General features: G+C 41.7%; 5 protein-coding genes across 10 annotated transcripts; 3 read left to right on the top strand and 2 right to left on the bottom strand.

Moving 5' to 3' along the window:
* Positions 1-5,303: 5,303 nt before the first annotated feature.
* pskh1 (protein serine kinase H1) lies at positions 5,304-11,589 on the top strand. 5 transcript variants are annotated; one of them, XM_010883890.3, is made up of 3 exons: positions 5,304-5,628; positions 6,621-7,621; positions 8,857-11,589. In XM_010883890.3, exons 2-3 carry the CDS (start codon positions 6,686-6,688, stop codon positions 9,172-9,174), a joined length of 1,254 nt encoding a protein of 417 aa, XP_010882192.1. In that variant the 5' UTR covers positions 5,304-5,628; positions 6,621-6,685; the 3' UTR covers positions 9,175-11,589. The 5 variants fall into 5 exon arrangements, with proteins under 5 accessions (XP_010882192.1, XP_019912096.1, XP_010882190.1 ...); XM_020056537.2 differs by having other exon boundaries at positions 6,477-7,621; XM_010883888.3 differs by having other exon boundaries at positions 5,304-5,740.
* A 1,220-nt stretch (positions 11,590-12,809) lies between these two features.
* mbtps1 (membrane-bound transcription factor peptidase, site 1) lies at positions 12,810-32,747 on the top strand. Its single transcript, XM_010883892.5, has 22 exons — positions 12,810-13,124; positions 17,902-18,432; positions 19,624-19,884; positions 21,235-21,453; positions 21,537-21,647; positions 21,746-21,972; positions 22,071-22,138; positions 22,254-22,356; positions 23,284-23,435; positions 24,351-24,512; positions 24,595-24,739; positions 24,838-25,026; positions 25,258-25,430; positions 25,600-25,715; positions 25,873-26,029; positions 26,795-26,919; positions 27,061-27,138; positions 29,758-29,898; positions 29,999-30,130; positions 31,350-31,476; positions 31,642-31,772; positions 31,958-32,747. The coding sequence occupies exons 2-22, from the start codon at positions 18,231-18,233 to the stop codon at positions 32,170-32,172; spliced, it is 3,234 nt and encodes a 1,077-aa protein (XP_010882194.1). The 5' UTR covers positions 12,810-13,124; positions 17,902-18,230; the 3' UTR covers positions 32,173-32,747.
* Positions 32,748-33,611: 864 nt separating this feature from the next.
* Positions 33,612-40,231, top strand: slc38a8a (solute carrier family 38 member 8a). Its single transcript, XM_034288152.1, has 11 exons — positions 33,612-33,891; positions 34,291-34,524; positions 34,945-35,143; positions 35,500-35,656; positions 35,791-35,895; positions 36,964-37,021; positions 37,723-37,837; positions 37,940-38,087; positions 38,298-38,497; positions 38,596-38,647; positions 38,741-40,231. The coding sequence occupies exons 1-11, from the start codon at positions 33,781-33,783 to the stop codon at positions 38,847-38,849; spliced, it is 1,488 nt and encodes a 495-aa protein (XP_034144043.1). The 5' UTR covers positions 33,612-33,780; the 3' UTR covers positions 38,850-40,231.
* Positions 40,232-40,580: 349 nt separating this feature from the next.
* necab2 (N-terminal EF-hand calcium binding protein 2) lies at positions 40,581-135,078 on the bottom strand. 2 transcript variants are annotated; one of them, XM_013138979.3, is made up of 13 exons: positions 134,644-135,076; positions 121,773-121,797; positions 106,123-106,231; positions 87,806-87,831; positions 87,338-87,435; positions 65,676-65,815; positions 65,360-65,487; positions 57,014-57,093; positions 52,063-52,119; positions 46,443-46,555; positions 43,262-43,339; positions 42,822-42,913; positions 40,581-42,288 (listed from the first exon to the last, which is right to left on the bottom strand). In XM_013138979.3, the coding sequence occupies exons 1-13, from the start codon at positions 134,959-134,961 to the stop codon at positions 42,260-42,262; spliced, it is 1,293 nt and encodes a 430-aa protein (XP_012994433.1). In that variant the 5' UTR covers positions 134,962-135,076; the 3' UTR covers positions 40,581-42,259. The 2 variants fall into 2 exon arrangements, with proteins under 2 accessions (XP_012994433.1, XP_012994434.1); XM_013138980.3 differs by lacking the exon at positions 52,063-52,119 and having other exon boundaries at positions 134,644-135,078.
* Positions 135,079-140,660: 5,582 nt separating this feature from the next.
* On the bottom strand, positions 140,661-223,945 carry hydin (HYDIN axonemal central pair apparatus protein). Its single transcript, XM_034288481.1, has 85 exons — positions 223,876-223,945; positions 223,107-223,291; positions 222,131-222,256; positions 216,930-217,049; positions 212,820-212,954; positions 211,774-211,973; positions 211,554-211,678; positions 200,240-200,441; positions 199,803-199,986; positions 198,326-198,425; positions 197,763-197,881; positions 196,778-197,001; positions 195,974-196,041; positions 195,448-195,680; positions 194,282-194,382; positions 193,881-194,016; positions 193,538-193,702; positions 193,260-193,412; positions 187,276-187,514; positions 186,878-187,142; positions 185,995-186,138; positions 182,054-182,197; positions 181,631-181,944; positions 179,008-179,124; positions 174,175-174,421; positions 173,703-173,912; positions 172,715-172,852; positions 172,375-172,549; positions 172,155-172,282; positions 171,897-172,027; positions 171,668-171,804; positions 171,413-171,540; positions 171,063-171,257; positions 170,643-170,792; positions 169,100-169,339; positions 168,855-168,981; positions 168,274-168,402; positions 167,454-167,624; positions 166,498-166,671; positions 165,992-166,191; positions 165,796-165,915; positions 165,482-165,665; positions 165,251-165,392; positions 164,966-165,107; positions 163,055-163,270; positions 162,450-162,893; positions 162,149-162,355; positions 161,708-161,916; positions 161,435-161,617; positions 161,178-161,297; positions 160,878-161,037; positions 160,420-160,592; positions 160,090-160,288; positions 159,900-159,999; positions 159,654-159,753; positions 159,386-159,554; positions 159,039-159,280; positions 158,843-158,951; positions 158,500-158,704; positions 158,176-158,411; positions 157,924-158,075; positions 156,958-157,159; positions 156,263-156,368; positions 155,954-156,184; positions 155,503-155,864; positions 155,111-155,274; positions 154,917-155,011; positions 154,617-154,830; positions 154,303-154,524; positions 154,068-154,194; positions 153,737-153,902; positions 152,006-152,153; positions 151,662-151,872; positions 151,245-151,466; positions 149,391-149,560; positions 148,949-149,147; positions 148,696-148,854; positions 147,093-147,373; positions 143,884-144,103; positions 143,560-143,769; positions 143,206-143,369; positions 142,920-143,070; positions 142,481-142,711; positions 142,158-142,382; positions 140,661-141,900 (listed from the first exon to the last, which is right to left on the bottom strand). The coding sequence occupies exons 2-85, from the start codon at positions 223,239-223,241 to the stop codon at positions 141,391-141,393; spliced, it is 15,231 nt and encodes a 5,076-aa protein (XP_034144372.1). The 5' UTR covers positions 223,242-223,291; positions 223,876-223,945; the 3' UTR covers positions 140,661-141,390.
* Positions 223,946-231,795: the final 7,850 nt, after the last annotated feature.

Below are 231,795 nucleotides of genomic sequence, written 5' to 3'. Positions count from 1 at the left end.
AAAACAGGGCTGAAAAAAAAACACAACCCTGTGTTTCAGAACCATGTTTTGAAAACCATTCAAGTTCAGTTGTGGAAATAACAACTTCATTAGTTCCCATCGATTGACTATTATTTTTGTTTGGTTGTTGGGGATTGTAACAAAGAAAAATGACTGTCATAACAAGAGGAACATTGTTAATGGACTACCAACATTTAAAATTGCATATTGTGCATTCTATTAATACAACTTCAGAGAATTATTTAAAAAAATTAAATGTATAATTTTGTAAGAACCCCACTAGGTGAGTATGACAGCATATAGGATGCTGTGCGTGTGCGTGTGTGTGTAGCAAATATAAAGCTAAGATTAATTTCTCTCTGTAGCCATATTGTAATTCCCCACTGAGATGGGATGGGTCCCTGAAAGAGTCCCAATGGAAATCATACTAGGCAGCAGTGGGTTTGCTATTGCCCTGCTCTCAATGAAACAGTGATGAATAATCCATAGAGGGACTGTGTGGAGGGGTGTGTTGATGGGAATGCACAAAGTCATATACCCAGTGTCTTTGACATGGGAAATCTATTGCTTGTAGGCACTTCCCTGCATGGCAAGAATTTTTCTTGAAATCTGTAACTGGCAAATATTGTTAGTATTTTGTGAATGCAATTATAAATAATTGTGCTGCATAAACAAAATCTGAAAGCTTAAATATTGATGGTGCAAGAGCATCCTATTGATAATATGCTGTGCATGTGTATACACACCATTCAATAGTTTGGGCTTAGAAATGTCCTAATTTTTTTGTCCATTCAAATAGCATCAAATTGATTGTTAATCAATTGGCCAAAATGGCCAGAAACAAATAACTTTCTTCTGAACCTCGTCAGTCCATCCTTGTTCTGAGAAATTAAGGCTAATCCATGTGAGAAATTGCCAAGAAACTGAAGATCTCATACAACGATATGTACTTCACAAACTGACTCTAACCAGAATAGAAAGAGGTGTAGGAGGCCCTGGTGCACAACTGAGCAAGAGGACAAATACATTAGAGTTTCTAGTTTGAGAAACAGACGCCTCACAGTTCCTCAACTGGCAGCTTCATTAAATAGTACATGCAAAACACCAGTCTCAACATCAACTATGTAAAGGTTACTGCCTTCTAGGCAGAGCTGCAAAGGAAAAGCAATACCTCAGACTGGCCAGTAAAAAGATATGATTAAGATGGGCAAAATAACAAAGACATTGAAAAGAGAAAGACTGGAAAAAAGTGTAATGACAGATGCATCTAAGTTTGAGGTGTTCAGATCACAAAGAAAAACATTCATGAGACGCAGACCAAATTTAAAGATGCTGGAGGAGTGCTTGACGCCTTCTGCCAAGTATGGTGAAGGCAACGTGATGGTCTGGGGGTTCTTAGGTAGTGGTAAAGTGGGAGATCTCTACAGGCTAAAAGGGATCTTGAGGAAGGAAGGCTATCCCTCCATTTTGCAACGCTAGGCAATACCCAGTAGTCAGTGCTTTATTGGAGCCAGTTTCTTCCTACAACAGGACAATGACCCAAAGCACTGCTCCAAACTATGCAATACATTATTAGGGAAGAAGCAGTCATCTGGCATTCTGTCTATAATGGAGTGGCCTGCACAGTCAATGGATCTCAACCCTATTGAGCTGTTGTGGGAGCAGCTTGACTGTATAGTATGTAAGAATTGCCCACCAAGCCAATCCAAATTGTGGGAGGTGCTTCAGGAAGTATGGAGGTGATTCAGGAAGTAATCTCTTCAGATTACCGCAACATTTTGACAACTAGAATGCCAAAGGTCTGCAAAGCTGTAATTGATGCAAATGGAGGATTCTTTGATGAAAGCAAAATGAAAGCAAATTATTATTTCAATTAAGTGCTCCCAAACCTTTAAATGGTAGTGTGTGTATATGTATACAGTATATACACATGAATATATATATTTTTCCTGGAAATAATTAAGAGACCACTGCACCTTTTTCTTTCTTTTCCAAAAAAGTTGAAAAGGAAGGTTTTGAGTTAGGTACAGAAGCATTCAATTTGCAGTGGTCTCTTAATTTTAACCCTTCTGTTCCTCACTCAAAACCTTCCTTTTTTGGAAAGGAAAGAAAAAGGTGCAGTGGTCTCTTATTTTTTTCCGGAGCTGAGCTCTGGAAGAAATTAAGAAACCACTCCTAATTATTCTAAAATCAACATCTCTACATATATGGCAGCCATTTAATTCCAGTGTCTGTTAAATTCCAAACAGGCACACCTCATTTTACTTAATGAGGTACTGATTAGGTGATTACCTGAACCAAATCTAATTTAATGAGGAAAAGTATAAAAACCACTGCTGTGGTCATCATTATCCTCTTGCATTAGGACCAGCTGGATGGCAAAAACAGTGCAAGTAGTACCTCAAAGGTAATTTGAATTAAAAAAAGAACTATTCAGTATGCCAAAAGAGTTGAAAAGAAAAGCTCTGAGTGAGGAAAAGATGGGTTCAATTCTGGCTTTACTGGCAGAGGGATACAGTGAGCGTCAGGTTGCTTCCATCCGTAAAATGTGATGGTTCATAAGAACAAGGTCAAGCAACAGACATTGGGGACAACAAAGCTACAGACTGACAGAGGGCGAAAATTACTGCCACTGCCCAAGATGACCGTCAACTCATTCGAATGTCACTCAACAACCGTAGGATGACATCAAGTGACCTACAAAAAGAAATGTTCAGCTTTGCCCAACACCTGGTTGTCTGATGGTTAGACGGAGACCTGAAGAGGCCTACAAGCCACAGTGTCTCGCACCCACTGTGAAATTTGGTGGAAGATTGATGATGATCTAGGGATGCTTCAGCAAGGCTAAAATCGGGCAGATTTGAATCGAGCCAAGTACAAGGTTCTCCTGGAAGAACACCTGCTTCCTTCTGCTCTGACAATGTTCCCCAACTCTAAAAATTGGTTTTTCCAGCTGGACAATGCTTCATGCCTCACACCCAATCAACGTGGAGGACCACCACATCAAGACCCTGTCATGGCCAGGCCAATATCCAGACCTGAACCCCATTGAAAACCTCAATCCATCACAATCCATCAAACAAAGCCGAGCTACTTAAATTTTGTGCCAGGAGTGGCATAAAGTCACCCAACAACAATGTGACAGACTGGTGGAGTGCATGCCAAGACGCATGAAAGCTCTGATAAAAAATCTGGGTTATTCCACCAAACATTGATTCCTGAACTCTTCCTAAGTTAAAACATTTGTATGATGTTGTTGAAAAATGAATATGAATTTGTTTCTTTTGCATTATTTGAGGTCTGAAAACAATGCATATTTTTTGGGTTATTTTGACCAGTTGTTATTTTCTACAAATAAATACTCTAAATGATAATATTTTTATGTTCAAAGTTTGCAGTCTGATGACATATGACTCTTAGAATTTCCTCAGCATGTCATGGTTTTGAAAATGTAACACATTTAATTGGATATAGATGATTTCTTTTTTTATACTTTAGTAACCTGTCTTCCACCACAGAATTTGTGTATAATGAGAATTTCAAGTTACAGAGAAGGGCTTGGAAAAGGATTGTTCATATATTAAATGTTCAAGAAGCGCTTTGCAAGCTGAGAACATTATTTAAGGTTTCATGTTGAAACATATAATATTCAATGAGCAGTGGAAAATATGCTCCTGAAGGGGTAGTCAATAAAATAACAGGCAATTCTCAAAATAATTTCTTTAAGTAATGTTTTCATTTACTATTGGTTGTTTGGCTGATTCTGCCTTGGATCCTTGCTCTATCTGAGGGAATGCAATGTCAAAAATAACATTCACAGAAGATGGTTCCTATTAAATCTTAATTTTGTGTCCTTGCTTAAAATGACATTTTTAATTAAAGCCTCAGTTCTTCAGTTCAACTTTCCTTAGAAAGTCCCCATTGCCATTGGACTGGACAGGAAACAGAAGAGCAGACACCACAAAGAGTTTAGGGGATCTGACATAAAGCAGTACAACAGATCAACAAACTCTCAAAGTTTACCAAGTCTTGTCTCAAAGGATGCTCTTAGTGTGCTCCACTCTGAGAAGAATGAGTAACAATGACCATGATGACAATAATTGGGAGCGAGAGAATAAAGACAGAGAGAATCAGTTGAGCTTTTAATAGAGCTGCTTCCCTCTCCATGTTGATAAATAATGCATAGCAGTCAGCAAATTCGGATTTAACTGATGATATTGACCTTTTTTAAAGAGAGGAGTATAGGTTTGGACAGAGGAAGAGGGAGGGAAAGACAAGATGGGAGAGAATGTGCTGGAGGGGAGATAACATTGCTATGCAGGGGAGACAACATGATTGTCAATAATTTTGAAAGGATTGAGAAAGAATCTCTATCAAGGAGACAGAGGGGCACTCAATCAGAAACTTAAAACTGTAAACCTCCCATCTATTATTCAGGTCCCTGAACACATCTGCCTTGCAGGACCAGACGTTTGGGACAGCAGTAAACTTGTACAATTTAGAATTATCCACCACCAAGTTAAGCACCTAACCCACAGTGCGACGAGGAAAGGATTTAGAAGTCTGTCTCAGGCTTGAACTACATCTCCTTGTCGTGTAAATCCTCTCTCTTTCTCTCTGCAGGCACTGTGTTGGTTAACAGGACATTTGTCGCTGGGAATTGCAGTCTCATTTCGAATGTCACATCAAATCGTTCGTGCCCTTTACAAGTAGTTTGTAAATGGCACAGTTTGACACTAGTCCAACACAAATCATGACATTCACTAATACTAGATGTATACAAAAAACGTACGCCTTGCGCGAACTCAGCAAGACGCGTGAAGGTACATATTTCATTTCACCCCAAAGTTTATTTGGAGGCATATTTCACCATCATTTTTGAGAAGCGTTGTAATTCTAATGTATCACATCCACGTGGCGCCACCATGTGGATCTGTCTGGTTAAGCGGAATAATGATTATTATTATTAGTTTGTAAATGTAACAAACTTACTCTGCCTTTATTTCAAGTTTCTGCTCTAAGCTATAGCTCATACAATATCAGATTGTATAGATAGATCTTGCAACAAAAAGATAAAACATAATTCAACACTCAAGCCATTGATAAGGTAAAATATTACATTGTATTTTTAAATGAGTTATTAACAAGATAGCAACTTCAAGTGGATAGGCTTACACTAATTCAGGCCAGATACGTTGTATATCCTTCATTCTTCAAAGTTTTCTATGAACACTTGAGGTAATAAGACGTGAAAACAAAATATGAACAAAAATGGCAATATCAGTGCGTTGGTAACTTATTTGTCTCCAGGAAGTGAGCTCACTACGTACTCCTGAAGATTTTCTGGAGTCGAAACAAGCAGAAGAGGTGGTTCCTACAAAGAAGTTTGTAGAGGAAAAAGGTGGTCCCACACAAAAACACCGTTTAAGAAGCGAACGACCGAGCGCTGCAATATTGCGTTTTTGTTACCGAGTTGTTGCATTTACGCGCAAAATGAAGACATAAACTTGTTTCAATTTACGCAAAATGTTATCAGAGACAGCCGAGCAAGCGGTATGCTGTTATATCAACTGGATTACACTTTAAAAACCCGAACCCAAAAAAATGGAGAGAACAGCTGAGAGTGGGGTGAGCAGGAGGTTGGCGTTGGAAAGTTAGGAAGTCCAGCCTTGTTACTCCGGTTCTCATTAGTAGTTAGCTAGCTAAATATTTAATTAGCTAACTTGGATATAACGTTAAGGTGAGATTTTTTGTTTTTATAAACTCATGAATGGCATCAAATTTACTCATAAAAGCATATTGTTAACCAGTACTTAACGATAACTGCCCCTTTTATAACGTTCGATTCTTGAAGCTAAATAAGAAATGGACTGAAACGTTACAAGCGTTTTATGTTTGATATTTTTCTGTTCCCAAACACAACTGTGAAATAGCCAGTTAAGGCCTATAATGTACTTTATTAGGCCTATTCCAAGTTCATGCTACAGAGGAATGCTATGGTAATATCGGCATTTAGGTTTGCAACATCATGGCCGACCAAGTTATTTAGCAGGCTACATGCCCCAAATTGATAGTCAATGTTGTCGTATGCTGCAACAATGTATCATTTTCTAATGTAGGATATTTTGTACATTTTATGTCTATGGGTTATTGTCAATACCGCTTTTTTCTCTTTTGAAATGGCATTATAGTTGGGATGGCTAAACCGTTACATTTTTAGCCTTATGCCAAACATTTTTGCTAGGCCCGATTAGGGACCTTTTATCAGCCCAGTCTTCATACCACTAACACCATTGTGTATTTTATTTATCAATTTTCATTTATATTCAATAGTTGACACAGCATAACAAATAGGTATGACTGTTGCAGTCTGTTTAGTCATTCATTCATGTAGCGTGCACATTTTTTGGTGCTGATTTTATTTTAACAATCGGCTACATTCATGTGTAATTCTTACCCTGCATTCTTTCTTTTAGAATTGCCACATTTAATCAGTGTACCAACGTGTGGAGAAGCTGTTTTCTGAGTGCCTGTCGCAGTGATTACCATTGATTAAGTTGGTTCAGTAGACCACTGTATTTCCTCAAGAGTTTTGGCTGTTGTGGTTTGATGCTCCTCAGTGCCTAGATGTTGCGTGTGCGATGAAGATGTCCTGCTGGTCCCAGCGGGACAGGATTGTGATGTGATGGGGTGCAGGACGAGCAAGGTCCTCCCTGAGCCCCCTGGAGATGTCCAACTAGACTTGGTCAAAAAGGTGGAGCCCCTCCAGACTGACATCTACAAACATTTCATTCGAGGCGACGGCAGTGGGAGCAAAATGGGAGGGGATAAAACTGGGTCTCCCTCCCCCCAGGCCCAGTTACCACCTGACACGGGTCAACCAGAGGCCTCTGACCCACGCCGAAATAAGGTAGCCAGGTACAGGGCTAAGTTTGACCCCCGGGTCACAGCCAAATATGACATCAAGGCTCTGATAGGGCGAGGTAGCTTCAGCAGGGTTGTGCGTGTGGAGCACAAAAGCACACGGCAGCCCTACGCCATCAAGATGATCGAGACGCGCTACAGAGAGGGCCGGGAGGTGTGTGAGTCCGAGCTGTGTGTCCTGCGGCGTGTCCGCCACACCAACATCATCCAGCTGATGGAGGTGTTTGAGACAGTTGAGAGAGTGTACATGGTTATGGAGCTGGCTACGGGGGGAGAGCTGTTTGACCGTATTATTGCCCGTGGCTCCTTCACAGAGAGAGACGCTACCCGTGTCCTGCAGATGGTACTAGACGGGGTCAAGTATCTACACACACTTGGCATCACCCATCGTGACCTCAAGCCTGAGAACCTGCTCTACTATCATCCCGGTGCCGACTCTAAGATCATGATCACTGACTTTGGGCTGGCCAGTACTCGTAAAAAGGGGGACGAATGCTTGATGAAGACCACTTGTGGGACACCAGAGTACATTGCCCCAGAGATCCTGGTTCGGAAACCTTATACAAATGCTGTTGACATGTGGGCTCTAGGGGTCATCTCCTACATTCTGCTGAGCGGCACCATGCCTTTTGAGGATGACAACCGCATGCGTCTCTACCGCCAGATTCTCAAGGGGAAGTACAGCTTCTCTGGGGAGGTGAGCACTTGTTACCTCGCACCGTTCGTCATCCATTTACATCCTATTACCGCATACGTGTGCTGTCATCCATTTACTGTTACCTCACACGCGCTGTCATCCATATGCATCCTGTTATCTCACACACGCTGTCATCATTTAGATCCAGTTACCTCACACTCGTATTCATCCATTGAGATCTTACCATCATCCATTTTGATCCTATTCATATTGATCACCTCACCCAGGTTACTGGTAAAAATGTGCTTGCTCTGAATGGGATGTCAAACTCTCCTTCAGGCTGTTTTTATGATTGTGATAAATAATGTTTTCAATTTACCGTCAGTTCATGTTATGAGAATGTCAGTGTGGGAATGTGAGCTGAATGTGTTATCTGTGGGTCTAAAAAAAATACAGTGTTATTGAGGGCTTGCTGGGAGACTGGAGTTGCAGCTGTTCAAAGTTGGTGAGGTGTAAAATCAGACTTGGTGGTGTAAACTAGAGATTTGATTAAGTGGACAATGTCTTAGTGCTAGAAAAAAAATAGAATGAAAAGTATTTTCCCTCAGTTGCAGTAATTATGGGTTCTTCAGGTACTTGGCTGTCCAATCAAATAGAAAGACTTAAGCAATACCTGAATGCTCGCAGACTAATACGAAGTTTATTATATATAAAAATCTAAAAGATGTCTCTTACTTCAATTCATAATGGATGCATTGCAGACAGTTGCTAATGTGTTAGGTTTCATTTTAATGAAAAACGTGTGTCTGTGTTTCTGGACTGGGCACAATGCTCATGTCATCTCTATCGTTTCAACACCACCCCCCTTCGTGACTTTGTGATGTAAGTTCCAGGCAGTAACCACACTGTGTTTGTCTGTGTGTGTCAGGGCCTTTTTATATTCCAAATAAGACAAGCGTAGCTTCTCAGTGGGGGTAAAATACAAGGGTGTAGCTATTATTCTTTTGTAAAGGCCTCATGTTTCTGCTCTAGTCTAAGGAACCCCCCCCCCGCCTCCCTGGTGTTCACATTGCAAACTTATCATTGGCTATTAGCATGTAGCCTGTAAGGTTTGCAGAGCCTCAGTCCAGCCATTTCCAATTACTGTAGCTGTTCTTCACTCTGCTGCCCTCTGTCTGTCTTGTTTTTTATTTTCCAACATTGAGCTGTTATCCACACGTGTGTTGGACAGAGAGACTCTTCTATTACTAGACTTGCCTGAAAATGTAAATTCCTTCCTTTTCCTCCCTACTTAGCCGTGGCCCAGTGTGTCCAACCTGGCCAAGGACTTTGTAGACCGGGTGCTGACAGTGGATCCCAGCGAGAGGCTGACTGCCGGCCAGGCCCTGAAGCACCCCTGGATCGTCAGCATGGCCGCCTCGTCGTCCATGAAGAACCTGCAGCGGTCCATTTCCCAGAACCTCCTGAAGAGGGCCTCGTCACGCTGCCACAGCACCAAGTCTGCCCAATCCACACGGTCTAGCCGCTCTACCAAGTCCAACAAGGCTCGCCGTGCTCGGGAGAAAGAGCTGCGGGAGCTCAACCGCCGCTACCAGCAACAATACAATGGCTGAATAATGGTTATTGCAGTGGACTGCAGTGTTGTAAAACTCATGTTGCAGGTGTCATTTAGAGCACAAGCAGCGGCCTATTACAGCACTTCAGCTTAGCTATAATGGCAAAATCCATCCTTGGCCATAGTGCTGCTGAGACAAAACATCCTTACATTTCACCCCTTTCCTAGATTGCTATTCCATAATGTGTTTTTTTCCTTTCCTTTGTGTCTCATCTATTTATTTATTATTGTCATGATTATTGTTCCAGTTGAAAATGGTCACTTGAAGCTGTCCATTTAAACATATCTGTTGAACAGAATTCTAGGTAATGAGGTTTTAGGAAGGGATGTTAAAATGCTGTTCCTGCACTTGTTCCTGATTATTTGCTGTGAATTTATGTTGATTTAGGTTGCTTGCGATGGTGGAGATATGTTTCTGAATAGATCCTGAGACAAAAAGCACAATGATACTTTGTGCTGAAATATAATTGTCAGTCAATGCCAAAATAAACATTTAATTTTGGTTTTAGAATTTAATAATATCTAACTGTATTGTATCCTGACCTGTTGCTTTCATAGATTGAAAATTGTCTTTCTTGCCAGGATTCAGTTTTTATAACCTGTCCAATTTGTATGTTTTTCTATTTGTTCTGGGATAATTTTAACTGTGAGCTTGAAAGGCTGTGGGAGGTTGACTGGAAACTCCAAATAAGGAAGGATGATCCAGCGCTTTTGCATTGTTGTCATTGTGAGGACCAGGAGAATGATTTGGCTCAAACCAATTCCTGTCTCTGCACTCCAGTTCCTGCTACATCATCTGAGATGGACAGCCCTGTTGAAATGAAGGATATGCGTCAAGTGATGTGTTGTTTAACAAACTTATGGAGAAGTTTGTTGAAAGCTCAGTATTCATTTAAATTGTTGTATGAAATATTTGCAGACATGCCATGTTTTATTACTATATTTCTTTCCATAATTGTAACTTAACAAATTGTGTAGATTGACAACGATTGTGCCATGATGGATGTTTTGCCAGATGTAGATTCCACAGACAGCTGTTAGGACAGACCAAATCAAATCTAGCCTTTGTTCACTATTGCCATGTCTTAATAATCAAGAATAACTGCAGTCAAATTATAAGTCTAAAAACAAGTTTGTTTCACAATGATTTGTTTTATGTTGTTCTCTTGAAAGGATCTCTCTTTAATGCATTAGATGTTTAATTACGAGTGTACCTTGTTATTGCCTGTGAATGCACTTAACCTATTTAATTAATAAGTGATGGATTCAAGGACCTGATTTCATTTACCTGATAACTTCCTGTTTCTAGCAGCTCATTTTGAGGAGTCATCCAATTGTGTTATGAAGGGCTTAAAAAGTAATTTCGTCAAATAATTATACCTCTGGTTATTGCCTTCACAGGATTAGTAGTAGGTTTTCTCTTATTACACATGCTCTTTTTAGGTCATTTTGTATTTATCATTTTGATCCCTACAACCAGAACACTTATAAAAATAAATGTGTATCATTTGGTCATGTATGAACTTTTGAGAAATTTATGTTGAGAATCTGTGGTATTTTGAAGTGAATATGATAAAGATACTGGAAATTCAACAGAGCCGTATCAAGCTGACCTCAGTCTCTCTTTTGGTATTTCTATAATGTTACATAATTCTTTATGTCAATACTCAGTTGGTCCTACTGCTGTTGTTCGTTTTGTAAGTTGTTGCACTTCCAGTAAAGTGCAGTGGTGTCTCACCCCGCCACCCCCCACTTGGTCACCTGTTGATGTAATGGTAACTCAATACTTAGCATATTTTGTTGTTGATCACATGAAGTGTCTATTATGTTAATTACTTTTGTATTATTTTCATTGATTGCATGTTTCTGTATGTCAGGCAGCATAAATCTGTAACATGCATTCTCCACCCCACAGATCTAATAATTCCATGGTTTCAGTCAACTTGATTGTTTTTCAAACACCACTGTCTTGCATTTGTTTTTATCAGAGGTTTGGTTGTAATGCAAATTTGGCATTCCATTTACATCCCTGAAAAACCTGCTGGACATAAGGTAATGCAAAACTTGTTTTAATGGAGAACACTTCAAAATACAATAATTAAGTGTGCAATGCGTGCCAAGACAATGAATAACCAAAAAGTATTTTCATGCAATTTTGCAGAATGTAGACACATTTTCTCAAAGTACTTTCACCTTTTCTACACATTGTACAATGTATAAATGCCATTGTCCCTTTCTGAAGTTGCCAATTCAACACTGTTACCTGAATGCAATTGTTATATGTTCTTGTTCATTTGTGTTTTAAATGAGTGATAACACATTGATTCCTCTACATTAACTTTTTTTAAACGGTGAACTTGTTCAAAAACTAAAGTTTTATGCAAATGTGCCAAATAAACAAACTGAAAGCTGAGTTATTTCTGTATTCCCAAGGAAATCTAACACAAAATATTTTCCATGTTTATGTTGCTATGGTCCCTTATGTTACTGCCCTATTTATTTATTATTCAAAAATCTAATATGGCAAAAAGGTTTTGCTGCAATATAAGATCAACTTGGGCCCTGCTAGCACCATTTATGCTACAGTGGTATGAATTTTAGGCAGAGCAGCAGATGAAACGGCAGATGATCTGTCAGCTTTTAACACCTTGCTACACACCAGTCTATAAATTGCGCTTGAGCAAGAGCTTTTTCCTGAAGGGTTCCAGCGGGCTGTTCTTAGTAAAATACAGTCAACCACCTGAGGGAGATGTGTTAAAAAATAATGAAATAAGTATAATTAGCCAGTACATTTGTGCCTGCTTTTAGATACCTATGTTTTACATTTGTTTTCATTTCTCTGTTTTATTTCCCACTTTTGTGATATCCAATGTCTTTAAGGTCCTTTAAAGGCTTTATCACAGAAACTCCCAGTGAACGGGGGACAGTTAATGTTGAGATTCAGTATGTCTTCAGAAGCACATATGATACTGTTCTGGTTTTATCACATTGCTCCCTTAACCAGGAAGAATGGAATGGAATCCTTACACGCAGGAAGGAACACAACCTCTGGCCTTCTACCTTGATTGAGCTCACAGGCACCCAAGCTGCCATAAATACCTCTGAACTACCATAAGTAGGCACTAAAGAGTTGTAGGAGCAAGTCCCTCACCACTTTTGAGAGAAAAGCAACCCGAGGCATAAGCCCAGAACCCCTGTTAGTACCCCCAAAAATGATTTGGGAAATTGTCAATGCACATTGCTTGAGTCAAGAATGATTTCGGAACGTCATGGGCGGTTATTGAGACAGTTCTTTGATTAGACACACTTCATTCGATTCTGAACAGAGGAGAATGATAAGCACTCCCTGTGAGAAGCTCTGCCTGTCCTCCCCCTGTCCAAAATGATTGGTGCTTCTAATGCAGGCCATAGACCAGTGCACTGGTGGCCCAGCCTAATCGAATCTGCCCATTAAATACAATATCTCTAATTAGAGCATGGGCAGCACCATTGAGGCCACATGCCAAGTAGTCAATTATAATTTGGTCTTACTTATGACCCGGTTGAAGTGGTGTTGTCTTCCTTACACCTTGGAAGGCCCACCCAGTTGATTACTTCAAGCGGTCGATGTACTCAATGGCGTTGCTCATGCATACACGCTTTACATCGAAATCCAGACGTCTATCCATCTCTATGGAACTGATTTTACGAAGAACGTAGCCTTACGTAGCGTCTCCATCTCACTCTGTTGTTGCTGAGTGTAGATTATGGTTAAAACCATCTGAACTGAACGAACGTCAGTGTTTTGCGGCTGTGAAGTTAACGTAGTTGCTTTTGTTTGAGCCCAAGCTAGCTAGCTACCTTAGCTAGCTAAGTTACCTTACTACAGTAGCTAGCAGGTTCAACCCCATAACATATTATATTAAAGTATATTATTTAGGGTTGCTTCAAGCGATTGGCAAGTCAAAGGTGAGTACAGTAGCTATATCTGTCAGACAGCTAAAAATATAGCTACTGAAAGCTACCAATATACTTGGTAACAACGCATGTGTGTACATTTTTAGGTTAGCTAACTTGCGTACAGTAGCTGAATAGGCTAGGCTTGTGACGTTAGCCAGCTGGATTTTTTATACAAGTCCTGTCGGTCAAAAGGATATTGCTAACACCGAAATAGACACTGACTGTAATTACTTATAGTTAGCTAATTCTTGCGAACCAGACAGGAATACTGATAACTACAGTACTGTAACACATAGCCTTTGAGCTAACTCTAGTAAATCGTGTCTGTACAGTCAAGTATATCAACATCTGGGAGCTGCTGTTAGCTGTATCGCTCTGGGATTATCGTGTTTTGTTATTAAAACTCGAGTGTTTTAGCTAGCTACAGTGCAGTCAGTATAGTAGTTCCAGTAGTTCACGTTGCTGAGTACTGTACACTGTAGATGTTTTGATATGTATCAAGCTTACCAGCTAACTAACTTGAGCTGACTTTTACTAAGATAAAACACATGGCATATATTACATCAACTTTTGGATCAAAATAGTCAGCATGTGGAACTGTCCAGATACAGGCCGCATTGACATCTAAACTTTGACGCTGCTGGTGTTATAATAGTGTCAAATTTGGGATTTTCTTTGTAAACATACACACATGTACAGATGTTAATGTGTGTGTGTGTGTGTGTGTGTGTGTGTGTGTGTGTGTGTGTGTGTGTGAATGTGTATATATATATATAAAATATTTTATGATTACATTCCACAAACAATCTCAGTGACTTATACAGCCTAAAGAAATACACTGCAAGGCTATGGCGATTGAGACGTTCTACGACATTCTCCTTTTTGTCCTTTTCTCAGTTGAACACGAGTACATTCAAACATCAATGCACATGTATTTTTTGTATGGCAAAGACCGTTAAGTTTTTCACATGGTTAAGATAGGAAAATAGAATAAAAAAGGTTAAATGAATGTATTGAATTTGCTAATACTGTAAATGTTCTAGGGGTGTGTCTGGACTAGGGCTGGGTGATATCAACAGAGTATTGGGATAAGTGGATCTAATTACCTCGATAGCAGTATATATCACAATAAATGTGTTAAAGGCTGAGTATAATTCCAGTGAATTTAAGAATTCTGCTAACTAAATTAGTGTAATTAACATTAAGAAGGACCTCAATAACGATATATATTGTTATCAAAGTATCTGGGTCCACTTATCATTATAGTGATTTTTGTTAATATCACCCATCCGTACTGTGGAATATATTACACTATCATATATTTTTTCCGTTATGTACCCATATTATGTTTTATAAACCAGTTGTTACGAATCCTGAATGGCTATAGTTTTAAAGCTTTTGTATTGGCGATGTACATTTTAGAAATACCAGTAAGGCATCTTGGTTTGTGATATATTGCCAATATACCACAGCTATGTATTGTGTAATTCCTAAGAAAAGCTCTTAACTGTGGTGTATTTTCCATGTACCACACCCTCTTGTGCATTACAGCTTAATTGTAAACAGGATGGTTTTAATGCTGATTGGTTGATTGTCCTGGTATGGTATATAACATCATATTTCATGGGTATGACATAACATCACTTTTTACTGCTCAAACTGCATTGGCAGTTTAATAATAGCAATAAGGAATCTGGGGGTTTGTGGCATATAGTCAATATACCACAGCTAAGTGCTGTGTAAGGCACTCTGCAGACCATGCTTTGTTGCATAATTATTCTGGTCAAATCCTAAATGCGTATTGGCTGCAAGCCGTTGAATAAGAGAACGTAATAATGGGTTGCACATCTCTTCACAATGTATCCACATTTTTACAGTGGCCATGCCCTTCTACTGCGATACAGATTTCTAAAGTGCTGTCATTGGCACCCATTTAAATTAGCCATAAAATGGCCTTGTTCATTCTTGAAAATGAAATGCCTTGACTATTTTCTTATTAGCTGAGACTGTTGTTTGAAGTGTCTTTTACATCATCTGTTGGGTGTATTGTTATCAACCTACTGCATAAAACTTAAAAATGTATCTTTTTATGTGCATGGTGTGTCACATGCTAACTTGATTGAAGACTGATAGGCAGAATAGTTAGCTCAGCTAACCCTTGCAAACATTCACTGGTTAAAGTTGAAGTAACTTTTGAATGCAATGAGTTGACTGGTGACAGAGGTATTCAAATCCATGAATACCCCTTACTTCCAGAGCCTGCTGGTTTTCTGTTATACCTCATCATTAAATGCACCCACCTGGTGTCCCAGGTCTAAATAAGTCCCTGATTAGAGGGTTGCAATGAAAAAATTGAGTGGAACTGGCCCCAAGGTCTGCAGTTGAGTTTGAGGGGACAATAACCTGATTACAGTGCTGTAAAGAAGTATTTGCCTGTGTCTGATGTTTTTACATTTCTTTGCCGCTGAATGTTATCAGATCTCCAGAACAGACTTCATATATATTGAATTGAATTGGAGTGACAAAATGGCAATTTTGATACTTGTTTAATTTAGAGGACATTATGCAACACAATATTGGGGGGGCACAATCTTTTGCATCTGGTGATTGTGTTAAACACCATGACGTCTTTTAAATGATGGCACAACACAGTAACAGGAACATATAAGCTTGAATTTTATTTTCTTCAGGCCTTGACGTAATCTGTAGAACCAGCCCAAAGTCATGTTTTTAAAACATGATTATTGTCCCAGTTTATTGGTTCCTGGAGCTGCTGTGATTGCCAGAGTATTGGTGTCGTTTTCTCATGACACAAGTGGCTCTAGTCTGGGTCTAACACTATTTTACAACCAGTAGACAGATTTCCAGCTGGAGCCGACAATTTGTTTACATACAGGTGTCCCTTAGTGTTTTTTTGTATTCTTGCCCACTGGTTCTTTCTTTCATGAGATCTCTCAGGATTTACATTTAATATTTGCTGTTGGTCATTTGGCTGACATTCCTGTCATGGCAACTCAGACTATTTGAGCTGTCACAGTATAGTGACATGCTGAAGTGCACATCAACAGATTATATTTTGTGCCTTTGTGCCTGAATTTGCATGTTTTGGCATTCCTCCAGATTTTATTGAAGACGTTTCTCATCCCGCAGCTATATAAATGCGTTGATGTCTTTCACTGCCATGTTTAGGGTTTTGCCTTTTAAAGCAATTTTGACATTTCATTGTAGGCAAATGTTAATCGGAGGATATGATGAGCATACGATGATTTGGAAACCGTATAGTCGCCAAAGCCTGTATGTGGTTGGGAATTGGGTAGGACTCTCCCGGACAGTCCTTTATTGGTTCAAATCTTATCTAGATGGCCGGAGTTACTTTGTCACCATCGGTAATCATGAATCTGATAGGGTAGTTATGACATGCAGAGTTCCCCAGGGATCGGTTCTCGGTCTGCTTCTGTTCAATCTCTATATGCTACCTCTGGGCCAAATTCTACAGAACAAGAACATTAACTACCATAGCTATGCCGATGATGCAAAAAAATTAAGAGCCCACTGCACCTTTTCTTTTCTTTCCTTTCCAAAAAAGTTGAAAAGGAAGGTTTTGAGTGAGGATTAGAAGCGTTCAATATGCAGTGGTCTTTTAATTTTTACCCTTCTGTTCCTCACTTAAAAACCTTCCTTTTTGACTTTTTTGGAAAGGAAAGAAAAAGGTGCAGTGGTCTCTTAACCTTTTCCGGAGCTGTATATGGCTCTGGAACCGTATGACAGCAGCTCAATAGACTCTGGATGAACCAAAATAGTCTACAATTAAACCAAGATAAAACAGAGATTATTGTGTTTGGCAACCATTCCAATTCCAGGCGCTCTTTATGTAGTATTAGTAAAGAGCTGGATTCTCAGGCTCTAAAAACCAGGGACCAAGTGTGTAATCTTGGTGTTTTGATAGAATCCGATCTCACATTTAACAGTCATATCAAAGCAGTCACCCAAACAGCGTTCTATCAAGTTAAAATATAGCTAGAATCAAGGGCTTGGTGTCCCAAAAAGACCAAGAGAAGCTCATTCATGCTTTAATCTCTAGTAGGGTTGACTACTGTAATAGCATCTTAAATGGACTACCCAAAAAGGCTGTAAAAAAGCTGCAGCTCATTCTGAATGCTGCTGCTAGAATGTTAACCAGGACCAAGAGAACCGAACACCTCACTCCGGTTCTTAAATCTTTGCACTGGCTTCCAGTCAGTTTCAGTGATGATTTTTGTTTATAAATCACTGAATGGTTTAGGCCCTGAATACATTTCTGATATGTTTGAAGAATATAAACCGAGCAAGGGCTCTTAGATCCATGAACACAGGTCAGCTAGTAGAGCCCTGAGTCCAAACTAAACATGGCGAAGCTGCGTTTAGCACTTATGCTGCACACAACTGGAATAAACTACCAGAAGATCTTAGACATGCCACAAATGTATACATTTTGAAATCCAGGTTAAAAACACTTGTTTTCACGCGCCTATGACAGAGCACTTAAACTTAACCACACTGTTTAGCCTTGAAACTTTTATAACTTCCTATGTTTTTATTGTATTTCTATTTTCTTATGATGATGTTGTTTTGATGTTTTCATTTGAGTATTTGTTTTTGTTATTGTATTTTTATATATTTTCTTTCTTTGTAAAGCACATTGAATTGCTTCTATGAATGAATTGTGCTATATAAATAAACTTGCTTGCTTGCATGTGTGACTTGATTGTGTCTTGTTAAAATCAAAATGTGTTTTTTTGTGTTCCAGGTATTTCTGGAAGAGATCTGTGGAGGAATTCTTAGCCTAACAATCCCCATCTTCATTGGTCGCGTGGGCCTCTTCAGTGTGTGCAAATGGATCCATTCATTGTTGCCTGGCTGAAGGACTGATCAACACAACTGACTACAAAGATGGAGAGAAAACGCAGAAAGAAATGAAAAAAAGCTCCAGCCACATGAAATGAGGGCATCTTCGACCACCGGACATGAACTGCTCTGTTGATGATTAACATAACTGTTCTTTTTCTGTCTTATGTTCACCAATATCTCCTGGTTGTTAGGCCTGCTCTGGGCTTGGAAAGATAAATACTATTTTTGATGGGTGGGGGACTGAAAAGGACTTCTTGGACCATGCCTATATGGCTGCCAGCACTAGTGGCCCTGCTATGTGGCGGCTTGCCTCTGGTGGGGTCAGAGGGCGGATATGAGGCTGAGTCCTCCAACACTGATGAGACCATCAGTTCTAACTGCTCAAGTCTCACTGTGAAACTGGAATTCTCCACCAAAATAGTGGAACATGGTAAGCTATCTAACTTCAGCTCACCCTGGAACACCACGGCTGAGTGTTAATTCTAAGGGCTGCCTTGGTGCCACTATCAATATGAAGTGGCAGAGAAGGTCCTAAGTCCATACTACACACCCTAACAGCACCTGGTCTGGTCAATATATGATTATTTATGAGTTGATTTTTGGGAGCTATTCTGACCTTTTAATTTTGGTTTGATGGTGTTTGTTGAGTGGTCAGTCATTGGTGGCAAGGCTAACATAACTTTAGCCTGACATGGTGGTTGCTGTCAAGATGCTCTGTACTATTCTGCCTGACAGGAGGTTCCCACATTAATCCTGTAGAGAAGTGCTGAGCTTTGGATCAACTGTATGATGGAGAGTACACGTTGGTTGTTGCCCAGGCCCCCAGACAAAATGCCTTCCTTGTAGTGTCAGGGCACCATGGCAGAATATTACATGATATTTTTAGTCCTCTTATTATTGGCCCGTTTATGAAGATGCCCTTTGTACCATAGCCATGTTTCTCTGTATTCCTACTGACCTAGAGATCAGTGCATAGTGAAGCAGAACAAGTTAAAATGCTTTGATTTGGAGAGGCAGACTTTATTTTTTATCTAAACAAAATGCCTGGTCTGGCCATTGCTAAACTGTGCAGGCACTGAAAAAAAAGCACTTCCTCGTAGTTTTTGAAAAAGATTATAAAGCCAGTTACATATGACATGGCTCAAATCTAAGTTTTCTCTAGTATAGTGTGTAGGTTACTTATTGTGATGTAATTTCTACTAAATGTCTGCCACATGGTCCGTGTCTAATTGTTTTCTCATTCAAGCACTATGCTCTGCGGGTGTGTGCAATTGTGCACTCATTTGGCTAAGTGAAAGTTCTTGTTCCCTAGTCCCATGAAGTGGTAGCAGATTCACTGTTAGTACAATGCTTTACTGTTGTCTTGTAATCCCAGGGAAATGCAGAACTGAAGGGTATCACTACCAACCCACAGTATTCACTTGGTAGATTCGTCTTCTAGAGACAAAGACAGTATTGCGTTGACTGTAAAATCAAACCCTGGGCTTCATGGGCAACTAACATCAATTAAGCAATTACAGCTTTACCTTTTAATGTCACATTCAACCTTCCAAATGCTATGCCCCACAGCTAGAAAGCAGGGCTGCCGTGGAGCTAATAATCCTATCCCCTCCTTTTCCAGAGTACATTGTGGCGTTTAATGGCTACTTCACAGCCAAGGCACGCAGCCACTTTATCAGCAGCGCTCTGAAGAACTCCGAGGCCGTGGACTGGCGCATCGTGCCCCGGGAGAACCCAGCCAGCGACTTCCCCAGTGACTTTGAGGTGGTGCAGATCCGCCAGGCCCCTCGTCACAGCTTGCTGACCCTGGAGGACCATCCGTACATCAAGCGAGTCACTCCACAGCGCAAGGTGTTCCGCACACTCAAGTATACACCTGACCGTGAGTCTCCGTTTGTGCCCGTTATATTAAATGTTTGGCACTTGCCAAATCTTTTTTTTGGGTTTTGTTGGTGTATTAATACGTGTGTGAAATCCGAATATTGCTCATTACAGAACAAGGAGTGAAACTTCACAGAACCCCATTGTTGATTTGTAGCGGCTACGTTAAGGCCAGGTTAACTTGTAGTCAGATAAATATAGATGATGTAGCGATAACAGACTCTTTAGTTAGGTCAGTGGGCTTTTGTTCCAGTGCTCCAGGCAGTTTGTTCTGTTCTGTGTTGCGTTAAGACATGTTAGATGTCATGCCAGACCTACCAACCCGCTGTATTATTCCAGGTGGGGGCTAGCAGAAAGCAGAGCTGTTTGTGCCTGGTGGTTGTTTGGAACTCCTTTCAGGACCTAGGATGGGATGAAAGAGTTGTGTGTCTGGGCACATTGAAAACCTCCTCCACCCCCATTGCTCCTCCACCCCTCCTCCACCTGATAGATCCTCCACCCCTCCTCCACCCCATAGATCCTCCACCCCATAGATCCTCCACCCCATAGATCCTCCACCCCATAGATCCTCCACCCCTCCTCCACCCCATAGATCCTCCACCCCTCCTCCACTACATGGTCTGCATCTCCTGTTTAGCGGCTGTTCACCACCATGTGGCAGTGTAAACCAACAGCAGTACAGATCACTGCTACCAATTTCATCATGTTTTAATTTAAAGAGGACATTGAAAATGAACTTGAAGGAAGGGGAGTGCACTCCAAATCCCACTGCTGTCCTTGTGCGATGTGTGTTTAAGCTTTTATTCCAACAACATTAATCAGACCGCAATGAACTCCACAGATTGACCTGCCGGACCCATTTAGAGGTGGTAATGATTATGATTAGGCAGCAATGGAATCATCATTACTTTAATTAAGTATCCATGTGTAATATGCTGACATTTTATAGAAAAGCCATCAGCATCTCTCCTTGTCCCAGCATTAGTGAGAAAGGTCTGACTTACTTCAGTTGGACCATTTCACATAATCACATCAGTGATGCTTGTTGATGGCCCACACCCATCTCACACTCTTGTCTGTGATTGTTGATGTGTTCTGTTTTCTCTTGAGTGCTTAGTCAGTTTGAACATAATTAAGGTCAGCAAGCTTGTGTGTTCTGTATAGAAATCTCAGAAACCTAGACAACATCAGAATGTATGTTAGGCCTTTTGGTATTCTGTATGTTATTCCTTGAAAAGGACAAGATTGCTTCCCTGAATGCGGAATAGATATATCTCATCCCAGTGTGTTGTGGGGATGAGAATGTGTTGCCCTCATGGCCTTCTGTGTTCTGACTGTGTTTGCCTCTCAGCACCGGACCCCGGGGTGCCCTGGAGCAACCACACCCGATGGACCCAGAAGTGGCAGTCCTGGCAGTCCTCGCGGCCTCTGCGACGGACCAGTCTGTCCCTGGCCTCTGGCTTCTGGCACGCCACCGGGCGCCACTCCAGCCGGAGGCTACTGAGGGCCATCCCCCGACACGTGGCCCAGATACTGCAGGCTGATGTTCTCTGGCAAATGGGACACACCGGTGAGGACCTTCAGACAGCAGAGGGCGCTGTGTTTGGCTGTTTGTGGGGAAATTATATACAAATTTGTTTTCTTTGTGAGTAGGTTCTGGGGTGAAGGTGGCTGTGTTTGACACCGGACTCAGTGAGAAACATCCACATTTTAAAAACGTGAAGGAGAGAACCAACTGGACCAATGAAAAGACACTTGATGACGGTAATATCACTTGTTGCTAAGTAAACCCGTATCCCCTAATTGTGCTTCAGTGATGTGGTCAGATATGCATCAATATGTTTGGTCTCCTTTCCCTCCAGGGCTGGGTCATGGTACCTTTGTTGCTGGGGTCATTGCCAGCATGAGAGAGTGTCAGGGCTTTGCCCCAGACTCTGAGCTTCACATCTTCAGAGTGTTCACCAACAATCAGGTGTCCTACACCTCCTGGTTCCTGGATGCCTTTAACTATGCCATTCTGAAGAAGATTGATGTCTTAAACCTCAGCATTGGCGGCCCTGACTTCATGGACCACCCCTTTGTAGACAAGGTGACTAGTAATCCCGAAGGCATTCAGACTGGAAGGCTGTTTTAGAAGTGCATCCCACCCTGAGTTTGGGCTGATGATGGTGTATGTTGGTGTTCCAGGTTTGGGAGCTGACAGCCAATAGAGTGATCATGGTCTCTGCCATTGGGAACGACGGACCACTGTATGGGTATGTTCTGACACTGAGGGGGCCACTATTGATTCCTCCATTATGTTTGTTTAAAAGAAAACTGGGATCAAAATCTTTGTGAAATAATCACTGGATGAATCCATGTGTATCCTAGCACCCTAAACAACCCCGCTGACCAGATGGATGTGATTGGTGTCGGTGGCATCGACTTTGAGGACAACATTGCCAGGTTCTCCTCCCGGGGGATGACTACTTGGGTATGTCTCACACTCAACCCTCCCGCACAAACCCAGAGTTTACACCCTTATCACAGGTCTGGCTCCGTGGATCCATGTTCCCCAACCTATCTGTCCCAGACAACTTATCACAGGTCTGGCTCAGTGGATCCATGTTCCCCAACCTATCTGTCCCAGACTACTTATCACAGGTCTGGCTCAGTGGATCCATGTTCCCCAACCTATCTGTCCCAGACTACTTATCACAGGTCTGGCTCAGTGGATCCATGTTCCCCAACCTATCTGTCCCAGACTACTTATCACAGGTCTGGCTCAGTGGATCCATGTTCCCCAACCTATCTGTCCCAGACTACTTATCACAGGTCTGGCTCAGTGGATCCATGTTCCCCAACCTATCTGTCCCAGACTACTTATCACAGGTCTGGCTCAGTGGATCCATGTTCCCCAACCTATCTGTCCCAGACTACTTATCACAGGTCTGGCTCAGTGGATCCATGTTCCCCAACCTATCTGTCCCAGACTACTTATCACAGGTCTGGCTCCGTGGATCCATGTTCCCCAACCTATCTGTCCCAGACTACTTATCACAGGTCTGGCTCAGTGGATCCATGTTCCCCAACCTATCTGTCCCAGACTACTTATCACAGGTCTGGCTCAGTGGATCCATGTTCCCCAACCTATCTGTCCCAGACTACTTATCACAGGTCTGGCTCAGTGGATCCATGTTCCCCAACCTATCTGTCCCAGACTACTTATCACAGGTCTGGCTCAGTGGATCCATACTCCTCCGCTGTCTCTGCCATTCAGCCTTTCGAAAACACTGTCCTAGCGGAGTGTAATGTGCTCTGCGTTCAGAATGGGACGCAGCATTATGACGCTTCATAGCCTGTGTCTCTCAGTCTTTCTGTACCGACACTATTTCCCATGATTCTCTGCCTGCTGTTCCAGGAGCTGCCGGGTGGATATGGCCGAGTAAAGCCAGACATTGTGACCTATGGCTCTGGGGTGAGAGGCTCCGGTATGAAAGAGGGCTGTCGTTCTCTCTCAGGAACCAGCGTAGCGTCACCTGTAGTGGCTGGAGCTGTGACCCTACTGGTCAGGTGAGATCTGTCCCCCACCACCTTTACTGGCAGTTAGTCACATATTCAAAACACTAAAAACGTTATTCGGTCCAGCTTTGCTGCCTGAGACCGCTTATGAAGCCCAAGGTCCCAGTTCCCATGATGCATGAGGAGGCGTTGTGTTTACATAACTAATGACTATGTCTGTTGAGGCTTGTTTTGTCTCCACCCCCCTTCCTGTCTGTCTTAACTTCCCTCATCCTGTTGCACCTACCTTCCTCCCTCATGCCCTTATCTCTCTTCCAGGAGACAAACACTCTGTCTACAGATGTCAGCCATCTGTAAATATTAGGCTACTAGTTAGCCACAGCCTGGTAGATAGAACTAGCAGCATGAAAGCATTGGATTGATAAGTAGGTCTGCTGCATTTAGTGATGGAGATGCTCTTTTTACTGCATTTCTCTAAGAGACCAATCAATCTAATGTGCATTTTCAACTGTCAGTCTGTGTATGTGTGTTGTCTGTTCAGCAAGTGGTTTGATAAGATAAATATCAGCAGCAATTATTGACATCTGTAGATCAAGGTGGTGGTAATGCCTTTATGCACAGACATGGATAGCATAACCATCAACTGGAATTACATTTTAATCACGTTATGAGAATCATGCTGTGTCATCTCACTGTCACTTGGGAAAAGAGTAACAGAAGTTATGTAGGTGTTGGTATTAAATCTACGGTTTCCTGAGTTGAAAATGCGTTAGAAACACGGTGATATTCAGATTTGTATTCAATATATTACAATTTAAGAAGAAATTTGCTATATCACCACACTGTGGTTGAACTTATATGCTAAGCGTTGCTAATGCTAAGGTTTGTCTTTACACTGAGTGTTGCATCCTTCACGGGGGACATGTTTTCTGTTGCCTGGTTAATCTGGTTGGATTCCTCCCACAGCACGGTGCTGAACAGAGAGCTGGTGAATCCTGCCAGCATGAAGCAGGCTCTGATCGCTTCGGCGCGGAGGCTCCCTGGAGTCAACATGTTTGAACAGGGCCACGGAAAACTGGACCTCATAAGAGCCTACCAGATCCTCAACAGCTACAAGCCCCAGGCCAGGTAGAACAACCACTCATCACTCACATGGTTCTGACCATGCCCAGTGATCCCGTTTCATAACCGGTTGTGATTGGACCCTCAGTCTCAGTCCCAGCTACATCGACCTGACGGAGTGTCCCTACATGTGGCCCTACTGCTCCCAGCCCATCTACTACGGGGGCATGCCCACCATTGTCAACGTCACCATCCTCAACGGCATGGGTGTGACTGGCAGGATTGTCGACAAGGTATTTTAGACCTCACGTCCGCATGGGCGTTTTGATGTGCTGTGTTTTTCATGGCGGTGTCCTCTCAGTGGTGAACACGCTCCTTTTACGCCCTTCAGCCCATCTGGCAGCCCTACCTACCACAGAACGGAGACCATATCGACGTGGCGGTATCCTATTCACCGGTCCTCTGGCCCTGGGCCGGCTACCTGGCCGTCTCCATCTCTGTCGCCAAGAAAGCAGCGTCATGGGAGGGGGTTGCCCAGGGTCATGTCATGGTTACGGTGGCCTCGCCTTCTGGGAATGACGTGAGTAACAGCCATTTGTTTCTGGAGTCTGAACTAGAACCGGAGAGCATGAACACAGGGAGCTTTTCTAATGGACTTTACGCCGGGCAGGATGTGGTTGAGGGGTGACAATAACAAATCAGTTGTTTAGTGTCTGTATGCGTGGTGTATTTGAATAATTATAGTGTGACTGGTTGTTCTTCTGACCGGGTCAAAGGTCAGTGTTCTGATCCTCATGGTTTTTCTTCTCAGTCGGAGGTGGGTGGGGAGATGACCTCTACAGTTAAGTTGCCAGTGAAGGTGAAGATAGTGGCCACTCCTCCTCGTAGTAAGAGGGTTCTGTGGGACCAGTACCACAACCTGCGCTACCCGCCAGGCTACTTCCCTCGAGACAACCTGCGCATGAAGAATGACCCGCTGGACTGGTGAGTCGTTCTGGGGCCACTCTATGCCTTTCTGTCGTTGTATAGTTCAAAGCTGCTTCAGGTGAGCTGTCTGTTTCAGTCAAACTTTTTGAACAACGGCTGAAGGTCTAAGATATGTAAGAGCCAGGCAAGGTTTTCTGAGTGTTGGTTCTGTCCGGGTCTTTTTAAGGAACGGAGATCACATTCACACAAACTTCAGGGACATGTACCAGCACCTGAGGAGTATGGGTTATTTTGTGGAGGTCCTGGGGGCTCCTATCACCTGTTTTGATGCTAGTCAATATGGTGAGAATACTTTCTTTTTGATCTTTGTCTATTGAGTGTGAGTGAACATTTCAGAGCAGGGTCCTCCAGAGGATTACATGAATAGGAGTTTCTGAATGCATTGCAGTCCTTAATGTTTTTCTGTGGTTGGTCTCTGCTAACATGTCTGTGTGTGTAGGGACTTTAATGATGGTGGACAGTGAAGAAGAGTACTTTCCGGAGGAGATAACCAAGCTGCGGAGGGACATCGATAAGGGACTGTCTCTCATTGTCTTCAGTGACTGGTACAACACCTCTGTCATGAGGAAAGTCAAATTCTACGATGAAAACACCAGGTAACTATTGAAACCCCACTGTGGAGCTTATCTAAATCGCTCCTTATTCCAATGTATCAGTGGGCAGGTAGGACATTGCCTCCACGCAGCCTGGGTCTATAAGGCTTGGCAGTAGCCATTCTCCTTACTGAATGGGTGATGAACAGCCAATAGGAGGGTTTCTGGAATCATTACTGATGGGAGGTGAACAGCCAATAGAAGGGTTTCTGGAATCATTACTGATGGGAGGTGAACAGCCAATAGAAGGGTTTCTGGAATCATTACTGATGGGAGGTGAACAGCCAATAGAAGGGTTTCTGGAATCATTACTGATGGGAGGAGAACAGCCAATAGAAGGGTTTCTGGAATCATCACTGATGGGAGGTGAACAGGCAATGGGAGGGTTTCTGGGATCATTACTGATGGGGGTTGGACAGCCAATGGGAGGGTTTCTGGGATCGTTATTGATGGGGGGTGAACAGCCAATGAGGAGGTTTCTGTGATCATTACTTTAGGTGCCACCTACTGTTTTTGTACCCTTGAGCAAGAAATGTAACTCACTCCAGCTGCCCCGGCCTCCCCTCTAACGGGTGCATTTCTGTGGGCATTGATAGGGTTTGGGGACCATATAAATGGCCATATCATGTAGACTAATATAATATATTCTATTTAATTATTCTGTGTAACAGGGCTGAAGTTGACCTTATTTAAATGATTGAGGAGACACTGGAGAATGTTTTAGCGTTGGCCTTTCCTATCCTCACGTTGTATGAATGCTCTCCTCAGGCAGTGGTGGATGCCGGACACAGGGGGCGCCAACGTACCAGCTCTGAATGACCTGATCTCCGTATGGGGGATGGCATTTAGTGATGGGCTTTTTGAGGGAGACTTCACCATGGCGGACCACGACAGTAAGAACACACGCACACTCGTTTCACACCGTTTCCCTCATCTTCTGATATGTTAGGTGTTCATTTAGGAATGAATGAGATAGATGAGCTGATTAATGGTGTGTTCATTTGGGTCATGTTTAAACCCCTCTTTCTCTTCAGTGTACTACGCATCAGGCTGCAGTATTGCAAAGTTTCCAGAAGATGGTATTGTGATTGCCAAGACCCTGAAAGATCAAGGTACAGCAAATACCCAGAAACACAACACACATACACTCACCTAAAGGATTATTAGGAACACCTGTTCAATTTCTCATTAATGCAATTATCTAATCAACCAATCACATAGCAGTTGCTTCAATGCATTTATGGGTGTGGTCCTGGTAAAGACAATCTCCTGAACTCCAAACTGAATGTCAGAATGGAAAGAAAGGTGATTTAAGCTATTTTGAGCGTGGCATGGTTGTTGGTGCCAGACGGGCCGGTCTGAGTATTTCACAATCTGCTAAGTTACTGGGATTTTCACGCACAACCATTTCTAGGGTTTACAAAGAATGGTGTGAAAAGGGAAAAACATCCAGTAAGCGGCAGTCCTGTGGGCGAAAATGCCTTGTTGATGCTAGAGTTCAGAGGAGAATGGACAACACGCACAACCTTGAGGCAGATACAACAGCAGAAGACCCCACCGGGTACCACTCATCTCCACTACAAATAGGAAAAAGAGGCTACAATTTGCACGAGCTCACCAAAATTTGACCGTTGAAGACTGGAAGAATGTTGCTACGGCCTACCTGAGCATTGTTTCTGACCATGTCCATCCCTTTATGACCACCATGTACCCATCCTCTGATGGCTACTTCCAGCAGGATAATGCACCATGTCACAAAGCTCGAATCATTTCGAATTGGTTTCTTGAACATGACAATGAGTTCACTGGTGGAATGGGAGCTTCGTGCCCTGGATGTGCATCCCACACATCTCCATCAACTGCAAGATGCTATCCTATCAATATGGGCCAACATTTCTAAAGAATGCTTTCAGCACCTTGTTGAATCAATGCCAAGTAGAATTAAGGCAGTTCTGAAGGCGAAAGGGGTTCAAACACAGTATTAGTATGGTGTTCCTAATAATCCTTTAGGTGAGTGTACAGTACAGGCCAAAGGTTTGGACACGCCTTCTCATTAAATGCGTTTCCTTTATTTTCATGACTACTTACATTGTAGATTCTCACTGAAGGCATCAAAACTAGGAATGAACAAATGTGGAATTATGTACTTAACAAAAAAGTTTGAAATAACTGAAAACATGTCTTATATTCTAGTTTCTTCAAAGGAGCTACCATTTGCTCTGATTACTGCTTTGCACACTCTTGGCATTCTCTTTATGAGCTTAAAGAGGTAGTCACCTGAAATGGTTTCCAACAGTCTTGAAGGAGTTCCCAGAGATGCTTAGCACTTGTTGGCCCTTTTGCCCTTCACTCTGCGGTCCAGCTCACCCCAAACCATCTAGATTGTGTTCAGGTCCGGTGACTGTGGAGGCCAGGTCATCTGGCGCAGCACTCCATCACTCTTCTTCTTGGTCAAATAGCCCTTACACAGCCTGGAGGTGTGTTTGGGGTCATTGTCCTGTTGGAAAAATACATGATGGTCCAACTAAACGCAAACCGGATGGGATGGCATGTCGCTGCACAATGCTGTGGTAGCCATGCTGGTTCAGTATGCCTTCAATTTTGAATAAATCCCCAACAGTGTCACCAGCAAAGCACCCCCACACCATCACACCACCTCCTCCTCCTCCATGCTTCATGGTGGGAACCAGGCATGTCGAATCCATCCGTTCACCTTTTCTGCGTCGCACAAAGACACGGCGGTTGGAACGAAAGATCTCAAATTTGGACTCATCAGACCAAAGCCCAGATTTCCACTGGTCTAATGTCCATTCCTTGTGTTTCTTGGCCCAAACAAATCTCTTCTGCTTGTTGCCTCTCCTTAGCAGTGGTTTCCTAGCAGCTACTTGACCATGAAGGCCTGATTCGCGCAGTCTCCTCTTAACAGTTGTTCTGTGTGTGCTGCTAGAACTCTGTGTGGCATTCAGCTCGTCTCTAATCTGAGCTGCTGTTAACCTGCGATTTCTGAGGCTGGTGACTCGGATGAACTTATCCTCAGCAGCAGAGGTGACTCTTGGTCTTCCTTTCCTGGGGTGGTCCTCATGTGAGCCAGTTTCGTTGTAGTGCTTGATAGTTTTTGCGACTGCACTTGGGTAAACATTCAAAGTTTATGCAATTTTCCAGACTGACATTTGTTAAAGTAATGATGGCACTCGTTTCTCTTTACTAAGCTGATTGGTTCTTGCCATAATATGAATTCTAACAGTTGTCCAATAGGACTGTCAGCTGTGTATCAACCTGACCTTTGCACAACACGACTGATGGTCCCAACCCCATTAATAAGGGAAAAAATTGCACCCTGATTAACCCTGACAAGGCACACCTGTGAAGTGAAAACCATTTCAGGTGACTACCTCATGAAGCTCATTGAAAGAACACTAAGGGTTTGCAGCGCTATCAAAAAAGCAAAGGTTGGTTACTTTGAGGAATCTAAAATATAAGACCTGTTTTCAGTTATTTCACACTTTTTTGTTAAGTACATAATTCCATATGTGTTCATTCATAGTTTTGATGCCTTGAGTGAGAATCTACAATGTAAATAGTCCAGAAAATAAAGAACACGCATTGAATGAGAAGGTGTGTCCAAACCTTTGGCCTGTACTGTATTACAACGGTTACAGATGTTTCTGTCTATTCTAGTCTCTCTCTCGTCTCGTCTCTCCATTGCATCCGGCCTCCTGTCTTGTTTTCAGGGCTGGAGGTGTTGAAGCAGGAGACTGCTGTTGTGGAGGGCGTTCCTATACTGGGACTGTACCAAACACCGTCTGAAGGAGGAGGTCGGATTGCCCTATACGGAGACTCAAACTGTATAGATGACAGTCACAGGCAGAAAGGTAACAGCATGTTTTAGAAAATAATTTCAGTGATCAGTTGGTTTGTAATTTCAGTGATCAGTTGGTTTGTGATTTTGACCGTTGTGTTTTCCACCCGTAGACTGTTTCTGGCTACTGGATGCTCTCCTGCAGTACACCTCCTACAGCATGACACCTCCCAGTCTCACCCACTCTAAGAGCAGGGTGGCTCCTCCCACTGTCACTGACCACCCCCTCCCAGAGAGGCTAGAAGGTGAGGACACTTACACTGTGTACCGGGGGAGACGGGACACAGATACTATGATTATAACATCCTTAGGGTGAGACAGGACACTCATACTGTGTTCATAACATTTAGAGCAGATATGTCACAAGGCATGTGGGCCAGATCTGGCTGATGACGCATTTATATCTGGCCCGTCCAATGATTTACCCTTGTCAATTAAGTTTGGCCTGCTTCCATAGAGACTGCAACGCGCTGCACTAGGAAGTACCTGCGGAACCTGCCAACATACTGGGTGCCAAACTGCATTGCGTTTATGCCCCTGAGATCCCAGACCAACCCACCCACCCACAGACACAAGCCAGCCTGTGTGCTGTATATATCATAATTACTTTTTAACCGCTTTACTTTGTTCCACTGGCTAAATCTTCTATCAGAACCGGCATTTCAATGTGTCTACGGCTACATGCTGATGCCACATTTTGGTTCTAATCTATGGTCATTTAGTCCACAAGAAAAAGTGGAGCCTTTTCAAAGGTTTTTCGATTAAGGGTTTAACAAAACAAATGACCGGGCTAGCCTTCTGAAGGAGTGCAGGAATCAGGACACAACGTAGTATAACATCTAAGTCAGCAGCTGAGTCCCATATATTTTTTTTTTCAATACAGCCCTGCGCACTTGATTTGTTTTAATGCTGGTGTCCCATTAATAGTGTACATTTGCTGCCCTCTGTCCTGGGCTAATAAAATGAAATCTACCTTTGTTTTTTAAAACATTAAAGTGAATCATCTTTCATGGACAGACTGCGTCTGCATCAACTGTACCGTACATCCTTCATGAACCAGGGGTTTGAATCAGAATGTGCATAATTATGTCCGGTGCTTTGGACAGATCCTGAATTGGCTGGTGTTAGCATGTAATGAATTTAGAAAAGGGAGGGGAGATTTGGCCTGTAGTTAGTTATTTTTAAAGAGAGAGGACTGGTCTTCTGGTTCTGATCTCATTGCTTAACACATGGACCCAGAAATGTATCAAACATCTGACCAAAACATCTGACCATTCTGTGTTGGGTTAATCACGACTAGCCAATCTTCTTTCTCAATAAATTCAAATGATTTAAAGACAATTTGTTAATCCCAGTTTAATTTTCAGTTTTTCCAATGTGTTATAACCGCAGCAATCACTCTGGAATATTCAGCTCAGCACTTTAAGCTTTACTCGCTAATATTGTCATTCCTCCCCTCGGCAGGCAATCATCTATATCGCTACTCAAAGGTATTGGAGGCTCATCTGGGAGACCCTAAACCCCGGCCACTCCCTGCCTGCCCCCACCTGTCATGGTCCAAACCACAGCCACTTAATGAGACAGCACCCAGGTGTGTTCAAATCTCTTAAATAATCTACCCAATCCCAGAATTGTTATTCTGTTGTTTTATTTTCATTGGCCTTTCCTCTTATTTTTCTATCTAACATGCAATAGCATTCACCGCTTCTCCACATTAAGTGGCCTAATGCCATCAATTGCTTTACTTGTTACACAGCAACCTTTGGAAGCACCAGAAGCTGCTGTCTATTGACATGGACAAAGTAGTGCTACCCAACATCAGAAACTACAAGCCCCAGGTCCGGCCTTTGTCCCCTGGGGAGAGTGGAGCTTGGGACATCCCTGGAGGTGATTGCATAGTCATATTCGCTCAATTGCAAATCTGTCAGATTTACTATACACTGAGTCAGTTTGAAAATCTCCACTTTCGACTGTTTTAATATTTCAAAGTTCAGTGTTTCATTCAGTCTAGTCATTTTGGCAACAGTGCTGCTACCCCCTGAATCTATGTAACCCTGATGTCCCCTTCCCAGGTATAATGCCTGGCCGATACAACCAGGAAGTGGGCCAGACCATCCCCATGTTTGCCTTTCTGGGAGCCATGGTTGTGCTGTCCTTTTTTGTGGTGCAACTCACAAAATCCAAGAGCAAGCCCAAACGACGAAAACCCAGAGTCAAACGGCCAACTTACCTACAGCAGCAACAGCAACAACAGCTGTCCCCAGCAGGCAAGAGCCCCGCCGTGTGAGATGGTCTGCCCCACCGGGACGGAACGTTGGGCCGCAGCTTCCAAGGCCGTGAACTCTGCAGGCATGCCTACGTTGCAGTGCTAAAACTGGGTTCTTCTGACATCCAGTCAGGACTGTTGGATGAACAATATTAGTGGGCACTTGGTTTGACTTTTGACAAATACAGCCTACAAATCCTGTCAAGGACGTTTGCCCTAGGACCTTGTCCCTCTCGCCTCAAAAGAGCTTTTCATTCCACTGACCAAATGTAGTTTGATTGAAATGCGTCTGTCCAGTTTTTGTATTTATTGAATCTGTACATCATCCTCCGATTGGCCTTTCTTGTGTGTTATTATTATTTTTTAAGTCGGATTAGGTGAACTGGACTGAATTTGTCCTCAGATCTTTATTTGGGACTTTATCTATTTGTTCAGGCGATTATGGGTAGTGTAATTGATTGTTTGTTTTTATATTTTGTATAATGAGCTCTGATGAAACGTTCTGTTAATATCTACCCTGATTTAACTGCCAGTGTTATTTCATTGACAGTCTTTTCAAACAGTATCTCATCAATAAAAAAAAAGCTTAAACCTTCTTTTTTTTTATTGTTGCGATGTGTGTTACAGCTTTCCAAATACTTTTGCATTGATCATAACATGCAGTACCTTAATCTTAATTTTTTACATGTTTTCAATCTTTCCAAAGTATTCCTATATCCTAGAGGACCCACACCATCTATTTGCTGTCTACTGCCTAGTCTTCAAATGAAGGGAAAGATGGGCTCCATCTGAAATTATGTAATAATAGGTGGTGTTCATCTATCCAATCATTTGAGACGGCAGTAGATGGCCAACAGGTGACGTGTCTCATCTTTGACGTTAGAGCACTTTTGAACATCTGTGGCAGCTGATTTAACAAGACGGACGGCTGTGTTGTGGATCTGGCAGCATGATTGAGTGGTTTACAAACTCAACTGATAAGATGGCTGTAATGTTAAGTGGCAATTATTGTTCTATGTTAAGAGAATTTATCCTAAAGTAAGCCACAGTCATACCCGTCCAGTCATACCCCTCCACACTCACACCACCCCACAGTCATACCCCTCCTGTTTGTTCATCTCTATTGGTGTTAGAAACTCCTAAATTGGATGAAGTGGTTTTTGTAACAGCCAGCGATGCTGGATATGCTAATATTCCCCATCCCACTGTAGCCTGCCTCAAATCCCATCAGAGTAGTTGACTGAGCACCAGTCTCCTGGTCTCCCACTCAGCTGCCCTCTTGTTGTGAAGTGGGTTAATTCCATTAAAGGTGATGGAGCGGCTGGGCGGTCCTGCTAAAACCCCAGCCTGATCCACTTTTAATGGGGGAGAATAGCCTGTGAAAATGTCACTGGTCCCTCTCGGATGACAGCCCACAATGGATGCTAATTACCTGGAGAACATGGGAACTGACCCTGTGACCAGTTATCTGTCGTTAAGTGGATTTTAAAAATCTTGTCTTAAACAAGGTCACATGGCCCCTTTTCCCTTGGAAGGTTCCCAGACGCCAGAAAAAGGAGCCAACAATTTCCCCTGCTGACATCTCGTAATGTGACAGGAAGCAAGCCAATACCTAAAGGCTACCCCACCATGCCATTAAGCCACCCGCACCCACCAAAGAATTTCTTTACAACCATACAACATCATCCAGGCTTTATCAGCTTGCAGACATCAAACACGAGGAGAAAATGCCGACTGAGGGTAAGTTATCCATATATAGCAGTGACAGGGAGGAGAACATTATTTCTGAATGAGCAGCAGACTGGATTCAAAGCCATGTACTGATACATGTTCTCCAGATGCAGTAGGTTAAACTGAAGTAGACTGTCTAGGGATGGGAGAACTAAGAGGGACAAAAGCGGTCTAATTATTTGTATTGTCAACCTGGGTCATTCACAAATCTAAATGAGTGAATATTGGGCACTTGTGGTTGGTACCTGTGTTCATTCACAAAGGGGGACCATTGTGAATTTTAAAAAAGTTGAGCGTTGTTAAGATCGCTTAGAAATCTTGGAGACAGCCACTATCATCGCCTTGATCCAGCCTACTTTCCAGTTCTCCATTTCTTGAGCAGATTTATTTGAACCCATCGTTTGGCAGGAGTCAGAGACATTTTTTGCGTGTTTGGAGCAAGTCTGGCCGAGCATGGAGGAGTTAGCGAGAGAAAGCATCAGCTTGCTGGCCAAGCCCACGCTGAGTACGGATGGCCCAAGACTAGGATCTATGGGAGCAATTCTCATCATGCTAAAATCTGCACTTGGTGCAGGACTTCTCAATTTCCCTTGGGCTTTTGCCAAAGCTGGGGGAATTCATGCCGCAGTCGCCGTGGAAATGGTTAGTGTCTTTGATGTCCCTGATACAACAATGTAACATTTTAAATTCAAAGTAATGATTTACTGCACAGATCAACTTTCAGTGGGAATTCGTTTGAGAAAGGTCGATATGCCTTTTGGCGGGTTTTTGCCTAATATATTTATAGTTGTGGGAAGGCTAGACATACATATTCTTCATCAGAATCTGTGTGTACACTGTCTTCACTTCCCCCTCATCTCTGTTATTATTTGTATGCTCACTAACTGCTGTAATAACTAAAACACTGAATAATATACTGTATATCACCTTTCTTTAACACACTTTTTCTCTTACTCTCATCTGCGTTAACCTCGTGGTCTGCTCTCTAACTCTGCTCACTGGCGTCTCTGTTCTCCAGCTCGCCTACATTTTGATTGCATGTTCATCTTTCTTACACCCCAGGTGTCCCTGTTGTTCCTCATCAGTGGGCTGGTGATTCTGGGCTACTCCTCCTCCATCAGTGGTCAGAACACATACCAGGCTGTGGTTAAGGACGTTTGTGGGCCTGCCATCGGGCAGCTCTGTGAGGTTGTCTTTGTCTTTAACCTCTTCATGATCTCCGTGGCCTTCCTGGTCATAGTGTCGGACCAGCTGGAGAAATGTGAGTCACCTCCTTGACCACGTAACTCCCAGACTACCTCCTGTTGGATTATGTTATCGTTTCATAACCAAGTCTCCTCTAGCCTTTGAAATCATGTGAATTATTGTTCCCTCTTTATGTTATGATTATAAAAGGATGATAATGTATGTCTTTCCAACCTTGTTCGTGGAGTGTTTCTGTCCTGTAGGGTTTCTCTGCAGCCGTAGTCTAGCAAACTAATAATTACAATAAATAGTTGGATGAGAAGTTAAATCAGGTCATTAGCTCTCCACAACGCGGGTTGAAGAGCCCTGATGTAGATTTTCAACATCAGATATCTGCTACACGGTTCATGAGGTTGTGTGTCTGTGTTTCAGTGTGCATCTCTCTGTATGAGTTGATAACTGGACTGCCTGAAGCAGACATGCCCAACCACTGGTACACAGACCCGCATTTTGTCCTCATTCTCCTGTGTGTCTTCTTCATCCTCCCTCTCTCCATCTCTAAAGAAATCAGTATTCAGAAGTACATCAGGTGAGTCATTTTTAGTCAGGGTACCACATCCTTTCATAGAAACCAGGCTACCTGATGCAGAACACTGGAATTGTATGGGCTGGTACTACTGTATTCATCTCATGTTAAACTCAACACTTTCCCTGTCTTTTAAGTATTTTAGGTACTCTCGCGGCTACATACCTAACAGTTGCCATCATTGTGAAATATCACACACGAGTTGACAGTGAGATGCATCTATCACCTCTGTATAGTACTGGGTGAGTGCTTGTAATCACACTTATTTTTAACCCACCTTTTAAGTTATTCATCTGTCTTTGTTACATAATCCGGTACAATAAGGTGAATGGTTAGTTTATAATAGGTCTTAATAAATGTTCTTAATGATACATGTCTATGTCAGCTCTTTATGGTAGGTTGCTATGACATGTCTTTATGATAGTCTCTATGACAGGTATTTATAACCGGCCTGTATGATTAGTCTCTATGACAGGTATTTATAACCGGCCTGTATGATTAGTCTCTATGACAGGTATTTATAACCGGCCTGTATGATTAGTCTCTATGACAGGTATTTATAACCGGCCTGTATGATTAGTCTCTATGACAGGTATTTATAACCGGCCTGTATGATTAGTCTCTATGACAGGTATTTATAACCGGCCTGTATGATTAGTCTCTATGACAGGTATTTATAACCGGCCTGTATGATTAGTCTCTATGACAGGTATTTGTAACCGGCCTGTATGATTAGTCTCTATGACAGGTATTTGTAACCGGCCTGTATGATTAGTCTCTATGACAGGTATTTGTAACCGGCCTGTATGATTAGTCTCTATGACAGGTATTTGTAACCGGCCTGTATGATTAGTCTCTATGACAGGTATTTGTAACCGGCCTGTATGATTAGTCTCTATGACAGGTATTTGTAACCGGCCTGTATGATTAGTCTCTATGACAGGTATTTGTAACCGGCCTGTATGATTAGTCTCTATGACAGGTATTTGTAACCGGCCTGTATGATTAGTCTCTATGACAGGTCTTTATTACAGGCCTGGCATTTTAACAGGGGTGTGTAGACTTTTTATATCCACTGTATATGGTTGATCTGGTATGTGATACATGTGTTCTAAACATTCTGTCCATTCTGCTCTTGTTATAGGTAGTTTAAATGTTATCCATATTTTGATTGAGTGTGAAGTCCACATTGTAATGTAAATGTGATCTACAGATAAACTGTAATAGACTGATATTAAATCAAAGGTCAGAACAGGTACTGTTGAAGGCCCTTTAGACAGCCTCCCTAAGTCTTCTTGTTGTCTCTGTAGAAGAAGCTCTTGGGCTTCGATGTTCAGTGTCATCCCTACCATCTGCTTTGGCTTTCAGGTGAGTATGGCTTCAATCATTCTGGTTACTAATGAATTTAGATTGTTTTCTTTATAAAGCCAATGGTTAGGTCTGGCATTTACCCCGTATTCTGGTCAGTTGAAGAGCTGTCTTAAAAGGTCATCATTGTCCAACAGAGCTTTCGGCTAACCTACTCTTTAAGATGACAAAACAGAGCTGGTTCTCTGATAAAGACTTTTTCCTGGGTAAGAGTGGTAGGGAATTGGAAAATATTTTCATTATTATTATGGTCATTATAAGTTTTTTAATCTTATGAATAGCCAGTGTTCAAGGGGTGGGGGAGGGGGGTGTATTATGAAAAGTTTATAAAATGGAAGATATGCTCAAACAACGCCAAGCTTCCTGAACATCTTCAGTCACAGTCTGATTTCTGACATGGAGAAACATTAGGAATAATGGGTGTCCTGAAAGCAGGTGGATGTCAGAACATTTTTATTTAGTAAATGTAGGATAGCCTTCTTTTTCTGTGCACAGCACATAGAATTGGTAGCTTGTGTCATTTCACAACAATGAATTAGACTACTAAGAGCTGTGGGGCACCCTACTATAGATGGCTTTGTACCTCACATCAAAACTAACTGGACTCTGGAATGAATAAGCATTAGGGCTCATTTCTGTATGTGGAACAGGAGAGGGCTTCGCGTTCTGAGCCTGCTATGTTCTATTATCCTGTGTTCCAGTGTCACGAGGCCTGCATCGCCATCTACAGCAGCATGGAGAACAAGAAGCTCTCCCACTGGGTGTTTATCTCTGTGATGTCCATGTTCTTCTGCCTGGTCATTTATTCTCTAACTGGTGACACTAATCCCTTTCTGATCACATCAAATGACTGTAGTGAACACAGCAACCATACCAATTTACAGTATGTAAAGTCTTTCCCCCGGCTGTCTGTTTCAGGTGTTTATGGATACCTGACATTTGACAAGGACGTTGCAGCAGATATTCTCATGTCATACGCTGGGGATGATGTACTTATGATCATTGCCAGGCTGCTCTTTGGTGTCTCCATCATCACAATCTACCCCATCATCCTCCTGCTTGGAAGGTAACAGGATTGCTGTAGAGCATTTAAATAGTAGAGCATTTAAATAATAGAGCATGCGTAAATAGTGACATGCTCCCTTTAGTAATAGCAGTTCAACAGAAATTTGATTTATTGGCCATACGTTCAGAACACGTGCCAAACTAAAGACGTTGTTGGCAAATTTGACCCAGTGAGTCTCACCGAACAGTGTCTATGCATTTCTACACACAGGTCAGTGATTCAGGACCCACTGCTGAGTTTCCGTCAGCGCCTCCATGTGGTGACGGAGTCATATGAGAACCGTAGCCGCGTTGTGCTGACAGTAGCCTGGATTACCGTCACCCTCCTCATTGCCATGTTCGTCCCAGATATCAGCAAAGTTATCAGCGTCATTGGAGGAATCAGCGCATTTTTCATTTTCATCTTCCCAGGTGGGGCAACGCTTTCACAGCCTCTCTCCCATGCCATTGGATGCGAAGCAAACCGACACGGCTAATTATCTAAGCTTGCTAAATCTGCTTGTCTGCAGGACTATGTCTAGTGTTTGCAATGCAGTCAGAGCCAGTATCAATCCAAACAAGGTGAGTTTAAACCAATCATGAAAACTAATTAAACCATATTTCTTCCATGTCCGCTGTATATTTCCTCAATATCCCTCCTCTGTTTACTCTCAGGGTGGTCCTTACAACGTGGGGAATGATCACTCTTATCTGTGGAGCCTTCATCTTTGGACAGAGCACCACTGTCGCAATCATGCAGCTTTTCAATACCATCTATCCGTAGACATAGATAGGACTATTGTGCCCAGAATCTGGTTTCACTAGATGGTGTCATTGAGGACTTTCTGTAAAATGTTTAAAAAACTAAATGTAAACAAGTTGTTCACTTCCCCTTGTCTCCCCTTCCCATTTTTAATGCCAAAGACAATATTAGCATGTTAAAGTAGTTACATGTTTTGGGAAGTCCCTTAAAAGTGAGTTAAAAAGCACCATGTTCAACGTGTTAAAGGTTGCATTTCTTGCATGGTAAGAATCATAGTGAAATTTGAAAGTTGTGCCAAGGATTTTCAAAGCAGGGATATGCAGAGTGTAAACAACTGATTTGCATCATATGGTAGCTGAAGAATGTACAATGCCCTTAACAATTGGTAAAGATAAGCTAAAGTCTATGAAAAAATATTGTTGTTAATCAGCTTGATTGATTGACAAAAAAGTTCTTAATAAATCTGTTATCTATATCTACTGATACCCTTGCATTTAGCACCCTTCCCTTGATGAAGTAACACTGTGTTCTACTGTAACGTTTGATGAGGTGGGAGAACACAGAGGGAAGATTCAGAGACCCTTCTGAGTCCATGCAGAATCTCTCTAGGCCCTCCACATTCCGTTCTGGCCTCAACCCACAGGTTTTCCCCCGGGTTTAAGTCAAGGGATTGGGATGGTTGTGCAAAAGCTTGATTTTGTGGTCAGCGAGTCATTTTTGTTTGGATCTGGAGAAGTGCTTTGGATCATAGTCCTGCAGGAATATCTAATGATGACCCAGTTTTATCTTCCTGGCAGAGGCAGACAGATCTTGCTTAAAAATCTCTTGGTAACTGAGTCCATGATGCCATGTAACTTTCCTGGGCCTTTGGAAGCAAAACAGCCCCACACCATCCCAGATCCACCACTATACTTCAAAGTTGGATGTATAATTTTTTTTATTTGCATGACCATAATTTTTTTTGCCCGGGGAAGTAGCCCAGAGCTAAAACAAAACATTTAATGCAAATCTGTATTTTCTTCCCCTACATAATGGGCCGATATGGGTTACCGTCATTTGTATGAGTTTTTTGATCAGTCAATACACCCTATCCGCCTCCCAAAATCAATCTATTGCTTATTATTCAAAAGAAAGAAATAATGAGCATGCGCATAAGCCGTCAGGAATTGAACCTCACGGTGGATTTCCACTGTTCCGGCGCGAATTTGCCTGCAAATGCACCGCCTTGCCCCTGGTGGCCGCTTATGGGCGTGTGTTTGATCGCGAAATGGAATTGGAAGGAGAAAAGACGTGTCTTGATGGAATCTCATCAGCGGGTGCTGAACCTGCTTTGGGGGCAGAGCGGGAGGGTAGCACCCCCAACACCCCTACTTCCCATTGCTATGCTCAAGCTTAGCCTTGTGTGTACATACCTTATGTCAATGTGTCATTACACTGAATAAAATGTTTTATAAGAAATATGCAATGACAAGAAATCAACAGAGTCATGGTGAATTTCAGTATTACCATTTTATTGAGTTGCATCACTCTACATGATCTAGAATTTCAACAAAGTTTGAAGACGAAATATTGTACTTGCATCCCTGCAATAAGTCTCTACACTCAAAGAGAGAAAGCCATTTACGGAAACATACATAAGTATAAGAATTAGGATTTAATTAAACATTGCCATAAAAGTGAATGTTCATTCTGTAGGTCATTTTTCTATTTATATATTTTTATATGATCTGTCCTTTCTAGGACTACTATATAAAAAAAAAAAGGAAATGCACAAACCCATTGAAAGTAGCATGGCTAAATACTACGGCAAATATGTTACTGGACATTCTTTGTAACATGCACTCAAGTAAGGGATAGGGATAAAAGAAATTGGTTGCACAGTTTAGGAAACAGTCAGGAATGTTACAGAAATAGTATTGGATTTTATTTTGCCTGGCTCTGACCTATTCATACAGATCCTAAGAGGCTATGGATAAAATAGAAAAACTTTCCAGTAAAATTACCCTAATACACCTAGGGAGCCATGCTGTGTCCCATTCTGTAATACTGATGCTGAGGTTAATATAAAGCCCAAGGCGTGCTATTCATTATTTATCATCACAGGTGCTTTTACACTGAGAAGTCCCAGGTTATCTCAACGTAAAGTAAAGAGTGGCCTAGCACCAGAGTTGAACTTGAGATGAGTTCATTCCATTTCAGTGGTGGTCCTAATTATGAACAAAGGCAAGTAGAGGAACAGTTTCATTTTTACAGTGCACAAGGATAGTCTTTGTTACTTAAATGATATTATCTGAGAAAATCTGAGAATCTGATCCTTGGGGAGGGAGGGTTTAATATTCCCTCACTTGTTAGGGACAAGCTTCCCACCACCTTCATGTGCTTACAGGAAAAACTAAAACAGTACATGGTAAAGTGGGTGAAAGAGTTCACGCTCTAAAATAAAATGTTTTGTACATTAATTCTAACAGATAAAACTTTTATAATTGAATACTTTTTACTTTCATACTAAATACTTTTAATTCCAATATTCCAATAATTTACAGTGTGCTTTGGACTGGGTCTCTGAGTATGTGAATTTCAGGGTGGTGAGGTTTGGAAACGTTATGTTCCTAGATAAGCACAAGAGGTTCTCCTAATGGGGTTGGTGGGAGAACAGTCTGATTGATTTGATGTTACCATTATTTGTTTGATAGGCATGGGAAACATTATTTACCTTTTTGCTCAATTGCAATGAACATTGTGATTATAATGTGAGGCGTCAGATGTTTAACAGCTAATCATTATGCGTTCATGGGAAATCATACCTATGTATCCACTTATAACCTCAACCATATGCTGATGTTTAAGGCTTCAGATCGAGTTGTTCAAATAGGGGAAATATCTGCAGCAAACCACACATTCTGCTGCTTTTCTTCCATTTCTTCTGAGGAATTTTGCACTGTATCACTAAAGACATCAATACAAATATAATAGAACATGTTTCATATCATTTTACCAGACAGCTAATATATCAATTGCTGATTCATACATGTACTCTTAACACAACAAGGAAAAAAATGACCTTAACTGTTTGATAAAGACAGTTGTAATGTTACTGTCATTAGCAGCAGCAGGTTCATGTCTTTTAGTCAAAATGGATGACATGCACAGGAGCTCAAAAAGCAAGTTACTGCTCACCTCGTTTCTAACATGACATGAGGGTGAACGATACGATGGAGAAATGCACCGGATGGAGGGAATCTCGCTTTAATGCACTGTTCAATATTCACTGCAATTGATGCCTTCCATTTTGTCTATATTCAACAGACACTGTGTAAACATGTACATACAAAAGAGAGAAAGGGTTTGTGAGGGTGAGTAAGGGGGGAGGGTAAGGAAGGAGAGCTAAGGATGGGGGACTTGCGGGCTCAGGCGACACAGCCCCACCTCCATCAGTCTCTGTTCAGGCTGCACCAGGCGGCTAGCGGGAAAGAGTTCAGTTAAAACAAAAACTACACAATCACACTGAGGTCTAGTGCTGCTCAGCTCAGTTAAAACACAAACTGCACAATCACACTGAGGTCTAGTGCTGCTCAGCTCAATGTTACGCCTGATAACTCTGCATAAACACCATTCATGTTAAATGCTATTCATTTTCAGGGCAAAGACTATGGGTTATAGGCTCTGCAGCTTTTAAAGGCAATGTTCGCAGAGACAATCATTCACAGTAGAGGTTGCAGATGTTGGCTCAATTGAAAATTGCCTTAAAACGCTGCAAGACCTCTAACGAGATATTGGATATAAAATATACACACACACACACACACACACACACACACACACACACACACACACACACACACACACACACACACACACACACACACACACACACAAAGGTCTCTGTTTGTGCTGACTTCTGCTCTACATAATAATTTCATCCACATCACAGAAGATAAATGGCTCTGTGCCAACAGCATCACTACTCTGTCCCAGCTCTCTCCAGAGACTAACCTGGTACCGCAACAGTAGACACAGCCTCGGGCTGGCACAAAGTGTCCACCTTAACATGTTGAAATGCCTTGCAGGATGCACTTTGGAGGTGCCTGGGGACAGAGGTGGAAGGCTGTGAGATCAGACTGGCACGTCCATGTATGTAGACACAAATGTTGTGATACATTTACACCAAATAACCAAATAAAAATACAGATAAACAGAAACACTAAGCCATGATGGCTCTTTTGTAGTCTTTTGCTTACAAAATAGAGGTTGATAAATGGAAACACCTAAATGTAATATATGAAAATGTTGTGCATTATTGATTCCCTATGCTCAGGGAATTGGACCTATGGAATTATAAGAAAGCCAAAGTGTCAAGGGGTCAGGAAATATGGGGGATGGAAGGGATGACTGACTTGAAGGGAGTTCAAATTGGTCACATATCTAGGAATTACTTTTTCCACTCCTCCTCTCCGTCCCAGAACTCATACACCACGAAGGACAGCCCATCTGGTAGCCGCACTGCAGTGACACTGAGGACCGAAATAAAGAGATCGAGAGATAAAGACAGAGAGTTAGATATGGGCAGTACACATTAGACAACCACATATTGGAGTAGAGAGAGAGCGACAGAGTGGGAGAAGTAGATATGGGCCGTAAACACTAGAGAACCATCACCTATTGGAATATAGTGAGTAGATGTTAATAAGTAACACTGTTACAGATGTGAAAGACTTCTAAGAATACACTATTATACCATGATTAATAGTATAGTAATAGTATTTATTTTTTACTCACTCCTGCCAATCCTCGTACTATACACTGGGGGGCAGTAGTGGTTCAGACAGCTAACTAGTGCCTCAGGACTTTAGGGCGTTAGAACAGTTCTACTGGATGTGCTGGTTTTTATGATTGCTTCCATCTGACAGGAGCTCCCATCTGGAGAGACTTCTGACACATTGTATTGACCTGGTTAATGCTTTCATTAAGATTGGCAGTTCTCTGTCTGAAGTAACATCTATATTTGACCACTGCATTGTTTTAGTTGACGAGCGGCTGCTGTGCGATGCTCCACAATCACTTTGAAACCAAGTCCGTGTGCGAGTGTCCATCCAAACTAAAGATTTGGACAGTGGGAGAGTCTTTGTGTGTCATTCATTCTATGCTTTCTTCACATATATTTTAGAAACATGATTAGTAGCTCTTGTTCTTATCACTGCTCGCTCAACCAGGAAGTTTATACTGGAATACTTCTGCGGCGGAAGGAATGCAATCTCTGGCCTTCTACCTTAATTAACTCATAGGTGCCCAGGCTGCCGTAAGGAGTCGCTAGAGTATAAAAAGTCAAGCAACCATATTTTTTACTTTTCATCTTGTGAAATTTGCTGATGTTAAAAGGGCTTCATAAAATACATTTTACTCACTATTTAGTAACCCCCCAAAACTGGACAGTGCTGGCCAATTGCACCTCACTCCGTGGGACCCCTAGGCTGATCCACAAGCAGGATTTAAACCCTGGTTTCAAAATGACGCAAGGCAGTAACTATAACACAGCACAGTGCTAAAAAGAGTTCACTGTAGGCTATGTCCATAATGATTACACCTGGTCTGGTTTAATCTTAACCATAGGGGTGTGTGGTAACACATCATGCCAAGATCAAAAGACCTAACCGAGGCCCTTCAAAGAAATATTATTGATGCCCATTCACCTGGGAGGGGTTACAAAGCCATTTCCCAGCAATTCAAAGTACATCGGTCCATTGTCCGACGGATCATCTACAAATGGAGAAAAATTTAGACCACTGGCAATCTACAAATTCAGTCCAAGAGCTGACCGACAGATTCTCATAGAAGTCTCTTACAACCCCAGGGTAACATCAAAGGATCTACAGGCTTTTCTTGCATTAACCAATATCGAAGTACATGAGTCAACTGCCAGAGACTACACATTCTTGGCCTTCATGGGAGGTCAGGAAGGAAGAAGACTCAGCTCTCAAATAAGAATAGGAATGACATGTGCCAGGCAACACCTGGTTAAAGACTGGAACAATGTGTTCTGGACAGATGATCAAAGGTGGAATTGTTGGGCTGCAATTCTAGACACCATGTTTGGCAAAAAAACAACACTATCTTTTAACAGAAGAACCTTATATCTTATTTTCATTCCGGTTGCACATGCTACTTTACTCCTTCGATTTGCCTCATTTGGACATTTAGAATGCCATTTATAATTGCCATTTGTACCCGCACAACTATTTATCCCACTTGTAAAATACATTATACTTAATACTTTTACATTTTCTGCCCTTCTCTATTTGCCTTCATTGCACATCTATATGTTCCACTTGTAATATACATATACTTAATACTTGTACATTTTCTGCCCTCTTCTATTTTTTACTTCTGGTTAAATAACTGCATTTCATTGTACTGTACTTGTTCAATGACCATAAAGTTGAAACTAATCTAATTTAATCTTCTACCAAAGGTTGGAGGCGGTGGCATTATGGTTTGGGGCTGCTTTGCTGCCTCAGGGCCTGACCAACTCATTGGGTCAACCATTAATTCCATATTCTACCAGATAACTCTTGAGGAGAATGTGAGGCCATCTGACAAAAAGCTGAACCAAACATGAACCTTTTAACAGGACAATGACCAAAAAAAACCCAGCAAACCCACACCTTAATGGCTCATAATGAAGAAATTGAGAGTTATTGAATGGTCTAGTCAAAGCCCAGATCATAATCCTTTTGAAATGCGTTATTTCAGTCAAAGGGAGCAACACCAGCTATTGAAGCTGGGGGTGTATTCTTTTTTTCTACTGTATAAAAAATGAATTTCTGTAGATTTGTGTAGAATAAATAATTGCAAAGTTTAATATTTCTGTCATTTGATAACTTAGGCTACCATTATTAGTCAATAGTGTTGAAGTATACATCTGTCCAAAATTCAATTTTCAGCGAGTGTACTTACTTTACCACATGACTATATTTGGAGTTTGTATTGTTATGGTAGACTGTGACACATTACCTCTGAGCAAGAAGATCTGAGAGGTTTTCTCATCTTAAACCCAGCTTTCTCTAATCTGCTCAACCCTGTTTTCCACTCCATGGTCCTTTGTCCCATGGAGATTGCTGCTGGTTGATGATTGTTGTGGAGAGGCAGAGGAGAACAGCGTGACTAACAGGTTTATCCAGCGGATGGACAGACACCTCTCACAGGTCTCATTGCCTCTTTAGTCCCCAGCACATCCTTTCTTTGCCAGATAAAGTCTTAAATATCAGAAATCTGCACTCAACAGCACTGACTCACATGATCTACCTAAACCAAGGCCAATGTATTGTTGACTTATCTTGCCTCTTTATTTATCATTTTTATTAATGCTCTCTGCGAGAGATGGTCCCTCCCCTGAGCCCACTGCTATTATACAGAGGTCAGTGTTGTAGTATAGAGGTCAAGGTTTTAGTGGAGAGGTCCCAGGATTGTCAGTCTCATATTGCCTGAGCAAAGTTTCACAAATAAGTTAGTTGGCAAATACATCTGTCATCGAGAAAACACAGACACATGCTCACACAGAGCTGACAAAAGATATATGATAAGAGATGACAATGACGAGGTTAAAAAATCTCCACTCACTGGAAGCAGTCTCTTTGGGCAGAGACATTCTTTAGATACTGTTTCAGGGCCTCACAGAAGTCTCCCAGCTGCTTTTGGGATACCATCATCTCCTGGCGAATCAGGTACAAGGACTGGAGGAGAGAAACAGCGAGAGAAAGAGAAAGGGTGAGAGAGGTTATGAGAGAAAGAAAAAGCAGAGAAAGTGACAATATAATCCATTAAATCCTGTGACGGGAATCCCTTATGAAAGGCTTGACATGCTGTAACCATGGCATTGCAGATTGGTGGTCAGGTCCGTTGCCACCAGATATGGTAAAACGATAATCAGGCATGATCAGATAATAGAGTTTCATATAATGTTAATGGGGGGTATTTTACAGACATATGAAAGATAACTGCACTCTCACATGATGGTTCACATCGCTCTCAAGAACAGGGACTACCAGAAAGCCTTTGTAAACACAGGGTTCTCAGATACTAGCCAGATTTTTTTCAACAGTAAGTCAAGAGGGCCTATGACATCCTAGGGAACAGCCCCTATGTCCTCAATCTGCAGTTCCATCTGCTTCCCCTTGCACACTGCCTGTGCTGTCTCTTGTCTTCTACCAATAGGTGGCCACTGTGAACTTCATGTTTTTTAAATTGCACAATGCACTTTTATCTGGCCTTAATACATATTTATTTTATATTGTGCTTGTCTGTTTGTTCTGAATCACACTGTCATGCCTGAATGGATGGCCCCTCAGGGATTAATAAAGTTGTATTGTAGTATTGTAGGTCCTACTGTATATAATAATGGAATTTGCATAACAAAGCATCATTTGCATAAGAATTGTGTTATCTTCAGGTTTAAGTCTGACATCTTTAGCTGTAACAGTCACTTTATACATTCACAGACTCTTAGAAGCTCTGCAGCTGTGCTACTTTTACTGAAGAGTCAGTAATTTGATGGAAGGCATTATCTCCCCACAAAATGTGGCATTTCAAATGGCAGGGTTGTAACCACTGATTAAATTGAATAATTCTACTGCACCTTGGGGAAAAATGAGTGCCAAGTGTTGTAGCACCTTACAAGTCCAAAGACAAAGTATAATATAAGTGTCATAAACCAATGTTAGGGTTAAGATTGAGGGTTAGGGGTAAGGTTAAGGGTTAGGGGTAAGGTTAAGGGTTAGGGGTAAGGTTAAGGGTTAGGGATAAGGGTTGGGGTCAAGATTGGGGTTAAGGTTAAGGGTTAGATTCAATACAGTCAAACGGTATTAAGCCCCCTTTTCAGATGTTCAAATTAAAAAAATATATAGACCAAAACTTAATATTAGATAAAGGGAACCTCTGTAACTAATAACATAACAGTTGAGTAATAACATAACAGTTTAATTTAATAAAATACCCAATGCACCTGTGTGGAAAAAGTAACTGCACTTCCACACACAATAACTTCAACTGACTGCATCCAATCTTTCTATATTTCATCATCAATCTCTTACATTGATGTGTTCACATTTGTAAAAGAAGTAAAAAAAAATGCTAACTTCTGTGCATGGTTAGCGTAACCTCTATGTAGTCACTGTTCTGAAAACGTTAGTGTGTGAGTAGTATGTCTACTGATGCAAATTAAAATTATTTTCCAACACCAAATGTACAAAACCTCTGTAGAATGAGCCATAGAGATATTTGGTGTTACTCTGAATGGGTGACATCCATTTAAATTATACCATTAAAATGATTGCACTAGTGATGACAAGGACTGAGCTTGGCTATGCAACCAAATTGCTTCAATCTACAACTGGTTAATTCTCTTCATTATTTACTAGCTGAGTCCAACATGTGGTGCTTCAGTGGATGGAAGGAATAAAAACTAATTGAAGCCATTAGAAATTCCTGTCTGACAGGACCAAACCACAGTAATCATCCCTCTGGGCCTGGGCAATAACTGGGCAAAAAAAATGAAAATATACTCAATCCTCGATGAGGAACACTACATAACCATCCAAACGGCTAGAATACTACTCACCCATAAAACCTTAAGAACCTTAATCAGAACACATCCTACCTCGAAGCACTGGTTTTACATTTCCTTCTTCATTCCAGTTGGATAATATTATCAACTATTAACAAGACAGCACATGCAGAGTTTAGTAGGCTGTGCAAAATAAGGACTATGTCCATCATGGATTAAATTGTGTGCCTAAATCTTTTTTGTAGCAACACAATACGTGCCTCTAACAAATCTGGAAATGTAGAGCTCCTTTTAACTGCGAATCTCAGCATGAACATCAATAGGAGTCACTGGTTCTGGGGATGCCCATAAAGTGACAGGAAACTCAGAAAATATGAGGAACAAGAAAATATGGGTGGCCTGTGGAGATAGCTAATATGAGCTTAGAGAAGCTGAGAAAAGGAGTTAATGTGTTCTAGTTATATATATGTGTTATTATGTTATATGTTCATGTGAACCGGACATGCCTGAGCAGTGAAGCACTGAGCATGCAAATGGAACGTACTGTGTATGTATAAACTATTGTGTTTTTTTGACTTCAACAAAGTACAATTCTGGTAAAATGTGGAAAAACTAAAATGTTTTATTGGTATGTATGGAGCGGAATGTGTCACCCACAGAGTATGAGAGCAATAAAAGAATTATACTGTTACCATGGAAACTGGGGAATACCCCTGACTTTCCAGGCCTCCATATCCCCTTCCTCAGCCAGCCATGCTCTCCATCTGTCTCTAGTACCGGAACTCAGTACACCATTCAATCATTTACACACAATAATTCACATATATTTACATATGCAGCTTTACTTTAACGCGATTAATTGGCTCTATCTCGGGGAGACAAAATGGGAGGAGCGCTGATAACATAACCATACATCTCCTAGAGGGGTGACTGTCTTTCTACAGCGACACATCCCTTACCTTCTCCCCTCCATAGGAGAATCGGGTTGCATATCTTTCTCCAAGGACTCCAAAATTCTCTCTCCCAGTCTCTCTTTCTGTTGTCCTCGTGCCACAATGGTATCGACATTGGTCAGTGATTTATATTCAGCCAATCTGAGCCAATCTGAAAAAACTGAAAACACTCTGGAAGGTCTAGCAGACTATCAACATTACTGTGAAACTGCATTCTAAACCCTGAAAGAAACTGCTGACCCCAACAGATACACTGTGTTCTTGTGACGCGTTCTCTTTGACTCTCCCCCAATGGAGATGGTGGGTGTTTGAGCACTGGTCACTCTCACAAGGCTACAGTTAGCAATAACTGTAGCTCACTCCATCTGACGCTCAGATTCATCATCGCCAAATAACCGTTAAGTTTCCCATGCTGCGCCAAACAACTGGAGAGTGGGTGAAACCGTTTATTGCTCGGCTGCACCCAGGATGAAAACGGTATACTAGAAGTACCACTGTGATATATGTTGTGTCCATTTTACTGTCTTAGTTTAGGTCAGATAATAGATCTGTCCCAGCTACGGTTCTTCACCCTGAACTGGACAATGGAAGGATAAATACTGTGGGGTGAAACCAAAAATAAATCTGCATTGACTTTGGAGTTACTGCACCACACCTCAGTATCATGTAAATAAAGTAAAATAGTCACGCTGTTCTCCTAATATTTTCCCACATTGTTACCCATCTACAATACCCAGCAATTTCTAAGTAGCCAATCATATGTAAAATGGAAATGCTTGTCTACTGACATTCAAAAGAGGCAGCAAAACCGAAGGCTTCGCATCATTAGCTGTGCCGCAGTACGTTTGAAGCAGGTAATTGAATAGAGACTGGGGCATATCAAAGAGCGTCTCATACTGTTTGTGTGACCTGGGTGTGGAGAGGAAGGGAACAAGACTGAAATGATTTGTTTTTTGTGGGGGAGGCATTAGCATCAGGAAGCACAGCATACCACACATACAGTAATGGTACGGCATGAGTTCGAAAATACCATACAGAACATTGAGAGCTGCAATCAGGTAGACTCAGTAAACTATTTCAAGGAATTTCTTCATCCGATCCCCGACGCCCCTCAGTTTCTTGGTATCATATTTGCAACATCAGCCTGGCCAGCCAAAAAGTAATCTGTAGATTACAGCAAGACGAGGCCTTAACTACCAACCCAGCTGCTTCTGGGCCAATTTGCACTGCCATTTGTGGGAAATTCAGCCATTCACCTAGTGCTCCACGCTTATTTTGAGGAATTTCAAATGTGTATGGTGAAACCAGGCACCTCTGAAGTGTACGGGGTTGTTATAAAACATTTCTCAAATATTTCTATTTATATAGTATGTTGTGCAGATGCCTCGCATTCAGCAATGCTCACATCAAGAGATAACCTGATCAGAGTAGTGGGTTGAAAGATCACAGCCTCTCTTTCACTTTAATTAAACCTGTTGATCTGACTAAGGTGAGCCCTACTCACCTGCGGCCAATCAGGCCAGACCAGCTGACAGCTGAACCCGGTTCTAATCCTGTTTTTCAGTACAGGTGACAGCTCTAGATGCTGACAAGGATTAACAGGAGGAAAGACATGATTCAGTTTGCTTTGATCCAATCAGAGGTAGGATCAAGACTCAGCAGCTGCCAGTTTAGCGCAGCAGAAGGACCTCAGGAGCGAGAGGAGACCGGAGAGCTCTGCCCATCCTTAAATAAAGACATGAGCCACCAGGCCTTTGATTGGCCCTCTGTGAGCTGCACTCCGCCCATTGCTTTCAGAGTGAAAGCTCGTTAGGCCAATGGCTCCACGGGTCACACGGGTATGCTGAGGGATGGATAATCTACTGTATGTTGTTATGATCACGTGTTTATGTTCATGCTGTTGAATTGGACCATAATGTTTTACTGGATCGTGATGTATTATTGATTCGTGTACAGCACTGAGCAAAAGTCAAACTAAAGCCATTTGGGTAGTGTTAATTTGTAAAAAAAAAAAAAGCATGCTGCCTTGCTTGTTTTATCTTCCATCACCTCTTTACTTTATGCCTCAGCCCCAAGCTGCTCTCTGGGAGCCCTTACACACCTCCCCTAAAGAGGGCCCAGTAGAAGGCCAGCATGAAATGGCGGGCCAGGCCATGCTGGCTGCTTCCGGAAGATTCGGGAAAATTAACAGCTTTGTCTCTCAGGGGCGTTGGTGCGACTGATTCATGGAGTGCGGGCACGTTCACGCCACAACACTTACTACCCAAAGAAATGGCTTCAGTTTTACTTTCATGCACCTAAAACTTTGACACAATTGTTAATAAGGAAACATTAGTCAGTATGGAACCATGACAACACACTGAACATTGTCTAAGATCCACCCATGAGGGGGGTCCTTTATTTATTTTCTGTAATTTTTTTAATCTTCCAACTGCTGAAGTTTACTACACTGATTGGAAGAAGAATCACTACGCACACATGCTCCTCTTGCAGGGAGACAAAAAGCTACTTTTTAGACATGACCGGAATGAAAAAGAAAATGGAGTAATCCTGTGGGCTGCTTTTATTTGGAGAGGAGGTGGACATGAGAGGCCAGTGATTCCTGCTGCATGCTGGGAGATTATGAATGCGGATATGTCTAAGGGTTGCAAGGTGTGGAGTGGCGGATCCCCCAAAGTGCCCCGGCCATGTGGTACCCCCCTACCAGGCTCTTGATGCTACTTACTGCGCTGGCTGTGCCATCAGTGTCTGTTAGCCTCTGATGCAGGTCAAACCAAACTGCCTGCAACAAGAACCAGAACACAAGAACCACAAGTGAATTAGCATTTAGCCGTAAGCTGCACTAGACACACCGAGGTTGGTTGGTTTTTTCCACCTCATTTTTATTTGCAATGGTTTCGTTTCGTCTAGTGATTTCATATTTAGATTATCAGAGCAGACATAAGACTTGCATCTATACTATTTGGAAGACTGACAGTTGGTCTCTCTTCAGCTTACAATTTCCCACGGAGCAGCAAGGGAAAATGCCAATCCCTACCTTCAGGCTGTGCTGAAATGCTGCATTCTGACCCAGGCTCTTTGTTCTGCCACCTCTGGTCTCTTGGCCGTACCACTCCTTTGGGAGGGCAGCTCCCACTCTGCCCAGACAAAGCTCTTCTCTCTCCGCTCCTTAATAGTGGAACAAGCTTTTCCTAGTGGAGTCCTTGCCCATTTTCTGATTACTCGTTTAAAAAAGTTATCTAAAATACCTTATTTAATTACAGCTAACAAGTATGAAAGGAGTTTATGTATTCCAGAGGTCTTGACCATTCTCTTGTTATTTCTCAAAATGTTGTCATCTGACATATATAACAATTAACTTAATCTCGTTCCCAGACACTAAAGCCCAAATTTGCAAAAGCAATGCATAAAACTTGCCAACATCTTTAGCCAATAAGATGAGGGATATTCCCGTGGGATGGACATTGGCTTAATCGGCTTACTCTACCAACCATCTCCCACAACACATTACTCCATAGCCTTGTACATCCCAGTACTACATTGTAACATTTTAACAGTGTTGTGGGACAGCGGAGCATACAGCCTGATGTACTGGTTGGCATTCTGAATCACAAAAATGTACTGAATCTTGTTAAGAGATACTTCTATTTGTCAATGGATGAATTCCAGCTCCACATTGCAGTGTTAAGGCCTACATCATTCATGGTTATGTTGGAATAAAGTGAATATTCACTTTATGAGGTTAAATATGTTATTTAAATGTTCATTTTCTAATGCTGTTTAACAAGTATACATAAATAATCACATCCATTAAAAATATTGTAATATCATCTATAGGCCTTACAGTTCTCATCTCAATTAAATCATAGAAATAACTTACCAAGTCACAATAATACACTGCCTATTCCTCTAGTCTGGTCTAGGACAAGACACAAAATGCAAGTAAGTGATCTTTACCAGGAATCTAGTTGGCGGTAATTGTGTGACTGGTTAATTCAATCATGGAGCTTGCTTTCCAAATCTGAAATCCCAGTTGAAGATGACATTTAAGGAACTGAGACTCACTAACCCTTGTCAAATATCCTGTAAGAGCACACAGCCTGTTTGAAAATAAGATGCCCTATAAGATGCCCTCAAATTTGAGGCAACCAATCACATAATTTCTGACTTGGGGCAGAACAAGAGTAATGACAAAAAAACAACAACATGCCAACAGCACAAATCAAAGATGTAACATGAGAAACATTGTGATGAATACATTCTATTATATATAAACTATCAAAAATGTAGAAAAGGTCTCCTTCGTGATCATTTTTCGGTGGGGTACTGTGTATTGTATAGCACAATCCTTCCCACATATGATTTACTTGGTTTAGGACTCAACACATAGGTGTCTGAATGTGGGTCATACAGCACCAGATACTGTAGTATAACATGAAGGCTGAAGAAAGCGGAAGAGAGCAGACCGCTGCTCCAGTCTCCACGGTGAATGAATCCTTTTTAATTACATAATGGGGGAAAAGGGAATGTTGTTTACTGGAGCAGAAGGCATGCATTCTACAGCATTCCACAGACAATAAGAGCGGTAATGACACTGTTACTTCACACATCTGGGATAGGCCAGATAGGATCACCTCTGGGTAAAATCATACTGCACATTTTATACAATGACTAAATGGAATTTACAGTAGCTATGGAAATAATCATTTAAAATATATGCCTGATTTCTTTTTACTATGAATACAGTTATGTGAAAAATGAAGTACACCCCAAAGTAAGTTGTTGTTTATGTTATATATTTAGACACATGAATGTGTGCTAAATACCAACAACATATATTGATAAAGGCAACCCAATCTAAATCACACAAAAAATCTATGATGAAACCATTAATGAAATGAAAATAAACAGAAATATAAATTCCTTAAAAAGTTAGTATACTCCTACCTTAACCATCAGAAACTAACAGTAATTTCACCATACAGCAACGCTAAAAACAGTTAGTTGTGGCTATAAATGTATTTCCATGGCAATCAGGGTGGGTAAAAGACATGCTTCAAGCACTATGTTCATACTGTATGCACCTATAGGTTGCGGCAGCTCCGGATCAACTTAAATTTGTGGATTTGTTGTTTATTGCAGATGTCTTTACCATCACAATAATGGCTAAAATTTGAATCAGGTACAACAAAACAGGTGCTAATTACAGAGAAACGTGGGATAGTCTGGACCATAAAGATTAGAAAGTTTGTGTGGTTTGGTCTAAATTGTATGAGTGTCTGGTAACACATCATGCCAAAATCAAAAGACCTATCTGAGGTCCTCAGAAGAAAGATAATACATGTCCATGATTCTTTGGAGGTTGCAAAACTATTGTTAAGCAATTTGAAGTATACAGTCTGACAGATCACCTACAAATGGAGAAAAGACCAGACCACTGGAAATCCACACAGGACAGGTAATGCCATCAAATTATGCCCAAGAGCTTAATTAAATATGCCTCTAGAAGTCTTTAAGAACCCAGGGTTACATCAGAGGAATCTACAGGCCTCTCATGACACTATCAATTTCAAATTCAAAGTGCATGATTCAACTGTCAGATAGAAACTGCACAATCTTGACCTACATGGGAGGTCAGAAAGCACGAAGACTTTCGTGCTTTCTGACATGACTAACGTTTGCCAGACAACACCTGGGTGTCCAAAACTACTTTAACAATGTGCTCTGTACAGATGAGTCAAAGGTGATGCTATTTGGCCTTAATGCCAAAAGCCATGTTTGGCAAAAACAAAACAAAAAATACAACTTGTACAACTGTATAAGCCATGGAGGTGGTGGCATTATTGTTCGGGGCTGCTTTGCTGTAAAAATGAATGAACAATTAATTACTTATTGTACAGTAAAATGTGAGGCCATCTGTCAACAATCTGAAGCTGAAACGAACAGGACACTTGCAACAGGACAATGACTCAAAACAAACTAGCAAAGCCTACAGAATGGCTCATAAAGAAGGAATTAAGGGCTATGGAATGGCCGAGTCTGCTCAGATCTCAATCCTATCTAGTTGCAAACTCTTTAAATGGGCTGTGCATGAAAGAAATCCCTCTATCATGACAGAGTTGAAGTAGTACTGTAAAGAAGAGTGGGCAAAAATTACTCCAAGTTGATTGAGACTGACAGACAATTTGAAGACACAGCAAAATTAAGATATTACAGTCAAAGGTGTGCTTATTTATTTCTGCATTATGAAAATGCATTTCTGTAGATTTTTGATCAATAAATAACTGCAAAGTATAATCCTTCAGTGTAATTCGTTAGATTAGATTACCTTTATCTTTAAATAGTATTGAATTTCATGTCCAAACATGTTAAAAAATACTTTTCAGGGTATGTCATATGACACCAAAAAGCATTTCTCTATACAGAGATAGCAAAGAGAAAGCTAATTGTTTAACATTCTTAATTTACCAGGTAAGTTAAATGAGAAATATCTGCATTTACAACAATGTCCCTGAGCAAGTGCCTTGCTTAGGAACAACACAACAGATATTTTTGATGGTGTGAGTATTAGATCAAGCAACCTTTTGGATCTGATTAGATGCTTAAGAGGCTATAACAGCTAAATGTGTGAGACATGTTACAACTGTAGTAAAGGAAAAATATTGCCTCGTTCTAAACATATTTCACTCCCGGGAATTTCTACAGTCCCTCCCTTATTAGACATAGTTGATAGTAATAACTTGAATCATACAACCCACTGCTAATACTTCTGTTCCATCGGGAAACCGTACAGTTGGCTACTCCAGTTTTGCTCATAGCCCTGTGTGACAGAGTGACGGCCTGGGAAGACCCAGAAATCCTACCCTTTAGGAATTTTCACTGGGATCAGACGGATTCTTCCCTGCTCTCTCAGGGGTGCTTCATCGAGCGTAGAATAAACCTGTTCAGCTATTCTTAGCTGTTGCAATAAGAACCCGCCTGCCTGCCAGACTACAGAATCAACTGGGGACTCCATTAGCCTGCCATGCTCACTGCCTACAAGACATGGGCAATGGAGGAAGTCAAAGAGCAGAGCAAAACAGATAGAGAAAGAAGAGAGAATGATAGAGATAGAGAGAGTGTGGGGACAAAGCGAGGTGGAAAAAGTATTGTGGGCATCAGGGAGAAGACGAGATCTAGGGATAGAGGAAGGAAGGTCTGAAAGACATATTGCCGTAGTTTGGATGTCAGGGCACTGTAATTGCTTCCTTTGTCTATTCCTTGTCTTTACCCACACGCACTCATCGGAACCCTTCCTACTGGTGGAGAGGGCAGCAATAACCAGAGGAGAGATTACTGGGTTTAAAGCACTGCTTTCCCCTAAAGAATCTCTTCACGGGTCCCTGGGTCCCTCTCAGCATAATTCCCTGAGAATGTGCAGAAAAGAGGGGATGTGTTTTCAAACACGGAAAAAGAGGCACCATGGCATGGAAAAGAAAGGCTCTAAATTCTGACCATGCTACAATGCAAATTGCAGAATATGAATGGTGCTTGCTATTACTGATTAATTGGCTTTGTTGGGAGACAGCACATTCATTATGAGCTAGTCAATAAAAGTAAATTATGATCACTTACCAAAGCCAAGACATGTTACCTTGGTCCATTAAGATATTTAAAGCATGTTGGGAGATTCTTACCTTGTTCTCAAGGCGTCCAATCAGTTCAGCAAGTCGGTTGATCTGCGCCTCCAGAGTCTCTTTCCTTACTTCTACGACCCCTTTTGAAACAAAGCAACACAATAACTGACACCAACACACTACCGCTTTTAATGTGACCTTTTAATGTGAACAATTCAATTGAAAAACCAAATCTTCAAGGGGTGAAAAATACAATAACCTGGTTGCATAAGTGTGCACACCCTCTTATAACTGGGGATGTGGCTGTGTTCAGAATAAACCAATCACATTAAAACTCAAGTTAAATAGAAGTCATTACACACCTGCCATCATTTAACCCCCTGAGTACGGATTGGGAGATACCGCCCAAGTCTGAGGCGTATTTGCATAACAATTACATAGTATTAGATATTTTCAAAACGGTTTGACATAGAGAGATTCTGTTTTCTTTGCTGTTTCCACAAGATACCGCTGAAAACGCAGATGAGCTTTGTGTTTACGTGGCACATTTCCTTGTTGTCGTCATCCTGTCCAAATGCAACCAAACCCTTGTGCACCTGACCAATAGATGGGCTGTTGGGTGACAGCATCCAATGGAAGGCTGTTGCTAGGCAGAATAGTTTATTTTACCCAATCAGGGGAAGGTATCTGTTATGTATTTGATCAAATCAAAAGGTTGCTGGGTGGGACATAAGTTTCGTTTTCTTTATTTGCTCAATCTGACTGTAGAAGAGGTTGAAGCAGTATGTCAGCTAGCATGCTAACTTAGCATTAGCGAACGTTTTAGCATTGTGTCCTTGCGTAACGCTAACTTGTCGAAAAGACAAAGAAAGTATATGTGTTTTCAACAGTATTATTATTAGTATAAAATGGCAAAACAAAAAAGACTTTTACTAAATGTAGCCATAGTCCGTTACGGTTATCAAACGCTGGATAGCTGAGTTACCGGACAACAAAGGACGAATGCTAACAACAGGCTAATGCTAACGCAAGAACAGTCTGGTAAGTAACATCTATAACCTATTTATTATGAAATAATGTAATACAAATGTGATCATTATAGACATTGTCTAATTTGCGTATTTGGAATGGGAGAACTGTTCCACATGGCTGTGTGTGGTCTGAATTCAATCATAAATTATTATGGGCGTCATAAACAAATTTGACTGTATACACATAAGGTGAACTATTTAATTGTTCTGTTCACATTTATTGTGATACAATGCATATTTGTGTAAGAAAAAGGGTTTGAAAAGTGTTTTTGGAATGGCAGAACAGTTCCACAGGGCTGTTTCAGGTCTGATTTCAATGATAAATAGTGACATAATTATGGCTGTCATAAACATATTGGTCTGCTTGCACAAAAGTTAACTAATTTCATTGCTCTGTTCACATTTATTGTGATAAAATGCATTTTTGTGCAAAAAAAGTGGTTGAAAAGTGTTGGTGTAATGGCAGAACAGTTCCACAAGGGTTTTTGGGCTGATTTCTGTTCACATTCATTGTGAAGCCTTTTCTTATACAAATGTGCATTGTGTTTGCACAGAACATGTGTACTGGGAGTATCACTCCGTATGGGTGTGTTATGGTCAGAATTCAATGATATATTGAAAAAATCTGATTTTGCTTATGAAATTATTTACTTTATTGTGTATTTTTCCCTAAAATACTACCTTATAAGAACATTAACATGCATGCTTATATTAGCTGAGGTACTCTGGAATAATTTCATGCCAAATACACAATAATCAATTTACATTACATATTGTTTATAAGCCCAAATATAAAAAAATGTAGGCATTGTTCTCTGGGGGTTAAAGTGACTGATTAATCACAAATAAAGTTCAGCTGTTCTAGTAGGATTTTCCTGACATTTTCTTTGTTGCATCTCAGAGCAAAAGCCATGTTCCGCAGAGAGCTTCCAAAGCATCAGAGGGATCTCACTGTTGAAAGATATCAGTCAGGAGAAAGGTACAAAAGAATTTCCAAAGCATTAGATATACCATGGAACACAGTGAAGACAGTCATCATCAAGTGGAGAAAATATGGCACAACAGACACATTGCCAAGAACTGGACGTCCCTCCAAAATTGATGAAAAGACGAGAAGAAAACTGGTCAGGGAGACTTCCAAGAGGCTTACAGCAACATTAAAGGAACTACAGGAATTTCTGGCAAGTACTGGCTGTGTGCTAGATGTGACAACAATCTCCTGTATTCTTCATATGAATGGGCTATGGGGTAGGGTGGCAAGACGGAAGCCTTTTCTTACAAAGAAAAACATCCAAGCCCGGCTGAAGTTTGCAATAACAAACATCAAGTCCCCCAAAAGCATGTGGGAAAATGTGTTATGGTCTGATGAAACCAAGGTTGAACCTTTTGGCCATAATTCCAAAAAGTATGTTTGGCGCAAAAACAACACTGCTCATCACCCAAAGAACACCATACCCACAGTGAATCATGGTGGTGGCAGCTTCATGCTTTGGGGCTGTTTTATTTCACCTGAAACCGGGGCCTTAGTCAGGGTGGAGGGAATTATGAACAGTTCCAAATAACAGTCAATTTTGGCACCAAACCTTCAAGCGTCCGTTAGAAAGATGAAGATGAAGAGGAATTTCACCTTTCAGAACAACAACGACCTAAAGCACACATCCAAATCCACAAAAGCATGGTTTCACCAGAAGATGATGAACATTTTGGAATGGCCCTGCCAGAGCCCCTAATCCAATTGAAAATCTGTGGGGTGATCTGAAGACGGCTGTGCACAGGAGATGTCTTTGCAATCTGACAGATTTGGAGCGCTTTTGCAAAGAAGAGTGGGCAAATATTGCCATGTCAAGATGTGCCATGCTAATAGACTCCTACCCAAAAAGACTGAGTGTTGTAATAAAATCAAAAGGTGCTTCAACAAAGTATTAGTTTAAGTGTGTGCACACCTATGCAACCAGGTTATTGTGAGTTTTTTATTTTTCCCCCTCAAAGATTTTATTTTGTTTTTCAATTGAATTGTTCACGTTAAAATTCTTTTACATCACAAGAACCTGGCATTTTAACAGGGGTGTGTACACTTTTTATATCCACTGTATGTAAACACCTCCCCAGATCTGTAGGTTATTCGATATCAAGTGAATGTATATCATGTCTATATGACATTTCAATTAGTCAACCCACTATCCACGGTGTGTTTGAAAGCAAAATGGGTCGAAGAACTGTACTCTGTGATTTGAGAGAATAGCTTGGAAAACATCCATGCCTGTTCCATCCACTCTAGACACTGAAACATAAAATGTAAGACCTTACAAAGAGTACACAGTACAAATACATATGAAAATGTATGCACTCACTATTGTAATTTCCATTGTGTATTCCCTGACACCTCTTCTATATGTGACAACTTAAGTGTCTAGATTCAGAGGGATCACTTCTAGACAGCTTTTTTTTATCCTAACCTGGGCAGCTTCTGGATAGGAATCCCTGTAAAGCTCTTTGAGGTCCTGGAGGTTCTAATAAACCTACAATACAGTTGCTTGCCTTGCTAATCTCAAAGGCTCTGGGAAGTTTGTCTTTGTTCATACATGTAATTGTACATTGCTTTTTGTACAGTAGCTTTTAATAACACATAGTGAAACAAATAAACATTTTTGCCAGTGCCTCAACGTTTTTATTGGTTATCCGCTCCCGTTTCAAAAGCAATAACCCATTTTATACTAGCCCACCTGGGTTTTGCCATTATCTTTGCCTATGTAAGCCGCACTGGATGATAGCAGGGACTGTAAAGGTTGTGATGGGACAACAATGACAATGCAGTCAAACACACTGAGAAGCCCTGTGAGGCAGAAATTAATAAAAGGGGCAACAATATGAACCCTCCTATTCTCCCCGCAATGTCACGCCACAAAGCCAATTAGTAGTGCAGAGGGGCTCTTCCTGCTCTTCCAAATGGACACATCTTGAGGTGCCAAACCAATTAGACGATGACACTTCTGCCTGTGTTGATGAGCCTACCACAGCACCACAGAGCTGGGCGGGGGGCTCTTGCAGGTTGTAACCTACCAGTCGTAACCATAGAGACGTTTGAAGCCAGTATATACTGTAGAAGGCACATTAAGGGGGGGGCCCAGAATAGCTGTCTAAGCTGTTTGAGCATGAAGTCTGTCATATGCAGGAGAGCAGTGGTTAGTCTTGACTGGCCATGCTAACGACAGACAGCCATCCCCCTTTTTTATCTACCTCAGCATACGGTCCAACATATGGCGCTGTCACAGATAGGCTCTGTGCAAGGAACATGTATGACACAGATTGATCCCCGCACACACAAACACACGCACGCACACACACACAGCGCTAAATACAACAATTATTACTCAGAACATGAATCTGATGTCATCATTTTATATTTGGTCATAAAACAGAAACAGTTACGGATAGTGGTCGAGATCGCTGGGTACCGACAGTGCTGTGAATGGACCTCTCCATGGGTTAAAACAGCGGGTGGGGATGTGAATGGCCCTCTCCATGGGTTAAAACAGCAGGTGAGGATGTGAATGGCCCTCTCCATGGGTTAAAACAGCAGGTGGGGATGTGAATGACCCTCTCCATGGGTTAAAACAGCAGGTGGGGATGTGAATAACCCTCTCCATGGGTTAAAACAGCAGGTGGGGATGTGAATGGCCCTCTCCATGGGTTAAAACAGCAGGTGAGGATGTGAATGACCCTCTCCATGGGTTAAAACAGCAGGTGAGGATGTGAATGACCCTCTCCATGGGTTAAAACAGCAGGTGAGGATGTGAATGACCCTCTCCATGGGTTAAAACAGCAGGTGGGGATGTGAATGGCCCTCTCCATGGGTTAAAACAGCAGGTGAGGATGTGAATGGCCCTCTCCATGGGTTAAAACAGCGGGTGGGGATGTGAATGACCCGCTCCATGGACATGAATGGCCCTCTACATTTTAGAGACATATTTAGTGCTAATAGTAAACAATACTACAAACAAGCCCAAACCATGGCATCACCAACTTAAACGACACCATGAATCTGGTTATCACAAGGTGACCGCGTGTCTAACAGTATAACTTCCTGTTGGAAAAGATATGAGGTCCCCATTGTGACACAAAACCTTTAGGCTTTCTGGCTGCTAATACTGAATAATAAACAACGTCTCATTAATATTTAAAAACAATTTCTCCCATTGTGTGATATACTCCTGCAAAGGAGCAGTTCCACAATACAGAAGAGTGTGAATGTTAAATTGTATTAATTTCACTAGCAAAGTACTCTCTGATCAGTGAAGGGAGAAAACAGATGCCATGATAAAATAAAGAGGGAAAAAGCAATTTACAGTGGGCATAGAAAATCACCAACACCTTTCCAAATATTAACCTTTTGTTGCCTTAAAGCCTGAAATGAAAACACATAAAATTTGACTTTCACAATGCAATTTGACTGAGCTTGAACAATTATGCAATTAAAAATGTGCAAGCATTGCTCAGTCTAGGTGTTAGAAGTTAATAAAAACATATTCAAAGAGACTCATGGCTGAAATTAAAGCAAAAGGTGTTATTGTTGGTTACTGTGTGTAAATAAAGCTGTTTTTATGTTTTCTTTTCAGGCTATAAGGGAACAAAAGGTGAAAATTTTGAAAGGGGATGGTTACTTTCTATACCCACTGTAAGATGAAAACATATGAAAGATATATTGATGTAAGTGTGTGAGTTAGAAACTTATGCAATGGACAATTGCCCTTTTGTGTAGTCCTTTTTCAGTGATGTCTATGTCATTCCAATGTAATCCATGTACTGAACACTGTTCAAGAAGTCCTTGCACCTCAAGTTGAGTACAAGAGAAAAGCTGTGAGGCCATGCATGAAACGGCTTCTTAATGATGTACTGCTACTAAGAATGAAAGTACAGGAATTGAGAATAATTGAGGCCTCCAGTGGCCATGTTTTACCATGGGCAGGGCCATAGCAGGCTTCCACTATCATCATAAGGGTGGGTTTTCCTATTTCTTTGATTGATCCCTGCTAATGACAGTATTGGAGTCAAGGAGTAATAAAAAATGTACTACTTGAAAATTAACATTGCCTCAATGGTGCTGTCTGTTTGCTCATTGATGCAAGGCAATGGTGCTGTCTGTGTGCTCATTGATGCAATGCTGTCTGTGTGCTCATTGATGCAAGGCAATGGTGCTGTCTGTGTGCTCATTGATGTGCACACAGACAGCAGGAGGTATGTAGGGATGCTTTCTCTATTATTCTCAATGTATTCTGCTTGTTTTGGCACTCAGCGATAAATCGTGCTGAAGAACGAGCTCCTACCATTTGAGTACTGCCCACATACCACACCCTTTTGTGCCATATTGCTTAAGTATACTACAGTTTTCAGCCAATCAGCATTTAGGATTAGAACACAAATATAATCACCAAAACCCAATGCAACACATGCGTTTCATCATCATGGCAGTGGCCCTGCCTGACGCCATTCTTCTTGTTGCCTTATCCTCTGATTGTTTCTCTTGTATCTCTTGTCCACTCCCTTGCACAGTGTCCTTGAGTCTGTGAAAGGCACTTTAAATATAATCTATTATTATTACTATTATTATTACTACATGATTGGGTACAGCACTTAGCCGTGGCATATTAGCAACAAACCTCAAACTGCTCAAGTGGCTTATTGCTATTACAAACCGATTACAAACGCAATTACAGCTGAAAAAGTGCATAACACAGGTATCTGGATCTCATGCCAATCCAAAACCAGATTTTCAGTCTTGGCCACCGCATCATACCTCAATAACTCAGCAGCAATAACCCATCATAAATAACTGAGCAGTTTTTAAATAAAACCGTCCAACAAAAAAAGGGACTCAAGGCCTGCAGCCCAGCAGCTGGATCATCCAAACCAAAGACAAGCAAGCTTGTAGCGGCGGTCAGGCAGACAAAGAGAGGATCTGTATCAATACACCATGTGTATATTATGTGAGCCAGGGTTAAGAACAGGCTTTTTCGTTTGATGAAAACGATCCTCTTGAGACCCAGCAATAATTTTTTTGTCCTCTCTAGCAGAATTCCGTTTTTGGTCTGCATCTCCGAGACCTTGTATTTCACCGTCAAGTCCCGTTGTCCCTTTCAATGCTTTTCATTTTAGTCACTTGTGCGGGGGTCTGACCTGTACAATTTTGTGTGTTTCTTAAAAAAAAAGGCCTGAAATTTAAAAAGTATATAAAACATTAAAAAAATCCCAGTTCTCAGAGAGAAAGGGAAAAGAGAAAGGGGGTGGCGGTGGGTAGAAAACACTAAAACACTGCTCAACTTCAAAGGGAACCATTGGCGTCTATATCTGTGTCAAAAAAAATATGGAATTAACTTAGCCAACCATAGCCAGAAGCTCTAACTTTGTTTTATAGTGGAGCTGCCCTCAAATTGAAATTCCAGAATGGATTCAGGGAAATCGGGATTATTTATCCCCATTGAAAAGTCATCGTTTTCGGCACTTATGGTCTACTTCCAAACCACTGTAAACATACATAAGGCTTATCTACTGCATTCATGATGCAAACTGACTGTGCAGTCTTTGTTCGAGATTTCTGTAACTGCTCTGAAAGCTGTACATTATCCAAGCTGCTTTAAATGGATTGATTCCAAAATCAATCCTTGAGAAAAAAATACACCATGAAAAAGCCATTGTGGTTCCAAATTAATGAAGAAAGTAAAAAAAGAGAAACATAGGGTGTCTGACATACCCAAATGGCCTTAAAAGACAATTCTGTTGTTGCTACTGATGTCTATAAATGTACTAGCTGGTTGTGCTCAAACCTTCTATACACTGGCTTGGCTCCGAACATGGGCACCAACTCTTACCAAAGCAATGGCTACAGAGTACATTATGTTTGATTTGCAGATCAGTGTCATTACACAGCTCCCTCCCCCCTCTGCCTCTCCATGTGTGAGAGCTGAAACTGCTAGACACATCTCCATGCTCCTGTAGATGACTGATTCAGATTGTAGAAAATGGTTAATAAATCACTCGACTTGAAGAGAACAGTGCTTGTGATTTCCATGCTGTCTGATTAATGCTCCAAGGCTCACAGTCTTCAAGCAAATCCCAATTGATATAGGTCCCAAATACATGAATTAACTATTTTGTTGCATTTGGTTTTAATGTGATTTCCTTCTGAGGGGAGATGGAGGGACAGAGAAGGAAGGCTATTTTAAGATGTACTTCAGAGACGCACAATCTGTGAAAGCAGGATTTTTTCTTTTGTTTCTTCATTAAAAATAAAACGACGATTGGTGAATAAGCCCGAGATTCTCACATCACCTTTAACCTCCACATCCATTCGAAATGCATTCGCAAAGTTCTGTCTGACCTGTAGCAGTGCTGATGTTCCTCTGGGCAGCATCCTTGGCAGCACTGACTCGGTTGTTAGGAGGATAATCAGGCACCGGGTTCTCATAACGTTTCTCCGGAACACGTGGACTGACTTTAGTAGGATACCTTCACGTGGAGAGAGAGGGAGAAGGAGAGGGATGACCGGGAAATTCAGAGGATGAGGGAGGATCACAGGACAAACATAAGGCACACGGTTGGGAAACTGAATGGTTTCAACTCCGGGGCCTGACAGACTCAATTTCACACAAAATGGCATGACACAGCAGCGGCGTCCTCCCCTGTTCATGACTCACCCTGATTGGCTACAGTGTTGCTCATCAATAGCATCCACAGCGCTCTCCACGGAATTTAGCAGAGACTGGATCTGATTGGCTGATTCCTTCAAAAGGAAACGGGTAACAAATTGCTCCACATTGGTGCCGCGCTCATACACCTGAGTACAGGAGAGATAGGGAGATGAGGACAAGATAGAGGATGAGAAGCATTAGCACATTTCTGCATATCTTCCGAACACAGTAGATAAGTCCCTCTTCACGTATTTCAATGCCTCCAAAAGCTTTCCTATTGCAAAGGGATTTTTTTTTGTTGCCAAAAGCTAATTTCAAACTTCATGTTCTCACCTTATGTTCAATCCTTAGAAAAAGGGTCTGCTTTCAACCTTAAGCAGACCTTAAATAGACCTTGAGCACTGAGAAGTCCAGAATTGGTTACAAATTGAATGAACATATCATTGAAAATAAACCAAGGTACTACACAACGTGCAACATTTTTAAGAAGAACCCTTTTGGGTCTGTCAGAAATTATACAAAAGCTCTAGTTCTTCACTTTAACTTTACAGTCAGACAGATCTTACTGCACTTTCATTTTCCCAGGCAATTGTCCGCTAGGATGCAGCCTTGATCATTCATCTATAGTGAATTTCCCATTGGTTGAAACAGTTTTTCAGCTTTGTAACTGTGGTAAAATGTCAGGTCGTGTCATCAGCTTTATCTTTCGTAACACAGAAAAATTATCTAAAGCCTAGGTAAACAAAACATCTGTGTAGTAATTTGACAACTGTTTTCCAAGAAAAAAGAAATGAATTGTTAATGTGAAAACAGTAATTGGACAAATGTACAGCCAAAATATTCAGTTTCTTTTATCTATTATTATAGCTATCATTGATAATCTGAGCATTAAGTAGGGAAAGGACGGAAGTAACTTTTTTTACTCAGACTCTGAGTGAGTGAGTAGCCGTGTCACCAAGGCTTTGTCTAGACTAAACAACTCGCTGGAGAGGGACTGATATGTGGTGACCTGATCAGAACTCAACGATTCCATCGGATAGGCTTACTGACATTTTGTCTGTATTGCTTACAAATGTCCAATCCTCTATGATCTCTAGAGGGTGTTAAGGAGGTAAGGACCAGGGGTTGTGTCTGAATAAGGCTTGAGGATTAAGGCTACTTACTCTCTAAACACTTTTCTAATGGTCATATTCGACTAATATATTTTTCAGTGCTTGGGAGTACCTGCTGCTTTGACTAACAACCTCAACCTTAAGCTTGCAAGAACCCAACATGCTGGAAGGAATTGGAGCATCATGAGCTAAGAAAATCCCTGGCGGGAATACACTTGACCACTGGGGCCAATAGGGCTGCTCCACCCTTTATGGGCTCCTTGCCATGGATAGCACTGTGCAACCAGAATATTAAGCCAGCTTTTAGTGACACAGCTGCACTTCAATGATGCCACTCGGGATGCCCCAAGATGCACAAACTTTAGGTGCATTAATTAAATATACCTTTCTCTATAATGCTAACTCAATCATTGTAAAATAACACCTGAATCTGCTGAGTTCACAGACGAGGAGGACCTGATCAGTAATCAAAGGCCAGATAGTTTGGGAATTCAGGTGTAGATCTTTCCAGAATGTAGGTGTGTGTATGTTAGCAGAAGACGAGAGACAGAGGTAGGGACAGAGATGTACCACTGTTCTGTGATTGGTGGCCAGGCTGGTCATTGGTGGGTCATCTCTGTAGCCTTAGTTCATTCAATCTGAATTTCTCTCACACTGCTCTTTACTTTCTCATTGTCACGGATCAACAATATCAGTTAATTATTTACAGTACACTTAGTTATTTATTATTATTTACAGAACTCTATTATTGTTGTGACTGTCAAATTATGTTTTTGCAAAAAAGAAATGAAGAAATTATCTATGCATTATTATATTATTAATAGGTATTACCATAATCATTAATGGATAGTAGATGAACAGAATCAAGTTAGAATTCAATATGTATCTAATGTAACTAATAAGCAACACAAGAAGTGAGACACCAGGAAGGAGTAGTGTAATGAGTGTGGTTATTCCTCCACCTTCCTTTGCTTCTGCCTCTGTATCTGCGCCGCCTTGGAACCACCCTGCCTCTCTTCTGTCCTCTAACCACCCCACTGTGACACAGTGTTGTCCACAAGGATGTAACTGAGACACAAAATCACAGCAGGAGAGTGGTTTATGCAACGAATAAAATACCTATTGCACACACAGTTAAAATGATTTGCACAAACAGACTATTTTATTGATTTAAGCAAAGTACACAAATTAGCTTCAGATTACATGATACTGCGTCCAGTCCACTTATCTGTGCAAATGAGACGTAAACAAGAGTAAAATAGATTTCATGATGGGAAGTTTCTTATTTTGCCATTCTATCTGTGTGTGGTTGGCTTTGGGTACTGCACTAATGGTCAGCCTGCTGAAGGTTCCTCCAGGGGAGACACAGTCTGACGGAGAGGTCCATTAGTAGTGTAACACGAACACAGGCAGGGGAACACCAGAGTGTTGGCTCACAGGCCCATATTCTATTACTCCAAGGTCATCAGTGCACTCCGGGTAGAGTGTACAGGCAGAGTGCAGACCATTGCAGGATGTGGGTTCAAAACCCTGTGCTATTAACAAGTTACAATATCATCAGCTCCAGAGGAACGACTGAGGGTAATTACATGCATCTAGAGAACCGATTATTCAAAGGACCGGCCTGAAGAACAAGCAACATGCATTTCAGAAAATTTGTAATTATATTTAGAGCCATGTTCTATAACAGGGTATTGAATAAGTTACGTTTTGTCTCAGATGTACCTGTAAAGCGAGAGATAAAATGCAGTTGGCATTTTGGGTTAAATGGGCGGTGAATTTAATGTAATTTTCCTGTAAGACAATAACAGCATATTTCTCAACATTTATAAATTAATGTAAGCTCTAACTGCTACTAATGTAAGAACTAAATTATTAAATAACACACATTTTTGCATTGTAGCACCAAAACATTCATTATTTTGAAGTCTTAAAGGAGACCTGGTACTGCCGATTTTGCAGGTTTTCCTACTTACAAAGCATGTAGAGGTCTGTCATTTTTATCATAGGTACACTTCAACTGTGTACAGGTGAAGTGTACCCCAAAACCTGAAGGATCTGGAGAAGGTCTGCAGGGAGGATTGGCCCAAAATCCCTGCTGCAGTGTGTGCAAACCTGGTCAAGAACTACAAGAAACGTATGATCTCTGTAATTGCAAACAAAGGTTTCTGTACCAAATATTAAGTTCTGCTTTTCTGGTGTATGAATTACTTATGTCATGCAATAAAATGCAAATGAATTATTTAAAAATCATATCATGTGATTTTCTGGATTTTTGTCACTCACAACTGAAGAGTACCTATGACTTCTACATGCTTTGTAAGTGGGAAAACCTGCAAAATCGGCAGTGTATCAAATACTTGTTCTCCCCATTGTATCTGCTGTGATACATTTCTTCACAAATGTTCTCTTATTTCAAATATGTAAAGAATAAACCCATGGATATAATTTCTTGACAGTGCAAAACATCACAGTCCTTTTTCCGGTCTAGCTCAAAAAATAATCACCCATTAAGCCTCTCTGCTGTGGGCTGATAACTGATGACAAGCAGGGATAATGGTCTAATTGGACTATGATATTAACAGGGTCTCCCTCCAGGGACAAACTGACACAGAGTAAGGTACTCAGAGTCACTGTGTGAAAAGGTACATCAGTCAGTCACACATTCAGTCATCAGTCAGTCAATGAAAGCCAGATGTCCTTAGGGTTGAGCACTGTATGAGACTGAGAAAGACACTTCCAAGGTAGGCTCCCTTAACATGCAAAATATAGAGTAGATATCAGTAACTGCATGAAAGCCCATACTTTTATGACTTCTAAGACAACAGAATTCTTAAATAGAAGGCCCTGATTAAATAAAATGTCTCGCATAAACAAACAGTGTCACTAAGGAACATGCTGACATAAGTTGCTAGGTTCAAATAAACGGCAATTTGTGAAATCCAATAAACTGAAAAGTAGCTGATTTTTAATGATTAAATCTAACTTAACAACATTTTTTTTAATTAAAACATTTGCAAGCTAATAACAAGTAAATATTTTAATATTACCAGCTCCAGCTGATTTGTAATGATTAAATAACTAATTGATCCAACTTTTTTTATTACAATAAGTACTACAGTACTATTGTAGTACATATGGCCTTTACAGTACTACTAGCATAAAGCATGAATGACCAGAAGACACCTGCTGTTAATATTTGTGAGTTAATTACAAATTCTGATAAAAGTATGGTTCATGTGTTTACATTTTACTGTTTATAATGCTAAGAACATGCTAAGAACAAGCTTTTCAATGACCTAATCTCTCTCACAGAAGCCCTGAGTGTTGGGCAGTACGCCCAGCACTGGGATTGCATAGCAAATGCTTGCCTATGGGGATGGCTGCACCAACGCTATACTAGGGATTTAATCAACTGACTTTTACAACACAGTGATAATGGAACACTCTGGGACATTGAAATGAATGACATCGTCTCTATGAAGGTAGCTCTCTATATCTAGTATTGCCTAGATGGCGCCAAAGAGCAGGCAATATACAATGGGGCCAAAAAGTATTTAGTCAGCCACCAATTGTGCAAGTTCTCCCATTTAAAAAGATGAGAGAGGCCTGTCATTTTCATCATAGGTACACTTCAACTATGAGAGACAAAAAAAAAAAAAAAAAAATAAAATCACATTGTAGGATTTTTATGAATTTATTGGTAAATTCCTCTGTAAAATAAGTATTTGGTCACCTACAAACAAGCAAGACTTCTGGCTCTCACAAACCTGTAACTTCTTCTTTAAGAGGCTGTCCTCCACTTGTTACCTGTATTAATGGCACCTGTTTCAACTTGTTAGCAGTATAAAAGACATCCACAACCTCAAATCGTCACACTCCAAACTCTACTATGGCCAAGACCAAAGAGCTGTCAAAGGACACCAGAAACAAAATTGGAGACCAGCACCAGGCTGGGAAGACTCAATCTGCAATAGGGAAGCAGCTTGGTGTGAAGAAATCAACTGTGGGAGCAATTCTAAGAAAATGGAAGACATACAAGATAATCTCCCTCGATCCGGAGCTCCACGCAAGATCTCCCTCGATCCGGAGCTCAAAATGATCACAAGAACGGTGAGCAAAAATCCCAGAACCACACGGGGGACCTAGTGAATGACCTGCAGAGAACTGGGATCGAAGTAACACACTATGCCGCCAGGGACTCAAATCCTGCAGTGCCAGACGTGTCCCCCTGCTTAAGCCAGTACATGTCCAGGCCCGTCTGAGGTTTGCTAGAGAGCCTTTGGATGGTCCAGAAGAGGATTGGGAGAATGTCATATGGTCAGATGAAACCAAAATAGAACTTTTTGGTAAAAACTCCACTCGTCGTGTTTGGAGGAGAAAGAATGCTGAATTGCATCCAAAGAACACCATACCTACTGTGAAGCATGGGGGTGGAAACATCATGCTTTGGGGCAGTTTTTCTGCAAAGGGACCAGGACGATTGATCCGTGTAAAGGAAATAATGAATGGGGCCATATATCGTGAGATTTTGAGTGAAAACCTCCTTCCATCAGTAAGGACAGTGAAGATGAAATGTGGCTGGGTCTTTCGGCTGGGGCTTTCAGCATGACAATGATCCCAAACAGACCACCCGGGCAATGAAGGAGTGGCTTCGTAAGAAGCATTTCAAGGTCCTGGAGTGGCCTAGCCAGTCACCAGATCTCAACCCCATAGAAAATCTTTGGAGGGAGTTGAAAGTCTGTGTTGCTCAGTGTGTGAAAACCTTGTGAAGACTTACAGAAAACATTTGACCTCTGTCATTGCCAACAAAGGGTATATAACAAAGTATTGAGATGAACTTTTGTTATTGACCAAATACTTATTTTCCACCATAATTTACCAATAAATTCATAAAAAATCCTGCAATGTGATTTTCTGGATTTTTTTCCTAATTTTGTCTCTCATAGTTGAAGTGTACCTATGATGAAAATTACAGGCCTCTCTCATCTTTTTAAGTGGGAGAACTTGCACAATTGGTGGCTGACTAAATGCTTTTTCGCCCCACTGTGTTCACTCAGTTACTGTCATGGCAATATCACAGGGCTGTAAAAAAGATACTGGACAAGATAATTAGGGAATATTTGCAAAGCAAAGACATTAGCAAAACTGCTAGCCAAAGCTAAAATAGCAACAAATCTATCAGGTTTATCTTTTGAGCTGACAGTTAAGGGACAAGAAAGTCAAGAATTAGAGAACAATGACTTTTGGGATACTGCACTTACATTTTAGACAGTCCTTGGTTATGACAAACAGATTGAATGAGAGCCAGAAGCACCTGATTTAAATGGGCTATGAGAAACCATACTCTAAATACATTTACATAATATCCCATTTTTCAAAGCGACAACATGTCAAATTTCAACAGAATCCCTGACTTTATGATCTAAAAGACTTAGATAATGGGCATTATTGAGCAAAAATATGCACTTTTGCACAGTATTGTAATTGCAATAAAACATTCTACCTACAGTAGAAATCAGTGATATAGGATCAGGGATGTTAGGCAAGGAAAAGGTTCCACTACTCACAACGCATTTTTGCTGTGTTGTGTCTACTGTACAGGATCTGCTGTGTTATGTCTACTGTACTAGATCTGCTGTGTTATGAGAGGAAGTTCACAGGTACATTGTCACACTATCCCAATACAATGTGGCTGACCCTTTCATGGTTGTGATTTTCTCATCCCCTTGCATGATGGATTCTGAAAAGTGCCATCCAGGTGCCGTGCTGCCTGCACCAGTGGAGCTCCTCTGGTCCTGCTGCAGACCCAGTTAGACAAAGCATCAGAGAAAATGAAAGAAAAGATTCAATCTCAATCGCATTAGCCAGGCTTGAAAGCAGGAGTCATGACATAATGCAGTTATTCCGGCACGGATACATCCCTTCAGCGGCTGCTGGATGTGTCCTAGAGACTTCACAAGGCTTGGATTAGATCTCATGATGGAGAAAATGAACGGATGAGATGAGGACTCTCATCTCAAAGGGACCAGTGATTAAGCTGTCTCCTTCATTGTGTACGTGCGTGTGTGTGTGTGGGGAGCATTTATACGCAGATGTGCATTATATGCGTGTGTATCAGAAGGGTGTGTGTGAGAGTATGTGCATTAGAAAGTCAGTATAAGGAATGCATACATCTCCACCCCTTTGCAGAGGTCCGTGCACATTCAATGGCTGTATGAGTCTTAGGAGGTCTTGTTAACGAGTCTCACTGTGTCCAGGACACCGAAAGGAACCTTAAGCTCTCATAATTTGCTTCCACACTACCGAACTCTCTAGCAATCACACAAGACACATCTAAGAATATCATTTGTCAACATTCAGTAAAATCGAAACCTGCTAATGTCTTCATGTTCTAAGGTTTGTGGACGAGAGGGCTTGTGCACTGAAACGGCGATTAACTAATTAACAACACTGAAGGTAATTAAATGTGTGAACAAAAAATGCAGTAGGAGAGTAATATTGAATGCATGGCACATTTCTAAATCAGGTTAACCCTTTGACGGTCAATATGGGAAAATTGCACGCTGTAACGGTATAGATTGAAGTAGGAAGAGAACCAATTCCCCAGAGGGTATTCCAATAATGTACAACTAAGACCTGGAAAAAACTAAACATTTATCGCTATAGGAGATCCATTTAGGTACACTAGAAGCACTTGGCATTATTCCCGTATCCATACCAAGGCCTGGAGCTGTGACTGGAACATAATGAATAAACACAATCAATAAACTACAGCCCATGCATAACTCAAACACTTCAAAATCCCAAGACTGTAAAAACTCTCTAAACAGCAGCAGTAAAATATTTAGTAAATCATATAAGAGAGACAGGAGATGTTGCGTGTGTGATGTCAGGACTGATTGTTTAGCAGGTGCAGAGTGGTCTCCAGCTGTGCGTACCTCTCTCAACTCTCTACCCACCATCAAGTCAGCAGGGGGGAACGTTGAACAATGCCCCCAAAATGAGTCCTGTCCAGTGCCTAATTATAATCACCGCTCACCACCATTTTCCAGGCAATTTTAATCAGGCGAGGTTATTTGGTTATTCACACATCCCCAAGATTCTGTAATTATGACAAGGCTTCCGTTTGGATGGAGGAGAAAACTGGACAACAAATCCTTCTCTACGGGGGTGTGCTTCAGCTGCCTTTGATTAAGGCATGATGTGGTGTTGCTTGGGTTATTTTTGCATCGGGCCCAGCCAGCAGGTCTACTGTAACCCGCCAAAGAGGAAGTCAAGCTAATTAAATAATTTACGGTAATGATGCAGATGAACTGCTTTCAGTAAAATCCCTGAACTGACCACCTGCCACATCAAAAGGGAATAATATTGTGCGATTCATCAAAGGAATGCCCCACTTCAGGGAGGTAAGAAAGGGCTAAAAAGTCCAACTAAGTGCACAGCTAAATGCCCCTGATGGTCTCTGCTGATTCTCAGGTTCTGGTTCTCAGGTTTAAGACGTTTAGCTGAGGCTTTTTTCCAGAGTAACTTAGAGCAGTGATAGCGCAACATTTTTACATGGACCCCTGGGGGAATTTAACCCACACCCTTTGTGTTACAAGTGCAAGGCTCATACCAAGTGATCCACACCTGGCAGGTATCCTATATTTTCAACAGACATTCGGCGGAATAACTACCTACCCACGTTTTAGACAATGAACCACCAGTCTGCATCCAGGCAACCACGCTCGTGGAGAAACACTGAAGATAAAACAAGTGGAGAGAGGGAGGCTGAGAAGGCCGTGCTACTGACTGGAGCCTACAGCCATTCAGAAAGCCCCAGAGATTTACTACTGAGCAAGAAGCTCCCAGGCTTAACGAAAGAGCACAGACAAGAGCTGTGGCAGCACTTTCAATCCTCTATTAGCCAGGGATGGGCAGGCCCACATAGTGCTGCTATTCAGACAAATACAATCGCATCATCCACACTGCAGATATAGTCTTGGAAACCTGACCCTAGACAACAATGCCCAGGGTCTGGTTTCATTGACAGACTCTTTTGGCATGGAAGACGAAAGTTACTGCTGGCAACATTCCATTTGAATAAAATACAATTTAGCAGTGAGCATGACGGAGATCACATAACAATCATTAAGTTCTGGCATGTCGGCCTTGCAATCTCTTATCAGAGTTGTGTGTCCCCAGAAATAAGTCCATTATTGAAGTATTGAAGAGTCTGTAAATGAAAGCCGACAGTGTTTCCTATGCAGGATTGGTCTTTCTAAGACTACCACAGGCCCTGCTTTTTAAAGGCCCATCTACCACCCTCTTTCGAGGACAGAACTGTGCCCTTGTTTTTACTGTAATGTTTATATATACACTTCCCCTTCCTGTCGTCCTTACATCCCATTATACTGAGCATTCACAAACTCCACCCACTGTTTGGGGGACATGCACATTTTGTAACCTATGGTTACCCATTTGCACGCACTGAAAAACAGAGGAAAAAGGATCAAGAAAACATCTGCAACTATTTATTATTTTAATTGATACCTCATATTAAATCAGAAGATATCCATAAACAATTGTCCTGTATTCATGCTTAAGAAAGAATTGGATAATGAGGGCCTTCCCTGCTGCCACTTCACCCTGCCAGAGAATTTATGGACCACCAAGTGGCCAGAGGTGTCCTATCCGGACATTCATTCTTTACTTAATTGAATCTCAAGGTAAATAATGGTTATAAAAAAAATTGTAGATTGTTTGCAGCTTTTAGTAAGTGATCTAGTGTAGCTTTACAGTAGCTAACATTACCTAGCCAACATTTTCAAAGTTATGTCTTGGACAGGTATCAAAAGTTAACTTGCGTACTTTCATTATGGGTGTCACTCCAACTCCATTAGTTATCTAACTACCTCAAACAGAGCGGTAAAAGACTAACATTTTTAATGGCTTTCTATGGGATGAACTGACTAAAGAAAGCTAAGGAATAGTTATAAACCTAACCTATGTAAAAAACCTTTATTTCAAATTGGCACAGATATATTGAATGTTGTGCAGCTGTTGCTAACTTTGGATTCGGTCTGCAAAGAAAACACTATACAATGAACTTGATAAATGATAAAACAAACTTAATCAACAAACTTAATCTTTGATCTCCACAAGCTCTGTGATCAGTTGGACTAGATGGATTACTATTAGGTGTCATTAGATAGGAGGTCATACTTTTCTCTTTCATCATTCCTGTCAGGAAGATGAGGGTAAGGAGATTGGATATATAAGGATAAACATTCAGTATAACATATGCCTCCCTAAGGCTCACTGAGGCACATACCGTACATAATTTATAGTGCACGTTTGAAAGCACCCCCAGACCCCTAACTCTCTCCTTAGAAAATGAATAATGTGCTGTTCATCCTGAGGATCCCAAAATACTAGACATGGCTCCATGCCATTCTCTTGCAGAAAGCTCAAAATGATGTCAGATTCTGATGAATATTCAAATTCCATGGTTGCTAATTGGTTTAGTTTTGAATCAAGTACAGATGGATCATATTTTGATCCAAAATGTCTGGAAAGGCTTTATAACGTCTGTAGAAGCAGATGTGCTGGTTGGATGGCAGTCCAAAACTTCTAAACATAGGGGAACTTTAGATATGAGGCCAGATATTATATTTAGCACTAAATATAGTTGCTATATAGTGGTAGACACTGGCGACAATCAATATGAATTCAATGCTGCATATCATACAAATACTGTATGTACATACTGTACTGCATGAGTTTTGAGAGAGAGGGGAATCAAAGGTTTTGTCTTAGCAGAAAGTAGAAGTAATCTACCCTAATACAACGGACAGTACTACAGGTGATGATAAATCTTCATCATTGTTTATACCAGGCTGATTCCTGCTCCGTTTTGTCAGTCTCCACTTCCTAAGGCACTGGTCACCACTCCCATCCCACATGAACATGTCATCCCCACGAATACAGAAGCCAGCAGAACAATTCCTGACCAGGCGTTAGTTGGTAGTGACACATAGGGCAGGGTTCTATGGCAAAATCATTGTATTATTCAATATTGATAAATATCAAAACATACAGTTAGAATTTCCTATGATGAAGTGCATAAACTCTAGCGTATTAATAAAATATGCAGAGTTCAGTGCAGTTGGATAATGCACCACGGTCTTTTCAGGTAGAGACAGCTAACACTGCCTTGTGTTACTGAATTGCAGCCCACATTTAAAGACATAAAGGTAAACAGAGCAGGAGGGCATGTTCAGATACACACCGATCACTCTTCTGCTTACCCGAATATCTTGTCTTATGGAATCCTAGGAACTACTAATGTCAGTAGAAGGTTATTTGATGAATAAATAATTAAAAAGTTATATAGAAAACGTTAGAGACAGTTAAATATAAAAAAGGGTTTAATCATTTCATTTGCCTGTTATTGGCAAACAAATAACCTTTTACTGACATTTGTCATTCCTGGGATTCCATAGTGTAATGTCTTTATTCACTTTACACTTTTTGCTTAGCTCATTAAAAGAAATGTATTCTTGGGAAAAGGACGGCAACTGGGGGGAATAATGACTTGAATTTGATTATTAAATTCCTCAATCATGCCGTACAAGTGTATAATGCCAACTACCCAAATATTGTGACTGGTGTCTCTTGTTCACCTTGTTACGTTGAAATGTATACATAGAGCGTAAACACCTGATAACAGGTGTACAACACAGGGACAAAGGAGACAGTGGGGTAGGACACAGGGACAAAGGAGACAGTGGGGTAGCACACAGGGACAAAGGAGACAGTGGGGTAGGACACAGGGACAAAGGAGACAGTGGGGTAGGACACAGGGACAAAGGAGACAGTGGGGTAGGAACCAGGGACAAAGGAGACAGTGGGGTAGGACACAGGGACAAAGGAGACAGTGGGGTAGGACACAGGGACAAAGGAGACAGTGGGGTAGGACACAGGGACAAAGGAGACAGTGGGGTAGGAACCAGGGACAAAGGAGACAGTGGGGTAGGACACAGGGACAAAGGAGACAGTGGGGTAGGACACAGGGACAAAGGAGACAGTGGGGTAGGAACCAGGGACAAAGGAGACAGTGGGGTAGGACACAGGGACAAAGGAGACAGTGGGGTAGGACACAGGGACAAAGGAGACAGTGGGGTAGGACAGTGGGGTAGGACACTGTCCTACCCCCTACTGGGGTAGGACAGTGGGGTAGGACAAAGGAGACAGTGGGGTAGGAACCAGGGACAAAGGAGACAGTGGGGTAGGACACAGGGACAAAGGAGACAGTGGGGTAGGACACAGGGACAAAGGAGACAGTGGGGTAGGACACAGGGACAAAGGAGACAGTGGGGTAGGACACAGGGACAAAGGAGACAGTGGGGTAGGAACCAGGGACAAAGGAGACAGTGGGGTAGGACACAGGGACAAAGGAGACAGTGGGGTAGGAACCAGGGACAAAGGAGACAGTGGGGTAGGACACAGGGACAAAGGAGACAGTGGGGTAGGAACCAGGGACAAAGGAGACAGTGGGGTAGGACACAGGGACAAAGGAGACAGTGGGGTAGGACACAGGGACAAAGGAGACAGTGGGGTAGGAACCAGGGACAAAGGAGACAGTGGGGTAGGACACAGGGACAAAGGAGACAGTGGGGTAGGACACAGGGACAAAGGAGACAGTGGGGTAGGACACAGGGACAAAGGAGACAGTGGGGTAGGACACAGGGACAAAGGAGACAGTGGGGTAGGAACCAGGGACAAAGGAGACAGTGGGGTAGGACACAGGGACAAAGGAGACAGTGGGGTAGGACACAGGGACAAAGGAGACAGTGGGGTAGGAACCAGGGACAAAGGAGACAGTGGGGTAGGACCCAGGGACTGTGTGCCATGTGGTATCACTTGTGAAGTAACCATGGCTGCAAAGTGTTGATGATACTACCCATCATAAGAGTACAGGGCAGCAACAAAGGCATCAAAATGAATAAGCCAACAGTAAACCTAGCTAGGCAGTAACCTGTCATGTGAATAATGATCACTAACGCTTCTATCTATATAGAAATTCAAATGAGCTCCCCAATTAGATTATTCAGACATAGACAGATCTGTGAGAGCCATGTGCACCGCTGAAGCACTTTCCTGAGCAAAGAGAAAGAGAGATCTACTGGGATGAACCCTCTCCTGAGAAACACAGTGACCCTGCCTGGAAGGCTAGCTTCCTCATTACTTTCTCCTTGTTCCTGCTTCTGCTCATTCTTTTACAGTATTTATGTAATGTATTGCTGAAAGAGAAGTTTACCATCCAAACTAAATTCTTCCAAATCTCAATAGATATAAATGTTTTACATGAAGCAGACATTCATATTTAGAGCGACTTAAAGAGGCAATAGGCTCAACTGACTTGCTTAAGGACAGAACATTTTCACTTTGGCGGCTCTGGAATTAGATCTAGCAACAGTTCAGTTACTGGTCAGATGCTCTAACCACCCCTTATAGATCACACACTGGGACCATAGATGACTAACGCGTACACCGATCAGCCATAACATTATGACCACTGACAGGTGAAGTGAATGACACTGATAATCTCGTTATCATGGCACCTGTCAGTGGATGGGATATAGTAGACAGAAAGTGAACATTCTGTAATCAAAGTTGATGTGTTAGAAGCAGGAAAAATGGGAAAAGTGTAAGGATCTGAGTGACTTTGACAAGGGCCAAATTGTGATGGCTAGACGACTGGGTCAGAGCATCTCCAAAACTGCAGCCCTTGTGGGGTGTTCCTGGTTTGCAGTGGTCAGTACCTATCAAAAGTGGTTCAAGCAGTCACTGGCAACAGGGTCATGGGCGGCCAAGGATCATTGATGCACATGGGGAACGAGGCTGGCCTGTATGGTCTGATCCAACAGCCATGTTACTAAAGCTTAAAAGTTAATGCTGGTACTGATAGAAAGGTGTCAGAACACAAAGTGCATCGCAGTTTGTTGCATATGGGGCTGTGTAGCCACAGACCAGTCAGGGTGCCCATGCTGACCCCTGTCTACTGCTGAAAGCACCTACAATGGGCATGTGAGCATCAGAACTGGACCACAGAGCAATGGAAGATCATTTTCTTTTACATCACGTGGATGGCCAGGTGTGTGTACGTTGCTTACCTGGAGAACACATGGCACCAGGATGCACTATGGGAAGAAAGCAAGCCAGCGGAGGTAGGGTGATGCTTTAGGCAATGTTCTGCTGGGAAACCTTGGGTCCTGCCATACATGTGGAAGTTAATTGTTCTGCACATTGTTGCAGACCATGTGCACCCTTTCATGGCAAAAGCATTCCCTGATGGCATTGGCCTCTTTCAACAGGATAATGCATCCTGCCACAAAACAAAAATTGTTCAGGAATGACTTGAGGAACGCAACAACGAGTTCAAGGTGTTGACTTGACCTCTAAATGCCTCAGATCACAATCCAATTGAGCATCTGTGGGAAGTGCTGGAAAAATTAGTCTGATCCATGGAGGTCCCACCTCGCAACTTACAGGGCTTAAATGATCTGCTGCTAACATTTTGGTGCCAGATACCACAGCACAAGTTCAGAGGTCTAGTATAGTCCAAGCCTCGATGGGTCAGGGCTGTTTTGGCAGCAAAAGGGGGACCTACACAATATTAGGCAGGTGGTCATAATGTTATGGCTGATTGGTGTATATCATCCCTATATAATGAAATCTTTTTATCTCTAAAACTTTTGAAAACATTTCCATGTTATATAAACTAATTATCAAATATAAAAGACCAGAAGCTATTTTTAGGGCTCAATAGAGTGGCTGATGGCTCTAAGTCACTGTCTGGCAGTACAGTTGAGTCAGTGCAGCCGGGAGTTTAAATCCTGGTTGCCATATACCAACAGCGCATGGCAGTCCCATGGAGGTGGTGCAAATTGACACTGTACTGTCCAGGGTGGATGGGCAGGCTAGGCTGTCAAACTGAATGCTTTGTCCGTTACACTCTAGCTAAATATAAAAAATATAAATAAATATATTCAAAAATAGGTCCTACATTCAGGAAAATATGGGACTACATTGAGTGGGTTGTCTGCTCTGAATATTAAAACATAATGCAACGATTTAAAATGTAATTGCAATAAAGGGGAGTAACAAGGTCTTCATCAGAGTCAGTGACAACATTTTATTGTGAAACTTGGTTGCATAACCTACATATAAATGACCTTCACGACAAAACAATGTCATCTAAAATGATCGTCGCCAGGTCTAAAATACCTCTACACTTTTGAAGGATTAGGACAAAACAGAGGCACAGTGGAGATCCATCCCTTGGCTTTCCCCTACAACAGCTCTGGTTTACAGCAAAGCCAGACAGGCTTTTGATGAGTGCCTCTTCTGTTACCAGGGAAACACAGTAACCCTAGTCACCAGGTTTGATAAGGTGAGAGTCTCAGGGCTATACAGAAAGGGCGTTGTGAACATAAACAGAAAATAAAATGCTACTGAGAGTAGTATTTTCAGGAATACTTTTTCACCCCATTCAAAAGTAAGATGAATTATTGATCCTGTACATGAAAAAAAATAACAGAAGTGCTTAGAGAGATTTAATTGAAGGGGGGAAAGTAACCACTGAAGTCACCTTAGTGATAGTTTGACCTAGATTCATATTTGGTTGAAATAATGCTTACCCTGAGTTGTTCTTGAAAGCCAGTGGAGTCATTTTTCACAACAAGCCATTTCAATTCATGAATTTGGACCATGCTAAAACTGAGATGAGGGCAAGACATATACACTGCTCAAAAAAGGGAACGTAATCATCACAGTATAACACCAAGTAAATTAACCTTCATCAATTCTGACCAATTAGGAAGCATAAGCCATTGTGAATCAATGTCACCTGTTATGTTGCAAATGAAAGTGAGAACAGGTGCCCTGGAGAGGCAACAGCAAGATAACCCCCAAAAAGAGAATAGTTTTGCAGGTGGAAGCCACAAACTGCTCTCTCCTCATCCTTCCTGACTGATCCTGCTCTAGTTTTGTGTTTTGTTAGTGTCCTTGTCACTACTGGTAGCATGAGGTGGTACCTGCAGCCCATTCAGGTTGCCCAGGTAGTCCAGCTCCTCCAGGATGGCACATTCATACTGTGTATGCTGTCACAAGAAGGTTTGCTGTGTCTCCCAGTCTCAAGGGCATGGAGGAGATACTAGGAAACAGGCCGTTACATGAGGAGAGCTGGTCAGGGCCGTAGAAGGGCATCAACCCAGTAGCACGGTGCTGAGGTAAACGTAAATCTTCAGCAGGATGGGGGTAGATGCAGAACAATGAGTTTTAGGACGGGATAGAGGAAGATACACTACCGGGGGTACAATGGATAAGGAACATAGGTTGTTTTTAATGGTACAACCATGCAGTTTCTTATCTCCACCCATTCCTCTGTAAGTATTGAATCTACATCCAAATGCTTTAGAGACTCCTCAGATGATTATCCTGTAAGCTTTTGACACGTCTCTCTATTTGCAAATAAAGTGTTAATTGGGCCAAGAGAATTTTGTCTCTCTACTTACTCCTTTAAGAGTGTCAGACCCACTGGGTTTTGTTGTGGAAATTTCTTATACAATGTATTCTGATTGTATAAAGGACTGAGTCCCACTGTTAAGATAGGTACAGGAATGTGTGGGACCTGGTATTTGCATAGGGGACATCTATTGTCTGTCCAGATGCAGATCAATGGGTTTTAGGACAGGATAGGAGAAGATACAGCAAGGGGGCAGTAAGGTCAGTTGGCCCCTTTGGGTAAACATTATTGCAGGAAGGATAAGGTGGGGGAAGATAGCATTTGACGTGTGTGATAGAACAAAGGGAAAGGTGTTTGATTGACATGAAACAGATGGCAGCATCTTACCACACCCCTTCTTCCTATGTAATAAATACTGTCGAAATGATGTTTTTATTTAGAAACTATCCACCGTTACTTTGTAACCTGTATACTTTCTCCTTGCAAGCAAGATTAAAACCGTTTATTGCGCAATTGATTTCTCCTGTCTTACCTACCATTTTCATAGAACTTTGGAATTTTAGAAATTGCCATCACAGTTTTCAAGCAGAAAAGATGCGGGGTACATTGTTCCCTTTTTTGCAGTTGGCTTTTGCTTTTGTTCTGTTCTTAAAAAAGAAGCTTGCATTGTATTTGAAAAAGCTAAAAACATTTTTGAAATGCATTAGGTGCATAAACATAGACTGTATTCTATCAACATGTTCTCACTACTGCACCAACACATCCTTATGATCTTTGAACTTGAGGAGTGATATATGAACAATGTGCTGGAATAGACTGGATACGTGCTGACAGGTAGCCTATCTGTTCTGCAGGCACAGGCTTCGAGAAGTACTACCAGATCAGTCAACCGACTCAATGTCAAACACACAGAGATAAATATCAACAAAAGAACACTATTCCGAAATAACTCCCCTGCTGTGCCACCATGTCAGAAGGAGTGAGGCATTGATATTACGAAGTAGTGGGGAGACGGCCATAAATACACTAGGGCTGCATGAATCTGGATCAAGGAGACATGAATGGAGGAAAACGATATGTCAGGAGGAGCTGTTCAAAGACCTGGTGCACTAGCTCTGCACCTCTTAACAACTCAGTCTATATTAACATTTTAAACAGTAGCTTCATCTCGTCCCCCATGCCGGTGTCACTGACATAAAGGAATATCTAAAATACAGGAAGAAACAACCCCCCTCTCCCAGGACAGGGGTGAGCCGGGGTAGGGCAGGAATGAAGAACATAATGAAAGTGCTGCAAAATAAAGGAATGACTAACGGTTAGGAGCGTTAGGCGATCGAAACCCGATCCGACATGGCGAAGAAATCTGCTGTTTGGACCTTTGAGCAAGGCCCTTTATCCAAATTGCACCAGGGTTGTCTGATCCAATGGCTACGACCCTGCCCTCTGAGGGTTTCACACATGGGTAGTGGGTATATTGGACCTGGTACAAATATAAGCACCCAACCAATGATTATAAATCGGCTGGCCGGGTAAATTTATTTTAAATTGAAAAAGCAATATTGAACACATTTTCCAGAATAGAAATATCGAGAAACCTATGTATTACTTATGAAATAAACAAAAATAGTGGTATTAAATGAACAGTAAAATGAGTATGCTACATGCGTGCTTAAATATTCACATCAATATGTGTGTGTGTTCTGTGACTATTTTCGGATAAACAGAGGATAATGAGAGTAGCTCATTAAACAGAGTGCATGCAGGATGGACAGGAGAAGACGAGACGTCTTTAATATATTCTTAGTTTTCATACTTTCTTAATCTCCAGACTCTAAAGAGCCAAGAAATAAATACATCTGAAAACATTTTAAACTTCCTCATTACCACATCCTCTGGAAAGTACTAGAACATACAGCAATGTCCTGATTATGCGTACAACATATATTAATATTAATTAATGGTTACGTATTTCTACAATATGTTTGATTATTTTCAGTTGTTATAGAACTGTTATAGAAATGGAAGCTGTTTCCCCACAGGAGCTACCAGATATTCAGCTTAACATATCTTCCAGCCAGCATCAAACCCATTCCCGGCCGTCCAGATAACCATGGTCCAGTGGGGTCAGGGTGAGAAGTGATCCCTGCTGGGAAGAGAGCTGCCAGTCTCCTCCTAATGACAGGCCCTGTCTGACCCTCCACATCCTGCTCCCACCACAGAGGGGAACAGACCCACAACATCATCACAGCAGGCCAGTTTGGTTGCACAGGTGCGTTCATTGTGACCAGCCTGTCATCAGCACCAATTCAAAAAGAATGACCTCTGCACTCAGCTACTGACCTGTCACAAGTCCACTCTGTAGGAGGCTAGCCATACATGCAGGCACAGCAGCTGAATTTAGACGTGGCACAAACTGTTTAATGATGGGTCTACATCCCTACGGAATAGATTACAACAACAACAATGCAATCCATCACAAGGTTTCCACACTGCATGGCAAAATCAGTAAAATGAATCAGACAAAGGAAATCTGTATTTGACATTTTATTTTAAACTAAAAACTGGATGGTTGATAGCTTTTCACTCTACACTGAAGATGGAACAGGAAATGGTAGATAAAGAGAAGTAGAGGAGAAGAGGAAGAGGAGCAGAGCAGAAAAGAAAGAGTAGAGGCACAGAGCAGAGGCAGAAGAGGAGCAGAAGAGTGGACAGCAGAGGACGAAAAAGCAATGAGGACAACACTGAGTAGCTCTAAAAGGAGAATCCCCTTACTGGTATATGTTGTCAGAGATGGCAGCTCTGGGAGTTAATGAGGGTCTCTGCAGGAGAACAGGGTTCACGATGCAGCTGGGGACAGAACAACCCCCACCTAACAAACACCGTCTCTGATTGACTCCACAGTCAGCTGTCTCCATAGTAATCCCTGCACTCATTACAGCCCACCAAGACTAAGAATTAATGATTTGTGATTTGTCCAGGAGAGTTTTACAAATGAATGTTACTCTTAACCACCCGGGAGCCTTCCTGCTGCTTACACAACCGCTACAAGGAGAAGGACGAGGAGTAAATCACCTTCTCAAAACGACATCCTAATTATTCTTGATTAGCACAGCATTGTGTGGCAGTTCAGGATCGCATTATTTCAAGCTCCAATTTATCATTCAAATCTGATAATTGCACATTTTGATGTTTAATTTCCATCCAAAAAAGGGTTTAAAACTGTCCTTATGAGTAGAAAAAAATTGACATGTGGAACTCAACACATTCTACATAATGGACAATGTGGAACTCAACACGCTCCATAATGGACACATGGAACTCAACATGTTGCATAAAGGACACATGGAACTCAACACGTTGCATAATGGACACATGGAACCCAACATGCTCCAAAATTGACACATGGAACTCAACAGTATCAAATGTGTTCAACATCAACATTTTCCATAATGAATACATGGAACTCAACACGCTCCATAATGGACACATGGAACCCAACATGCTCCAAAATTGACACATGGAACTCAACAGTATCAAATGTGTTCAACATCAACATTTTCCATAATGAATACATGGAACTCAACACGCTCCATAATGGACACATGGAACTCAACATGCTCCATAATGGACACATGGAACTCAACACGCTCCATAATGAATACATGGAACCCAACACGCTCCAAAATTGACACATGGAACTCAACAGTATCAAATGTGTTCAACATCAACATTTTCCATAATGAATACATGGAACTCAACACGCTCCATAATAGACACATGGAACTCAACATGCTCCATAATGGACACATGGAACTCAACACGCTCCATAATGGACACATGGAACTCAACACGCTCCATAATGGACACATGGAACTCAACACGCTCCATAATGGACACATGGAACTCAACACGCTCCATAATGGACACATGGAACTCAACACCCTCCATTACAGACATGTGGAACTCAATACATTTTCCATAAAAGATGTGGCACTCAACACGGCATCCAGTCTAAAGGTAGAGAGCACAACACAGCAATCTTTTACTCTGCCTCTTTCCCCAGGAGAATTTCCCCATCCTTACAGAGGGAAACATCACAGCTGAGCAGCAGAGTGCAGCATGAGGAGAGAGGAACACGAACAACTGCTGCGTGCGAAGGAGAAAGAACAAAGGGGGGAAAACTAGGTGGTGGAGGAAAGAGATGAAGTGAGATGAGGGGAATAAATAGCTGAAGTCATTGAAGGGGTTTGTGGTTTGTACTCATACAGTTGCATTTAAACAGAGTAGGGGTTCATCGGAAGGGAGGCCACTGCAGCACCGCAAACCGTGTGTATACAGCATTACCAGCGCAGTGCCGTAAAAGGGACCATAAATATTTGAGGAGTAAACTCAGCTTGAGTACGCCTAGGTAGTTTATAACAGACATTTAACCATCTCCTTTAAGGACTCTAACCTGCAGTACTTAGATGCTGTGTGAAGTTCGCTTCCATCAATTACAGGGACCGTTAACTGCACTGAATGCCCATATCCATCCTGAGGATACCATGGTGGTGGGAGCTGTTACATGAAAGCGGGATTCATTAGATTGGGTAGTGGTAACTAGCTGCTGGCTTTGTGTTGCTGGTAGCCGTGGAGCTCAGCTACAGACAGCGTCATGTGGTTGAACCCAGGCTCAACGGTAATGAGAATCCATGCACAAACAGAATAGTCGAAGCTCTGAAACGGCAGGCTATATATAGCCCTGTCTGGGTGGCTGCCACAGTAACGCGTTAGCGCACCACACACATCCACCATAACTCCCAGTTCTCTCTGCAGCACACAGCTTTGCATTATATTGCTGGAGGATGGAGGAGTTTCCATGCTCCTATTGTTAGAAAGGTCAAACATGGAACCACTAGGCTCAGTCTCTGTCTTGTAAACCACAGGCAACACTCACTGAAAAATACATAGTAGAGACGGACGGCAGGAACAGGCAGAGGGACGCACGCACGCACGCACATCAAAAAGCATCTAGTAGAGCAGTCCACCGGGAATCAACTCACCTTCTTGGTGAAGTCCATGGCTCTGAGGATGGACAAGTTGAGGGTCTCCAGGGAGGCCAGAACGCCCTCATAGTCACCCATGTGTTTGGCAAAGTAGTCTGGACAGGGGAAAGGAACAAGGTCATATGGATACACCCACATACAGACATACACACACACACGCACGCACGCACAGACCCACATAGAGACACACACAAATACAGACACACACTCCATCCACAAGCACACATTCAGATCCACATAAAAACACACATTAAGAACCACAGGCGCATGCACACACACAAAAACACTTCACACGGCATGATGGACTAGCTATGTGACTGATCATGTCAGAATACTGCCCGGAATTCATAGTTTGACTGGTAACTGATAATCTGCCAACCCAGGACATTCACAAATACAATACATCTAAACACACACATACACTAACAGTACTGCAACAACACAGATGAATCAGTTGTTACTTACCACAGAGTTCCTTAGTGTCAACATTACTAACAGACCACAGGTTAGTCAGTGGGAGCATTGGGAGACAGAGAGGGAAGAGGCAGTGCAAGAACAGGGTAAGAAAACAGAGGAAAGGCTGGCATGCAACACAACACTAATCAAAATACACGTTTTTCTACCACGTTGATGATCTTAACAGTCAAACTACATACAGAGGCATTGTTTCTGATCATAATTCACATGCTCCAGCCAAAAACACTAGTAGTTCAATACATATTACCTTTTTTTTTGTACAACCAGAAGGTGAAGGGGACCTATATCAGTTATCAATACCACCAGAGGGTGAAGGGGACCTATATCAGTTATCAATACCACCAGAGGGTGAAGGGGACCTATATCAGTTATCAATACCACCAGAGGGTGAAGGGGACCGGTATCAGTTATCAATACCACTAGAGGGTGAAGGGGACCGGTATCAGTTATCAATACCACCAGAGGGTGAAGGGGACCGGTATTAGTTATCAATACCACTAGAGGGTGAAGGGGACCGGTATCAGTTATCAATACCACCAGAGGGTGAAGGGGACCGGTATCAGTTATCAATACCACCAGAGGGTGAAGGGGACCGGTATCAGTTATCAATACCACCAGAGGGTGAAGGGGACCGGTATCAGTTATCAATACCACCAGAGGGTGAAGGGGATCGGTATCAGTTATCAATACCACCAGAGGGTGAAGGGGACCTATATCAGTTATCAATACCACCAGAGGGTGAAGGGGACCTATATCAGTTATCAATACCACCAGAGGGTGAAGGGGATCGGTATCAGTTATCAATACCACCAGAGGGTGAAGGGGACCGGTATCAGTTATCAATACCACCAGAGGGTGAAGGGGACCGGTATCAGTTATCAATACCACCAGAGGGTGAAGGGGACCTATATCAGTTATCAATACCACCAGAGGGTGAAGGGGACCTATATCAGTTATCAATACCACCAGAGGGTGAAGGGGGCCGGTATCAGTTATCAATACCACCAGAAGGTGTATGAATACTTGTTATAACTAAAATACATTCAGTAACTAAGATAAGCGCTGAATCATCACATAGTGCTGTTTTAATGTGTGTTCTCACAAATGTAGTTATTATCAAGTAAATATGAATAAAATAATGGAAGAAATGCATTTATTTAAATCCCTGCAGACAGAACATTATATTTTAATATATTCTTGACCAGCAAACTATCCACTTTTGACCTGGAAAGACAATGACCAGAAGTTACCCATGACTTTGTACATTGAGTTAAGACAGTAGGTTTATGAAAATATGCAATATCTGGAGTCGAAGTGGGATATCCACTTGAGTGAGTTCAAAAGAGATGATGTGAATATTATCTTTTTAGCCTATGGTTTGTTTCAGGACTGCATTTTATTTAAATGTTACCACCCACTAGGATTGCAATGTTTATTAATAAAGAATTGACATTAAGTAAAATAAAATAGGGACTTATTTAATAAACTTATTTACGGTTGTTTTACCATTTAACCAGCAATTTGTTTTATATCTATTGGATAATTGTAAAGTTTTACTTATATTTTAACTAGTCTGCATAAAAAATATAAATATATGACCTCTGTTGCCTTTGGCAAGCATGACTTGCTCATTTTCGGTAACTCCATTGGTCTTAAGAGACTATGAACATGGGGCAATGCAGCATGCAAAATGAACTTGCCAAATGCTTGAATAAGCCTACAGGCTATCAATATAATTGGAGTGTATAATTTATACTTCTCTGGCAGATTTGTGGCTGCAATTTAGATAATGCATCGATACAGCTAGCTACTGTAGCTTGCTGAAATGTTAACTGAGGACGAATAATGAGCTTTTTGATAATGCTGTGTGCATGTCCAAATATTAATGACTTCTGGAACCTGAAATCTGTTTCACTGTAATGATCAAAAGCTAGAGCCAGACAAAAAAATTAAACCGCTGAGATGCAATTTGTTATTTGGCAGTAGCAACCTGCATCGGTCTGCTGAAGTGGAACCCAAACAATAATTTTAATCGAAGACAGGAATTATGTAAAACTAAGGGTGGAAACGATCTATGCTTGTTGATTTTTAAGCACATCAGAAAACCATGCTTAAAAAAACAATTTATGTGAAAATAATTTTTTTATGTAGTTATCTTTTAACTGAATTGTGAGGTCCCTAACTGTTTGGTTAGTGTTTTTCCAGGACAGCATATGAGAAACAACTAAATAAATACAAAATATAACGTAATTCTGCCATTGGGGTAGGATACTTTGTAGCTTGTTAATGTTTAGCCAAATGAAGTAGGTTGGGAAAGAAGACCTATCATTAGACTGTATATTTTTCCTGTTTCTTGAAACCTTTCAGTTTTCTGTTTCCCTTTCAGTTTCCTTCAAGCGTATGAGGCATGTATTCCCGTGTTACAAAGTACAAAGTAAACAATCTGGCCAAAGAAATTAGGGTAATATTTTATAAAATATTCCATATGTGTTCTATTGGCTATGAAGTTATAGTATTTTAGACACTTAATGAATGGAGTGGCAGTTACAGTATTGGCTAGCACAGCTGAGGATAGAAAAACATCTTGAATTGGGTTGAGTGACAGTCACCAAATCCAGTAAGGTATGGAGCACACATTTTATTAATTGATTTCAGCTGGGAAAGCCAGTACCTTAAAAAAAAGTAGTATAGAAGAGAGACTTAGTGTTTGTTAAAAGAGAGAGTCCATTCCCTTGCAGAAAATGATGAAGAAGAAGGAGATGATGATGTGCGGTCTGTAAATGTTTCCATTGACCACAATTGCTGAGCAGTCCCTGTGGAGAACCAGAAGCCCTGACAGAGAACCAGAACCAGGCAAGAGCTGGAGGCAAATCTCTGCTGAGATTTGCTGGGTCTGACAACGACATCCATTTATCCAGAGGCAGCGTTTTTGACTGTTAGACCACCCCAGGCAACTAAGCAGTATTTAATTAACATGATCTGTCTTTACATTGGTTAATAAGAATTAACAGCTGTGTCCATATTTCGACTCATTAAAACAAATACTCTGTTTCTGTAAGCTATGCCTAGCTGATGGCCATCTGGACTTGATTGAAATGGCAATGGTAAAATGCCAGGGTAACATAACCAAAGATAGAAAACATTCCAGGCAAAGATGGAAGCATCATCACAATTGTGTCATTATTGATAATAATTGCCAAAACACAATTGTTTAGCATTCATTTCCAATACATTTGTTCTTGGATTTCAAATCATTTTCTTTGATGCTATGCAGAGGTCTAAGGCCACCTGAGAAAATTGTTCAAAGACATTAATCTGAGCAATAACAGTTTGACGAAAACCCTTAAAGCTTGCGGTTTAGCTCATAACTTTCTGAATAAGTCTACTGTAAACACTTTCTGCAGTACATAACCTGGACATCTAAAAGACCCTGTGATAATTAACTATCGGAAAGCAAGGAATCTTTTTTGCTCTTGCAAATACAGATACTAAGCAGGATTTTACAAAATTCTATTGGCCATCTGATCCAGTAGTTCTGAAGATCTGGAACAACGATAAATCCATGGAAAACAATTCATCTTTATCTCCTCCACCTACAGCACTTAAATATGAAAATAAAATATCTACTGATAAGTCAAACCATGCTGATAGCTTCACTTCACATTTTAGGACTGGTCATTCAAGTGAATGACAGAGCACTGAGCTGAGGCATTCTCCTACTTTGGAGAATGCCTCAATTCTTGTAGCACCTTTCACATGCCATATACACAGCAGGATCACTTGTAATCCCACACATTCCATAGTACAATGAAATCATAATGATTATTCTAATAATTTTGTAATTTAGTAAGGCCACTGTGTGTTTTGGGTCTGCTCACTACAGAAGATAGCCAAACCTATCTTCTTAAGGCCTGTAGACATCTTGTTATGTTGTTGCCGAAGTTAGCAACATGCATGGGAGGGGGACACAATGGGCTGTACTGAATGTACATAGGCTTGAGCTCTTGACCTGACTCTGCTGAGAGTGTTGTTAACTTCACCATGTTTGCAAATCTTGAATAAAGCTTTACTTGTGAAAATAATTTACAATCTCTATGCCTTTCCCATTTAATGATTTCCACAACACGTGTCTAATAAATAAAAAATAAAAAACCCACCACCTGGAATCCCACATATTTTCTCTTTAGTCAGGCTTCAGAGCTGGCATTGGTGGTATCTGGCCAACTGTAAATATCCTAAATTACATAATGGCTAAAGTCTTTAGGTTTCCTACTAAAAAGCTGCTCTGCCAAATGCTGATAAAGCAGTTTACAAGATGTCATTCTGTCCCTCAAGGAAGTTACATTTAAAGGGATACTTTAGTATTTAATTTAATGTCAGACCTAATTTTCTGCCTACATTTTAATATCGAAACCTCACCAAGACAGCTGTTTTGGTCGAATTCCAATTTCAGACAATTGTCTGAGTGTCTAGTAGGGTGCATGACCCAAATACTGAAGTGGACAAACATTAAATTACACAACAATCTCAAGTTTAAGTTTGTCACAGGCTATGTCAATGCAAAAACAATTCATTTCTTAATGCTTTTACTTCTAGTCTCACATAGCCTCAGGTAGTCTCACATAGGATCATAATGACTGATGTTTGTGTTTTTCTTGTAATGTCATATAGTGTTTTACAAGCAATTAAAAAAAAATTAAACAATTTTCTCAGTTGGCCAAATTTTATGTCTCACATTAAATTTGGCCACCTGAGAGAATAAGTTAATATTTCTTTATGGATGTAACTATTTTTGTATAATAACATGGTTTGTTTTATGGACTTAACTGTAATCTCATTCAATTGGAGTCAGTTTGCTACGACAGGAAAATAATCTTGTATGTTGATATGTGGTTTACAATTGGTGGAAACATTTTGTAGGGACTATGAAACTTCATAGTGAAAATTACCTCAGAAGCCTTTATAAAACTGAAACATTTCGAAGAATTGAATGTCCCACAAGTTTCCTTGCAACTGAGTTATTAAATTAAAGATCCTACATCAGGGGGAACTGGCAGGTCCAGAATGACTAGACAAGACCCTAATCAAAATCAGAAGTGCACCTGTTTCCATGGATTTAGTCATATTGTGTAAATCCTTATTCATTTATAATCTTATCGTTCTTGAGCATAGAAGAAGTTTCTACAAATCACTGATTAAAAAAGCAAACGCAGGATCAGATTGATGAGGAGCAAGATGAGGATAACAGTTAATATTTTGCTTGGTATAGTCCAGACACAGGAGGACAGTCTATAAATCGGACTGGCGTTAAATAGAAGAGTTTACATTCTTATCTTCTAAACAGACAAAGGAATACCTCCCAACACTAACTGGTTAAACACTGACTAAGGTTGAAGGGAAAGAAAACTTTCTGAAAACTCCCCAAAAGTGATTAGACAGAAGATACTAGAATGGACTGATAAAAAAAAAAAAAAAACGTAGTTGTGATTTAAGCAAAATAAACGTACAATTTAATGAATGAAGGCATTCGGTGTGAAAAAACAAGGTTCATGTAATGGCTAGACAGCAGCAAAATGTCAACCAGACAGACAGTGAAAGAAGGTAAAAGACAAAATGGAAGAGAGGAAATAAGAGAGGCCGCAGGTAACACAGCATTTGAGTGATGCCTATAGTCTCCAGCAATTCTTTCATTTCTCTCTCCTTCCCCAGGGTTTCATCTTTCTCTTCATCATTCACTTTCACTCTTTGAAATCTAGAAGTGTCATCAACAAATTCCTGTCAGCTAAAGGTTACACCCGTTACACATTTATGAGTATAGAATATGCATACTTCTGCAAAACACATACTGTACTACAATGCACAAAGCAATTTATTTACTGGGGCTTAGTCTAGTGAAATTTTCCCCTGAATTTAAAACAACTTGATTCGAACAATTACAAGATCACCAACCACGATTATCTTTTTCTATAATAGATGAATACTACCTAGTATGAGATGATAGATGATGTAGATAGATACTACCAACTATTTGTGGTATACAGATTTACTGTACTGTACAGTACATAATACCATACCATCCACATCCTTTCCGGTAGAAACGAGATAGCTCCTGTTGGCTCCATTACAGCTCACATGGATATTGACCATGATATTGACTGAGACATTTTGATTGGTTTTCACGAACTGCATTGTGGGATTGTTGACGTGCTGTACGCTGCCTGCTGTTCCCTGCCAAACTTTTTCGAATTTACTCTATATAAACTAATTGGTCAAAATTCTATTTTAAGAGTTTTACCAACACAATATTTTTATCTGTTGACCTCAACTTTACTACACCGGGACTCTTTTTGGACATAATTAACGGAACTACTCACCCCTGAACACCTGAGGCTAAGTATCATTAAAATGCCTTATCACTATAATTGTTGTAGCAACAACACGGAGGAGAACAGTCGTCTTCAGATAGCAGAGTTAGAGGCTCGGCTTCTGATGCAAATGTCAGGCAAGGATTATGCTAGTGTAGAAATAGAAAAATCTGCGTCAGTGCCACCAGGAAGAAACGATAGTTTTGTTAGCCCCCAGGCACAGCTCCTGCAGCCGGGCAAGAACTTTCTCTTGGTCACTGGGAAGAAATGCTGTCGACCAGTTAAACCAAATTGTTGCTAAATCCAACTGATACTTTCAACAGATTTTCCCCACTGGAGTCGGAGTCAAGGTCCGCACCGTCTTCGGAGGGGAATGATCGGCAGGCATTTTCTACCGGTGGACTTGAAAAACTGAAAACTTTAGTCATTGGCGATTCCATTACCCGCAGTATTAGACTAAAGAATCAGCCGGCGTACACTGTTTACCGGGGGCAGAGCCACCGACATAGTTGCAAATCTGGGGTTGGTGTTAGCGAAGTCTACAAGCTGTAGTGGTGCTCTTCTTTTATCTAGGAACATTGACAGGAGTCTCACTCCTATAGCCTTAACATGAGATAGGGTGCAGGTCAGGCCGCAGGCTGTTAGCCAGCCTGCTAGCATAGTGGAGTCTGTCGATAGCATAGCCAGAGTAGTTAGTACAGCTTTACCTATTGCCACTGTGACTCGTTCCATGCTGAGAAAAGTTAAACAAGGTAGTGCTAACAAAAACAACCTTATTAAGATAAAGCCTTCCTCCGCCTCGGTCACAAATAAAAATAAAAATGACTGTATCACCTCGCATCTCAAAATGGGACTCCTAAATGTTAGATCCCTTGCTCCAAAGGCAGTTGCCGTAAATGAATTAATCTCTGACCATAAACTAGATGTTATTGGTTTATGTGAAACGTGGCTAAAGCCTAATGAATTCACTGCCTTAAATGAGGCCACTCCTGGTTATACTAGTGATCATATCCCTCGTGCATCCCGAAAAGGAGGGGGTGTTGCTAATATTTGTGACAGTAAATATAAATGTACTCTCAAACATATCACTGAGTTTCATTCTTTTGAAGTTTTACTAATGAAAGTTAACCAGGCCGATAAATCGTTTTACATAGCTACTATTTATAGGCCCCCCGGGCCATACATAATGTTCCTTAATGAGTTTCCAGAATTCTTGTCTAGCCTTGTAGTCATGGCAGATAGTATTCTAATTTTTGGCGATTTCAATATTCATATGGAAAAGTCCAATGATCCTCTCCAAAAAGCCTTTGAAGCCATAATTGACTCAATGGGTTTCATCCAACATGTCTCAGGTCCAACACATTACCACAATCACACCTTAGCCCTGTGTCCTGTTGCTTCTTGACCTTAGTGCTGCTTTTGACACTATTGATCACTCCCTTCTCTTAGATAGACTGGAAACCCATATTGGGCTATGTAGACATGTTCTAGCCTGGTTTAAATCTTATTTATCTGAAAGATATCAGTTTGTTAGTGTGGATGGCATATCCTCTGACAAGTCAAAGGTATGCTTTGGTGTTCCTCAAGGCTCGGTTCTGGGCCCATTATTGTTCTCATTATATATGCTCCCTCTGGGCGATGTAATCCGAAATCACAATGTAAAGTTTCATTGCTACGCTGATGACACACAGTTATATATTTCAATGAAGCATGGAGAAGCCCCTAAATTAGCTACTTTGGAAGCATGCGTTTCAGATATTAGGAAGAGGATGACAGAGAATTTCTTGCTCTTAAACTCAAGGAAAACAGAAGTGCTCGTTTTAGGACCCAAAAAACAAAGAGCGCTGTTAGCAGATCTCACTGTGAACCTCGACGGCTGAATGGTCGCATCCCAAAAAACTGTAAAAAACCTTGGCGTTACCCTTGACCCTTACCTCTCCTTTGAAGAACATATAAAATATGTCTCAAGAGTTGCTTATTTTCATCTTCGAAACATTGCAAACAATTTGAAACTTTCTATCAAAAACGGATGCAGAAAAATTAATCCATGCTTTTGTTACTTCTAGACTAGATTAGTGCAATGCTCTTCTCTCTGGTTATCCAGACAAATTAATAAATAAACTTCAATTAGTGCTGCACACGGCTGCTAGAATCCTAACTAGAACAAAAAAATTTGAACACATTACTCCTGTCCTAGCGTTGGGGTTAGGGCTGATTTTAAGGTTTTACTCTTAACCTATAAATCAATACATGGACTTGCTCCTACTTACCTTGCTGAAATGATCCAGCTATACATACCTACACGTAACCTAAAATCTGTAATAAAATCAAAAGGTGCTTTAACAAAGTATTAGTTTAAGGGTGTGCACACTTATGCAACCAGGTGTTTTTTTATATATATATATTTTTTTTATATTTAGGGGGACAAGCAACAAGTTGCTGGAACCCTTTTATGTTTGTACGTTTCATTATTAGGGGACCAAGTACCGTAGGTACGGTACCCTATTGTTTTTGTTGGTTTTATTATTAGGGGACCAAGTACCATAGGTACGGTTCCCTATTGTTTTTGTTGGTTTTATTATTATTATTCTTTTTCTCCTGGCCCATTTTCAGAGGCCCGTAACTTTGCCACTATGTGGCTCAATTTGCATGAAACTTTGCATACTTGTTGCCATGAGAGGCCCGAAGGTCCTTGGCCATTACTATACCTATACACCCCATGGTGGCGCTGTAGCACTTAGTCAAATGTTGAAGGTTTGAGCATGCATATCTCATGACCCGTATGTCGTAGAGTCATGCAGCCAAGTTCCATACATGCCCCTTCTCATGTTGACCAAATAAGTCTCTGGGGTCTTTCAAATTCGCCCATAGGATTTTCCTCCATTTTGAATATGGTGAAAAACACGTTAACAATATCTCCTCCGAGACCACTGAACGGATTTGCATGCCGTTTGGTGTGAATGACCTCTGAACCATTATCTTTAAAAGTTATATAAGAAAAGTTTATCTCATAGTATTGCCGAAATCAGCTAATGAAATTGAGCTGTGCGGGTCTATGAATTTAGAAGTCCATTAATCCCAAATGGAACATCAATCAGCTATGAAACGAAACATACTTGTAAATGTGTCTGTCAGGAATGGACAGAAAAAGTCCCATACAGAAACACCTCTTGGGGGCGCTATAAACATCACTGATGTTTCTCACGATTTTGCTGTTAACAAAAACAAACTTAAACAACATGTCCTCCGAAACCGCTGAACAGATTTGGTTGGTTAGTGTAAAGGACCACTGGACCATTGACTTTAAAAGTTACATAAGAAAAGTTGATATCTCAAACCATAGACTGTATAAATAATGGACGACGCCCTTTCGCTCTTTTCCATTGGTGAAAAATGAAGCCACCAGTGTCCTGATACGGCGCTGACATCTTGGACTTGCGTCTGCGCAGATAGCGATCTTGGGACCAGTTCTGCGCAGTAGTTATGCGCAGTAGCGAGAAGGAAGTAAAGCCGTAAAGCCGCGAAATCAACGGCCCCACCCCTGTACCCCGCCCTCACTCTCCCTCGCAGAATGCGCATACCGTAATCAATCGCAAGTCCAAGTACAGTACAACCTTGGCTTGTTAAACCTAGACGATATGTTATAGCCTAACTTACATCATGTTTAACCTTAATTTAGAATAGGCCTAATACAAAAATAATTGGTAACTTCTAGCTAACGATCACCTGCTAGCTATTAACATGGCTATTAACGAGGCTTGTTGTCTTTTAGCTAATGTTAGCTAGCCCATTACATTTATTTACTAATTAAATAGCTTATAAATTTAACTTACCGAAAATAATTCAAAGATCGATTGGAAATGCCAGATTGGTTAGCACAATGTACTGCAGAACAACCCATTACGTCCGTGTGAAATTATATCAATTATAGAAATTTAGAGATTAAATGTAAAGCTCCAATCTCCTTAGTCCTCCGAAGATTGCGAAAAAAGCCTGATGGCGCTTCAGTGGCTCCTCGGCTCAGATAGCTGTCAATCACAGCTGTGAATCACGACGTCACACCACCGTTTTTAGAGCATTAAATAACTAACTAAAAACCAACTTATTTTAAAAACAAACTCTTGAATTTACATTAGCGTGATACAAACTACAGTAAATGACAGAAACCAGCTTCGGAAAAAAGATATTTGAAGGGTAATTGAATTGTTTAGTTGGTCTCGCGTCCCATTGAATAACATGGGGAGGGCGGGGTTTATGACCTATACTGGGACCACTCACCAGGGGGCGATCGAGACGTTTTGGCTTCACTTTTCAGGGCTTGTGCGGCACGCTTGTCTCAAACAATATGGCTTCCACTTTAACTTTTGTGAAAAACTTGTTATTGACATCTCCTCGGAAACCGCTGAACGGATTTGCACACCGTTCGCTGAGATGGACCCTGGGACCAGTATCTTCAATTAAATTATTTGGAATTTTGATATCTTAAACGATGCGCGCATAATAGGCTAATTACTTTTACATGGATGTGGCATTTTGTCAGGCTATATATCCTGTCAGGAATATCCGAGACTTATGTCCTTTAACATAGCACTAAACATCAGGTCCTGTCAGGACCTGTGCAGTATCAACCAAATAGACCATAAGGGGGCGCTACAACAGCACTGAAAACTTTGAGCATTTATGAACTGTAAAATACACACTTTAAGGACATCTCTTCGGTGACCACAGAACGGATTTGCACGCCGTTTGCTGATAAGGACCCTGGGACCAGTATCTTCAAATGAATTATTTGGAATTTTGATATCTCAAAGATTTGACCGCAATAAGTGAATTAAGTAAAATTACCTAAACACCAGCTATTCTGATATCATGGAACGGATTGGCATGCTGTCTGCTTGTGAAGGTTATTTGGACAATGATATTTAAATGTTCTATATGAAAAATGTATATCTCAAACAATATGGCAGCATTCAGTCCCCAAATTTTGTGTTAGTCTCTTTCTCTATTTTGGACTATTATTTTGAAGGAAATCCTATTTTGAAGGAAGAACTGATGTAATGAGTGTGTGAATCTGCTAGAATGTTGAGTTGCAGTTGGTGGTTCTATCAGCAGTTACGGAGGGATATTTTTGAAGCTATGGGAGGAGCCATGGCAGTGCCTGTCAGTCAATGGGTGGGGTGTCGGGAACTTGGCAGCATTCAGTTAACATTTTGTTTATATTGGACTATTATTTTGAAGGAACTCTTATTTTAGGAAGAGCAAAGGTTAATGGTTTGTAAATCTCCTTGAACAGTAAATTGGTCTTGGCAGTTGAAATTGCTGCTGCCATAAGCTAGATTCCAGTGCAAACCATCTTAAGGTTTATGCTATGGATGATAAATGCCTGTGTAAATTCTAACCCTATTGAAATTATTATTCAAAATAATTAAATTTTATCATTTTATTTTCCTCTTGTAAAGAAAACCTTTAATATTCGTCAATTTATGTGTAAAAAAACCCCACTAATATTTGAGGGTATTCCGGGTAATACTAAAGCATTTGTTTCTATAGTATGTGTCCAATGAGGTTAGTTTCTTGTTAAATGTTACACAAATCATATATTATTGTACACATAGATATATATTTTTAGAAGATATTTTTTCTAATTTCCCTTGGTAAGACAGCCGGTCAGGTTTTTTGCCATGTGACTTCCTGTCAATTAATAATCAATGACCTTGTTACGTCCAATCCCATCGACAGCTTAAATTGTTTGTTAGGTCACACCTGCTTCCTTTTACAAGGTGTTAGTATTTCGGAAGATTACGAGCTTTCCAAGAGTACACAACACTGTGTATTCAAATCGAAAGTAGGCTTGTTGGGTTTGTGGGTAAGTTTCAAATGAAGCTAGGTATTGTAATGGGGATATTAGCCTATTTGATAAATTGTTGTGGTATATTTTGGAAACGTTTATAGATATAATAGGCCTAATTGTTGCAACATTTCCTGTCAAAGGTGATCTAATGTAGCCTGTACACTGGAAATGGAAACTGTTAAACAAGCTATTGGAAAGCCACATTTTTTAAAACGGTATCTTACAAAGGCGGACATTTCATTAGGGACTTTTCCACTCCCCATTTCGAAATTGCATTATTGTCCGCCTCTTCCGAATCAGGACGACGTGCTTCAGCACCTGGCAGTAATTTCAGAGTGGCAGGCAGGCCAAGGCAACAAAAAAATACTCAGAGCCAGTGGGTATCAAACTCTGACATCTCGGCTCTTTGTTTCATAATCGTTTCTGGTACTGGTATGTGCAGCTAGACTTCTTTGCAACAGAAGCTGCTTGCGCGTGAGTTTTCCTGAAGCGAAGCAGTATATCGCATAATAAGGTGAGTTGGATTGAACTAGTTACCAACCTAATTTCTCACAATGTTGTGTACAAGCAGGAAAAGCATACATTGTCCGCGCTCTCATTGATATAGCGAGCTAGTTCCTGTTTCAAACAAGGTTGATGGCAGATAAAGACCAAATATCTTACAACTATTTTGTATGCGTTATTGTAGCTAGCTAATTTACTAATTGAGCTACATGAAGTTTGCTAGCTAGTTAATTAGTGCTGTGCTGGAGAGCTACAGACAGCTAACAAAGCTGTTTTAAGACCTGCTATAGATCGCTCATCTAGCATCAGTAAAGATGAAATAATCTAAGAGATTGACGACCGATATTAGGACGTTTAAGGAGAATTATCAGAGTCTGTCCGTTATCTACCAAATTCGTTAATATTAAAACATTCTGTCATGCAGTAACGACGTTTTACATGTTTCACTGTCATGGTAATTCAGCCTACATGACTTGGTGCGCCATGTCTCAGCAGGATATTCAAATGTGTACAGTTTGAGAATCCAGGAGCTTTACAAAATGTTTCACCCTCACTTAAAAAACTAAAGTTCCAATCCTGTATTTTACTGACTTAAATGTCAAAGTTGCTTGGCTAGTTTTAAAATAATTTAACATTATCTTTGCAATAGTGTTTTCCTTTGTCCGTGTGTACATTTGCTAGGTGAATTCTGAAAGACACTAAGGGACGTTTTTACAACACCTCATCCTTAAATAATTCTAAAATGCTTATTTGGTATTAGAAAATATTTTTTCATTATATTAAACCCAGCTGAAACCTATTTGGTTTATTTAAATTAAACCTAACGTTCTGTGTTGAGTTGTCACAGTATGTAATGCACTGGCATGTTAAGGTAGATACTAGTATAAAGGAATTAAATGAAGCTGTGGACTTGAGGCGTCTTTCTGAAATTAGACATTCTGATGTACTTATTCTTTTGTTTAGTTGTACATTTACTCCTTCCACATCTTTCATTCCTCAAAACATTGATTGACTGGCTGGTTTCTGCAGTGAGCTGTTTCTTTTTTGCACTTTTTGACCCAATATTGACCTCAACACATACCAGTCTACTCCAGACTGTGGCCACACGAACTCAAAGACCATATAAAGCTTAATTTATCAAAGAAAATAGCTTTTAGCTGTTTGGTATAATTAAGTGATGTTCTAATACCACATTAGCAATTTGGCATGATCACAAGGATAAGGTGTTGGAGTAATGTTTGTTGGAAATGAGGCCTGTGTAGACTTAATCAAAAATACTTAAAGTTTTTTGCATCATTAATGTCCTGACTATACTTTGATCAGTTGAATACCACGTTGGTGAATGAAAGTAATAATGTCCTTTCAAAACAGCAACATTTGTAAATGATTTTGGCCCGCAGTGTATAACTTTTATTTGTCCTGTTAGATTTCAGATCAATCCCATGCCTAAAATAAAGGTTTCCATAAAGTTTATTTTAAATTGACTAACAATATTTGTTTTATAGATGCCACGCAAACCTGGATTTATGCGGAGTGTTTTGTGTGTGTCTTTGGGTGTGAAGCCTGTCCTTGTGTTCAAGTGGCTCTATAGTTAGAGTGAAATTTGTAATTAAGTTCTGTTTGATTCCCAAATGAGCCAAATGTTATGTCCTAGGGCAAGGCACTCCCCCCTAATTTATTCCAGGAAAATGTACCTGTATTTATTGTAAGTTGCTCTGGATAAGAGCATCTACTAAATGACTAAAATATATACTTATATTAATGCATTTGATTTGTGTAAACACTTGTTTTTATTTACAATCTTCAAAGTGGAGTAAAACAAATGGAAATTGATTCCTTTATTAGAAACTTGCTAAATAACTACTCAATTCTGGTAATGGTGTGTTTGTTATTAATGTACAGAAGTAACGTCTCTAATTTATTACCTACATTATCTAGCTCGACTAGTCTTAATATTATTTTTAACCTTTAAAATGGTAATTTCCATTTTCAATGTGTAGCTTAGAAAAATTAAGCTTTTCACTATATAAGATTTCTGTGAGTGTGACATTCATCTATCTTTTATTACACAGATGCTGAGAATGTTTTGTTGTAATAATCTAAGCTATTCTGCAAACAAAGTCAATTGACAATATGTCATTAGGGTTTCAACAGTATGCCAAAATCCTATTCTGTTTGTTCCAGTCCTTTTTCCAAATTCCAGTGTGTTAAAATGGTGTAAAGGTACTGGTGCAATGGACATGCCAATCAGCCTCATGGTGGCACAAGCCTGTTAAGTTGGACTTTTTTTTTAAAGGTCACCACACCCATCTCTGGTGACCTGGTCTTGGAAATCAGTCCACTATTAAACTTTTTGCCACTGAGACCCAAAAAATCGCCATCATGGATTTTCAGCCATCTTAGTTATTTTGAAAAACAACACTACTCATATGGCAGCAAATGACCAATCTTGATGTAGTTTGACATTTGGAATCTATGTATGAAGATCTTCAAGTGTTGTATAAACTAGACCAGTATGTAAAAAACTACATGGGGGTCACAATTGGTCAGGAAAAAACATCCAACATTGGCTTAATCTTTGTACACATGTGCAGTTTATTTTACCCTACATACCATATTGCATAATTTTCATGCTAACTAAATGCTGAAACCTGCTAAATGCTGCTTGCAGCTTTAATTGAAGTTGCAAATGTAAAGACAATTGCTTAGTTACAGTAACATATGTTCCAAGGGTCTTCAAAGGTTCCTTTTTTCATTACTTGGTCCCCTTAATCGCTGCTTGCAGCTGTATTTATTATTATTATTATTATTCTCCAGGGCCATTTTCAGAGGTCCATAGCTCAGTCTCCTCTGGTTCAAAACGCTCCAAACTTTGCCTGATTTTAGACTGAGGACCTTGGCCATCACGGTACCCATACTCCTCATGGTGGCGCTGTAGCACTCAGTCAAATAGAAAAAGTGAAGCTCAGATCACATGAACCGAATGTCGTAGAGACATGCAACCAAGTTCCAGATATACCCCTTCTCATGCTGACCAAAAAAGTCTCTGGGGTCTTTCAAATTCACCCCTTGGATTTTCCTTCATTTTGAATTTAGTGAAAAACACGTTAACGACATCTCTGAGACCGCTGAATGGATTTGCATGCCGTTTGGTGTGAAGGACCTTTGAACCGTTATCTTTAAGAGTTATATAAGGAAAGTTGATATCTCAAATAGTACAGCCGAAATCAGCAAATGATATTGAGCTGGGTGGGTCTATGACTTTAGACATCCATTAATCCCAAATGGAACATCAAACAGCTACGAAACGAAACCTCATAAATGTGTCTGCTAGGAATGGACAGGAAAACTCCCATACAGAAACACCGCTTGGGGGCGCTATAAACATAACTGATGTTTCTCATGATTTTGCTGTTGGAAATGATATTTCCTCTGAAACAGCTGAATGGATTTGGATGACAATTGGTGTAAAGGACGACTGGACCATTGTCTTTAAAAGTTATATTCTTGTAAATGTTTCTGGTGGATTTTCAAAATATGCATCCGTATGTGCTATTTTGGCTATTATAGATCACAACCCGATGAGACTCTTCAATTTGCCAGCTGGCCCTGTGGTGTAGTGGGAACATCCTGGTTCTTCAATATTGTGACCCCAGTTCGATACCCTTCTCAGACATTCCAAATTCTGTATCTCAGAAATGCTTTTCCACTAGGTGCTTTTTAGCCTTCACACAACAATACACATCTGAAATACCATGATTTTCATTTATTTGCGAGCATAATTGTATTACGTGACCCTTTTCTGCTGTTATTGTTTTCCAAAGAAAGGAACCAGCCATGGAGTGATTGGAGTCATTGATTTCATTATAAGTAGGATGTATAGCTATTAGCTAGCCATCTATAATAATCTTTGTACAACAGTACACTTTAGTTCCATTACAAACGTTTTGTTGCTCACCTTATCTCAGCAAAATTGTAAAGAGCTGTAGGTACAAGTAGTAGCTCCTGTGGTGTAGTGGGGACATCCCTGTCCTTCAGTATTCTTACCCTGGTTTGATTCCCCTTTGAGATGTTCCAAATATTGTATTTCAGAAATGTATAACCACTCTGTACTTTTCAGCCTTCACACAACAATATATATCCCCTCTGTAATACCATAATTCTCATATATTTAGAATAATTGTTTTACGTGACCCTTATATACTGTTATTGTTTTCCAAAGACACAAATCAGCCATGGAGTGATTGGAGTCATTGTTTTCGTTATAAGTAGGATGTATAGCTATTAGCTATATAGTCTTTGTGCAAGACTACTCTTTAGTTCCGTTAATTAATGTTATTTTGTCCACGTTATTTCAGCAAACATGTAATGGCTGAGGTAAAAGTTGCATTCTGCTGTTTAAATAGTGGTAATGATTAAAGACAGTCTGCCACATAGAAAACCAGGGATTTAAACCTGCCAGCGACAACAATATTCATCCCTCCTAATTGGCTGAACTAGGATTGCCTGGTTCCTTTTCTGGTTTCAAGGTCGTTTTGATTTCTTCTCCTTCGATTGGACATCCTGACTACGAGCGGCATTGGGCATTTTTAAATAGCGAAACATTTCTCTAGTGAGAGCATGCAGTGAGCCCCGCTTGGCCCCCTGAAATGCTGCTCGCAGCTTTAATTGAGTTTGTTTTTCAATTGAAGTGTTCACGTTATAGGTCACATTAAAGTTGGAAAACGTTCTGACATTTATCTTTGTCTCATTCTTTTACATCATAAGAACCTGGCATTTTAACAGGGTTGTTTAGACTTTTTATATCCACTGTAGATACTACATACTGTTTCAGATATGTAGATACTTAATACTGTTTCCAGTACGTAGAGAATGTAGATACTGGTTCAGTCTCCAACAGTAAGTAGTAGTATCTATCTACATTCTCTCCGTACTGGAAAAAGTATGTAGTATGTAGTACTTCTCCCCACTCCTCTCCATCCATCCCTTCTACACTCTCCTTTTTGTTCTATTCATCTTCTCTCTGTTAATCCGTCCTTCCTTCTCCTCTGATTGATCCCCTCCTCCCTTCCTCTCCCAGCCAAGGTGTTGTTCTCCTGGCTGTGCTGGATCATTATTTAACCAGAGGGAAACACTGGACCAGGAGAACAGGGATTTGAGCTTAGCAGCTGCACGCCTCTCCTCCTTATTACATAATTCAATGTGAAATGTGATTAAAGACAATGCACACAGTGGAGCGGCTCCCCTCCGAAGGCAGACTGACACAGAGTGGAGGAGATGTGGCACAGTGTACAGTACACAGCCTGGCCTACTAAATAGTACTGCAAAGGCCCAGTACAGAAAAGCCCCATTTGTTTACACACTCACACACTCTTAAATAAATACAGACTCACAAGAGTAAACCAAACTAGAGGATAACTTGGGAGGGTTTCATATAACTTCATTGTGATCCTAGTTTGTTCACACACTCATTGTTAGTGGTCCCTGCTGTGTTGTGGGATCTTAATTAAATTCTAAATGGCCCCACTAGGCACCAGACCCGTATGGTCTGGTCAAAATCTTTCCTGTGATACTCTTTGTCTTACCTGGTGTTATCTGAGTCAATGGTGTGAAACAGGTTCTCCAGCTCCTCTTCGTTCAGCGTCCCATCAGAGAAAAATGCCTGGAACTCATCCAGAGACAGCTTCCCATCATCTACAGGAAGAACGGAAAAGCAGACCATGACTACTATAATTACCAGTGGCCTGAATGAGATCAATAAACATCACTGCTATCATCAGCAGAGTCATCACCATCCTCGGCCAAAACATTCCAGACATGCCATAATGGACAGAATCACCTTCTCATCTTCATCAACCGCATCTAGATATATCATAATCACTCCACAGTCTTCTGTCAACAGTGGACCATTACTGATTATAATAAAGACATTTCTAAGCTGTAACATCAGTGTAGTATGCATTATTTAATATGCCAACACAAGTAACAAAATTTGGTAGACCTTAGCAAGATAAACAAGTAATTCATAAATTGTCTTGAACCCAGATTTTAGCTGAGATGCAGTATTGACATATTTACATTCGAAAGGAATCATCAGTCTGGAAGGTACCGAAAGCTGAAATAGTATGCTTGGATATGCAGAACAACATGCGTATGTTTATATTTTATTTGTTATTTTTCACCATGGCAACATGCAGTCTTCCTGGGATGTTACAATGAAAAAAACATCACAGACATAATGTACATTTTCATGAAAACATCATATAGACCTTACAAAAATAAGAATATTTACTAAATAAAATTAAGAGCAACTAGAGACACAAATTGCAATTGCCCTAACAGCCATCCTCTTTGTACACACTTAACACACTTGAGAGAAAGCCTGCTAAAGACTCCCACTAAAAACTGATCAGCCTGGAGGACTCCAGACTGTTTTACCAGGACAACAGGAGTCTGACTGTGGCCTGGATCATCGCATAAATGACAATCGCATAAAAAATGTATACTCCTATGTTTGCCCTTGATGCTGTTCAACTAGACTTGTGGCTACAGGAGAAAATGTGGGTTTTAAACTATGGAAATGACTGCAGTCAAGCCTAAAAGTAGCAAGTGGTTTTAGTAATTAACCGACCAGAACTATTGGCCAATTTAAATAGAAAGCTTTTGCATACAGACAGACTAAATTGGAACAACTGGACCTCATTCTTACCTGTAGAAGCCCCTCCCCTCTCTTTCTCTCAATCTCTCTTTCACTCCCCATTCCTCTTTTTTCCAATCCTTTCCAATCACCATCCCACTCCATTGTCTTTTTCCACTCACTCCATCTTTCCCTCTTATTCCCTCCATTCTTCTCTCAATCCCTAATTGGCACTCTTCATCCCTCTCTCCATTCCTCCATTGCTCTATTTATCCTGCTCTTTCATGTCTCATTTGCTCTCTCTTTATTACTCTCTCTTTCCCTCTGTCTCTTTCTTTATCTCTCTCTAACCTTCTTTATCAATCCCTTTCTCTCCCTCCATTTCTCCCTAATCTGTCTCTAATGTTATCCCCCTCACTTTCTTATTGGCATTCCTCTTTCTATCAACCCCCCCCCTCACACACACAAACTGTCATTTATCTCAGCTTTGTATCCTAAGAAAGACACATATGCACATGCCAGGTGAACAGCTGGAAGAGATGAGAATAGACAGGTCAGATACAGAGAACTGTCTCTGCACCGAACACCAGCTCATCTCCACCTGTCTCCGTATCCCTCTGTCTCAGCTCATCTCCAACTGTTTGCGTGTCCCTCTGTCTCAGCTCATCTCCAACTGTTTGCGTGTCCCTCTGTCTCAGCTCATCTCCACCTGTCTCCATGTCCCTCTGTCTCAGCTCATCTTCACCTGTCTCTGTCTCCCTCTGTCTCAGCTAATCTCCACCTGTCTCCGTGTCCCTCTGTCTCAGCTCATCTCCACCTGTCTCCGTGTCCCTCAGTCTCAGCTCATCTCCACCTGTCTCTGTGTCCCTCTGTCTCAGCGCATCTCCACCTGTCTCCGTATCCCTCTGTCTCAGCTCATCTCCACCTGTTTGCGTGTCCCTCTGTCTCAGCTCATCTCCACCTGTTTGCGTGTCCCTCTGTCTCAGCTCATCTCCACCTGTCTCCGTATCCCTCTGTCTCAGCTCATCTCCACCTGTCTCCGTGTCCCTCTGTCTCAGCTCATCTCCATCTACCTCCGTGCACCCTCTGTCTCAGCTCATCTCCATGAGAGTGAAGAGCGCCAGGGCAACACAACTGTATCACCAGTTAATTAAACACTGACCCACTTTACTGCAGTACTCTTCACTAAGGAATACCATGCTCATGAAAAACCATGCCAGCCCACCCCTCTTCTACTCCAAATTATTGCGAAGGAGAAGACCATTCCTGTGGCTCCACGGGTACAGTGGGGGAATAGAACATTCTCCTTGTTCCAGGCTGTTGGGTGGACTATATATCGTAAGTTTTGGAAGCGTCAGGATTTGATAAAGACCGACTATTAACGCCAAGCTGCATGAAACGCTCTGCTCCAATGGCCACATCTTTCAGCTACATTGAAGCCAATAAAGGAGCTCCTAGCCAGGTGTGAGTGTGTGATATGTGTGGTCGGAGGTGTGGGGGATCTAAGGTGGGGGGACTGACATTGCAGATAGATGGGAACAGTCCAGCTAATGTGTCTGGGGGCACAGACGGGCATGGGAATGACACAGTTGACGTCCACACTACAGAATAAAGAGATGCAATTAGCACTTCCTTCCAGCAGGGCTCTCGCATCCTGCAGTCTTCAAAAGAATAAGAACAGATACTTTCTCAGTATTTCATTTCTATCCCTCATTAACATTTCGGGGGTGCTGGTCTGCCCGGTTGTCATGGCAACCCCAGAAAAAAAAAAGTTGACTCTCTTTGGGATGTCTCGATCTCTCAACGTGTCACGCTGTTCCCTCTCTTCTCGTCCTCCTTTTACCCAATGACCGGTACAGGAAGGGTGGAGAGAGGTTCCATTTGCAGTGACCCATCATTTTCTCTTTGTCATTTCTTTTTATATCTCCTGGACCTCTTCACTGGTATCATTTCCTGCCTCGTGGTGTGTGTCAGTGATCCATCATTCAGTGCAGAAGAATAGAGAATTAGCCCCCTGCCAAGTAAGATCACCACACAGGAATATCTTCCCCTCAGGAATTCAAAGTTTTAGTAGAAAGAAAAGTTGTGGTTGGGCCTAAAGATTATTATACGGTGTGTGTAAGTGTGTGTATGTGTGTGTTTGTGAGAGAATATGAATGAGTGTCAGCTTTTAATAGTGCGCGCACACACACACACACACACACACACACACACACACACACACACACACACACACACACACACACACACACACACACACACACACACACACACACACACACACACACACACACCACACCACACCACACCACACCACACACACACACACACACACACACACACACACACACACACACACACACACACACACACACACACACACACACACACACACACACACACACACACACACACACACACACACACACACACACACACACACACACACACACACACACACACACACACACACACACACACACACACACACACACACACACAGGCAAGTATAAACACCCACAAGGATGGCAAAACAACCCTCGGTTACACATAAATAAAACCAAAAGACAGTATGTAACTGACAAATGATCAATAGAGTACACACATTTAAGTGATACACACATATATACATGTCAAAACATGAGACGACACAGTACAAACAGTATATACAGATGGACAAGTTTGTTAGAATGTGCAATTTGTTTTGAAGTAGTAAGGAGTGATGAAAGTGTCAAGTTTAAGAATCTTTTGATATTCATCCAGTCATTGGCAGCAAAGAACTAAAAAGAATATCAGCCAAAGGAATGTAAGCCATACAACAATGTCCAGTGTGAGGTATCTACCAGAGACAACCAATAGAACAGAAATAGATCTCATATGGCAGTCATGTTTCTTTATCCCTCTCCATCCACATAACCTGACATGCTCTGTCGGCAAAGTAAAGGAACATACCCAACTCCTCATACAACAGATGTCACCACATAAAATAAAATACTTTACACCTACAGCAACGGACACTGATTGTATTAAGTATTGATTCAGACGTCTCCTACAGTAACAGACTCTGATTGTATTAAGTATTGATTCAGAAGTCTCCTACAGTAACAGACTCTGATTGTATTAAGTATTGATTCAGAAGACTCGTACGGTAAGTCTGATTTTATTATGTATTGATTCAGAAGATCCCTACAGTAACAGTCTGACTGTATTTAGTACTGATTCAGAAGACTCCTACAGTAGCAGTTTGACTGTATTTAGTACTGATTCAGAAAACCCCTACATTAACAGTCTGACTGTATTTAGTACTGATTCAGAAGACCCCTACAGTAACAGTCTGACTGTATTTAGTACTGATTCAGAAGACTCCTACAGTAACATGCAGCAGGGAGAGGAGCACAATCCTCATTACAGCACATCTACCCTCATTAAACCGAGGACTGCCTCATTATGATCAGCAACCTCACTGATAGGATCAATTAATGGACAATAACCCTGTGTTATTAAGATGGCATTGTTTCATACTGTCTGCTCCGCCTCATCGCGGCGCACCGAAAGCCATGGTGAGGCTTGATTTAAGGAACAGATCCATGGAGAGGCTTGATGTTAAGGACTGGGGAACAGAGCTAACTGAACACCTCTGAGCATGAGCCCAAGACAGGCAACCTGCCATTGGAAGGTGACTGACTCACTGACTGACTGATTGTGTCGACAGCAGCTGAGAGCTGATTAAAATGGCACACGGATAGACTCTAATATAATTATCATCAATCAAGTACGGACGGATGGATATAAGTCAGTGCTCAATACAGTGTGAGTGTTTGTGTGTGTGTGTACGTGCACGCCCAATAATGACACACTGTTTCGGTAACCCTGCTTTCCAGCTTTAAATAGCAGCATGTCAAGCACCGATGGTAGGTCCATGTTGGCACCTAACACCATTCCATGGTCAGAAGGGGATTTCATTTGCATTGATGATCTTCCATGGGCATTATGGTCAGTTATAGTATTCCAGAGTCAAAACAGTGGCTTTAAGTTGTGTAGTAATGTTTTATGGTTAACAACAAGATACAGAATATTCCAGGCACAGAGAAAGGTGTACTGTGGTGGTATAGCTGCATTATGGTTATTGTATCACCTTATTTCCCAAAATAGAAGAGTTTTAGGCTCCTCAGATCAAGTCTGCGAATAGCCTTGAGAAGTGGCAATATGCAGGTTTCTAATAATGCACTAGAATGATGGACATTACAGGCCAAAGAGGAGTAAAGCAGAGGAAACGAGAAAGAGGAAAGGAGGGGATCAAATGGAGAACATGAAAGCTGGCCAACTGTATACAACAGACAATTACATCCCATTTTACTCCCAACTCACTCTTAGTGGACAACTAATCAAATAAGACAAATGTATTTACTCAGAGGATTAAATATTTTCCATTATATGTCTCATTTTTGTTATGTAGAATTAGAAAGAACAGAAACCTTAGCCTGCATCTGTAAGATTGTGAAAGCATTCAAATACGTCACACCGGACATTCACTTTCATACCAACTGACATGAAAAAAAGACACTGGAAGGGATATTTGAATGAAACTAGGCTACAGTTTTAGAGGAGTGGCAGTTAGCCCAGTGAATACAACATTGGGACAGTAAATGAAAGACTGACGGATCTAATCATCAAGGTGAAAAATATTTTGTTATTCCCATGAGCAGAGCACTTAAACTTTTTCTTTGACTTAGAGATGTTGAGGATTTGTCATTGAACAAACAGCAGAGCAACATAAAGGATGAATTAAGGCTAAGATGGTGACAGAGTGAGCTGACCAGGTAAAAAAGGCACTTATTTCTGCAGTAAGCTAAGTCACTAAAATACTGTAAATATAATGGTGTTTTTAAATCAAAGTAGGATGTGCCTTCAGAGGAATCAAACCTCTATGAATATATGAAGCACAGGAGATGAGGCCATGATCTGACCGTGGATTAGATTTTCATTTCATTAAAGCACTCAGCCATCTGGAGATATGCAATTTTAGGGGAGGAATGTGACACCATGGTAACTGCAAGCTGAATGGCCTCATGGAAGAAGGCTCCCAGAGGGCTGTAACTAGGGGCAACAGGGTACAATGAGGTGGGTAGGGAGTGAACACCAACAGAGTCAGATGGAGAGGTGGACCAGACAGTGGTCTAACTGCACTCCTCCGTATGAGTGACATAATCAGGACCCAGGGACAGACTATTGTCTAGTTCCACCATGTTTTATCATTCTAGTCTCAAATCTCAACTGGTCATCAAGGGAACCAAATCTATCCTGTGAGAGCACCCCGGCACGCAACACAATATACGGGACAGAATAGCCACGGAATCTGAGGATACTATGAAGATACTGTGCTACACCTTGAAGGCCTGTCGTCACAGTTGGCTACTGCTATGCTCCTGTAGATGTCAAGGCAATTATCATATGTTTCAATGGGGACGGAGGTACTTTGGGTCAAGTTCTTCAAGAGCTCGAGGGCATGATTAAGAGGGACACTATCCTGTTCTTCAGTAATAAAAGTTGCTCCAGAACAAAGATGTTCATGGCCACCGAAAAGGACAGAGAGGACAATGGCGGGCAATTTTTCTTCTAAGGCTCGAACCTATGACATTTTTACCATTATCAAAGACTACTTTTTGGGGAGGTTTCATTTTGACATGTCGCACAGGGTTCTGAGCCACAAGCACATTAGCATGCCCACACGCTAACATGTACAGTGGATTAGCACCAACAAATGCATGAACTCACACAGCAAGGTAGCCTAGTTAATTACCAGGCAGCTAAATGCCATTTGGACAGGGACCCTGGTGAGACCTGGTTCAGAGGAAAACATTCCATCCAGACGCTCATGTAATTGACACCATTTTGACCACAACTCATTAGTGTGAGCATAGAAAGGACAGGCATTAACAAACAGATACACAGAAAGATTTCCCTTTAGACTGGACTCAAAACCTCTCTAAGACCGAACAGAGATACTCATGTCACTTACCAGGCTTGTCAATCACACTACTTTGATTCAAACCCTCCTTATTTTAAGGACCTTTTTGCAGACTGTCACCGACCTGTGCTAAAAAAACATGAGAAAAAGAGCTGGTGATTAGGAAACTACAAAAAGCTAATTTCTCTTAGTCCTGCTCTGCCAAGTAATCATCCGGTCATCCAGCGATCCTTCTTCGATTTGGATAGTGTAATTTATGCCAGGACACAGTGCTCTGCTGCTGTCACATTGTGTTTGTTTGTTCTGGTTAGTAAGAAGGTCAAGCAGGCACTCGGTCTGTGTCTAAAAGGTTTGAGCAGAAATGTCATATAAATGATTCACTACCCTACCTCACCAGATACTGGATGGACGTCTGAAAACTATTACTTCCTCTGTGTACGATGGGAAATATTTCACAGGAATACCATCACTTGGAGAATGGGCAAGCAGTGATTTGGCTTGTTGCATCTTAAGTATAAATGTGCTGAGGTAGAATACAAGTTAACCACATACAGTATGTATTAAAGGCTACGGATACATTGCATGGACACGTGTTTACCACAGCAATGACCAAATGACAACAGTTTAATTGAATCTCCTTATTTCAAGTTCTCCCCTGCTGGTTGTCCAAACTCACTTCCAGTTACATAAGTAGAGAATAAAAAGGAGAATGGTGATCCTAGAGATGGAGACTGGCGATCACTGGAGAGGCGGTTCAGGGTCTCTGCCCACCTCCTCCCCCAGGCTTATACCGCTCCACTCCTACCACTGTGCCAAAGACAGTACTGCCAGGAGTCTGGCATATGATGGTGCCAGGCCATGTAAATATATCCACTCTGCACCTCTCACCGCCGCAGAAGACAGAGAGGCATTCTGAGAGCTCTGGTGGCATAAAGGCTTTTGACTGAGATAGAAAAATGTCCTCAAGCTCCTACGGAGGTTTTATTCAAATCAACTGACTGGCAGACGCATACATCTAAGAACATCAGGCCCAATTCCCAGGAGACACATACCCCTATACTGACTGGAAGTCTAATCTGTACACCACTACCAACGTATCAACCAAGCTTGCAAAAGTGGGACCTCATAGATGGTACAGCTGAGATGAGCATAAGACATGACAGAGCAGTTTTGTGGGAACGTGTCCAAGTTAACTCTCTCCTTGTTCTCCTCCTACATATATCCACTGCCATTGACCCTGTGATCCATCAGGTCCTCTGCACCCTCTAAGAGCTGAGTGACCCAGGCTCTGCAACCTCTAAGAGCTGAGTGACCCAGGCTCTGCAACCTCTAAGAGCTGAGTGACCCAGGCTCTGCAACCTCTAAGAGCTGAGTGACCCAGGCTCTGCAACCTCTAAGAGCTGAGTGACCCAGGCTCTGCAACCTCTAAGAGCTGAGTGACCCAGGCTCTGCACCCTCTAAGAGCTGAGTGACCCAGGCTCTGCACCCTCTAAGAGCTGAGTGACCCAGGCTCTGCACCCTCTAAGAGCTGAGTGACCCAGGCTCTGCACCCTCTAAGAGCTGAGTGACCCAGGCTCTGCACACTCTGGGATTGCAACGCAGCAGCATGGTCGGCTTTATGGCCTCTCACTGCTGGTGTCCCGCAAGGCTCGGTTGTAGGCTCTCTCCTCTTCTCACTCTGCACTAAGTCACTTGGCTCATTAAATCCTCATGTGGTCTGTCCTAACACTGCTATGCGGGTGACATTTGATGATTTTTCTTCTTCCCAGCAAGGGAAGAGCCAGGTGACGATGCATTTGTGTGTGGCTGGGTGACCTCCATGTTCGAGTACCCGAGGGAGAGTAGCTGCTGTTGAGCAACATATAGTAAGTGTGGAAAGTGGAGACACAGCTTGAGCGTGAAGATACTGACTAAAACTAAAAGAATGCATGATGCTTTCCCCCTTTCCTTATAATGAGGATGGTGGATAATGGAAAATGGATCAATTCTAATGCTGACCTAAGGCTCAGACCCAGCATCGGACACACCAAGTCATCAGACAGAGTACCACTTTTCTCTTCTTTTGTGGGGCCTGATGGTTAAGTGCAGTGGTCATTACGTTCTCACTGAGTACCTCTGCACGGCTCCTGGATGGGTCTGGCTCTCTGGCACCACCAACGCATCCATCACAATGCATTTCTCTCTGCAGACCACATGGATGTCTGTCTGGAATGGCTGATGCTTACAGGCTAGTTCCCGAGTTTGTCCTGGTGAGAGTGACACAGACACTGCCAGGACACAGGCAGCTTTGGAGTGAGACACATTGTGTGTGCCCAGTGTACACATCTTCATGCTGAATACTGTCTGAATACTGTCTGAATACTGTCTGAATACTGTCTGTTTACCACAAGACATTCCCACTAAAGTTTTTTTAAACTTCTACATTTGAAAAAAAGCAACTATTTTTAATTGGCATCATCAACGTTGACCAAACGTAATTCATCGGGATAACACTGAAGGAGAAAAACTGAACAATCTGAAATGGTAACAAACCCAAACTTATTTGCTTGAGGCCCATAGTGTGTTTTAATTAGCCAGGGACTCGTGGGAGTGCCAAAACCATTTTCAAACACTTTGAAAGATTCCCGTCTGACTTCTGATGTTTCACAGTTGTTTTGCTTCTGCTACAATGTTACAAGTAAAACATTTTTGTTTCCTGGATATTGCTCAACATCTCGTGGTTTTTACAAAGCACTGAACTTCACTGTTGATTCTTCTTCTTCCCATTAACAAGTTCGCAGGACAGATGGGCTCCTCTGGAATATTTTCATTCATGCACTGTAATTGTGTGTTGTCGGTTTTTAAACACAGATGGCCAAGTTTTGAGTGAGATGATCAGTAGTCACCAGACTGATGAGTTACAAATATAACTGAATGTGGGGCATCGAAGTGGTATATCTCTAATGTAGTTGAGAATAAAATAGGACAATGATAATGAGAGCAGCCGGCTCTGAGTAAATTAGACTGCCCAAGACTCTCTCCCCGTCTACCCTGCAGAGAACAAGTACTACTGTACTAACTAGCACCATGGCCTGAAGGGATGAACTACTGTACTAACTAGCACCATGGTCTGAAGGGATGAACTACTGTACAAACTAGCACCATGGCCTGAAGGGATGAACTACTGTACTAACTAGCACCATGGCCTGAAGGGATGAACTACTGTACAAACTAGCACCATGGTCTGAAGGGATGAACTACTGTACAAACTAGCACCATGGCCTGAAGGGATGAACTACTGTACTAACTAGCACCATGGCCTGAAGGGATGAACTACTGTACTAACTAGCACCATGGCCTGAAGGGATGAACTACTGTACTAACTAGCACCATGGCCTGAAGGGATGAACTACTGTACTAACTAGCACCATGGCCTGAAGGGATGAACTACTGTACTAACTAGCACCATGGCCTGAAGGGATGAACTACTGTACTAACTAGCACCATGGCCTGAAAGGATGAACTACTGTACTAACTAGCACCATGGCCTGAAGGGATGAACTCCTGTACTAACTAGCACCATGGCCTGAAGGGATGAACTACTGCTCCGTTGTGTTGCTTCAGTAAAGCTCAGCATTTAAAAAACTTTAAGCCATAATACGTTACAGGATCCGGCTTTCTGGAGGGTATTGTAGTTCCCCAAAACTAGAATAAAACCTGTGTTTCATGTTGACCTGGTCAAGGGAATAGAATAGCATTTCTGAGGCACAAAGTTCCACTAGTGTGCAGGTTCTTTCGTGCTGGTGTTGATGCTGAATAAAACATGAGCACACCACTCTTCTTTTCTACAGTGTTCTCACTCTCCTCTGCCTGGATGTGAATAAATAAATGAAAGCGGTTGGGATTGGCTGACATCCTCTAGGGGGCAGTTAGAGGAACACATGTTTACATGCGTTTGTGGCAGTAAAGCTGGCCATTTAGGTCCACCAATCACAACCAAAACACATTACAGGACCACTTCACCCCAACCACAAAACTAAGATCATTGTTTAAGCATTTGTAAAGAATCTGGGATAAACAAACTCCCCTAAATGCCTGTTGTCTCTTTCACCCTGAGTGACAATAATTACCTCAAGCTAAACGAGACGGGAATCTAGAGAGCATCAGAAACAATAATTAAACCACCAGAGAAGAACGGCACCAGGCAGCTGAGAGGGAGGGAGGTACCCTGCCGGGAGGTGTCTGACAGCTCTTTACACAGGGATGAGGGCTACACAGACACAAGGAAAGTCACAGAGCGGTGGGGGGCAGAGAGTGTGCGCGTGTGTTTCTACATGTTGTGTACGGTACAAAATATGGTTCCTCAGGAAGATAAGAGAAAGAGGCAGAGTAAAGAGAAAGATGCACTGTCCATCGCTGACACCAGTGACAGATATGTCTCCGACCATAACAGCGTCAGAAATGCTTGAATAATGAATGATGCTGCACTGAGGACAGGGCAGGAGGGGCAGAGAGAAGGGCTAGCGACTCCACACACCTCATCAGCTTCCAGCTCACCTGCGCGGCTTCCCAGCTTCCTATATCCTGCCTCTTCTGTGGCTGGGGAGAGCAAGGGGAACCCAGCCCCATTATGGGGCCAGGAGGGACTCTGGACAGCCTACCTGCAACGAGCTGTCATGTATGGAGGTGGCTACGTGGAACTACAGAGGCTTCGTACAGCGCAGACAGCAACGCGCAAAGAATAGCTCTCCTCTGTAGCCGTGGAGGTCCTCTTACAGCTGGGATAGAGGAACCACTCAAAAGGACGGTCTCTATTAGTAGGCAGGAACTACAAAAAGTGCTGTTATCTAAGCAACACATTCGACACTCCTGAGAGGCCACCAATAGCAAAAGAACCAACATACTGGAAGAAAGGGGGGGAACAAAAGAGCCTGGTAACAGAGAAGGAAATGTGGCATTAGCCGGTCAGAGTCAGGCCGCCCTCTGTGGGGTTGGGAGTAGGGCTTCCCAGCAGTCTGGACAGAAGAAAGGAAAATAGGGCAACATGAACCTTTATGTTAATACAACCCTGAAGGCTGCTCTCGTCTCTCCGAAGCACACCCCCCCCGGGCTCTCCTCTCTACCACTCTCTGGCTTTTCCCTCTCGCACCTCTTCCCTTCCTCACGCCTTCACTCTCTCTGAAAATGTCAGTTGCTCGTCAGTTGTCACTCTGAAGCCGAACACTTCCCTCCACGACGTCACTTGAGTGTTCTGCCTCACTAAATCCTTCCAGGCAAGGGGAGACAAAACGCTGAGAGGCCACAAACAAAACCACAGCTGTACTAGCAGAGGAGTCAGATGCTTCAGTGCACAATAGAACACACTGCATGATGCAAACATTCCATTCACGCTGAAACCTAAGGCAAACACAGGATCAATTCTCTAGCCAAGACAATTACTTCCAACGCTAAATCTAGTGAATGAAAGGATGCAATTCCATAACATGGAATACCGACTCCACAACCGCTGAAGCATGGTAATTAGCAGGAATCAGAGACACAGACTTCCAGTGTCACACAAACTAGCAGTGGAGTTACAACTGAAATGGTTTTACTACATTAAACCTATTGGGAGAAGGAAAAATGCACCCTCCTCCTGAGTACTTTCATGAGTGGAGCACAGAATAGCATTGGGAGCTGTTCTCAGAAAATAAAGTGAGAAAGACACCAATTAAATGTCCATTACCACCACATTTGTCTACAAACCCTTTCTTTCTCTTAGGAAATAGGTTTATTTACAGGATGTCCGTATTTAATGGGCGTAATATGGCCCCTCAGTGACAGCGGGCTCTGTGTTCATTTACTTAAAAGGGAGCATAACATGGCAGGGTTAGATCCACTAATCAGGGCCAGGAGGTAGCTCTGCTAAAAGCTCCTGGGCTAAAGGAATACATCAGCTATAATACATACAGTAATACTTACCCTTCCCAGAGCCAAAGATTCACCAACAAGACAAGTGTTAGCTTCTTTAGCAGTTGCTTTTTTGGAGTTGGACAGAAAGGGAAAGGCAATACAACCTCTGATCCTTAACCTCTGACCGTTGTGGATAAATACCTGGACCTTATTGTTAAGTACATGTGTCTCTCACCCCTTTCTTCATTGTTTAATAAGGACCCCCCCAAATTTCTCTCTCTGTTTTGTATCTCTTCCCAGCATGTCTCTTTCTACTTCTATCCTTGCTCACCTCTTGCTCCTTTTCTCTCTGTCTCTCTCTCCTCTATATTTTTTGTTCTCTGTCCCTCCACTCTCTCTCTATTTTCAGTCTCTTTTCTGTTAAGCAACTCACTCCCTCATTAAAACAGCCACAGAACATTTCCCTGGAGAGGAGGGTAAAAATAGCACAATTTACGTTTGTTCAATACATCAAATGACAAAGATTCTTTTTAACTAGGTGCATATGGCAGCTCTGCTCATTTTCACAGTGATTACTCGCTATTCCCTCTTCAAAATAAAGGCTTTTGTTTCGGATTTCTCCATCGGAAAGCGCAAACCCACGGGAATGTTTTCGTTTGGTCCCTTTTAAGGCACATACAAGCACAGAAGTGCAAAGCCAGAGAATAACCTTCTTTGGTTAAATGTAAAGGGAACTAACCTTTGCAGAAGGACGAAATGTGATTAAAAATGCTATATACTTCTTTTGCAATAGACACAATTTACACTTTGGTGTATTGATATACCCAGTCTCATATACCACAGCTATCAGCCAAACCGTGTCCAGGATTCAAACCATCCAGTTTATAATTAAGGAACTGTATCACATCGGGTATCACATCACATCTCTTTTTACTGCTCTAATTGCGTAGGCAATTAGGTATATAAAAAGCAATAGCGCATCTCAGGCTTTTGTGGCATATTGCCCATATAGCAAGGCTAAGTGCTGTGTCCTGGTACTCAGTGGTGCGTCGTGCATTAGAACAGCCCTTAGCCATGGTATTGATATGTACTACTACAGTGGCCTCCAAAATGATTTGTATCCTAGGTGAATATGAACCACAGCATCAGATGACCTGGCTTCCACAATCATTTGACCTCAACCCCATTGAAATGTTTTGGGATGAGTTGGACCGCAGAGTGAAGGAAATGCAGCCAATAAATACTCAGCATATGTGGGAACTCCTTCACGACGGCAGAAAAACTACCTGATGAAGCTGGTTTTGAGAATCAAAAGAGTGTGCAACGCTGTCATCATGGTGGCTACTTTGCAGAATCAACTATTTAAATGTATTTTGTTCTGTTTACTACATGTTCCCATATGGGTAATTTCATAGTTTTGATGTCTTCACTGTTATTCTACAGTGCAGAAAAAAAGTTAAGATAAAGAAATACAATTTAATGTGTAGGAGCATAGGGGTGTCCAAACTGGTACTATATATATACGGTGCATATGATATATACATACCATCCCCGCACCTGTTAAAAACATTGGTATACAGCAAGTTCCTCTTTCCAAGAGGCATCATTGACACCTTACTCCTACAGTTGGAGTCAAACTGGATTTCCTCTCTGAAAACATTGACCACTAGAGATATAAATATTGACTTTGACCTCAGGCCATTCTTATGAAAATGTCCATTGAACTTACACATCTACAATTAATGATCCTGAATTTCTAATGCTTCCTGTTGATGATTCCTATTTTGTATTACAGTTGAAACAAAATTATAATGTTGCAAATATGAAATTAAATGGAAATAATGAAACAATTGTGATTAAATGAAAATGATATGCTTATGATGAAAATATTAGGTTCTCATGTTAAAATATGTAACAATAACAATATATGAAATATGTTATACACTATTTTCTCATAACCTTGTTAACCCTTTGTAATCCTAATTACTATGATACATCCAGTGGCGTTGGACCGGGGGGAAAAGGGGGCTAAGTATATAGGGCCCTAACGTGTAGGGGGGCCCTCGAAAATGTTTGAATCTTGAATAAAGAGGGGAAGGGGCCGCCTAGGTACAGGGCCCAGAATTGGGCGCTACACCCCTGGATACACTCTTCATGACTGTCATTGGCTGTAGTAGTTGCACTGGCTGTCTACATTGCCTAGTTTCAAGCCTTCATGCAACCCTGAAGAAGTCATGTTGATGCCAGATGTTGACGTTTCACTAATTAAATCACTTCAAGTGTACAACTTTTTTTTCTTTTTAAACCTAAAATTAACTACAATTCTAAAACAATGACCAATTGCACGTTATACCCAAAACATCTCAAAAGCAAGCAATTGCATAATGGGGTCCTGCCAAAGTGTTGTGTGGACCAATTTTTCAGGTTTTACAATTTTTGTGGGAACTTTGGGTACTCACATAATACACATAGCGGGATCACACAGGAAAATAAAATGCCCATCTGGCTGGTATGAAGACAGAGACTTTTAAGTTGTCTCCTTGTTAGTTTCTTTCCTGTCAAAGGCTCCAAGAGATGATGGCAAAACAAACAACTGCCAGAAGGGAATGATGGAAGCTCTGGCACCATACCACACTCAGTATCCGCCTGGAGAGGAGCCAACACACTAACAACCCAAAACACTGGGCCAAGAAGATATCTCACTGAAGGGCAAAGACAACATAGTAACAAATATGTTTAACAAACAAAAACACACTTACCATCTTTATCAGCTCTCCGGAAAATCTGTTAAGACAAAACATGAGCTCTGCATTAGTGAAGGGACTAGTAAGGTAAAACCAATATCAAACCATTTCACATGGTCAAACACCTCACAAAATGTCAATGAAATCCTAAGCCCTTACACACAGAAGGCTTCACACACTAAGAGACAGTAAACACACCTGCCTGAATGGGAAAGCAATATCCATTTCAGATTATAATTACAAGGTTATTTCAGTATTTTTTGTAGAACACAATACAAAAATGTTTCTATGGTAACCTTTCATACATGCAAATGTTTTAATGAAGCATGTATTAGTGCAAATGTGCAGTTAAGCTTTTGGAAAGCAACCATAATGAAAAGCAATATGTTCACAGAGTTGTGCCACTGTACGGACGACTGAGCTAGTGACAGCTTCCAAATGTGGGCTAACATTGTACTAGCTAATTACATTAACTAGCTAGTCAGCTATGCAAGCGTGAGTGACACTGATCGAGTCGTTCCAGAGCACAAACGTTTAACGTTATTTCGGCGCGTCATAATCCCCAAAACCAAAACCTAGCGGCAAAATGCTATACTGGTTCATTTCAGGTTCGTTTCACATTTTCACAATTTTTCTCATAAGGTATTTTAGAATCGCTTCTAATATAGTTTGTGTTTCGTGTAGACTTACGCTACCTCGCCGTTTTGATAACCGTTTAAATCTTGTCAGAACAAGGTGACGAATGTCAAGATACTTGCTAAAATTACCCCTACAAACGCGTACATGCCAAGCGTGCCGCACAAGCCCTGAAAAGTGAAGCCAAAACGTCTCGATCGCCCCCTGTTGAGTGGTCCCAGTATAGGTCATAAACCCCGCCCTCCCCATGTTATTCAATGGGACGCGAGACCAACTAAACAATTAAATTACCCTTCAAATATCTTTTTTCCGAAGCTGTTTTCTGTCATTTACTGTAGTTTGTATCACGCTAATGTAAATTCAAGAGTTTGTTTTTAAAATAAGTTGGTTTTTAGTTAGTTATTTAATGCTCTAAAAACGGTGGTGTGACGTCGTGATTCACAGCTGTGATTGACAGCTATCTGAGCCGACGCCATCAGGCTTTTTTCGCAATCTTCAGAGGACTAAGGAGATTGGAGCTTTACATTTAATATCTAAATTTCTATAATTGATATAATTTCACACGGACATAATGGGTTGTTCTGCAGTACATTGTGCTAACCGATCTGGCATTTCCAATCGATCTTTGAATTATTTTCGGTAAGTTAAATTTATAAGCTATTTAATTAGTAAATAAATGTAATGGGCTAGCTAACGTTAGCTAAAAGACAACAAGCCTCGTTAATAGCCATGTTAACAGCTAGCAGGTGATCGTTAGCTAGAAGTTACCAATTACTTTTGTATTAGGCCTATTCTAAATTAAGGTTAAACATGATGTAAGTTAGGCTATAACATATCGTCTAGGTTTAACAAGCAAAGGTTGTACTGTACTTGGACTTGCAATTGATTACAGTATGTGCATTCTGCGAGGGAGAGTGAGGGCGGGGCACAGGGGTGGGGCCGTTGATTTCGCGGCTTTACGGCTTTACTTCCTGCTCGCTACTGCGCATAACTACTGCGCAGAACTGGTCCCAAGATCGCTATCTGCGCAGACGCAAGTCCAAGATGTCAGCGCCGTATCGGGCCACTGGCGGCTTCAGTTTTCACCAATGGAAAAGAGCGAAAGGGCGTCGTCCATTTTTTTTTACAGTCTATGGTACATGCCAATTAGCAACATAGCATACCTAATGTAAGACTACAACTTCCTAACATAAACATCTCTACGTCATTTCTATCATTATTAACGTTGACCAGTGCGATCATTCTGAAATCCTTGTGCTGTTGTGTTGAAATGAAGTGTTACATGGCTTCCGTTCTCTTTCTATGCTAGTCATTGCCATTAGCGAGCTAGCAGTGCAGTAACAAATACATTGTTTTGTTTTACTTATAGAAATATTACTTATAGTATGCTTAGTTTGTCGACTTACTGTTAATTTCTTACCAAATGTCATTTGTAAGGATGAGCATTAAAAGGGTAGAATACCACAAAGTGTGAACATTAGCAGAGGTGCAGCAATAGTGACGTTTAGACTGGAGGTTTATCCTGTGTTAGTGAGTGTGGCTAACAAGATTTAAAAAAGAATTATAATTTCTAATGCTGTCATTATTTATATTCTGAATATAATTTTCTGTTTACACATCTAGCTTGTATTGTATGACCAGATCCTATTAGAGGTTTGGGATGTGTCTGCTATTTTTGAGGTGCAAAACATCAGATGTACATGTGTCAAAAGAACTCCCTTAGATGAACCTTGACTTCACCACACAGCGTCAGATGTACATGTGTCAAAAGAACTCCCTGACTTCACCATACACATTACTTTATTCCCGGCACTCAACTCCAATACCTAAATCTCATTGTTGTTATTCCCGGCACTCAACTCCAATACCAAGTGATAGAAAAATACATTGTATTACCAAAGGGTCCTAGACTAGAAGAGTACAACAATTCATAAGGCCCATGTTCCACCTTCCACAACTGCCTTCCTTCTAAATCTCATTGTTGAAAGATATCAGTCAGGAGAAGGGTACAAATGAATTTCCAAAGCATTAGATATACCATGGAACACAGTGAAGACAGTCATCATCAAGTGGAGACATAATGGCACAACAGAGATATTACCAAGAACTGGACGTCCCTCCAAAATTAATGAAAAGACGAGAAGAAAACTGGTCAGGGGGGCTTCCAAGAGAACTACAGCAACATTAAAGGAACTGCAGGAATTTCTGGCAAGTACTGGCTGTGTGCTACATGTAACAACAATCTCCCGTATTCTTCATATGAATGGGCTATGGGGTAAGGTGGCAAGACGGAAGCCTTTTCATACAAAGAAAAACATCCAAGCCTGGCTGAAGTTTGCAAAAACAAACATCAAGTCCCCCAAAAGCACATGGGAAAATGTTTATGGTCTGATGAAACCAAAGTTGAACTTTTTGGCCATAATTCCAAAACGTATGTTTGGCGCAAAAATAACACTGCACATCACCCAAAGAACACCATACCCACAGTGAAGCATGGTGGTGGCAGCATGGAAGCTGGAACTGGGGCCTTTGTCAGGGTAGAGGGAATTATGAACAATTTCAAATACCAGGCAATTTTGGCCCAAAACCTTCAGGCGTCCGTTAGAAAGCTGAAGATGAAGAGGAATTTCACCTTTCAGCACGACAACAACCCAAAGCACACATCCAAATTCACAAAAGCATGGCTTCACCAGAAGATTAACGTTTTGGAATGGCCCAGCCAGAGCCCAGACCTGAATCCAATTGAACATCTGTGGGGTGATCTGAAGAGGGCTGTGCACAGGAGATGTCCTTGCAATCTGACAGATTTGGGAAAATATTGCCACGTCAAAATGTGCCATGCTAATAGACTCCTACCCAAAAAAACTGAATGCTGTAATAATTTTTTTTAAAAGTGCTTCAACTAAACATTAGTTTATGGGTGTGCTTACCTATGCAACCATGTTATTGTGAGTTTAAATTTTGAAATGTTTCCCCCTCAAAGAATTTGAATTGTTATACATGTTATAGGTCACATTAAAGGTGGAAAGGTTTCTGACATGATTTATCTTTGTCTCATTCTTTTACATCACAAGAACCTGGCATTTTAACAGGGGTGTGTAGACTTTTTATATCCACTGTACGTGGCTGACGACTATAACCCTCTGTCCAGAGAACTTCAGTGGTTGATGAACTGTCTCTATGGCAGGTTTACAGGCATGGCGGGATTCCTTGAACCTGAGCCAAAACAACTGGTACCCTCCCTGTCTGTACCGGACATCGTTAAAAACCAAGGGAACCTGGGACCTGCAGGATTCCTGGCTGGCATGGTGATGTTTTTACAGCAGCAGGAGGCTATGTTAGCAACAGTGGGACAGGGTACCAACCCCTTATTGCACATCATGCAGAGTGGGAGATTGAGGGCCAGCAATTTAGGATTTGTGTTAGGGTGAAACAAATTACTTCACTGCTGAAGAGGGTACTTGGCTCACAACGCTAGATGTTTTGTAAGTGTGTGAATTGAGGCACAGACAAATGGCTACTGGAAAGGATATGTGCAGTCAGGGCTGAAAGAAAAAAAGTAAAAAATTACTATTATAGCATACGAACATTTTAATAATAGCCTGGTAAAATACGTTAACAAAATAACATCAGTTTGGCAAGTAGTGCTGAACTAAAATAACTTCCCTGTAACGTCTAGTGCCAGCTGTAGTGGAATGCATCATTTCAGCTGTGTGGTAGTTATTTCTGGCTGTAATCCAACCAGTTAACTGGCACACACAGGGAATGATGTATAGAAGCATAGCTAACGTTTGCATAACTAAGTTAGTGTACAGAACAAAGTTTTCCAAAACTCAAAACATGATAGCACACTACATAGCATGTTCATGTTTATATACATGTAGGGTGACCTAGTTTCTAGCTGGGTGTCCCGGATCCCGACAAAATCTCTGTAAAACACTAAAATGTTCCGGTTTCCGATAATCACTACCAAACTGTCCCGGTTTTCACCACAATAATAATAATAATAATACTGTAATGTTTCCACATACGAGTTGGAGCAAAACAAACAACTGTGTAGAACTGTGAAAAAAATGCAAAAATTATCATAAAAGTTCAAAGGGCCAAATTTAGGCAAATATATTGATATAAGTCACCTTGTCTTATATATTTACTCGGTTATCAAAACGGCGAGGTGGAGTAATCCTAAGCAAAACACAGACCTTATTTCAACTGGATCAAAAAATCCACTATGGGAAAAATGAATGGGGAGAATGCCAAAACCGGAAACTAGCCAGTTTTGCATTTTGATGGGGATTGAAGTTTTATGGGGATTATGAGTTATACTATTTAAGTCAATAGTCTGAGTGGTTTGTAGGTTTGAAAACTTTTATAGCTAACTACTGCTTGACAGAAAATGTTGGCTATTAGTTATGTAGTACGTCTGAGCTTGAATAAAGCATGTATTATTCATTTTTTGTTAATTTAGCTAGCTATGCTTTTTGACAGAATGCTTAAGGATGAACGGCCTGTTGATGGACGTCTGGGCCAGGCACAGTGTTGCAAGATTTGATTCACTGTAAACCGAAACTGAAACTGTGCGATTGGTGCACCCAAGTGGGCGTCCTGCGACAGACCTCACAGTTACAGCATGGTTGAGCACAGTACATACAAATGTAATTGCAAAATTATTGATCCAATTATTCTAAGCCAGCAATACAACTTTACTGTAATCATCACTAGGTCAGAAGAAAAGTGTATCAGCTTTGTCTGGTAATGCCTTCTCAGATACCTTTTATATAACGTTTCTTTTATTGAACTGAAAAAATACTCACACTGCCAGAATTCAGGCTTAGCATGAAAGGGATAAGAGTAATAGGGTAATCTTGTTTAAGTAGCCTGACCACACTGTGCACTCACATGTAACAGCACAGTTTGGACTCAAGGGTATGGGGTGAACAATTATTTGTTTGCTGTTGGGAAAGCATTCCTTACACCAGTTAGAACACCCATCACCCCATTTAAATTGTACAATTGGCAGCTAGAAAACTTAATTTTGTGTTATATTCTCCAAAACCTAAATAGTTGGTTCAGTACTGTCTTCTGTCTAACAGTACCACATAATGTTCACCATTATTCTCGTATTCCACACCTCTTATAAGGCAAAATCGCATCAGGTTTCCTCAGTGGAGTGATAGAGGTCTACCTACCCTATCTGATAAAATAGAAGTCGAGTGATAGAGGTCTACCTACCCTATCTAATATAACAGTAGTCGGTGAGTGATAGAGGTCTACCTACAATATCTGATAACAGTAGTCTGAGAGTGATAGAGATCTACCAACATTATCTGATATAAAAGTAGTCTGTGAGTGATAGAGGTGTTCCTACCCTATCTAATATAACAATAGTCTGAGAGTGATAGAGATCTACATACACTATCTGATATAACAGTAGTCTGTGAGTGATAGAGGTCTACCAACATTATCTGATATAAGAGTAGTCTAAGAGTGATAGAGGTCTACCCACATTATCTGATATAAAAGTAGTCTGAGAGTGATCGAAGTCTACCTACGCTATCTGATATAACAGTAGTCTGTGAGTCTTCCAGGATCTACAATCAATATTATGCACCATTGACCCTTTGCTTCTTTTATTTGCAGCTACAGGCTGTTCCTCAGGCCTATGGGTGTGCCATGGGAACAGTGCTAATGTTGCATCCTGTTATACAGTATCTCACAGAAGTGAGTACCTCGCTCACATTTTTGTAAATATTTGATTATATCTTTTCATATGACAAAACTGAAGAATGTAGTGAGTGTACAGCTTGTATAACAGTGTCAATTTGCTGTCCCCTCAAAATAACACAACACACAGCCATTAATGCCTAAACCGCTGTAAAACAATTTGCACCTAGGAAAACCTAAGGGCTTGTCTCCAAATGATAAAGATATCTGCTGACAGTTACAAATAAATACATATCCCTTGACAACCAATGGTGGATGTATCTATCACTATCAGATTCTGGTGTAGCAATTTATACTATCACTTCATGGTGAAAGGACCTATCACTATCAATTCATGGTGCAAGGACCTATCACTATCAATTCATGGTATAGAGATCTATCACTATCAATTCATGGTGTAGGGATCTATCGTTATCAATTCATGATGTAGGGATCTAGCATGATCAATTCATGGTGTAAGGATCTATCAATATCAGTTCATGATGTAGGGATCTAGCATGATCAATTCATGGTGTAGGGATCTATCACTATCAATTCATGGTGTAGGGATCTATCACTATCAATTCATGGTGTAGGGATCTATCACTATCAATTAATTGTGTAGGGATCTATCACTATCAATTCATGGTGTAGGGATCTATCACTATCAATTCATGGTGTAGGGATCTATCACTATCAATTCATGGTGTAGGGATCTATCACTATCAATTCATGGTGTAAGGATCTATCACTATCAATTTTCAACATCACCAACAGTTTCGTAGTCATGGTGCTGGAAAAGAAATGTTACACTTTGGACTGATGTTATCAGGGAATAATAAGACAACTTCTTATGATATCTTAATTAAAGAGGCTGTAGATGGGGGTTGGGGGTGGATATAATTTTTCTGTCTTTAGTCTTTTGCCCTAATTGTTGTCTCTTGTCACTGTTGCCATCAATAAAATATCATTTAAAATATGAGTCATTATTTTTATTTATTGATGTAGAAATTCCTTCACCTCCCCTCTTTGTGTATTTGAAACGAAAAATATGGATTACAAAAAACTCACTAGAGAGCTGAAAGGAGACCAACCGGTCAATGGCCAACCCGTTAAAAGGTCATACACAGTAAATCAACATTTACTGTGAACAACTATTTCAGACAGGCCTCCCAACATCACCATGGCTGTATTGTGTTTCAAGCCTTTATCAGTAGTTAGTCCGCTGTTTATCTTTAGCATCTGTGGGCAGAATTAAGATGAGTAAAATGTTTTGGGAATGATTTCAGCTCAACACAACAATCTATCTTCCTCTCCACATGTAAGGCACAGCTAGCCGGAGCCATATTGAATTTAATATTTACATGTGGTGTTGTTTGCTGAGGTTAAGCATTCATATCTTCTGCTATCAGAGATATTGCTTTGTAATAGAAAGATAAGAACAAAGGAGATTATTATAAGAACAAAAAAAGAAGTGTTGGACAAAATAGGCAGGAGGTTTGCAAGAAAGATAGAGACAGAGACAGAGGGAGACTGAGGAGGGAGTGGGAAGGTGTGGTGGAGATTGGGAGAAATTAGATGGGGAGGGAAAATAATTACAGGTGACTATCTTCTAGAAAGGCATATCCTCATTGACTTGATTTAATTCCGGTGACTATCCTCTAGAAAAGCCCATCCCCATTGACTTGATTTATTACAGGTGACTATCCTCTAGAAAAGCCCATCCTCATTGACTTGATTTATTACAGGTGACTATCCTCTAGAAAAGCCCATCCTCATTGACTTGATTTATTACAGGTGACTATCCTCTAGAAAGGTATATCCTTACTGACATGATTAAAATGGAGCATTGATATATTAAATATCCAACTAAATGTAACCCACATTTAAAGCCACAGAAGTGGGGCATGACTAATGATAAAAGTAGCAGAGGTGTTAGTAGAAAATTGGCCCATTTGGTGTTTAGGTGCTGGTCTGATCATCCATTTGTCAGGCCTGACAGCATTGAGTCACATTATGTAGGTGACCCAGTTTTTGGACAAAAAATTGGGACAAACCCCAAATGGATACATTGCTCCTCTTAACTATAAAGAATGAAAAGGACATCAAAGAGTGTCACCTTCTAACAAGTATAAAAGCCAAGATCAGTTTCATTCTAATTGAACAGAATGTGGTTTTCTATTGTCTCATCAAAATGACTTACAGTGGGTCTGATTTATTAGCTTTACTCTTGACATGCGGATATTAAGACTATTTGATTCTATAATACTAATCATTGATTCTCACAGAGATATGGCATAACGTAGTTTGGAAATAAAGCAATTTGCCACAAAACCCAGACCTAATCTATTATTAAGCAACAGCAGCTTAGTTGTCTTTGAGTACCAGAGATCACTGCTCAATTCATTAAAGCTAAAATGGGAAAACATGCCAGAGGGTTGTGCCTGAGATGGGGGGTGGTTAGGGTTTGCTGGACACTTGAGTAACACGCAAATTTAAAGGAAGCAGAAAGATGCATGTGTTGAAGAGACTTAGTCATGACAAAAAACAAAAGGTGTGAGACAGGCATAGAAAAGTGGGAAAAAAGAGAGGCAGATTATTTTGCCTCATTAAGAATGGATGGATCTGTGCTTCCAACAAGGCTGTGGTGTGTGGAGGAGAGGAGAGGAACAAAGCTTGAAGAGGGCAGTTCCACGGGAAGTGAGCAACCGCCAATAAAGCTCTTATTCCCCACCAAGGCCACAAGGCGACTGTAGACTGGGGTCCATCCGTTACAGATCCGGCCTTTACAGAAGTACATGGAGTAATCAACAGAAATGGGTGTGAATGATGCAACATTGATGGACAGCAATATTTGAGGGTACAACATTTACAGTTGCCTTCTTTTCAAATGAAACAAAATGTGTTTTTTCCCTCAGGTGTAGGCAGCCCTGAAGGACTGAACACTTTTGATTTCTTTTCTACCTGCTAGTTATTTGCACTCACCTGACGTCCCAGGTCTTAATTAGTCTTTGATTAGAAGGAGAGGATGAGAACAAGGAACACATTTGCCTAGAACCAGTCTATATGCTGGAGGGATGGCTGTACTAAAACACAAGGAAGTAGCACAGATTTGGATAGTCTAAACAAAAGGCCTTTCAGCCTATCATATTTCATGACTTTTAAAATGGCTCACATACAGTTGTGCTCATAAGTTTTCATACCCTGGCAGAAATTGAGAAATGTAGGGATTGATTTTGAAAATATGACTGATCATGCAAAAAAACTCTTATTTAAGGATAGTGATCATATGAAGCCATTTATTATCACATTGTTGTTTTGCTCATTTTTAAATAAAAATTACAACAGAAATCACCCTAATGGCCCTGATCAAAAGTTTACTTACCCTTGAATGTATGGCTTTGTTACAGACACACAAGGTGACACACACACACTGGTAAAAATGACAATTAAAAGTGAATTTCCCACACATGTGGCTTTTAAAATTCCAATTAGTGTCTCTGTATAATAGTCAATGAGTTTGTTAACTCTCACGTGGATGCACTGAGCAGGCTAGATACTGAGCCATGGGGAGCAGAAAAGAACACTCAAAAGACCTGCGTTACAAGGTAATGGAACTTTATAAAGATGGAAAAGGATATAAAAAGATATCTAAAGCCTTGCAAATGCCAGTCAATACTGTTCAATCACTTATTAAGAAGTGGAAAATTCTGGGATACTGGCTTGATACCAAGCCAAGGTCAGAATGGCCAAGAAAGATTTCAGCCAAAACTACCAGAAGAATTGTTCGGGATACAAAGAAAAACCCACAGGTAACCTCAGGAGAAATACAGGCTGCTCTGGAAAAAGACTGTCTGTTTGTTTCAAGGAGCACAATACGACGATACTTGAACAAAAATTACCTGCATGGTCCAGTTGCCAGAAAGTGTTTACTTCTCCAAGGGTATGAAAACTTTTGAGCACAACTGTAACTTGATATTTCACTGAAACACTAAAACAGTGATAGGTAGTAAGATGACATGTTCTGGAAGAAGTACAGAAGTTGAAGTGTTTTGGAATAGGCAATGTTACATTCATAACATTTTTGAAAAAAATTATTGAATAACATATACCTCACATTAGATCACATTGAAACATTTTCTATAAAGCTAACCTTCATTATGTTTTACATGGTCTATAATTGGTTTCTCTCTTTTATTGTCACTATCATTTTTAAGCATCATGATATCCATAACTTCCATAATGGTTAGGGATATAATTAATAATGATATTCTATTATAACTCATCTTCAGAATCTTAAATAACCTACCTTCATCTAGTGTTCAGAAGCTTGAACTGGTATAAGAACAATAAATATTATTAATACATTTTATGACAGTACATCAGAATTTTTAAATGTGTAGATTTGTGTCTAGAATGAACAGGTAAAGCTTAATTTTGATCAATAAAGATAATGTACCTAATAGTGTGCTGTCTTGTTGTCTACTATTACTGTTATCATGCTATGGGTAAGGTACTAAGGATAATACTCCCAACAACAACAATTGTGTGATGTCACATTCTGATAAATATTTAAGATTTGAATGTCTTTGACTCGGTTACATATATAACTAAGGCTGTAACATAGAAGTTGTTTTTGCCATATAAATTAAGCTTTTCCTTTAAAATGGCTATCAGTGTAATGACTACAGACTTACAAACGCACAAACGTCTGCACAAACATTCAGAATTAGAATGGACAAAGAAACAAGCATTTCAGCACTCAAATACATTTAGATATAGGTCTATAATTCCTTCTTAATGACATGTATTGTCGAGCAATACAAACAAATGTACACTATTGATGTTTTTGAAAAGGACATTACATGCAATTAAAGGGAGTAAGTATGTGTATGACTGAGGCTAAAACCCTGAGCCAATGAGAACTACATTTACATTTTAAGGCCAATATCCTCTGGAAATGTCACTTAATTGATCTACATGTTCAGTTTGAAATCCAAACCTTTAATCATCAAATGTAAATTGGTCATAGAGCTAGATTATCCTAGTGAAATACATTTTAGGTAAATAAAAAAGAAACCAGAAACAATTCATTTGTTTTATACTGTATCAGTCTGCCATTCACTGTAGGTGTAAATCTTTACTGTTAGCAGTTGGGGAGGATATTGTAAACGAGAAGTAGGCACAGCAAAGAGTTTTGTTTGGTGAAAGTGGGAAATTTCCACACACAGTAATGAAGAATATAAATTCCCTAAAGTTGCCAGAGTTTATATGACCAGTCTATCTCTCTCTCTCAAGCCTCTTGCTCTTCTCTCTCTAGTCTCAATCTCTCTTGTCTGTATCTTCTCTCTCTAGTCCCTGGCTCACTTCTCTGTCTCTAGCCTCTATCTATCCTCTCTAGCCTCTCCCTCACCCTCTAGCCTCTATCCCTCTCTTACCTCTCTATCGCTAGTCTCTATATCTAGTCTCTTTGATTGGTCTCTAGTCTCTCTCTCTTTTACTTCTCTCTTTTCTCTTTCTAGCCTCTCTCTTCTCACTCTTCTCGCTCTCTCTAGCTTCTCAATCTTTCTACCCTCTAGCTCTCTTTTCTCACCTTCTACCTCTCCTCTCTCTATCCCCTACCTCTTCTCTCAAGTCTGTATCCATCTCTTCTGTATATTATCTTTCTCAGTGTTTCTCTATCCTTTCTTCTCTGCCTATTCTCTATATTCCTTGAAAACATGCACATACACATGTACACACACAAAAACACACAGTAGCTGATAGATAAATGAGTCTCCTCTTCATCACCTTATCAGGTTTTAGTTCTAAAAGGGAACTAGTTCCTCTCACTGTCTTTCAAGTTACTTTTCCACCTAAAAACAATATGTAAATCCTTAGAGGAAGGAGCGTAAGATATACATAATTATCAGGCAACAATGAATAATACTATGGCAGCACTTTGACCTACTAAATCAATACTGCTGAGACCAGCTTCCTCAGCTTACCCAAGAGCTTAATTGCCAGTACACTGCAAAAGCTTAATAAATTATTAAAAGGTTTGCCTGCAAAGACGTGCTAGTGCATTGTATACATACAAAATGCCTGGCTATCAGAGGTAGCATATTCATCTGTATTTGGTGATTTATTATGATAGCATCTAAAGACATAATTCAGAATGTAACAAACTGCACACATATAGGGGCATTTCTACCAGTGCATATCAATTTGAGAAAAGGGAATATTGTATAGATTATACGCACCAGGCAAATCTATTAAAACAACTTGAGTGGACGATTTGATTTGGTTACGGAGGTGTTTCGAATTCGTCCACCCTTTAGGCTCTGGAAATATTGGTTGGATACAGATTAGAGAAACTTTATATCATTTTTAAAGAGATGCGTGTATTCAACGATGAAATTACGTACAATATTTTCACAAGACTGAAAAATTTATATTTTTGCGTAAATGCGCGCAGAATATAAAAGGGAATTTCTCTCGCACTACTCTTGCCAGTATGTCAAATAATGATTTCAAGATAACATATTACTAAGTAAGCGATACATACGTCAAGTATTACAGAGATGCCTTTACGTGGCTCTGGAGCGAAGAACTGCTCTTGGGCAACCGCTGCCTCTTCCTTCGCGTACTCCCGGGTAGAGATGCTTTTGTTGTCGCTCATCTTGGTGACTATCCAGCGGACGAGCCCGTCAATTCCACCGGGCTGGGCGCCGCTGTTTCCGGACTGTGCAGCCGTTGCTGACTCGCTGTCCTGGTCCACGGGTTTTGGTTGCTCTTTGCTGTCCTGAGCCCGAAGTTTCGGTTGTTCTTTTTGGAGCAGTTTGTGGACACCGTCCCTGCAGTAGCGTGCTGCTTGTTCACACATCCTTTTGCCGCGGAGCGTTCATGCTGAGCGCTATGGGGGCAATCCCTCCCTCCTCTCTTACATCATCATAGACCGGAACATCCCCGAAAAAACACCTCTCCTCAAACTTTCAGAGGGGTTAGTGGAATGTAGGAGATTGTCTGTTGCCAATGATATTGTAAGAATATTGCAAGATATAAACCTTTTTTCTTAATTTGGTAAGAAAGAGTACTTATTTTATGTACGTGCAGTCCTTTTTTTTTGGAAAGTGAAGCAATTGTTTTAGTTTTGGCTCTATAACTGCTCTAGCACACTGTATTTGAAATTAAACAATGACTCATGGTTAAAGTGCACACTGTCAGCTTTTATTTGATGCCACTTACATCAATAAACCAACTATAGGAATTACAGACCCATTAAATGCACTGTTACTATTATAAACCGCTTCGCAACGCAATTAGTAAGAAGTGGTGTAAGGTCATACCCATGGAATAATTTATCAATAAGGCACGAGATGTTTGGTATATGGCCAACATACCCCGCACGGCGAGCTGTTGTAGGCAATATAGGCATCACGGAGTGCAGGGACACAAGGCTTGGCCTGATATATTGGTCATATACGATATAGTAAAAGAGACCCTCTATAGCAGGGGTGTCCAAACTATTCCACGGAGGGCCGTTTGTCTGCAGGTTTTCGCTCTCTCCTTGTACTTGATTGACTAATTGGTTAGTTTCTACGCTCACCTGTTTGTGAACTGGGAACCAATTTATAGGAAAAAGCAAAAACCGGCAGACACACGGCACTCATCCGTGGAATGATTTGGACACCCCTGCTGTATAGCAACACACCAAAGAGTAATCTATTGCAACTGAAGTCTATGACTAAACCCCTCCTGCAAAGGCTAGTTCCCTTTATATTTGTAAGAAATAAGGCACGAGAAAGTGTGGTATATGCCCAATATACCAAAGCTAAGAGCTGTTTCTTAGGCACAATGCATTGCGGAGCAATTAGCTATAGTGTATTGGCCATATACCTCAAACCCCTGAGATTCCTTATTGCTCTTAAACCGATTACCAACACAAATAGAGCAGGCCCGGCGCCACGAGGGGGCAAGAGGGGGCCCCCTTGCCATTATTTTCTGCTCCCGCAGTGTTAGGTTTTGTTTGGTTCCTTTTCATTTTGTGATTCTGTTTTTGTACGGAGCCTGTTTTGTTTGATTTTTGTCTTTTGTTTCTGAACGTGCCATGTCCCTTGATTGTTTTCACCTGTTTGTTGTTTAGTTCTCGTTGGCTCTCTATATAGTTTGCCACCTTCTGTTAGCCCTTTGTAAGTCATTGTGTTTTATGCTTCGTTGATGGCCGTCCCCGCCATCAGTACACCAGTCTGCCGTTTTCTTGTTTTGTTTTTACCTGCTTCAGTTCCACCATTAAAACCTTTATTTGTACTTCAAGTCCGCACATGGGTCCTGCTTCTCCGAAATTGTGACAGTAGGTACGAGACTGGACACAGAAGCAGTGAGAACAGAGGACTTTTAATAAATAATTAAGATATAACATAACTGAAATCAAGACACAAAAACAGAAACAAAATTATATAGGAACAGGAAGCAAACACAAAGACCGACAAGATACACAAGGAAAGGAAGAACTTAATAGGGACATAACAAGGAAGTTGTCTATGCTCTAAATGAGGGAGAGGGTGTGTTGGATCTCACCTGGCCTGCAAGTCTGGACATTTTTCACAAAGTAGAATAATAGTGAAAACATCAAAAATATGAAATAACATTGAATCATGTAAGAATGCAAAACTGTTAAACAGATCAAAATACATTTCAAAGTAGATGCTGAGCACTTATTGGTTGCTTTTCCTTGATTCTACAGTCCAACTCATCTCAAACCATCAAGGCAGTGTTTTCCCACCCTTTTTTACAGTACTGCTTCAACTGTGTCATGTTCGAGGGTTTTCTTGTATGCACGAACAACTCCACGTTTGACTCATCTATCCAGAGAACACTGCTCCAGGCATTTTGGGCTATAGCCAGGTGTTGTCTGGCAGTGGTCTTTATTCTTTTTTGAGACCAGAGGCTTATTTCTTCCTAATCTCCCATGCAGGCCAAGTTTGTGCAGTCCCTTTCTGACAGTTCACTCATTCACTTAGACAATGACTATGACAAGAGATGCCCACAGATCCCTCAATGTTGCAGTGGGGATCTAAGAGTCTTCTATGAGCAAATTTCTGTCAGCTTTTGGGCTGAATTTGGGGGACAACCTGTCTTATGTAAATGGCCAGTGGTCTGGAATTTGATCCATTTGTAGATGATCCGTTGACCAGTAGAATGATGTGTTTTATTGGAAATTGGTTGGAAAAAAACTATTTTAACCCCTCCAAGATTCATAGGCATCAATAATCTTTCTTCTGAGGGCCTTGGATTGGTCTTTTGATCTCTGCATGACGTGATAACACACTCATATAGTTGAGACCAAACCGGATCAAGTTTCTAAGTTTTTATGGAATGTTGGACCCTCCCAAAATGAACCTCTAATGATTACTCTCCAATGATGATATTTTGTTGTACCACATGGTCATTTTATGTGTTATGTGATTGGAAAAATAGGGGTGTACTAACTTTTTCAGCATATGGAAATAGCATTTATGTTTTAACTCCATAAATGGTTTCAAAGTAAAACAAATGTTATTGTAATTTTTTTAATTGGGTTACCTTTTGCAATTAGTTTGAATTTATCACAATTATTTCACCACTTGTAACTTGGAGTGTCATTGAAGTGAAATGTCCTCTGGAAAGTAGGCGAATTTGAGTAGTTTTCATAGCACATGAGTACAAATATTTTCATTGATCTCTCACTGGAAAAAAGGGCAAATTTCAGCTGCCAGGATGCATCTCTCTGTCATTTAACCTGTGTAAAGCATTACTTGTTTTAAACACCCAATTTTTTTTGTAGCAGCTGGGTTTAGTGATGGATGCACACACACACACACACACTTGTGCGCGCACACACACATAGCCTTCCGAAGATGAGCCAATAGTACTCACATTCATTTCTGGTTAAAATGCTTACCAATGTTGATAAATTAGGGTGAGTATTGTGTGAACTGGACAATTTGTGAGTATTAAGTAGTTATTTGTCCCATTTTCACAATACTCAACTACAACATTTTCAGTGGCGAACCTTCAATTGAACTGACAATCACTTTTATCACATTTTCATAAATGTTGAAAGCATTTATGAAAATGTAACTTTAATTTAACCCATATATCAATCAAAAAAATCAAATATATTTATAATCTTTGAAATTATATTTATAATTAAATAAATATTTATCATCTTTGAAAATAATTAAAACATAGAGTTTTGTAATTATTCAACATTTGGTAGCAGGATAAGCAGTAATTTACCAAAATGTGTATAGGAAAAATAAATGGCATTTCAACTTCCCAAATTAACAAGAGGGCAAACTTCATGAGCCGTTGTTTGGATACAGCACTGTCGAAGAGACTTCTGGATTTCTGATGTAAAAGCACTTGGAATGCTTCAGTTAGTGTGACTGTGGATGGCACATTATCCAAAACTATCATCAGAATGAGGTTTTGTCATTTTGCTCTGTTGACATGGAACTAATACACTTCACATTTATTCTTGTCCAACATGTCAATTGTACTTATTAGCCCAAAACAAATATTCTGTAAACACAGTAAACCAAGGAAATGCCCACTGATGATGCTCCCTTATCCAGCATAATGCTGTCCAATTTTCTTAACCTATTTTGACCCCCAGGCTACTCGTCCGTTAGTGGCTTTTTCCTATGTCCAGTAGCTGTTAAGCAATTTAGAGGATATTTGTAATTACAGCGCTGTATAAACACGATTCTGGGAGCCTACATGCCCCAGAAAAATTATATTAATTAATTATTTTATGATCCTGATGGCCTATATAGTATGATGAGCTGATCTGTTGACCTCTTCTGATGACTTGTTAAATGTTATTTATGTCTCCGATATTTGTTTGTTTCTTACTTTAATTGGGACAAAATGCTATCTATTCATGATTAAATGGTTATATCTATGAAATACAAAGTTAATAGAACACCTTGTAGCAAATTCAAACGTGTTACCCTTGAATCATCCCCTGGAGATCTGAAGAGCTTTGACTAAGCTGAGCGGGTCCAAGTGACTATCCCCTGGGCAGCCACGCCTCAAGCCAAACCAGGGACATTTGGAACTGATTATAAAGAGAACAGGCAGCGAATCATATCTTTCAATTAATCCCTGCATTGACAAACAATCAAGAACACCTGGGCAAAAGAATGTACGGTAATTATAGCATTTGTTACACCTGTGACAGTCATATAATCGGTGTCCTGGAACCGATTGGTATCGAGATATACATTCATTTGTTGGACAGTGGAAGTGTATTATCAAGCATTCTTATAATTTAATCAATGAAATGTCTTCCACAGCTAACTTGCTTTTATCACCTAACACTTATTTTGGGGTCAGCCCATGTAAATGTAATTTGCTCGGTGATGCGTTGGAAGGATATTCAACTACATTTCAGTATGCATTCATTCTCCTCCCTGACTGGCCTCAATAACCCTTGAACCTTTCCAAAAGGAGGCCAGAAAGGACAGATTATAGAGTTAAACCAATTCATAAAAGGCCTTTGCCTAATAACCGATTTCTGAGTATCCGACCAACATGTTTTATCCGAGTCTCAATTAGGAAGGAAGTCCCTCATTACTAATGTGTGGTGTGCAGGTATAAAGGCCCATACAGGATAACCTTTGAGAGTTCAAAAGCTCCCTAGACCTGCCCTTTAAAATACGTTCCTGCTTAGAGGCCTCTCCCTTTAATTATCCAAACCCACCCAGAGTTTGGCACTGTTTAAAGAATGAAATGATTTGATAATGGAAAAATTGCTATATAATTACTACCATCTTAATGAGGAAATATTTAGCCTCATGAATGTTTTACATATTTTGAGAATTTTGCAGCTGTTATTGTACCTGCACCCATTCATGTTTGGTCTTATGACAGGAAGGTGTACAGCTATCTCCAGCTGGACACAGCCAGTCAGACCTGGACCTCTGTGGTAACTGGAGGGTCGTCCACCTCATGGCTTCTGCATCAGGCCAACCAACCTGTACAGGGGGGTTGAAGCCCAGACGAATGCGAGGCCCCCTCAGTAAAGAGCTTGAAAGGCTCTATTAACCAGAGAGCAGTTCAGCTGCCACTCAAATTCAAATAGACAATCACAAAAACAACACATTTCTGTCAGGACTGTTCACCCTCCTCTAGTCCCTGTTTTCTGTTGAGATCGCACAAGAAAGGGTTGCTAGGATCAATCTGGCCATATAAGAAGGCCAACAACTGGACCAACAGACTATGGCCAGGAGAAAGAGGGGGCTGGATGTTGTGCCGTCCATTCCTGTTTAGCTGATTACTGTTGGCTGTGCTCTGTGAAAGCCCAAGCTAGTTCTAGCAGAGGAACGGACGACACGGCAGTAAACAAACAATGGATTCAGTAGCGCTTTTGGAAAGAAAATGTAAGAACAATTTGAGCTCTGTGGGTTAAGAAAGAGTACTGATATACTGTGCAACGCCCTCACAGTTCCCCCTCACCGCCCCCCCCCCCCCCCCCCCCCCCCCCCCCCCCAGCCACTCACCAAATTAAAAGCTCTGCCAGGAGACTTCAATCCCCTGTGCATTATTTTAATATAAATTAATTGAACAACTCATTGACTGTGAGAGGATGACGGGAAAATTGCAATGCTATCTGTCCCAAAACAAAGGCACCCAACCTGCACAAGAACAGAAAGACATAAACACACACACACAACAATTCAGTGCTGTTTATACAAATTGAACCTCTACATTTCATACACCCAGATGACCTATCCTGTTCCCCCAAAAGAACACAGGAGATCTGTGGTGCTGATACTGAATGATTGGGAAAGGAGCAAGTGCCCTCCCTAGTGGCTCTGAGAGGAATCCAAGTGAGAGTAGGGAGATAACAGCCAGCAACATTTCTGATAAAACAGACATCTCTGGTATAAATACTATATGATGTATAAATAATGTATTCAGTCTCACAATGTTTAAATACGGCTTTATAAATAGGTCAAGCACGTGTATGTATACTTGTATAATATGAAGTTGATGGGTGAAACCTACTGTATGTTTAGTCAAGAATCTTAGATAACTGTAGGCCTATCTCTTAGTAGTTGCTCATAGAAATCTAAATATTTGCAAATATTATTGATTTAAAACACATTAAATATAGCAAAACAAAATTTAGCTCTTAATGTTCAAATTAAATTTTAGAAGAAATGTATTGATTTTAAATCTGCTTAAAACCCTATCAGAAAGGCGTAAACAGTTGCCTAGCTACATCAATTAACTGTAGGTCCTTTGTAGAGGAAGGAGATCTTCTCTAGGAGGTCTTTTCCCTCTGGCCCACCTCAGAATAGTAGCCCTTCAGGTAGAAGACCCAGGAGATGCCCTGTCCATGGCCCTCGGAGCGTGGGCTGGAGATTGTCAGCTTTCCACTGCAGGACCCTATGGAGCCAGGGGGAGGCCCCTCAAATGCCACCACAAAGTTGTGGGACTTCTTGGGCCGAATGATCCCCACTCCCTTCACAGTAAAGGCTGGGTTATCCACCAGGAAGGAAAACGCTGTGGTCTGGAGAAACACATTCTTGAAGGGGATAGAGACATTGCCTCCGGCGCGGATAGGGAAGGGGCCCTGAGCTTTGGGAGAGGTGCAGCATCCAAAGAGAGGGAACGTGTATTCCCCACCAAACACTGAAGAGATGGTGAGAATGCCACGGACCTCGCCCAGCTGGCAGGGCTCGAAGGACACTTCCAGGTTGATATCTGTGCCTGCCTGGTTGCCAGCCGCAGCAACAATGTGCTTCTCCACGATGAAGTCAGGACTGTCTGTCTGAGAGGGACGGAACAACTGTCAGCTTTTTAACGTAGAACATCGCATATCACATTATCCTGTATCACAGACATGATCATGCTTTCCCAGTGACAATATATTCAGTCTGTCATGGCAGTGCTAAAAGTGATATAGTCTAACGTACACAACGTGTAGACAAACGTGGTGAGACTTCAGTAGGGAACAGTAGTCATCAAGTATGAGCTGCATGCAGTGTTCTGGCAGTGTGGGTAAATGACCCTGAGGTGCTCCAGTACCTTGCAGACGTATTCTGCCTTGCCGCGGGAGTAGTTAGTGAACTTGGTAGTGACGTTGTGGCTGCTGCCCAGCGGAGCTTGGAAGTAGAGCGGTTTCTCATGTGGCGCCGGCAGGGCTTTAAGCAGCAGCTCATAGGGGTAGAAGCCCAACTCTCCATTATGAAGGATGAGCCGAGTGGTGGACTCGCCTGCATGCAAGGGCTGGTACTCAAAGGACAGGGAGGTCTGCAAAAGAAATAATCCAAATGAAATCAAAACAAATACGCATTTTGAAGAAAAAAACCATCCTGTGACGACAACGGACCGAAAAAGGGGGTACACACCTTAGAAAGGGGGGGCACCGTGAGCTGTGGAGGCACGCTGACGTCTGCGTTCCGGCACTCGATGCTGAAGGACGCGCTAACAGGGAGGGGGTTCTCCACCATGACAGAGGCAGAGGCCACCTGGCGCACCGGAGCCACCACGTCTATTGTGCTGATGACGCCTGGAGCGATGGTCTTGAAGTTCAGGTGGTAGAACAGGTATTCCCCTGAAGACTCATTACGGAAGGTTACCTACACAGTCAGCACAATGGAATTCATGTTCTGGGTGTTGGGATCGAAACGTACCAGGATATAGTATTGTCTGGTATGCTTTACAAAATGACTTTTGGCTCCAGTTGACCTCCTGTTGAGTTATAGCTCACCATGGATGTTGTTCACTGCATGATAGATTAAGGTTTCAGGCCTCCATCAAAGTTGGCCATGCCTGATCTTCACTCACCTTGGCATTGTACTGGCCCTCCTTGTAGGCAAAGAAGGATACCTTGTAGTCCCTCTTGGCCAAAGCTGGGACATCCAGGTAGTCAAGGCCTTTCAGGGACAAAGTGATGTCTGCCCTCTCTGGCTTGATGATCTCCACCACAGCACGGAACCTACACACAGGCCATTTCAACACTGGCAGCTAACAAAGTGGGGGTACTGTGTCTGAAGTGTAGTGTGATATAGACAGAGTCGATGTTCAGTGTTAACTAGCTGACCGACACCCTAGTGAAATAGTAGCAGGTCACCTCTGTGGTTTGGGCAGCCAGTTTTGGACAGGCACCATCTCAGTGTACTGGGTCTTGCAGGGCATCTCGTGAGTGATTGTGGCCACAGCCTTGGGGGGCTCAGCAGTGCCATGCAGGGTGTAGAGCATGCCTGTCCCATCTGGGAAGGAGAAGAAGACCGAGCCCTGGAAGACGACGACTGCGTGGTCAACTCAACTACAGTGCATAATGTTATAATATCCCTCCTCTAATAAACATCAAAAACAAAACAAAAACCACCTTTACGTTAATTGTCAGCAGCAATATGAATGTGCCCTCATATTGCTCAGGCTGCTGTTCAAGAGCTCCAGGTCTCCAGTAGAAAAAGTGTCTCACCAGGTGCTTCTTGCCGTCTGCGGTCATGACCATTGGTTTGTATGTGATCTCGTAGGCCCTGCTCTGGTAGGGTTCAACTACGAACGTAGACGGGCCGCTCCAGTGCTCCCCCTCCAACGCAGGCTTCAGAGTCCAGCGCTGGTCGCTGCGGTTGGACAGAATCACAGACTGGACGTGCTGACTGCGTACCTGGCACAAAAAGGTCACCACCTGTAAAGGAGACGGGTGGCAAAAGGCTAAGGTGAACAAACATTAGAGTACACTTTGGTCTCATCCCAGGGGCAGATGTCATGCACATGCCAATAAAAGACAGATATGCTCTACCTCTTTGGTGACAGGGGGTGTGATACAGGAGCCTGTTAATGTGAGTGTGATGGGCTTGGATCCCTCTATGGAACAGGGCACGTCGTCATATCTCAGGTCCTGACTCAGATCTACAGGGGCAAAGGTCACCTGAAAGGGGACCTCCATGGCAGGGCTGATGTAGCCCTCTGATGGGCTGATGGAGAAGTCTCTGCCAAACCTCTTCACATCCCACTGGAACCTGACAGAGAAACACGAAAGGATACACAAATACAACTGATGCTAAATTTTATTAGTAGGTGTGCTCACTGAAAGCAAAGGGCAACTTCATTCCTAGTTATTATTATTCTCCTTCTGCTGACACTTGCAAGGCTTAAACCAGACAAAACTAAATTAAAACGTATTATTATTTGCTATGTATGCTACTAATACTGACACTACAAACATTAAAGGGGCATTTCACCCCGGGGCATGATATCATGTCTGTGAGATTTCTAGGGCTGTAAGATTAGTTTCACACATAATTGGCCGGGTGGAGCAAGGTTTATTTTTTGCACACCAAAAACACGTCATTACGTCATTGTGTATTGAAAGGCGAGCAAGACCTGAAAAATGAATCTACTGATGTTTCGTTTGGCTAAGACTCCATGTTGTATCAACTGCACTACAAGAACATTTTATATGTTGTTGTGGTTGTCCTTGATTGATAGTGTCATCGGATGTCTTTCAGCGATGTTCCTATCAACAAATATATTGATAAATACAAAACAGTACAGGTGTCAAGAATTGTCCTCTTTCTAAAGGACTACAACTCTGAAGCCATAACTTCCTGCTCAGCCACAGTCCCTCCCCTTCCTTTACACTCAGTGAGTTCTTTAAATCTGCAGTAGACTGGATACTGCTAGCTAGCTAACTTTACAATAAGCAGCACAAAGACTTGTCATCATGAGTTGAAGGATACATTTTTGAAAGTGATATCACATTGTGATATTGAACTATACATATACAGGTGCTGGTCATAAAATTTGAATATCATCAAAAAAGTTGATTTATTTCAGTAATTCCATTCAAAATGTGAAACTTGCATAATCTATACATTCATTCCACACAGACTGATATATTTCAAGTGTTTATTTCTTTTAATTTTGATGATTAAAACTGACAACTAATGAAAACCCCAAATTCAGTATCTAGGAAATTTGAAAATTGTGAAAAGGTTCAATATTGAAGACACCTGGTGCCACACTCTAATCAGCTAATTAACCCAAAACACCTGCAAAGGCCTTTAAATGGTCTCTCAGTCTAGTTCTGTAGGCAACACAATCATGGGGAAGACTGCTGACTTGACAGCTGTCCAAAAGACGACCATTGACACCTTGCACAAGGAGGGCAAGACACAAAATGTCATAGCTAAAGAGGCTGGCTGTTCACAGAGCTCTGTGTCCAAGCACATTAATAGAGAGGCAAAGGGAAGGAAAAGATGTGGTAGAAAAAAGTATACAAGCAATAAGGATAACCGCACCCTGGAGAGGATTGTGAAACAAAAGAGATTCACAAAGAGTAGACTGCAGCTGGAATCAGTGATTCAAGAACCACCACGCTCAGACGTATGCAAGACATGGGTTTCAGCTGTCGCATTCCTTGTGTCAAGCCACTCTTGAACAAGACACAGCGTCAGAAGCGTCACGCCTGGGCTAAAGACAAAAACAACTGGACTGCTGCTGAGTTATGTTCTCTGATGAAAGTACATTTTGCATTTCCTTTGGAAATCAAGGTCCCAGAGTCTGGAGGAAGAGAGGAGAGGCACAGAATCCACGTTGCTTGAAGTCCAGTGTAAAGTTTCCACAGTCAGTGATGATTTGGGGTGACATGTCATCTGCTGGTGTTGAGGTCCAAGTGTTTTCTGAGGTCCAAGGTCAACGCAGCCGTCTACCAGGAAGTTTTAGAGCACTTCATGCTTCCTGCTGCTGACCAACTTTATGGAGATGCAGATTTCATTTTCCAACAGGACTTGGCACCTGCACACAGTGCCAAAGCTACCAGTACCTGGTTTAAGGACCATGGTATCCCTGTTCTTAATTGGCCATCAAACTCGCCTGACCTTAACCTCATTGAAAATCTATGGGGTATTGTGAAAAGAAAGATGCAATACACCAGACCCAACAATGCAGAAGGGCTGAAGGCCACTATCAGAGCAACCTGGGCTCTCATAACACCTGAGCAGTGCCACAGACTGATTGACTCCATGCCATGTCGCATTGCTGCAGTAATTCAGGCAAAAGGAGCCCCAATTAAGTATTGAGTGCTGTACATGCTTATACTTTTCATGTTCATACTTTTCAGTAATAATTAAGTAATATTCAAATTTTGTAAGATACTGAATTCGGGATTTTCATTAGTTGTCAGTTATAATCCCAATTAAATGAAAAAAACATTTGAAATATATCAGTCTGTGTGTAATGAATGAATATAATATACAAGTTTCACTTTTTGAATGGATTTACTAAAATAAATCAACTTTTTGATGATATTCTAATTTTATGACCAGCACCTGTATATTTGAACAGGAGTAGTCTACAGTAAAACGGATTTGAAAGAGAGTGGTAGCAGGATATTATGAGGTATTTTTCTGCCTGGTGAACCGTGTTCAATATGGATTGAAGAATGTATTTACTAATCACATTTGGAATACAGCAGTTGAACAAGACCAACACAGCAAATAAGTAAATTAATTATATTGATTTGTGCCTTTGTTCTGCCTAAACAACAATGGAAATGTACATCTTATTTTGGCTATATAAATAGTTATTTTATTAATAAAATATCTATTGGGATCTGTGGCTGGTAATCCACTGTTAAATGTATAGCCTAACTTTTTACAAACAGCTAATTACTGTCGTTATAATGGCAAATGATTTGCTTGTTATAAAACCATGCCTGTTTTATAACAAGCAAGTTTTATAACAAGCAAATTTGTTATAAAACCATCCCCTTTGAGAGTGTTTCTGGGTGGCTCATCTAGGGCCCTGGCCAATTAGGCTACCACCTGCAGGTGTACCAGTCTGATCAGCCCCAGGCGTTTTAACCTGGGGAGGGGGGAAGATGGACAGCAGATAGTGATGCAGCACCCATCCACTGAGACATGGCTTCATATGTCACAATATCCAAATAAACACAAAAACAAGACAACTTCCCAGGGGGTGTACTTGGACCTTTCCACAGGACTGTACCTGGCTCCGATATCTCCAGTGTTCTGCATGATGATGCGTCTGGTGACCTGGCATCGTTGAGCGACAGCTCCAAAGGTCACGTAGTCCTGGTCCAGCCTGACCTCCACGCCCTGACAGCAGCCCTTCAGCACCAGAAGTGGGCGCACTGTGCCCAGACATTCAAACTGCAGATCTGCAGTGAAGGGCGCCATACGTTCTCTAGGAGAGAACAGTACTTCCACAAGACAACGACCCCCAGAAGGCTTCAGGGTGACCTCGTCTGCTGGGGTCACGTACAGCACCTAATATTAAAGAAGACAAACATCACACAGGCAGAAATAACCTGGAACAACAATTCCATCTGAAAAGATCTGATGTGAAAAGATCTGATGAAACTGTTGAAATGTTTTCTTTTTTAAAGATCACCTGTATTTTCTATATTAACACATGGTGTTGATGTATGTAGTGTACTGGTTGACAAAGACTATATAAATGCATTGTGTTGATGTATGTAGTGTACTAGTTGACACAGACTATATAAATGCATTGTGTTGATGTATGTAGTATACTGGTTGACAAAGACTATATAAATGCATTGTGTTGATGTATGTAGTGTACTGGTTGACACAGACTATATAAATGCATTGTGTTGATGTATGTAGTATACTGGTTGACAAAGACTATATAAATGCATTGTGTTGATGTATGTAGTGTACTGGTTGACAAAGACTATATAAATGCATTGTGTTGATGTATGTAGTGTACTAGTTGACAAAGACTATATAAATGCATTGTGTTGATGTATGTAGTGTACTGGTTGACAAAGACTATATAAATGCATTGTGTTGATGTATGTAGTGTACTAGTTGACAAAGACTATATAAACACATTGTGTTGATGTATGTAGTGTACTAGTTGACACAGACTATATAAATGCATTGTGTTGATGTATGTAGTGTACTAGCTGACACAGACTATATAAACACATTGTGTTGATGTATGTAGTGTACTAGTTGACACAGACTATATAAACACATTGTGTTGATGTATGTAGTGTACTAGTTGACACAGACTATATAAATGCATTGTGTTGATGTATGTAGTGTACTAGTTGACACAGACTATATAAATGCATTGTGTTGATGTATGTAGTGTACTAGTTGACACAGACTATATAAATGCATTGTGTTGATGTATGTAGTGTACTAGTTGACAAAGACTATATAAACACATTGTGTTGATGTATGTAGTGTACTAGCTGACACAGACTATATAAATGCATTGTGTTGATGTATGTAGTGTACTAGTTGACACAGACTATATAAATGCATTGTGTTGATGTATGTAGTGTACTAGTTGACACAGACTATATAAACACATTGTGTTGATGTATGTAGTGTACTGGTTGACACAGACTATATAAATGCATTGTGTTGATGTATGTAGTGTACTAGTTGACACAGACTATATAAATGCATTGTGTTGATGTATGTAGTGTACTAGTTGACACAGACTATATAAACACATTGTGTTGATGTATGTAGTGTACTGGTTGACACAGACTATATAAACACATTGTGTTAATGTATGTAGTATACTGGTTGACATGGTGTGGGTGCAGTACCCTGGAGTCTAGCAGAGTGTGCACAGTGGAGCTGAGCAGTAGGGAGAACGTCAACGAGGACAGGCTATTGTTCACCAGGGGAATCACCCTCCGAATCTTTTGACCAATCTGCAGAGCCCCCAGATTAACTATCTTTTGCCTAGGGTCCTCAAAATCAACCTGAGGGAAAAGGGAGAGGATGTGTGCAGTGACACACTCCAAATATGTACACACAAACACACACCCACACACACACACACACACACACACACACCTTCATCTCAATGCCTTGACCTAGGATGTCGACCACCTGCTTGGCACAGTCATTGATCTCGAAGACCACTCTCTCATGGTAGGGCTTGGCCTCCCGTGGGTAGAAGGTGATGGGCACTTCCATGGACCCGCCAGGTGACAGCACTTCTGGCTGGAAGCCCACCTCCAGGAAGGGGGTGTTGGAGAACTGACAGTCTACACTGGAGAAGAGAGTAACATGCTGTGACACCTTCCTCATTGAGAAACACTGATTTATATTCACTGTGCTTTTGCCTGCCAGTGCAGTATGGCCCTCTTGTCTTTTTCATTGCATTTCTTTTGGAAGTATGAGTGAGAGAAAATTAAATGGGCTGACAGTGTGTCTGTCAATGGACAGGCTGTTCTGTTTGGGTTTTAAAGTTGTCACTCAAACACGATTCCTCAGGCAACTTGTCATCTTTTACCTGATCCCCCTCTCTCCCTTGTTATTTATGATCAGTGTTTGCATGGCTGGCACCATCCCTGCACAGTAGATGAAGCCCATTCCAAAGTCGTGTTTGAGGAAGGAGAAATCCAGGCCAGGGGCAACAGCTGAACCCAAGATGGCACAGCTGAAGACAGGCCCATTCTTAATCTGAAGAAGAGAGAAGGCGAGAGAGGCAGAGAGAGAGATAGGGAGAGAGAATGAATGGAGAAAGGAATGGAAAGAGAGATAAAACCGAATAACGTCTTTTGCATAATGAATGCAGAGATGTGGGTCTATTGATAATGACACCATCCTACAAACCACAACCTTTTCATTTCAGCTAGGTCGAGCAGAAGTTTAGGAGAATGTGTGGCTGATGTTTTATGATTGGATGATTTAGTTGTTGGAAAGTTTTCTAGCTTGAATCTTTGTTCATCAGGTTGTTGCGACAATGCGAGTCTGGAAGACAATGCGCGTCTGGAAGACAATGCGAGTCTGGAAGACAATGCGAGTCTGGAAGACAATGCGAGTCTGGAAGACAATGCGCGTCTGCTCTGTGGGTAGGTGACTCACACAAGCTCACAGAATAGAAAAACTAAACTTCAGGAGGACCTACCAACCTTTCACTCCCTCCATCTGCACCTACTTTCCTCATTCACTCAGTCCACTGCTCCCTTGTATACAAAACTCTTCTATGCATTAACCTCTATTTCTCCACTCTACCCAGATTGAATCCCTCAATTAACGACGTGCCATTCTCTTTTTCAGACATTCCCCATTCTTTTCACCCCTCATCAGCTCCTCGCTGACCAGTGGCTGCGTCCCCAATTCCCTCAAGATGGCCAGACGTGGCCCTCGTAAAAAAATTAATCTTTTACTTGAGAGTGCTGTCTTGGAACAATCAGATCTTCTTCTCCACCCCGGTGGAGGCCCTGCACAACCTGGCTGAGGCCCTGCACAACCTGGCTGAGGCCCTGCACAACCTGGCTGAGGCCCTGCACAACCTGGCTGAGGCCCTGCACAACCTGGCTGAGGCCCTGCACAGCCTGGCTGAGGCCCTGCACAGCCTGGCTGAGGCCCTGCACAACCTGGCTGAGGCCCTGCACAACCTGGCTGAGGCCCTGCACAACCTTGCTGAGGCCCTGCACAACCTGGCTGAGGCCCTGCACAACCTGGCTGAGGCCCTGCACAACCTGGCTGAGGCCCTGCACAACCTGGCTGAGGCCCTGCACAGCCTGGCTGAGGCCCTGCACAGCCTGGCTGAGGCCCTGCACAACCTGGCTGAGGCCCTGCACAACCTGGCTGAGGCCCTGCACACTCTTGAACTGCATCCGTCCAGTCAGGCTTGTAGTAACAGGTGACATGGAGAGGATCTGTGTCTGCTCTGGGGGACCTCACTACTGGTGTCCTCCCGGTGGGTCTCTACTATCATTGCTACTCAAGTATGTTTGGGAGACAATACCTCACGCTGGCTTCCAGATCAAACCTGCATCCACCACAGGACCTCTGTGCTTGTCTGCTGCCAGTGTTTAACCCTACATCCTCCTGTGCTCTTTGCCATTCCTGTGGGAGGGTGGCTCCCAATCGGCCCAGTTGAAGATCTACTCTGTCCTGGCACTCCAATAGTAGAACCAGCTTCCCCTTGAAGCTAAAGTCCCTGCCCATTTTCCGAAGAAACCATGCCTTCTAAAAGACTATCTGTCTTTGCATAGAAAGTCTGAGATATCTCACATGTGAAGGACCACCTAAAAAGCAACTTTATTTTGAATAACATATTTTTTACCAAAATGTTAGATATAACCTTCTGTTACCAAGGTCACACTGTCAGATGGAAGGAAAAAGAGACACGTGCCTTGATGTTGAGGCCCACGTCTTTGAGCACGCATTTCTGCAGGGGGAAGAATGTGACGGCACAGCGGCTCTGTCTGCCCACCTCCACACGCTCTCTTTCTGGCACAACCATGAGGTGGCGGTGCAGCGCAGTGGGACCCCATAGCTCATACTGAACATCCAGGCTGAACCTCCCCGGGTTGGACACCAAGAAGACACACAATGACTTATCACTGAGCTCCACCTGACCGTGGACAAAAAAAAACGCACAGGACGGAAATGACACAACTTCAAACAAGCAGACGGGGGAGAAACCAGCTATGCAATTATTCACAATATCTTTCTGCTTTACACAACAAAGACTTAAGGGAGACTTAAGGGCAGAGTATAATGATTTTTTTTTGTCTGAGTCCTAAGCTTTGAAGCCAACATTTCTTACCTGTTTGAAGTCCACCTGATGATGAGAGGTGCCAGGAGACAGCTCTATGACGCCTCCCCCCGGGCTCTCACACCGCACACAGGCGTTCATGCTGTAGCCCTCTGCTTTGACATTAAGAGTGACTGGCTGGACCTTCCCTTTCACCTTAATTAGTACATTAAAGGTCACAACCCCATCGTGGGTAGGGGTGAAGGACACCACCACAGGGAACCTGGAGGACACCGGGACAGAAAAGATGCTTGGTTTCATGGGTATCACCCAGACGGGTACCACACACAGTCCCTCTGACACACCCCTCGGTGACATTCAGATGACCTGCTGGTGTATGAGGGTGGGAGTCACACCTGTCTTTAGGCGGTACTACCCCCTCCATGGGCTCCAGCTGTAGGCGGTCCAGGAATGCCTCCGAGTGGCAAGAGGATTTCTCTATGACAAACTGGAAGGGCTGATTCTCTGCATTCACCAAATACACTGTTTGGAGAGTATTCCCTCCTACAGAACATTCAATCAAAACACAAGCAACATATAATTATTATACCATATACAGGAAATATTTGGACACTGACACAATTGTCATAATTCTGGCTCTGTATGCTACCATAATGGATTTGACATGAAACCACCGCGATGCCATTGAAGTGCAGACTTTCAGCTTTAATTCAAGGGGTTGAACAAAAATATTGTATGAAATGTTTAGGAATTGCAACCATTTTCATACACAGTCCCCTTTTTTCAGGGGCTAAAATGTATTTGGACAAATTAAAACAATCGCAAATAAAATGTTAATTTTTAATACTTCTGGAACGCATGGACATCACCAAACGCTGGGTTTCCTCCTTTGTGATGCTTTGCTAGGCCTTTACTGCAGCTGTCTTCAGTTATTGTTTGTTCATGGGTCTTTCTGCCATACATTTTGTCTTCAGCAAGTGAAATGCCTGCTCAATCGGGATGAGATCAGGTGATTGACTCGGCTATTGCAGAATATTCCACTTCTTTGCCTCAAACATCTCCTGGGTTACTTTCGCAGTATGTTTTGGGCCATTGTCTGTCTGTAAAGTGAAGCGTCATCCAATCAACTTTGCTGTATTTGGCTGAATCTGAGTAGACAATATATCCCTATACACTTCAGAATTCATCTGGCTGCTTCTGTCTTCTGTCACATCATCAATAAACACTAGTGACCCAGTGCCATTGGAAACCATGCATGCCCAAGCCATCACACTGCCTCCACAGTGTTTTACAGATGATGTGGTATGCTTCGGATCATGAGCCGTTCCAACCCTTCTCCATACTATTTTTCTTCCAATCATTCTGGTACAGGTTGATCTTGGTCTCATCTGTCCAAAGATTGCTGTTCCAGAACTGGACTGGCTTTTTTAGATGTTTTTGACAAAGTCTAATCTGGCCTTTCTATTCTTGAGGCTTATGAATGGTTTGAACCTTGTGGGGAACCCTCTGTATTTGCTCTTGTGAAGTCTTCTCTTTATGGTAGACTTGGATAATGATATGCCTACCTCCTGGAGAGTGTTCTTCACTTGACTGGATGTTGTAAAGGGTTTGTCTTTACCATGGAAAGGATCCTACGATCATCTACCACTGTTGTCTTCCATGGACGTCCAGGTATTTTTGTGTTGCAGAGCTCACCAGTGTGTTCTTTTTTTCTCAAAATGTACCAAACAGTTGATTTGGCCACTCCAAATGTTCCTGCTATCTCTCTATCTCTCATTCTTTGCAGCCTAAGGATGGCCTGTTTCACTTGCATTGAGAGCTCTTTTGACCACATGTTGTGGGTTGACAGCAACAGCGTCCAAATGTGAATGCCACACTTAATTGATGAAGAAATAATGAAGGAATAGCCCACACCTGTTCATGAAACAGCTTTCGAGTCAATTTTCCAATTACTTTTGATCCCTAGATAAAGAGGGGGCTACATATTAAAGACTTGTAATTCCTAAACCCTTCCTCCAATTTAAACTTGTGTCAGTGTCCAATTATTTCCGGACCTAACTGTATTTGCATATTAACTGTCCTAGTGTGGTAGATATTTTCTACCCAGGTTTGTGTATTTCACTCACCCACAAGCAGGTTACCCAGGCTAAGATGAACACGGTCTACATAGACAACGGGATCACTAGCTGTCCCAACCAGCAGAAAGGGCACAGAGAGGTTCTTTTCAGGGATCAGGAAGGTCCAGAATGACTCCACCGTGTCTGGCACTTGGGGCTGGAACTCAAAGGACACCTGCAACGGGACAATTCAGTTCATTTTGTTGCTGACATTTTTTCACTGAAGAACAAAACAACAACAGCAGGGATCGTTAGTGGCCCTAAAAGTAATTCAGTCCAGTTAAAATCAATGAAGCGTTCCTGCACCTCAGAATGAAGCTATAATACACAGCAGCCGTACCTGCACCCTCTTCCCAGGCTGAATGGAGGTCTTTGGTGTGAGACATTTGAAAGGGGAGGCACCTGCATCCTCACACCTCCAGACGAATGAGTAAGGCTTGTTGGTGGGGTTCACGATGCTAAACTGACTATAGTGGGAGAGGGGGGGGGGGGGGGGTGACACTGAATGTATTTTAAAGAAACAGAGGGCGTCTCTATGGCACCACCCAATCGGACAAAGCTACAACCGTACCCACCGAGGGACGCAAGAACATACGCCCACAGATCTGAACTCTATGACCCTGGTGCTGGGGTCCAGGGGTGCTTTGGGCGGGGCCCCATGAGGACCACGCAGCTCGGGGTTGCGCCTGTTTCCGCTGATGTAGTCTGAGTCGTCCAGGTGGAAGTGGCAGTAGGGGAGCAGGCTGCGACCGCAGACCAACACCATGGGGCCCTGCTCCTGCTCTTGGTTGGGGACGCTGTCGTTACACAAACACATACACTCAATACACTAGGAGGTGACAGTGAGAAACACTTGTTGACTGGCGTTTGTCCGGGTGGTGATGGTGACCTGCAGACGAGCCTGGCATCAAACTCGGCCACTTCCAGGGGGGAGAACTTGATTCGGAAGGTCTGAGTGTGTCCAGGGATGACGACGCCCACGCCGGGCTCCACAGAGAAAGGGGGCAGGTCCGGGTCACCCAGCATCAGACAGGACACACTCTGTAAAGAGCTGGCCGGTCTGACCCCCGATCCACCGCTCTGAGAGGCGCGAGGGCTAACATCTGGGAAAACCCAAATCCTGAGAGTTACACCATATTGATTGATTCAGCGTTTTCTCTCAAACCAGAAGGCAGGGGTCCAAAGTTACCTGCACTTTCAGAGTTTACACCATTTCCATATCTGTCCATCAGGACCTGCCAGGAGTACTCCATCCTCACACTGCCTGTGTTCACCATCTGGAGCCTGTACAACATGGGACATGAGGAAGAGGTCAGGAACTTACTAAATCATTTCTCCTTTTAGATTTACATCCCAGGTAAACCCAAACGGACAGTAACTCACTGGAACACCCTGGTCTGATAGAGCAGCGTGTCCTTGAAGCGGATGGTCTCAGTGTTGCTGCAGGTGAACCGGGCATAATCACACACAGCGCTGATGCGTAGCTCCATCTCCCTAAATGAGTTCTCAACTACAGAGTGGCGTGGCTCGGGGTCTGTTTGAATCACCTGGGGTCCAAAACAGAACATACAAGTTCTCTCACCGGTTTATATTTTATCTCTATGTCAGGGCTTACATTCAAGTGCCTCTCATTCCTGCATGGAGACGGAAACACAAATACAGTGCAACTAAAGCTTCTTCATTAAATACATTTTCATGTTATAGGACAAAAAAGATTAAAGATTCCACTTCTTCCAAGCTGACAGACCCACGTGTGTGTGTGTGTGTAACTTCACCTTCTGCTTTGCAGGCTGTTGACTGCCCAGCTGTTTTCCAGAGCTGACCCACTTGACAGTCCTGAGGCGGTCATCCCAGTCAGGGACCTGGTCTACCGGCTGCGGGAACGTCACCCTGCACAGTTTACACTTCACCGGCTGGGCACTCAGCACCAAGGGCTGCCCTGAGCAGAAGGTCACGGTCACCTCCTTAGCGCAGCCTGCATGGAGATGGCCCACCTGGGGAGAGAAGCAGACCGGGGGGCTGTTGGCCAGCCACTCGAACCTCAGCACGTCACCGCTGCTCAGGTTGGTCATGGTGAAGGTCTTCTGGTAGGGCCTAGACACGTGGCAGTCCCCAAAGGACAGCAGGTCCCCCTTGTCTGGGTACAAAATACAAGGACGATTTCAGGGAATAAGTCTTAGAAACCCTTCATGAAGTACGTAAACGTAAAAGGCTGCACGGTCTTACTGTCTGGTGAGTCCTCCTGTGGATCCCTGCTGCTGATGTTGTCCAGGGAGATGATGTCATGGTAGCCTTCCCCTTGGAGATGAACCACCGTCTCCCCATATTGATTGTCCACCACTTGAAGGCGCACGTTGGCCTCAAAGCTCTGAGCAAACACAGGACTGAAGTCCACCTCAAACTCTGCCTGCTGGCCCCCAAACAGCACCACTGAGGCTGTGTGTGCCATCTGTCTCTCTGAGGGGAGGGAAACAGTCCTGTTACTATGCCCTGTCTCTGTGGGCTTGTCATCCACCAGCGGTAGGCTGCACCAACCTGTGCCAGCTTCTGCCTCCATGCGTGAGGAGGTGTAGCTGCGGGTGGAGTTGGGAACAGCTCTCAGGGTGAACACCCCCATGTTATCTAGAAGATCCATGTGAACCTGTTCAAAGTCCAGTCAGGGAAATAACGCCGGTGAGTGAACAGCATGGAGAGTAACAGCACCATCATTTACATCAACTGTCGTGGACATGACCTCATTTAAATAATGTTGTCACGACATGTAAATAAAATGTTCCATCCACACCAAAAGATGACAAACTCCTGGTGAGCCTTAAGGCCGAACACACGGAAGCACAAGAGCTTTCGTCAGACTGCTGACCTGGAAGGAGTAAAAAAAAACCAGACAATGTCCTCTCCGTCAAACATCTGCTGGTGCTGGTAATGACAGAATTGTTCCAGTCTTTCAGTTTCTTCCCAACAAAGCGTTTTTTCTGTGGAACTGGAAGGACTTACAGAGGCAGACTTCCTGTCACCGCTCAAATCCAGGACTCATACAGAGAGACGTCTTCACACTTCAGCAGCCACACGTTACCTTCCATTTTTACCCACTTAGACAGTTACATCTTTTATCTCCAGCGTAAATGCGGCACCCTGGTCTCGTTCATCAAAATAAAACTATCGTAGTATAAAAACAACATGAATCACATCCTTTACAATGGTATGTGAATATGAATGGGGGCTGTTCTCACCTGAGCGGGTACATTGGCATCATTCTTCAACACCAGGGGCAGGGTCTGGTTCCGACCCACCAGCAGCCGTTTAAAGTGCAGCAGTGGTTCTCCACGGCTGGTCCTCAGGACTGGCCTCAGAACATTCACACTGGGCAGGTTGCTGTCACCCATTAATTCAAACACCAATGCTTTGGGCTTGCCCATGCCCGTGGGTGGTAGACTAGGAAATACAGATGTGAATAATGAGACAAATATTTCCCCCCACACATCTACCTTTTCCCCACAGACACCTTCACACTCTAACGAATCTGTCAGTATTAAGAAATCCCTTCATGCTGCATTGAATCGTGCCAATGTATCAGAGTGAGAACTTCTGCAAACTAGCTTGACCAAATCGTTTTACAAACACGATATGACACAGCATATGAAAGCAGGTGCGTGGACTGTAATAATAATTTAATTCGCTTCATTCCATGTTAATAACAGAACTGTGTCTTACAAAACCAACTTATCACTGTGTTTTGTTAATTTTAGAAATAAATATTGGAAAAATACTTCAATATCATTTATGATAAACATTTAGGAAGAATTAATATTTAACCATTTTCCAAATATAAAAATAAAAAGTACAGGAAATAAGATTAAACGGCAACAACACTTATGGGTGTTTTCAAAATCCAAACTATAAGTATTTGTTTATTAAAATTGTTGTGCACATATAAGCACACAAAATGTTGAACAAAAATGTATTCCAATCAAAAGTCCCTTCAGCCCTAACCCTCACCCTAACTATTACCCCTAAACTTAAATGTTACCCCTAAACCTAACCAATCAACCTAAAGAATCTGTTCTATCTTTGAGGAGCGGCAAAATGCTCTACTCTTTTATTACACCTGCGAGGTTCTCACAACTGTCGTTAAAATGTACAATACACACACACGCACACACACAGGTATGCACAGACACACAAACTGATGTTTGTACCTGGTAGATCCCTCTAAGGTGGCCTCAAACATGGCATGGTAAGTTTGAATGGTCTGTGGGGAAAAGGTGATCTGGGCATAGGCATGAGAATGACTGGGGATGCTCAGCCTGCTGGGGGTCAGCTCAAACACGTCGGCGCTACGCGAGGACATCTGCAACGGACAGACAGATACCGCTCACACGGACATACACACAGTCTCAGTTTCATGAATACAGTACGCAGGTCAGATAACAGAGAGCCGCCCACACTACCTTAGTAGGGACAGACTTGACTGCAAGGCTCAGCTCGCAGGGCACCTTGCCATTGTTCGTGAGGCGGAAGCGGGCTTTGACTAACTGACCCACCAGAACATTACTGAAAACAAATTTGTTCTCGTCTTGAATATAGACGCCCATGGAATCCCGGAACTGCTCGCTGTACAACATGGCGCTGGTCTTGCAGATCCTGTGCTCCTCAAATATGGAGGCAATGTCTTTGTATGCGATCCCTGTGGAAAATACACAACTGGTTAAGAGAGTCCTTATTTTGAATGTCTAGGCCAGGGGTAGTGTTACAACACTAACTCATAGACGCACCTGGAACGCACACTTCCGCCACCAGCTGGTAGGGGATACCCCCTGGATTGTCTGAGGGGTCTCGATCGGTGACGTCCAGGGCCAGGCACTCCTGCCAACGTCCTATCAGCTCAGCCACACAGTCCACCGTGACCACCTGGTGAGTGCCCGCGGCGAGGGTACCAAACGCCGGCGACACCGTGAACACGCCCACGGTGACACGGGTCTGCACGCACCGGCAGTTGGTGAGGTGGGAAGGGACGATGGCAGATTAGGGACACACACATATCACCATGGTCATTTAAAACTGCTCAGGTCACACTGGTATTCGTAAGTGTACTGAAACGCCAGGAGAACATCTCACCTGAGTAGAAGTGCCCGCGTCCTTCTGGATGGATTCAGCTCGCCGCACTTTGTTTCCGGTGAGGGGTTTAGCAGAGTGGCTATCCCGCGATGTTCTTCTCCCCACGACGCTGCAGTGACACATAGAGCCATCCCATGAGTTTTGGTTCTACAGAGAACGTGTTGGTAGGGAGATGAGGTCAGAGTGGGGATCATACCCTCTCCTGTAGGCAGGCTGAGGCAGCTCTTTACACATTCTGCTCATGTTGAAGCGGATGTCAAATTCGCCCCGGTTCTCTATTTTGAACGTTTGTGTCCTGCGGCAGCCGTAGACCAGTGGGCCAAAGTTGATGCCATTGGAGGGCGTGATGCTGTATTTGGAGAAGACGGACTGGACCGACATTCTGATGGGAACACTGCCAACGATCCCTGAACCCTCTGCAATACTCGGGTCAATCACCTGGAACAAAACGTAGATATTTTGAACACCCCAGAGGACACAGATACAAGATACTAGCAAACCACTTCATTTAAAAAAAAATTGTGTCAGGTGGAGCCTAATTACTTTTAAGGACACAACTGCCTGCTCTCGGATGGACACCTCCTTATCGTGGTGGAAGACAAACTGGACCGTTGTGGGCCGGTCCGTGGGTGGGATGGTGCCGGTCTGGGGAGTGATGGTGAGTATCTGCTTAATATCTGGCATGGCTGGGTCTGAGGGCTCCAGCATGAACCTGGAAGAGATAGGGCGAGGTGGGAAATGCGCTTCATTTGGAGAGAGTGGTTGAACATGGATTCATTCCTAAGGGTTAGGTAAGTTGATTGGTACTCACTTGAAAGCTACATCATATTTGCCTTTGTTTTTAATGTACAAGCAACACTGCACCTCCTCAGACACTTTCATGGTTCCAAAATCTAGAACGCTGCCAGACCCTAAGACATGAATACATGTACCGTAGATCAAGGAAAACAGCATTTATTCATTTCTTTTTTTTAAAGACTCTCAAACAGAGGGATCTGGTACACGTGCGTGTGTGAAAGAGACAAGCGTATCTGTCCATGAAAACTCCTTCAAAGACCTTTTGGAAACTGGATGTCCACACCCACATCGTAGGCCTCTGCAACAATCTGGATGTTCTCTGTGTGTACAATGCCCAGGATGTTCTCCACATCTGACACCTAGAACGCACATCAACCCAGAAAAACGGTTGGGGAAACGCTGAAACACACAATGGCAGAAAATCAATCCATAGTCATTCAGTGCTGCACCTCCAGGCGTATGGCTTTCTTCAGGTTGATGGGCTTCATGGGTTTGAAGTGCATCTGCATGCTGAAGTCAGCCTGCGGCAGGATGACGCCCTGGTCCTGGGACACGCTGAACTCGTCCCCCAGCACCTCCAGACCACTCAGCCTCCAAGCTGCCGGCAGCAGAGTGTTGTTGCGCAGGAACAGTCTCCGCGTGTCCTTCCTGGCGTTCACAGAACGGAGCAGTGGTCAACAGACAACCACCGTGACCAAAACAAAATCTCCTCCTGTGGAACTGAAGCTCTACGGTAGTTCAGTACAATGGGTCAACTCCTTAAGTCATTCATTCCAGACCTGTTCAGCGCGGTCCTTTCAAAATTCAGCTGCCTGCGATCGATCTCCAGCTCAGGCCGGACCCCGCGACAGGAGAAGCGGAAGATGACTGGCTCTGGGTTGTCTTTGATGCAACACACCACACTGTCCTCTATCAGCCCCAGGCTAGTGGGGTACGCCCACACTGTCAGTTCCTGCCAGGGCACATCTGGTTAGTAGAGTCAGATAATAGACATTCCTGACATTCTACCTTCATAGAACCCCTGCCCTTTCACGTTGTCACCCTGTACTGTGCCGGTATATCTGGTTGTGAAAATAGCCCACATATTTCTGACACACCCTTGAAACTACAAAATGCAGCTAGGCTGATAATTGTTTAAGGTTTGTTACAATCAACCCCATATTAGTGACAGGCACTCAGACAATGCTGCTAGCTCAGTCTACATTGTATGACGTTCTGAATAGTTGTGGTCATCTACTTGTCTGTCGTTGGGCTTGAGGGTCATGTTGGGAGGGTCCAGTAGGTAGGTGGTGGCCTTGGTGTCATGCTGAAAGCAGCAGTGGATGTCAGCATCAAGTGGCGAGTTGTTGTGTATCACCAGCCTTTCCATGTTCTCAGGATACTTCCTCTCTTTATACCTACAGTATGTTACAGGAAATACATCATGGTTTCCTTGAATACACTCAGAGGATAGTGCCAGTTCATCCCAACACAAATGTTCATAATAGAAAATACACCTGAAAGACTGGCCAAATAACAATGCCTCCAAAAAACAAACCTATCTCTGGTTTTCCCACAGAGCAGTGGGCCAAAATCATAGAGGCCAGAGTGAATGATGTAGGTCTTCGGCAGCACCTGATCAGACTTAAGAACCCTCTTACTGTGGGCAAACACTGTCCTGGAATAGACCAAATGACACAGACTCAACACATCACTAGCAGTGATGATAAACATACAAACAACATCTCAGACAGTTTATCAATTGGTTGCATTTTCCAAAGAATAAAAAACATAATAGAAACAACTAATGCTCACTTTATGTCTCTGCTGATGGACGGGTATGCACAAATGCCCCTGCAATACACCTGATAATGTCTCTTTGTACCCAACAACTCAAAGTTCAGTGTTTGGTCAAACTTGCAGGGGACTTTCGAGTGGAACCAGATTTTCAGGGTCACTTCTCCATTGGGTGGGACAATCCAGCGGAATGTGGTGAGCCTACAGAAGTCAACATGAAACTTTCAGTCACAGTTAAGTTAAATCAGGGTGCACTGTATGTATTCACATAGTGCGTAGCATCTCTGTCACCGCTGGTTGCGCTCCTGCTGGGACTCCTGCTGGGACTCCTGCTGGGACTCCTGCTCAGTGTCAGGTAAGGGAGTCACAGAGCTGAGAGGGGAGCGGCAGTCACTGGTTCTGGCGCCTTTCTTAGCTGGAGTGCGTCTCTTGTCTTTCTGACTCTCCCTGCCTCCGTCTGCCTTCTTCCCTCGCACTTTTGAAGGACCACCTACCTCCTGCTGTAAGACCCATTTAGTTATTTGTGGCTTTGATTCAACCATAACATCCACTCAGGCAATTTCAATAAACATATACGCACGGCATGTGTACAAGTGTTTCAGAGATATTAGTATCCTCAACAACCCTTCTTTAGATAAAGCAAAAATCGAACACGTAACTTGAACATGCTGGGAATTCGACAGTTTTGGGATGGGTTGAGTTCCTCTAGTATTTGCTGAGAAGGACCATCACCTTGACCGGGCCTTGAGCTTCAGACTCAACTTCCACCTCCTTCTTCTCCCCGGCTGGATCCTCCAGGGCTGAGGGCACCATCAAGGTGAAGCAACCAATTTCCTGAGCACTGGGCACAGGCCTCTTGTTAGGGTAGGGGACGACAGAGAAGGTGGTGGGTGGGGGGATAGGGGGGCCTTTGGGTCCCAACCCTAGACCGTCCAACACCTGGGAAACACACACAGAACTCAGGTTAAAGAACAAGAAATACTTCTGGTGGAAAGGACAATAACCCGGAAGGAAAAACAAATGGACTATCTACCTCATCAAGGGGAGGCAGTTTGTTGCTCTTCAGGATCTCTGTTCCGCTAGGATAGTCCCTCCCAGTAACATGGAGGATGATATGAGGCACAGACTCGGGTGCGGCCTCCCTGTCCCCTCCTTCAGAACCGTCCCCTGATAGAATGGCCTGGCTTGGGGCTGGAGACATCAGCTTCACATCTGTGGCATCTGCCTTCAGCTTCTCCTTCTCCATTTTCTCCTTCTCCAATTTCTCCTTCTCCCGCTCTTTTCTGGACTTCTTGCCAGAAGGGGCCTGTCGCTCATGGGCTACATCCTCCAGCTCCTGGGGGTAGTCTTCAGAGAACAGGGGCTGGAGGAGTTGGCCCTGGGTCCTGTCCCAGAACTGTAGGATGTGAATGAGTTGGGGCTGGCTCTGCTCATAGAGCTTAAACCGAGAAAACAGCAGGGAGTCTTCCTCAGTGGACTAATGAGAACAGAAGGACAGGGAGATAATAGGACTCATTCTGAGTTAAATCACAGGCCAGTTAAACAGCAACTGAATAATTGATCTGGGTGCCAGTTATAAATGGTAGTTTTAGTTAATATAATAGCTGTGTATGCTCAACATGTATAGGGGAAATATACCATTTCTTTCTCTGGGTTTTCATTTGGTAACAGCAACTCCTCCTGCCCTCCTGACTCGCCTTCTTTGGGGTTCTTCTTCTTGGGTCCCTCATCTGGTTCTCTAGTGCCCTCTGTGGGTGAGTCTTTAGACTCCTTGCCATCAGCACAGAAGGACATTTTCCTCCCATCTTTCATTGGCTGATCCAGTTTTGTCTCTGAACGTAGTGCACTTGCAGACTGTCAGTGTGAAGTAAGAATATAGGAGGAATATGTCATCCATTTATGAACATATAAATGTGGGTGTAGATTTGGGGAGGAGGATAAGACCCATTTTTGGTATGGATGATTGAGACTTACATACCGATTTCATAATTTCTATGTAACCATTCAAAGTTGCACAAAGTAAAGAACAAAGAATGTTAATAACAGCTTAGTGACAAAACAGCTATAAAAATACAGCTATGGCATTTATACTAATATTTGCTGAACTATAAAATGTCAGTATGGAAAATGTAAATAGTGTTTTGTCTTGCAGTTGAAATTTTTGAGTATTGTGGTAGTACACACGACATCAATGTGTGCCAAATTACTGTAAAATGGTAATGAAATAGCAATCCTTAGTCACATTATTTACAGGTATGGTGTAATAGCATTTGTGGTTTATGATACTTTTATGTAGCTTTCATAACCGTCTACCAAATAACAATATATGTCAGTCAAGTCTACAAGTCTACATACGTGTGGTGTTATAAAAACATGGTGAAATGTTGTTATTACATGGGTATAACTGGGTTATAAGCAAACATGTATAATCTCTTATATCGCTTTGATTCCTATAATGTGTTTCTAAGCAACGTCATTCATAATGCTGTCAATGTGTGACAACGTTGACTGAAATGAGCTAATCTTAAAGTGATAGTTCATCCAAAATTCATATTTTTCTCAAAGTTCACTCGCCAAAAGATTTTTTTCAAACAATCCATTATTCAGCTCTGTGCCAGTCTGTAATTAGCGTTATTAGCTTCACCCAAATTCATGAATGGAAACGTTTTGTACCGCTAAAGCTGCATTGCAAGCGGAAAACTACTCCAAAACACTTCAAACTACATTTGGTGAACAGTAATAAATTTTTTAAACTGAACACTGACAAAACAGCCGGCAGAAATGGCTGAATTCAAACGGGCACTAGCAAACTATTTCCTACATCCACCATACATAGCTTCTGTTCTTCGCCAGCGATCGAGGTAAGCGCAAAACCTTAACCTTAACAAGCTATGTGAAGAAAGGTTGCTTTGCCTAACTTTTAAAAATTGCTGCTAGTTTACACTATATTATTGCTATATTTTTGGTGCCATGTCACAAGAATGTCATTGTGCAGGATGACGTTGTGTTATTTGGTGCATTTGATAAATACATTTTGAACTTCTGGATTTCCTTTGTTTGTAAGTATCGAAGTCGACTTTGTATTGTGGGACAAGCAACTTCACCAACGAGACATACAATTTTTGCGAGAAACATTTTAATACATTTCCATCAAGTTACGTAGTTTACCCCTGTGGAGACGAGACAGATTGTAAGTAATACTTTTGATTGCTATGTTATAATACACAAAGTTCACCCTGCCTCCGGATATTCTGGGCAAGGGATGAGGATTAACATGTTCACCATCGCACCCAATGAGCCGCTCTCCAAGCTTCTATTCGGTCAGTTTATCATCTGTGTTTTATGGTTAGAAAAAGTAATTATGGTATTATGGTACAAACACAGGTAGTACCCGTTTATTTGAAATGAGTTGTATGAATGTATCTCGAAAATGTAAACTTTATTTTGAGGAATACAACATTGTCATGTTCTTTGAGGTAAACAACACCACTTGTCTTAGTTTGGAGTGTTTTATGTGATTTTTGGACGAATTATCCATTTAACACCAACCTGCTTCCCTGAAACATCCTCCTTGGGAGGCTCCTTCTTGCATTTCTTGTTTTTCTTTTTCATCTCCTCTTCTTCCCTCAGTCTCTCCAGATCCTCTTGTTGTCTCCTCCCCTCTTGCTCCCTTTCTGCCCGCTCATGTTCCCTATAACATGCACAAATGTTTCCATGTGTTTAGCATAGCTAACAGTCTCCTCATTTACGTCACAGTCTTTATCAACTAGACCCTTTACATCAGATGACTGTAACCATAATATTGCTCTACTTAATGTGTGTATCATCCAATACCTTCGCTTTCGCTCTCTCAGCTCTTCACGGTGTCGGAGGTTGATGCGCTCCTTCTCCTCCTCCGGAAGGGCATCATACTCCTCCTCATCCATCTCCTGCAAGTGCAGCCTCTCCTTCTCTGCCTGCTCCCTCCGTAAAAGCTCTGCCAAGGAGGGAGAACCATTACAACCCCCACCGCGTAGGAGCGGTCTCCACATGGTTCAGCTGAACGCTCTCCCAGCGTGTCCTCACCGTCCGCCTCTCTCTGGGCCTTCTCCTCGGCCTTGAAGGCACAGTAGCTGTTGGAGAGGTTCACCATGTAGATGAAGCGTCTGTTGTTGAAGGCGCTGAGGATGATCTGCAGGGCACTGCTGGGGGAGCGGCAATACAGCGTCTCCAGGCCGTCCACCACCACACCGCGGTGACAGTCACTCAGCTGCCAGGGGGACGGTGAACAGCCACACACTCAGGGATCACCCAGGAGACTTACTGGGAGTCCATCGTAGACCAACCGATGGGAGGCCCGCGAAGGCTCCCGGTACAAGTGTCTCAGCATTGAATGTTACCTGCAGTCTCTCTGAGAGGATGTCCACCAGCAGTTGGTCTGGCAGCAGGCAGCTCATCAGGTCCAGCTCCCCCACACGGCTCACGCTGACGCTCAGCTGCTGCTGGATTGGACCACCGCCCTGGCCAGGAAGGAGGCGTTATGGGCCGTGAAACTGCGGTGACGTGGGAGGGCTTAATGTTGTGTGACGGTCTTACCACTGAGGGGGCCATGGGCTGTGATCTGTCCGTCCTCTTCCCACACACGACACTGTTCTTGTTACGTGTGGAAATGGAGGAAGTGGGGGCTTTGGGGTCGCTGACCTGACTGCCCTCAGCCGTGTGTCTGGCTACGGCCTCCACACTCAGAACGGCAGCTCCCTGACCTCCAGGTCCCATCACCTCTGTCACTGCCTGGGCTGCAGACATACCGACAGCTCAACCACAGCCGTCAGCACAGAGTTCATCCACAGTTGGTTTAATGCTTTAATGCCCTAATAACAGTCATATAATAACAGTCCAAATCGCATCTACAGTAATGTTATTTTACTATTATTTTGCAATGTTTTATGCTCATGCTTTGTGTTATCTTTCCGTTCATGGTTTTATTTGTCAGGCACCTTGAAAGAATTACGTTGTTAGAAATGTGCTGAGTTTGCTACAGGTATCGGCCATCTTCATGGGGAGACACACCATAAATACCAATCTATGAAGCTGAGACTCACCGGCCTCTTCCTCCCTCTTCTGAGCATGCTCCACGGCAGCCTTGGCACACAGCTTGCGGGCTTGCATCCCTGCAGAGGTGACCCCTGAGGACAGCGCCTCCAGCACCACAGCGTCAACGCTCAGACATGCTGCGCCGTAGCGCTTGGCCAGACTTACTGCTGTGCCTGTTTTCCCTGCACACAGATAAGAGGTTTTCTCAGCGCCACTGAGGTCACAGTGAAACGTCACATACTACTATCTGGACCTAGGGTCAGCAACTGTCATGAGTGGGAGATAGCGATGAGGCAGATTGGATTGTCAAACGTGACAGCAGCACTGCGTGATATTTAACACAGCTAATGGCAGGCAGTTGTTGAAGGGGTGATAGAATATTGTGAAGATAAAGGAAATACGCTGCAGTTATAATGACTACTTTTTCCATGACGTATTTGAATGGAAACAGGATTGATTGTAACCTATGACACTACTGTTGTTTGCTCCTTGGGGTTTAAGGCCAGGTGTTTTTGTAAAAGCACTTTGTGATTGACAAAATAAAAAACTGGTTAAAAATGACAGTGCAGCCTGTGTTTACCTGACAGAGGAGCTCCATGCACTATGAATTAACTGGTTAAAGAGACAGAGCCGTCCCTGTTTACCTGACAGAGGAGCTCCATGCACTATGAATTAACTGGTTAAAGAGACAGAGCCGTCCCTGTTTACCTGACAGATGAGCTCCATGCACTATGAATTAACTGGTTAAAGAGACAGAGCCGTCCCTGTTTACCTGACAGAGGAGCTCCATGCACTATGAATTAACTGGTTAAAGAGACAGAGCCGTCCCTGTTTACCTGACAGAGGAGCTCCATGCACTATGAATTAACTGGTTAAAGAGACAGAGCCGTCCCTGTTTACCTGACAGAGGAGCTCCATGCACTATGAATTAACTGGTTAAAGAGACAGAGCCGTCCCTGTTTACCTGACAGAGGAGCTCCATGCACTATGATTGCGATGCCCAGGCGGTTTCGTGCAGCCTGGCCCTCAGGTGATAGGTCAATGCCCATGTGACGGGCGATGGCTCGGGATACCGGATTGACCTCCAAGTCCCCCACACTGGCAGTCCTACTGTCCACGGTGTCTTTGACCAGGTCTAAGAGACAGAATGCAACATTTCTATGCCTACAACTGTGAATGTGTATGTTTCAACACCAGGACGATGTCTGCTGTGCTATCGATTTCTACAACTGTAAGTCATACAACTGTTTTTACAACAAGTAAGTTATGTATATACAGTACCAGTCAAAGGTTTGGACACAACTACTCATTCAATGCTATTTCTATATTTTAACTATTTTCCATGTTTTAGAATAATAGTGAATACATTAAAACTATGAAGTAACACATGGAATCATGTAGCAACCAATAGTGTTATATAAACAGATCAAAATATGTGTACTTTAGATTCTTCAAAATGGCCACCCTTTGCCTTGATGACAGCTTTGCACTTTCCCTCAACCAGCTTCATTAGGAATGCACCTGGAATGCTTTTCCAACAGTCTTGAAAAGTTAAGCAATAAGGCAAAAAGGGCTGTGGTCTATGTTCAATATATCACTTGTTATATTGGCAATATAACACAAAGCCCTGAGATAACTATTATAAACTGGTTACAAATGCAATTAGAGCAGTAAAAAGTGATGTGTTATCATATCCATTGTATACAATGTTATATACCACGGCTATCAGCCAGTCAGTATACAGGATTAAAAAAACCTGGTATATAATTTGTCTAGTTCAGTACCTCCACAAGGTGTCCCTTCCTCCTCCATAAGTACATCTGGAAAGGATGGGGTGCCCAGCTCCTCCTCCTGCTCCCCTTTCTCCCCTGTCTCAAATGTCTCCTTATCTTTAGCAGAGTCAGCCTTGGACACTGGAGAACCAGATACACCTCTCAGTCAGTGAGAATGTCTACTATGGATCATCTCAGCATTCAGCAGATAGACTATCAAAGCAAAGCCTTGACTGTTGATCATACTAGGCCCCTAAAACCACAAGTCCCAGAGATAAACCCTAGTTAATAGATGACATCTAAGTCAGTAAGCCTTTAGTGCATCTGTCCTGATCTGCCCCGATAAGTCATGATTTGACAGTCTGACAGTAGAAAAAAATATATCTTGTTGATATTTCTGCTTAAAGAAATAAAGACAAGCGTTTCTAAAACAATTATTCTTTTGTCCTTTTCCAGAAATACCTGCATACGTTTCTTCTCTACACTGGCCAACTCACTATTAAAGGGCAGTTAAACCAGACCATTTATACAGCATAGCTTCTTATCACATTCTGGGTTTTTCCATCCCAGTTTTCACCGCAGTGCAGACCTACCGTGGTCCTGCTCACAGTGGTGTTGGTTGTAATATTCTATTAGCTCGGGCGGTAGTGGCTCTCCCGGGGCCCGAGGGGGCAACAGCAGGAGGTTCTGAACATCATAGCCTTTCATCGTACGTAGAATCTAAAGAGAGAGGGACCGATTAAATCTAAAGATAAGAAAACACAACCAAGGAGTTCCATCAACCTTAAACACATGTTCTGTTTGATATGCAAAATGAACCACGTCTGTGAAGCTTCACCTTTTCTTCCTCCAGGTATTTCGTGTCAAACTCCAGAGAGTAGAACTCGATGGGAAAGGGGCAGGGATTCCGAACGGTCACTTCGGCCTCCTCTCCAGCGCTAAGTGGCAAGGTGGGTCCCAGCTCCAGCACAGTGGAGGAGAAGTCCAGCTGGGGCTCCTCTCCCTGCCCCTGGGCCAGCAGAAGAATCCTCTGGGTGCTCTGGGCCACCGACACCACCAGCTTCTGGGTGTATGACCTCTATAGAAAACAACCCAAGCATTACAAGCACTCATATCACAGTCAGCTGCCCAAACCCAAACACATTTATTTTAAAAACCAGACATAAATGATAGAAAAATAGGACAAATAACATATTTCCAAATACATTTCAAAAGGTATGTCACACATTATATTTTAAATTGCATAAAAAACACATAATTTGACAAATTTTGTTTTACATTGAATCCTAAAATGCATCTTAAAAGTATATTTTAGCATTGTATTTCTGTATGGTCAGACACCATCGTTAACCAGGCCAGCATTACATTTATAGAGCCAATCACATACGGTTGAAGCTTCACCAAACTTTAATCTAGGTTCAGCTAATCTCCTCGAGACACCACCCAGACTCTAAAGCACCAGACAGCAGACCTGTTGCTGGTTGGTAAGTGGATATCTGATGGAGGAGATCCATATTACCACAGAGAGAGATAATGCCCTCAGGGTCTGGCCTCTTATCTGTGTCTCCCTGGGAACATTTCTGCTTCCTGCAGGTTGGGACTCGTTCAACTTGACTCCATCATTTAAGAGAAAGATGGGCTCTAGAAATATTGTGGAAATGTTGACATGCAGTGTTACCAGGCCAGACTAGGGGGACATGGTCATGTATTAAAATAGCCTGGACAGGTTTTCGATGGCTTCTGTGTCAACACCTTATAGCTCCAAATGTTGTTGACATAACAATACGAGTGTCTCCGACAATTCCTGTTGAAATTATGTGCTGAAGGTGAGAAACTGGAAGCCTGAACTATCACTTAGCAACAACTAGGGGGGAGAAATCAGCACTCTCTGAACATTCAGACGCATTGATCAAGCTATCTACAGTAAATACTGTATATGACTCTAGACACGGTCAAGCTATCAATATACTGTATATGACTCTAGACATGGTCAAGCTATCTATATACTGTATGACTCCAGACATGGTCAAGCTATCTATATACTGTATGACTCTAGACACGGTCAAGCTATCTATATACTGTATGACTCCAGACATGGTCAAGCTATCTATATACTGTATGACTCCAGACATGGTCAAGCTATCTATATACTGTATGACTCCAGACATGGTCAAGCTATCTATATACTATATGACTCTAGACATGGTCAAACTATTTATTTAATATACATTACTCAGGACATGGTTAAGCTATCTATATACTGAATATGAATCTAGACATGGTCAAACTATTTATATAATATTTAACTCTATCAACTGTATATGGCCAGGGTCAAACTTTTTCATTAATTAACGGAGATGGGGGAGCCGTGTTTTTCTTACCCCCTCTAATGGTCTGAATTTGATCTGGACATTAACTCTATCTCCAGGATACAACACACCAGCTGAAGGCAACATCTCAAACACCACGGGAGGAGGACTCTGGCCCAGCCTGGCCTTCCGTCTCAGGTGAAGGGGGACATGCTTGTCAATCTACAACCAGGACAGGTACACATACTCCATGAGATAATATTAACAGTTAATAAAACATTTAGTAAAGTATCAAATTAATACCTATAACTGCATTACTGAAGAACACTTGTGAATACAATGATATTGGTATCTGGGCATGGGGTCGGTACATATTCTCTAATTAGCTATTTGCTTTAACAATACAGTAGAAACAAATCCTTTGTTTGTGGAAGGATGTGTTGTTGTGTCCTGCAGCAGAATGGTTCACTGGTGATTACGTAGCTAGCGCACCTTCTTCTTGGGCCGTTCTTCCTCTACAATGCTCCACTCACAGGGCACGGGCTCGTGGTTAAACAGCTGGACCGTAGTCACTTGACACATGCCACACTGGATGCTGTCGAACTGCAGCACGTGAGTGGAGAGCGTGAGGGAGGGCATGGTGACCACGGCCCGCAGGCGGATCTGCACAGCAAGACCACCAACCACCTGGCAACAACAACACTCAGGACATTGGCAAACTCAGCCTGTTTCTGGCTCTAGATACTGAATACATTGAGAAGCAAGGGAACGACACATACAGAGGTTAAACTAACTATCGTAGACTAAAGAAAGAACTGTGGTTGGCTAATCGCCTACTGCACCTGAATAGGCATGGTGGCGTTGATCTCCCCCAGATCCAGATTGGCTCCTCGTGGGTCAAACTTCACTTCAAAGGTCTCAGTTTCACAGTATGGCAGGTTCTTCACCCTATCCAGTTCTACGCTGAAGCCTGGGAATCAGAAAGAGACGGAGAGCTCTTGACCAAAACCATCCTTATGATTTCCCAAACAGTAAAACAGCCATATTTATCTACATTCACTCCAGGTGTCGCTCAAAGTAGGAACTTGAGAACTCACCTGAGCCTGTAAGTGGTCGGCGGTCAGCCCGGAATGAAACAGGCACGGGTCCAGTGTTTGTCACTTTCACTATATGGACAGGAACGGTACCATGGATCACATAGCCAAAATCCAGCGTGTAGTCTGGCAAGGGGAACCTAGCCATGAGACACAATCAGATCCTACCATCAGCAGGGAGCCAAATATATGCACAGCCTTGTTTTCACAGGGTATTTCCAAGTGAACCTACCTGCTAAGCTTCTTGCGCCACTTGCTAGTGGACACAGGTGTGTCGCTAGGGTCAACGTGTCTCTTGTCAATAGCCATGGCATTCTGTTTGACCAAGAGCCTCTCTACCTCCATCTGCAGCAGAGTGTCATACTGTGCACAGAGACAGAACCCAGCATCACACACCCTGTCTGGCTAACTAACAAGTCATGGGCATGTGTGTGTGCCTGGAAGATGAATCAAAGGTAATGTGCTGAGTGAGCGTCAAGGAGGTACTGACTGTAGGGACGTAGTCGTGGTCAGACAGTAGGCCCTCGGCAGTAGCAGGTCGGCTGATGCCCTCAACCCTCCTCTCCTCCTCCAGGGACTCCATGGCCTCCTTCACCACTACAGTGTACCTGTCGTCTCCTACACAGACACAGGGAGACACACTGAGGAACACAACGCTTTCCCAGTATCCAGCTATGACTCAACAAAAATTGAGGACACCCAAGACGTACTGAGTTCTCTGGGTAGGTCCAGGCACACTCTGGGGAAGACGCCCTCTCCACGGAGAGTGATGATCTCTGGCTCAAAGAAAGCCACCTGCAGCTGGAAGGTGTAATGGAAGACTTCAGGGATCCCAGGAAGATAAAATACTGTCAATTTCTGTTCAGTATTTGCCTGGATGAAGCCCTGGGTGATGACAGAAAATGGCAAAGGGTTACAGAGGAACACACTCTAAATACATAAGCTACAGGAAAACCCCATAGATGAGTGTACTGTGCTCTATGTAGTTAGAGTAAATAAACCCTAAACATGGGCTGTTGTAGAGAGGGTTGGTACTGTGGGCTGCCTCACCGTCCTGGGTGTGATCAGGGGATGGCCAGGCAGGGGGTCCTCACACCCGTCTTGGTCCCCAAGCAGAGCACTGAACTCGAAGGCCACCTTCCCTGTGTTCCTCAGGGTGATCTCTGCCTCGGCCACATGGTCAAACAACTGCACGAGAATGTGGAATAGGGGAATGAATCCAAAACAAAGCCTGATGAGTTGACAAGGTGGTGAGGATTCTACTGAATCACCTATTTACCAAACTTGCCTGGATGCATTCATGGCATACCCATGAAAACAAGCCCTCACATACTGTTATCCCTGAAGTGGACAAAACTAATACAGAAAGGCAACTGTAGTATAAATATAGAGCACCCGTAGTGTAAATACAAGGCAACTGTATTGTAAATATAGAGCACCTGTAGTGTAAATACAGGGCAACTGTATTGTAAATATAGAGCACCCGTAGTGTAAATGCAGGGCAAACCGCAGTGTAAATACAGGGCAACTGTATTGTAAATATAGAGCACCCATAGTGTAAATGCAGGGCAAACCGCAGTGTAAATACAAGGCAACTGTATTGTAAATATAGAGCACCCAAAGTGTAAATGCAGGGCAAACTACAGTGTATATACAAGGCAACCGTATTGTAATTATGGAGCACCCATAGTGTAAATACAGGACAAACCGCAGTATAAATACAGGGCAACTTTAGGGTAAAAACAAAGGCAAACTTAGTATAAATACAGGGCAACTGTAGTACAGATACAGGGCAACCATAGTGTAAATACTTACTGTTGGAAGTCCCTAGCATATCAATGAACTGAAACAGTTCTATAAGAAGGAATGGTCCAAAACACCTCCTAACATTTTTTCAGGTCTGATCAGCAACTACAGAAAAAGTTTGCTTGTGTTTAAGATGAGAACTTGACTTTAAAATAAGACTTACTTTAGAAGCCAATTATGCTAGTATGCAGGTAATTCATAAGGGATCAGAAACTTTTTCCTGCAACTATACCTGAATGCCAAAGTCAATATCTGTTCGGTCCAGGATGTATGTGACCACTGAAGCTTCTCCTTTGAGTGTGATCTGATATGTGGGGCCCTCCTCGACTTCACACAAAGCAAGGACCTGACCACTGATGTCTGCATGACCGTAAAAGGAGAAGGACACCAGCTGGCTTTCTCCTGCCTGCAGCACCCCATAAATAGGAGAGATATCAAACACCTGCAATAAGCAGAGAGGAGGAGACATGCAATGAGTAGTAATAGAGGTCAGAACAATAACAGAACCATAGAGACACAAGGATATATGGACAGAACAATTACACGCGAGGGCAGGGGATAAACAAAGAAGTAGTCGATAAGAGGACAGGAAAATGAGATTCATGACTGTAATTCAATTCAACAGTGTTCTTGGTTAAGGTACTCCCAAGGTCTGAGCAATAGAAACAGAGAAATGTTATAAGCAGAGCTGGTGTGAAATGTACCTCCTCCACACCAACACAAGGGTGCCCCTTAAACGTATGGGTGGCTGGTGGGGTCCTGGTTGGTTCCCGTCTGCTGGGGGTGTAGCTGTGTCCCTGACTCTGCTCAACCATTGTGAAGAGAGTTGGGGTGACTGAGAATGACAGGGGATGTTTAGGAGAACACCTTCCCTCCTCAGTGTCATTCTCTAGATATCTCTTCTCTTCTTCTGCCTCCTCATCAATGAAGAGTTTGTGCACCTCACCATCCCTAAAAGCAAAACAATGATAAGTCTTAATCTACAATATTTAGCTGTAGTAAAGAAAACTTGTCATCCTTATGCTTGGATTCAAGTAGCAGACAAGATACATTAGTCGATTAAAAACATTGAATTATGATATATTAATTAATAATTAATTATTATATATATATTAATTATTATATATTAACCCTCTCCCCCTCTTCTCCCTCCCTCCCTCTCTTACTCAATCCCCCTCTCTCTTCCTCTCCTCTAGACAGGTAACTACATGATTCATGCATCTGGGTTTAAATGAATTACAGTGTAACATTATTAAGATACATTTTATAGAATTGCTCTAATGGACTGAATTGCTCTAATTTTGCAAGAAATGGAACAAGGTAGATGTAGAAATGAGAGCCAGACAGAAATGTACTGACATAAAGAGACAGATAAACACAAAGACATCCAAAATACCAGAAGACATGGTAATATACTAAGACCAAGCAATCAAAATACCAGGAGACATTTTGATATACCAAGACCAAGCATTCAAAATACCAGGATACATGGTGATATACCAAGACCAAGCATTCAAAACAACAGGAGTCATCTTGATATACCAGGACCAAGAATTCAAAATACCAGAAAACATCTCGATATACCAAAACCAAGCATTCAAAACACCTGGAGTCATCTCAATATACCAGGACCAAGCATTCAAAACACCTGGAGACATTTCGATATACCAGGACCAAGCATTCAAAACACCAGGAGACATTTCGATATACCAGGACCAAGCATTCAAAACACCAAGAGACATCTTGATATACCAGGACCAAGCATTCAAAACACCAGGAGACATCTTGATATACCAAAACCAAGCATTCAAAACACCAGGAGACATCTCGATATACCAGGACCAAGCATTCAAAACACCAGGAGACATCTTGATATACCAGGACCAAGCATTCAAAACACCAGAAGACATCTTGATATACCAGGACCAAGCATTCAAAACACCAGGAGACATCTTGATATACCAGGACAAAGCATTCAAAACACCAGGAGACATCTTGATATACCAGGACCAAGCATTCAAAACACCAGGAGACATCTTGATATACCAGGACCAAGCATTCAAAACACCAGGAGACATCTTGATATACCAGGACCAAGCATTCAAAACACCAGGAGACATCTTGATATACCAGGACAAAGCATTCAAAACACCAGGAGTCATCTCAATATACCAGGACCAAGCATTCAAAACACCTGGAGACATTTCGAAATACCAAGACCAGCAGCAGTTAGAGCCTGTGGAAGAACAGCAGAGGGCAGTGTTGAACAGGGAATTCTAAGGAGTGGTCCTGTGTCCTGCTATCAGCAGAGATTAAGGAATAATTAACATACTCTAGAGACAAAAACATATTTTTTTGTTGATGCATGTTGATGCATGTAAATGTGCGTGTGTGATGTTCTCTGTGTCCGTGCGTTTGTTCATATCTATGTGCATGACATTCCATCACACCAACGTTCAGAAACCTCAGACATCTCAGGCACAAGCAACATTTAAATGACACAAAACTGTCAGTAGAGAGAAAAAATAAGACACTGACATATTGTTAATGTGGTCCATAAAGCTGGATGTCTTTTCAAAGAACGTGTGAAATGGAGACCCTCAAGGGAGATGCTTACTATGATTATTCTCTGCTACAACAGCCTAGATGCTGACAACCCAGTTCTTCATTTGACTATATGTGGTCTTCTTTCGATTTACATTTAGTTGATGTTCGAATAACTAAAGTAGTTTGGGTTCTATAGAATAACTTTGAGTCATTCTTGAATTTTAGTGGTAATTAATTTAATATACATTGCAGCAACTAATGGGGGCTGGCAAACTGCCCTCTAGACATTTTTGATGTATAGGGTGTGGATGTTTTGATGAGATACAGCACATAGGGGAAAACACATTTTTAGACAGGGGCGTCAACCAGACCTGCGCTTTCGGGGCTGTAGCCCCAGAGAATTTTTGGTTAGCCCAATTTCACTACACATCTGTGGTGAAACCTGAAGACGCCAGTTCACTGACACCCCCCATCCAATCTGCCAGAGCTTGAGAGAATCAGCAAGGAAGAATGGGACAAACTGCATACCCAAGAAGACTCCTAACACAAACCTAATACTGCACATGCCTCAACACATACCAACTCTACAGTGATATATGCAGGTGGTCACATCAAGCTGTAGGGATGATTCTCATCAGCATGGACTGAGCATTTTGTTAAAAGTAGGGATGAGTAGATGGAGCAAAATAGAGGGAAATACCATAAGAGAACCTCCTTCTGTCTGCTAAAAAAATGGAACACGGGAGGACATTCAGCTTTTTGCAGGACAATGACCCAAACAGGGCCAACAACACAGGAGTCAGTCAATAAAAAAAGGTTTCCTACAGTGGCCCAATCAAAGTCCTGATCACAATCTCATAAAAAATCTGTGGCATTATTTGAAAATTGCACTAAACAACCACCCTGAATCACCTGGAGCAAATATGCCAAGAAGAATGGGCCAATGGGACACTGTGCAAAGCTGGTACATAAAAGCCATAGGATAAATTTAATTGCGGATTTATTTACCTATATAGTCAAATGAAGAAGTAATGGCACCCTTCATCAAACAAAGAAAGGTGAATGCAAGAAATAAACCACACAAACGGTGAGTCAGCACTGAGCCTGTTCCTGTAGTGTGACATGGTTGGCATACACTGTTAGAGGGATCTTGGACCACCCCTCCATGCAGCACATTTCAAGAACCTAGACTGTCTTAAACATTGATTTTGTGGTGCCGCAATCATTTCTGTGTAAATTTTGATGTATGCTTGGGAACATTATTGTCAGTATCATCAGTAATATCAGTATTGTTAAAAGGACCATCCATAGGCAAGTCTCAATCTCCTGGCAGAGCAAACAAGCTTTGGGGTTAAAATATCCTGGTACTTAGTGGAATTTATTATGCCATCAATCCTAACAAAACCCCTGGACCACTAGAATAGAAATGCCCCAAAGCCTCAACAGTCCACCGCCATAACCTTAAGTGGGTATCAGGTGCATTTCCTTGTATGTAGTCCCCTTTTCTGGCCAAACATGCCGATGATGTGCATGTTCAGTAGTCAGGTCAATGTCCAGGTCTGCTTGCAAAAAGGAATTATCAGAAGCAGTAATTGTTTCATATCTCAAAAACACTGGCTAGCAAGTTCTACAGAATCTCCAAATACAAGTAACATCCTTGTTCTGAAAAGCCTGCCTTTGAGTGTGGGAACAGGGTACCTATCAGGATGTAATCTTTACAGTGTCAGAGAAAATGTTGAGAATCCAACAGTTCTATTGAACAAGGAAAATCTACCAGCCACTAGTGTGGTTGGCCATTTTGGAAAACACAAATGCCACAGTAATTGCTACTAAATATGACTTCCCTTTACAGATTGTATTGCAGTTGGCTTTATCAAATATACATTTTTCTTACTAATATTTTCCAACATAAAACCAATATCCCCTTAAGATAATGAGTATTTTCTTGTCAATAAAAACAGAACAACATTTCAATGTACCATTTGTTATTCAGTAAAAAAAATGTTTTGAATTTTGCAATGCACTGTATATTTTTGTATATGTTTAATATGTATCCCTCAGTTTCATGTAACTGGTGCTACTGTCTAGAGAATCACTTATTACAAAGATAAAGAAGGACCCTGAGAATTCTCTGTAGTGGCACATTTTTGCTGTGGGTATGAGTCTAGAAAATGTGTGTTTGCCACTGTTATAGCAAAGATACAAAGCTTACCTTTAAATCAAATCACATGTAATCTATTAAGATCTTTTTACATCCGTAGTCAAATATGTCTTTTGAAGCTTGTGCAAGCCAGCAAGCAAAATTGCAAACACTCATTTTAACTAAGGTTGGTAATAGTGTACAACTCAAATAATTTGGTCTCGACAGATGGTTTCATGACTAAAAGATATTGTCCCAGACCAAATTGAAACGTTGTGCAGCCTGTGAATGTCACACCTGAAAACTGAAGACACAATGTTGATCAAATAGAATATATTTTCAGACTACATAACAAAAACCTCTCTAAGTTTCAGATTCTACAGATTATTTAGTGATGTTTGTTTTCCTTTCATACACACATCCTAAACAACAGTGCATTACACAGGCCACCAGCTACTGCCTATGTGATTGGCTTAAACCAGCGGATTAAGGAGAACCTGATGGCCAAGCTGGATAAAACTTGAAGTCTGAAGTCTGTTTACGCCCAGAGATGTACATTAGAATGTGATGACAACTCCATTTATTAGACAAAAAATCATTAAGCTACCAAGTTAGTCGGTTTAGAATGGGAAAGCAGAAATAGATTCAAATGAAAAACATTCCTGGCAGAGCCCAAATGCCACTATAATTCAAGAAGTATCATATGAAATAGGCCTGCTGTGAATCTCAGCTGGATGCAGCTCATTTCCCTCAAAATGTTGTATAATACGTTGGCAAGATATAAATAAATAATATTTCATTTTCTGTTTAGATGCAATGTGCTGGAGCTGTGAGAACAGCAGGATCAGACCTGTCTGAATCCACTCCAATGTCAGTGTTTCTCCTTTTGGACAGGTCCCATTGCATTTTTCTCTTCTCCTCCCGTGTGATGGCTTTCGCCTCACTATCATTCATCCTCCCTGGAAACCTGGGGAAGACAAATCAATCAGCAGCAAATCAGCCATGGAGGGGAAGGGGCTGTCAGCAACATATACAGCAACATACTAACCAGATGAAAATGATGCAGGCAATAATAGCAGGACCAGTCCTGGTTTAATTACTGATAGGGATTTCATTAGCAGGTTGGCCTCTGCATTGTGAAAACCCTGTAACTATCGATAGGTAGGGTCATCTACTTATTTCTAAGAGGATGGGCCAGGAGAAATGAAAAGGAGGGTGAGTGATTAATCTTCACTGGCCTGGACTTTAGCCCCACAGAGAGACGGGGGCTATTGATTTATCTGAGGCAGCGCAAGGCAGCAGCTGAAGAACAATTAAAAATGATAAAAACTAAACCCTATGCAGCCAGTGACTGGGGCTGTATTGACGGCATAAATCGTACATCAGAGCCAGCATAGACCTTTGAGTACTTCCAGGCAAAGTACTTCCAGAACTTTGCCATGATTTCTACTATTACATCATTTTGTAGAAATCAGTCTATAGATGCTGGTGCATGATCAACTGATATCTGGTGAAGATACTGGGTATTGCAAAGCTGCTTGGGGTTCATAATTCCTCCAAACGGACAGCTTGAAACGGTGGCCAAATAGTTTTAGTGTAACAGATTGGGTCTCTTCTTGACTGGTGATAGGAGAGTAGTTACAGCCAAAGACAGACGTTTGGACCTCTTTATGTTGTGTTCCCAAGCCGGATCCCAAGAATTGCTGCCAAGGTAGAGCTATGGAGGAAAAAAGTCATCTATGCACCGGCACTAGATCAAAGTTTTTCTTGAAGCATCTCCAATTATTTATTTATTTTCCTGTTGGCTTCCTTAGAGAATGGATGAAAAAATCTGGCTGCTTTTTATAGATCCCCACATGATACATCCACAATTGAAGAGGTTACCACTTTCATATGGGATGTGCTTACATATGTGTGTCATGTGTGATTAATCTTCAAAACATTGCTCATTAGATTTTCTTGCAAACATGCACACATGGTGGTTGCTCCGTAGCCGACCGGAAGGCCCAGCAACGTGTGGTGAAAACCGGCCAACACATCACTGGTACCAAGCTCCCAGCCATTGTAGAGCTCCAGGGCAAGCTGTCTGCATAGGGCGCGGCATCATCGGGGGCCCTTCACATCCACGCCACAAACTGTTTGCCCTCCCATCAGGCAGGCGGTACAGGTCTCTGTTCTCGCACCAGCAGGCTATCTATCCCAGTTGTACATACATTATACTTAATACCTGCACATTTTCTGCCCTCCTCTATTTGCTTCCACTGCACACTTAGAATTGCCACGTGTAATGCATTTGCATTAATAGCACATTTATACATTACACTTTAGTACATACATATACTAAATACTACATTTTCTGCCCTCCTCTATTTGTCCTTCTGGTTAGACGCAAACTGCATTTCGTTGTACCTTACTTCTATTTGTTCAATGACAATAAAGTTGAATCTAATCTAATACAGTACATACACACACACACTTGTTTTCTATTCTTGTGGGGACCTGTGACCTAACCTTAAACCAGAAATCTATTTTCTTTATTCCCAAGCCCTAGCCCTAAACCTAAGTCAAACCTGTTCTAGCCTTCTCCTCTATATCTACACTTCCCTAATCCCTGATGCCTAACTCTAATGATAAACCTAGCCGTTAATGCCTAGACCTAAATTTAACCTCAATACTAACACTATGCCCAGCAGTAAATCTAATCCCAAAATCAATAATCCTTTCAATTAAACCTGATCCTAGAATCCTGCTAAGAACAATTTTTCAGGTCCCCAATGGTACACACAGACCTGTATCACACACACACACAGTTAACAAGAGTGAAATATATTATTAGCCTTTAAGGAGAAAGAAAATCAGTTTGATGATAATCTTTTCAACTGAAAGAGAAATGAACAGCTTGACTAAGTGCAGTCTTAATGAGGAGATGTTCCTTTTCTCTTCCCTCCTAGAACTACATGAAGCCCGGGCCCTCCTGAGCCAGAGTCTGAATTAAACAACGTCCAGAACCATCTAGAACTACATGAAGACCGGAGCCCTCCTGAGCCAGAGTCTGAATTAAACAACGTCCAGAACCATCTAGAACTACATGAAGACCGGAGCCCTCCTGAGCCAGAGTCTGAATTAAACAACGTCCAGAACCATCTAGAACTACAAGAAGGCCGGAGCCCTCCTGAGTCAGAGTCTGAATTAAACAACGTCCAGAACCATCTAGAACTACATGAAGACTGGAGCCCTCGTGAGCCAGAGTCTGAATTAAACAACGTCCAGAACCATCTAGAACTATCAGCCACCCAATAGAGGTAAAGTAAAATGAAGCGTTTAGTAGCACACACACACCGTGGTCAGCGATACTCCTTTAATCATTCTTGTTGTCTTTCTCAGGGATAGTGAATGGAGCTACATTTCTAAATATAACAAGTCAACTCCGAGGCTCAGACAGCTCAAGTGTGATGCTGCTGTCTCATCCCTACCTGATGTAGTATGTCTGCTGGTCTACTAGGAAGGACCAGCGGTAAGACACGGACAGAGGGCTACAGTTGGCCATGGTGATCTGGCGCTGGGCCTCTGTGTGGTTCAATACACAGCCAAAGTCCAGGGACGTGCTGGAGAAGTGGAGGTTGGGAAAGTGGACCTCTCCCTTCAGGCCCACTGTGTCCTGCTGAGGATGGTCTGCGTAGCTCACCTCCAGAAGCCCCTCGGCCACCCGCGTCACACGGTCCTGGCGGTAAGAGGGGTCAAAACGTACCCAGAGCTCTGACCACGCTCCAACAGCCAGCACCAGGGTCTGCAGGCACAGACAGTGGGATACCTGTAAGTCAAGACTAAGCAGTACCCCAAAAATGAAGTATGAACTGAGTCCCTATGAAGTTCAAGGAGGATGGGATGAAATATACCTTAGAAATAACAAGTGACTGTTCACCATGCTGGTCACACAGGCCAAAGGGCTCAGCCACAGTGACTTGTAGGGACAGGGCTAGAGACGACACGTTCCTCAGGAGCAGCTTCTCATATAGAGGAACCAGAGAAGCACCTGGAGTCTGGGGAAGGAGGACAACAGTCACACATTCAGAAATCAAACACACAAACACCACAGAAACACAGCACTGACTGCAATGATGAAAACTGAAGAGACTGGGAGCATGTCAACTGACTCTAGAGGTTGGCAGCCAATTGACTCTACAGACTGGAAGTGTTTCAACTGATCTTAAAGGGAACATGTCAACTGACTTTAGAGGCTGGCAACCAACTGACTCTAGAGGCTGGGAGTGTGTCAACTGACTCTAGAGGCTGGCAGCCAACTGACTCTAAAGGCTGGCAGCCAATTGACTCTAGAGCCCGGCAGCCAACTGATTCTAGAGGCTGGCAGCCAACTGATTCTAGAGGCTGACAGCCAATTGACTCTAGAGCCCGGCAGCCAACTGATTCTAGAGGCTGGCAGCCAACTGACTCTAGAGGCTGACAGCCAATTGATTCTAGAGGCCGGCAGCCTACTGATTCTAGAGGCTGGGAGCCAACTGACTCCAGAGGCCGGCAGCCCACTGATTCCAGAGGCTGTGAGCCAACTGACTCTAGAGGCCGGCAGCCCACTGATTCCAGAGGCTGGGAGCATGTCAAATGACTGTAGAGTGGAGCGTGTGTCAATAGTTAATAGAGGAGGGGAGCGTGTGTCAATTGATTAAAATACCTATATAAAAGCTGCCCTTTAGTCAATACCTTCTTAAAGGTTAAGCAAAGCAAAAAGAACCCAATCTATAATCTCTATCCATCCCTCCTTTGTGTGGGAAACACAATTTACAGCAGGCCTTAGACATGGACAATTTATTCTCTGCCTCTCTTCCTCCTCCTCTTCTATTGCATTTCTTTTTTGCTGTCCTTCCTTTCCCATTCCTCTCTCCTATCTCCATTCCTCCCTCCTTCCCTCCCCCATCCTTTTCCCTCTCTCTAATTGCTTTATCCCAGAGAGCTCCTCTGCACAAGCAGCCTGTAAATCCAGAGGCAAGGCTGTCAACACAGATGAATGGGACAGAGTCAGATAAAAGAATGCCATTGAAATAAATTATCATCTTCAGCAGCGGGACTGCCAGGAGATGTGAGATATGTTTAAAAATATGCACACGTTCAGTACGGAAACGGGCGAAAATACAAACAGTGCACTAGAGTTCGTGTTTGTGATAATAAAAGTGAAATATGGCTGACAGAAAATGTATTCTATTATGATTATAATGGTGACTCCTCATTCTCATTGAGAATTCAATCAATCTGATGATATGGGATGGATAGCGTTTTTTTTTTTTGCTAAACCTAGAAAATCCTTAAATAGAACTTAGCCAATAGTGTGTTTGTATGCAGGTTGAAACATACTGCAAGAAGTGGAATAATTTTTTTGACTAAACCTCTCTTGTCAACAACTCCTCCTGTCCATTGGGCACATAACTATTGGTTAAACTACAGAATCTGGGGCAAATCATTTGTGCTCTGTCAGAAACATTGCCATCTTTTCATCAGAGATCAGGAAACTGATGCAGAAGTGTACAGTATCATTTGCTAAGCTCATCCGACACTGGAGATGGAGAACATTGTATAAACACACAGACCCACTGATCTGTTGCACACTGAACGCCTTCATTGAACAATTGACTGATCTACGGTCTAATGGTTCAAGCATTACGAAACGTGTGTCATTGGGCGTGGATACTGTAGCCACACTGTTATGGAAGGAACGTATGACCAGAATTCAAAGCACTAAAGCTTCAACGCACTTGCCCTGAGGTTTGTTTCTGTTATGTAAGGTGCACTACATGAACAAATAAACATATAAAAGTACAGTGTACTGTAATAGTATTACTCCATTATATAGTATAGTATACAGTCACAATGTATTGTTTTATATAATATAGTAGTGTTTTGCATACTGTAGTGGTGCTGTAGGAGTGATGTTGCATAGTGTAGTTGTACTGTAGTTGTGTTTTTGCATGGTGCAGTACTACTGTAGTAGTGATTTTGCAAATAGGACTGCAGTATCCTTTAGTATTCACTGTGTTGTTTTTACTTTGGCCAACTTCTTCATCAAGAAAGCACGAGAGGATGTGGTATAAGAACAATATACCATTGCTACGGGCTGTTCTTATGCATGACCCAGATAGAGTCCTTAGCCATTGTACACTCACCTAAAGGATTATTAGGAACACCTGTTCAATTTCTCATTAATGCAATTATCTAATCAACCAATCACATGGCAGTTGCTTCAATGCATTTAGGGATGTGGTCCTGGTCAAGACAATCTCTTGAACACCAAACTGAATGTCAGAATGGGAAAGAAAGGTGATTTAAGCAATTTTGAGCGTGGCATGGTTGTTGGTGCCAGATGGCCCGTTCTGAGTATTTCACAATCTGCTCAGTTACTGGGATTTTCACGCACAACCATTTCTAGGGTTTACAAAGAATGGTGTGAAAAGGGAAAAACATCCAGTATGCGGCAGTCCTGTGGGCGAAAATGCCTTGTTGATGCTAGAGGTCAGAGGAGAATGGGCCGGCTGATTTAAGCTGATAGAAGAGCAACTTTGACTGAAATAACCACTTGTTACAACCGAGGTATGCAGCAAAGCATTTGTGAAGCCACAACACGCACAACCTTGAGGCGGATGGGCTACAACAGCAGAAGACCCCACCGGGTACCACTCATCTCCACTACAAATAGGAAAAAAGAGGCTACAATTTGCACGAGCTCACCAAAATTGGACAGTTGAAGACTGGAAGAATGTTGCCAGGTCTGATGAGTCTCGATTTCTCTAGAGACATACAGATGGTAGAGTCAGAATTTGGCGTAAACAGAATGAGAACATGGATCCATCATGCCTTGTTACCACTGTGCAGGCTGGTGGTGGTGGTGTAATGGTGTGGGGGATGTTTTCTTGGCACACTTTAGGCCCCTTAGTGCCAATTGGGCATTGTTTAAATGCCACGGCCTACCTGAGCATTGTTTCTGACCATGTCCATCCCTTTATGACCACCATGTACCCATCCTCTGATGGCTACTTCCAGCAGGATAATGCACCATGTCACAAAGCTCAAATCATTTCAAATTGGTTTCTTGAACATGACAATGAGTTCACTGTACTGAAATGGCCCCCACAGTCACCAGAAATCAACCCAATAGAGCATCTTTGGGATGTGGTGGAACGGGAGCTTCGTGCCCTGGATGTGCATCCCACAAATCTCCATCAACTGCAAGATGCTATCCTATCAATATGGGCCAACATTTCTAAAGAATGCTTTCAGCACCTTGTTGAATCAATGCCATGTAGAATTAAGGCAGTTCTGAAGGCGAAAGGGGGTCAAACACAGTATTAGAATGGTGTTCCTAATAATCCTTTAGGTGAGTGTATATAGGCTATACAGCAAAAACCCTTGAGGTTGGGGTTTTGCAGGATGGAATGAAGGCCAGGTTGGCAGTCAAGCAGGTATGTAGGTTGGACTGGAGTCATCAAGGCTCGGTTCTGGATCTCAGTTATGGGTGGCGCAATGTGTGATACAGGGACAGTAATGGGCAAAGCATATGTAAATCAAATATTAGAACATACATGTTTCTGGGACGCTAAAGTGTGTAGTATTCTACATTATAAATTGTCTGGTTCAAACCCTGAATAATAATTGGCTGAAAAAGGTGGTATGAGACCATAATCACAATAATGAACTTCTGAGTGTTTTACAGGCACTCTGTGTTGCGTTGTGCATTAGCTGTGCTCTATCGGCTGCTGTATATACCACATTGTTCACCTTGTTGTTCATTGTTACTACAGTTTACCACAGATCACTAGTGACTGATGTTACATACCTTCTCCATGTAAAAGCTCAGCTGCTTGGAGGAGATTTCCAGGACTGGAGAGACAAACCGACAGCTAACGTCCACTGTCATGATGCGCTCCTTCCCACTCTGGTGACCTATGATGGCGTGACACACTAGCTTCTCTCGAACCGCCTGGGTAACAAAACAGCTATTCATTGCACGAAATTCAATTTCTTCCCCTTTAACCCGCGCTGAAATCTCGTAGGTACAAATGTGACATTGTTTTCTGTAGAAATACAGCCACGTCCGACAGAAATACAGCCAAGTCTTGCCCTGCCAAAGCGTTCCTCAGATACACCCACACTCTGCTTTGCTCATGCTTTTCTGAATTACAACCTCACCAATTCCATTCTAAGATACAGGGGATCAGCAGAGGCTACAGTGGTCTGGACTTATCTCAGGGTCTCACTTCTTTCCCACTCCTGTTCACTATTCAATCAATAAGGAGTCAAGGAGCCATGAATCCCGGTAATGCCCCAGAGAGGATGTCAATACCCAGGCCTGTGCAGCGTGACTATTGGAAGATTAAGGGGAGCTTTCAACACCTTTATCTTTGTACTATTCAACCTTGATCCCCTGTGGTGTGATCCGAAAGGCTAGCAAACAGTGCTCTTACTGTATTTCACCTTTGTCTAAATGTTTAGAACTGGTTTGTAAACATTGTTAAACTATTTGCATACTACTTCTCGGAAGTGAAATGGCGGCAAATATTCTTTTTTCCCCACAAACCAAACGATCCAATCCAGATATACTTTTTTTTTTTTTGTGGCGTCTCTTGCTTGAGGGAGAGCGTAGGTTCCCCAGACCTCAACAAAACCTCCAGGCTGTGTGTGATGGAGAAGTGTTTGCCACCAGTGTCTCGTGTTCCCACCTGCGGCGAGTCCGAGGAGCCCTCCAGCACCATGTCGGCTGTGTGTCCCGGGGCCAGCTCCAAGCGCATGGGGTGCAGGCCAAACACTGGCCCGTCCACAGCCAAGGCAGCCAGGGATCTGCCACCAGCCTTTCCCTCCCTGCTGGTGTTGGCGGGTGTGGGGCCTCTGCGGCGGAAATGGGGATGCCCGTCTGTGGTCCAGTACAGCTGGTGGGAGCGTCGACCTCGGTTGGTCAATCTGAAATGGTACTGGCATGGTCTGGAGCTGGGGGGGGGGGGGGGGGGGGGGTCAAGATGGCCAATACACAGCGTTACAGGGGAGGGATCTGAATGACGCATTTGACAGGATACGTAAAGCATGCCACATGCAGTATGTCCACCTTCCCAACGGCGCCTACCTGAAATGGGCTCCCAGGTCCAGACTGGGGGCAAAGGGCCGGTCGGTGACAATAGTGGTGCCTGTGCCAGTGGCAGACAGAGGGATGGTGTGTGTTCCACTGTCCTGGATAGAAAGGTGCAGCGTGTCCTGGAAGTGCAGGGTGTCATCCAGGTGAGCCACCAGCTTCAGCTCCAGCGTCCCCAGGGGTGGAAGGTCTCCCTCATCAGGCTCCACCCGCCACAGGGACCTGGTGCGTACCTGCATCCGTACGGACAGATGATGTTGCATCAAAGGTTTGTATGTCTAAAAGGCTCGGACAGTCGTAAGTATTCATGTACCTCCATTATGATTTGGGCTTTTGTAAGTATATGTTTGTTATGTTAATTCAACATCCTCAGGTTAGTCAAACATCGAGGGGTTTAGACAAAGGCAATCCACTTGCAGTGAACCTTTCTATGTTTGAGCACTTCTCCTGGAGGGACTGGGTGCATTTAGATTAGCCAAGAAATAAAACGAGGGCACCACACAAGAACCATTTTGACTGCTTTAGAAGAACCTTATCTGGCTCCCGGAGCAAGCAGTGTTTTAATGAAGCCATGTGCTAATAGTGATGTCCGGGCTCCCCCCCAGTCTCTTCCCTTCCCCGCTGTCTTATCTGGGACTCTTGGGAGTTTGTGGGAGGCAGAGCAAGGCTGCCGTGGGGAAGCTCACTACTCATCTGACAGTTAACAGAGACTGTGAAGCTGCTAATTGAAGCCATAACAGACAGGCTGGGGGTTTATCAGATCCAAAGCCCAAAAGCTGTGTTGAAATAGATAAAAGTATTGACACAAAGAATCCCCCTCGAATCTTAGTTTCTGACTATCAGATTTACTGTAAAGTATTTCCTTCTAATTCAGTTTTAAAATGGAATCTTTATCTGAAAGTAAATATCATCTAAAGAAAGCTTTCCCTGTCCTACTGTACTCCATTCCAGATTTCTGAGTGATTTAAATAGATTTGCGATTGATTCAATACGGAACTAATCCAAAAAGAAAAAAACATTCATCTTCTCTTTCACCACAACTTCAGCCTTGTTCACATCAGCAGATAAGCCCAAAGTGCACTAGCAGCTCTCATAATATATTGTAACTATTAGCTGAAAGAGGATTAAAATCAATTTTCCATGCAGCAGCATACTGATTGATGTGTTCGCACATAAAGTTTTAATTGGGATTTTCAGATTGAATCCAGCGCTGGGGCTGTGGCGTTGGCTGTCTGATTGATGATGCTTTATTTATCCATCACATCAAATGGCCCTTCCAACTATTGTATCTGCAGGCATCCATGGACTTAGCAGAATCATTACATCATCTGACTGCCATCACAACATTTGCTTTTGAACTGAAACCACCCAGACAGTCTGAGGGAGCTCAGTGTATGCAGGTAAAAGGTTACGGCAGAAAGACACTTCAATTCTCCTCCAACAAACTCTCTTCCTTCTAGATAAGCAAAGGGCAGAAAAACTCATAACTTCCTGTACAGTGATATTGGCTATCCCTTGGATTTAATTGGAGTTTCAGTGTCCATTCGGGTGTGGAGGAGACCTTATTGAACAGAGCATGGTCTGCTGGCCACAGTTGATGCTCTTGATGGCAGCAGTGATTTAGAATCATCCGAATATGGATCATAGCTCCTGATTAATCACCATCAACAACATTATCACACACTGAACATACCGAAGGCACATCATCTAGGTAGGACACAGAGAGTAAGATTACGTTCCATATACTGTATGCTTTATCAGATGCTTGCAAGGGATTAATCATACACCTCACTGACATCCACATTTACAGCCAAACTGTGAGATGGGACGAGGAAAGAGTTTTAAGATGTCTATTCACAGTAGTTATATCCTAACAGCGACTACACAGCGTATTTCATTGTCACTTGCAGAACGTGTGTGACGTCAGCTAATTTATGGAGGGTCCGGCACAGCATAGGGCATAAACTGCTTTTAAGGCGGTGACAGTGCACCAATTTGTAACCTGAATCGTTCGGTACGGGTGGCTGTTTCCCGAACGAATAGGCCTACATTCGAAAACTTTCTGAAAAGAAATAGCTTGCTACGCTGTGTAAAGTTTCTCTTGAAGAAACTATTCCGCTTAAACAGGAGCCTTTGCACACGTCATAATCGAAGTTGTGATATTTGTTGGAGCTTTTCCAAATTCAGTTTTGTGATGCAAACAAGAGAAGGAACAGCTGCAATGGCGAGTGATGGTAGGCTATTGATAAACCTACAGCGTAGGATCCTCCAGCTTCATTTAAAGCTTCAGTTTAGCAGCCTTTTGACATTCCAGTAAATAATAACGATGATTGACAGAGATTTACTGATAAAACAATTACTGTACAACAAGTTGCCACTTGTTGACGAAAATAACAAGTAAACGACTCATCTTTTTGACCCACTTATTCTTCTGACTTGAGAGTAATGAGTGTTTCTGTAATGACTCGTCCAACTAAATAGTTCATTCTAGTACCCAATACGTCCTGTACCGTGGGTTAGGCGTACGTTACAATATGTCCTGTACCGTGGGTTAGGCGTATATTACAATATGTCCTGTACCGTGGGTTAGGCGTATATTACAATACGTCCTGTACCGTGGGTTAGGCGTATATTACAATATGTCCTGTACCGTGGGTTAGGCGTATATTACAATATGTCCTGTACCGTGGGTTAGGCGTATATTACAATATGTCCTTTACTGTGGGTTAGGCGTATATTACAATATGTCCTGTACCGTGGGTTAGGCGTAAATTACAATATGTCCTGTACCGTGGGTTAGGCGTATATTACAATACGTCCTGTACCGTGGGTTAGGTGTATATTACAATATGTCCTGTACCGTGGGTTAGGCGTATATTACAATATGTCCTGTACCGTGGGTTAGGCGTATATTACAATATGTCCTGTACCGTGGGTTAGGTGTATATTACAATATGTCCTGTACCGTGGGTTAGGCGTATATTACAATACGTCCTGTTCCGTGGGTTAGGCGTATATTACAATATGTCCTGTACCCTGGGAGTTAGGTGTATATTACAATATGTCCTGTACCGTGGGTTAGGCGTATATTAAAATATGTCCTGTACCGTGGGTTAGGCGTATATTACAATACGTCCTGTACCGTGGGTTAGGCGTATATTACAATATGTCCTGTACCGTGGGTTAGGCGTATATTACAATATGTCCTGTAACGTGGGTTAGGCGTATATTACAATACGTCCTGTACCGTGGGTTAGGCGTATATTACAATATGTCCTGTACCGTGGGTTAGGCGTATATTACAATATGTCCTGTACCGTGGGTTAGGCGTATATTACAATACGTCCTGTACCGTGGGTTAGGAAAACCTCTACACCCTTACTTAGGGCTATTAGCCACTACACATCACTAGACAGCCTAACCATTCACAGGAGGGATGTGAGATTTTGAGGGTCATCTGAGTCATATATCCCATTCTCAGGCTTTATGTGGTAGAGAGCTGATGAGAACTGTATCGATATGGAGGTGATGAGGAAACCGAGAGGGGATACTGATTGAACCACAAGCAAACTGACATTCAATAATCATATCAGACTTATGTTAGTGAGGTTTAAAAAAATTGATTGGTTTGAAAAGTTGCATTTTGAAGAGGTTCTAAAGGAAAACACTGCAAGACACAGTAGGTAACATGACAGATAGAAGTTTGGATAGCACCATTGTGGAAAATTTAGAATATATGCATGGCATAATAGAACTAGAAAGTATGTTTAGTTGTTTAAAACTTTCATTTTATTTTGCCATCCAGTATTACCTGGCTCTTTGCCATGGTATCGAACGACTGTAATGTAATTCCAGAAAAATGGCCATCAATTTATACTTGAAAATGTTTGGTAAAAATGCCTGCCTGATCAACACTCTTTAGGCTTAGAGGACAAATGACAGTAACAGCATTTCCACACCACTGCCCTGTAAAGTTTTTTTTGCGCAATCCATGGACGTGTGTGTGTGTGTGTGTGTGCGCGCGTGTGTGAGGACTGTAGTCCTTCAAGGCCCCAACATAGCAGGATTCCAATCACTATGCTGTTTTGCACAAAACAGATTCAGAGCTGGTAAATGAACAAGACATCCAACCGAAATAGAGACAGAGGGAAGTAGAACATCATGAACAGTGTCTTCATTGTTAACCCAATGTACATTCTGTCTACCACTACAAACCCATTGTACATTCTGTCTACCACTACAAACCCATTGTTCATTCTGTCTACCACTAAAAACTCATTGTACATTCTGTCTACCACTACAAACCCATTGTTCATTCTGTCTACCACTACAAACCCATTGTACATTCTGTCTACCACTACAAACTCATTGTACATTCTGTCTACCACTACAAACCCATTGTTCATTCTGTCTACCACTACAAACCCATTGTACATTCTCTCTACCACTACAAACTCATTGTACATTCTGTCTACCACTACAAACCCATTGTTCATTCTGTCTACCACTAAAAACCCATTGTACATTCTGTCTACCACTACAAACCCAATGTACATTCTGTCTACCACTACAAACCCATTGTACATTCTGTCTACCACTACAAACCCATTGTTCATTCTGTCTACCACTAAAAACTCATTGTACATTCTGTCTACCACTACAAACCCATTGTTCATTCTGTCTACCACTACAAACCCATTGTACATTCTGTCTACCACTACAAACTCATTGTACATTCTGTCTACCACTACAAACCCATTGTTCATTCTGTCTACCACTACAAACCCATTGTACATTCTGTCTACCACTACAAACTCATTGTACATTCTGTCTACCACTACAAACCCATTGTTCATTCTGTCTACCACTAAAAACCCATTGTACATTCTGTCTACCACTACAAACCCAATGTACATTCTGTCTACCACTACAAACCCATTGTACATTCTGTCTACCACTACAAACCCAATGTACATTCTGTCTACCACTACAAACCCATTGTACATTCTGTCTACCACTACAAACCCATTGTACATTCTGTCTACCACTACAAACTCATTGTACATTCTGTCTACCACTACAAACCCATTGTACATTCTGTCTACCACTACAAACCCATTGTACATTCTGTCTACCACTACAAACCCATTGTACATTCTGTCTACCACTACAAACCCAATTTTACGCTACAAGTACACACTATCGAAAATACTCATGAGACAGAGCAAACTTTGCCCCATAAATTGCAATAATAATTGATTATTGTTCATTGCTAAGTATTTAATTGTTGCCTGTTGTTAAGGACTGTGATGTTTTAGGAGGACAGACACAACATGGTAATGGGTAAGGGTTGATGAGCTGATTGGATTGCGCTGGCAGGTCTAGAATGCTAACAAAGCATTGAACCAATTAACTAATTAATTACACACTAAATTAGGTTGGAAACTAATCAGAGGCACCATGTAGCAGTAAATGAGCATGGAGGGAAATGCAGACAATGAAGAGAGATTAAAAGATGACTTTATATTAGCTGTCAATTGTGGCGAGGGGGGGGGGCTGCCACACTGGGGGCCATGGGCGCTATTAGGGGCAATTGGGAAGGGATTTTATCTAGCAACCTTTCCATCCATCTAACAACCTTTAGGGCTGACTGAGTCCAAAGCCCTGTCCACATCAAACTTAAGCACTCTGTCTTGAAAGGAAACGTCACTTTTTTTAATTAAACAAAACCCAGCGATCTCGGGCAAGAGACCGGCTCTCCGTAATGTGCCACAGACCAAACATTTCACTGCCCAAACGGTAGCTAAACAACCATGCGTGACAGGCATGTATATTGTAATGAAATACTGGATGATGTGAACAAGGCAGAACAACCTTTCAGGTCCGAGACAGAGACAGAGACAGAGAGATTAGAGAAAGTGAAAGAGAGAACAGATTGAGAGAAAGAGACAGAGAGAGATTGGGGGGGGTTCACCCACCATGTGTGCAACAAAGTGTGCCGGAATCGGGGACTGGTTTGAGAGCTGGAGAGTTCGGAAAATGTCGGTCAAAACTGGTATACTGCCGAAGTCCACCTCTGTGGACATCACATGGACAACCGGACCCTGTCCGATGCAGAATAACTGCACCTCCTATGGAATTGGGAAGAATTTACGAGGACCAGGGCATTAATGCAAGACCACACACAGTCAACTCTGTCATTACAATGTCATTGGGGTCAGGCCAGGCTACATTTGCTAACCAGACATAATCTCACCAGGGGAGGGTCTTTCTTGCCAAACACAGCGATCGGTACAGTTTGGTGTAGTCTGCCAACCGTCTTAGCCTGCAGCATCAAGGGGATGTCCACTGTTCCATGGGGCTGAATGACCCCTCTAGGGTGGATGCTGGAGTAGAGCAAGGAGGGGTTCTCCTCATACTCCTGGAGGAGTGCAGACACAGCGTCAAACACCCGAAGCCCGGAAACAGTAAGTGGCCTAATTAACGTGTCTGGCAATGACAACAGATTGGCCTCTGGGCACTGATTAAAACACCAAGCGAAGAGTGAAAGACAAACTGCTGGCAAAGTGACACTCTCAAAAACAATTAAGACACCTTACCTGGAAGTGGAGGCCATAGCATGCAGGCAGGTCACTGTCATTAGTCAGCCTGACTGACTGCTCGTAACGATAAGTGAGGAAACACCTCTGGAACTGTAGTACTGGGGTATCCAGAAGAACATTTGGGATGACACATCTGAGAACACAGACCCATCCTTAGTACCAACCAGCCTTGTTACACCTACTTTAGGCCGGCCCAACCGAACCATTCTGCCTATGAACGTACCTGTCCACAGTGTTGCGTTGATGTTATATAACAGCTTTCTAAGAGGGGTCTCCCACAGTGAATTGACTAAAAGGTTTCTAAATCTCAAGGTCTGGATGAGAACGTGCTTCAGAATGATTTGTCCCCACACCATTAATCAGACATTAGCTGTTGACTCTGGATTTAGGCCTCTAACCTGGCATTGATTGGCAGGGCCAGCACCTCCTCCCCCACTCCTTGTACATCCACCACCAGAGCCAGGTTGTAGCGCTGCACATTGTTGGAGCACAGGGTCACCTGCACGGGGAGGTACACAATGGAAACACTGGTAAGACAAGTCCGTGGGGATGGGCTTCCTCAGTGAATATATTCACAGTTCACACCGAATCACAGACTCCTCAAAGTTTTTACTTGTCAACATTTTGCAATCATGTTTCTATTTGGCCTTTCGTTTCTACTTCTTGAGATGTTGCATAGAGCCTATGTTACATAGAAAGGCACCCTACCTGTCAGTCTATCATCAGAGGAAGTCAATATGCTGAGAGAACACTGCTTGCCCCAAAGGGCTTGTATCTGGGGAGAAACACTTATCTCTGCACCATCCACACAGAAGTAACTTTCTATACTCTGAAAGGTTAGCCAGAGCCCATTTCATCTGCTAAGGGAAAGATTATCTTTCCCCAGCACATTTGACTCTCTTTGACCTCCTCTACATTTTCTGCTCTTGTAAAAGAACTCATTAGAGTCGCAGAGTGCCGCTGCGCTGTCATTTGGCTTGAGAGGACAGCCGCGTACTGCAGACAGCCAAAGGAAGGCAGCAAACAGAAGACATCCTATACAAAGGGCATAAGACAGCTGCACAGATTTCCATGTCCTGCCAGGAGCAGCACTGCTGACAGTCTCAATTGATGGAAAAATACCAGTCTTCCATTGATGAGAAAAAACTAGCTTATGACAAATACACAGAGTGACCAGAGGAAACCAGGAAGATGTAATAATCTGAGCTCTGCAGGGCCTCAGTAAAACTCAGACAGTTTTCCTAAGCCTTTATCTGCAGCAGATGTTTTAATTTCTCTTTAGGGTTATTTAAACAACGGTCGGTCCCTTTCAGCCGGTGTCACTGACTCAAGCTGTTGCAATGAAGGATTCTTATGAAAGATTTGTTTGTGCCGAATCTCAAAAGAAAAAGCCACGACACACACACATACAGCATTCATTAGAAAACAGACAAACATGACTCACACTCTTTTTACAGTAAGCAAATTAGCATATTTTTATTGTAATCATGTTCACACTGTATGGTTTTACTTAATGATTATTATGTCTAAGAAGCAGGTCACTTCCTCCCTGCCCATTTGTTACCTGGATGTCAACCGATCCCTGAGGACGCACGGTTCCTGAGGCGGGTCTCACAGTGAATTCAGTGGGCTGATCTGCACCACTACTGGATCCCCACTCTGTTCTACTGAGGTCTGAAACCTGGGAGGCACTGGTGATGCTGGAAGGCCCACTGCAGTCACCTTGAACCCTCAGGCCAAAGGTGACTGGAATTAATGATGTGTTGTTTAGACTGCAGGTCAGGGTGTGAGGAAAACCTGGAGGAAATTAAGAATATGGAATGAAACAGAGCATTGGAAGAGTGGTTAGAGCTTTGGGCTGGGAAACGCAAGGCAACTGGTTCAAATCCATGAGCTAACAATGTCCGCAGTCTGTTGTGGTGCCGGTGTGCTAGGCGGCTAACCCTACTGTAATGTTTAGTTTGGGTTTTATCAGTATCTCCAATGTGCTGTTTGATAAATTGACCCTCAAGCCAAACACAAGTGTCTAGTGGTGAATAATAGGCAGCATTGATGAGGACTAATGAAAAACAAACTGCGGCTAAACTCACCGAAGGACACATCCCCGAAGCTGAGCTCTGAGACGTTGAAGTGAAACGTGGGCCCCATTACACAACCCCTACAAGTGATAAAATACCCATGAAATACAGAATAAATCTTTGCTGACCAGCAAATGTGAAGGTCACTCGGCAATGCATAATAATTAAAGAAAAACAGGGTTGGGCAAGTATAAAACAACTGAAGAAAAAACAAGTTTAATCAATTTCTTGGATGACAGTGTGGAAGGGTAATTCTGTAATCCTTACACTCAGCACTCCTCAACAGTAATGCATCTTAATCAATGGGTGGTGCCAAGACTGGCAGGTGTGTTATGGAAATAAAGGGATTTTCATCACTGGTTTCTTTGTACAATTTAAAACACAACTTGAGTCACTTACTTAAACCTAAGGCTGGTTTTGTGTACAAAGATTAAGCCTAGTCCTGGAAAAAAAAAAAATCGACCTCAAAGGAAATGCTCCACTGAGCTTGATTTTTTTGTCCAAGGCTAATTGTAATCTATGTCCGAAAAACCGTCCAAAATAGTGTATGAAAATGTGCTCATCAACTGGGAAGGTCAGAATGAACAAATATTCAAGCACTCGGAAGACGAAGCCTTCGGTAGATTGACGTGCATGTAGGTCATGTGTTCTGAGAACCTAGCTGCTGGGGCATGGATAATGGGGTGATAGATATCTCTGGACATGCCCATCCATGCTGCCTTGGGGTGATGTACTGTACAGACTGTAACAAGACAACCATGGAGATGTAGAGGCGTATGCTGAGACAGATGCCATGAAGGGCTTAGGGAGGATTACCTGAATGTAAGGCTGATAGGCTGTGGGTTTCCCCGTACTGTGATGAGGAACTCCTCAGAAAAGTGCCCCAGGGTCCTGCAGGAGAAGCATACCTCCAGGGCATGGCAGGCCCCAGGTGGAACCATCCCCTCCGTGGGGCTGAAGGAGAAACACTGGCCAAACGAGGAGCTGGGAGGCACAAGCTGGAATGGGGCCTCAATCAGAGAATTATTAGACAGAAGTACCTAAAAGAGAGTGTAAAGGATAGTGGAGTCAAATCACGCTGAATCAGAGACAGAAACCCAATTATGACTAACCATGCACCATTAGTGTTTGTTATATAATAGATACAATTGTATGTAATCCATGTTCACATGTAGCGACTGTAAGGGAGCGCAGTTGAAGTGTGTGGATATTCCATGCTATATTCTATTCATTCCACATATTCCATGCTATATTCCATTTATCTACATTTGTTTCTGTAGAACACATAGGCTGACAATACATGAACCAAACATCCTTGTGAGTGGTGGGAACCAGTTTCACAGGGGTTCGTACAGTAAGGCTGCCACAACTGTCCTGAAACACCAGGCGCTGAATGGGCAGGCGGACTTTAAATAATTAATCTAACAGTGAGTTTAAACAGACCCTGCCAGGTGCTGTTCTATTAAAAGACTAACAGTTAACACAATTATTCTTCAATTATTTAACGATAAAGCATGGGCATCTGCAGACTAGCAGCAGCAGTAATGTGATTTCTTTGGTGAGACATATCTTATAACAGAAGATAATGAGAGCTGCTTATGTATTACATTATCTTTCTTGTCTACATTTTCTGGAACACTTTTTACACCATCAATCTAAGTAGTGGCAAAAACTGATAAAATGTGTAAAACAAAACACTACATTTTATATGCAGTATATTTACGTCTAGGTTTTTCAGCGTTATTTTGTTTTATGTCTTTATGATTATTGTTCATAAAGCAAAGTTCTTAACTAAGATTACCTCATAGCTGTGCTGGGAACCAATGAAGATATTACCCATGTCAAGGAGGTCGAAGTTGAAATGCAATTTGGGTCCTACTCCCTCCCCCTTTATTCTTAGAGGTAGACGCAACTCACGGCCTGAATATCAAAGAGCACAATGTCAAAGAAGACAAAATACACAAATTTAAACAAACAAGCATGTCTGCATATCTGCATCTCACAGATGTGTAAATTAAATATTTGGACATATTATACACTGCCACAAAAACTCAAGGACTTGAGATATCGAGGTCTCCACCTGCCGATGAAACTCTTTCAGGTACATTCAAATTAATGGAAATGTTATGTCCAGCACTGGAAATATAGTCACCAAATGCAAATCAACTAACTTCTTTCTCAGTATGAGAGGATAGAAATAAAATAATATTGAGACTTTCCCATCAATTTGCTATTTTATAGTTTTTTTTATCACATTTCATGCTCATGAAATCCTTATGTGGATTCTACATGTCACTATTATTGCTTCAGATGAGTTAATCCCTGAGCCCTCTCTATAAAATATTATCTGATCAAACTATTCACCTGTAATGTCACAGTACACTGTCTGCTGATAGATCTTGGCTTCATGTGGTTTGAAAATTATGTTGACCTCTGAGGTTGTGTTTGGCCAAATGTCCCCCTCCTGAAGAGAATAGAAAGGCAAATACAATAGGCAACCTTGAACACTGTGCATCTTATATTAGCAGCAGAATTACTAAAACTCCACTGAAAAACAGTGATAAGTTGATAAGATAAGTTATATAGGTGTTGAATTTGTCAATGCTATGACCTTGTCAGATACTATGAGAAAGTATTACGGTACTGAATTATTCTGTATATGGAAAGACTACGAATGACTGACAAAAGATACGTTATGCATAAAGATAAGGTCCAAATGACAGTGTCATTGTCAAACAGATGAAGTCATCCAGTGAAAAAGAAAGCAGCTGGGTGCTAATGAATGTAGCACTTAGAAAGACACAAATGTAATCATAATCAGCAGAAGGACAACGTCTCCTTAGGGTACCAGTGGGTTCTGGCCTGGCCTCACTGTGCTGACACAGCAGCATGCCCCTTCAAGGTGCTTTACAGGATATCTGGATGCAGTGTTTGACTTTTACATTCTTGGCTTCTTTTTTTAGACTTGCTTTTCATGGAAGTTTGTGTTTGCATTCCACTTTGTCACAATCCCCTAAAAACACACGTGAGCAGCAGAGACAGTGAGGCATCAAGGGCAAATGATGGTGAGACTTCCCTGAGGACCTGATGTGATAACAGATGCCTGGGGCCAGTTGGGTGTCAGGGTGGATGAGAGCCTGAGTGGCTGTCTCCACAGGGCGTCTCAGCCCATCGGTCAGGCTCAGATACAGCCGGTAAAATCAGGTGAGGGGCCTGTTTTGATTTACACAGCCACACTTCTGATTCAGCATGGATAAAGTCTACCAGTGTTTTTGGAAACAACAATACTTCTAATACACAAAAGAACACGGGACCCTTTACAAATGCTCACACTCTAACACTAAAACTAATTCAACATACAACAAACAGGAACGGGGTTAAGGAATATCCAGAAATATCCCAGGGACTTTACGACTGCAGTGACTCACCGTCGGGTGGGAGAATTATAAGCAGAAAGTGTTTTACATTTATTTTTAAAGGTTTCAGGTATTTCATCAATGCGCTTAGGTTTGCCTTCCAGTTGGCAAAGCTACTGCTGTGTAAGTAAATGTGATGCCATTTGAAAATATTTGTAAGCATAGGAACTATCAAACAATGCACTCTGCAGGCACCCTACGACTCACAAAATTCCTGGGGGTGATTTAGTATCATGTACTTCAGCTTCTGTGTCCCCCTGTACTATAACGTAGCCTGCATTAAACCAACACATAAAGGTTTTGTTAAATGGTTTGTCAACAGGGAACAAAGCTGCAGTACCAGGGACCCTTGGCCTCCCTCTAACAAGCCATTCGCTATCAAGCCGAGGTGAAATGTCCTCCTCTTCCCTGTTTGCATTACACACCAGAGGTTCCACTAAGATGTAGTTGTCAGAGAAGGGAAGCTGCTCCTCCATCAGTTGCCGGCGCCGGTTCTGGAAGGCCCGTGACAGGAGGGATAGTCGGTCACGTACAGTGGGGTCTGCATTACACTCTGTCAGGAACTCATCCATCTCATCCTCCTCCTCCTGCTGTAGCTCTGAACTCAACCTAGATCATGAGTTGGGGATTAGAAGCACCTTACATGCATTTATACCTTACATGCATTTACCTGGACTCAGCATCAAGCTTTGTAGCCAATGTCACGTTTGTTCACCCTAACAAAGCAGGCTTGAAAATGAAACGCCGGATGCTTCCGGTTTCTGACAGCAAAGGCTGGTTTACAGTAAATCAATGCCCGTACATTTATTGATCCCATATAAATCGTAACGCACATCAGAGCTACAAAGAAGTGACATTCCACCTTAGCTTCTGCTCCTTCTCCTCCTCCTCGCTGGCAAAGTGTTTCCACTGATAGTGGACAATAGTATCACTCCTGTTCACTATGGAGACTGAGCGTTGGCTGGCCATGGATATGTAGGTTTTCTCCAGTGTGACAGTGTTCCTGTCCAGCCTCACATTTACATCTGCAGATGCCCCATACAGACTGATGTAAATATCCTCCCCTGAGGGGAAACAATAAAGCCAGACAAAAACAAACTGGGTTATATAACTAATCACAAACACAGTAGATGATACACTGTGTGATTATATACACCACTGGGAAAGGGGAGTAAAAAGTCTGCAGAAAATAAATGCTAAACAGAAGTAATTTGTAACAACATCTACAAATGACAGGGGTCAAAATGATTTACACCCTTGTTTTCAATACTTTAGCAACATCCACTTGCAAGGCTAACGACACTGAGCCTTTTCTAATATGTAAATAACTTCAGCGCTTTGTTTTGGTTGACTAGTTTGCTTACATTCAAAACAGGGCTGTGTTGCTTTAGCAGAGATCCTGAGCTGACCCCACCCTAATGATTGAACCGAGCCAAAATTGAACCCAAAATGAAATACGCTGGTATTCAATTTGCATCCTGGGTATTGTGCTAAGCAGCCATCAAAACTTCACTTAGCTGAAATATGGTATGCTAGATTCAGAGTGCGCTAAAAGTAAACACAATAGGATGCTGTGGATCATTATCCAACAGGGTATATTATTCAACAACAACAAAAATCCACAACAGTATAGTCACATTTTACATTATTCATATTTTCTTCCAAGCCAAATGAGCTCAATCCATCAATAAAAGTGGACCTGAAGCAGAGAAGCACTATTGCTGATTGACAAACAAATGAAATGTCCCAGGGCTCAGCAGAGCAAGAGTGGGAGGAGGAGGTGTGCAGGGAGGCATCTGTGTCCCAATTCCTTTGAGAATGCATTGACTAAACACATGAATAGTCTTTACCACTGCATCAATGGAATACTGACTGACTGTTCCTACAGTTAGCAGATAGCTAACATTCAATTATTTCTGAACTTATTATTCTATTGTTTTAACAATACGCCAATATTGTTTTCTATTTATGATGTGCTGTATTTAGCTATACCTGCACCAAAACTAGCGTTCTTTCACAGATTGTCCTCCATATTCTCTTTAAATAGTGAGCCAATAAGCTTTCAGCATGTTTGTTTTAAAGACTGATAAAAACATATTTTCTCATAGCTCTCTCACTCTGTACCAGAGCAATATGTGTGGAAAACTGGTAGTTCATAGGTGGCGGTCAGTGGTAAGCGATTTTTGACAATTTCTTTGTATTTCCCAAAATAAAACCAACATTACCTTACAATAATAGTTTTGAGTTTCAGTGTTTTAAAAATAAAATATCAACTGGAACATTTCTAAATAACATCTGTAATTTAGTACAAATGCTACTTTGAACTGGTCAAGGGTCTGAATACGTTTCCAGGGCACTGTGTATGCTGCTGATGTAACTACAATAACAAAGGCACAAGTAGTTTTGTCTCAGGATGTAATGTTACCTGTTTAATTTCTAAAGCAATATACACTTAAAACTAACACATCATGATGACAAACATGCCTATAGTCCGACAGAATTTATATACAGTGGGGAGAACAAGTATTTGATACACTGCTGATTTTGCAGATTTTCCTACTTACAAAGCATATAGAAGTCTGTAATTTTTTATCATATGTACACTTCAACTGTGAGAGATGGAATCTAAAAAAGAAATCCAGAAAATCACATTGTATGATTTTTAAATAATTTATTAGCATTTTATTGCATGCCATAAGTATTTGATCACCTACCAACCAGTAGGAATTCCGGCTCTCACAGACCTGTTAGTTTTTCTTTAAGAAGCCCTCCTGTTCTCCACTCATTACCTGTATTAACTGTTTGAACCCGTTACCTGTATACAAGACACCACACACTCAATCAAACAGACTCCAACCTCTCCACAATGGCCAAGACCAGAGAGCTGTGTAAGGACATCAGAGATAAAATTGTAGACCTGCACAAGGCTGGGATGGGTTACAGGACACTAGGCAAGCAGCTTGGTGAGAAGGCAACAACTGTAGGTGCAATTATTAGAAAATGGAAGAGGTTCAAGATGACGGTCCATCTCCCTCGGTCTGGGGCTCCATGAAGAAGGTGAGGGATCAGCCCAGAACTACACGGCAGGACCTGGTCAATGACCTGAAGAGAGCTAGGACCACAGTCTCAAAGAAAACCATTAGTAACACACTATGCCGTTATGGATTAAAATCTTGCAGCGCACGCAAGGTCCCCCTGCTCAAGCCAGCGCATGTCCAGGCCCGTCTGAAGTTTGCCAATGACCATCTGGATGATCCAGAGAAGGAATGGGAGAAGGTCTGATGAGACAAAAATAGAACTTTTTTGTCTAAACTCCACTCGCCGTCCTTGGAGGAAGAAGAAGGATGAGTACAACCCCAAGTACACCATCCCAACCGTGAAGCATGGAGGTGGAAACATCATTCTTTGGGGATGCTTTTCTGCAAAGGGGACAGGACGACTGCACCGTATTGAGGGGAGGATGGATGGGGCCATGTATCGCGAGATCTTGGCCAACAACCTCCTTCCCTCAGTAAGAGCAGAAGATGGGTCGTGGCTGGGTCTTCCTGCATGACATTGACCCGAAACACACAGCCAGGGCAACTAAGGAGTGGCTCCGTAAGAAGCATCTCAAGGTCCTGGAGTGGCCTAGCCAGTCTCCAGACCTGAACCCAATAGAAAATCTTTGGAGGGAGCTGAAAGTCTGTATTGCCCAGCGACAGCCCCGAAACCTGAAGGATCTGGAGAAGGTCTGTATGGAGGAGTGGGCCAGAATCCCTGCTGCAGTGTGTGCAAACCTGGTCAAGAATTACAGGAAATGTATGATCTCTGTAATTGCAAACAAAGGTTTCTGTACCAAATATAATGTTCTGCTTTTCTGATGTATCAAATACTTATGTCATGCAATAAAATGCAAATGAATTACTTAAAAATCATACAATGTGATTTTCTGGATTTTTGTTTTAGATTCCGTCACTCACAGTTGACGAGTACCTATGATAAAAACTACAGACTTCTACATGCTTTGTAAGTGGGAAAACCAAAAAAATCGTCAGTGTATCAAATACTTGTTCTCCCCACTGTACATGTTTTACCATATCTGTCAAGACCAGTAAAGCTGTGAGATATGTTAAAATAAAATAAAAAGGGATAATATAATTATTGCTTACTATCTGCCACTGCTCAAGCCAATCTCATGCTTTCATCATAAGAGAATAATTCTGCCCGCCCTTCAGTTTTCAGGCCACGCAGAGGACATTCAAAACTTTAGCATATACTACTGTTGGAAGTCCTTCCTTTGATTGCCTATGCTGCATCTAACTTGAGCTTCAAGAAAGATCCTGAAGATTCTGCTAGTGAAGAGTGTGTGAGGAAATCCTTTCATGGCCTGCAATTTGCTTGTGTGATTTCAGAAAATACCCACTATAATTTTACACCAGCCCACAAGGAAAATGGGTTTCCTTAGTGATCAAGGGTTAGTGGTTAGGGTGTGGTGGAAATTAAGGTTCAGCGTGTAGAACTCTCTGATGTACAACCCAGTTTCCAAAAGGTTACGTCACGTAAAATGCAAATAAAAACAGAATGCAATGATGTGCAAATCATTTATCCCTATATTTAATTGAAAATAGTACAAAGACAACATACAAAATGTTGAAACTGAAAAAAGAAACAGGCAGGCCAGTTTAGCACCTGGACTATTTTACTACGAGCCATGCTGTTATGATATGCAGAATGTGGTTTGGCATTGTCCTGCTGAAAAAAGCAAGACCTTCCCTGAAAAAGACATTGTCTGGATGGCAGCATATGTTGCTCCAAAACATGTATATATTGTTCAGCATTAATGGTGCCTTCACAGATGTTCAAGTCACCCATGCCATGTGCACTAATACACCCCATACCATCATGGATACTGGCTTTGGCACTGTGTGCTGATAGCAAGATGGATGGTCCCTCTCCTCTTTAGCCCAGTGGACGCGGCGTCCATGATTCCTGAAAATAATCTAAAATTATGATTTGTCAGTCTACAGGACAGTTTTCCACTTCGCTTCAGTCCATCTTAAATCAGCATGGGCCCAGAGAAGGTGCTGGCGTTTGGGGGGTTCCTAGTACCCCTGGTTAGGAACAACTTCACTAGTACAAGACCAATGAAAACTCTGGCATAGCTCAGAAAAACCTTGTCTTTGTATAGGCAAGAAAGTATGATAACATCTTACAAAAAAACTGTCATTACATCAAAGCATGTTTACCTGCTCTAAATCAGTCAAGAGTTGGTCTTCTGATCAGTGTGTGCATGCATGGTAGCTCTTGTGTTTTTCTAAAAGACACTTTGCCAACAGGAGTGTCATAGCAGAAGCCAAGTCTGCGGTAACCTCACCAAGGAACGGTCTCAATACAAAAAAAGCAATAAAAGAATTACTAATTCATTTTTCTAGCAACTGTAGCCTTGTATTGAGCCTAAAGACAGAATTTCTCACCAGAACTACTGTAACTGTATGTTTCTGTGCATGTGTGCATGCATGCATTATCACTGTGTGAACAGTTTTTATCTGGCACATTGAAAGAACAGGAATACAATTTCTTGTCATCTGTAGTTTGCCATTGGTATCTATTTGTTCTTCTTTCTAGCACTGCCATTGCTGATAGTTACAGCACATACTTATGGACTGCATTGTACTGCACTGAGTAAGGTTACTTACTATTACTGGGTTGTGTGGTTGTACCACCTACCGACAAATGCACTAACTGTAACACAGTGTGCACACAGGTGTCATGAAACAATATAATTTCCTGTGGCCTACAGGGGTCCAGTGGTCAAAGCCAATGAATGATGCAGGTTGAGTATGAATCTGACCTACAGTACAGCCCTTTCACCAAAAACTCTTTCCTATCCTTCACCACATTCCTGTCCAATAAAGCATAAATGCCAGTGTTTAAGAGCAGAAGTCCATTCATTTCAATGGAGGGGAATCCACAACACTACATTTAAAATATTTTCAACTTTATTGTTTTGCTGTTCGGTATCAGAAACTGAAGTAGATAATCTACCAATGAAGGTGCTGATTTATAGCTTTCAGCTAGCATTTATTCATGAGATATATGTTCACTAGGCGCACCATTTACAAGTTCTATTTTTTTCTTAAATATTTGGACATCTATGTAAGAAAATGACAATTAAGGATTATACTATTATTTATTCACCAAGCATTCACAGAAATGTATTTTCATAGTGCAGAAAAAACACATTCCTAGCTTCAATAACTGGTTGAAATAACTTGCCGTTTTTTGTCCAACTACCTATCAGTCTCTTACACCGCAGGATTTCTTCCCAAATTTTCTTTACAGAACTGCTTCAACTATGGTGTGTTAGAGGGCTCTTATGCATGCACAGCCACTTCAAGGCTCCTCACTGCATTTTGATAGGACTGAGATCTGGGTTTGACAGATAGCCTTACATTTTCCTCAGGAATTCTCTGATAAAAATGGAATTCATGGTTTACTCAATGATGGCCAGGCACTGAGGCAGCAAAGCAGCCCCAAACCATAATGCCACCGCCAACATGCTTTATTGTTGGAATAAGGTTATTTTGATCAAAGGCAGTGTTATGTTTTCACCAAACATTGCATCTGACATTATGGCCAAACAACTTCACCTTTGACTCATCTGTCTAGAGCACATTGATCCAGTAGTATTGGTCTTTACCCAGGTGTTGTCTGGCACATCTCAGTCGTGTCTTTATAATATTTTTTAAGAGCAGGTGCTCCTTCCTTCTTGACATCCCATGTAAGCCAAGTTTGTGCTGTCTCTTTCAAACAGTTGACTCATGCACTTTGACAATCATTGTGGCAAGAGAGGCCGGTAGATCCCTTGATGTTATATTGGGGAGACATCTTAAAGACTTCTATGAGCATGTTTTAGTCAGGTCTAGGCCTGAATTTGACGACCTGTCCTATACAGATTGCCAGTGATCTGGACTTTTCTCTATTTTTGAATGATCCCACGGACAGTGGAAGGATGTACTTTGAATTGCTTGGAAATGGCTTTGTAACTCCACCCAGACTCACGTCATCTTTGAATCTCTAAGGGCCGGTTTCTAAGACAAAAAAATCCATTGAGCTTGTTGTTTTAGTCCTAGACTAGGCATAATCTGTGTCTGCAAAACCGGCCCAAAGACTTTTACTGAACTTTCTAAAAAACATTCCTCCATATGCCCATTCTAGTGCTGTGTTCGCCGATTCTTTCTGCGTCATTTCCACATATGAGAGGTTACAGGCATACAGTAGAGTGTCAACAAGTATTCACTGGACCATATATGAAAGTTATGTTTGTTCATACATACAGGGATACTCGTGAGTGGTATATGAATGGGTATCTAGGCAGCTTATCTATCAGCTAAATGAAACATTACCCTGGATATGAGCCATTATCCAGAATACCATGCACATGTAAACATTGTCTTTGTAAGTTACAGTAGTGGCTGGGGAATTTGATTAATATCTAGCTAGATCGTTGTCATAATGAGTCTCGGTATTAGCAACCACACCCCTTAAGCAAAGGATTCTAATTTGTCACGCTTGAGTTACTATCCAATAAAATATACAATATGTAAATGTGTCCTAGATAAGGGTTTCTAGAGGGCAAATGAATGACTCAACAGATTGAATGATTTGAATAGACGTTCACTGTATACAGTAGAATTACTGTCAAAGCGGGAGGAAATATATGCTTTCACCCCTGCCATGGTCATGTTTTAAAAAGGTACTACCTGTCTTCTGCTTCCTGACATTATAGAATTTCTAGATATGTATGTTTACATTATATAATTTCTAGTTAGGTGTGTTTGCATTATAGAATTTCTAGTTAAGTATGTTTACATTATAGAATTTCTAGTTAAGTATGTTTACATTATAGAATTTCTCGTTAGGTATGTTAACATTATAGAATTTCTCGTTAGGTATGTTAAAATTATAGAATTTCTCGTTAGGTATGTTTGAAGTACCACTATGAGAGTGAGAGCCAGCAGTGACTACAGAGAATCTGCATTCGAAAGGCTCAGATCACTGACTCCAGGGGAAACCTAAGGAGCAATTTAGGATAATCTGAAACATACATGAGCAGAAAGGGTTAGGTGCTAAATTAAAAATGATACTCCTCTGAAGGGCCTTAAGTGGTCTTTTTAGAGTTGAGCATGTTATAAAATGTTAATGCAGCTGTCCTTCACTAGACCTGTGTGTTTATGCAGTAAGACAGAAAAAAACCAAGCACCACCTTAGCCAAACACACAAGTGTGCATACACACAGAAACACACACACACACACACACACACACACAGGCACCCCAACACAGTATATTAGTCAGATACTCTTCTGTTGTTTTCCATTATCTTACTCAGATACAGTTCTCTATTAGACTGCAAATTAGCATTTTATCAAGTTTACATTTTACCAAAGTCTAGTTACAATTATTGATTGATAAAAGGCTAAACACTTAACTATCTTTAACACCGCAATCACCTCTGAATTCCACAAGGTCATTAGTCAGCACTAACCTTCATTACAACCACAAACATGGGAACCGTTCAAGAGTGTGAATTCAGCACAATAACTACAAATCCACTTAGATACCAGCTAGAAAAATTAAATGTATAAATGGAGGTTTCCAACAGGGTTTTATCAATAATCACACACACAGCTGCAGATGATAAAGACAGTTGGACCTGAGCTTTGCACACCACTGATAACACCAGAACCCTCAGCCTCTCATTCATAAATATGTTAATAGGATGTACAGCCAATTACAAAACTCTTGCAACCCTTGATAAGATAAGCAAAAAAAGTCTGAATAGATAAACAAAGCAGGTAATGAGATACAGCATGTAATTTTCCAAAATGTGGAATATATTTTCTTCATTCATTATTCAAGGGAATTGGCCAATATCAAATGTTTATATATATTTTTTACACGTCATTATTTGAATATATATACAGTATATTCAAATAATGACGTGTAAAATATATTGACACCCAAGGGTTATCTCTATAATTTATCTTTAGATTGGAAACATTGGAAAATACCATAATTCCATATTCCTATCTAGATCCTTTGGTCTGCACTTATGGACTTTACTTATGGACTCCCCTGGAAGTCCAGATAGTTGGTACTGAGATGGACATATTTTGTGGTCAATATAAGTCTTCTTGTGGATTTCAATTTGCTTGTGGTCATTATCTTAGAGTAGAAGCTAGTTGATAGACTCCTTGAATAAGCAACTACGCTTTTGGGCTAGAATTTCCTGGTACTCACTAGAGTTCATGATGCAATCAACCTTAACAAGGGTCCGTGGGCCAGAGGAAGCCTAACATCAAAGACCCACCACCAAATGTTATAGTAGGAATGAGGTCCTTTTCTGGATTTGAATTCTTAATTTTACACCAAACCCATTTCATAGCACCCAGTTGCAATCCACCAATGTCATTTGACAAACTCCCAGGGACTCATTCATCAATAATGCATAGAAACTATCCTACTTTTGCACTTATGAAGGGAATTTTAAATGGTCCATATGCAGAGAAAACTGTGTTTTATCAAACTGCAAAAGATCACTGCTGATAAATACCAATTGTTCTTAGCCCCAGTGCTTGGGGCTGTTTCCATTTCAAAATGTCAAATTACAGTACACAAAATACTGTATTACTTCAACTGTGTAATGTTAGAGGGCTTTCTTGCATGCACAGTCCAGTTTAAGTCTCCCCACAGAAGTCTTTTTCGGTCAGTAATTTCGACACTGATTGTGGAAATACAGTCCTTTAGATCCCTTGATGTTACTCTGCAGAGACTATGATCATCTTTCGATCATATTTTGGGCAGAATTTGTTGGAGCAACATGTCCAACGTACATCATCTGTAGTCTGGGATTTTTTCCATTTGTGGATGGTCCATCATATAGTGCACTTTGAATGTTGTACTTTGAATTACTTGGAAATGTATTTTTAGCAAGTTCCAAACTCATGGGAGTCAATGATCTTTCTTCTGAGGGCCTCAGATTTGGTCTTTTGATCTTGGCATGATGTGTTACTACACCAAGTTTCTAATGTTTAAGGAAGGCAGGATCCTTCTAAGTCACTCTCTAATTACTTTGTAATAATTTGTACCTGTTTTAGACATTTTATGTGAGGGTAAAGGTAGATGTGTACTCACCTTTTCTGTATAATTAAATTGCATTTATGTCGTATTTCAATTGTATACATTTTAAATGTATATATGTTTTTTAATTGGGTTACCTTTTGTTCAATGAATGATGTTGGAAATTATAAAAAAATTATAATCGGGGGTGTACACACTTTTTCACATGACTGTATTTGGCTCACTTCACCAGTAAAAATAAATACTTTCATTAGGTACATTCAAGTGTCTTTAACATTGGCAAAATACGCTGTTCTTCAAATACCAGTCTTGGGATTGGTGCTTTTATGTTGATCTGGGTGCAGTCTACCACCCAGGTTTTTAGGAACCTCTAAATATTGAATAAACTAATAAACATGTGAAAACTGTTTTTCAGATCATTAACTCTGGGTGGGATACTAGGTCCTACGCAAAAGTGCCTGTTGACTAAAACCTGAGGGTGAATAGCAATTGGAGGGGCACTAGAACAGCATTTGATAACTTTGGTTTGCCTCTCTAAAAAAATATAAATATATTTCACTGCAATGTGATATCTGCTGAGCCACCCTTTACTTTCCTGCAAAAATGTTCCAGCTGTCACAGAAATGTCTGTACATATATATATATATATATATACTGTAACATGAATGAAATACTGTAACATGAATGTTCCATGAATTCACAATGTAAAAACAATTTAACTAAAAAACATTTGTCTAACAATTTAATTCACATACCAACCGGTCTACATTTGACAAGCAATGGTCATATAAATGTAACAGGCTTGATAAATGAGCCATGTGGTGCTTACATTTGTTGGGTGCTTTAAATAAAAGCTTTTTCAAGTAACCAATTTTTTCTGTCAGAAAGACATTTGGTGACCCCAAAATGCAACAACATACTGTAACTTTCCAACTGTCGATTCTTGTTTACCTCTCAAACCCTGTCCCTCACTGTGCGCAGGGGAAAGATCCACTTGTGTCCTCTATAAGACAAGTTTACCAATATTCCACTCGTTTAGCCTACTATTTCCCTAATAGTGGTAAAAATAAAATGTACCTATTGCCTGATTTACGAAAGTCAACAACCTCTTTTCATTTTTGAGTTATTTGCATTTCTCCATAGTGATAGATGACAAATGTATATGTGTGTAACCTTGTTTTTATCCCACAGTAAAAAGGGTATTTTGATAGAGACAGGGATGACAGAGCGTATGCTGAAAGAGCAGTGGGTTGAATAGTGTGGCAGTAGTATTGGTTAGACTGCTGGAACATCTTAGGCCACCATAAAGTAGAAGTTTTAATTTAGTTATAAAAATCCTTAGGGATGGAAATTACAATATATTATGTGTTTTCCTCTGAGCAATTGGATTAGTAAGAAATAATATTCCCATAAGTTCTGCAAGTTCTGCCAATTCCTTCTTTTTCATACATACTTTTTTGCTCAACTTCATCAGGAGTACAAATACTTTTTCGAGGTGACCATTTATGATACAGTGAGTGGATTTTCCTTCTATGCTAGGTGCAACCTATGTGAAAGAACCCAGATTAAAGACTCTTTAGAGAAAGTGCTGCTGAATTGATTAGCACTGTTTTATCATTCCTGCTTCAGGGACATTACGCAGGGGATATTTTATTGTTGTGTTCACAGTGGAAGTATGGTAAACAGATTCATCCTTTTAGTTCCACTCCATTTGATGTAGCTGATTATCTTTATGCAAAAACACTTCTGCAATGTGTTTCTCTAAAGCACCGTATTAGTGTAGAGCAAGTTCTTGTGAACTAGCGTAATGCAAAGTGACGGGGTCTATCAGAGAGGACTCTTGGGAGTATTCTATAATGTGTGTCTTGTACTTACAGTACTAGTACTTACAAGTTGGATATACTAGATGGTGTAAAGAACCGATGCATGTGTAAGATCTGTACAATGGTCAATGCCTCCCTGGCCATTAACAAAATTCCATATATTAATGATAATCTCTGCTGTGCAGACAAGTGGGGTTTAGCTGGCGCTTTACATTCCTTATTGGGCTCGCACCTGTATGGTAGTGAAGCAACAGGTCCTGACTGTGGTCTCCTGCAGTCTTGGGTAGGAAGTCTACTGTCACCTGCATGCTCGCTCCAACCCCCATAATTCCAAGAGATGGCTCCACTGAGAAAGGGCTTTACAAAACAAAGGCATGGACGGGCAGAAATGGTTGGTTTAAGCGCTGAGCATTTGGGATGGACAAGAACAGACTTCAAAGACCATGTCTCACCTGTGTGTGCTGAGCTGGAACTTGGCCTCACAACTGCCAATGTTGCGCACCAGCAGTGTTTTCTGTGAGGTGCACTTCACAGGGCACAGGGAGAAGTGCACCTGGTCAGGGAAGTCTAGGATGGCCCGTGGCCCAATAGCCCTGATAGGAACCTCAAACCTTTCCCTCTCCGTCACACAGATGAGCCTGTGGATGTAGTCCTGCGAGAAGGGAGGAGATACTTTACCAGTTCAAAGGGACAGGCCCTCCCGGTACCAGACTTAAACATGGATCAGTTTCTTATGTGCATGAAGGATGTCTCCTGATCAACAGTGTGTGAGTACTACATAACACGCGCATAACTTAAGGTTCAATGCTGCTCCAAATGTTCATCTTATCATGAAATGTAAGAAGTGCTTTCTTGTTGTTTCTTCAGGAGTCTGTCATCCAAACAATCCCCCATCTCCCCCTACTGTCTCCATACAGATTAGTTGCCTGCAGGCCTGATTATGTTGCCACGGTTCCTGAATCTCTCTCTCTTTAACACTGAAATACTATAGCTACTGCACTCTGTATTAATGTGCAAGCATAGATTACCAGGCCATATTAGTTTGGGGAATGCTAGCTAATAGAGAGAGAGTAGGCGGTAGTGGAAACATTTTCTCTCATGCCCATGCTCATGAAAGCACACTCTCTGATAGAATTACTATGCAAGGGCGCATTAACAAGGAATATGAGCTTTGACATTACTGTTTCACCATGCTGTCATTAGCGAAGAGGAAAAGCTGAAGCACTCCCATCTTTCATTCAGACCAAGTGTTTTGAATGAGACTGGTTTCATAAAAAGCCTGCCTTTCTTTTGGTGATGTTCAGAACATAACAACAACAAAAAATCCATTGAGATAAAATATTATGAGAATAATAATAAATTGAATAGAATTTGAAAACCTTTTTTTGCTTTGATCCGTTGCATGAACTTAAAAAGTGAAAGCATATTACAACTTCACAGTGTTGCAATTCTCTGTAAGGTGTATTGCCTTTGTTTTCCTAAAAAGTGTTATTTGTACCTTGTTCTCCTGAGGTGTGAAGAGGACACTGAATGTGGACGCCATCCCTGGGGCCACTTTGTTACATGCTTCCACTGGACTGACCACTTTGAAATACAGTGAGTCTTCCTCCACCACCTTTACCAGGCGTGGTATCTGGACACAACACAAACACACACTGATGAACATGCAGAGAGAGAAAAAGACAGAGGAGAGAAACTACAGAGAGAGAAAAGATAGACAAGCTCAAAAACAATAAAAAAAAAAACGGTAAATCATTTGGTAAGAGAACGTAAACACCAGAATATGGCCATAATATACAGTATCTCACAGAAATGAGTACACCCCTCACATTTCTGAACATTTTTGATTATATCTTTTCATGTGACAACACTGAGGAAATGACACTTTGCTATAATGTAAAGCAGTGAGTGTACAGCTTGTACAGTGTAAGTTTGCTGTCCCCTCAAAATAATTCAACACACAGCCATTAATGACTAAACCGCTTGCAAAGTGTGTGAATGGGGAGCAGGTGTGAATGGGGAGCAGGTGTGTTAAATTTGGTGTCATCACTCTCACACTCCCTCATACTGGTCACTGGAAGTTCAAAATGGTACCTCATGGCAAAGAACTCTCTGAAGATCTGAAAAAAAGAATTGTTGCTCTACATAAAGATGGCCTAGGCTATAGGAAGATTGCCAAGTCCCTGAAACTGAGCTGAAGCACGGCGGCCAAGACCATACAGCGGTTTTACAAGCAGACTAAGGACATGGATTACTGGAACCATGTCCTGTGGTCTGAAGAGACCAAGATAAACTTGGTTCAGATGGTGTCAAGCATGTGTGGCAACAACCAGGTGAGGAGGTCAAAGACAAGTGTGTCTTGCTTACAGTCAAGCATGGTGATGGGAGTGTCATGGTCTGGGGCTGCATGAGTGCTGCCGGCACTGGGGAGCTACAGTTCATTGAGGGAACCATGAATGCCAACATGTACTGTGACATACTGAAGCAGAGCATGATCCCCTCCCTTTGGAGACTGGGCCGCAGGGCAGTATTCCAACATAATAACGACCCCAAACACACCTCAAAGACGACCACAGTGGGGAGAACAAGTATTTGATACACTGCCGATGTTGCAGGTTTTCCCACATACAAAGCATGTAGATGTCTGTAATTTTTATCATAGGTATTCTTCAACTGTGAGTGACAGAATCTAAAACAAAAATCCAGAAATTCACATTGTATGATTTTTGCGAATTGTATTGGGTCGATGCAGGAAGACCCAGCCACGACCCATATTCAATGCTCTTACTGAGGGAAGGAGGTTGTTGGCCAAGATCTCGCGATACATGGCCCCATCCATCCTCCCCTCAATACGGTGCAGTCGTCCTGTCCCCTTTGCAGAAAAGCATTGGCAAACTTCAGACGGGCCTGGACATGCGCTGGCTTGAGCAGGGGGACCTTGCGTGTGCTGCAGGATTTTAATCCATGACGGCGTAGTGTTTTACTAATGGTTTTCTTTGTGACTGTGGTCCCAGCTCTCTTCAGGTCATTGACCAGGTCCTGCCGTGTAGTTCTGGGCTGATCCCTCACCTTCCTCATGATCATTGATGCCCCACGAGGTGAGATCTTGCATGGAGCCCCAGACCGAGGGAGATTGACCGTCATCTTGAACTTCTTCCATTTTCTAATAATAGCACCAACAGTTGTTGCCTTCTCACCAAGCTGCTTGCCTATTGTCCTGTAGCCCATCCCAGCCTTGTGCAGGTCTACTTTAGGTCTATTTTATCCCTGATGTCCTTACACAGCTCTCTAGTCTTGGCCATTGTGGAGAGGTTGGAGTCTGTTTGAGTGTGTGGACAGGTGTCTTTTATACAGGTAACAAGTTCAAACAGGTGCAGTTAATACAGGTAATGAGTGGAGAACAGGAGTGCTTCTTAAAGAAAAACTAACAGGACTGTGAGAGCCAGAATTCCTACTGGTTGGTAGGTGATAAAATACTTATGGCATGCAATAAAAGGCAAATAAATTATTTAAAAATCATACAATGTGATTTTCTGGATTCCGTCTCTCACAGTTGAAGTGTACATATGATATAAATTACAGACCTCTATATGCAAATCTGCAAAATCAGCAGTGTACCTCTTCACATTTCCACATTCAAGATCTACTGCAATTATGAAGTGTAGAGTTAGCATCGTATTGAGATTCTCTGTATGCATCATACCGTCTAAGAGACTAAAGAGGTCTGTTTATAGTAGTAAGCCTGACCAAACATGCATTGTTGATCAATGTTAGGCCCACGCATAACTGAAAAAAAGCAAGCTTGGAAGATCAGGTCTATGTGTTGAATTAGTAGCCCTTTCCACTAAAACCTTTATATAGTGTTAGGCGTTTAACTGGGTGCTAGGCTTTTAACTGACAGACACTCTGAATACCGCTTTGTCACTATCCCTATAGCTAATTGGGGAATTCTTAAGATGTACTAGTTGTCTGAGTGAGGAAAATTATGTAAATTAGGTGGACTGTATTCTTTCTAAAAGAAACACTAACAGCTATAATACTACTTTGATGTCATACAATTGAGTCCAATTGACCATTTAGCATTTTCATATTTTAAAATGTGTCATTTACAGAGCCAATGTTTATGATCACTAGGTTTGATGTAAGTACCAGGAGAACACTCACGTGAACATACTCACAAATACTTTCTTAAATGGTGATCTGTTCCTCTGCAATTCACTCTGAATGTACTGAACATTTTTATTTTATTACTAGCTAGTAATTGAAATGATAACCCTAAGTGAGTCATAAAAGTCGTCATAGTGTATAGAAAATGTATAGAAATTACTAGGCCCACTTGGGAGAGATTTGTTACCACTCGAAGACACAAGTTGCTCATCTCAATTCAAACCATCGTAATTTTTTTTGTCTTATGTGGCACCAACCCTACCTTTTACCAGAATACTCTTATTATGTTACTTGTATAGAGTACAATCAGTAACATGATAAGAAATAGGATCTGTATCCTCTGTAGAAACAAGACATGTTTGTCCTCCACAAACAGTGCAAGCTACCTTTATGTCTGTTATAGATTACAGGGATATTATCTACATGCATGCTACAGTGTTACAGCAGCCACAGTTACACAGCTGGATGCTACTTATCATTGCGCACTTTATCACAGGTATTAGCTGCAGTACAGTTTATCACGGGTACTCTCTCGGGTAACTCACCACTGTGTTTTATATCAAAATGTGGGTTCGACTTCGCTGTCCATGAGACGAGAACCATATGCTCTTGTGTTTGCCTATAAAACACTTCTGAACAAACTACCTTCTAATTTATCATCACTTATTATCATTTGAATAATAACTCATAAAACCAGGTCTCAAGCTTGGATTAAACTTGAGGCCCCTGCAATCTCCATTTAGTTGGGTATGGCTGCCTTTTCCTGTTACGCACCTTGCTTATGGAATAGCCTGCAGTCCAAACTTAAACATTTTAAATATTTATTGGAGGATTTTTTTGTTTGTGTTGCTTGTAACTGCTTCGGGGACTGCAAGTTCCTGTGCTATCAAGGGAACAACCTCTGTGTAAACAGGCTTTGTTTTGTATCGTGTAATTTTCCTAATCATTTTCTTCCTTGCCCATTTTTAAAAAAAAATTGAGGGATTTCTATTTTTGTGTTACTTGTAACTGCTTAGGGAAAAAGACATTGATGCTTGGGAAAATATCTCAGAATAGGACTGACAAGTTTATTAATGGTGTTAGAACACGATAATAATAATAGAGACAAAATAGGTGGTTAGAGTCCGCCTGCAGACAGGTGGTTAGACTACCCCTTAAAAAAAAAATTTGTTGCTTGCAAGTGCTTCAGGTAATGCAAGATCTTGAGCAACATCAATCGTCATGTAAAATGCTTACAATTTCAATTCAGCACAATTAATATAGTTCATTTTTTTAAACTGTAAAAGAATTAACTAGGTTTGGTTGTTGCGTTGTTCAGACAAAATCCTGCAGTGTTGGAGCACTGTGTCCAAAGTCAAAAGGATCATGCAACTCTCCAGATCTACCAACATTAATGTCAACATAAGCCCTTCACACTTCCCTGGAACCTAAACCCTCCTACCTTGTCATTGTTACGGAGAATCAATGTCACCTCGTAGGTCTCTGAGGGCATAAAGTTCTGGAATACAATCTCCGAAGGGTATGGCTGAAACATTGCCTGGTCCACATCGACAGTGGAGAACTGAGAACAGCAGAAAGAACACAGAAAGAAAAAGCATTCTTAGGCCAGGAGCAATTACCAATTTCCCCACCACATTTTTCAAAGTACACACATAATAATAAAAAGTAAAATATTATATAATTTGGTCATAAATACATGATATTACAATTCGTAAAATAGTAATTTTTATTTGACATATAAAACCCTGTTTCCAAAAAGTTGGGACGCCGTAAAGGAAAACAGAACAAAATAATGTGCAAATCATCCAAACCCTTTATTGAATCGAAAATAGTACAAAGACAACATGTCAAATGTTGAAACTGAAAAAATATATGCAAACTTGCCAGCAACATGTTTCAAAAAAGAAGGGACGGGGCAACAAAACACTGCATAAGTTAGTACGCATGTCAAGAGTGACTTGCAAATCTGTGAAGGCACCATTAATGCTGAACAATATCCACAGGTTTTGAGCAACATATGCTGTCATCCAGACAACGTCTTTTTCAGGAAATGCCTGGCTTATATCAGCAAGAAAATGCCAAACAACATTCTGCATGTATTACCACAGCATGGCTCTGTAGTAAAAGAATCTGGGTGCTAAACTGGCCTGCCTACAGTCCAGACCTGTTCCCCAATTGAAAACATTTGATACATTATGAAACAAAAAATATGACAAAGAGACCCCAAACTGAGCAGCTGAAATCTTATATCAAGCAAGAATCGGAAAACATATCACTTTCAAAACTACAGCAATTGTTCTCATCAGTTCCCAAATAGAGAGTATTGCTAAAAGAAGAGGTGATGCAACACAGTGGCAAATATCTGAAACGTTGTGGCTGGCCTCAAATTCAAATGTATTTTTCCAAAAACAATAACATTTCTCAGAATTAACATTTGATATGTTGTCTGTACTATTTTCAATTAAGTATTGCATTCTGTTTTTATTTGCATTTTACGCAGCGTTCCAACTTCTTGGGAAACAGGGTTGTACATCCTCAAACAGACTATTTATTTTGTTGCAGTCTTAAAACATACATGTACTATAACCACCTGTAAAAAACTAAAAGCCATTAAAATATCAGAGGATATACAAGCAGGTAAGCTGGGTAAAGACAACTTCAGGGGGAAAAGTTAAATATGGGCTACATGTACGTACTACACTACACAATTAGTCCAACCTTAAATCCTTTTATATGGTATTGCCCTAAAGGTCACACTGACACAGCCGACTAAGGGAAAGCTGCTCACAGGCGTGGTTCATAAACTGAATTAAACTTTGTCAAAAGGACCTCTACGTTATAATAAAGATGCAAGCGGTTATATTAACTGGCTTGACTCCACAATGAGTGGAGACAATCCCTTGGTTTTAGACACCTCCCTCCCCATACTTCTTCCTCATCCACTTTCAGAATATCAACTGTGATTTAATAAGCAGCATGAAGTGATCTTCTTCTGTCTTAGTCTACATAAAAGGTTGGTCACAGAAGCTAGTGGACAAAAAAACCAATGTCAGCTAACATTAGTATTACAAAAAATAAAGGTAGCATGTTGATGAGAGACAGATAGACAGATAGAGAAGCTAGGAGCAAATGGTGATATTATTTTGCTGTTGTTTTTTCACACACTTACAGTAAGTTAAATAATTTGCCTCTATAATCAATCAAATTGTTTTCCCCAGTGGTAGGTTTAATGTGTCTGCAAAATTGTATTAGATCGGACACCTCAGAGCCCCAAACTCAACACGGTGAAGATGTAGCTGAAGATGTGTGTGGGATAACTTGGACAGGAAACAGAATATCCCAGCAGCCAAAATGAAAAGAGGAGCTATGTGAAAATCCTGCAAGAAGCTTGAAATAATTTATCATTGAACTACTTGAAAACATTATACGACAATCGACCATAGCAAATGCTTCGGTCTTGCATTCTAAATACACACAAAATACTGCTTCCTTCTCAATGTATTCATGTTTCTTTGTGTTGCTTCAATGTTATACAGTGTATTTGTTCTGAGCAAATAAACACTGCTCAGATAAATGATTTTAAGCTACTTTCTACTTCGCAAACTACTGTGTATTCAGAACACTTAAACCAGATATTCACATTTCGTATACTCAAATGGCCTTCAGTATAGATTGTCCAATTGTTCAGAAGGTCTGTTGGATAAACACATGGAAATAGCATGGTGTTGGTAGTGGGATGTTTTCATATTAACGGTCAGGCATGGTGTTGGTAGTGGGATGTTTTCATATAAACAGTCAGGCATGGTGGTGGTAGTGAGATGTTTTCATGTAAACGGTCAGGCATGGTGGTGGTAGTGGGATGTTTTCATATAAACAGTCAGGCATGGTGGTGGTAGTGAGATGTTTTCATATTAACGGTCAGTCATGGTGGTGGTAGTGAGATGTTTTCATATAAACGGTCAGGCATGGTGGTGGTAGTGGGATGTTTTCATATAAACAGTCAGGCATGGTGGTGGTAGTGGGATGTTTTCATATAAACAGTCAGGCATGGTGGTGGTAGTGGGATGTTTTCATATTAACAGTCAGGCATGGTGGTGGTAGTGGGATGTTTTCATATAAACGGTCAGGCATGGTGTTGGTAGTGGGATGTTTTCATATTAGCGGTCAGGCATGGTGGTGGTAGTGGGATGTTTTCATATAAACGGTCAGGCATGGTGGTGGTAGTGGGATGTTTTCATATTAGCGGTCAGGCATGGTGGTGGTAGTAGGATGTTTTCATATAAACAGTCAGGCATGGTGGTGGTAGTGGGATGTTTTCATATAAACAGTCAGGCATGGTGGTGGTAGTGGGATGTTTTCATATAAACGGTCAGGCATGGTGGTGGTAGTGGGATGTTTTCATATAAACGGTCAGGCATGGTGTTGGTAGTGGGATGTTTTCATATTAACGGTCAGGCATGGTGGTGGTAGTGGGATGTTTTCATATAAACGGTCAGGCATGGTGGTGGTAGTGGGATGTTTTCATATAAACGGTCAGGCATGGTGGTGGTAGTGGGATGTTTTCATATTAACAGTCAGGCATGGTGTTGGTAGTGGGATGTTTTCATATTAGCGGTCAGTCATGGTGGTGGTAGTGGGATGTTTTCATATTAACAGTCAGGCATGGTGGTGGTAGTGGGATGTTTTCATATTAGCGGTCAGGCATGGTGGTGGTAGTGGGATGTTTTCATATTAGCGGTCAGGCATGGTGGTGGTAGTGGGATGTTTTCATATTAACGGTCAGTCATGGTGGTGGTAGTGGGATGTTTTCATATTAGCGGTCAGTCATGGTGGTGGTAGTGGGATGTTTTCATATAAACGGTCAGGCATGGTGGTGGTAGTGGGATGTTTTCATATAAACGGTCAGGCATGGTGGTGGTAGTGGGATGTTTTCATATTAACGGTCAGGCATGGTGGTGGTAGTGGGATGTTTTCATATAAACGGTCAGGCATGGTGGTGGTAGTGGGATGTTTTCATATGATCGGTCACGCATGGTGGTGGTAGTAGGATGTTTTCAGGATGTCTTGCTGCCTCCGGACCTGAAAAGTGAAGTATCCTCTGTATCAGAGAATTATACAAGAGAATGTCAAATCATCTTTCCGTGAGCTGGAGTGCTCCTGGTTCATTTTCTTGCTGCCAAGTGTACATTGAAATGGCTGAAAATTACATTTTGGAATGGCCAAACCAATGTTCAGACCAAAACTCAATGTTATGGCAGATGAAGAGCAGTTCATGCTCAAAACCCAGCTCTGCATGGAATAGTAGGGCAAAATACCTCCACAGCGATAAGAGAGTGATCAACAGCTGAACGAAGTGTTTAGTTGCAATCATTGCAGCAAAAGATTGCACAAACAGTTATTGAGTGCAAGGTGGCAGTCACTTTTTCACAGGGTGCCACTGGGTGTATCATACCTTTATACATTCAATTAACAAAACAAGTAGTGTCTGTGTCAATGCAAGCGTGCCGCACAAGCCCTGAAAAGTGAAGCCAAAACGTCTCGATCGCCCCCGGGTGAGTGGTCCCAGTATAGGTCATAAACCCCGCCTCCCCATGTTATTCAATGGGACGCGAGACCAACTAAACAATTAAATTACCCTTCAAATATTTTTTTTCTGAAGCTGGTTTCTGTCATTTACTGTAGTTTGTATCACGCTAATGTAAATTCAAGAGTTTGTTTTTAAAATAAGTTGGTTTTTAGTTAGTTATTTAATGCTCTAAAAACGGTGGTGTGGCGTCGTGATTCACAGCTGTGATTGACAGCTATCTGAGCCGAGGAGCCACTGAAGCGCCAACAGGCTTTTTTCGCGATCTTCGGAGGACTAAGGAGATTGGAGCTTTAAATTTAATCTCTAAATTTCTATAATTGATATAATTTCACACGGACATAATGGGTTGTGTGAGGGCGGGGCACAGGGGTGGGGCCGTTGATTTCGCGGCTTTACGGCTTTACTTCCTGCTCGCTACTGCGCATAACTACTGCGCAGAACTGGTCCCAAGATTGCTATCTGCGCAGACGCAAGTCCAAGATGTCAGCGCCATATCGGGACACTGGCGGCTTCAGTTTTCACCAATGGAAAAGAGCGAAGGGGCGTCGTCCATTTTTTTTTACAGTCTATGTGTCAATGGGGTTGAAACTAAAGTATTTTCGGTTATTTGATTTGATTTCCCTATATTTAATTAAGTTTGGGAAGAAGTTATCTAGTGTCCAAATTATGAACATATTTTCACATAGTAAAATAGTTGAATATTCATTAGTCTTGTCCATCTCACAAGCATTATTGGTTTTTATTGGTTATTGGTTATTGGTTATTAATGTTAAATTGGTGTTTAACATTAATCCACACACCAGTCTTTAGTGTCTGTACAAACTTCATAGCATAGTCTTTCAAGTCCCAGAAGCCATTGTTTTTCTTACACATTTGCTTCATATGCAACATCAGTCAGGTGGTGACAGCTGGCCTGGGATCTGTTTAGTGTTATAGAATATATATAGAAGATATTATGCAAGCCAACCAAAACCTTTTAATCTGTTATACTGTATTCAACGTGATCATGAAGAAAGCATTACCTTGTGTTTATAGTGCATTTGCACAGAATTTACCTTCTGGTAACTGGTCTCATTCATATCTAGCAGCTCTAAAATGCGTGGTGGATGCATCTCCTGTGTGTTTGCCAAGCGCTCCTCTGTTGATTGGGACATTTCTTGTGCAAAAGCAGAGGGTGTCATCTACAATGAGACACAGCGAATTAAACAAGTTGTGAGGAATACATGTGTGATAAAGATAAACGGCAACATTTGGTCCGAGACATACAAACGGGTGACAAATACAAGGAAAAACCTGAATAAATGAGTGGAGGAACATATCGAATGCAGATGTTTCCATACAGGTGTCCTGCATGCTACAATTAAGCAATTATCCTATCATGGTCTGTGGCATGTATAACAATGCTGAGCAGGCCCAGCTAACCTCAATGTTGGATCAAGATGGCAAGAGGAAAGGATCCAAGTAACTTTGAAAGAGGGTTCATTACTGGGTCTCCTCCAGGATGGCAGGGCCCGGGACAGGAGGGGTCATTGAAGGGTTAATTAGGAAAATTATGGGAATCATCTGCTATGGCCTTTGCAGTCACCATATCTCAGTCTCAACCCAACTGAATGCCTGTGGAGATTATTGACCGACATGTTACATCTCCACCACCATCATCAAAACACCAAATGAGGGAATAAATTCTGTAAGAATGGTGTTCCATCCATACTTTAGAGTTCCAGAGACTGGGAGAATCTACGCCAAGGTGCACTGAAGCTGTTCTAGCGGCTTGTAGTGGCCCAACTTCTTACTGAGACACCTTTTCCTTTCATTTGTCATACATCTGTATTGGTGGAATGTAAATATTCTCTCCTTTTAGAATAGGCAAAAGGAAATGACTCTGCTTCCCCATCAATATCTTCGGACCATCACGTAATCAGTTGGTACAAATCAAACTGCATTTTAAAAGTGTGTATAATGTGCCATAATAGTCATTCATAATCTGAGGAGCCTGTGCTTTTGAGGTAATTGGCATATGAATGTACTCACTTTTTTGTGCTTTTCTTCTCTTTTCACTAATCTGGGATTTCTGCCAGCCACCACTTTGCTCTTGTATCCCTGTGACACATTCTGGTATAGTCTTGGCAGACTTGGATGCAATGTCTTAACCTTGGAAGATGGCATTGTGAATTTGTCTCTTCCCTTAGTTCATCTTTAAAAAAAGATTACAGAACCTGAAGAATAAGAACAGTTATTAATTTAAAAACCTATTTTATGTCAGCTTTACGTCAGTTAATTCAACAAGTTATATATAATCAATCTGCGTTCTGTAGCTTACTTATGTGAATCGTGTCTCAACTGAATCTGCATAATGAACAGTTTTCTTTAGTACAGTACTGCTAAGCTAGTTGAAAAACGCCCAACGCCTGTGCCTACATCAGATCTTCAGCCTGTCTTGTAGTAATCAAAGTATGCTTAATGCTTAAATGTCGTTTATTTGGTCTTTGGACAGATTACAGTGCGTGTAAACCATAGACTGTAAAAATAAGGTGTAAACAGAGAACAGCTCTTTAGCCTTCTAGCAGAATGCTTTGGCACAGTATTCTTGGTTGGCTTGCTAAAGAAAGTACATTGAACCAGGCAGTACAAGTTGGTGAAGATGATTCGAGTGCTGACGCCGGCGTGAAAAACGTTAGGCTAGGCTAAGCTTCTGCTAGCTAACTTTAGCTGTTAACTTTTTAAACGTGTCTACATGATTAAATATTTTGTAGTGAGTTCTGTGTTTTGATAAAAAGACATTTGCAGTTTTTAAACTTACAGAATAGTCACTTGTCGTTGTCCACTCCCTTTCCTTGTTTGTAGTCAGTTAGTTTGTCACTCGTTACCATGGCACCGACTCTCCGCTGGGTAGCGGGCTCCTCCTTGACATTTAGATGACAGTCCATGCTTGCCTCCCAGTTTTTCCTTTAAAGAGAATGGCCTATCCACAACCTCAACGTTTAATATGCAACCAGATGTAGGCCTACTGCGTTTTTTGTTTATGGTTGTTTTGTTGTTGGAAAGAACATATTCTCATTGACAAAATGTGGAGCCTCGATAATAAAACTATCGTGCACTGCAGAATGAACACTGAAGCGCCAGTCTCTTTGAATATGGTAGGGTAAAGGGTAACTTACATCCCCCATGTAATTCACAAAAATCCCACAAGGTATGACCAACTTTTTTGCGCAACACTTTCCCTGTCTGCCACTGATCTCGCTAAAATGTCTTCACAACTTTTTGACATATTTCCACAAAACGATTCTGACTTAAGTTGATCACATTTTTTGAAACGCTTGAAGAGTTAAAGATATGTTTCAATTAAGTTATATATATACTTTTTTTTGTACAAGTAGTAAAGCCTTCAGATAAATAATCCACTTGTTTAGAGACAAAATGTTGAATATTTTTAAATAAAGTAGTAACGTTGGATCTTTCCAAAATGTAGATAACAGTTCCCAACCTTATTGTATAGCTAAATCAAATGGAGATACAGAGATAATAATCTAACATTGATAGATTTATCAAGATCCCCATGCTTGTCTCAAAAACATGGCAATTGCTGAAGATTTATTATAATGGCTGGAATACTTAGACTTAACTATAGCTCTACACTGCGTGCACAATTATTAGGCAAATCTATTCCTCAAGATGTATCTTATTCTTGAACAAACACAATGCTCTCAGTCAATACAAAATATAATTGAACCTCAAACCTGAATGTTTAACAAAGGAAAAGTGAGATGTGATCTTCCTCAGGCAAATACATAATTATTAGGCAACTATTTGTGTGCAGAATTATTAGGCAACTAATAAAAATAAAAAAATCTCCCAACTCACGTGTTTATTCTCAATTTTTAAAGTAAGTGTAACAAATAGGTAAAACAAAATGACATTGAATTAAAATTTTTGTCCTTTCAAAAATATTCAGTGACCCTTTTAACCACCCTTCTTTTCAATAACTGCCATGAGCCTCCCATCCATGAAGTCTGTCAGTTTTTTGATCTGTTGAGCAACCACAGCCTACCAAATGCTGTTCAAAGAGGTGTATTGTCTTCCCTGACTATAAATCTCACATTTGAGAAGGGCCCACAAATTCTCAATAAGTCAGGAGAGGAAGGGGGGCAGGTCATTATTCTGGCATCTTTGTGGGCCTTGCTGGCTAGCCAAGCAGTGGATGCATGTGATGGAGCACAGTCCTGCACGAAGATCATGGCCATATTCAATGCTCAGGACTTCTTCCTGTACCAGTGTTTGAAGAATCTTCCAGAAACTGGCAGTAGGTTTGGGAGTTGAGTTTCAGTCCATCTTCAACCCGAAAATGTCCTCATCCTTAATGATAGCAGCCCATACCAGTACCCCTCCTTGCTGGAGCCTGAGTGTAGTGTTGCCATGTGTTAGTGATCCAGCCAAGGGCCCATTCATCTTGTCCATCAAGGGTCATTTCATGTCCATAAAACCTTTGAAATATCTGAATATGGGTATTCCTTTGCCCAATATTTACAGCACATTTCAAATCTTATTCAGTGGTGGTGCTGTTTCAGCCTTTTTGACCTTGGCCATGTCTCTGAGCACTTGACACCTTTTACTTCTGGACACGGTAGGTTGCAGTTCTGGAATATGGTGGCACTGGAGAATAATGGATTCCTGGTAGCTTCACATTTAATTATTCTCAAGTCTTGTGCAGTTAATTTGTGTCTTTTCTTCTCCATGCATTTTTTGCACCCCAGTTGACTATTCGCAACAAAACCTTTGATTGTCCGGTGGTCACGCCTCAATAGTTTAACTATTTCAAGAGTGTTGCATCTGTCTGAAAAGTATTTTAAAAAAAAAGACTTTTCAGTGTCAGTTAAATCTCATTTTGGCCAATAATACCTGAAAATGAGCATTCAAGTTTATATGGTTCGGATTTGGAAAATGAGCATAGAAATAATGGTAATTTCAGAATACTCACATGCCTAATAATTGTGCATGCGGTGTATGAAGAAAAAAGCAATATATCCAGTTGCCCCAAAAACATTTTACACAGTTGGAGCAGTGGAAATCTTCCGTGCCGACCGAAAATCATTTGGGGCTAATGCACCTCAAGCCTGGACCTGGTGGAGTTCCTAATGTTGTGTCTTTTGCTTAAAAAAAACTGAAGATTATCCCCAAACAATACTGCGTTTCCAACTTCCTGTTACAGATGGTGAGTAACTGCAGAACTTTCTAGCGAACTGCATTTAGATTTTATAAAATCCCCATAATGCAAAACACTGGTGAAAGCCAATGACAAACTTTGGTCAAAAGTATACAGTTGAATTCTGCCTATACTTAGGCTAATTGCAGCAATTAGAACAATGTAAAAGATGTTAAAGATTCCACAATTTACAGACAGTGGTTGTCACCGTGGAGCTTTTGAGCCAAATAGGTCCCTGAAAACTGTCTACAATATCATGTGTGTGCTAATTTGTGCCCCATGTCATCAAAACCACTCGCTTTCAATTTTGGAATTTCATGACTAACTTTTTATTTATATATTCTGAGATATATAATCTATACTACTTAGATTATGCAAATATAAACTACATATTACACATACAGCCTAAAATGGGAGGTTAACTTTTTTTTTTTATGACAGATGTCCGGAGCTGAATTCCTGATTCTAAAAGGCAATTTGTAATAGATTTGTAATGAAGAAATTATTATGTCTATCACGATCTTAGTCATATGTCAGTCAATGTCTTAAAGGTGAGTGCTACATACACTGAACAAAATTATAAACGTAACATTTTTGTTTTTGCCCCCATTTATCTTGAGCTGAACTCAAAGATCTAAAACTTAGGGCCTATTTCTCTCAAATATTGTTCACAAATCTGTCTAAATCTGTGTTAGTGAGAACTTCTCCTGTGCCGAGATCATGGCATATCAAGATGCTGATTAGACAGCATGATTATTGCGCAGGTGTGCCACAATAAAATGCCACTCTAAAATGTGCAGTTCCATCACACAGCACAATGCCACAGATGTCGCAAATTTTGAGGGAGTGTGCGAATGGCACGCTGACTGCAGGAATGTCCACCAGAGCTGTTGCCCGTGAATTGAATGTTCATTTCTCTACCATAAGCCATCTCCAAAGGTGTTTCAGAGAATTTGGCAGTACATCCAACTGGCCTCACAACCGCAGACCACGTGTTACCATACCAGCCCAGGACCTCCACATCCAGTGTCTTCACCTCCTAGATCGTCTGAGACCAGCCATCCAGACATCTGCTGCAACAATCGGTTTACATAACCAAAGAATTTCTGCACAATCTATCAGAAACTGTCTCAGGAAAGCTCATCTGCATACTCATCGTCCTCATCTGGGTCTCGACCTGACTGCTGTTCGTCGTCGTAACAGACTTCAGTGGGCAAATGCTCACATTCGATGGCGTCTGGCACTTTGAAGAGGTGTTCTCTTCATGGATGAATCCCGGTTTTCACTGTACAGGGCAGAGGCAGACAGCATGTATGGCGTTGTGTGGGTGAGCGGTTTGCTGATGTGGATGGATTATCTCGGCAAAGAAGTGCTCACTAACACAGATTTAGACAGATTTGTGAACAATATTTGAGAGAAATCGGCCTTTTGTGTACATAGAGAAAGACTTAGATCTTTGAGTTCAGCTCATGATAAATGGCAGCCAAAACAAAAGTGTTGCGTTTTTTAATTTTGTTCAGTGTAGAATATATATATTTATACCACATTTGAATTAAACTAGCATCAAAGGACAGACAGCACATGGAAGCAATTCACTTGAAACTTGTCGCTGACCTGGTTCTGAAAGGAAAATGTATCTGTGTGGCTTCCCAATTCCTAATATTGTGTTTTCCCTGCATTTTATTTTGGTAATCAACTAGTAGACAGGTTGATCCATTGTGCATGAAAAAAAAAGCCACTATATGTTAGTAAAGCTGACATAACAACACGGCTAGGCTAAGGCTGCTATGCTTGTATTTTGTAAATACAGTCTGGTCAAGAGGAATCAGCACATCTTATCGAGCATAATAGACTGTGTGAAATGTTTTGGAGGTTTTGAGCTGACACTTAAGGGACATGAAGAAACCGAAGAATCCAAAAATCCAGGAGAGTTTAAGAGTGTCATTGATCTTGTGGCATCTGGCCAGTGCAATGAAAGACCACATAGACTCTGAGTGCTACTGTGTTTAAAAGACACGTCCATACTTGGACAAAACAAGCTCATACAATTTATGCTTGCCACAAATATGATAGGTGATAGCTACATATTTCTAAATAGAGTTTTGAGAAGTATTGTTTGCAGCATGTTTTGTTTGGTGACATGCATTTTTCTGGCCTGTGTTACAGGCATGAGTCAAGCTAATCTCATGTTTGGCCTTGTTACAGACACACTAGGTGACACACACAGGTGAAAATGGCAATTGAATTTGAATTTCCCACACCTGTAGCTTTAAATATTGCCAATAGTGTATAAGTAGTTAATGAGTTTGTTAGCTCTCACGTGGATACACTGTGCAGGCTAGATACTGAGCCATAGAGAGCAGAAAAGAACTGTCAAAAGACCTGCGTAACAAGGAAATGGAACTTTATAATGATGGAAAAGGATATAAAAAGATTGCGTCAAAACCTAAAGCCTTGCAAATGCCACCCACTACTGTTCCATAACTTATTTTTAAAATGACGGAGTGCAATCGGCTTTTGTGTAAAACCTAGGGTGGAGAGCGAACAAAGGAGGAACACGCCTAACTGGTTTTGATATAACCACACTGTTCGTATAACTTATTCAGTAATGGAAAATTCAGAGATCTCTTGATACCAAGGCAAGGTCAGGTATATCAAGGAAGATTTCAGCCGAAACTGCCAGAAGAATTGTTTTGGATACAAAGAATAACCAACAGCTAACCTCAGGAGAAATACAGGCTGCTCTGGAGAAAGACAGTGTGGTTATTTTAAGGAGCACAATACAACGATACCTGAACAAAAATGAGCTGCATGGTCGGGATGCCAGAAAGAAGCCTTTACAGCGCCAATGCCACAAAAAAAGCCAGGTTACAATATGTCAGGCAACCCCTTGACACACATAACAGCTTCTGGCACACTGTAACAAGACCAAAATAGAGCTTTATGGTCACAACCATAAGCGCTGTGTTTGGAGAGTGGTCAACAAGGCTTATAGTGAACAAAATACCATGCCCACTGTGAAGCATGGTGGTGGCTTACTGATGTTTTGGGGGTGTGTGAACTCTAAAGGCACAGGGAATCTTGTGAAAACTGATTGCAAGATGAATGCAGCATGTTGTCAGAAAATACTGACAGACAATTTGCGTTCCTCTGCACGAAAGCTGCATATAGATTGTTCTTGGACTTTCCAGCACGACAATGACCCTAAGCATAAGGCCAGGTTGACCATCCAGTGGGTACAGCAGAAAAAGGTGATGGTTCTGGGGTGGCCATTACAGTCTCCTGACCTTAATATCATCAAGCCACTCTGGGGAGATCTCAAACATGCGGTTAATGCAAGATAATCAAAGGTTTTGCATGACCTGAAGCCAATTTGCCAAGACGAATGGGCAGTTATACCACCTGCAAGAATTCAGGGGTCTCATAAGCAACTATTACAAAAGACTGCAGGCTGTCATTGATGCTAAAGCAGGCAATACACAGTATTAAGAACTAAGGTAATGCAGACTTCAGTTCAATACATTTTTTACAGGGGTCAGTTCCTTTTTTTCTATGTTGCCATGTTTTTGTTTTATAATTGTGCCATTCTGTTATGTCCTACAGTTGAATGTTAATCCCATAAGAAATAAAAAGACAGGTGTTTTGTCTGCTTACTCATGTTTTCTTTACAAATGGTACATATATAACCCAGTTCTCCAAGGGTATGCAAACTTTTGAGCACAACTGTTTCTGCCCTCTTCTATTTGCACTTCTGGTTAGATGCTAACTGTATTTTGGCGTACTGTACTAGTACTTGTTCAATGACAATAAACTTGAATCTAATCTATAATCGATTACAGCTACTAACGAGGTTTGTTATGGACATTTGTTGAGCTGATGTAATAATGAATTCTACAAATGTATAGGGAAGTGTAGAATTATTAGTTAAGTATGGGCTGATCAGAAAGGTACAGAGTTTGTGTTTAGAAAAGCTTATGGTGTCATAATTAGGATTAGGAGAAGACACGGGCAGACATGATATGGGCAGACATGTTGCAGTCGAGAGGCATTTTTAAAATGACGGAGTGCAATCGGCTTTTGTGTAAAACCTAGGGTGGAGAGCGAACAAAGGAGGAACACGCCTAACTGGTTTTGACCAGGTACCCATATACTGATAGAATGTCAGTTATATTGTGACACGTTATCACACCTTCTTGCCTGTACAAAGAGGTGGTTTTCTGAGCTGTACCTCAGAGAGAATTTCACTGATCTCGTGTTGGTGTAGCTTTCCCCTCTCTGTTTGCATACATAATAAATTGTTATTGTATTTAGAGAATTTGTTCTCTCTGTTTTACCTGCCTTTTAAAGAGTTCTACTTGGTAAATTTCCATCACAGGTTAGGCTAGGCTAGGTAAGCTAATATTTACATTAGTCATCCACTCCCCACTCTAGGTGCATCTACTACAATAAGTTTAGCTTGCTATCCTTGTCTTCAAGTAAGAACACTTCATATAGGTCCACTAGGAAAATAGATATGTTGACACAACTTCTTTGTTAACTAAAGATGCATGCTAGATCTTTTTGATATGTTGTTACTTGTTTACAAGTTTATTTGGCAATCCAAGAAAACAAATTGCTGTGAAGATGTATAAAAGATAAACTAAGCATGATCACTAACAAAAATAATTCTTCTTTTGAGGTCAGTTCTAACTGAGGAATGGATGTATCAGCTTTTTTTTAAATATATGTATATGTTTTATTTCCCATCTGTCCATATTTTATGTAACGCTCCGGGCACAAGCATACATTGAGAGGGCAAAGCAAAGGCTTTGTATCTTCTGTCCTTAGTAGCTAACTACTGCAACATTTTGCTCATTAAGTTTGATGAATACATGGCTATTATATTAATACATGGCTATCAGTGGGTATTATATTTAGAGATCTACTTTGATAGGTATGTTTTGAGTTTCCACTTTCACAGTTGTTGAATCAAATGAATTAGCCTATGATAGTAGTAGACCTTTACAATTCAACTCTACTTAACAAAACAAAAATCTGGTAATTCTACAGTCCTACTTTGAAACTAAATGGTGCAACTATAGTCAAAAATCTAAATTCAGCTAAATCACTATGCAAAATTCCTTAAGTCATGACTAATTGGATGCGATAAAACAACCTTATGAAACAATGTCATGAAACAATGTATTCCTTTTGCTATTACACATCTATTACCCTTCTAAATAAAGCACTATGAATTACTTCATAAGATGATTACTCATTATTTGCGTCACCAAATTGTGAGTTCCACCACCAACTATAAATGGCACCAATAACACAAGGAGAAATGTTAATCTGAAGCCCGGCATTATTCATTCACATTTAGGCTTAGGCTTTGATTTAGGTAAAACCATCCCAGGCACTAATTTGCAATATAGTCTAGGGAATGATGTTGTGTCCTTCACAGTAATGTGGGCTGGGTTATAAAATCCCAGTTCGCCCATGAGCCTGACCTGACAGCTGCATTTTATTGAAGAGTGCTGG

Source organism: Esox lucius, chromosome 19 (assembly GCF_011004845.1).
Source record: "Esox lucius isolate fEsoLuc1 chromosome 19, fEsoLuc1.pri, whole genome shotgun sequence".
NCBI lineage: Eukaryota > Metazoa > Chordata > Actinopteri > Esociformes > Esocidae > Esox > Esox lucius.
Note: the sequence above shows the minus strand (reverse complement) of the source record. Positions and strands in the feature narration are given on the sequence as shown.

Excerpts from the sequence above, each read along its gene's own strand:
- mbtps1 (XM_010883892.5), top strand. The coding sequence starts at position 18,231 with ATGGGTGGGGGACTGAAAAGGACTTCTTGGACCATGCCTATATGGCTG. Across the intron at positions 26,920-27,060 it reads CACCATGGCGGACCACGACA|TGTACTACGCATCAGGCTGC; the intron begins GTAAGAACACAC and ends CTTTCTCTTCAG. Across the intron at positions 29,899-29,998 it reads TGACAGTCACAGGCAGAAAG|ACTGTTTCTGGCTACTGGAT; the intron begins GTAACAGCATGT and ends TTCCACCCGTAG.
- hydin (XM_034288481.1), bottom strand. The coding sequence starts at position 223,241 with ATGCCATCTTCCAAGGTTAAGACATTGCATCCAAGTCTGCCAAGACTA. Across the intron at positions 211,974-212,819 it reads TCACACCTCAGGAGAACAAG|GACTACATCCACAGGCTCAT; the intron begins GTACAAATAACA and ends CCCTTCTCGCAG. Across the intron at positions 181,945-182,053 it reads AGTCACTTGTTATTTCTAAG|ACCCTGGTGCTGGCTGTTGG; the intron begins GTATATTTCATC and ends CTGTGCCTGCAG.
- necab2 (XM_013138979.3), bottom strand. The coding sequence starts at position 134,961 with ATGTGTGAACAAGCAGCACGCTACTGCAGGGACGGTGTCCACAAACTG. Across the intron at positions 52,120-57,013 it reads TTGGACGCCTTGAGAACAAG|GCAGTTTGGTTTGACCTGCA; the intron begins GTAAGAATCTCC and ends TTCTTGTTGCAG. Across the intron at positions 42,289-42,821 it reads GTCTACTGTTGCGGTACCAG|CCGCCTGGTGCAGCCTGAAC; the intron begins GTTAGTCTCTGG and ends CTTTCCCGCTAG.
- slc38a8a (XM_034288152.1), top strand. The coding sequence starts at position 33,781 with ATGCCATTAAGCCACCCGCACCCACCAAAGAATTTCTTTACAACCATA. Across the intron at positions 33,892-34,290 it reads GGAGAAAATGCCGACTGAGG|GAGTCAGAGACATTTTTTGC; the intron begins GTAAGTTATCCA and ends ATCGTTTGGCAG. Across the intron at positions 35,657-35,790 it reads AGTATTCAGAAGTACATCAG|TATTTTAGGTACTCTCGCGG; the intron begins GTGAGTCATTTT and ends CTGTCTTTTAAG.
- pskh1 (XM_010883890.3), top strand. The coding sequence starts at position 6,686 with ATGGGGTGCAGGACGAGCAAGGTCCTCCCTGAGCCCCCTGGAGATGTC. Across the intron at positions 7,622-8,856 it reads AGTACAGCTTCTCTGGGGAG|CCGTGGCCCAGTGTGTCCAA; the intron begins GTGAGCACTTGT and ends CTCCCTACTTAG.